Raw genomic sequence first — 286580 nt, 5'->3', positions numbered from 1 at the left:
AGAAAGTAAGTTACCTAAAGGCAGCTCCTGTCTAGAAGCTTTTGCCTGCCTCCTGCCAGTTTTAGCCACTCCTGTCTGTATGGGCCTGGAAGCCCACTCACCTCTAATCTAGCAGCAACTTTTTTTATGGGAATGAGAGAGCCCTGCTCAGTCCATAGCTGTTGGAGGGCATCATTCCTGGGTCAACACACACTCTACCGAATCTTCGTCTTGCACTTGGTTGGATTAGGTCAGTATTTATTTCTGTGTACAAAACTAACTTGTGTCTCTGTATTGGCCTCCACTAAACTCTTGTTCTTTTCCCGTTTTAATTTACATCGTTTCCCTGTAAAAACAATTTTTTTTCCACTTAAGTAGAATCCTTTGAGCTAAGGAGTGACAGTACATCAGGCTGGGGTAGCTGGATACAAAGCTGGTTATATAGAGGCTCATTATTTCTCTGTCTGGCAAAACTTTGCCTGCAACTCATTCCTGGAACAAATTTCCTATTAGCATTTCAGTTACTACTGGCTTCCTGCTGTGTGGGGGAGGAAGGATGGTTGGACAGGGGAGGCCCAGGTTCAAGTCCCTGCTCTGCCACAGACTTCCCGTGTGACCTTGGGCAAGTCACTTAGTCTCTTTGTGCCTCAGTTTCCCCTTAACTGTACAGTGGGTCACAGAGAGGAGATGGGCACAGCTGGAAGAAAGCCTGCCATTGAAACATCATGAAATGACACCCTAATGGCTGGGCCAGTCACATGATACATAGAGCCCTGTTGAGGAAGATACCAACAGTCAGTGACATGTTTAGAATCATTGGTGTTAGAGAGAGGAAGAGACCCATTCAGTGAGGCTCTTTCCTGTGCAAGGGGAGGTTATACATCCTTTATCATTTTAATGTGGCTAAATGTAAATATCTACATCTAGGATCAAAGAATGCAGGCCATACTTGCAGGATGGTAGACTCTATCCTGGGAAACTGACTCCTGAAAAAGATTTCGGGGGCATGGTCGATAATCAGTTGAACATGCGCTCCCTTGGGCTCATGCAATCCTTGGCTGCATCAACAGGGGAATCTTGAATATGAAAAAAGAGGTTATTTTACCTCTATTTGGCCCTGATGTGAATGGAAGCCTGTGTCCAGGTCTGGTGTCCACATTTCAAGGGGATGATGATAAATTGGTGAGGGGTCAGAGAAGAGCTACAAGAATGATTTAAAGGAAAACGTGCTTCACAATGATCGACTCAAGGACAATCTATTGTGCTTAACAAAGAAAGGGTTTAGAGGTGACTGGTTGACAGTCTAAGTGCCCACATAGAGAAAACATTTTTAGCAATGGGCTCCTCTGTCTAGCAGACAAAGGTATCACAAGCTCCAGTGGCTGGAAGCTGAAGCTAGACAAATTCAGACTGAAAATAACAATTCATGCTTTAACAGTGAGGGCAATTAACCACTGGAACAATTTACCAAGAGTCAGGGTGGATTCTCCATCCCTGGCAATTTGTAAATCAAGACTGGATGTTTTCCTACAGGATCTGCTCTAGGCGTTACTTTGGGGCAGTTCTCTGGCCTGTGTTGTCCAGGAGGTCAGGTTAGATGATCACAGTGGACCCTTCTGGCCTTGGAATATATGATCCCATTTCAGTTAACACAGTAGCCCATTATTCAGAAAAACTCTTCTGAATTAGATAACTTCACATAGGGGTGGCCAGACTGGGTCAGACACATGCTCCAGCAAGTCCAGGATCCTGTCTCTGACTGTGGTTAGCATCAGATGCTTCGGGAAAAGCTGCAGGAAACCCTGCAGTAGGTAGATGTAAGATAATCTGCCACGAGGCAGGTCTCATCCAATCCCTGTAGTTCTAGAATGATTTAAATCCTTGTTCCACACATGGAATGGAGATCATTCCTGGAATCCTTGCAGACCATGTGTTTAATTTAATGCCCTTAGATATTTAGTGGCCTCTGGCTCTGGTGTTGCATTTAATTGTAGAACTTTAAAGTTCGCCTTGTATTATTATTCAGGAGAAATAAATTTCTTCATTTTCTAATGTCTCCCTAACTTCACAAGGGAAGCATCAGCGAAAAGAGTAGTCTGGATTGCAAAGCATGTTAATTACATTAGATCTAGCCTACAAGTTTAGTTTCAGGCAGTTCCTTGGGTTAAAGATTTCCATTATGTTGTGTATGTTGGCTGGTAGTTATCCCTTTCCATGTTATCGAACCCCATATTTCATAAAAAAAAAATTGTTAAAAACCTAGTCCTGGATCCTCAAAGATACATGGGTTTGATGGGTTAGATCACAGAAACCCCCCCCCCCCCCGCCTTGAGAGCTGCCAACTGATGTGCCAAGACTACTACTACCCCTGACTTCCCTGGCAGCTCGGGGCCCCAGCACCTGTCTTGCTGAGCCAGACACTCCCGTCTGCTCCAACGAAGACCTAGGGTCTGAATTACTTGCCCCAAAGCTGCAGGTTTACCTGAAAGCAGCTAACAGGTCTTTAACACTGTCAAGGCTGGATCCCCACTTTGAACTTTAGGGTACAAATGTAGGGGCCTGCATGAAAACTTCTAAGCTTAACTACCAGCTTAGCTCTGGTTCTGCTGCCACCATTTCCCAATTTTTCCCTCCCTGGGAAGCCCTGAGAAACCTTTCACCAATTCCCTGGTGAGTACAGATCCAAACCCCTTGGATCTTAAAACAAGGAGAAATTAACTATCCCCCCTCCTTCCTCCCACCAACTCCTGGTGAACACAGATCTAATCCCCTTGGGATCTAAAACAAGGAGAAATTAACCATCCCCCCTCCTTCCTCCCACCAACTCCTGGTGAATCAAGATCCAAACCCCTTGGATCTTAAAAACAAGGAAAAATCAATCAGGTTCTTAAAAAGAAGGTTTTTAATTAAAGAAAAAAAGTAAAAATCATCTCTGTAAAATCAGTTTGGAAATTAACCTTACAGGGTAATCAAACTTAAAGAGCTCAGAGGACTCCCCTCTAGTCTTAGGTTCAAAGTACAGCAAACAAAGATAAACACTCTAGTAAAAGGTACATTTACAAGTTGAGAAAAACAAAGGAAAACTAACACGCCTTGCCTGGCTATTTACTTACAAGTTTGAAATAGGAGAGACTTGTTTAGAAAGATGTGGAGAACCTGGATTGATGTCTGGTCCCTCTCAGTCCCGAGAACGAACACACTCCCAAAGAACACAAACAAAAGCCTTCCCCCCCAAGATTTGAAAGTATCTTGTCCCCTTATTGGTCCTTTAGGTCAGATGCCAGCCAGGTTACCTGAGCTTCTTAACCCTTTACAAGGAAAAGGATTTTGGAGTCTCTGGCCAGGAGGGATTTTATAGTACTGTACACAGGACAGCTGTTACCCTTCCCTTTATAGTTATAACACGCCCCCCAAATCACAGATAGTGTTGGACGTTCGGTTCCACACTGGCTGTGATTTCTTCCTGGAGTTCTAGAAGAAAACAGAGTTAATAAGACACATGTACCTTTAGACATACTACTGATTATATAAAAATTAACAATATGTTTCATTCCAAGAACAATTGTTAACCAGTTAACTCTGGGAAACTTTCCCGGGACAGTGCATCAGCCACTTTGTTAGAAGCTCCCGAAATGTGTTGTATTTCAAAATCAAAATCTTGGAGAGCTAAACTCCACCGAAGAAGTTTTTTGTTATTTCCCTTGGCGGTATGAAGCCACTGTAGCGCAGCATGGTCTGTTTGTAGTTGGAAACGCCGTCCCCAAACATATGGGCATAGCTTTTCCAGCGCGTACACAATGGCATAGCATTCCTTTTCACTGATTGACCAATGGCTTTCCCTCTCAGACAGTTTCTTACTGAGAAACACGACAGGATGGAATACTTGATCCGGTCCTTCCTGCATTAAAACTGCTCCCACGCCTCGCTCGGACGCATCTGTGGTTACTAGGAACGGTTTGTCAAAGTGTGGGGCCCTTAGCACAGGGTCAGACATGAGTGTTGCCTTAAGCTGGTTAAAGGCCTTTTGACACTCATCAGTCCACTGAACTGCATTTGGCTGTTTCTTTCTGGTTAGGTCTGTCAGCGGGGAGGCGATTTGACTGTAGTGGGGTACAAATTGCCTATAATATCCAGCCAAGCCTAAGAAGGATTGGACCTGTTTCTTAGACTTTGGAACCGGCCACTTTTGGATAGCATCCACTTTGGCCTGTAGGGGATTTATAGTTCCTTGACCCACCTGGTGCCCCAGGTAAGTCACTCTGTTTTGGCCTATTTGACACTTTTTAGCCTTAACAGTTAGTCCTGCCTGCTGGATGCGCTCGAAAACTTTTTCCAGGTGCTCCAGGTGCTCTGCCCATGAATCAGAAAAAATGGCCACATCATCGAGGTAGGCAACTGCAGATTCTCCCAATCCTGCTAGGAGACCATCTACAAGTCTTTGGAAGGTGGCGGGTGCATTTCGCAACCCAAAAGGGAGTACATTGAATTCATACACCCCTGCCTGGGTGACGAAGGCTGACCTTTCCTTAGCGGGTTCATCCAGTGGTACTTGCCAGTACCCCTTGGTTAAGTCCAAAGTAGAGATGAATTGGGCATGTCCCAATTTCTCCAATAGCTCATCTGTGTGTGGCATTGGATAGTTGTCAGGACGAGTTACAGCATTTAGCTTACGGTAGTCCACGCAAAAGCGTATTTCCCCATCTGGTTTGGGAACTAGAACCACTGGAGATGCCCATGCACTCTTAGAGGGGCGGATTATACCCATCTGTAGCATGTCCTGGATCTCCCTTTGTATAGCAGTTTTGGCATGAGGTGACTCCCGGTAGGGTGGGGTTCTAATAGGGTGAGCATTACCTGTGTCAATGGAGTGGTATGCCCGTTCGGTCCATCCTGGAGTGGCTGAGAAAATTGGTGCAAAGCTTGTGCACAGCTCCTTGATCTGCTGTCGCTGCAGACGTCCAAGGGTCGTGGAGAGGTTCACCTCTTCCACGCCACCATCCTTTTTTCCTTCGTAGTAGACACCTTCAGGCCACTCCGCGTCATCTGTTTCCTGGGCTGTAAACTGGCAAACGTTTAATTCTCTGGAATAAAAGGGCTTAAGAGAATTAACATGGTATACCTTAGGCTTTATGGTGGAGGTGGGGGAGGCTATGAGATAGTTAACAGCTCCTAGGCGCTCCTGGACCGTGAATGGTCCTTCCCATGATGCTTCCATTTTATGGGCCTGGAGCGCCTTTAAGACCATGACTTGGTCTCCTACTTTGAAGGACCGTTCTCTGGAATGTTTATCATACCAGGCCTTTTGCTCTTCCTGAGCATTCTTTAGGTTTTCTTTAGCAAGGGCTAAAGAGTGTCGGAGGGTGCTTTGTAGGTTGCTTACAAAGTCTAGAATGTTAGTTCCTGGAGAAGGCGTAAACCCTCCCATTGCTGCTTCACCAACTGTAATGGCCCCTTAACCTCGCGGCCGTACACAAGTTCAAATGGTGAAAACCCTAAACTGGGATGTGGTACAGCCCTGTAGGCAAAAAGCAACTGCTGCAACACTAGGTCCCAATCACTGGAGTGTTCATTTACAAATTTACGTATCATGGCCCCCAAAGTTCCATTAAACCTCTCCACCAGGCCATTGGTTTCATGGTGGTAAGGGGTGGCAACCAAGTGATTCACCCCATGAGCTTCCCACAGGTTTTCCCTGGTCCCTGCCAGGAAATTAGTTCCCGAATCTGTAAGGATGTCGGAGGGCCAACCTACCCTGGCAAAAATGTCTGTTAATGCCTGGCACACACTTTTAGCCCTGGTGTTGCTTAAGGGTACTGCTTCCGGCCATCGGGTAGCAAAATCCATGAAAGTCAGTACGTACTGCTTTCCTCTGGGTGTCTTCTTTGGGAAAGGACCCAGAATATCCACAGCTACGCGCTGAAATGGGACCTCAATTATGGGTAGTGGCTGGAGAGGGGCTTTAACCTGGTCTTGGGGCTTTCCCACTCGTTGGCACACCTCACAAGACCGGACATATTTAGCAACGTCCTTGCCCATTCCCTCCCAGTGGAAGGACTTCCCCAACCGGTCTTTGGTTCTGTTCACCCCAGAATGGCCACTGGGATGATCATGGGCTAAGCTCAAGAGCTTTACCCGATACTTAGTGGGAATTACCAACTGTCTTTGAGGATGCCAATCTTCCTGGTGCCCACCAGAAAGAGTCTCCTTGTATAAAAGTCCTTGTTCTACAACAAACCGGGATCGGTTAGAAGAGCTGAGAGGCGGTGGGGTGCTCCGCGCCGCCGCCCAAGCTTTCTGAAGGCTGTCATCTGCTTCCTGCTCGGCCTGGAACTGTTCCCTTGATGCTGGAGACATCAGTTCCTCCTTGGACTGTGGACTGGGGCTTGGTCCCTCTGGAAGCGATGCAGGTGCTGGGGCTGTTTCCATTGACTGTGAACCGCTGTCCGCTGGTGCACTATGTGGTATCTCAGGCTCTGGCTGAGCGTCTTGGGTAGGGTTATCTGCTGCTTCTGCCAGGTCAGGCTCGCTGGTGCCCTCTGGCATTGGAGTTGTAGACGGGTTTGCAAGCGCTGGACTCAGTGCTGGCAATGGTCCTGGTGCTGGTTGCGTTGTCAGTTCCGGTTCTGGGACTGGCTTTGGCTGGGTCTCTGGGATTGGATCCACTACGGCTGTTGCAGTCGTTGGCAGGGGATCCAGTTCCACCACCTTTGTCTGGGTCTCTGGTAACACAGACGGGGCCCTGGTGGACGGCTCAGGAACAGGGATGGGGGTGAAAGCTTGCTTAGCCTGGCTGCGGGTGACTATTCCGACCCTCTTGGCTAGCTTCACATGGTTGGCCAAATCTTCCCCCAGCAGCATGGGAATGGGATAATTGTCATAGACTGCAAAAGTCCACATTCCTGACCAGCCCTTGTACTGGACATGCAACGTGGCTGTAGGCAAGGTTACAGACTGTGACACGAAGGGTTGAATTGTCACTGTAGCCTCCGGGTTGATGAGTTTGGGGTCCACTAGGGATTGGTGGATAGTTGACACTTGAGCCCCAGTGTCACTCCAGGCGGTAACCTTCTTTCCGCCCACTCTCAAGGTTTCCCTTCGCTCCGAGGGTATGAGAGAGGCATCTAGGTTTGGGGATCTTTGGGGTGATTGGGGTGTAATGAACTGTAATCGGTTGGGGTTCTTGGGGCAGTGAGCCTTTATGTGTCCCAGTTCATTACATTTAAAACATCGCTCTGCTAAGGTATCACCGGGGCGATGTTGGTTGGTGGAGACTGGTGTGGTGGGTTGAGAAGGCGTCTGGGGTTTCCCTTGGGATGTGGGTGGGGCCTTGGGTTGTCCCCGGTGGTAAGGTTTTGTTTCGGCTTGCCCCTTCTGATATTCGCTCCAACTGCTACTAGTTTTTTTCTTTTCTGCCACCTCCACCCATTTGGCTCCAATCTCCCCCGCCTCAGTTACAGTTTTGGGCTTCCTATCTAGGATGTACCTTTCTATTTCCTCAGGAACACCCTCTAAAAACTGCTCCATTTTTACTAGGGAAAGCAGATCTTCCAGAGATTTAACATTTGCTCCTGATACCCAGGCATCACAATTTTTGGCAATGTGGTAGGCATGCCGGGTAAATGACACATCGGGTTTCCACTTTAGGGCTCTGAACTGCCGACGGGCATGCTCAGGTGTTAGCCCCATTCTGAGTCTGGCCTTGTTTTTAAAAAGTTCATAACTGTTCATGTGTTTCTTAGGCATTTCAGCCGCCACCTCTGCTAAGGGTCCACTGAGCTGTGGCCTCAGCTCTACCATGTACTGGTCTGCAGCGATGCTGTATCCAAGGCAGGCCCTTTCAAATTTTTCTAAGAAGGCCTCAGTATCATCGCCTGCCTTGTAGGTGGGGAATTTTCTGGGATGGGAAGTGGTACCTGGAGGGGGGTTGTTATGATTGCCTGGTGCATCCTGCTTAGACTTTGCTACTTCCAGTTCATGCTTCCTTTCTTTTTCTCTCTCCTCCATCTCTTTTTCTTTCAGCTCCATCTCTCTCTTGTGGGCCTTCTCTTTGGCTTTTTCTTCTCTGTCTCTCAGCTCTATCTCTTTTTCTTTCAGCTCCATAGCTCTCTTGTGGGCCTCTTCTTTGGCTTTCTCTTCTCTGTCTCTCAGCTCTATCTCTTTTTCTTTCAGCTCCATAGCTCTCTTGTGGGCCTCCTCTTTGGCTTTTTCTTCTTTTGTAGTCATTTTCCTGTTTTCTTGTGCTGGGTCACCCCCTCTGCAGTTGACTGAAACTGGGAAGCTCTCAGCTCTGGCTGCTGCTGAGTTAACAGAGACTTTCTAACTAGCTACTCCCGAGGATGTAAAAAGAAAAAAAAAATTCAGCTTGTAAATTCCCTTTACCTTTGTTTGCCCATTTGAACACTTCTCTTAACAAAGGACCTGTTAAAAAAACTTAACACCTCTGCCTTCAGGCAAGGAGAGATAAGATATGCATCTATCTACCTCCAGCTCCGCTTTCCAAGCAGCTAGAAGGAAAAAAAAAATCTCACTGGCTTTTGGGTTTAAAATGATCCCACCGCTCTACCACCATGTCAAGGCTGGATCCCCACTTTGAACTTTAGGGTACAAATGTAGGGGCCTGCATGAAAACTTCTAAGCTTAACTACCAGCTTAGCTCTGGTTCCGCTGCCACCATTTCCCAATTTTTCCCTCCCTGGGAAGCCCTGAGAAACCTTTCACCAATTCCCTGGTGAGTACAGATCCAAACCCCTTGGATCTTAAAACAAGGAGAAATTAACCATCCCCCCTCCTTCCTCCCACCAACTCCTGGTGAACACAGATCTAATCCCCTTGGGATCTAAAACAAGGAGAAATTAACCATCCCCCCTCCTTCCTCCCACCAACTCCTGGTGAATCAAGATCCAAACCCCTTGGATCTTAAAAACAAGGAAAAATCAATCAGGTTCTTAAAAAGAAGGTTTTTAATTAAAGAAAAAAAGTAAAAATCATCTCTGTAAAATCAGTATGGAAATTAACCTTACAGGGTAATCAAACTTAAAGAGCTCAGAGGACTCCCCTCTAGTCTTAGGTTCAAAGTACAGCAAACAAAGATAAACACTCTAGTAAAAGGTACATTTACAAGTTGAGAAAAACAAAGGAAAACTAACACGCCTTGCCTGGCTATTTACTTACAAGTTTGAAATAGGAGAGACTTGTTTAGAAAGATGTGGAGAACCTGGATTGATGTCTGGTCCCTCTCAGTCCCGAGAACGAACACACTCCCAAACAAAGAACACAAACAAAAGCCTCCCCCCCCCAAGATTTGAAAGTATCTTGTCCCCTTATTGGTCCTTTAGGTCAGATGCCAGCCAGGTTACCTGACCTTCTTAGCCTTTTACAGGGAAAAGGATTTTGGAGTCTCTGGCCAGGAGGGATTTTATAGTACTGTACACAGGACAGCTGTTACCCTTCCCTTTATAGTTATGACAAACACTCAGATGCCCAACTCTCAGTGGGGTCTAAACCCAAATAAATTCGTTTTACCCTGTATAAAGCTTATGCAGGGTAAACTCATAAATTGTTCACCCTCTATAACACTGATAGAGAGATATGCACTGCAGTTTGCTCCCCCAGGTATTAACACATACTCTGGGTCAATTAATAAGTAAAAAGTGATTTTATTAAATACAGAAAGTAGAATTTAAGTGGTTCCAAGTACTAACAGACAGAACAAAGTAAGTCACCAAGCAAAATAAAATAGAACACGCAAATCTATGTTCAATCAAACTGAATAAAGATAATCTCACCCTCAGAGATGCTTCAGTAAGTTTTTTCCTCAGACTGGACACCTTCCAGGCCTGGGCACAATTCTTTCCCCTGGTACAGCTCTTGTTCCAGCTCAGGTGGTAGCTAGGGGATTCTTCATGATGGCTCCTCAGCTTTGTTCTGTTCCACCCCTTTATATATCTTTTGCATAAGGCAGGAATCCTTTGTCCATCTCTGGGTTCCCACCCCCTCCTCAATGGAAAGACTTCAAGTTAAAGATGGATTCCAGTTCAGGTGACATGATCACATGTCACTGCAAGACTTCATTGCCCACTTGCCAGCACACACGTATACAGGAAGACTTACAGGTAAAACACAGCCATCTGCAGACAATTGTCCTGGTTAATGGGAGTCATCAAGATTCCAAACCACCATTAATAGCCCACACTTTGCATAATTACAATAGGTCCTCAGAGTTATATTTCATATTTTTAGTTTCAGATACAAGAGTCGTACATTTATACAAACAGGATGATCACACTCAGTAGGTTTCCGAAGAAGTGGGTTGTAGCCCACGAAAGCTTATGCTCAAATACATTTGTTAGTTTCTAAGGTGCCACAAATACTCCTGTTCTTTTTGTGGATACAGACTAACATGGCTGCTACTCTGAAACGCAGTAGATTATAAGTTTTGTAATGATATCTTACAAGAGACCTTTTGCATGAAGCATATTCCAGTTATATCATATTCACTCATTAGCATATTTTTATGAAACCATATAGACTGCAACATCACAGTACATGGGCACTTAACTCCCACTGATTTCAAGGCTCTTTGAGGATCTGGTGAATACATCAAAAACACTCATTCAGGCAAGTATTTGCAGAAAATCTGTCTGCATAATTGAAAACCACAGTAGATTATCCAGTAATTTGCCATATACCATGCCAAAGATTATGGCAGGGTTGGCCATCAAAACACTAATCAAACCCCAAAGTTTAGATCACTGCCTCGTTCCACTCACTGAAAGATTGAAGAGTCACCTCATTAGTCACAGGTTGTGTAAAGGTTCCATCGTTTTTCTTCATGCTCTTCTTGCTGCCCCTTCCATCTATTGGAAGCTGAACAAGGAAACAGATTCAGCCTCCTTTACTTATAAAGTGGTCAGCCCTTCAGCTTCTTCATAGGCTTTAGAGAGACCTTCACCAGACTGGAGTCTTTCCCCATTTCTCTCTCTTCTTTAGGATAACATGTTTAAGGGGCACCTTCCTGCCTAGGTTCTCAAGGCCACTTTACAAACACACCTGAATTAAGCCCCATGTCATTCCTGGGAGGCTAGTATTTATCCCTGTTTTACATAGAGGACTTGTCTATACTAAAATTTTAATATGCGTTAAATGACTGCTGAATGATTGCCAATGACCTGTAGCATAGACATGCCCAGAGATCAAGTGATTTTGCCATGGTCGTGTAGCATATCAGTGGCAAAATAGGGATTGGAACCCAGCTCTTATTCTAAGTCCTGTGCTCTGGCCATTAGAACATCTCCATCTCCTTCCATGGGGTCATCCTATAAGGAGCTCAGTGCCTCCGGATACAGCTAGCGAGATGCTCAAATCTCATAAGCCGGCCAAGAAACAATCAAGAAGCTTTCTGGGTTTTCAGCTGTAAAAAACTCCATAATGCCTCACTGAGACTGGTGGCTCTGCATGAGCCCGTGAAACATTTTGACCACCCCTACCCCCAAGGATGGGAGTAGCAGGATGGAGCATGTGGCAGATCCCATGCTGGCTGTTGTGCCATCTACATAGTTAACTGCTGCTCCTGGCACCTTCTGTCAGCCTTTCTTACCCATGGTCAGGGCAGGGTCCTCCCAGGGTGCTCTGCCTTTCTGGGCACTGCCCCTGTTGTTCACCTGCAATGATATGTAGCCATGGGATCTCAGGCAGCAGGCCCTTTATTCCAGATGTGGCTTTGTGAAGTCTGGTGATCAACACTGAGCGCTAGCATCTGTCACAGCTTTGCTCTCGTTGCTTCGTGTCCAGAAGGGAGTGCTCCAGTGGATGGGAGATAGTAAAGGTGTGAAATTGTGCCTCTCAGCTGATAGTATTCTGGTGGGATTCCTCCCTCTTCAGAAAAGTCCCCATAGCAAAAATGACGCTCCGCACTGGCAGCTACATCTGCCCACACACCACCTCTGACATGAAACAATCAGCCAGCAACCATCCCACCTGACCCCAAGCAGAGCTCTAGCCCCAGCAGAGCCAGGGAGACATGAAGTCCACTTGAGCCTTCACTGCTATCTATTTTAGGGGGGAAGTGATCAGACACCACGGTGATGGGCAGCAGTATAAAACAATAGGATAGATGGGATTTTTGCTCTCTCACTAACCTCCCGCTGGCATTTGGGCCTCTCTCTATATTAAGCTGGCACTGAATTTTTGCACCTTGTTTTGTTTTTCCCAGACATGCAGGCCATTGTTTGTGTTGACTGGCTTAGTTGCGGAGGTTTTTTTCCTCCATCCAATCATGATCTGACTGGCATGTTCCAGGGGAATGAATTAAAGCTAGGGAGGTGCCAGTCGATCACCTATAAGAAACCTGCCACTCCATTGTCTCCTCCTCCTTCCCCTCCTCACACACCTGCTGCCTTTAGAGACCAAAATTTGTCAAGCTGGAGGAGTTCTGTCAGCCTGATGGCTCCATTGGGATACACAGAATCAGCACTCACAACTCCCCCTCCCCCTGTGGGTCTACCCAGGAGGGGTTGGCTTTGATTACATTTTCAGATGACAAAGATTGGAAAGGAGGGGGAAAATCCAAACTATTCAGCCAGTGCTGCTCCCGCACCCATGGCTGCAGGCATAAGCCAACGGCCCTGCAGTGTACCCAGCAGCCTCAGACCATTACATACAAATCAAAATTGCTTTAGAAACACATGAAGGCTGGAAGCAACCAACACGAGCCAAGGAATTGTTAAGTCACAGCTCCCTCCCCAGCGCCCACTGAGGCCCTAGCCAAGTGATCTGCTTTGCTCTGGGCAGGTTATGATCCCAGCCAGCGTGTTGGCTGGGGGTTGAGTTGTTTCAGCTAAGCCTGTTTTGTGTAAGTGCATGAGCTGTTCCCACCAAGTGCAATACAAACATTCCCACGAAATCGCGCCAACCAGTTGACATTAATGGAAGAGCAGCCGCAGGCAACTGCAGCCCTGCCAGTGCCTGGCTCATGCAGACATAGGCTTGAGAGAACGTCCAAAGGCAGGCTCTGTGGGTAACGGGTTTGTTTGAAACACGGGTACTGGACACATTTCTGCCATTAAGAGGACTCATTGCTGCATCTTGCCTTGTGCTGTGGGAGGAGGGGGATGGCACCTGCTTTGCATTAGCCCTTCATGCAGCACATTGCAGAAATACGGTGCCCAGGGCGAAACATAACAGGACTGGACAGTAGCCAACAAGGTGGTGTAGGCCAGCAGACAGGGCTCAGGAGAGCTAGGTGCTAGTCCCAGCTCTGCTGCCCTCACAAACAAGCCCCAGAACCCATATGTGGTGGTGATGCCCATTCTCTGCCAGGAGCAGCAGACAGCATCAAGGAGTTCTTCTGAGAACTAGCATCTGGGGCCCAAGTCCTCCAAGTGTTTAGGCCCTTAATGCCCAATGATTTCAATAGAGTGAGACACCCACATACCTTTGAGGAGTGGGGCCTAGGCGACTATAAAAGTTGAGGAAATCAAAATTAATGGACACTTGAAACCTGAGGGCTTGGTTGATTGATGTCTCTGTCCCATTCAGTCAGACAGGAATAATACCACCCGCTGGGGTATTTAGATAAGGCAGCTGTAAAGTGCTGTAAGAATAATTAGGGCAAAATCCAGCTAGTTAATGTTTAGCAGTGGCAGGCCAGAGCCCTATAAACGCTACATCATGTAGCAATCCTACAGGCTCCAACTATGTCTCTGCAGGAGGCTTAGCATTCAAACAGCTGTGATATGAATTTAAGGAGGGGCGATGCCATTAGAGCAAATGCCCGGTGGATTTTTCTATGCAATGACATCGCACAATAAAGTGCAAAGGGCGCCTTCACCAATACAGTCATTACAAAGGCATGGCCAGTAATGGAGCCCAGTGCCGGTCTGCTTTTAATGCTGGCAGGAGAAGATGCCAGTGTGGTGACTGCTCAGGGAGAGCCAGCATGGCCAGCCAGGAGGTACTTATCGGCATTATAACATATTGCTTCCTTCTGCCTCTACAAATCCTCCCATAACTGGCCCGCACAGCTGAAGGCTAAGGCGGCTTATCATGAGTTACAGGCTTTGGGGAATATTTAGAAAGGGGGCTAAAGGACTGAATGGCTTATTGTGGACAGGAAGTCACTTTAGAAGCGGAGATCTCATAAAAAGCCACCTCACTGTGTGCCGACCCCAGCAAGGGCATTGCAATGCAGGTGCAGCGTGTTTACAGACCTATCGTTATACAGAACTTGCCGCATGGTAAGCATGTGGGAATGGCTGCTATTTCAAATAGGGTGTACCTGTTTCCTACACTCATTTGGTTTGATTATATATTTGAGCTGGCTGGTCTTTTCTGTCAAAATATTTTTTTAGTGGAAAATGGGATTTCCAGACAATCAAATTGGTCCAAAGAAAAAAGTTGATAAGACCAAAATTTTTCCAGTAGCAAACTGAAATGATGGTTTTGGGGGCTGGAGGGGGAGAATAGGTCAACCCCAAATGTTTGTTTGAAAAATGGAATCAAACTGGATCCACTTGAGCTGCCACGGTGCCTCATGGGATTTGTAGTTTGACTGTGCTGGGCTGCCTGCATGGCATACATTTCCTATGATGCATTGTGGTCTGCCCTCTAGCTGAGCCACCCTGGGGAGGGATAGCTCAGTGGTTTGAGCATTGGCCTGCTAAACCCAGGTTTGTGAGTTCAATCCTTGAGGGGGCCACTTAAGGATCTGAGGCAAAATCAGTACTTGGTCATGCTAGTGAAGGCAGGGGGCTAGACTCAATGACCTTTCAAGGTCCCTTTCAGTTCTATGAGATAGATATATCTCTATCTATTATTATCATCATGGGAGTTCCATGTCTGCAGTGCATGAGTACCCCATTATGCTCTGCTTTGCGCATGGTGAGACAGTTCCTGACTCAAAGAATTTCTAATCTAAGGCAACAGGACAGAGCTAAGGGTGGGCAGAAGGAAGTGGTGTTATCCCCAGTGTACAGCTGGGGAACTGAGGCACACAGTGATTAAGGCCAGATTTTCAAAAAGAGGTCAGCACCCACTTTGGTCAGCAGAGCCCCTTTGAAAATTGCACCTCCCAGGATTTGCCCACAGTCACAGAGCACGTTGGGGGTAGCGCTGGAAAGCAAACACATCCCTCCTGAGTTCCAATCCAGTTCCACCTGACGCTCCCTTTCCACACGGCTACAAAATGAGGACTAGCTGGCTGGGCAGCAGCACTGCTGGAAAGGCTCTGGGGATTCCAAATTGAATATGAGGCAACAGTGTGATGTAGTTGCAAAACCAAAAGGTACCATCATTCTGGGGTGTACTAGCGGGACTGTTGTACGTAAAGCCAGGGAAGTAATTGTCCCGCTCTACTCAGCACTGGGGAGGCCTCAGCTGGCGTATTGTGTCCAGTTCTGGGTGCCACACTTTAAGAAAGATGTGGACAAATTGGAGGGAGTCCAGAGGAGAGCAACAAAAATGATGGCTAGAAGGTTTAGAAAACCTGACCTATGAGGAAAGGTTAAAGAAACTGGGCATGTTTAGTCTTGGGAACAGAAGACTGAGGGGGGACCTGGTAAGAGTCTTTGACTATGCTAAGTGTTGTTATAAAGAAGATGATGATCATTTGGTCTCTGTGGCCATGGACGAGAAGACAAGAAGTCATGGACTTAATTTGCAACCACATTTCTAATCTAGCACAACCCCAGCCCCATACAATCCTGACCCCTAGAATCCTGCATACATCCACAGCCTCTTATGAAGCCCCAGCCATAATCCCCCAACCCCTTAGACATCCTTAGTTCCCCCATGGAACCCCTGCCCCCGGGACTCCTATGAACTTCCCCCACATATGCTAGGATCCCTCATCTACCTCAGTTCCATCCCCTTCCCAGGACTCCTTGGCTGGCTAGGTTTTCCCCGAGCACTCCCCTGCTTAGGGCCCTTACCCCCACACACCCTGCTGTGCCCTAGCTCTTAAATAGACCCCCTCCCAGACCCTCCATGTATTTGTATGTTCCCCCAGGCTGCAGGATCCCCCTCCTGCATCACGCCCCCACCAGAGTCCCCAAGCGCCCATGTCCCCTGGACCTCGCCATACATCATACCTGGCCTACCCACATTATTCTCCACTCCCTCCACAAACCAGGAGATCCCCTAGCTCCCTGTGCAACTACCCCCCCCTCGCCACTTCCACAGGCCCCCTATTCAGCCCCCTATGTACCTCAGTGTCCCCCCAATCTTCTCACCTGCCCCCCCTTGGCTCTCCAGCCTCCCCTACACTCCCTGGCTCCACATTCCCCCCCCCTCCCTCCATCCGAGCTCCCCAAGGCAGGTCACCTTGCCACTTGGGGGTCACAGTTTTGCTCAGATTTGGCCTGCCCCCACCCCTCCAGCGTGAGGGAGGGACCACCAGGGCAAATAGAAGGGAGTGGCTTTGTATCCTGGTGCATGGGTTGCAATGTCATGAGAAATTTTGGCCAACTCAAAATGTGTGTGAAAACATGGCAGTGGTGTCAAGCCACCCTTTCCATGACAAGTTTCCAGCTGAAAAGCTTTGACCAGCCCTACCGTTGAGCCACAAGGAAGAAAGAAACACTATCGAGGATTTTAAATAAATACTGGCACAAGAGAACGGGAGGTGATGCAAATGCTCCTCTTGAAGTCTTTGCTTATCTAAAGCATGTGAGAAAGGCCCCAGCTCCCGCTTTCGCACCCTGGTCACTGCTTCACAGCCATGTAAACACAGCTACATTGATTTCTGTGGCAGCAAGGTAGGAAAGTGGTGTGGCTGCATGCTGGGTTAGCCAGTAGGATGAGGCCATCTGTGGCTATTTCTAGCGAGACGAGAAAGGCGAAGATGCCTTGATGAGCTCGAGACTTGACTTACCCATGGGGCAGGCGTCCCTTTAAGGGGAGAATATACGCAGTTCTAAAGGGCTCTTTAAATCTAGCTGCAAAAGGCATAACAAGCAGTAATGGCTGGAAGTTAAAGCCAGACACATTCTAATTAGAACTAACACAGTTTTAACAATGAGGGTGTTTAACCTTTGGCACAAGCTACCAAAGGAAGTGGTGACATCTCCATTTCTTGGTCTTCAATGCAAGACCGGACAAATTGGTGGAAGTTGCTTTAGCCAAATTATTGGGCTTGATACAGGCGTCATTGGGTGAGGTTCTCTGGCCTGTGTTATTCAAGAGGTCAGATGAGATGCACTAGGGCTCCCTTCTGGCCTTGACATCGATCACGCCAAACAACCAAAATGACAAGACCTACAGCATGGGGTGGGGCAGGGTGCCACCAGCACGTTAACATCTATGGGTGTGACCCTAAAGACTGCTCAGGCGCCAAGTGAAATGCATTTGACAGGAGTCACTGGGTCGCTGTCTGACTAGTGGTCCATGCCCCATTTTGGCACAATTCACAGGCGTGGCTCAGGGCTGGAATAACGGGTGAGGCAGGAGGTACCGTAGCAGAGCTGTGTAGGGGAATGCCTGGAAGAGCAGGGTTGCAGGTCAAGACTGATTTGCATCACCAAAGCACTGATCAAATACATCCCTAGCAACAGAGAATGTGCATGGAAGTGCCCAGGGACTGGGGGGTTGAGACGGGTCCTGTTGACATGCAGCAGTGGTAGGAGCTGAGCGTGATTACACAAAGCCTGTGTGACATGGACCATCTGGGCCACCGTCAGCCCTGGTGTACTGCACATGAATGCCAGCCCTTCCAGGCAAAGATGTGTAAGCCATACGAATAACATGCTGAGCCCAGGCTTAGATTGATTGCCTGTCAAATGCAGAGCCCGGCAGCTCCGGTCCTTCTAACCCTACCCCCTCTTTTCTCTTTGCCAAACAAAAATATTTGCAGCTAGGGAGCTCTGTGGGGCTGGAGCCCTGCTGTGGCATCGGCATGGCACAGGCACATCTGTGTACATTAATGGGGTCCTACATGCACCGCAGGCAAATTGTACATAGACCCAGGCAGGACGTAGACAAGTGAGGCTACTTGTGCATACAGCGGGGACTGCAGACAAGCTCAGGGCAGCATTGTCTGTAACCACATGTCGTCCTGCGCTGAGTCCTTGCTGCTCCATGCAGCTCCTGTATGTAAGCATGGCCGTCTGCACACTGTGACAGAGCGCCACCTCTGGCTTTGGGCCTGCCTTGTTGAGCCAGTTTAAACCTTTGGAACTGGTGACAAGGCAGGCAAATTTCCAACCAGAGCAGCCTTGGAAAGGGTTAAAGCTGAATTCGCTTCAGCAGAGTCCAACTGGCGTGCCCCCCAACCTGGCACTGTTACAGATCCTGCCCCTTTGAAAGGCCCCCGGCTGTTAAAGTTTGGAAGGGTTAAGGGAATCCCATCAGTTTCCCAGGCCCTGGTCCCACCACCCACGTTAGATCCCAAACAGAGAGCCAGTATGACGGCCCCTAAGCCAACTGCTGAGAGATGAGTAGACATGCCATGCCGCCCTTGAACAGTGGCTCATCTCCACCCACTGGCCCTCTCAGACCCCACCCTGTGCCAAGGAGCAAGCCAGCAACAGCCTCTTCTCTTGGGGTAACTTGTCTCTGAGGCACAGCGTCTCAGCTGTCTGGGGAACTTTATTTCTCAGAGCGGCTTGGGATGCATGCGTCCGGGTTTGTCACTGCAGGCACCTGAGGGCCCAGAAATACGCCCGAGGGAGAGGCAGGTGGGGTGTGTGTGCTGATGATGTTCTGTAGCTACAGATGGGCTGCTCTGGGCACAGAGCCGGACATTAGCTACGTTGGCTCAGATTTTTAACTGACTGCTCTGGGCCAAAGCAGTCTCTGGTTGCAGTAGTGAGCGTGCACATGTCCGTCCTTGTCTATGTGTCCTCTCCCCCCAGCTCTCGCTCATTCCCTGGGTTCATGAGGCAGATTTAATTGCATTTTTTAAAAAATATTAATTTTGCTAGCAGCTGTGCTAATGTAAGTACTGTCAATCTCACACAGCACCTTCCCCATGGCTTTAGCTGGCGCCTCTGCAAGGAGCTGGGATGTTCTCTGTGCAATAGGGCTGAGCCAGAGAGGAAATGAAGAGATTAAAGCACACAAACCCTTAACAGATTTAAAACCATGGTATTTCTTAGTAATAAGGTTTAACATGCACAAGGATGACAAAGGGAAGCATGAGTCCTTTACTCAACACAGAGTGCAACTAGCAGATGCAGATGAGAGGACGGGTTTGGCAATGAATTGGTGCATGGCCTTGGAGGAAGTCAGTTTCTTCATCTTTACAATGCTGCTGCTGCTACTCGCACACCCCTATTAAAAGGCTTTGAGTGCTAGGTAAATGCAGGGTATTTATTAATAAATCATGCTTTACTCAGCTTCCGCAGTCTCCACATGGGTTAAATAAAAGGATTAGAGGATTAGTAAACATGCCTTAGACTCAAAGAGCTCAATCTATTTAGTTTACCAAAGAGGAGGTTAAGGGGTGACTTGATCACAGTCTAAAAGTATCTACATAGGGAACAAATATTTAATTACGGGCTCTTCAATCTACCAGAGAAAGGTCTAACACAATCTGACCGGAAGTTGAAACTAGACAAATTCATATTGGAAATAAGGTGTAAATGTTTAACAGTGAGAGTAATTAGCCATTGGAACAATTTACCAAGGGTTGATTTTCCATCACTGACAATTTTTAAACCAAAATTGGGTGATTTTCTAAAAGATCTGCTCTAGAAATTATTTAGGGGCAGTTCTCTGGCCTGTGTTACACAGGGGGTCAGACTAGATGATCACAATGGTTCTTTCTGGCCTGGAAATCTGTGAATATCAATCTATAAATATGAATCTGACAGCTTGAGAAGTGCAGGATTAGATTCCCAAGATTACTCTGCTCAGCTACCATGTAGGCACCTAATGGAAATGGCCAATGGGAGTATTTTAAAAAAAAAGCAAGCAAACAAAAATGATGTTAGTGTTTTATCCTGCTGCCCAGTACCATAGTATCAGAGCACCTTCCATGTGAAATCCATAGCAATAACTATGGTCCTAGTGGATTTCATGGAGCCTCTGGCACTGCCACCTTCATACGGTTGGGAAAATTTGCCCCCGAAATCAGCGAGACCAAATACAAGTGTTTGCTAGAAGGTATAAACCCAGAAACATTAGTTTGGCCTAGACAGTACCATGGAGAAAATTTTATGAATTGGCGTCACCAGATGAACTGGATGAACATTAAAACATGTGACATTTGGGACAAAATGCCATGTCATGCTGCAACATTGTCAACCTCCCGCACTCAAAAGTCATGGGTCAGGTCCCCAGAAATCAGGAATTTGACTTAATTTTGGGCTTGACTCTTTAGTGTGAACATTGTCACATTTCCACGTAACCGTGAGAGCTAGAGACTTCCTTAAAATATATATATATATATATATATATATATATATATATATATATATATATATATATATATATATATATATATATATATATATACATAGGTCAGCCTGTTGCCCCTGGGGCTTTAAGGAAAAAAAAACAATCCCCCACCAAATATCACGAGTCTTGCAATAAAGTCATGAGAGTTGGCAATATGGCTGCTGGGAGATATTAATAAGATGGCGTGCAAGATGAGCAAAGTAATTATCCTGCTATAATTAGGTAGAGCAATCAGATCAGTTTTTGAGAGCACATTATGAAAAAAAATATGGTCCACACAGGAGAGAAAATGGCACTAAAACGAATGTGGTGTCAGAGGTTGGGTACGTTGAGGCTAAAGAACTAAAGGAGGGAGAGGATAACTTGCAGAGAACATCGGTGGAGGTTATGAAAAGGGCAGGGAGAGATTATTCACTTGTTAAGAAAAGAACAAGAAGAAATAAGCTTACGCTGCAGAAGGGAAAATTAAATATTAATAGGTCGGAGCGCAGGAAAATAAGAACAGTTAATCAATGGAACGAACTGCCAAGGGAGACTGTGGACTCAGCATTACTGGAGAGATTGCAGGCTGAGCCCCTGTGCCAGCAATAGGACTGAGTTTGTTGTCTTGACATCCCACCATGCAGAAAGGGGGATTTGAACACATTGCTGAAGCCTGCAGACCTTGTAAAGCCAAGCTGGTGCTGCAGGGCAATGCAGCTGGTGCTGCAGCTTCTCCAGAGGCATCAGGGTGTGGGCTTTAATGCAGCACCACTCATCCAGCTGACTGGCTGCGGGAACACCAGTGCTGCTCCTCAGTCACTGCCTCTGGCTCATGCCTTACACCAGATTAACACCAACTGATTCAACTACCCTCCTAATCATCCTCTCTCAGGGCTGGTCTACACTACACAGTTAGGTCGAGGTAAGGCAGGTTATGTCAACCTAACTATGTCAGTGTCTCCCCTACAGACTTGCTCCCGCTGATGTAAGTGCCTTATTACACCGACATAAAAACTCCACCTCCATGAGAGGCATAGGGCTTATATCAGTGTAGTTACGGTGACGCAGGAGCTGTGGAATTGACAAGAAAGCCCCTCCCCGCCCTGGCTCCCCTGGAGAAGCCCAAGAATCCCCCTGCCGGGAACCAGGCAATCTTGAGCTGTGAAATTGACAAGGCTGGCCGGCTCCCTGTGGGGAGCAGGCGGGGGTGGGGGGGGCGATAAGCCCCGGGTGGCTTCCCCCCACTCCCTGCAGGCAATGGGGAGCAGCGCGGGCAGCCCACTGTTAGCCCAGGAGCCTGTGGGGCAGCCAGGCTCCTGGCAGGGAGCTGCCGGCGGAGCTGAGAGACTGGGCTCCCAGCCGCCCCCTGCCCCACTGCCCCTCTTAGGTTGGTGGAAGTGTCCCTGGTGAGGATGCACACCACTGACCCAAGGAGTATCGACATGAACCACCACAATAATTACTGTGCAGACATACTTTCAGTCTCTGCTATGTTCTCTGAATTACAGCAGTCATGGACCACAATGCCACTGTGTTAGAGCTGTACAAACAAAGAACAAAAAGATGGCCCTGCCCCAAAGAGCTTCCAGTCTATATTTTGGCACCATTATTGTCAGGCATTTACCAAGTTACCCACCCCTCTGAGCGACGTAGTTACACTGACCTAACCCCCTGTGTAGACAGCGCTATGTCAGCGGGAGAGCTTCTCCCATCAACATAGGTGCTGCCTCTTGGGGAGGTGGATTAACTATGTCGACAAGAGAGCTCTCTCCTGTCGGCTTAGAGCGTCTTCATTAAAGCACTACAGCTGCATCAGCGCAGCTGTGCCAAGGCAGTGTTTTAAGTGTAGACTTGCTCTCAGGCAAAGAGTGACCTCTACAGTCACTGCAAATTCGGAAGGAGCTAGTCTTAATAAACCCCCATAGGAACATTGCTCCAATCCTGTAAAGAACAAGAATGGAAGGTTTTCGATATTTTGGCCATATGTGGGCTTGGAAGGAGCAGGTTTTTAGTCAGTGAGTGTTGGTTTCCCCACACACACACACACACAAACCAACAAAAAATATTTCCATCAATAATAATTGAAATGTACAGCTAGGCAAAGTAAGAGAATTGCTGCTTAAGAACTTAGAGTTTGCCCAGTTCTTAAATCAATGAGGCACAAGACCATGTAAGTGAGTTGCCCGCAGTCACACTGGAGGGCTGGCTAATCTGAGAGTTGAACCCAGATCCCTGGCCACTAAACTCTCCTACTTTACAAGGATGCCCATCCCATACTCAGTCAAGCTGTCTCAGCCACACTTACTTGCCTGGCTTCTCCTCATAAGTAGACTCTACATCTCTGTAGTCCGCTGGGGGGAGTGGCTCCTCCCCCTCTGGGTCTGTGGGCAGCCAAGCTGCCCCACTACATCTCTGGGGGGGGGTCACCTGACATGGGGAATCAGTGGGGCGATGGGAGACGTGAGCTCAGGCCTGTGATCAGGGCCAAACAACAAACACAGTTACGGAGTCCCAGCCCCTGGTCGGGGCAGGGCAGCAAAGAGTCTCTGGCTCAGGCCTGCACTCAGGCTGAGCGGCAAACAGTCGGGCCTCCTAATTCTGTCAGAGGGCCAACAAGCGCAGGCTTCTCGCCTAAGAGATGGGGAGACTGCCACCCACGGATTGGGGTGGCAGGGAGGATGCCAGCCCACCCACTTCACTGCATCCCGGCCCAGGGCCCTAGCAGTGCCAGAGCGGTCTGCCACTGGGTCAGCGGGGATCCCGACTACAATGCACTGACTCACTTGCTGTCAACATTGCAGCCAGACAGGGGTCGGCTCCCCCGGGGCCACTGCCTAACTCCCCCTCAGGGTGTACCTGGCTCTGTAGAGGGTCATCCGGGAAGAAGGCCTCTGTCAGCGCTTGCAGCTCCTCCGTGCTCGGATCTGTAAATGGCCCTGGCCAGTCCTTGGCTCCCTTGGGGTCTGCAGCAGCCTCCCAGCTCAGGAGCTCACAGGAGGCATCTGGCTTCTCCGGCGGCTACCTCCCAACTGAGTTCTCCGGCCCACCTTTTGTACTTCCGCTCCTGCTCACTAACTTCTGGCGGGAGGGTTTAGCATGGCGTGACTTCGCCCACCAGGGTTCAATGAAGGGCTCCTCCCCTTCCAGGTCTGTGGGCGGCCAATCCGCCCCACTACAATCTCCCAGACAATGCTGTGATGTCAATCATCTTTCACACACCTGCTGGGCTTACATTGCCCTTTATTTATTTATTTTAATTTATAACTCCAGTATCTATTTGGAGAGTCACTCTGTGTTTATTTATTTCCAGTATCAAACCGATTTGTTGTACACAACCACTTGGCTGTGTAACTGTACTGTGACCGAGCAAAGAGCTCTGTTTCTGCATCACTGCTTTCTTCTCTAACTATATGCTTTTATATGGGGGTACCTATATATTTGCAATTTGCATACAAAGCAACACACCTTTGCAATATGGTTGCATTTAATGGCCCTTTGGCGACTGCCGGTAGCAAAAATCCCCAACTGCTGGAGACAGGACACTAGATGGGGAGGGCTCTGAGTTACTACAGAGATTTCTTTCCCAGGTGTCTGGACGGTGAGTTTTGCCTATGTGTTCAGGATCTAACTGATCACCAGATTTGGAGTCCGGAAGGAATTTTCCCATAGGTCAGATTGGCAGAGACCCTGGGGGGGTTTCGCCTTCCTCTGCAGCATGGGGCACAGGTCACTTGCAGGTTTAAACTAGAGTAAATGGTGGATTCTCTGTAACTTGAAGTCTTTAAACTATGATTTGAGGACTTTGCTAACTCAACCACAGGTTAGGGGTCTATTTACTTCTGCGCCAAAAAAAAAAAAAATCTGCACACACTATTTTAAAATTCTGCAAATTATATCTGTCAAATAAATGTGGAGGCTCCAGCATGGCATTGGGAAGCACAGGCCACCGGCTGCACAGAGGTAGGAGATCACTGTGCAGCTCCCACCCCCCCAGGACATGGACTCAGCAGTGAGGCTGCACCCAACCCTGACACAGTGCAAGGATGGGCCTGCCCCAGAAACACCCTAGGGCCTCTCCATGCCAGGTGCGGGCAGGCAGGCTCAGCAAGGCAGGATCCAAGTGTGGAGGGGCTTAGTGTGGGGGGGATCCAGGTGTGAATTGAGAGGGTTTTGTGGGGGGCAATCTGGGTGTGGGCAGCTCAGTGGGGGATCTGGGTGCAGGGGGGATCTGGATGCACAGGGGCTTGTTGGGGGGTTCTGGGTGAAACAGTGATGGGACTCTGCAGGGGGGTCCAGGTGAAGGTGGTTGAGGCTCAGCGGGGGGAGTCTGGGGAGCTAGAGCTCAGCTGGGGGGGTTTGGTGTGGGGGAGCTCAGTGGGGGGGTCCAGATGCAGCTGGTTGGGGCTCAGTGGGGTGGGGATCTGGGTGCTGGTGGCTTGTCTGGGTGGTCCAGGTGCAGGAGGAGTGGGAGTCGTGGGCGGGGTTCTGAGTGTGTGGGGGGGTGAGGCTCGGCAGGAGGGTCTGGATGCATGGGGGTTGGGTGAATGGGGGAGCAGCTACCTGTACAGGGACCTCTCCCCCTGCAGCTGAGGAGCAATGGGTGCAGGAAGGGGGCAGGGAGAGTTTGCAGAGCTTCCTGCAGCTGGTGGGTCTGACCCAGCTCTGGATGTTGTGCAGGAGAAGAGGAAGTCCCGTCCTCTCCAGCCCAGCTGGGACTAGAAGCTGAGCCTGGCGCAGGATAGGAGCCACTAGCCGGGTCTTCCCCAGTCCCACCTCCTGCCCCACAGCGATTTACCGCTCTGCTGGCTACCCTGGGTCCCTGAAATATACTGCTGGGGAGGGTGGCATGACAACTCTTGTAGCTTCCCTTTGCTTCTCCGTCAAAGTCATTTTGTTGCAGGAAAGCAAAACATCTGTGGAGGACATAAATTCTGTGCATGTGCAGTGGCACAGAATCCCCCCAGGAGTATCTATTACAGGAGTGGAAGAGTTCTGTGCCCTGCAATGTACAGGAGGTCAGACTCAATGAAGTCTATGAGTCTATAATGCACGTACAATACTGCAGACCTATGGTTGGACACTTTTGTGTTGATTGCTTCCACATTTCCTGCAAACAAGTCTCTAGTCTCGGCTGTTTACTGGTGCGGTCTAGTAGACAAAGCACTGGATTGGAACTACATCACTCAAGGGTGTGGATTTTTCACCCCCTGGCTTCTATTCTCCGCTCTGCCGCTAGCCTGGCTGGCTGACTTTGGGCAAGTCACTTTCCCACTATGTGCCTCAGTTTCCCCATCTGTAAAACTGGGATAATGAAACCAACCTTCATAAAGTATGTTGAGATCTGCTGATGAAAAGCACCATACATGAGCGAGGAATCATTATTTCATCGCTATGCTTTGTTATGCGTTTTTACTTGGAGGTACTTCTTTCTGCATTCTAATACTCACTTGGGAAGTAGGGGAGCCCTACAACCATCCACTGGCCTTCAGGGTCCAGCCTATTTTTCCTAATACCCCTGCTGTGAGCTGGTTATTGGTCATGCCACAAACAACATGTTCCAGAGTTAGTCCACCTATTGGCTATTCCGTTTCACAGCCCTTTGCTTTATAATGCAGGTCTGTAACGTGATGCTCAATGGTCTCACCTGGCAGCAGTGCCTTTCAGTAAAGGCCGGGCACAGAGGAGTGCTGAGTGATGCAGCTCATGGAGATAAACCCGAGCTAGCTTGAATTGAGCTAACTTTGCTACCGGAGCGGTGAAGCTGCCAAGAAACCTGGGTGATTATTCATGCGGCTAGCCTGCATCGAAGCACAGGCTGCTGCAGCTTCATGGCTACCTGTACCCGAGCCAGCTAAATCCAAGCTAGCTTGGGTACGTCTACATGTGCTCCAGTCACACCCTCTGACTGCCGTCTCATGAGATGCAGTGGGATTACAAAAGGTTAATATCCCCAGTCACCCAGCAGGGGGCAGTATCACTAACTGTGGTCAGAACTCACTAATTCAATACTTGGTGGATTTTCTCCAGATCATGCATGGTCTCCTTGCTGGGGCAGCAACCCAAGTGCCTGGAGGAAGATTTTTATTCTGAGCAGTTAAAAAAACAAATGGTCTTGTTAAAAAACATGCTGAGCTTCGCACACCTGCCCCGGACTGGAGAAAGGCTGGTGCTGGTCAAGTTTGAGCAAGCCCATCCCTTCAGCAAAGGGTTCAGAAACATCCTAACCCATCCGAGTCCTCCAATGAACGCTCCAGCGGAACCAGAGGTGGGCAGATTTGACGCTCCTAGAACTGCTAAGGATAAAAAAGAAGCTACATTTCTCCCAGCCTCTGTCTCTTGGGGAAGGTCTTCACCACAGTCAAGGTGTGTGACTGCAGCACAGAGACCCATACCTGAACTAGCTTTGATCTCGCTAGCATGGATACCAATAGTAGTGAATTCTCTACTTCAGCATATGGGGAACAGCGTATGGGTATGTACTGAGATGGCTAGCTAGCTACCTCCCCTTACACAGGTTTTTTAAACACAGGCCTTACATGTGTAGAACCCGGAGGTTTAACCCAACTCAGACAGCAACTGCCTGCATGACCCAGCTCTCTGCCTGCCAGCCCATCCTCTCTTACAGACAGCAATCTAGTGTGAATTCCTCCCTCACATCCCTAAATACACTGATTCTCTGGGCTGGCAAGCGTGACAGGTTATCATTGGAAAAGAAAACCCTAGTGCTCTGTTCCCCTCTCGCTCGCGCCGATTTTACAGCAGCATCATCCCATTGCGTTCAGCAGAGCAACTCCTGATTTACATCCAGAGGCCCCAACCCCACGTAGAACCTTTGCTCGAGTCTGAACACCACCGCACTCTTTGCTGAGAGTCCGGCTGCGAGCGGGAGGGAAGGTGGGATCGGAGATGCTGTTCCTTTAAGAAGTTCTAAAGCCAGCTCTGGAAGGTTCCTGTTATTCCATGGCTCTGGCACAGCAACCCTCTCCCTCCCCCCACCCTGAGTCCCAGCTGTATAAATGAAGCTCCAGTGAGCTGGCGGGCGTCCCTCACTCAATAGCCAGCAGCTCAGGAAGCAGCTCTGCTCTCCCAGGCACTGACGGGTACCGTGTGCAGTGCTGATGGGGGCAGCATCCATAACAAAGATGCTCATGATTTGGCTATTGCTGTCAGTGGGCCTGGCCCGGGTGGCTCTGGGGAGCACAGTTCATCTCAGGAGAGCCAATGACAGGAATGGTAGATGCATCTACTCATTTGCCGTCCCCAGCCCGAATGAGGCCAGCTGTCCAGAACTGGGCCAGGCAACATCAGCCATCCGGGAGCTCCAGAGGGAGAGCAACATGCAGCGCTCAGAGCTAGAGTCAGCCAAGGCCAGGCTGAGCCTCCTGGAGAACTTGGTGACCCAGCTGCACATGGCGCTGGGGGCAGGGGGCTCCTCCGCTTCTGCTGCGGAGCTCCAGAGAGAGCTGGACAGGCTGAGGATGGAGAGAGCCCAGCAGGAGTCTCAAATCAGCAGGCTGGAGGCTGCCTACAGCACCCTTGGGCAGGAGAAGTCCTTCCTGGAAGAGGAGAAGAGGCGACTGGAGCAGGAAAAAGCTGAGCTGGGAAGGAGGCTGGAGAGCAACACCCAGGAGACAGCTCGGCTGAGGGCCAGCCAGCATCACCAGGTCAGCGAGGCGCCCGTCCAGGACTCCCAGCAAGGCTTCCAAGAAGGTAAGGTTCATGGGAACTTACCCAGTCTCACCCTGAGTTTCCCTTACTCCTGGTTCAGCCCTTTGAGCCCCACTAGGCCACATGGCCTCGCTGTCTCCTTTGCATCAGAGGATGCCCATGCAGAGTCTGCACCTGGACGTGTGTGGCTGTCCCTTGGAGCGTACAGTTGGGGTGTGGGAAATAAGTCTCCCTTGCCTAGATTCCTGTCCTTAGACCATTGTCTGGAAGGGAAAGGATGGTGGTTAATGCACTGGACTGGGAGCCAGGAGACCTGGCATCAATTACCAGCTCTGCCACAGATTTTCTGGCACATCACTTAATCTGTCTCCCATTCTTTTTCTCGTCCACTGGGATGGTAGACTTTCTGGGGCAGGGGCCGTCTCGCTGCGTGTAACTAACCCAATGGGGTTGTGATCCCCTTTGGAGCTTCCAGCTGCTTCAGTAGCAACAATCAACAGCAAGAGACTCCAGGGAGCCACCCCCCCAAGAGGGCTGAGGCTCTAGCAAGAGATAAGCCCAGACCCAGATGCCCCCACACTTCGAGACCCAGATCTGAACTTAGTGGCCAGAGCCCAGCTCCCGCTGCAGAGAAGGGGAAGAGTTACAATACGCACACACAGTCCCTCGGCTGCAGCCAAGCCCACCGACAAGCTGGCTCCAACCGATAGACGCCCAGAAGTGCCTTTCTTTGGCATTCCCTCTGCCGTGCCTTTGTGCAGGTGTCTGTCCCTGCCCCGGGGACTATATCCTAAGCTGTAGTGTTGCTTTCTCCCCCATCTCTTTCTCTCCAACGTGCCTAGTTCACCACTGCCCTTCCAATTCCTTTCCCCTTCTCCACCAGCCCACTGGCAGGAGAGGACCCATTTCTGTGCTATGCAGCCTGGGACACGTGGGATTAATGGAACTGGGAGCCAGCAGGTTACAGCTCTTACCCGAGATGGGAGCTATGGGACAGACACCCCACGTGCAAGCATTTTGGGCATTAAACAGAGCTTCCCGCCAGGCAAGAACCTAGAAACCCTGCTGCTAGGCAGAGGAGAACATTGCAACCTCAGTGAGACCCCGGTTCCTCCCTGTGAACGTGCTGAGCCTCCCCTGGCACAGCCACCGCCACCCTGCTGCCAGACACCTGGGACGTGGTGGCCCCGCTTCTTTCCCTCCTGGCTGGGAATGGGCTTCAGCTGGAAGTTTTTGCTTATTTATTATGCGCCATGCAGTTTCCCCAGGTGGCTGAGGAGGCGGTATCTGCTTCTTAGCTTCCCAGGTCCCTTGGACTCCCCAGGGAGATTACGGGTGAACCCGGATGGCAGACGCTAAGTAGCAGATACTACCTCCTCAGCCGCCTGGAAACCTGCATGGCGCATATAAAGCTCAGCGTTCTTCACCCGCCGCTGCCTGGGTGCTCCTCTCCAGCACTCCACCCCGCACTCTGGAGGTCCCCGCCACTGCTCGCCAGTTCTTCCTAGGGTGACCAGATGTCCTGATTTTATAGGGACAGTCCCAATATTTGGGGATTTTTCTTATATAGGCTATTACCCCTCACCCTTTGTCCCGATTTTTCACACTTGCTATCTGGTCACCCTAGTTCCTCCTCTCCTTGCCGACCGGCCCCCTCCCTGCTTGGCCCGGCCGCTGCTGCTTGCTGCGTCCTCCTCTCCCCTCCCCCCGCCCCGCTTGGCCAGAGAGGAGGGAGGGATGCATGTGGCGAGCAGTGGTGGGGAGTGCTGAGTGGGGAGGAGGGGGGAAGGAGGAGAGGAGAGAGGGATGCATGTGGTGAGCAGTGGGGGGGGGCGAGTGGGGAGGAGGCAGGAAGAAGGAGAAGGATGCATGTGGTGAGCAGCGGGGGGGGGTGAGTGGGGAGGAGGGGGGAAGGAGGAGAGGAGGGATGCACACGGTGAGCGGGGAGGGTGGAGTGTGGGTGGGGCTGCAAGTGGAAGAGGAGGGACGGGGAGCTAGCCTCCCCCAGGGGAAACTTCACCTGCCGCCCATGGAGTCTTGGGATGGGAGCAGTGACTTCCCAGTTCCCAGACACCCCCAACAGGGGAAGTGCTGGACCTGGAGTGCAGGTCGGAGCAGCCGTACGGGGGCCCTAACTAGCATCCCAGCTATAGCAACTCTCCTGCAGGTTGTGTCTCCTGATGGTAACTGTGGGAAAGCCCACAGGTGCTGACTTTTGTTTTTGCTGGTGTGTGTGCCTCTCTGCCTCCTCCTTGGCCATGAGAGCAGTGGGCAGGGCCTCAGTAGGGTTTCCAACTTTCTATTGGCACAAAACTGAACACCCTAGTCCTGCCCCGAGACCCCACCCCTTCCCATAGGCCCCACCCCCGCTCACATTTCCCCCTCCCTCGGTGGCTCACTCTCCCTCACTTTCACTGGGCTGGGGCGTGGGAGAAGGTGAGGGGTCTAAATGGGGGTGCAGGCTCTGGGGTGGGGCCAGAAATGAGGGGTTGAGGGTGCGGGAGGGGGCTCCGGGCTGGGTCAGGGAGTTTGGGTGTGGGAGGGCTCCAGCTGAGGGTGCTGGCTCTGGGGTGGGGCTGGGGATGAAGGGTTTGGGGTGTAGGATGGAGCTGTGGGTTGAGGCAGGGGTTGGGGTGCAGGAGGGAGTGAGGGCTCTAGGGTGGAGCTGGGGATGAGGGGTTCAAGATGTGGGAGGGGGCTCTGGTTTTTGGCCAATGGGAGTGCAGAGCCGGTGCTTGGGGCAGGGGCAATGTGCGGAGCCCTGTGGCTCCCCCACCTGGGAGCCGACCCTGCTTGCCGCTTCCAGGGTGCAGCGCGGTGCCCCAGCACAGGTAGGGACTAGCCTGCCTTAGCGCCGCAGCAATGCTGACCGGAGCCGCCACAGACCTTTTTCGACTGGGTGTTATGGTTGAAAACCGGACACCTGGTCACCCTAGGCCTTGCGGAGGAAGAAGCTAAGCAGGGACAGGGACTCGGGGTGGAGGGGCCTTGGGGCAAAGAGGCTAAGCAGGGGCGGGGCCTCAGGGCGGAGAGGCTAAGTGTGGGTGGAAAGAGGCTGAGCACGGACAAGGGCTGGGGCAGAGCACAGGCAGAGCAGGGCCACAGTCCAGGCATTGGGGCGCACAGAAAATTAATCCAGCCCTGCAGGTGCTGAGCACCCCCTATTTTTTTTAAGTGGGTTTTTTAAGTGGGTGCTTGAGCCTGGAGCACCCACAGAGTCAGCGCCTATGGGAAAGCCTCAGCTATGCCGTCCCCACCTCCCTCCGACATGCCTCCCACACCAGAGGACCCTGTAGGAGGGATGCACATAGCCAGCCACAGCAGCTGTGCCCTCCCCCATGCAGGGATATTCCTAAGGGGGGCCCTTAGGCTGCTTTGCAGCCTCTGCACAAAAGGGCTGAATCACCCCGAGAGCAAGTCCTGGCCCTCTGAGGACTCAGATCCCACTGCGCCTGTCCCACTTCAGGTATCTGAGGCACTCAGCACCGTTCGAGCTCCATCCAGTGAGCCCAGTCCTGCTCAGCCACACTTTCCACCCCGTGACATCATGCCCAGACACTAGGCACTCTAGCGGGTCAACCATAGATGAGGAGCTGCCGCGCGCTGCCCTTCCTGACAAGGGACGCACAGGGCTCCCACACAGACAAAGGCCAACACAAACTCAGTGACCGCTTCTGAAGATTTGGTTGGAACCTTAACACAAATCAGTAAGGCACTGGGAATATAGCTGTAGACCCTTGAGGGACAGCTGTCATTTTGTGTTTCTGTTCAGCTGCAGAGTGTTACTGAGCAGACTGCTGTGTGCTCTCCCTCTCCCCTGGAGATCTTGTTTGTTTTCTTAATCTGAATAAGAGTCCCCAAGGCTGAGAAATGGACACATTGTTTTGTGGCTAGGAAAATGCAGGGGGCTAGCCCCTCAGCTGGGATAGATCGAAGGAGCTTGGTTGATTTACACCGTGAGGTCCAGCTCCCTCTATTTCCCCACGTCCAGCGGTGTCTACAGAAGTGCCACCCAAGTCACCAATCCACCACTCTGCCGTCACAGGAACCATTGTAAAGTGTCTCATCTTCAGCTCATCTGGGCAAATACAGAATTGCTGCTTCATCTCAGGGCTCCTGAGATGTCAAACACCCACACACAAGCCATAGGCACTTTAAGTTGAAGTTACACCATCATGTGCATTTCTCCCTGCAGACATTTCTAGCTTAGAACTTGGCCAAGCCAGGAGGGGATAATCAAGAGCAGCCCTGATGGATCCCTGGATGCAAAGTAGAAACTACTCAGCAAGAAAGAGGATCATGGTGCCCTGTCCAGTGATTAAAGTATTCTGACACTCGACTGGCCCATTGTCCCGCTACAACTACCTCTGGGGCCCTGTTCTAAGGGTTTCCCTTACAACCAGGCCTGAACAGAACCCTTGAATCCCAACTCCCCCCCCAAAGCTTTGGGGAGAGGGACACTTAAAATCTGTCCCTGCCCCTGATCAGAACAGAGCAAAGTGCTGAGGGTTTCTTAGCATCTCTGTTCTGGCCAGTGGAGTTAATTCATTCTGGGAAGAGGCCACAGGGCTGGGAGGCTGTGGGACCTGTGGGTCCGTCAGGCTCCATTAACCTCTCCAGATGGCACAAGAAAGTGCAACCACGCTCCAGAGCGATCACATCCTGCGGGTTGGCTGAACCAGCCTGGTTACCCCCTAGCACTGTACTCAGTCATGTGACCTGACAGCAGCCCCTCACAGCCCTTCTGCCCCTTGGAGTCATTCCAGTCAGTGACTTGACTGTATTGGGAGTGAGGCAGGGGAAGGAGGCAGCAAATCCCTGGGAAACTCCTTTACTCCAAGCAGTCGGCAACCTGTTTCCTCTCGTGGCTTAGACACACCCCAGGACAGGACACCTCTCTGCCTCTCCCTCAGACCTGGCTGAAGTTCAGTGCCCATACCTTTCCAGCCAGCTATCACTGCTGTTTGCACATATACCATCCCAATAACTCAGCCCAACAGGCGTCTCTCAAGTGGATTTATAGAGCCCCTGAGCTAGCATGGTCCTCAAAGGCAGAGAACTTCCCACACACCAGGAGGCAAAGTATGATGAAGCCCTCCCCACTGCCACAGAAGAGGGCCCTACTCCTGCACCCGTACTGCAGACAGGTGTCTGCAATGCCCCTGCTTTCTTATCAGACTGCACACCCTGCACAACAGGAGGCTGCTTGCCTTGCCTTGCTTTTACATTGAGTGCCTGGTGCAATACCACTTGCCTGCCCACAGGAGGCACTCTCCTCCAGAGTGACAGCTCCTATGGGCTCAGAGGGGTGAAACCTGCACACCAGGGTGATGTTAGCCCAGAACATTAGTAGGTGTGCAGGAGTCTGGCTTACCTCTCTGGCATGGCCCCACTTCCATTGCCCTTGGAGGACAGTCTCCATCTCCCTTTCCACAGCACACCCGGGCAGCTCTTTGCACTCCCTGGGCTCTTTTCTTGAGAAGAGTCTCAGACCTTTGTCCTCCCCCAGGGTCTGCCCTGGCTTCCCACCTCAATACAGGAGAGCAAAGGGGGGAGCTTCCTTTCTCCCTCTCTGGAAGCCCCTAGATCATCTGCACACACTAGGCCTCAAACTCACCCCACTTCTCTAGCTCAGGCTCTTTCCTTCTCTTGCTTCCATCCCTCTCTTCACAGCCCCCATCCTCGACCAGGGTTTCTCAAACTTTATTGCACCATGACCCCCTTCTGACAACAAAAATTACTCCATGACCCCAGGAAGGGGGATTGAAGCCTGAGCCCTGCTACCCCAGGCAGTGGGGCCAAAGCCCAACCCCCACCACCCTGCATGGGAGGGGGCAAAGCTTGAGGGCTGCAGCCCTGGGCAGGGAGGCTAGAACCTGAGCCCCACGACCCAGGGCGGAAGCAGAAGCGTGAGCCCCACTGCCCAGGGCTGAATCAGTCTGGCTTCAGCTTCCACCCTGGGCGGTGGGGCTCAGACTTTGGCTTCAGGCCCAGGCCCCAGCAAGTCTAACACCAGCGCTGGTGACCCCATTAAAACAGGGTCACAACCCACTTTGGGGTCCCAACCCACAGTTTGAGAACCACTGCTCTAGGCCTTCTTTTTCCAGCCCTTTCCACTCATTTTCCAACCCACCCCCTTCCCAGACTGGCCACACAGCCCCTGCTGACCTCTGTCAGGGCACTTCTTGCCCAAAACACCCAGTACACCCAACAGCTAGCCCCACTCTCAGCTCTTTTATAGCCTCATCCCATTTCCCAGCAGGCCTTGCTGTTGCCTAGCATCCCATACTTCCGGTGAGAACTATGAGCCCCAGAATTCCCTTGGCCTGGGCTGACTCAGGCAGCCAGGCTGTAACTGATCTGAGTTTCCCTTAAAGGGCCACTAGGACCTGCTAACAGCAGCAAAATAAATAAACATTATTTCCACTTTATCCCCCTCTTAACTGTCCCTGTACCATCTGAAAACCAAACACACATTGGCCTTGCTGGGCTAGCAGTTAGGCACTTTGCGTCCTCTGCTGTTGTTCTGGGGCTGTGCCTGCATGCCTCCCCAACTCTCAGGGTGGGGGCAGGTAATTGAGAGTGGAGATTGAACCCAGGGGGCCTCAGAAGCTGCAAACTGCAACCCTTGACTACTTGAGCTAAAGCCCCAGCTCTATTAGCTCAAAGCTAGTAACGGATTCATAAACCCCTACATAGTCCAGCCACTAGAGGGGGACGGAGAGCCAGAAAGATAGGCTCCACCCCCAATGGAGAGCAATGGTGCTTGTCTCTGGTGATGATGGACACAGGATACTGAGAATCAGCATCCACTCAGTGCCCACAAAGCCCAGCTAAACTCTGCGGGGGGTAGAGGAGGCCTCCTGCACCTTCTGTGGGCGGGGCAGGATTATCACTCAGCACTGAGATAGAACCCTGCTGTTAAGTGGGCTTTGTTCGGCTTTTCACACTGGTGCTGGCGAGATATCCATTTACTCCTGTGCTATCATAGCTCAGGGCTGAATGGGTTGACCTGTGGCCCGAGGAGTAACCAGCAAAGATGGTCCCCAGGCCCATACCAGCATCACCACTTGTCAGACTAAACCTTTGGGTGAGTCCAATTAGCCTGCAGTTCTCTTCCAACACTGTAGGAGGCACTGTGGTCAAGAGGGAAATGCCAATATTTTGGTGGCCAAAAGGATTGGCAAACCTGAGCCAGCCCCTGAAAGCAGATCTCTGTTCCGTGGGTCTTTTTAGGACCTGCAGAATTGAGTTTGACTCACTTATAGGGAGGGGCCAGCTGTGAAACGGAGATCCATGTTCAGATAGCACACACACACTTTGGTGATATATAGCTCTTTCTCTAATATCCCAGTGTAAAATTATTCTCCATGGCCACAAGTTACTTAAATTCAGGCCTAATTTCACAAGTAGTCTCACTGATCTCAATGGATTACTCACATGCTTAAAGTTAGGCACGCTTATGTGCCCTGCCTACTTGGGGCTCACATGGCCAAAAGAATGAGAAACCCAGGCTCTTTGGCTGCGCTTTGTAGAGAGCCTATGGAATGATCGCTTTTAAAACTACAGGGCAAGTGTATTTCCCCTCCCCGCTGCAAGTCTGGGTTCATTTTCTGGAAAATCAGCTGCTGGTCAATTTGTCCCAGGGCCAATTTTGAAATACCTGCGGCTGGAGTCAGCTACTGCTAATGAGCCCCTAGGGAGGTTTTCCAGTCCTAAAACTATGTCAGGCATAAAGCAGGAGGGTGCACTATGCAGAAATGAGTTAGTTGTAAGTGTGCAGTTTTCCCTTCAAGGGAAGCTGAAAGTACAACTGTGACGCATGGCCAGAAAGGGTTAAACATCCTGCAAATTAAATAACCCTCAAAAGAAGTGTGGGGAGATAATGTTTGTGTTTTTACATATATATATATATATATGCACGCCTAGGGTCCACAACGTAATCAACAGTCCCTGTCTAGGCTGTATTCTGATAGTTCAGTGATCAAAAGAACATCTTAGCATTTAAATGAATTGTAAACACGGGATATCTCGATATTCATCTCTCTTTGAAATGTACTGTGAATAGTGGAGGAATAAGCAAATTGCCTTATGTTAATTCTATAGTTAAGTACTGGTGATGGACCTCCTTCAAATCAGCCTAATTACCTTTTGTTCCTGGAGGAACTCCCAGCTTGTCAAAGAGAACATGAAATTGTATAAAAGATCCTTGGGTCCTGATTCTGTCATCTCAGATCTGCTTAAGCTTCATCTGGGGAAGTTTGAGTCACAAGACTGAGGTCCCAGTTATGCTGGTATGACCTGAATATGAAATTTGGACATTGGACTATAACTTATGAACTGACTTCTAAAGGAACTCTTTGGAACTACAAAGCTCACCATCTCGGTTATCAACCATTCTCTCTCTCTCGTTTTTTTAATAAATTTTAGTTTAGTTAATAAGAATTGGCTGTAGAGTGCATTTGGGTAAGATCTGGAATATTCAATAATTTAGGGAGTAATGTGTCCGATCCTTTGGGATTGGTAGAACCTTTTCTTTTATATGATGACATAAGATTTACAGAAATTTTCATCATATTTGACATGGGTACCTGGATGGAGGCCTGAGGCTGGATCACTTTAAGGGAACTGTGTTATCTGGACTTCTGAGTAACCAGTAAAGTAATAAAGAAGCTGTTTTATGCTAGCTTGGTAAATCTAAGTACTGGAATATCCACCAGCTTTTGGGAGTCTGGCTGCCCCATCTTTTGCAGTTCACCCTCATTGAGTGACCATAGCTGGCCCTCACTAGGATGCCGGTCACAACAACACTTTGCCACGCATTAGAATTAAACAGGGAATTGTGAGAAGTCATGACCGTCAAACTCATAACTACGGTGTCTTGCATTTATACTGCGTAGCTCCTTTCGTCCCAAAGCGCTGGCCAGACATCTGATACTAAAAGCCCTCAGGGATGGCCTAAATCTGCTCCAGTGGGAGTTTTAAAATGCACCCCTGCAACTGGTCAGATCTCGGTTTGAAATCTCACTGTATGCTGAACAGGCCCTGGCACTAGGAGCTGAAGCGACTGGTTCAAAAGAGAGTTGAATGTTTGTTTTACACAGAAGCCTGTGGGGGGTTGCCATTGCCTTCTCTGCCCTTTGGATTTCCAGCATGGCTAAGTTAAAACAGTTTCGGATGGGTAATAAATAGCTGGACCTGACCTGTCAGTTGGAATTCTCCATGTAATGCTGGGGACGTTATCCAAGTTGTTAGGCTCCCAGTGTTACCTGTATTAAAGATAATTTATTTTCGATAACAACATTCATCCAGAAGGGAACAAGTGTCACTGCAACATGCTTACAATTAGAATCATGTTCCTCGGGGACCCTGTAAGAGAAACCCCAACACACTAGACTTTGCTACAGCTACAGCTGTACAGCCTTGCTCCTTTCCCTACTGTCACTCCTCGCTGAGTCTGCTTGAGTCCCCTGGCTCCATTCAGCCAGCGAGACACCAGTTAGCTCCAATGTGCTGCCTTGTCACACAAATGGAGCGGACAAGCTCAGTGGACAGAATGAAAGAGGAACTGAGGACACTGCTGGTGGTGTGCAGTGAGTTAGATTTATGCTACTAACAAGCCTTGAACTTGTCCTGACAGTGACTTTCTGAAGGAAGGAAAGACCCTTCCTGCCCACTGCTGTACCCCAGTGCCCGCTGACATTAAGCAGGAATCTGAAGAGAGTTGAATGTTTGTTTTACACAGAAGCAAAGTCTCCAGGGTTGGTCCCTTTTGAAGCCACTGCATGTTCATTCTCTACCAGCGAGCAGAAATAGGGGAGCTATCCGATACTTCTGCCAGTAGCTGGTATGGATTTTTGGATGACACTGCATCTAGACCTCGGCAGCAGTGTAAAACCGTAACAAGCATCCACAAAGCCAGAGACGCCTGTGGCACACATGCCGTCCTGGCTGCAAGCAGAACTTTCACTGCAAAGGCAAACGTTGTTTGAAGACCGAGCAGAGTAGCTTCCCTGACCTGCGCTGAAGGTGGGTAAAAAATAGTGCTTGCAAAGGGCTGGGCACAGTGTGACAGACCCACAGGGGAGCATTACAGAGTGCCAGGCATGGGCACACATACCATCAGCTGTAGGAGAATAGAGTTAGCGGCCTGATCCGGGACAGGTGCCCTACTGTAATACCCACTGTACAGCACCTAGCACAGTGGGATGCTGGTCAATGACTGACACTCCTAGATGCTACAGTACAGCTCCTATCACACATGCAGCCTTGGGGTGTGACTGGGGCTCCTAGGTGCTAGGATAATACAACTAAATAATAACTGCTCATTATTCCAGGACAGGGCAGGTCTTGGCATGATGGGGAGAGGCTATTTTGGCCAGCCAAATGTGGGTTGGGCTGAATGAGGAGACCTCTAAGGGGACAGATTGCCCCCCCCCCCCCATCCCCTGCCTACTATGGGGTTGTGACATCAGCACCGAGTGCTGACGTTGCTATGTGGGGGGCAGGGAGGAACAGTGTTTGGATTCAAAGAAAGGTTGCTCTCCAGCTCCCAGAACACAAGGGAGAAGCATGCTGACCCCTGTACAGTACCATGCTAATGGCAGGGCTAGTGGATTGCTGAGTGCGTGTGAAAGAGATTGCGCGTAATCAAGTGTGCAACTGTGCTTGTGTGTGTGCCCGGCTGAGAGGGCATGTCTGGCAATGCCCAGGAGCGTGTACACACACTTCTACGCTTCACTGAGCTGTGTCCTCACCCTGTTCCTGTCACCACCCTCACCGTGTCTATTCCCATCCCTCCCTGCAGTTTCCAAGTGGGATATGGAGAGTTTTGACTATCAGGAGCTGAAATCTGAGCTGACGGAGGTGCCCGCTTCCAGCGTCTTCGAGGAGCACCCCTCCTCCAGCCACCCTGCCACTGGGGACACGGCCACTGGTACAAAGATCACCTTGATGCCTTTCCCTCCTTGCAGGTTCATAGAGCTAGGCCTCGTCCTTCTAGCACCATCGCTGCAGTCGCTTTTCTTCTCCTCCCCCACCCTCTCTCTTATACTGTCGCCCTCACTCTCCGCACCAGGGAAGAGCCTAGCTGGGGAATATCAGCTTCTCTGCCTCTCAGCTCCTTTATCTGGTTCTATTTCATCATTGCTTCTTATTCTGTCTCCTTCTCTCGTCCCATTTCCCCACCTTACCCTGGCCACCCTGTCTGTCCTGTCCTTTGCTGAACCCCAAGCAATCCAGGCAAGGATATGGCCACCTTGTGCCAGACCCAAGAAGAGAGTTCAAACCCCTGCTCCAGCAGCCAGACTCACTGTGAACACCTCCAGACCATGAGCCCAGGCTGGAATCTGCCCAGCCGCAGGTCTGCCCCACGTAGCGTGACCAGATGTCCCGATTTTATAGGGACAGTCCCGATATTTGGGGCTTTTTCTTGTATAGGTGCCTATTACCCCCCACGTCCTCTCCTGATTTTTCACATTTGCTATCTGGTCACCCTAGCCCCACGGCAGAGAACGGAGCAGAGCTGAACTTGTCCGCTGGAAATGACTCAGTCTCTTTGGGCCAACTTTCTCAGGCACTCACTGACGCTGTCCTTAGGCAGTCCCCGAACAACTACATCAGAGAGGACTCTAAATACAAAATTAAGAGCAGGGTCTGCATGTCCACCACTCTGCAATTCAGGATCACTCGGAATCCAGGGGTCAGGCCCATCTCTAAATAATAAAGCATAACACTTAGTACACAACTTATGGGGATTTCCCCCTAGCTGTAAGAGCTAATAGAATCAGGAGGCTGCTCTTAAAATGAGGTCAGTGGTGCCATGCCATGTTTCCTTCTGTTATTATTGGTTAAGCAACAAACTGTGAACTTGAATCACTTTTCTTTGATTAGCCCATCCCTGCTGTGCTGCCAGCTTTTGTCACTTTGCACACACTTGGGCATTTTCCCAAAAGTCCCAGCTCCTGTAGGCATGAGCAGCTCAGCTTTACTTTAAATAAATATGATTCTAGCCTGCACGGCAGTGGAGGAAAGCTTGAAAAGGTGAAGCGAGAACCCACGAAAGGCCCAAAAACCCCAAGGCAAAGAGGAAGCAGCCACAAAAGTTGTTTAAAACCATAATCTCATGATTGTGGAGGGTCAGACTCAGGATTTTGGAATCTGCCGGGTTGGCGATACCAAAAATGGCCTTATGGCCCATGCAGAATGGAAACAAGCCCTGGATTCAGCTTTGGTGTGACACCACAATGGGCCTCCACCAAGACAGATCGGGCACTGTCCACAGCTATGTCAGCACCTGGAAGGGGTCACTGACCTGTTTTTTAATCCGAGAGGTAGAGCGATGGAAGGGATGGTGCTGGTTGAGTGGCATGTAGCTAAGTGCTCTGCATTGGAACACAGGAGGCCTGGGGTCCATTCCCAGTCCCAGTTCACGTACCTGTGTCTGGTGCTGTTAGACGGAGTATGACAGGGGAAAGGGAAGGCCTCCTACTGTTTGTAAACTATCTCTTTGGCCATCGAAAGGAACACCGCTGGTGAAGTCCACTAAGGAAGGGTGGTAGCAGATGGTGGGCAGGAGAATTGTTAAAGCACCCTCTGAGCTTGCCTCTCATTGACTTTGTTCATCATGGCCAAAGACTCCTACTCTTTCTGGGCTGGTTTCCTGAAACTGTTTTCCTCCATGCTGGTGCTTTATACATTGTCCATCTAAGCCCTGCAACCCAGCCTCTGCCTTTCAGAAATAAAATAGGTCCCCAGGACATTCCACCCTTGGCTTCTGACTTCCACTGGCTGGAAGTCAGGAGCCATTTTTAAAACTAGGATTTAACGGTTGAGACTCTTTGCAGCTGCCTCATCAGATCAGAGTTCATATTGCGGATGCTTGCCCGTCCTACCTGAAATGTTACTAGGAAACCCAAGTGGGTCTATTAAAACACAGTACCTGGGCTATTGCAGCTGAGGTCCCACTTGGAAAAAAAAAATGAACATCTTGGTCTTTCATCTTAACCACATCATGAAAACCTTTAAATATCACTAGAGCAAAAAAGTCCATGCTGCGAAATCCCCTTCCAAACTATTCACCTCCCCCCCCCGCCCATCTCTCTTCACAGACAATCATTCCTGCTTCTTTTCTCCTTGTCCTCTCCTCTTTTTTCTGTCTGCCTGCACTGCTTAGGAGCATAGCCTAGGGGGCAATGCCGGTGTGTTGATAAGTGCTGGAAGGCTGCTGTTGGTAAATTGAGGGGGTATCTCCTCCATCAGCTTCATGGAATGATTTACTTATTTAGAATCCAGTAAATGATCTTTCCTGCTAGTTATTGCTGGGTGAGTGTGGCTTTTGTGGATTTTAGCCTTTTGGTAGGAAATCTACCACTGGTGACAGACAGAATAACTGAATTATTTTTTTCTTCCTTTAGCAGGGTGTGGAGAGCTGGTCTGGGTGGGGGAACCTGTGACCTTCCGCAGGGCTGAAACTATTGCTGGCAAGTATGGCGTGTGGATGAAGGACCCAGATCCTGTTCCCCCCTACACCTGCGAGACCACCTGGAGAGTCGATGCCATTGGCACTGACATCCGCCAGGTCTTTGAATATGACGACGCTGATCAGTTCATGAAGGGCTATCCCTCCAAGGTTCACGTCCTGCCCCGGTCCATGGAGAGCACTGGAGCCATCATATACAGGGGCTCCCTGTACTTCCAGCGGCGCAAGTCCAGGACGGTGGCCAAGTACAACCTGAAGACAGAAACGATCACAGTCCAAAAGGACATCCCCAGTGCTGGCTACCATGGCCAATTCCCCTATTCCTGGGGTGGGTACACAGACATTGACCTAGCTGTTGATGAGATGGGGCTGTGGGTGACATACAGCACAGACAAGGCCAAAGGGGCCATCGTCCTCTCCAAACTGGATCCAGAGACACTGGAGGTTGAGCAGACCTGGGAAACCAACATCCGCAAGCAGGCCGTGGCCAATTCCTTTATGATCTGTGGCACCTTGTACACCATCAGTAGCTACTCAGCCCCAGATGCCACCGTCAACTTTGCCTACCACACGGCCACCAGCACCAGCGAGCCGCTGAGCATCCGCTTCGAGAACCGCTATGGGTACAGCAGCATGGTGGACTACAACCCCACGGAGAGAAAGCTCTTCGCTTGGGACAATTTCAACATGGTCACCTATGACATCAGACTCTCCACGATATGAGGAGCCTCAGGGCAGGAGGAGGACACGCCATGCTCATTGCTAACTAGCAGCTCGTGGGCTAGGGGCAAGTCTAGCCAGCTGTCAATCTCATACACTTGCTCTTCCTATTCTTCCTGAGCTTTCCTTAGACTCAGCCCTGAGCCCCTTACTCAGGCAGAGCGCTCATTGAACTGGGCAAAGACTCCAGGCCTTGCCCTAGATCGGAGGTTCATATTCTGAGAGCACCAGTGGGGCTCAAATAACAATAGAGTGGGAATAACTTTGCGCCACTTGGGAACGTACGTGCAATAGGCATTTACAGCCCTGGCGTCATTCCCCTTGCCTCTCTCTGAATTACACACGGGATGAATTTGGACCATGTAGAAAAAAAGTAACAAGTTGTTCAGGGTTATGCAACATTTGGAGCGTGTGGGCCAATTGCATAGATCTAGAATGACTAAACCTGCCTGCGCCCTTGGCTAAAAGACACTGATTCCAGCCAAGCAGACCAAACCGTTCATGGAAGGAGGCTAATAATATTTTAGGGGAGAGAGGTGGCTGGGTACTAACTTCATCAGCCAACCATATTCCTGCCCAGCATCAGCTGAGACAAGGGGAATGTGCTATGCAGTCAACACCAGGCACTAGCCAAGGCGGCGTTGACAGGAGCAGATTCTGCAAAGTTGTGTCACACCCAGATTCAGTAGGAGAACATCAAGGCCTAAAGACCTAGCTCCAACACCCAAATAAGCCAATGGAAAGACTCCAGCTGACTTCACTGAGCTTTGGATTGGGTCCTTAGTGGGTTGACTTGGCAGGGGCATCTCAGAAATGTGCTGCAGGAGTTAAAAATGACTAGACATCCCAGGCAGCGGGCACCCTACAAGAGAGCTTTCAGCTGCTGCGTATAAACCCTTCCATTGCCAGCCTCTCTCCTCCTAAGCACAGTGCATGCCTTGTCGGGACCAAGCTTCCGCTGGGAGCCCACCAGCCACCTCTACAGATTATCATGAGCCAGAGAACGTGGGAGGAGAAGACAGGAACTCACCCAGCTTGGTATCTCTGCAGCATAAGCAACTGCTCTGCAGCAGCAATTGACCAGTAATTAAAGCAGGAGTCAAAGATGGGCCCAAGCTGCAGAGAGGCCAGGTCCAATGATTCACACCTCACCTAAGCATAGGGCCATTCCGCTCTAGGGGCTTTGAGTCTGTTCAGCGTCTCACACAGTTACACAATAGCAATTGAGCGTGCGGGGCTCTGGCCGAACTAGCCGCCTACCTGCAAGAAACATGGCCGCCTCAGCTCCCATTCCAGTAAAGACAAAAATGAAGCATTACTTGTTTAACACAATTCTGTTAAGTCATTAGACATTTTAGCAAAATAAATTTAAGGAGGGTTGTTCATGAAAAATGGGATCCTAGAATTTAAGGCATGATCTCGAATCCACTGAAGTCAATGGAAAGTCTCCCATTGACTCTAGTGAGCAATAGAAGAGATCTCTATTTATCCCAGACTATGGTTATTAACTCAGAAAGAGAAGCAACGTCTAACTGTTCTTGCTGTTTCTAGCTCTCAATCCAGATAACTCCGCTGATTACACTAACTTAGACACTCTTTGGGATAGGCATGGCATTAGATCAGGTATGGCTAAGCATACGGGTGTTTTTAAGAACACACACATTTAAAGTATTTAGTGTATAAATCCTGTAGCTGGCTTGGTTTTTCTGTTTGCTTTAAAAGCCTAATCCATGCAGGTTGTACTGAAGCCTCCTGGATGAAAGCGAAGGTCCAATGTGCTGATGATTACGTGGAAGTAGTCTGTGATAATAATAGATAATAAACCCTCCTCCCCCACAACAATCCACAGTGGCAGCTTCTTGTTGGCAGATTTCTCTTTTCATTGCAACATGCTGCAGGGAATTTCAGGCTACAGGCCACCTTTACAGGAGAGTTCAGGGCTCGATTTTCAGGAGCTCAGCTCCCATTTAGGCACTGGTTTCTAATTTGACCTCTTCCACAGGCTTGCTGGGTGACTTTGCTGAGTCACGTCCCTGCTCCATGCCTCAGTTTCCCCATCTGGAAAATGGGGATGATGATATTGACCTCCTTTATAAAGGTCAGTAGATAAGAGCTAGGTATTACTAAAGCCAAGGGGAACTTTGCCATTGACTTCAATGGAGCCAGGATTTCATCTACTGAAGGAATATCACCATGACTACAACAACAAATGCCACTGTAGAATAAGAGGAGGCAGAGAAATGGAAAGACTTAAATCCTGCAGTAGAGAGAGAGCTGACTGATTACAGGAAAGCTGGGAACCTAACATTAACTGGTTTAAAAATATCAGTTGATTACCTTTTACAGTCAGTAGAATATATGTTAGCTGTAACCCCTAATGGATGGAGCCTCAGATCATCTGTATTTGATTATCCTGAGGGGACCTCCGGTATTGGGGATGGAAAGAAATAACTTGTCAGCCCTTTCAGTATAAAAAGCAAATAAAAAGGTCTAAGTCAGCATTAAATCTTGGAAAGTTTCATGTTAACTCACCTCTCTCTACATCACCCGGGAGCAAACGGCCCCTTTGAGCAGGGGAACTAACCCCAGTATTTCTGGACAGCCTCTGGCCAAAAGCACAACTGACAGAATTTTCTTTTGCATCTATAGGCATAGCCTCATTGATTGGCACCCAGGAGATGGGCATCTGGCATAGCCCAGCCCAGCCATGAGCAACCCCACTGCAAAGCCATACCTAATTACTTAGGGTGACCAGATCGCAAGAGTGTAATATTAGGACACATTGGTCGAGTGGGGGGGAGGAAGGAGGGGAGACAGACAGACACAGGTGCACAGTTCTGACTGGAGCCAGAGGCACACTGGTCCGCCTGGCCCTGGGCTACCAGTGTGCCCCTTCCTGTTGAGGGTGGGCCCATGCTGTGCCACACAGCTCCCCTGCCCAGCACCCCCTGGATCCACTATGCCCAGAGCCCCCCTACACCCCTTCCACCACAAATGCACAGTGCTGCACACACACTCTGCCCAGCGCTCCCTTGCCCACAGCCCCACCATAGCTGCCCAGCACCCCACACAGAACCCCCACAACTCGCTAGTTTCCCAATACAGATTTCCCCTCCCTCACTTCCTCCCTCCCAGTGCCCTTCTCCACAGCCCCACCACCACAACTACACAATGCCCCACAGACCCACACTGCCCAGTGCCCTGACGCACACAGATCTCCCCCACTGCCCAGCACCCCCCCCCCCAACAGGCCCCCACTGTCTAGCACCCTAAAATACACAAACCTCCCCCACTGCCCAGCGCCCTCCACACCCTCACAACCCAGCGCCCCCCACACACTCACTCCATTACACCCTACCCCCTTCCCTAGCCGCACTCACCAGCCCTCCTGGGAGGTCTCTGGCTCCTATGGTGAGAACGGCGAGGGGAGTCTCCAGACTCTCCATGTGCTGTGCCCACCACAAGTGCGAGCTCGGTGGCTCCCATTGGCTGTGAAAAGCGCCAATGGGAGCTGCTGGAGCCGCGGAGCGGGGCTTGCAGGCACCAGCAGCATGCAAAGCCCCCCCACCCTAAGAGCCTGAGGGACCTGCCAGGGGGTGAGATAGGGAGTCCCAGCGGTGCTTACCTGGGGCAGCTCCCGTCCTGGGAAGCATCCGGCAGGCTGGTCCCTCTGACTCCTAGGTTCACGGAGCAAGTCGGGGGTGGGGAGGCGGAGGGCTCTCTGCCCGCTCCCGGCACCTGCAAGCCCCGCCCCTGCAGCATGTGGCACTCCTGCGGGTGGGTGGGCACCAGGAGCTGCCCCAGGAAGCGGTGAGTGGGCGTCCTGACTGATGTAAGGTTGGGACGCGGGACAAGTCCCCTAAAATCGGGACTGTCCCGATAATATTGGGACGTCTGGTCACCCTACAGTTACTGCATCCTCACTGCAACTACATTCCTCTGGGTGTGGTGCTAGGGCGTCTGGGGCACATCCCATGAGTCTTTGTGCTGCATTAAGTGGGCTGCTATTTGTCCTGGGGAATTGTGGGAGAACTTGTCTGCCCTTCGTGTGGTTTTAAGCTTCCCTTGGTCTGAGTAGGCTCCAGCATGGCCTCTTCTTTGGCCTCTCTGTATGTCTGACACCCCTTCATGGAAGAGAGACCCTGTGGCCCAGTGCCCTAGGCCCCCAGGACCTATGCTGCCCCCCAAGACACCCCAGTAACGTAAGCACACCATTTGCCTGGGCTCCGTCTGACTCTGGTTTACTGTTTACCTCTTCAGGGACACGCTGTAGCTGAAGCAAATAGAGCCAGGCTTGGCCTAAGGACCTCTCAACCAAATGCACACTTTACTCAGAGAGGGCACAGACCATCGAGAAACCACCACACACCTGAATTCCCTGCCCCACATTGTAGCTCACCCACTTTCCTTGGGAGACTGGGGGGAGGAGGGGAAGGGGGGGGGGTCAAATTAGGCAGATTCCCTCTGCTGCAGCAGCTCCCCCCAGCTTGAGCAGGTGAGGTGGTGAAATGGCTGGAGAGAGAGAGCAAGAGTCACACCTGTCCTTTATAAAGTTCTTATTCCCTATCACCTATCGTGTGATCCCCACTCACCCTCAGGTAGTTGGAGTCTCCCAGCCCATGATTATTTGGTTACTAGCCCACCTGGCAGAATCTGTTCTCTCCATTTGGCCAGCTTTTTGCCCAAGGTGGTTTCCATTTGAATAGAAGACCATCAAAGTTTAGTGACCCTGCACAATGGCTGCAAGAATTTCGCCTGACACCTCCTGGGGGTTTTAGCTCACTCCAGAGGCTACAGAGGCAAGGTGAAGGCATAGCGTGATTTGGCAATTGGTTTGATATAGTTACGTACAAAGTTCATAATATCTAACAGAAGCCGTAAGTTGTACGTAGGTCCCCCTCCCCAACTCTCCTCAGGTACTTAGCCCCAGAAGAGCGTGTGAGGGTGCTTGCCAGCCTGGGGAAGCTGCCCCCTGTCAATACGGTCGGCTGTGTACCAGCTCTTGCCACTACACGGTACCAGAACGGAATGGCTTACTTTCAGCTCTGTCTGTATCAGATGACTGGCAGCTAGCTAATGTGAGGCCAATTTCTAAAAAAGGCTCCAGAGGTGATCCCAGTAATTACAGGCCAGTAAGCCTAACTTCAGTACCATGCAAATTGGTTGAAACTATAGTAAAGAACAGAACTGTCAGACACATAGATGAACATGATTTGTTGGGGAAGAGTCAACATGTTTTTTGTAAAGGGAAATCATGCCTCATGAATCTACTAGAATTCTTTGAGGGGGTCAACAAGCATGTGGACAAGGGTGATCCACTGGATATAGTGTTCTTAGATTTTCAGAAAGCCTTTGACAAGGTCACTCAAAGGCTCTTAAGAAAAGTAAGCTGTTATGGGATAAGAGAGAAGGTCCTCTGATGGATCAGTAACTTGTTAAAGATAGGAAACAAAGGGTAGAATAAATGTTCAGTTTTCAGAATGGAGAGCTGTAAAGAGGGGTGTCACCCAGGGGTCTTTACTGAGACCAGTATTGTTCCCATATTCATCAGTGATCTGGAAAAAGGGGTAAACAGTGAGGTGGCAAAATCTGCAGATGATACAAAACTACTCAAGCTAGTTAAGTCCAAAGCAAACTGAAGCGTTACAAAGGGACCTCACAAAACTGGGTGACTGGGCAACAAAATGGCAGATGAAATTCAGTGTTGATGAATGCAAAGTAATGCACATTGGAAAACATAATCCCAACTCTACATATGAAACAATGGGATCTAAATTAGCTGTTACCACTCAAGAAAGATCTTGGAGTCATTGGGGATAGCTCTCTGAAAAACACCCATTCAATTTGCAGTGGCCGTCAAAAAAAAGCTAACAATGTTGGGAATCATTAGGAAAGGGATCAATAAATCCATGGTATGCCCACATCTTGAATAAAGTATGCAGATGTGGTCTCCCCATCTCAAAAAAGATGCATTGAAATTGGAAAAGGTACTGAAAAGGGCAACAAAAATTATTAGGGTATGGAACAGCTTCCGTATGAGGAGAGATTAATAAGACTGGGACATTTCAGCTTGGAAAAGAGATGACTAAGGAGGGATATGATAGAAGCCTATAAAATCATGACTGGTGTGGAGAAAAAAATAAATAAGGAAGTGTTATTTACTCCTCCTAAACACAAGAACTAGAGGTCACCAAATGAAATTAAAAGGAAGCAGATTTAAAACAAATAAAAGGAAGTATTTCTTCATGCAATGCACATTCAGTCTGTGGAACTCTTTGCCAGAGGAAGTTATGAAGGCCAAGACTATAACAGGGTTCAAAAAAGAACTAGAAAAATTCCTGGAGAATAGGTCCAATCAGTGGCTATTAGCCAGGATGGGCAGGGATGGTGCCCCTAGCCTCTGTTTGCCAGAATTTAGGAATGGACGACAGGGGATGGATCACGTGATGATTACCTATTCTAGGTATTCGCTCTGGGGTACTGTCGGAAGACAGGATACTGGGCTAGATGGACCTTTGGTCTGACCCAGTCTGGACGTTATGCTCTTGAACAACCTGAGTAAGAACAATGGACAAATACGATTCTAGGTGCTAACTTGGAAGAGCTCAGGTTTATACCAGGCTCTACCACTGACCTGCTGAGAGCTGGGACGCATAACCTCACCTCCCTCTGGCTGTTTCCCTTGCCACCTGTCTGATTATGTTTAGACAGTAGGCTCTTTGGGACAGAGACTGTCTTATGTTCCCACAGCACCTTCCACAACAGGGCCCTTAGGCGCAGCTATAATGTAGGGTTACCATTCGTCTGGATTCCCCCGGACATGTCCAGCTTTTTAAGCTAAAAATAGCATCCGGGGGGAATTTGTAAATGTCCAGACTCCCCCCCCATGCAGAGCACGCGCGGCTAACAGTGCAGCCGGCCGGATGGTGCACTTACATGGGGCTCCGACAGCCAGAGAGAGCTCCTCCTCCTCCCTCCCCCTGCAGCAGAAATCACTCCCCCCCTGCATTCGCAGATCAGCTCCGGCAGTCTGGAGCTCCTCCCCCACTGCTGCCCAGCGTGCCGATGAGCGGCTCAGGCAGTTCCTGAGCAAGTTCACCGAGACATTAGGCGAAGAAAGGCCAACAACAAGGGGATCAGGGGGTCGGAGAAGGGACAGGGAGGTTTTGGAGGGGGCAGTCAAGAGACGGGGGGGTCAGGAGTTCGGGGGGGGCTTTCTGGGGGTGGGGGTGTGGATAAGGTTTTGGGCAGTCAGGGTACAGGTAGGATCCTGGGGGGCATCTTAGGAGGGGGCAGTTGGGGGACAAGGAACAGGGAGGCTTAGGTAGGGGGTGGGGTTCTGGAGGGCAGTTAGGAGCAGGGGTCCCAGGAGGGGGCAGTCAGGGGACAAGGAGTGGGGGGGATGTTTGGGAGTTCTGGGGGGGGCTGTCAGGTGGCAGGAGTGGGGAGAGGGATCAGAGCAGTCAGGGGACAGGGAGCAGAGGGGTTTAGATGGGTCGGGAGTTTTGGGGGGGGCTGTCAGGGGGTGGAGAGTGGTTGGATGGGGCATGGGAGTCCCAGGAGTCTGTCTGGGGGTGGGGGTGTGGATAAGGGTTGGGGCAGTCAGGGTACAGGTAGGGGATAGAGTCCTAGGGGGCCAGTTAGGATGGGGCCGTCAGGGGACAAGGAGCAGGGGGAGGGTTGGGGGTTCTGAGGGGGAGTGGGAGGGGCAGGGGCGGGGCTAGGGCAGGATGGGGCGGGGCTAGGGCAGGACGGGGCGGGGCTCCTCCCATCCTCTTTTTTGCTTGCTGGATTATGGTAACCCTATATAATGCCAGCAATCAGCAGTTCTGCTCGTCTGCTGCAGCAGCTCAGACTTGCTACAGTGCACTGTTGCTAGGCAGCTCTTTATTGGGGAAGGTCTGAGCTGGATGCACTCTACCACAGTACATTTGGTTTGCCTTCTCAGCAGGCTCTCCCGCCTACGACGTGAGTCAGTCTCCACATTTCTTGGGCAGCTGGCTAGGTTTCAGAGCAGCCATCAGCTGGAGATGGGGGAGGTGGTGGTGGGAGAGTGGTAAGAGGAGAGGGGACTCTGGAGAGAGTGCATTCCAAGTAGGTTATGCAGGAGCCAGCATTCATCAGGCTGGGCCTCTTCACGGCTCCTCCTCCTTTCCCATTGTAGTGCATGATCCTGGCAGCAGAGAGAGTGAACAGCAGGTCTCATGACAACAGCCAGGGGAACCACCACTGACACATCCTAGCTCTTATCTTTACCCCCACGTTACAGCTGGGGAAGCTAAGGCACAGAAGGGCAGTGACCCAGCAGAGCACTGCCTTTAATACCCCTTATGAACAATTAGTTCCTGCCTAAGTCCACCTTCCCCCCCAAACTCTTCTGAAAAGACTCCCCCAGAAGAGGAAGGTTTGCTTTACCCGTGAAGGTCTTTGGATGACTAACTAGACAGTCTCCCCAAGCCCTGATCTTTCCACTCCTGCAGTTGGAGTGGCTGGTGTCATCTCCAACTAGACTGCACCAGTGGGCTGGGGCCAGAACATGGGTTGCAAAGACAGCAGGGGAATGTTCACACCTCAAGTGAGTGGTGAAGAGTCTCATGGAGACACGTCACTGTATAGCGTGAAGCTGGGAATACCCCTGATGCCTCCACCCCTAGAACCTCAAGTTTGGGACCAAATGACTAGAGCCGGGCAGAGTCTGATTTTCAGCTATCATTCCATGATGTTGGGCTGACTACACCATTCAAATTCAATGGAGACCAGCTTCTGGTCCAGTTCATACTGCCAAGGAGCCACAGTGCTGCCCTCAGACATGACCCCAAGTGCCACTCCCATTGGAGTCCAGACACCAAGGCAGGCTGTGGCCTAGGTTTTGTCCTTCTGTAGTTCTGAAAACTGCCCTGCTGACTTCAGTGGAGTTGTATGGGATGCTGGTTATGGTAGAACGTGACCTGCAATCTTTAGTCCTCCAGCCCATTGGTAAACGTGGCTAACCTCAAATGGATGAGGGAGGTCTGATTCCCTAGTCAGAATAAGTTGTTTTGCCTTGGTAGCACAGAGATACTAAAGTTTCCTTATCAGAGTTGGGCCCCTAGCTTCTTGGGTAACTAACCAGTTAAAGGCCCAGGGATCACCAAATGGACAAAAGCTTTGCACTAGGTCAGCTCTTCCACCCTCTCTACAACAGCTGTACCATGCTAGTGCCCAGATACTTCAGCGACGGGAAATAGCTGCGGATCTCCCAATAGCTCCTCTTGCCCTTTGTTGGAAGGCAAGTGTCACCCAGGGAACAACCAAAACCACAAATCAAATCCTTTCGATCATTAGCACGTTCAGCTCCTTCCCCAGGTCCAAGCCTGGAGATGCAGGTATGCTTTCATACGTACCGTTGGCACATGGTGGATCTGCGGCCCAGCATAACCATAGTGAAGTCCTTGTAAGGGACAGTGCTGCGTGTGTTTCCTGTGATTTCCTGGACCAGCGCCTTGAGCTCCAAGGGGCTTTGGAAAACCCCAAACTCCTGCAGTATCCTGCTCATTGTTGGATAATCTGAAACAACACCAGGCTCAGATATGGTCTGTATCACATGATCACAGGGGTTAGAGATGGAAGAGACCTATTTGGTCATTTACCACATCCCCCTCCCCATTGCTGCTCCAGCACTGGTTCTGCATTACTCAGATGTGGGCCTGGAGAGTTTTAAGCAGCATCTACACGGAGAATAAACCCAGTAGAAACAGCTGGGGTGGTTTTAGGTAGGTGCTTTACAATGAAGGAGAGAGTACTACAGAGTAGCATTGGTGCTACTGGATTCCTTAGTCTAATGAGTCAAAGGAATCTGATATAGTCTTCTAATCTGGGTAGTCCTCTAAAGGCTTTAAGCATAGAGTACAACTTGAACTCCAAAATATCTACTCCCCCCTCCCCCTTTTCACTCAGAGGTTAATGCTAGACCTTTGAAGGTGGCATGATCTCCCTCTCTGGTGGGGACAGCTGGTCAAGGTGAATATCCTGCCATGGGTTCTAACATATCCTTCAAGTTCACTATTGTTTTTGTGGGAAAGAATGGGACTGTATATGTACTTCATGCATGTGAAGAGGCCCTGCTCTCAGTCATCCAGGATTAGTCTACTGAAATGCAAAAGCACCATGGGCAGTGCAGGGATGGGGAAACTTCAGATTCACCAACAGGAAGTTGTACAACTGTGCAACTGTAGCAGAAACTTTTGGACTTGCTACATCTCAGAGAGGCATACCAACCTCATGTGTGGAGGCAAAGGCAGCCCACTGCCACCCCCTCAAGAGTTCCCACCTACTTTCTAGAGGTAATGACTCATTACCCATAAGTCTTGCATCAGCTAGTCAAGGAAGCCACCCAGCAAGCACTTGAGCATGGCTTCAAAGTTCTCCCCATCTCAGGGCATCAGGCATTTTTCTCCCTTGTTAAGAAGCATTAAGGGACCCACTGGCAAAGGAGAGCTGTGGGACCCACCTCTGTTCCCCTAGGATGGTAGCTGCCAGCCTCACCACTCAGTCACCATCAGCATGAATGCTAAGCCCTCAGCACCAGAGACCTGATTCTCTGGCACCAAGGGAGATCTAGTTCCAGGGGAGGGGGAAGATTGCAGCAGGCAGTGGGGTAGTCTCAAGGTGCCAATGGGCACAAGTAACCAGCATTGACATGTTTTGCTTCTGCACAGGGGAGGGAGTATGGGGAGGAGGTGGGAGAGGGATCTTCTTGTGAAGGTGCAATGAGCTGCCTAGGGCCCCCACCCCTGTGAAATATGGGGATGTTAACTATGCTCGGCTTCCACCGAGACCTGGATACATCAAACCCCAATAGGTTGGTGCAGCAGATGGGCCTTCAGATCTGCTCTGGCGGAGGAGGAGGAGGGAAGCAGCAGTCAGAAGCAAAGAGTTAAGCGTCAATTTACCAATTTCTCCTGTGCATGTGGCATCATATCCCATAAACACGTCTAGGAGAGAGTGAGAGAGAGAGTCAGTCATCACCTGTCTACTAAGGCTGAGTGCAGCATCGACTCCTTGATTTACATCAGTAGCCATTCTGTGCGCACTTCCATGGTGACTGCCTCGCCACCTGCACTGCCAACGTCCCCCATGCTCTGCAGGGGCCTGGCCGAAGAACGGGAGCTGTTTTTCCATGCTAGAATCACTTAGTTCAAAGTTTCTCAGGGGATTTTTGTAAAAAAAAAAAAAAAAAAGTTTTGTCCCCATTCTCTCTCTTGCCACTGAAAGAAGAAGGAGAATGGAGAAGACTGGCTTCACACACACTATTTTCATTTTTAAAGGCTAGATTTGACCCAGCAGCATCTGTAGTTCACATGTCAATTCACACATTTCCCATCGGGCAAACTTAGCTGCTCTTCAGGAGCATTCCCTCAGATTAGCTGGCTTCGCTCTCAAGTATTTGATGGTTTCATCTGAGCCTCTGATATCAAGAGCCAGATCCTGAACTGGGGTAAGCCAGCAATCAGCAGATGAGGATCTGGCCCAAAGGCTGTGATGCCCCCACATCACCAGCACATGCCAACTCAACAGTTAAGTTATTTTAACCAGGGGATAAAGTCATGGGCTGCATTTGGCTTGTTCACCAGAGAGCAGGACATGGCACTGGTGGCCAATCTCAACACAGGGTCTGTATGTATTGATTAGTTCTTGGGGAGGGGAGGGGGAGGAGAAGGAGGGGGGAGTTAGAAGAGCATTTTGCACAGATCATTACACCTCCCGCTGCTTTAGCAACTTTCTCCCCCCCACCCCCCAAGCCCAAACACTCAGCTGCATTTTTAGGGCACTAAACCATTTCCTTCTCAGCTCCAGTCTCCCTGGAACAGACTCACCCTTCAGCTGATCAAGCTTTGCCTGTAGATTTGGAATGTCTCGGAATGGTTCATCAGCCAGGTACTCCTGTCCAGGCAAGAGAAGGGAGTTGGTCACCGGGCCTGGCAATAGCTCACGTTAAGCAATGAGCAAGTATCAGCACTCATGTAGGGGGACATGGTGAGAACCTATCCAGGTGTCCTCTGGATCAGTCTATTTCAGTCCTGGGTATGCGCTCTGCCAAGACTCCTTCAGCCTGAACTCCAGCACCCCCTGCTATGCCAGGCCAGCTGTGAAATGCCATGGGTTGAAAAAAAGTTTAGCCATGAAAAGATTCCACACAAATACCTGGAACTACTATGAGGAATAAATGACAAAATTAAGAAACTCTCTTCCTTGTGTTCTCCTGCTCCAGCTACTGGAAGCTAACCACTACATGCTTCCCAGTTCATTGGCTCGGAGTTCTCAAGCCTCCTAGCGGCTAGTCAAAGTTCAGCCCCTCCCTCCCCCCCCCCCCCCAGGGCACTCCAGAGGCAAACAGAAATTGACAGAATCTGGCATTTTCTTGGACACAATCTTGTATATTTACAAGGAACGTACGAAGTCCTTCTCTAAATGCAGGAGGGACCAAAATCAGGGGAGAGCTTCTTTGCCTACAGGCCAACTCTTTTGCCAGCCCCAGACTCAGAAGCTCTCTCTAGTGTCTTTCAGGGTCAGCACTGTGCTTGTCCCTCTGTCTCCCCCAGGGGCCAGGCCCAGCTGGTCCTGCAGAGTGTGTCACTGTCTGTCTCTCAGGCAGATGGGGGAACCGAACCTGGGTATCCCACATTCCAGGTGAGTGCTCTAATCCCTGAGCTAAAAGTTGGGTTCCTCCTCTAGCCAGATTCTGATCAGGACCTGATGGGTTAGGTGGCCTCTGAGCACATCAGATTGGGTACCACAGGTGAGAGAAGCAGAGGAACATCTACCTGTGACAGGTTCGGTCACAGAGACCCCCTTGGGACTGTCACCTGACATGCTGAGACTACCTCTGAGCCCGTTTTCCCTGCCATATTGCGACTCCAGAAACCTGCCTTGTTGAGCCAGCCACGCCAGTCTGCTCCAACACAGACCCAGGGTCCAAACCATGTGCCCCAAAGCTGAAGACTTGACTGAAAGCAGCTTAAGAAGTGCTCCTGTCTCTAGCACCCAGACACCCAACTCCCAATGGGATCCAAACCCCAAATAAATCCATTTTACTCTGTATAAAGCTTATGCAGGGAAAACTCCTAAATTGTCCGCCCTCTGATAGAGAGATACGTACAGCTGTTTGCTCTCCCAGCTACTACTTACTTACTCTGGGTTCAGTAATAAACAAGTGATTTTATGAAGTATAAAAAGTAGGATTTAAGTGGTTCCAAGTAATAAAAAAGACAGAACAAAGTAAGTTACCAAGCAAAATAAAACACGCAAGTCTAAGCCTAATACAGTAGGAAACTGAATACAGATAAATCTCACGCTCAGAGATGCCCAATAAGCTTCTTTCACAGACTAGACTCCTTCCCAGTCTGGGCCCAATCCTTTTCAGACCAGCGTTGTCGCTTATGGCCTGGGTCCAGCAATCACTCACACCCCTGTAGTTACAGACCTTTGTTCCAGTTTTTCAGGCATCTCTTGAGCCATCTGAATACAAAATGGAGAGGCTTCCAGGGCCTTTTATATTCTCTCTTGTGGGTGGAAACCCCTTTGGTCTTCTGTGCAAAGTCACAGCAACAAGGTGGAGTTTGTAGCCACCTGGGCAAGTCACATGTCCATGAATGATTCAGCTTTTTGCAGGCAGACGCCATTGTTTACATGTTAGTTTGAATGTTCCCAGGAAAGCTCAGATTTGGATTGGCGTTTCTCAAGTCCATTGTCAGTTAAGTGTTTCTTGATTGGGCACTTACTGAGAATAGTCTTTTCTCAAGAAGCTGACCAAATGCTTCACTGAAGCTACTTAGACTCAAACATATTGAGATACAAGTACATAGGCAATATTCATAACTTATGATACAAAAATCACACACACACACAGCATAACCAGCAAATTACAACCTTTCCATAGACACCTTACTCGACCTCCTTTGTACAAGATTTGGTGCAACTATAGGACCTTGGTTGCAACAATGATCTATACATTCACAGTTCATGTCAATAACATCACACTACCGTCTCTTGGTCTGTGCCTCACACTAGTGCTCTAGGCATCCAGGTACCCACAGAGAAACAGCAGCATGCATGCCCAAAGGCAGAAACATAGGCATCAAGGGAACTTCCACCCTGAAAATTTAGACATCAAGTGAGTTCAGGCACCTGCAGGGTTTGGCAGGAGCCAAATGGGGGTTTTGTGGATTGCAGAGGCACCCAAGTACCTTTGTGGATCTGGGTCTAAGTGACTTGCCCAACACTGCACAGGAAGTCAGTGGCAGAGAAAGGGATTGAACCCAGGTCTCGCCAGTCCCAGTCTTGAGCCCTTCCCACTCAACTACCTTTCCTCTTAGGCCCTAGCTCCTACATCCCCCTTTATATCTTGCATTCATGAGAGCTGAACACAAAGGGGGAATCCATGATTAGACAGCCCCATCTTCATAAACCTTAGTATTTTACACAAGGAAAGCAGGGAGGTGATTTGACCTCTGTGCACATGGCATTGGTGAGAGCAGACCTGGAATACTGTCTCCAGTTGTGTGTGGGGGGGTGTCACATTTTAAAGACAACATGGAAGTGTTGGAGAGAGTGCCAAAGAGAGCCACAAAAACAAGTCAAGGGCTGAAGAAAACACCTTTGCTTGAGCTCTTCGGTCTCTCACAGCATTTAGCTGATCAAAATGACGACTAAGAGGTGACCTGATTACAGTGCCTAAGTTCCTTCCTGGGGAGAAAACGCCAGGGACTACAGAGCATTTTAATCTAGCCAAGAAAGGCGGAACAAGACCCTGTGGCTGGCAGCTGGAGCCAGACTCTTGCCATTTGGAAATAGGGACACAGGTCTAACCACGAGGGTTAACAACCATTGGAACAAATTCCCAAGGGAAGGGGTGGAGTCTCCACCTCTGGGAGTCTGGCTGCCTTTCTGGAGGAGATGCTGCAGCCAGACAAGTTAAGGGCTCAATATAGGGGGAAACTGTGGGAAATCTAGTCCCTGCTGGCCTTGAGTGCTGTGAACTGGGAGAGAAGGCCTGTCGCTTTAAGAGGCTGTGGAATGGGAAGACAGCTCATGGCCATGGGCCTGAAGCCACGCCCCAGGCCTCTAGAAGACCGTCCACACTTTGGGAACATCTGGACGCCTGTCTGAATGACAGGACTTGGGCCCAACCCTTATTACCAGCATACACCTCCATTGGGGCTCGTTCCCCCATTATACAGAGAGACCAGCACAGCAGCAGACCACAACAGAGCCTCATTTCATGGGTGTGGAGGGTTCTTGTGGCTATTGGCTCTGCTCATTTACCAGGCTCTCCACCAAAGTCACTTGGGGAGCAGGGCTTCCATGAACAATGTTGTTACAGAGGTAAAACCACACCAAGCTCACAGCTGACCAACAGCTGTGTTTCTATTGCTGACCTCCTCACAGGTCAATAATGGAGCATGAAATGGTGTGAGCCAATTAGAGCACATATGCAAATATCTGCATCCTCATTGGCTTAAAGTCAATTTTCTACTAGTCACTAGCATTTCTAGGGCCTCCTCTACTGGAGTAGCTAATGTTTACTTTCTGGACCATGAACTTTGTCTCCTAATGCAGTGAAGAATGTATTCAGAACCCACGTAATACAGAGAGACTCGATTCCACACATTTACACCAGCCAGAGTTACTCCAGGGTAAGAGAAAGTAGAATCAAGTCTTTTTCTTGGCTTAACTTCATGATTTGCTTTCCCTCAAGGTGTCTATTGACATTAGCCAATACATATGTTTTTGTTTAATAAATCTTCAGGTACATTATTTTGGGAGTCAACACCTACCTCCTGGGCAAGTTGAGAAGAGACAATTAACAGACATTGTGTATAAATGGGGCATTGGTGAGAATTCTACTAGCATATGGGAGAGCATGAAAGGTTTTTTTTCAGTGCTAGGGGTTAGCTGAAATCTCTTGGCAAGCAGTTTATGTGCTTTCTGCATGATCAAAAATGCATCTTATCACAAGAAGATTGCAGAGAAATTCCCTTGAAGATAATCTTAATGAAATAGGAATTATTATATTATTATTTTGAGAACTATAAGTCAATCTTTATCTTACCTTACTGTCACAAAGTTGATGACAAAAAGAGAAGATATACACCACTTTATCGTAGGCTGAAGACTCAGGAATCCTTGATTTCCATCTATTCTTGGTTGTTTTTTTTTTTAAAAAGTTAAAATTGAACATACTGAGTAGGTTTTTTTTTAATCCTGTGTTCCTTAGATAAAGGAAGAACATGGTAGGAACTAGAAAATTTATTGCACCTACCTTGTTAACTAGACAAAATTCTTTCTTCTGCTTCTCCTGCATTTCACCATCCTTTGCTAAAATACACATGAGAGAAAATTAAAACAAAAAAACTAAAAATGTTAAAGCCCAACAGAAAATTTAGTTTTTTACCAGCCATTTTTTCCTTACAATAGAATGACCAGCTTTGTTAGCATAACTGAGGACCCTCCCTTTTATACACTTCAGCAGCTGGCTTGACTTTGGCCTGGGCTGACTGGAGGGATTTGCCTAGTTGAAAGGCAGCTGTCACATTAAGCATGTCAGAGTTAAATTGAGGCAACTGAGAATAACAGAAGCAGGGGGGACAAGGCCCTTAGCATGATGCATATCAGCTGATTGCTCTTCGTGGGCTGCAGTGCTGTAGCCATGTGGGTCCCAAGATATTAAAGAGACAAGGGGGTCACTTAACTCACATAATTGTGTGCTTGGTTATGGGAGAGCAACTAGCTCTGGTTAGTAGACGGGCATCTGAGCATCGTTAACAATCTACTTTACAAATATTGCAGGGGATTTTATCACTTAAAGCGTGCGAGTGAAATGTTGGGACGTAGCTGCAGTGTGTGTTTGGGCTGACAGGGGTAGGGTACGGAGGCCAGGAGAGGACAGCGTTCAGTGGGCTGTTAGCAGAAAACTCCTTGCATGTCAGGCAGCGGAGCAGCTATTGCTTTGTCTGTTAAGCTCTGGCTTGGTTTTGAGGCCTGGTTATATTCCAGAGGCCCCAGACAAAGATCAAGGCAGCAGCATTGTGCTAGTTGCTATACAAATACATAGTAAGAGACAATTGCTGCCCTGGGGAGCTGCTGTAGACAGACATCACCAGCAGGAGGCAGGGCTGCACAGAGGGGTTTTGGGGGCCCAGGGCAAAATCTGAACCTGAGAACCCCCACCCTTCCCAGAATATTACCACCAAGGTGGGAGCTGGAGCTCTGTCATTAACACCCACCCGCCTATCAGAATGATCATAAGGAACGTTGGTGGGATCGCACCAACGAAATCCAAGCTGTGCTGTGTTGGGAGCTGGCACAGGTGTGTGACAGAGGCCCAGCCAGAAGGCATTTTTGGGCAAGCAGTGTGCAAAGCCCCACAATGCAAGCTGGGGGCCTCTCAGTCACTGCAGGGTAAATCGGGAGTAGTGTGACTGACATCACCAGTGCTGCTCCAGATGTACACAGGTGTGGCTCAGAGCCAGGGTGGGATGTCATGGCTTTACCATGTGACAAGGGGCTCAGAACCTTCTGCCACACGCGTTGTGGAGGGAGCCCGCAGCTTGGACTGGAGCGAGCGGCAGAGAGAACAGCTTTCAATTTGGGAGGGGAGCTGGGTGGCATTCGGGTGTCCGCAGCCCCTTGTGCAGGGTGAGTTCATTTCTGTTCTGTTGCTACTGGGGAGAAATCAGCTAGGGCCAGTGTTGTGAGCGAGGGTGATAGAGTGGCCCCAGCATCAGTGCTCTTAGGGAGTAAAAATCCCCACACCCACTAAGTCACACTCACCGCCAGGAAATGTCCCTCTCTTTGGGGCCAGGATGCTCTTCACAAGGGTCAGCAGTTAGCTGCACCCGCGCTAAACACTACGGTAAGCCATGGCTAGGGGAGGCTGGGGAGGTGCAGGGTACAAAGGGTTAATGGTGCAGTTTAGAAACAAAGGAAGGATCAATGTGTTCCCTGCGGCAGGCAGAATGTCCGTCTGTGTCTCCAGCGAGTGACTGGAGCACTGACGAGGTCTATAAGGCTGCTAGTGCTACGTATCGAGGTGGGTTTGATCCCACCGATGAGCTGCATAGGGGGATAATGGCAGAGGTGGTGAGACCCTTTCCTGGGGAAAGTGGGGCAGTTCCAGGAGCAAGGTGTGACCAGAGGGGTGGGGACTGAGTTTCCCAGGAGATTAGAGTGTTCTATGAGATGAGGAAGTAGGAAGGCAGGTGTCTTTTCAATCCCACCCATTTAAAGGAGGAGGCAGGTATGGCAGAGCAGTCCATGCCATAGTCTGAATAGCCCCAGACTGACTGGTGAGTCATTATCCTATCCTGAGGTCCTACATATTCTACTATATCAGCAAATATTGCTTAGCAAAGCCAGAAAGGGTGTGGAGGCAGATAGGCCCAGTTCTGTACTTGCCTGCCCAGTGCATGGGGTCAGCTTGTAGATCTTTTAGCTGTGGTGTGGAGAATGCCTCCTGGGCTCACCTTGCAGAGCCACCTGTGCTGGGATGAGAAGGGGATCAGTGCCCCATAACACAACTCGCCTGAGCTGTGCTCTGGCCTGGGTGCAGGGTGCACGCACTGTGCTGGGTAGGGAGTGGAGCGTGTACATTTCTGTGCGGGAAGGTGCCCCGAGTGGCATGTGAAACTCCTGCAGGCCCCACTCTCTCTGCATGCTGGGGGCTTGGCCACTCAGGGCAGCGAGGTGGAAATAGACCCTTGGAAGCGCCGTGTGACCAATTTCTCTTTCCCCCCACAGGCCAGGGAGCAACGAGCTCAGACGCAGACGTGAGCTGATCACGGCGGTGAGGGAGGGACAGAGATGCACTGGGACACCTGCCATGGTTCCCCCTTGTCCTGGTCCAGCCAGCCACGCTGCCTCCTCCCAGGACCCAGGTTCGTCCCTGCGAGTGCTGGGGTATCAGCCTCCATTGCCCAGCAGATTCACACTTCACCCGCTGGGCCGCAGGACGTGCCCTCACCGGGAGCTGCTGGCTCAGGTTGACCGGAGTCCCACTTCCCCCGTCTCTGCGAGCTGCGCTCTCTACAACCATCCCCTGAATACAGTCCCTCTGGTGGGGCCGCGGGTTCAGGTCATGGCGAGGCCCACACCTCCCACCACAGGAAGTCGCTTTGTCTACCCCACGGCCAGGCCTGTGCCTGCATTGTCCCATGTGGATCACAGCTGTACGCCTCCTCTCTCCACCAGCTGGGGCTTCTACTCCAGGGATCAGAGCTTGTCCCTTCCCTGGGAGTCCATGGAGCGAGCTAAGCAGAGCCCCACTCTGCCTGTGCCCAGATGCTACGCGGTGTACTCCATGGACAGGAGCTCAGTGCCTTACCTGGCCCCGGGAGCCCCGGCTGGCCGGAGCCCTACTCCATCTCTACCCAGGACTTACGCCATTTACTCCCTCGAGCGGACCTTGTTCTCTCACCTGGACCCCTCGCTGCAGCCTGGGCTGGGATCTTCTTCTGTCCCAGTCAGCTGTGCTGTTTATTCCATGGACAGCTCATCTCCCAGCCCAGAACCGTTAGCTCAGCCTACTCCTGACTCCCCTCTATTCCCACCGTTTCTGCTGGCAGTGTACTCTGTGGGCCAGAGGTGCTGTCCCCCTCACCTGGAGCTGCTCTCGCAGATTGACCGCAGCTGCACTCCCCCAGTCTCAGCCAGCTGTGCTGTCTACTCTCGGGACGCTCCACTCAACCCTTCGCCCGGATGGCTCGCGCCAAGCACTTAGCCCCGGGGGCCGTGCTGGCTAATCGCCGGAGCAGCGACCCATCAGGTCCTGTTCCTCCAACTCACCAGGCTTCCTGCCCTTCTGTCCTGACCTAGCCTAGGCTTCCCCTGGCATTGTGGCACTGTGCACAGCCTGCAGGTCCCTGCCATCTCCTGGCACAACTCTTCTGCTTCAATCTCAGCACCTCAGAATAAAGGAAAAGCAGCTCGCCAGTGGGCTCCACCGCCTCTCGGGTGTTCTTGGTCTCCCACAGGATCTAAGCTCCTAGTGATCCACAGAACAGGGCAACCCAAGGAACAACTGGGCAAACAACCCATGACTTCTGCCCCCCCACTGCTCTTGTAATGGCCTCATCCCAACCTGGCGGGGCCACAAGAGGGTCACACTGTTGCCAGGTCCTGGTCAGTCCTTGGACATCTTGGCTGGGAAGCGCCAGGCGTGCCGTGGGGTTAGTGATGTGAGTGCCTGGCCCTCAGAAATAAATAGGACTCGGAGCCATCACCGTGTTTCCCCCAGGGCCCCGAATGCAGAGCAACTGGGGGCGACAGTGGGCTTGACTGCCTGGGGCTGGATTTCAAACAATGGCTAAGGGGGAAAGGCTCCCTAAGCTAGCGAGGCCCTGGGATTCTCACCATTAACAGAGGGCTGGGTTCCAACCCTCCAACACACCTGGTGTAATATCTGCCCTCATGTGGCATCCCATCAGGCCGACTGGCCCAGAATGCTTTGCAAGTCCCGTACGCCTCAGTCGGCTCCCTTGTCAGAGGTGTTACAGTAGCCCAGGAAGCCACATAACGGGGTCTCTTCCCACTGGCAGAGTTATAGCAGGAGGAAAATGGGGAAGGGAGGAGTGTGAGAATGAGAACTAGGGGCAGAGCCAGTGGTTGGGCTAAAATAACGGAGATTTGGTAAGTTTCTAGGTGAACTGTTGCCCTCTACTTAAATAAATAAATAAATAAATAAATAAATGGAGATATCCTATCTCCTAGAGCTGGAAGGGACCTTGAAAGATCATCGAGTCCAGCCCCCTGCCTTCACTAGCAGGACCAAGTACTGATTTTGCCCCAGATCCCTAAGTGGCCCCCTCAAGGATTGAACTCACAACCCTGGGTTTAGCAGGCCAATGCTCAAACCACTTGATTGAAACAGAACAGTCCAGTGGATATCATAGACCATGTACTGCTAGCCATGAACGAATGGCAATTCTCCCTTGAGTGGAGATGTGGGGACAGGGGCATGATTTTAGAGCAAATAGGCCTGAGGTCTAGGTCAGGGACCGAGGCAGAGGGACCACAGTGCTGCAGCTGTGAAGTTTCAAGCAGCCGCCGTGACCTCTCTGCAACTACTTGCTAGCAATAGATCCACTGCAGTAACTAAGACAAACTTTTGCCCCCCAAATGGCTCAAGCGCCGAAGCTGCGTGAGACATCACAAACGTTTGGGTGACTTTTTGGTACCTCTGCACAGCTTAAGGCCGATCCAGCCACAGGTTTTGTACTGGTTTTTGGATGGTATGGCCAGGTAACTGATGGGAACAAGCAGTCGTGACACTAGCACCCGTAAAGCAGCATGGCTGTGTCCCCAGTAAGGTTTCCAAGCTGATGTAGGTCAATCAGTACAAACACTGGCTCTGTCTCCACTGCATTGTAAACGCGGGTCTGGACAATTGCTGGACCCGGGTCTCACCACTATGCTAATGCGTCCACACTGCACTGTGCAGCCTTTCTGACTCGGGTCTGTGGTTTGAGCTGGGTCCCCACTGCAAAATGACAGGGCTTGGACCTGAATTTCGGCAGGACTCAGGCTGAAACCTAGGGTGACCAGATGTCCAGATTTTATAGGGACAGTCCTGATATTTGGGGCTTTTTCTTATATAGGCTCCTATTACCCCCCCACCCCGTCCCAATTTTTCACACTTGCTATCTGGTCACCCTACTGACACCCCACCTCACTAGCAGGATCCAAGTCAGGCTGATTTGTGTGTGGACAGAAGTCAGACTTGGGCTCAAACCTTAGTCAGAACCCACACTTGGACGTGCAGTGCAGACATACCCTCTGTGTCTAAAGCAGCCCTTCGTTTCTTTTGGCAATGGGACTTCTCAGGTCCCAAAGATTTCCAGCCCGTCCCCCAGCTTGGCTCAGCATCTCCTGGTGCCAGTCAACTGGCTGCTCAGAGCTGATTGGGTGCAAGCAGAACAGATGGCTTTGCTACCTGCTAAGGTACTTCCAGGGCCCCCACGACCCACAGTATCTATCTTCAACGTATTTCCTCTCAACACCCTGATGAGGTAGAACAGTGCTGTTATCCCCTTTTGAAAGCCAGGGACCGAGGCAGATGGACCCCAAGGTCCGGATCCTCAAAGGTATTTCAGCACTTAACGCTCAACAGGAGAGTTAGGGACTTAACTACCTCTGAGGGCCTGGGCCTTAGTGACTTACCCAGCAAGAGGCACTGTGGCCTACTGCTGGTGCTGCGACCCACAGGAAGCCTGTTGTCGAGCCAGGAATTGAATCTTTGTCTCCCTAACTCCACACAAGTGTCCTAACCATAATGTGATCCTTCCTTACTCTAGAAAACTTGAACTTGCTGAATGTCAGTGCTGCTCAGATTCAAAGGCCACACCCTGTCGCCAGGAGCCACCCAGTTACCATTGCTAAGCTCACACAGTTAGATTTACTGCCGTACTTGGGGGACTCTTCCCTAGATCTGGTTTCTGAATCTCTAGCCTGACAAACCCCAGCTCCTGCAATGTGAACACATCTCGAGGTCTATCACTGTGCAGGAGCAATAACTGCTTTGTTCAGCAAGGGTCCCTACGCAACAGCAACCAGCAGAGTAAATGTATAGCAAACAGGCAAACCTGCAAGGGTAGAGATTTGCAATGTCAACAGGCCTCCACTTCGCAGGGCTGCTTCTCACTCCTATTCACTACCCATCAGCGTCTCCCTGATTGGCCATCTTATTGCAACCGGGTGCTGTGGAAATGGACTGCTATTGCTGTAATCAGTGGGCAAGGCCACCACTTCTAGCAGAGGCAATTCTTCAGGCTGGCCTGGCTGCTGCTGCTGAGGGGCAGCTTTAGCCACAAGTGAGCTGTGTTCAAAGGTCAGAACATTTGGTTATGGGTCTGCTCAGGCCTGTGGCCCCTTTTAAAAGCCAAAACACTTTTAAAAAGGAGATACGGCTCATCTGGACCTTGCCACGGAGAACCACCTGTGACACTGAGCAATGACGGTGGGTGACATTTTCAAAAGCACCTAAGTGACTTTGGAGGCTAAGGCTACATGATAGACTACTGCCAGCACATCTGTCAGTCAGGGACACGAGCAGATGTGATCCCTGACCAACATCATTGTGCCAGCAGCAGAAGCTGCTAGCATAGACCCAGTTATATCAGCGTAGCTTTTACCGGGATAGCTTGTTTCACTCCTGGGGGATGGTGGCGGTGGTTTTACTATTAAGCTGCAAAACACAGCTTTACCAGTATGGCTGCATCCACACTAGCCATACTTTGTCAGTTTAAGACCCTGGTATAATAAAGCGCTCCTCATGTAGACGTAGCTGAAGTCAGAAGCAGGCTCACAAATCACGTGGGTGCTTTTGAAAATTTAAACCTCTAGCTTGATCTATACTCAAAAAGTTTTGCAGCCATAGCTGCGCCCATTACAACAGGGAAGAGAGAAATTCACACCCATCTGTTAAATCACACCACTGTTAAACCAATCACACTCCTACCTGTTAAAGCTATGCCCGCAAATGCCCTAGTGTAGACTCAGTTATATTGACAAAAAAGTCCCTTTGCCAGCATAGGTTTTTTTGTTTTGGAAAAATCTCTTTGCCCATATAAGCTGCGCTTCCACAAGGAGGGTTTGCGGGTATAACTGCACTGGGCGAACCCTTTTGTACGGAGACAATACCTTTGGTCTCCTATGGAATTTGCCATGACAGTATTTTTAATTTGATCGTTTGTGACCACGGTTGCATGCAAGCCCCATGGCTGAACAGGACATACCCACTTGCATATGTTTGAAAGGCATAACTAGCAGGAGGAAGAGATGTATAAACTAGTACACCACTCTTCTTTTTGTCTGCTGGTTATTGCATCTTTAGTGTCCTCAGTCCCTTTTGCTGTAGGTCTATTGAACTGCTGGCTCTTCTTGTCAGTTACATGCCCCACTGGAAGTGCTCTGCATATGCTAACCTTCTCCCGGCTTCTACTTAAACTCTTTCCAAGCCATGGCCTTCAGTCTGGTTCCTTTTGGGTACAGGGAAGACCAATCCTTCCATACACTTTCCTCCAGTACCTCAACATGGCGTAACAGAACAGGCCATCAACTTCTGCAAAAACAGCTGCTGGAATCTGGCTATTGGCTTATTTCTTAATTCTGAAGTTTGGTCACATTCTTTGGAGGCGATGGACCCTAAGATAAATCAATACATTTCCAGGTAATTATGAAGCAAGAGCACACTCTAGTGGCCAGTTAAAGAACATACACGTATGTTTAATTTACTATCATTTTAGGGATGCTTATGCTCAAATAAATTTGTTAGTCTCTAAGGTGCCACAAGTACTCCTGTTCTTTTTAATTACCTTGTGTTTCAGATGCCAGTTCCATCTGGCTGTCTGCATTGGAGGGAAGGATGTTGCAACTTGCAGGGTTAAAGGGGTTGAACATCTCGGTAGTCAGACACCATGCTGAAGATGACACTAGAAACACTAAGAATGATCAAAGCTTCTGGGTTTAAAAGTGAATATTTGCTTTATACTCCTAACAAGGGCTTCCAAAGATGTCAGCTAATGGCACATTTTCATGCATTTAAGGTAGATTGTGTAGTGGTGAACTGGCTGCCGGAATTTAGAAAACCTTCATATTACAGCAGTTTGGGGAAATGAAATAAGTAATGTAGTTGGAATTTTTGTACTTCTTTTACTACTCTAGAACACGTGTTTATATCGTGACCCTCTCCTGCTTGACCTGGCAAATCATGATCTTGTGTTTAATGGTCTGTCACTATGAATGACTGCGGTATCTGAACGACCAGAATTGTCGTTAAACAGGCTATGACCTGATCCCTATGGGAGTCAAAGGAATTCTCACCTCCTATTTTACTCCATGAAGTGCACAATTGCCCAGAAGCATTATGGGAGGTTTATTTCATGCTCTTAAGCATCAGATATTGGCCAGTGCTGGAGGCAAGATACATGAAATGATAAACTAAGTCTGATCAGGTATGGCTAAACTATGTCCCATTAGCTCTTCACTGGAGGATTAATAGGAGAGAAATGGACTGTGAGGGAGGCAAGCCTTGTTGTCCATATATAAGCTGTTTAAGAAATTCAACTGCTATAAATTTTCTTCCTAAACCATAACGTATGCCATTCATACAGCAAAAGTGATACCTCACACATTCTTTTTTGCCTGTAAGCATGTAGACTAATGGATTATAAAACTACCAGGATACTTTATTTAGAGAATACTTTATTAGTTTCTGTAATCAAACCCATGTAAATAAGACCTTACATATTTAATACAGTGTATTACCCCTGTACAAATGGAAAAAAAATTAAGTTGAACATTTCTAGACCAATATGGCTGTTAATTTCTGTACAATGCCAACTCACAGTACAAGTGGGATACTTTTTTCCAAAGTTGACATCACAGCTAAAGTTTCCAAAAATTCAAATTATATATATATTTATATAAAAAGATAACCAATAGCGATTCACTAGGCATCAATAGCAGCAACAGCCTTTCCAGCTTCTGCAGTCATCTGAACAAAATTATACACATTAGACTTTCAGCATACTTCCTTCCAAAAAGTAAAAAAACAAAAAATCCCAGAAAAAAACAGCAAATTCTGTTACTGATGTGGTACCTGGTGCCTTTTATTAGCTTCTCAATCATTGTCTGGAAGAAAACATTATTAAAAACAGCTCTGGTATAGCACAGTCACTACTACATATCATAAGCAGGTACAGGATATCTTACATTCACAGAAGTATCATACAGTACTGTCCTACAGCTATAATAATAGAGGATACAATTAAAAAGGCATTATTTGACTTGATTTCTACTTTCCAGCACACAGTGGGCAAGGAGGTGGTGCGATGCAGTTCTGACGTAAGAATGCACCTTTTTAGATAAGGTTCTCTTTACTCTGATAAAGTTTCTCTTTAATCTAGCAGCACAGTTCTAAGTGCTCATTGCTCTATACAGACAAAAGCTGGAAACTGGTTAAAGACTACTGGATTCATACAAGGATAGCCAAACAGAAGTGAACAGAACTCATTTGACTATTAATGCAACTAGGCTTTTAAATCCAAGGGGTGAATGTCTGAGGGGGTATGGGTGTAGAGAGTAGCGTGTGTGCCAAGCGACACTTGACTGTCGTGAGCTAAATACATCATCATATCAAACAAAAGCAACAGCAGTCAAACACTGCCTTTTTAGGGAAATTTGACACAATGTCAATGTCACTAATTGTGTTCTATTACTTTAGATACCATGTGGTGAAGGATAAGCTACTCTAGGTGACTTGCCAATTATATTAATTCCCATTTCTTTATTGCAAAACAGCAGCCTCAAGTCACTAAAGAAGTAAAAACAACACACCTTACTCTGTCCAGCACTGTCTTCAGACTGCATGATTGGAGAGAGACAGCTTATAAAAGATGAAATAGCAGCTGAAGAACAGCAGAGCATGAATAAAAGAGTATTCATCCTCCCAGCTCTTCAGCCTCCTTCTCCCCTGCTGTGCTATTTCCCATTATGTATCTGGATGGCATACAGATGTATATGTCAATATACGCACATACACTCTACCAAAGGCAGACCTCATGCTATGTTAGAGAAGCTGCAAGCCCAAAGAGACTGCGAGCTTTATTGGACCTGCAGCTGTTTATGTCTGTCAATGCCAGTAGCGTCTATCTCCCTTTATACGGTTTGGAGCCATGAAGGGATAGAAGACTATTGTTTTGCCCTTTGGGCTACGGGTTCACGCTGCTGTCATATCTCACCCCACCCTGCCCCCCAGCTTCATAGAAACACAGTCTAAGATTTTGTTTCTTCTGTCTTGATTGCCTGAGGTTTGATTGGTCCAGTTCTAACAGGTTTTGTGGTGGCAGCAGGCGCAGGGGTGGGCTTTTCCTCCACTTTGTCCTGGCAGACCCCTGAGGAATCCGTCATTGCCTCAGCAGGTTTGCTTCCACTTTCGTCCACTTTTTGAGCTTTGCCTCCTGTTGGTTTGCTCGGTTGTTGCTGCTCAGAAAAAAACCTGTGTGTGGACTGAAGAACCTCTGCTCTCTGTTTCGCCTTAAAAAAGGGAAAACAACACATTTACTGATAGACCGTTAAGATAAAGGTATTTATTTCTTGTGGCGGTTACATTTTAAAAAGTTTCATGACCAATTAGATCGATCAGGATTTCCCCAAAGGGCAACATCTTGCTATGCTTTTAGTTTCTTCCCCAAACACCTTTTCCATCTTGGAAACATTTTGCTGACCTGGATCCCACTAAGTCCAAGATCTATTTTTAGGGAATGTTTAGAAACTCTGAAAACTGCAAAAAATCTTCAATTATAAATAAGTGTTAGACATCTCAACAACATGCAAGCCCTTAATGTAAGTGCCCCTAATACATGCCCCCCCAGCCTTGCCTGACGCTGGGAACTTTGACATTGTCACCCAGTTGCTCTAGTACTATTGTGACTCTGTCAGTACTAACAAGGGTTGTACAAGTGCAGACCAGCTTTTTGTCATTGCATCTTCTAGACTTGTTCTGAGCAGGGTTACGTGACAGCGGCAAAATGTTGGCAACTGGCCAACACCAACCATTCCACTGTCACTAGAGCAACAGTGGGAGAATTTCAGAAAGTCTACAGTGCCAATACAGCCATAATGTCCTGATTCAAATTCTCCCCACACCTGAAGATCTCCCACCACTCCCCTCACAATACACAGAAGCTGTTGCCTAGGTTGGGTTAATTACGGTTTCTCTCAGGCTATAGATACACTCTACAGCTTAGTCAGTATAAGCTATGTTGCTCCAGGGTGTGAATAAGCCACCATCCTGAGCGACATTAAATTACACTGGCTTACTGTGGACAGCAGGAGAGCTTCTTCCAACCGACACAGCTACCACTGCTCGTGGGGGCTGGAGTAATTAAGTCAATGCGAGAGCTTTCTGCCATTGGCTTAGAGAGTCTGCACTAGCAGCGCTACAGCGATAGCCTCAGGTACTGCCATTTTCCCAGGCTTACAAGGTATGTAATTTAAGCCACTTGGTCACACGGTGCAAACTGCAACTTTACCCTCGCTCCTTTCTCTGCAAGGAATAGCACTATCCCGATTAACGCATGATTCTATAACCCTTATTCACACTGAGCAGCACTCATACAAATGCCCACTAAAGTCAAGGGACTGCTCATGTAAGTGCTACTCAACTCCAGTAGGAGTTGCACTCCTCAGGCCCTCTGCAAGCAAGTCCACTGTACAACACAAAAGTAATATGCTATCAAGAATGCTATGCATTTATAAGCAGGACCCCAAAGCACTCTGAACATGAATTAAGCATCAATACTCCTGTGGATAGGTATTCTATTGATTTTACAGATGGGGCAGAGACAGATTGCCTTCCCTCCGTGTAAGAATGGGAAAACAACCCAAGAATCCCAGCCCCCAGTCTACTCTACTGTAATGACTAACCAACTTTTCATGCAAGTAATGCAACCAACATTAATATTTATTACTGATGGACCAACGGACTGTGGAAATAGTTGCATTTTAAATGAAGCAGCATGGGGACTTAAAACTCCTCTGTGCAGATTTGTTTGTTAGCTAAATCAGGATGTCTGAATGCTTTAATCACAAGTGACAAGGAATGACAGCAATGAATGTGAAATAATCATTTAAAGAATGTATATGGGGAAGTAGAGAAAAACAAGACTATGTAAGATTTATGTTTGCTGTCTTTTGAGGGCAAACTCAGATGTGACTGGCCTAATTTAGGAGCAAATTTTATAGACGGATTAAGGACTAGTCAATTCTGGATAACATTAAGCCTAATTTGTTAGAATTTTGGACTAGCTGTAGCCCTATATAGGTAATTACTTACAAACTAAAAATATCTACAATTTAAGTGAAGGACAGTGAAAGTAACATCTCCCAAAAAGCCTATTTTTTTTTTAAAAAAGCTTGTTACATTACTTCTACACCCAGACACTGGAAATGGCAACACAACTGAAGAGTTCCTTTAGATGAAGTGCTATCCCCATGGGTAACTGATTCTGCAGAATACATGCAGATGTGTAAAGTGTATTATAATCTTATGGTGTCCCCACACAGACTCCCTGTGCCATTGCATCTGCTTCAGGAAATATCTTGCCTCAGCATGAAGGGTCCCAAAGTGCTTTACAAGTTTTTATATATGTTGATTCACATCATCTACTACTGAAATGCAGCCACCTCTTGGGTGGAATATGCCAACTGTTGAAACAGTTTATAACAGGAACTGAGAAATAGGGAAAATATAATTCGGCCACATTACCAAAATTGGAAGTTGGCCAGTACACTTGGGGCTCATCTGGCTACACTTCCCCCCCCCCACAAAACGAAACAAAACAAAGGTTATAAGAGACTTTGAGTGACCACTAATAGTCAGGACCTTGGGTTTTACATCTCATTCAAAAGATGCAGTCTCCTGAAGCCTAAACCTCAGATTTCCCTCAAGAATGATAATTGTTTCATGGAGCCATTGGTCACAAAACCACCTGAGAATGGAAGCCTGCTGCCAATCACTATAGTTGCAATTCTTTAATAAAAAAAAATTAAAAGGGGTGTGTGTGGGGGGGTAGTTTTAGTTTTTAGTCTCTACTAAGACATAAGGCCTGGATAAAGTGGTTAAGGGTCCAGAGGCATCGTAAGACATGGTTCATAGACACATTTTTGCCCTATGAGCTGTCAAGACTGAACTGGTGTTAACAGCACTGCTGTTCAAAATACTAACCTTTATGTCTTGTTCAGCCTTCATCGTAGCCTGGGCCTGATTGCCTCTGACTCCAGATAGTGATACACAAGGACCTCTGGCTACATGCTGTAAACGAGGGTGGCTCATAAGGCCTGTGGTCAGCTGAGGTGGCATCTGACTAGCCAGTGCCATTGGCGGCCTCTGAACAGGCGCTGGGAAGGTGTTAGTATGTGGGGCTCTTACCAATGGAGGGATCAGGTTAGGCTGAGAGAGAATCTAAGTGGGGGAAAAACAACAACAACAACAACAAAAAACATTTAGCCATTAGAAAATTGCCAACTAGATCATATGTTGGCTTCTCCTTAGAGGGGGAAAAACATGCCTGCTCTGCCATTAAACTAATGTCAAGAAAGTAGGGGGATTTTTTTCTCTGTTAAGACAGGCCATGCTTGGATTCTAGGAAAAAACAGAACCCCCAAAATGATGCTGTTGTGCTTAAAGTGCCCTAACAACTCAAAATTCTACATAAAAAAGTGGGGGAACCCCCCCCCAAATTAAGGCATGTTACCCTAGCAAGGCAGCACCTAATGCATCACTAGTGAGAAATTTCTCCCTGCACCTGGCAGCATTTAGTGAACCCTTCAATCAATCAAAAAAAAAAAAACAAAACAAAAAAACAGACACAGAGATCCTTAAGTCAAACATTCTGAAACCAAACAGACGAATCCCAAAGAGTCCTTATCCACAGCATATATCATTTTCTCTCCAGTGGCTCAATGACATCCAGTTATAATCTGGAACAGTTACCTTTTTTAGGTGTTCACTGGAATTTTTTTAAAAATAAATCATACTTTGGAATACTTCAGAACTGCATCTCAGACAAACGACTAGGAATCTGCTTAAGTTTTTAGAATCTTAAATATGCACTGGGACCCTTCGGAGATACTAAGTCCCCCCCCCCACTCCCCTATAGTAGTGTGTATAGAAATGAAGTTGTCTGGAGCTGTGTGGGGAAGCCTGCAAGGCACCTACCTGTACTAGAACTACTCAACCTAATGCTATTAAGTGCCTCACTTTCAGATGCGCCGATGTCCCTGAAAATTAAAATGCATGAAACACCAGAAACCCTGCATTAACTAGCAAGGTTAACAACAAGTTTGCATTTAACTTGAATTCAGTTGCTTGATACACAACATTTTTTATTAAATTTAGGGCTTATACTTTTAACCCACCAAAATAGAAACAGTGCCCACAGGTGAGTAGAGTTATAAAGTCACAGGATTAACTGAGGTATAGAAAAGCAAGTTTGCTTTCAGGAAGCCATCAGTTTCCCACCTGGGGTGCGAATTGTGCAGGAAATGGCTGTGTCATTCTCACAGCAGCAGCTGCTGACTGAAACTGCTTCTGGTAGACAATGCTGTTCATTTTATTGGACTGGTTGTTAGGACTTGTAGAAGCGGCCCTTGAAAAGAAACCAACACCAATTAGAATCAAGACATTGCTATCATCACAAGGATGCTTTTGTAATTAGCACCTCCCAGCTGAAGTCTGAGCTCAAAGGAAAACTAGTATCAGATATTCCCTAGCAACTATCATTAGGATCCTCAAGGCAAATGAAGCCAGAGCGGTAGCAAGTTAATATGGCAATCCAAAGGGGAAACAGTTGGGAGTCAGAATTACTGAACAGAATGAGCAACAGAACACAGAAGGAAAGTAAATGTTTTGATCACAGACTTTACCTGGTGCCCCCACTATAAACTATCTCAGACTCAGTAAGCAAGACTGTTTGCTGTGTGTGGCCAGGTCCTCCTCCTCCTCCCCCCCCCCTTTTTTTTTGCCCATTCCACTCCCTTTGTATTGTCTGATTCAGATCCTAGGCTTCTCAGCACTGGGGCCTGTGACATGCACCACATACACATGCAGGCAGTTGATGCTCCCTAATTGTTTCCATTCTGACCTTTTCTCTTGCTCATAGCTTTCTGAAACTTTTGTTTTCAGGCTGAAGTTCTCCAGGTGTGGGATGAATTTTTTTTAGTTTTTGTGAGAAGAAAAACCATGTCTCTCCATTACCATTTTTTCTGTAACATTTTGAACAGCCAAGCCGAAACAGATGAAGTTTGAAAGTTGATTTTTTGACAATGCAACAGCCTTCACCGAGGAATAGTGCATGGCCTCGGTCGTGAGGAAATGGGGTTTGATTTGCTTTAAATATCATATATTAAACATGTGCAATATATTTTTGTTAAGATTGCTACATGAGCACTGATGCAGAGCGTGTGCGTGTGCACAGCTAAACTAAGTCACCCGAATTGTTTTATTAGTTTAAGTCAGTTTATTCCTACAATTTTCAACCTGAACAAGTTTAAATTATTACAACTCCGTGGCTCTCTGGGGTCTTCCAGCCCATCTGCCCGCTGGCCCAATGAAGATGAGTGGGCCCGAGGCCTCCATCAATATACCTTGGATTCTACTAAGGTGTCCAAGAGAAGGGATCTCTGCAGTAGTCCATAAAGTGCATGGGACAGGGCATTTCAGTAATTTCTCAAATATTTCCTGATTTTACACATTAACTGCCTTTTCTTTGCAACCCATCAGAATATTGGTGTCATGAAGACAGATGCTCCAGATGCTTATTTTCTCCCTCCTCACCCCATCAAAATCTTCTTGCAATGAAAAACTGGAATTTCCATTCAAAATCTGTATTAAACACTGAAAAAGTACAATTCAAGGGATATTGTCAACTCGAGTAGTCCATTTTCTAACTACAGAAGGTACAAAATTTTCAGTCCAATTACCATAGTGGAAAGAAGCTACTCACAAATTTAGATGGCTTAGAAAACTGTGTAGCTAGTATTTTCTCCTTTGTATAAAGCAACTAGTTTCTATCTTGCTGAAAAGACCTTAAGCTAAGCAGGGAACTGAAAATCCCTTGAGAGTCTCTCCCCTCATCCCTATCAGGAAGGTTTCAGGAAATAATATTAAAAGGCCGCTCGATCAGAAACTGGAATTATTCAATAAAAATCAGAAATGTCAAAATTAAAGTTGCACTTCAATGCTGAAGGCTTAAATGTTTTTAATTTAATAGGCAAATGCTCAAACATAGTACTGTATACATTTTCCCCATGACTCTTAGGATACACATGAACTATTAAATCAATAATTGTATAAGAAAAAAGATTACTAACATGATGCTGAACATTATACTCTTAAACTTGTAAGAAAAAAATATGGTAGTACTGTATTTAATACAATATAATTGAAGACCATCAAACGCGCACACACACACAAGGGGGAAGAGCAAGTGTGTGCATATGCACTTAGCTCTGGCATTTCCCAATTGAGTACGTAATTATGAAATAATATACATACATTTATAGGTCCAATCCTATAGTCTTGATGCAGCCAAAACTCCCAAGCCTCTCAATGGGAGTTTTGTCTGCTTCAGAACTGTCACATGAGTAAGGATAGACAATTACAAAGATACAGGCAATGAATCAGTACTGTAATCACAATTTTTTTATTTCTGAATAAAAACAAATTACCTTGTGTTACACACAAAAAAACAAGAAAGCAGAAATGCTCTTCGCACAAAACCCTAAAACAGTCCCAGACAACGGATTCTGTACATAAGCATCTTAACACAATTATTGTAATCTAATAGAATATTAAGCTTCAGTGACTGAAACCAAGCAGGGATTTTGGAAGTGAAGAATAGAATATATATGGCAGGTTAATTACCTGCCCACTAAATTTCAGCTATCTTGATGTCAACAAGCTATGTACCAACATGTGTGGATGCATTCAGAACCTCTATAGCCACAATATTATACAACAAACAAAAAAACTTTGGGATGATTTGAGACTATTTAAAAAAAAATCCAAGTAGTTAGATATTAAGGGCACATTGAGACTAAGTGGGCTCCATTCAGAACCAGACTTTTGCCCTTACAGGCCATACATTCAGCAAAGACCTAGGTAGTAGCACATGCCTGCGTCAACACTAGTGACATTAGGTTTTACAAATGCTTGGGACTAAGATATACTTATTTCCAGGACACAATCAGAATATGTCAATACAAAAATGCTTTGAGGTTGTTCACCAATTGACATAACATTGGGGATCCACCTGAGCTCCTACATTGCATTAAGGGGGAAAACCACAGTCAAGTAAAATGGAACAACTAAAAGAAATATAACCTCCTGTTAAATAAAGCGCACAAAACACTGAGGGCTGATACAGGTGAGATGTCCACATTGTGCAAAAGTGAATCTGAATTACAATTCATTTGTAGTCTTCTTGTATGTTTACATTCCTCTGAAATCTTCAGAACTTGCTAGCTCTATTTCTGCATTGTTTTTTAAAACATTTTAGTGCCTGCAATTCATTGCCGCCTCAGTTTCTGAAAATATACCCTTCTCCTTACTCCAGATGCAGTCAGTCTGAGTTACAATACAATCTATTTCAGGCCTAGTAACTGGAAAAAAAAACCTTTCCAGAACCAAAACCTCTTCCTCTCCTGGAAGTGTAATGGAGAGGTACAGTCTGAAGTCATTACAATCTTCATCCCCTGTATGTTGAAGGAGTGGAAAATCCTACTGGTTCTTAGTAATTTCCAAATTTTCACATACCAGAAGATTAATATGAAATAAAGAGGGTCCTCTCCTTTTGCTACTTTTGAAATCTCTGGCCTGATGTAATACCAATTCATGTAAGATTTCTTAAATTCAGTTGTTCAGATGGACAATAAAAAACCCACAAAGTACTTCAGATTTTTCATTAACTCCTAGTAGCCATAGATAGTTACAGTATGTCCTGTTTTCTAGCTTTTTCTATTAAAGGCTTTCCCCTCAAATAACATTGTGAGCAGTCTCAAAAAGCGGTGTACCAGCAACATAAATCTCAACTTTATTAAATTTTCCTGCAAAATCTGCTACACTTTTCCCTACATCAGCCAAATAAACTTGCAAGCCAGTCTACATACTAATTTCAGAGTTTAAGAACAGTTTGTAAATCCTGCACTGAAGTGAAAGACTCCATCAGAGTTGCTGTCATTATGTTTACTTTCTAAGGCGTGGGGTTTTAAGAAGGGCTTTAGTTTATGCCCTAGGTAATGATGACAACCTTCAGTGCAGGTAAGAGAGTTCTACCCTTAAATTGAATAGATTCTAAAACCTATCCCAGTGCCATCCCAAAGTCTTTTCTGTCACTAATGTGTGTCTTTTCGCCACTATGCTCCCAGGAATCACTTCTAAAAACTGTTCAGTGTCATTTCAATTTCATTCACAAATTAAAAAAAATAATCTTCATGTTTCAGGGCAGTACCCTTCTGGCATAACCGTTAGCGGACCTGATGACATACTGTAATGCTGTACTAAGATTGTTGAGTGTTTAAGCATTATCACTTTGAAGTATTCATAGCCTTCACCCTCCCCCATTAACATTCATCTCTTTCAAAGAATTGATTGGTCGTGCATGAGCAAACAGCTAGTTACAATACTTAATATAGAATTGATTTTATATGAAATTCTGAGCTTAAAAAGGCTCATTTACCGGAAAGGACTGGAGGTTGGAGTGGTACTTCTACCAGTAACTGGTGGAGTTCCTGGTTTAACATCAATGCCGCTTCCAAAGGCCTTAAGATCCATTTCTGACATCTGGAGAAAAATTATTAACAGCAGTTTAGCCCAAATGCATCACTTGTGGTTTAACACAAGTGCATCACTTATAAGGACAATCACAAATAGCCCATTCTATCCAGGCTGCTATTACGATGGGGGGAAAAAAATAGTTGCTTGCAACCGAAGAACATCCAAGCACACGGCTGTCCTTCCCTGCATGCAATTACTCCTCATGACAGGGAAAGAGGTTACTCACCCTGTGCAATAATTGTAGTTTGAGATGTGTCTCTCTATCGAAGCTCCAACTTTAGGTAAGCATGTGCCCTACGTGTCTCCGATTAGAGATTTTTATTAGCAGTGTCCATTCAGCCTGTGCACGTGCTACCGATTTCCTCAAGCCCCATGCTGAGGCTATATCAGGCTGTACAGGTGACCCGCCCTCAGTTCCTTCTCCATTGCTGAGTCTCAGAAGGAAACTTTGAAGCAGAGGGAAAGGAGGATGGGTAATGGCGCACCCAGAAGGGGACACATCTCAAAAAAGAAGTTACTCACTCTGTGCAGTAACTGTTATAAGTAGTGTCCCTATGAGTGCTCCACTTCAGGTGGAGCAGTAGCCTCATCAAGAGGGGGAGGCTTCAGAGTTGAGTCAATTACAGAAGAAAGAAATGCATTGCTAACTACTGCATCAGATCTGGAGGCATCGATTAAAGCAGAGTGTCTGGAGAAGGTATGTACTTAAGACCATGTAGCAGCTCTGCAGACTTTAGCAACTGGGACATTCGACATCTTGTTGAGTGAGCTGACACACCAACAGGAGATTGAGATGCTCACAGCAGTGTAACAGGTTGTAATGTACCCAGAAATCCATTTTGAAAGCCTTTGGGTAGAAAGAGCAGAGCCTTTTGATCTGTTTGCAAACTAAACCAACAGTTAGTGGAGTTACTAAATGGTTTAGTCCTATGTACATAGAAGGATAACACTCATCTGACATCTAGAGTATGGAGCACCGTCTCCACACTGGACTTGTGAGGTTTCTGAAAGAACACTACCAGGTAAATGATCTGATTCAGATGAAACTCAGAGGACACTTTAGGAAGGAACTTGGAATGCAGACGTAAGGAAACCTTATCCTTGTAGAAAATTGTGAAAGGAGGATCTGCCATTAGGCCCCATCTCTCTGACTCTGTGGGCTGAGATATTAGCAACCAGGAAGGCTGTTTTCATAGAGAAATCCGATAAAGAGCAGGTTGCCATCAGTTAGAGGGAAGACTTATAAGACTTAAGAACCAAAATAAAGGTTCCAAACAGAAGTAGGGACTTTCACTGAGAGATTTCCCAGGCCTTCCATGAACCTTGCAGATGTTGGCTGAGCAAACAGGGAGAACCCCTCAATAGTGGTATGAAAGGCTGTTAAAGACTGCCAGATAAACCTTGAGAGAACTAAGGGTAGGTCTACACTTACCTGGTAGTTCGGCGGCAAGCAAATAGAACTTCTGGGTTCGACTCATCGCGTCTTGTCTGGACGAGGTAAGTCGAACCGGAAGTGCTCGCCGTCGACTGCGGTACTCCAGCTCGGCGAGAGGAGTATGCGAAGTCGACGGGGGAGCCTGCCTGCCGCATCGGGACCGAGGTAAGTTCGAACTAAGGTACTACGAACTTCAGCTACATTATTCACTTAGCTGAAGTTGCGTACCTTAGTTCGAATTGGGGGGTTAGTGTAGATCTGCCCTAAGTTACAGCCCTGTTTTCTTTAGATGTAGCAGGTACTCCAGAACAAGAGGAGTGGGGCAGAATGTGGGACTGTCTCCTGGAGTTCACACCAGCGACTAAATCGTCTCCAATTGTGAAGGCGAGTATTTCTGGTAGAATCTTTCCTACTATTTAATATGTGCTGTACCTCTGCAAAACAGAACAACTCTAGCCCCATGAACCATCAAGGAGCCACGCCTTAGGTGAAGAATGCTCAGAGTGGGATGCAACAGTCACCGGCATTCTGAGAAAGGAGTTGTGGCATGATTGGGAGACTTGTCGTCGTACAGCGAGCTAGATGAAATAGGTAAGTAAACCATGCTTGCCTTGACCACATCAGGGCTTAGAATGACTCTGGTCCTCTCCTATTTGATTTTGTTAACCATTCTGAGGATCAAACATCCCTCAGGGAATTGGGACCTAAACTCCCCCTTGAATAAAACAGGTGACATTTTCTTTTTGTAGCTGTTGCAAAAACATCCACTTCTGGAAATCCCCAAATCTGAAAAATGCCAACCAGGTTCTGGAGATTCAGCTCCCATTCGTAGTCTTGTGATAAATACCTGCTGAGAGCATCAGCCATGACGTTTTGTCTGCATAGAAGATACATTGCTGGGATTCCTATGTGATGTTTTATGTACTAGTTCCATAACCTTATCGCTTTGGGATCGAAGGAAGGGGATCTCGTTCTTCCCTGCCAATTGATTTAGAACATGCAGGCCATGTTGTCCATCATGATCCTTATGGATCTGTGCCTGATGAGAGGCAGAAAATGAAGGCACGTACTCTGACTGCGTTGAGCTCCAGCAAGTTGATATGGAGGATGGTTTCTTGGGTGACCATTTGCCCTGTACTATGAGAGCACCCAGCTATGCCCCAGTGTTCCCTCTAATTTTTCCCACCCATGTGCGGAATGAATTTTGTTATGTGCACCAATATGAAGGTGATGTGTGACATCACCTTCATATTGGTGCACATAACAAAATTCATGTGGTGGGGGTGTGGCTGAGGGGTTCAGAGTGTGGGAGGGGGCTCAGGGCTGCGGCAGAGGTTTGGGTGCAGGAGATGAGGGCTCTGGGCTGGGGCCAGGGATGAGGGGCTCCAGGCTGAGGCAGAGGGTTGGGTGCAGGAGATGAGGGCTCTGGGATGCAGGAGGGTGCTCCAGGACTACAGTGGGGAGAGAGGAACCCCTTCCCACCTCCGCAGCAGCACCTGGGCTGGGGGTGAGAGGCACCACTCCCCACCATGGGAGCTCTGGGGCTGAGACTGCAGGATAGGCAGTCCTCCCCCAGCTGATCCAGGCTGGGAGAGGGCCGGCTCAGGCCATATTGCCCTCTCCTCCATGCTGACTGGGGACAAGTTCTATTGCTCCTAAACAAAGAAGGGAGTTTATTTCCTGTCTGAACAGTGACTCATGAGAGGAGTCCATGAAGAGGGATGGAAAAGTGGAATGAGGAGGTTGGAGGTAAGTAAAATAGATGGTGTAGCATGATATTTCCATCACCCATTTGTCCAAGGTGATACACTCCCATGCTGGTTGGAAATGGGAGAATTGGTCTCCAAATGGAGGAAGGTGGGCAAAACATTATAGTTGGCAAGCGAACAGAAGTGGGGGTTTTGAACCTTTGAACATCCCGTCAAAACAGATGCTGTGATAATGAAGGCTGCTGCGTAGACACATCAGTTGGGTTAGAAGGTCTCTTTCTTTGGAAGCTGTCTCTTTCTAAGAGGTTCTGTTGGTCTCTGAAACCCAAAGAATCGCATCAGACCAGATCTTTGAGCCGTTCCTGATCTACTAAACTTCCTTTTGTTTGCAGGTGTGTCAACACCTAATGAGTGTAATGTGGCCCCACAATCCTTAAGGGTACGCAATGACTCATTGGTATTTTCTGCAAACAGATTGAGTCCATCAAATGGAAAGTCCTCTATCAGATTCTGGACTTCTCTGGGGAAGCCAGATAGCTGTAAACCAGGAAGCCTTGATAATCACCACTGCTGTAGTGATAGAGTGGGTTGCACTATCTGCAGCATCCAGAGTTGCTTGAAGAGATGTTCAGGCCAGTAATTGTCCCTCAGCCACTGTGACCTGAAACTGGTCCCTTTGGTTTGGCGGAAGTGTTCAACAAGCAATGCAAACTGTTTACAAGTACATAAAATATACTTTGCCATCAGCACTGGGTAATTTACAATATGCATCTGTACGGCTGCCAATGAAAAGGATTTTCTCCCAAGCAAGTCTACGTGCTTCTGGTCTTAGTCATACGGGTAGACTTATAATGATGTTGCTTGCCTGGTTCATTAACTGCATCAACCACAGAGTGTTAGGTGGAGGGTGGGAAGAACAAGAAAGAGTCCTTAGTGGACACGTAATTTTTTTTTTTTTTAAATTGGCCCTTATGCAGCACGGGGAGTCCATATCAGGACTCTTCCCTAGAAACTGAATCTTGGCAATTATTCTTTGTAAAGGTAAGCAGGAAATGTGCACAGCCTTCTGTACAATAGGTCCTGGAGTAAAACAGATCCAAGCTGGCAACCAAGTCATCTCTTGCCCCGGACATACAACTACGAGACAGGTTCTGTCAGCTATTTAGACACTGCCTTTTAATAATAGCATTTATCAGGGTGCCAGTTGCAAATCAAAACAATGGGTGAACTTAAAACTTAGACTTTTTTGCTTGGAGCATAGTAAAAGACATTTTAATGCCAACTTTATGGAGGGTGATCAGTTTGAGGCATCAAAATATATTTTTTTCAGTTATTTTAAAGTTGTTCTTAGAGATTCCTGGTAAACTTGACTCAAAACACCTCACCCCTATAATTCTACCTCGTCAGAATCCCAAAGGTCAGGGAAAGGGCTCCTAGACTGGGATTGAGCCAGGTGCTCTGATTCTGAGTGATCATCTGTGCCTAGACTCCATCTGATGTGCTCTACTATTGCTGTCTCCAGCAGGATTAAAAACTGTAGAATACTTTATACTAAGTACAATTCCTCTGCATCTGCTGCAGAAATCACTAACTTGTCAATGCCCTGGCACAGAACTGTTTTTCAGAGTCCAAGATTCCTTTTTAAAATGGCTATTTTTCTAGCTTTATAAAAAATATCTTCAAACACAAACCATAGTCCTGCCTTTCTGAGCACAAACAGCCTCAAATCGTGGCCCTGAAGGTGTGAATTGCCCCTTTCATCATCCATATGAGTTAACTCAAATCTAAAAATTAATTTAGAATGTCAACTATTTCACTGCTGATCATTTTAGCAAAATCATCCAACTAATGTCCTTATCCCAAAGTTATGAACTGTCCCACATTCCTCCCCAGATGCCAAAAGCCCAAACTGTCCCCTATTCAACTTCCAAAATGCCCCACCTTTCTTCCAGCACCTTCTAAAATGCAATTATGAATTGTAATACAAAAATGTGTGACATATCGCCTCAATAAACACAGATCTGGGATCAGGAGCACTGTTACTAGAGATACTGGTAGAGATATAATTGGGGCATCCTTATCTTCAGAATGTCTATGAGCTGCTGTTGTTTCTGGTGATACCAACTGCATGGGATGTGCAGTAGTAGTACCATCATCATTCACTACACATCCCAGTGTGGATTTGTCAACTTTTAAAAAAAAACCTGAATCTTATAACCCTCTCTCTAAAAGTGCAAAGTTTCAAAAAGTTCAATGAATAGATGATTGTTGGGGGTGGAATAGATCTGGACAAGGAGAAGAAGTCTGGAGATAAATGTGAGAAGTGAGGGACATATGCTTGTTTTGTTAAAAAATTGTGTTTGCTGTTGAAGAAAAAAATGTAGTATACTTCACGTTGTTGTTTTAATTAAAGGTCTGTCAATTCCTCATAATCCCAACAGTCAAAATGTGAATTAGTGTGCTGATCATCTACTCTTAATTACTGAAACCCTTCTCCTCTCCTTCAAAACTCCAGAGAATTCAACCTGACTACATATAAACTCATATGTTATCCCATAGCTCCTGACCCCTCTGATCTACCAATACTACACTCAATGCCCTCTTCGTCTGTTTCTGCCCACCTATGTGCCATTTTCTGCACTGTTCCCTATGTATGGAAATGCCCTTGTCTGTCAAGCCATCATCATTTTATTAAAATCCCTCTAAGATGAGTTTTTCAAAATGCCACAAGAAGGAAGTTAATAATAGAAAAACCTTGCCTGAGCCACCAAGATATACACAGGGCTTAAAGTGCCCTACCTCCACATGCCTTTCCAATTGTTTGCTATCCTAGCCCCTTTTTATCATACCATGTCAAACTAAATTTTAAGATCTGGACAGGGACCTCAGTTCTTAAAAAAAACTGCCAAATGCTCACAACACTGCTGGACGCTGTAAAAATAGTGTACTGGTAATAGTGTAATGGAACATTTTCATTATTGCACTATAGGCTTAAATATGTAATTACCTTTCCAGTAGCAGCAATCATGCTGTGCTGAGTTCCTGCAGGGATCAATCCTCTGAAAGGCTGGCTTACTTGTGCAGGCCTACTCAGATTCTGAGCCTGAGCCTGTGGTGGGGCGTGCTGCAGTGGAGGCTGTAGGGACTGGGGTAGAGCAATTAGTGGCTGTCCTGTGGATCCAAAGTTGGGCAAAGAAAGCTGTGAGCCTGGTAAAGGTACAGTCACCTGGAGACAATAAGGAAATATCAGTACCACAGTACAAGCTTAATTACTTAACTATATCAAGATGGCTTAGTCATTAAATTATATTCAGATTAAATTATATTTCACTTAATTAGTGAAACTATCACCCAGAGGGATGCAGGCAAATAAATTTCTTGATTTGTTATGTAGAGATTTTATAATTAGTTCTTTCTTAATCCATTTGGATAGTTGAACTTCAGAAACAGTTACAAATGCATCAAATTACAGGTTGGATCCTAACTGTACTATCATTTCAACAGCACTTCACAATAAAGTAAATTAAACTCAACTGATAATTACAAGATAGTTACAAAAATGGCCATTTTCCATCAAACAACTCAAATGATCAAGTTGTCTGCTGGGTATCAAAGTTAGACTTTACTTGCCAAAGAGCACACAAATGGAGTTTTAAGGTTAAAAACAGAAATGATAGACTACTATCCAACCACCTGACGACACCTTTTTGTATTAACAGGGGTCACCATAACCAAATGTGCACACTAATAGCTGGATGGAAGTGATAAGGACTTGAAAATATTAGTCAGTCAAGTAATTATGTTAGTTTTTACATCTAATCTGTATGGTGCATAATCATGAACCCCTCATCCACCACACACACAAAAAATGTTTTGAGGGCCTCTAAAAGAATGATACAATATTCTCTAAAGTACAGTGAGTCAAGTTTAAATCAAGATTTACTGTAAGCAGCATAATGTTGGTTACAAGTAGCTATTTCACTAGAACCTCTGAAAACATTAAACAAATACCCATAATTTTGACTTCCAAAGACTTTCATTTGGAGGGGATATTAACTTTTTAGGATACTTCTAATCTACCAGATGATGGATTTGAACTGTGTTTCAATATGATTTAAAGTTTGTGGAGGTTTCCCTCAGTCACACGGTTAATGTTTGACAGACTTGTCATAAACTAGCCAATTGTTACAAATAAGTGTTAGAAACAGTTTATAAAATCTAAACCTTAAGTTGTCAAAATGTGAGCCACTGAATGGTACTAGATTTGCAAACAACCCACAGTGCTTGCACAACACAAAATCAAAACTTTTTTCTTAATATAATCTTAAATTCCTTGAAAATACTCTGGTACCACTTAAACTTCAAAACTAGGAAGTGCTACAGAGACACAGGATAAGACTAGATATACACAGGTAAGCATGATAGACAACTGTGTGCAAACTCAATCAACTTTGCATATTTGGGGTACACACATTGGTTCCCCTGGAAATGTGACTGGTCTTATAGGTTTCAGCTAGTCAGTGATGAGCCATAAGCCATCATTAGCAAACAGGCTATTTTGTTTGTCTGCTCTCTAAATGCTGTAATTACTTGGCTCTCTATGAAAGCGCTATTACCTCTGACTTGTTCCCATGAAAGATAGCAGACACTCGTATTAATTAACTGTTATGTAGGGTATTGCTTCTACTATCACTAGACCACGGGTTCTCAAACTGGGGGTTGGGACCACTCAGGGGGTCGCGAGGTTATGACATGGGGGGCGGGGGGAAGAGGAGGCTCACAAGCTGTCAGCCTCCACCCCAAACGGGCTTTTCCTCCAGCATTTATAACGGTGTTAAATATACAAAAAAGTGTTTTTAATTTATACAGAGGGGTCGCACTCAGAGGCTTGCTACGTGAAAGGGGTCACCAGTACAGGTCTGAGAACCACTGCACTAGAGAGACAGTGCTGTAGGAACACTCTTTTGCCACTTATACAAGTGCATATTAATGACTTAAGTCTATCACTTGATTTTCTTGCAACTTGTGTGTCACTATGGTGGCTCTATTCTGCAAATTCTCAGCTCTAAGATCACGATCTTAAATTTTTTATTTTCCTACGTTTAAGTATACAATGTCAGAAAAAAACAGTCCATAAAATTGATAATAAAAAGAAATGCAATTTAGGAAATTTACCATGCCATAGTTTACCTGCTGAAGAGCACTGGGAGACTGAGCTGTATTATAGAAATTGCTCTGGCCAGGCTGTTGAACTTGTCCAGAATATAGACTTGAAGCCTGGGTGAGAGTAGCTCTGGCCTGGAAAGAAAGAGTGACAAATTGCAACAGGATACCATTAAATTACTATCAATAACCAGGATTACTAAATGTTAAGAGCATGGCAATTTATTCTGGATTTAAAGTCAGTTCAATTGCAAAATTGCTACAGCGTAAGAAGTTGGAAAATGAGAGATTTCAATTGGCGGTGAAGCCTCCATTTCTGTTTAAAACAATTCAAACACAGGACAGTGTCTTTATTGAAAAGTTAAGTCTTTATGTCTGTAAGTTGCAGAGGTATCCTCATACTACATAGTTTGTTACAAGTGAATTGGAATGTTGGGGCACAAAACAGATGGCCTGGTAAAGATGATGAAAAGAAAGATTAAGATTTCCTGTAACGTGGCATCAATGCTACCTAGATATTATAGAGATGGGCATATCCGAATACAGATGAAACATGGTATTAAAGGTCTTGGGGTTTCATAAATTTCAGTTTAATTACAAATTTCAATTAACAGAAATGGATATTTGGCATCTCACCTATCCAAGATGGTTAGAAGCAGGTCTGAATAATACAGAGTCCAATACCGTAATACTATAAAATGCAGTGTATTAGAAAATTCCTCCAGTATTCTTTATATCCTATCATTATTTGCTCCAATAAGTGATACAGACCTCAACTTGAAAACAAATTCTCACCTGGAGAAGATGAGTATCAATGAGCTGAGAGCCTCCTAGTCCTGAAGCTTGACCAAGCTGATGTTCATACAAGATGGGAATAGGCTGAGTGTTAGAAGTCTGTTGAAATGCAAGACTCGATTGTGCCTTAGCAAGTTCCTGGTGCTGCACTGTTGGGAAATTGTGTAAGGCTGTGCCAGACAGAACTACTGGCGATGGTTGAGACAGACCACTTTGCATAAAAGCTTGCTGTGATCTACAAAAGAATAAGTAGTGTTTTAGGCTTTAGTTTGCATTACAGATACAATATATGAGAAACTGCCTTTGAAATTTAAAATACAACATTCTTTTTATAACAGAACTAGACCTTTATTGGCATTAAAATCAGAGAGCCAGATATTCAAAATGGCTGTACACACAACAGATCCCATTGAAGATCGTGTGAGTTGCTGGGTACTGGTCCTGAACGTATGGGAAGTCAACTAAACTTCAGATCTGAAAAAATATTTTGTAAGTTATTTTAATTTCTTTAGTATTAAAGTATATTAAACTATTTCAAATTACATAGAAGAAATGTTTAAATTAATTGCACTGCCACATGTGAAATCTGTCTGCTTCCAGTTCTTAGTCTTTGTCCTGTAGCATCAGGCAGAGGGAGGTACTACAGAGTTTAGTAGCAGCACCTCAGCATGAAAAAAAAATGTTTTGTTCTCTTGACCACAGATGACCCTAAGTACATTAATTCTTTGACTCCATAATACTTACTCACTTAGTCACTGAGTATCAATGGGTATTTTTAACAACGAATGTTTGGTATTATCTGAGACATTGACTGCTGGGAACAAGATCCTTAATATTTAAATTGGTATTTGGTTTCCTTGTTCATTCTCCCGATACTACTCATTTTGGGTTTTTACACAGAAATACAGCAAAGCACTACCTAAAAGCCTCTCTCAGCCAGCAGTCACAGACTAGAGGCTGCTTTCTTAGCCCATCTGGAAAAATCTGCCTTAGTTTTAGGAACAGGAGGGAATCTGACTATTATGAACAGCATAGGATTTGCAGAATAGGAGTTCTACTCCTGTGCATACGGGGCTCAACTCAGCTTCATTAAAGTCAATACAAAAGACTCCCAATGAAACGCTTATGAGAGGCAGGAGACAGGACACTGAATTCAACAACATTCTGCTTGGCACAGTATTAGTGACATTTTGAATATGTGGATTTTTTGAGGGGAGTAAAAAGGGTGAGAAAATAAAATGTATAATGAACTCTGGCTGGTAAGTTAACTAGGGAGAGACCACAGTCTTTCTAACAAGTTTTATTTTTGTAGGTCATCAACTGGTCCCTAAGCTTTGTAGTTCATTTTAAGTCAAATCTCTATTACTGGATCTCATGCCTGAAGTCACAAACTAACAAGGATTTTAAGAGTTGCCATTAGGCTTCAATATTGGTCTGAAAAGGTGGGAGTGGTGAAAAAAAGAAATACTACAACAGACTGATCTCATTTGTTGCTTTTCCTTACTAAAGCAAAAACATTTACCTATATGGTTGTAAGGAGGAGTTGAACAATTCCTGAGCCTGGGAAACAGCAGGTGCTGCTCCTATACTCAGTTGGGCTTGGTGTTGTCCTTGTAGAGGTGCATAGATGGGGATGGGAATCTGCTGAACTGAAGTGGGCTGTAACAAAAATAAATAATTAAATATCCAAGTGTAGAAACAGTCATAAAAATCCTGGTAGCTGAAAATTGCCTAGTAAAAACCTTTAAGGGAAAAAATGTCTGTACCTAACATACAATGGGATTTATAAAGGAATTAAGAGACTAAAAAGTAGCTGCACGTTAAACACAAAGGTTATACAGTGAATGCATGACAACTTTCTAAACTGAAAGTTAACTTTACTGAAGAGTTGACAGATTTGCCATTTCCAAATAAGTTGTAGAAAGAATCACAGTTCACTTCTTACTGAGGCAATGAACACAGCTATTTAAAGTTAATTTCCGTCTAAAAAATTGTTATGACAAACTTTACAGGCATTTGATTCTGATGACCAACAATAAAACAGAAAAAAATCCCAACAATCACGCTCAAGAAATTCAGAACCATTACGAATGTGCAGTTGCTGTAATATAGCAGCAAATGAGAAGTCAGAGTGCATGATAATGATAGCTGAGCAAACTATCTGTAGTATCTTTATTAAATTAGGCCTCAGTAAACAGGGGTTAAAAGCAGCCCTGGAGAGGGCTGCAACTGCAAAATCTGGGCTGATTAAGGAAGCAGATGCAGCTGTGGCCAGCTCAATCAGGGCCCAGCTGGCCCTTATAACAGGGCAGTGGGCCAGGAGCTGGGAGGAGTCTCTCTCACTCGAGAGAGAAGGACCTGGCTGCCTGGGGACTGAGCAGGGTACCCGAGGCTGAGCAGTACTGGGGAAGGGCAGAAGGAGCTACAGAGCTCCAGCCTAGTGAAATCCCAGGCTGCAGCCCTTGGCAAAGGCCCAAGCAGGTACTAGGGTTGCAAAGGTGCAGCCCAGGGTTAGGAAAGGTAGCAGGTCCAAACCTCCCTTGCCGATGGTGAGTGGTTTATAGATTGCAGTCTGCCCCAGGGAACGGGGGCTAGATGATGACTGGCAGTAGCCACTGAGGCAAGGTGGGGATACGGGTTGGGGGCTTCCCTGGGAGGGGAGACCCAGAGACGGAGGGGTTACTGCTGCTGGGGCAGAATCCTCACTTAGAGGGGCACTGGGGTCTGGGAGGGACACGGGGCCAGCGGTAGGCGAGACAGGCCTGCAGAAGGCACTCTGTGCTGGAAGAGCTAATTCCCTAGACGACCAGCAGGAGGAGCTGCAGGGTGAATCCTTGCCCCATCACAAGGCCATTCAGTTGATACTTTTCACAAGTGTTGCTTTTTTAAAAATTGGCTAACATTTTAGTCTATGGACTACATGCTGCATTCTTAATACTTGATCTTTATTACTCATACTCTGAGCCACTTTAGTCAGATATTCCATGTGACTTGAGCACTAATTTTATAAACCATTGTAAGTCACTTGGACTTGATTCTCCCAGGCAGATGGACGGAGTACTTTAAAGTTAGCAGGAGATAAATCTAGGAGATCTAAAACACTTTTAAACCTTTTCCTTTACTCTCTTCTACAAGAGCTTTATATTTTTGGTCTATATGGGATCCCATGTTTAAAAACACCTAGATTCCTTCCGGATAGAAACCGACGATCACAAACAAGATTTATTGACTATTTACAGCAGAGTTCACATTCAATTTTCTTGTTACATACATGAGAATTACTGCAGGTTTGCTTTGGGGAGACAGCTGGTACACTTCCTTAACCAGTTCACTTATTAAACTTCCTCAGTACCAACTTTTGGCCATGGCTTTCAGGAACACTGTTCCATTACTGTGTAATAAGCAGTGTTCCATTATAAAAAATTAATAGTTCATAGAATAGGAACTCTAAGATAGCAGACAGACACAACAAGACCCAATGACTGGAAGTCTATTTAGAAGAATTCAAACGGGGAATAAGAACTTTTACAATGACAAGAGGGGAATCAACCACTGGAACAAGTTACAAAAGGAGCTGGCTAATTTATCAGAATCTGAATTCTTTAAAGAGAGGCTGGACCACTTTCTAGATTGGGGTAGGCAACCTATGGCACGCGTGACGAAGGCAGCACGGGAGCTGATTTTCAGTGGCACTCACACTGCCCAGGGCCTGGCCACCGGTCCGGGGGGCTCTGCATTTTAACTTCATTTTAAATGAAGTTTCTTAAACATTTTAAAAACCTTATTTACTTTACATACAACAATAGTTTAGTTCTATATTATAGACTTATAGAAAGAGGTCTTCTAAAAACGTTAAAATGTATTATTGGCACACGAAACCTTAAATTAGAGTGAATAAGTGAAGACTCGGCAAACCATTTCTGAAAGGTTGCCGACCCCTATAAAAATGATATGTTCCGATTCACCCACAAGTTACTGGACTCATTAGTAGTCTTCCCTACTATTACATAAGCAAACAGCGTCCTCAACTGCAGGAAGAAAAACCATAATGAGCACTTCTGGTGTGAACATATACTCTTGTATGAAGCAGTACATTTCTTAGAATACGAGCTTCTATTGGAATACTGCTATAATGAAATCTTTGTTCACATGAATGTAGACTGAAAGACCATAAAAGGCTGTGTACATGGTCAAACTGAACTATAATAGATTGGGAATGCAATGCAATGCAATTTAGCATTTATAGATCTCTTTCCCCCCTGCAACTATCGGCTCCACTCAAGTTATAACAGCTTTACAATGAAGGTCCAGTAAGATGAATCCCCAAATACCTGAGAAAGTCCTGGTTGAAAACCTTGCTGTTGAGCCAGGGAAGGTGGAGCCAGACGTGCATGTTGAGTGCTGAATAAGTGGCTTGTGTCCATGTAGAAAGCTGGGATCTGAGCTGCAGGACCTCAGGAAAATATGAAAATTAGTGTCTGAATGTAACATTTTCCTTCTGGGCAGATTTCCACGTAGTGTTGGAACTGCAGCCAGAGAGGAAGTTTTCTATTTCATATTTACAAGTTAGATTAACTATTTGCCTGACTGTTGGCATTGGGGGTGGAGATTTGGAGTGGGAAGAGATTTTCAGTAAGCTAGCCAACAGGAGAGTTTTGTGAGGGAGTTCTCCAGGTGAAGGAGGAGCAACTACGTGACTCTTGGGGTGAGCCTGTGGTGTATTTGCTCGCTTTAAGTTTATAGTGTGGTCTGTTTGGGGACTGTGCGCTGAGCCTAGCAGCCTGCTAAGCAAGACTGAGAGCTTCCTAAGTAGGCTCCAGCCTGCCATCCTTGGATCCCTAATCCCTTCTGAATCCCTTGACAAGGGGGCAAACTCATGGAAAACAGGAGTTTAAAAAGCCAGCTCGTAAGTGACCGGAGGAGCTAGTGAACAAGAGCAGCAAATGGGAGTTTTACAAGGGAGTCTAGAGAGGGAATATGAAATCAAGATACACCTTACAAACATCCTCTAAACTTGTGCCAATAAAATTTGCTCCCCCACAAACCGCCCCCGAACAAAACACAGAAAAAAAACCATGCAAGAGTACAAAGAATGCAGGCAGAAGTCCAGCAGCAGAGTGGGCTATCCAGTATATTGCCCTGAATGCAGCAGGTACGATTACCTGCGTTATGGGCAGGTGGCATTGGTATGTATTTGGTGTAAGCAGCTCCTGGCTCACAGAGATCAAGTACAGGCTCTTGAGACCAGAGTGGCTGAACTGGGGGATTGGATTATTAGAAATATTGATAGTTGGGCTTTTGATGGGAGAACTGCATGGTGAATTGCTTGCCGGATGTGAAGGTTGTGGATCTCTAGAGACATCTAGACAGATGTATGGGCAGTGCTGGGGAGGAGATGGTAGTCATGGTACATGTAGATACCAGTGACATAGGGAAAGGTAGGAGAGAGGTCCTGGAGGCCATATTTAGGCCATGGTTGCATTCTCTGAAATTCTAGTTCCATGCCCAGAGCCAGTTAGGCAGAACTGTAGTGTCTCAATGTGTGGATGAAACAATAGTGTTAGGTGGAGGGATTCAGGCTTATTAGGAACTAGGGAACTTTTGGGGAAAGGAGGAGCATATATAGGAAGGATGGGCTCCACCTAAACCCGAACAGAACCAGACTGCTGGCATGTGAAATTTAAGACTGTAGAGAATTTTCTAAACTAAGGGCTGTGTGAAAGCTGACAGGTACAAAGGAGCACACGATTCAGACAGACACATCCCTTAGAGGAGGATTTATTAAAGGGGATTTTCTATATCCTAGTAAAGAGAAGAGGGCAGAAGTTGATAAAGGACAGGTAGGAGCTGAAAATAACAGTCAAATGAAAAAGACCAATTCAATTACACACCTTGAAGGCAAACACCTAAATATTAACAAATTTTACAAGTGCGTGTACACAAATGCTAGAAGTCTAAATATTAAGATGGGTGAACTTGACTACCTGATATTAAGTGAGGATACTGACATAACACGCACCGCAGAAACTTGCAGAACGATGATAATCAATGGGGACAAAAATACCAGGGGACAAAATATATACAAATAACAGAGCAGGTTGTGTTGGTGGGAGTGTGGCACTATGTGTGAAAGAAAGCAGGGTCAACTAGAGTAAAAAAAATGTTGGTGAATCAAACTGCACCTCAGAATCTCTATGGATAGAAATTCCATGCTTGAATAATAATAATATAGCAGTAGGAATATACTGCCAACCCCCTGACCAGGATAATGACAGTGACTGTGAAATGCTGAGGTGAGGGAGATTAGAGAGGTTACAAAAACAGTAAACTGAGTAATAATGGCGGATTTCAACTATCCCCATATTGACTGGGAACACATCACTTCAGGATGGGATGCAGAGATAAAATTTCTAGACACCATTAATGACTATTTCTTGGAGCAGCTAGTCCTGGAACCCACAAAGAGAGGGGCAATTTTTAATTTGGTCCTAAGTAGTACACAGGATCTGGTTCAAGAGGTGAATATAGCTGAACTGCTCAGAAAGAACAACTGTAATGTAATTAAATCTAACATCCTTATAGGGGGAAAAATACTAAAGAAACCAACCACAGTAGCATTTAACTTCCAAAAGGGAAACTACACCAAAATGAAAAGGCTAGTTACGCAGACATTAAAAGGAACAGTCATAAGAGTGAAATGCCTGCAAGCTAAAAATTTTTAACACACAATAGAGGCTCAAACTAAATGTATACCTCAAATAAAAACAAGTAAGAGGAACAAAAAATGCCACCATGGTTAAAAAACAGAGTAAAAGAGGCAGTTAGAGACAAAAAGATACCCTTTAAAAATTGGAAATCAAATCCTACCGAGGAAAACAGAAAGAACAAACTCTGTGTAAACGTACAATAGGGCAGGCCAAAAAAGAATTTGAAGGGCAACTAGCAAAAGACTCAAAGACTATCAGCAAAAAAATTTAAGTCCATAAGCAGGAAGCCTGACATTCAGTTGGCCAGGCCACTGAACAACCAAGGTGCTAAAAGAGCACTCAAGGAAGACAAGCACGAGGGAGATTCCCACACCCAATTCTTTTTAGTTGATGAACCTGAGGAACTGTCCCTGATTGAGGTGTCCATAGAGGTGGTTTTGGAACAAACTGGTAAAACAAACAGTAATAAAGTCACCAGGACCAGATGGTATTCACCCAAGAGTTCTCAAAGAACTCAAATATGAAATTGCAGAACCACTAACTGCAGTATTCAACCTATTGCTTAAATCAGCCTTTGTACCAGATGCTGGAGGATGGCTAACGTGACACTGGTTTTTAAAAAAAAGGCGCTAGAGGCAATCCTGGCAATTGCAGGCTGGTACGGCTAACTTCAGTACCAGGCAAATTGGTTGTAGCTATAGTAAACAGAATTATCAGAGACACAGCTGAACAAAATCTGTTTGGGAAGAGTAACGGTTTTTGTAAAGAGATATCATGCCTCACCAATCTACCAGAATTCTTTGAAGGGGGAGGAGGGGGTTAAATAAACGTGGATGGGGTGATTCAGAGAGGGTACTTGAACTATCAGAAAGGCTTTGACAAAGTCCCTCAAAGGCTCTTAAGCAAAGTACCCAGTTATGGGATGAGAAGGAAGGTCATGCCATAGATCAGACATGGGTTAAAAGATAGGAAACAAAGGGTCAATTTTCACAGTGGAAACTGGTAAATAGCAGGAGTCCCCCAAGAATCTGAACTGGGACCTGTGCTGTTCAATATATTCATAAATGACCCGGAAAAAGTGTTAAACGGTGAGGTGGCAAAGTTTGCAGACGATACAAAATTACTCAAGATAGCTAAGTACAAAGCTGACTACGCTGAGTTACAAAGGGATCTCAAAACTGGGTGACTCGGCAAGAAAATGGGAGAGGAAATTCAATGTTGATAAATGCAAAGAAAAGCATTCCAGAAAACACAATCCCAACGATACATATAAAATGATGGGGTCTAAATTAGCTGTTACCACTCAAGAAATTTCTTTAAGTCATCGTAGATAATTCTCAGAAAATGTCTGCTCAATATGCAGTCAAAAAAGCTGACAATGTTAGGAACCATTAGGAAAGGGATATATAGCAAGACAGAAAATGTAATGCCACTATATAAATTCACTGTACTCCGCATCTTGAATACTGCATGCAGTTTTGGTCACCCATCTCAAAGAAGATATTAGAACCAGAAAATTACAGAGAAGGGCAACAAAGGATTAGGGGTATGGAACAGTTTCCATAGGCTATGTCTAACTACCGCGGTAAGTCGACTTACGCTACGCAACTCCAGCTACATGAATAACATAGCTGGAGTTGACGTACCTTAGGTCGACTTACCGCAGGGGGTCGATGGGAGAAAATCTCCCGTCGACTTACCTTACTCTTCTCATCGGGGGTAGAGTACAGGGGTTGACTGGAGAGTGAACTGCAGTCTATTTGGCAGGTTCTTTACCAGACCCGCTAAATCGACTGGTGGACTGATCTCAGAGCATCAATCCCTGCTGTAGTGTAGACCTGCCCATAGAAGGGGAGGGATTGTTCATCTTAAAAAAAAAAAAAAAAGAACTTAGGGGGGAGGGGGCAGGAGGTAGGATAGAGGTCTATAAAACCATGAACGGCATGGAGAAAGTGAATAAATAAGTGTTATTCACCCGTACCCACTGCACAAGAACCCAATGAAATAAACAAACAGAAGTACTTTTCCCCCACACCACACACAGTCAACCCGTGGAATTCATTTCAGGAGATGTTGTGAAGGCCAAAAGCGCAACTGGTTTAAAAAAATAATTAGGCAAGTTCTTGAAGGATAGGTCCATCAATGGCTATTAGTCAAGATGGTCAGGGATGCAACCCCATGCTCTGGGTCTGTCACATAACCCCTGCCTCCCAGAAGCTGGACAACAGGGGATCGCTTGATAAATTGCCCTGTTCATTCTTCTGAAGTATCTGGTACCGGCCACTGCTCAGAAGACAGGATACGGGGCTAGATGGCCCACTGGTCTGAACCACTATGGCATTCTTATGTACAAGTGAAAGGTGGGCCCCACCTGCCCTTTGAGCTTTTGCATATTTATAAATTGTGCATATGCATCCTGAATCCCATGAAATTTAGTGGTATGGTAAATAATGGGCAAACCTCTAAATGCCCTATTTTATAACTAAGCATTGTGTGAAGAACATGTTAATTTATGCAATTTAAAGGAAAAAACCCATGTACATCTCTACCCTAATAAAACGCGACCAGATATAACACGGGTTCACATATAGCTCAGTAACCCCGGGGCTCCAGCAGCGGGGCTCAGGCGACAATTTATAGGGCTCGGGGCTCCAGCGGGGAGCCCCGGGCCCTTTAAATCATCGCTGGAGCCATGCCGCTACCCTGGGACTTGGCCGGCGATTTAAAGGGCCTGGGGCTCCCTGCGGCCAGAGCCCCGGGCTCTTTAAATCACCGCTGAAGCCCTGCTGCCGCTACCCCGATATAACAGGGTTTCACCTGTAACGCGGTAGTGATTTTTGGCTCCTGAGGACCACGTTATATCGGGGTAGAGGTGTAGTTTCTTTATAGTCAGAGAAAGGTATCACTGAAGAGAGTTTATAAAATTAGACTAAAAACAGAGATGACTAAGTTTAAACAAATACAGATTTAAAATTAAAATATGCAAAGCAGGTTACAGCAAAAGGGATTAATAAATACAGAGAAGATACAAACTTGTTTTATTTAATGGAAGTTTCTTTTGAAGTATGTTGGTCAATGTAACACCATTCCATATCCATATTGTGCAGGGCTTGACCACAACATATGCACAAGGTAATACTAGTGTATAAGCAGGTATGTAACCTGCCCTCTAGTCATTCTGTTTTTGCTGCAGGTGGTAAAAATGGAACGTAGAGTATGTAATAACTTAGAAGTATATCACTAACTTCAGAGAATTTCATCTGAGTTGTACTATGATTTTTTTTTTTTTAAGTCCTACCAACTTGTTTAACTGAACTCCAAAGAAAACAAAGAACTAGCTAGCACCTTTCCTTTCCAACCTCACAAACACTATTACCTGCTGCAGACTGAGACACATAGACCTGTGGACTCTGCTGCTGCTGGGCAATGAGGGATGGCATGCAGCTTAGCTGGGAGAAGTGACTAGCAGAAGCAAGGCTGTTTGTTTGCAACTGCTGTGGTTTCACTTTACAGATATTAGGAGGATCTGAAGTGGTTGTAGACTTTGTACTCAGTGAAGAGGTAGTGTATGTTCCAGCTCCTGGATTGGGGAAAAAAAACAACATGTATCAAACGATTTAAAATGATCATTCAGAAACTTATCTTTGAGTAGGTCTGACAAAATGTTGGAAGCATCGACTACCACTGGCAAGGGTGAATAATAAAAAAGTACTTATAGAGATGGCTGTATGGCTGGGGTGCCAAAACCTTAATATTTCTTAAAACATGATTGCGCTTTCTGTTCCAGTTATCCAGAGAATATCAGTTTGCCATAGTAAGAAACCTTCTTCAGTCACCTTAGCTGGGATTGGAGCACACATTCCCTTTAAAGGCCACATATGAGAAAATTTAATTGGATACCAAATTTTAATTTTTTTGCCACTTTTGTAAGCTATAGTGGGAGTCAAACACTTTCCCACTAATGTTTGTGCATAACAGTAGTGAAACCTGTTATCTGAAAGTCTTGTGAGATACTCTCATATTATATATGTTTGTATAGTGTCTACCACAAAGAGGCCTCAGTCAGCACTACTGAAAAACAAAATCTGGAGATTTTCAGACAACTGTGGGAACTGGGTAGCTGCCACAGCTACTGGTTTCCCCAAGGCCAACTGCAAGAAGACTACAAGGAGAGGGAGAGCAGCTATATTATACACAAAAAATTCTGTGCAGCCAGCTGAAGAGGAAGGTGGGTAAGAGGAGCTTCCTAAACCGTATCTTCCAGATGCACCCAACTAGAAAAGGTAGGGTTACCATTCGTCCGGATTCCCCCGGACATGTCCGGCTTTTTTAAGTTAAAAATAGCGTCCGGGGGGAATTTGTCAATGTCCGGACTTCCCCCCATGCAGAGCGTGCGGGGCTTACAGGGCAGCCGGACGGATGGTGCCACTCGCTCGGGGCTCCGGTAGCCAGAGCCCTTCCTCCACTTCCCCCCTCCTCTCTCCTGAAACTTGAGACCAGTCCCCTGCTCTCTCTCCCTCCCCCTCCCTCCCTGCATTCGCAGATCGCCGGCCGTTCGCCGTCTGGAGCTCCGAGCCTGCTCCCCTCCCCCGCTGTCGAGCGCGCCGCTCGGCAGCACAGTAAGGGGGCCGGGGGTCAGAGAAGCGGCAGGGAGGTTCGGGGGGGGGGGGTAGTCAAGAGACAGGGAGCAGGGGGGAGGGTTGGATGGGTCAGGAGTTCAGGGGGGGGGCTGTCTGGGGGTTGGGGGTGTAAGGTTTTGGGCAGAGTACAGGTGGGGGGGGTCTCAGGAGGGGGCAGTTAGGGGACAAGGCACAGGGAGGCTTAGGTAGGGGGTGGGGTTCTGGAGGGCAGTTAGGAGCAGGGGTCCCAGGAGGGGGCAGTCAGGGGACAAGGCACAGGGAGGCTTAGGTAGGGGGTGGGGTTCTGGAGGGCAGTTAGGAGCAGGGGTCCCAGGAGGGGGCAGTCAGGGGACAAGGGGCTTTCTGGGGGGGGGGGTGGATAAGGTTTTGGGCAGTCAGGGTACAGGTAGGAGGTAGGGTCCTGGGGGGCAGTTAGGGAGAGGGGTCTTAGGAAGGGGCAGTTAGGGGATAAGGAACAGGGAGGCTTAGGTAGGGGGTGGGGTTCTGGAGGGCAGTTAGGAGCAGGGGTCCCAGGAGGGGGCAGTCAGGGGACAGGGAGCAGAGGGGTTTAGATGGGTCAGGAGTTCTGGGGGGGGGGGGGGGGGGGGGGGGCTGTCAGGTGGTGGGGGTGTGGATAAGGGTTGGGGCAGTCAGGGGACAGGTAGGGGGTAGGGTCCTAGGGGGCCAGTTAGGATGTGGGGAAAGTCTCAGGAGGGGGCAGTCAGGGGACAAGAGGCAGGGAGGCTTAGGGAGGGGGTGGAGTCCTGGGGGGCAGTCAGGGGACAAGGAGTGGGGGGGAGGGTTGGGGGTTCTGAGGGGGCAGGAAGTGGGAGGGAATGGAAGGGGCGGGGCTAGGACAGGACGGGGGCGGGGCTCCTCCCGTCCTCTTTTTTGATTGTTGAAATATGGTAACCCTAGAAAAGGGAAACAAGAAAACCCCCTCTCCCCAGTTGGATATGCAGTAAAATTATAGGGGAAATATCAGACCTCCCGATAAGTGGGTTTTGGTAAATTGTGGCTTGCACCGAACAGACTAGAACCCAATATCTAATCTCAAAGAAAGCGATGAGGTTGGCACGATCAAAGGGTAACACAAGTAAACTGGATAAAGGGGGTGATGCAACACATAATATGCAATGTAAAGAGTTATACCTGATAATGAAGTTGTAGGTGTAACTGATGCCACAGGAATAGGAGGCATTGATGCACTTGAGAAAGAGCTGTAAGTGCCACTACTTGGTCCACTGCTACTGCTACTGCTTCCACTGTTACCTCCAGTTATGGGAGATGCCGTTGAGGTTATTGGAGAACTCTTCTCCCCCACATTTGGAGAATTCTCCCATGCTTTACGTGCAGACTCCATCTATTTAGGAAAAAAAGGAAGTTTTTTTCTTTTTTAAAAAGAGAAACAGATTAGCTATTTAGAAGATTTTCTCTCTTCGGTTAGTCCTTCAGTTAACAATTCATTTTAGTTAAAAAGGAAGTACAGGCTACCTGCAAGCCTCCTTGCTTAACATTTGATCACTATGATTGCACAATGCTGTGTGTTCATGCAAAAAACCTATAGCCCTAAGTGGGAGCTTCCGAATAGCTCCAACTGACAAAAGTAATCAACCATTTTAAATTTTCAGTATCCAAGATTAAATTTGCTCACACTAACTTGTCTCCTCCCCGCCTCCCCCCCTCCCCCACCAAGGAGGGGAGTGGGAGTAAGGGAAATATATTGTTTCATACATGCTTAAAATACCATAAAAATAGGTTCTAAAATAAAAATATTCGCTTTAAAATTAAATGGTTTTGATAATCACTGGTGCAAAAAGGTAAGAAAGTGTTTCTGAGATTGGACATAGCTGATGCATGTTGCAATGAAAAACGTCACAACCACAGAAGCGCAAGTTTCTATCTTCAGTATGATCCGTAACCATTTAAGGGAGTACAAAAAGATCATTTTTATCAAAAAGGCATATTTGAATACAATGTCCATTTTATTTTGTAATTTTAACATAGGACTACATACCACCACATAACTAGTATGCTTGTTTGGCTGCATATTTTAAAACCTTAAAGAAAATAATTTGGGGCTGAAACTGTACCAAATATAAGTGTCTCATGCCCACTGCTCATGTTAGAGGAAAAAATAAATACACAAAAAAGTCAAATCCTACTTTCTGTAATCATGGATGTATGTAATCTTGCATAGCAACAAATATAGTCAGAGTCAAACATGTTTTTGAAGTGTTTAAAAAAATATGTATTTCTAAGCTGTTCCACAAACTGATCTAAAACAACCTAGTGGTTGACTGGAGCCAAAAAAAAATCCCAAGATTTTAGCACTATTATAATTTAACAGCAAACCTTTGAATCCCATGCAATAATTCTAGGGAGAATGTTGAGGGAGTATGTTAAACTGACAAAGGGAAGGAAATTTTAGTATAAATTTTCAAATTAGACTTGCCACAAACTTAAATTATTATGGTCCATGAAGTTCTACAATGACAAATGCCCACATATTTAATGTTGAGGTTTAGCCATTGGAGACTATGGGTTCCATGTTGCAATTCTTCATTTATCAGATTACAAACTGTTGAGGGCAGGAACTATTTTCATTTGGTGCCTTGTTCAGAACCAAACTCATTCAGTGCTGAAAATGCGCAAGTCTGATCAGAATGGCCTAGTCACTTGAACCGAGATGTAGCACTTCTTACTGGACAAGTAGTCTCTGATGGCCACACCTCCGATTATATTATAACAGAGCATGGCTGCAACTACTTTGGAAATTTACGGAAATTAGGTCCGCATGTCCCTAATTTAAGTTATGTTATTTGTCTATACATCATAGAAAATGATAGAAAAAACAATATAATTTGTATTTAAATTTCCACTGTTGAAGTGTAAAAAGGTATCAGACAGGAAGAACTATTTCAAGTTTCTTTTCCCTCCACACAAGTGCTTTTACACACTTCATAGAAAATGTGTGACTTGACTACTTCCCTTTTGGGGACAGATTCCTCCCATAAAACACATGCACTGAGGCTGAGCCTCTTTTAATAAATATATCAGATGTGAGCCAGATTTGTTCACACCCCCTTCCACCCTCAAACCAGATGAGTATTTCCCAAAACTGTAAGGAGACTATATTCTTAATAGTAAATTAAATTCCTTGAAGCATCCACATGTAGTGTTTTACATGGAGCAATTTCTGAGTGAGACTAAGACCTAGCACCTGCAGGTATGGATGAATGACGCTTTGCTCCTTGATACCTCAGAGTTCAGTGCCTGGATCTCGTGGAACCTTTCCTGTAGGTAAGCCATTGTCTCACCCACATGCTATTCTGATCCTGGGGTAGACCATCTTCATAGGGAGAGCAGGGAGAACAAGTTTGTCACAAATCTGGTAAGAATAGATATATCTAAGACCTTAGATTCCTCAGCCAGGCTATATCACTATCATTACCTTTGTAAACACCATAGGGGAAGATGACAGACAAGTAATTTTTTTTAAACTAATATTGGCAATTTCTGGAGTCAAACTGAACAAGTGTCTGTGACAAGGGTCAGACCAGAATATGTAAATAAGCTTTTGCCAGGTCCATTGATGTTGGAAGGTCTCATGGAGTGGTTCCAGTGATAGCAGAAGCTAGAATCGCCATCCTGAATTTTGTCTTTTATCAACCCTATTCACCCTCTGGGACCAGATTGGCCCAGACTCCACCCGACCCTTTCTCTAACTATGAAGAGCATGCAGCAGAGTCCTGAACAGCTTCCTTCTTTAAGCTTTGTTTTCCTAGCTGTAGGATTAGGGCTCCTGCAGAATGTTAAGTTTCTCATCGCCTCTCAAGATCAGAGAAAGGATGAAGGGATGTGAAATTCCAGGGAGTATCCATGCTACCTCTCTCCCTCATACCAAATGTTTCAAACATGTTTGGGAGAAAGAAGTTCTCTCAATTCTAAGACCTTAAAGAAGCAGCAAGAGCATCCAGAATGATTTTACCTTCTCTCTCTCGGTTTTTGGATCTTTGTGGTTTTTTTCATCCGGGGGACAGGGGGTGTGTTGGATAGTGGGGGCACGGAAAACACAACGGTCAACCTGAGGCCTCTCACCTGTTGATACTGTTTGGGCCTTAGCCAACTCAAGTGCTCCAGGGTCCCAGCATTCAGAAGTCAATAAATGATTGCAGAGGAAGAGAAAACTTCCCTAAGAAAAAACAGTTTCTGTGAGCAAGGACAGAAACAGAGGCAGATTCCTTGCCAAATGACTCGGTTACTCACTTAGAACATTTAGATGCAACTCTGGAATTTAGAAGTATGTTGGATAGGGAAGTTTAAGAGGATTGTGGACTTTCCCCACAAAGAGCCCTTGATCAGCAAAGGCCTGGCTAAGTCCTAACATGGCTGACCTGTCTTTGCAAAGGTGTCTCCCGAGAAGTCTTGGTTGATGTGATGGAAGCAGAGATCCCAACAAGCCTTCCACTTGGAGTATCTTTCCCTGGCAGAGTGAAGCCCAGAGAAAGGAGCAATTGTGGCAGAGTCCCCTGCCCCCTCCCCCTCCCATTTCTTCTGAGAGGATCTCCTTGCAGATGGAATGCTATGATAGGAGGCTGGAGGGTTATTCCATTCCAGAAGAAAAGCCTAGAAACTCTTGTTCCTCTGAGGGTACATCTACACTACAGCGGGGAGTCGATTTAAGATACGCAAATTCAGCTACGTGAATAGCGTAGCTGAATTCGACGTATTGCAGCCGACTTACCCCGTTGTGAGGACGGCGGCAAAATCGACTTCTGCCGCTTTTTGTCGGCGGCGCTTACTACCACCTCTGCTGGTGGAGTTAGAGCGCCGATTCGGGGATCGATTGTCGCGTCCCAACGGGACGCGATAAATCGATCCCCGAGAGGTCGATTTCTACCCGCCGATTCAGGCGGGTAGTATAGACCAGACCTAAGGGAGGAGAGTTGGAAGATAATGCTCACTGCTGCCCTCAAAGCAGCTTTTAAAAGCAAGGATTACATTCAATAGGATGGGAGAATAGTAGCAATGTTCTGTTTGGGTACCAGTGACTCTGGTATGAAGATGGTAGGGGCATGGTCAAGTCCTAGAATGCCCTGAAAAAGTGTGAACTGCCTTTGGTATTTGCAGGAAGAGATGCAAACCCTGAATGTCTGAGTAGATGTCATGATACCGGGGGGGGGGGGGGGGGCGGCTTCCCAAAATGTTGTAGACTCAAAGCACTGCAGCATAGATTTTAGACAAAATTCCTCATCAGACCTACTGTGGAGATAGCCATCATCTATCAAGTGTTTATTAGGACAATTAAATCACCCTGGTATAGAGGTGCCCCAACAAAGTTACAGGACAAGAAAATATACACAAAAGGAACTCACTCTGCTCAGGTGTGAAACTGTGCTCTCACTATGGGTAATAAATCCTATTTGTAACAAGTGTTTAGTGAATGAACTACGTATTTCCAGATGTTGTGCTATTAAGTTTAACATGTAAAGGTAACAATTTAAAAAAGTGCTTCCAGACACCAGAAAGTTAGATTATTGATAAATAATAAATTACATTTCAAATTTTAGCAGGCTAGTAGAGTTCCCCTTGCTAAATTACTCTTCCTTCTCTATCACCTCCCCAAATTAAAACCACTGTTCTGACCTCACACATCTTTTTTTCTTAAAATAGACTAACATTTTTCCTGGCTGAGACACTTTAAACATATACAAACAAAAAGAGGGGAGGATAATTAACAGTAACTAGGGTTGCACCACTGGGTTGTGCTGTATTGTAAGGATACGGACCATGAAAACTGGTAAGAAACTTTCATCCATCACAAAACCAGTTCAGTGAGAAATTCTCACTGGGAGTTGCATGAAAATTCCTTGAAAGCCAGTTAGCTATGCATCCAATCCTCTTTCGAGTGAGTTCTAGTTTGGACAACATTCTGCCTTCTGAAAATTAGAGGAAGTTGCAATGCTTTTACTAGTTCAGTGTATAAAAGCACTATCACATAACTCATCTATGGCACTGGAAAGGATAGACTCTCCTAAAAATGCTATAGCCAAAGGACAGAGACCAGCTTAATAATGTTAGTGAGTTATATAGCACACAATCCAAACCCTCCCAACATCAGACTACATACATGCCATAGACCAAATGCTCTCACATACTTGCTCCACACTGCTCAATAAAGGAGCGTGAAATGTCAACCACCACAAGTATAGCAAAGCACTTTTGTACTAGTTTATATGAGACAATAGCTGTTGACATAAAATAACTTACTGCCAACCTACTTGTCATTATTTACTACTCCAATCATTTAACTGTACAAGTCACACATCACTAATCAAAAGGAAAGAGCTAAGAAAGTCAAGTACTGCTTGCTGAAGCCAACGCACTACTCCGTTTTTAAAAACCTGTACAACCATCAATCTGTAACCAGCTTGTTTTAAACAGACCTATCCACCAAAACGTCAAAATATGACAGGTTTCTGTCATGAGCAGCATGCCACAATATTTACACTCTTACATGTGTCTCCCTAGAATTAACTCTTAGGGTAGTGGGAGTCAAGATTGAGGCCAAGTGTTAATGCAAAATGGGGTTAAAGAGATTTGTAATTTAATGCATTCCCTTTGATACACCCTTTTGTTTCAGCCATCTGTTTATATGCAAAAGCAGTTCAGAAGAGGAAACAAAGGAAGGCTCTAAAAAGGTTCACCAGCAAGTTCTCCATTATCTTTTTCCCTTGCATGCAAGAAAATGACCCTTAGAGGGATGTGGTACATACCTTGAGGGTGAGGTCCACGGTAGCGGGAGAAACTGGAGTTAGGCTGGAGCTCTGTTGTAGAGTCTCCCTCCTAGGGAGGGGAAGGGTGTGGGGCAGGGGCACCTGAAAGGCAGGCAACACACATCACATTCTAACTAAGTCTGCTACAAAAGCCCCTTAAGAGCACATGCTCAAGCGGTGCTAATAAATTAAATTTTCTTCGAGGCTTGAGCTTTTAGCAGGGATGTTTTGACAAACTAGGATGAAAATTTGGAGGGGAAAGGTTATTTAATATGTGTTCATGTAATACCGGTCATCTCTGAGAGTGACTGCAGGCTTATTTGTCCATGCACCAATGTTTTCTGTATAGTCAAATGTCATTTAGCTCTTTGGGAATTTAGCCCAAAATGTATTTTTAGTTCAATGGGGTACAAAATTATTCCCAAATCAAGCCTGGCCCTATTAGGATCCAAACTCTGAGATGCAACTTCTAAAAAAAAAGAGAAAGAAAGAAATAAAGAAACTATGTTCTTCAAAGTCACAGGACCACAAAATAAGCAAAACTATACCTGGCAACTAATGCTTGCATATGACTATTTCTAGTTTCCTAGCCCACTTTCAATAGGACTCTCATACAAAGGCCAAGTTTAGGAGAAAGAATGCAAATTTGACAAAATGCAATCAATTGTTGCACAAGAAAAAGCTAATGATGGATTTGCTCAAGGTCGTAAACACAAGATCTGAGAAAGTGTTGCTATAATCCTTGGTACAGTAATAGTCTCTTACTCCTGTCTATCACCAACTCTTAGTTTAGGCACAGAGCATACAGAGCTGCCACATAATGAGATTAATCTCAAAATACATGTACTGAAACTTTGAAACTAGACAAAAGCACAAATCTGTTGTTGCTGGGAGACCATATTTCCTATGTGTGTATCCAACTCTACCAGGCAACAAGGCAATACACCAAGATCAGCAGGACCAAGGAATTACAAGACAAAGTATCATATTTTGCCTATGATAGGAATCTACCACTAACAAATAGCACCAAAAAAAAAAAAAAAAAAATCACAGCATTATGAACGGAAGAGGTGCGCAGGAGTAGCTACAAACACCATTACCACAAAAATGCATTAAGGATGTTGCTATCACTAAATTCATTGAATAGGAATAAAGTTTATTTTAAAATTATAAGCTCTCTCGGGAGAGATGTAGGAATAGGACCTGTCACAATTCCCCCAAATCCAGTCAACTCTGAGCTAGTTATATTTGCTTTGTTCAAAATAACAGAATCACAAGATCCAGGTTCCTACTCTTGACAGAGACCCACTGAGTTCAAGATACATTTGAAGTCACTATGAGTCATATGCTAATTAGTACTCTCTCTCACCATAAGAGAAACTAATACAGACAACAAATCCCACAAAGCCAGGATTGCTGGCTTTGTGGGAAGTACTTCAAGCTTTATCATTGAACTCTGCTGTCTACTTTAAATACTCCACTAAGTTGGTTCCCTCACATTTGATAGCCACAATTAATTTCAGGATCCAGATCAAAATAATTCTATAGGGGACTTTCCTTAGCCTAGCTTACAGACTCCATCTCTAACTACTAGTACAGGCCTCTTCTTTCCCTTAGTCTCACAAATGCTGTTGAGGGTAACTTCTCTAATTCCTGCTATCTGGAACGGTCTTCCTGAATCTTGACCCCATCTCTTTTCAAGTATCCTCTAAAAATATCTTTCCCTTACATAGGCTTCCAAATTTTTCGTTATTTAAAGACAAGAAACACCATGTAACACACAAAGAACTCAGACAGGTACTAACCAAACTAAGTTGTTGTTGTTTCCCCCCCCCCCAGTGGAATTACACAATGAGCAGCTGGTTAACATAATGGAAACCTAATTAATAGCTAACTGAATGTAACATTCTGTGCTTTTAAAAAGGAAGACAAGAGTATAAATACATTTTCCCTGTCCTAAGTCAAGAGATTCACTACAATAGACTTACATTAGTCACCAAAGTCTCCTCCATTTTTGTACTGCTAGCAGCCACACTGTTAGGATGAGAAGAAGGTGTAGTGTAGTCTGTCACAGACTCCTGTGAAGAAAAATAAGTCCATTAAAATGAACCCCCTATCTAAACTAGGTTTTCTAGTCTCAGGCTTAGTCTTTTCAGACAGTGGTCTGACTATCTTTTACATAGAGGCAGTTCACCAAGCAGTATGACGACAGAATTTCATCACACGTATTAATTTATTTTCTCAGAAGGCATGTCCGGCAATTCTCACTGCTGAGTTACTTTGCACTAGAAGAATATGTGGAAAATTTCAGCTCTGTCAGAGGCAGCATATCCCAGAAAAGCCTCGCCTTTAATCATGTATGTGGTTCAGATGATAACTTTTAGAAGTTAAATACAACTTTTAATATAATGCACACGGCTATAAAACAGAAGAAAACAGTATAAAATAAGATCAGATGTTTCTTAAGTAAGCAGATGAAAGAGAAGGCTCTCCAGATTAAAAAAAAAGAATGGAAGGGATGAATATGCACTTTTCTCTAAAGGGCTGAGACTTTTCTTTTTCTGAAAAGATGAACAGGTGGAGAAATCAAAGTGCACATACAAGAAATTTCACTGGTGGCAAGTGGCCAGTGAAAGAAACTGATGTGGAAATGGCAAGATCTTAGCAAGTTTTAAAAAGGTAACTAAGAAGTCAACTCAAAGCAAAAAATTATGAATTTTTACTAGCTCATTACAGGATGAAACACTCCTCGCACTAGTTCCTGAAGTCATTAAAATTCTTGTATGAGCATTCAAACCCAACTCTTCGGAATACAAAGCCAGGTTTTAATACCCTCTTCCAAACAGCATTTCTGTCTCCAGGATTCCTTTTCTAAAGCTATACTACCATGCTGAGTGCGACAAGAGGTGTAGAATTAGTCCTTGCAAAAGGATGTTGGGTCTTGTCTGGAACCAAAAGGAGGACCAAATTGCCATTTCTAGGTCTGCTAATTACTATGTGAGACTAACTTTTTAAAAACACTTCCTGAGTTCAGAAAGATTGGGGAAAAGTAGAAAGATGATCCTTGGCCCAATACTAGTGGAGAGACAGTCAACTGCTACTGTTCCCGGAATCCCTTCTGGAAAGTACCTTTTATGATTTTTCCATGGATGATGGATGATTTCCCCCTTGGATTTTTCTGCCTGGAAAGTGATTTCATGGTATAGATGAGGATGAAAGTTCCAGTCTTCCTTATCCAGGATCATTCTGCTGCGCTCACCTGCCCTCCTATTTAGGTTTCCCTGCACTAAGATCCAAGGTTCACTTTTAACTGAACTAGCTGCCGCCAGTGATTGCCAGGATACTGTACATACATCCCCCTTTGTTCAATAAAGTCATTGTCCTCAATCCTCATTAGGTGATGACTTCCTGCAGGAACATTTCCAGGGAACAAGCTAGGTATGTTGCTTGATATTGATCTGAAATTCCTGCTCTGTGTTCTCTGTATTGATATTGGCTTCCAATGAGGTCTCGCCATTGAGTTGGTATCCACTGCCACCACTCCCTACTAGGGCTGGTGAAGAGAAATAACTTGAATAATATGGTTTAGTTCTTGTCGTCCTCTGGTTGTCAAAGTACATGGAATACATACTTCTGACCACACTCTTCCAAGTATGATCTCAGGATGCAGTATTCACTGGAGTGGTCACTTGTAGAACCTGATCCGAAGATACTAGCACAGGGGTTCTCAAACTGGGGGGTCGGGACCCCTCAAGGGGTCGCAAGGTTATTAAATGGGGGGGTCATGAGCTGTCAGCCTCCACCCAAAACCCCGCTTCGCATCCAGCATTTAGAATGGTGTTAAATATAAAAAAATGTGTTTTTAATTTATAAGGGGGTGGGTCGCACTCAGAAGCTTGCTATTTGAATGGGGTCACCAGTACAAAAGTTTGAGAACTGCTGTCCTAGCAGCCTGAACAGAGATGTTCTAGCAGGCATTGTAAAGTTAGGTGCTTTACATGTCAAAACCAAAGTAACTTCTAAAAGGTGCAAAGAGCCTGCACCAGGCTTCTCATTATCTTCACTCTTACAGGACTGAACATTGTTTGGGACAAGACTGAAATGAGTTCACTTTCACTAGCAACACTGCTGTATTTGCCACTTACTAAGTTATAGGTCTTTATGACAATAAGAGATCTGATTCTTCATATTATGCCAGTGTAATTATACTGAACTAGTAACAGTGGAGGATCAAGCCCACTGCCTACCTATGAAAACAGGTGTATACCCACTGCATTTCTCAAGGCTGTGATAGTCACTACCAAGATATTGATTAAACCCCCAAGAAGTCATCAGCACAACCAAAGGAAGGGTGTCTTGTTCTTGTTTCAGAAAGACTTGACCAACTTCATCAGGAAGGGTGCGAATCAGAATGCAAAGGTACATAGTCACTAAATCAATGAATATCAAACTGCCAGGGAGATGGCAGACAGAACTGACAGTAGATGCTTCACATTTAAACTTCTTCCTTGTGAAGCTGTTGAGGCATTTAAAATCTAGGATTTCTATCAACCTACCATTCTTTGAGACTATAAATAAAATTGCACATATGCTTGAATTTTACAATCAAATATATTTAAATAACCCAACAGAAGTTAAGTGCCTTCAGGACTTTGGCCTAGAATACCAATCAAGTGTCTTAACTACAGGAAACAATGCACCAACTGTCTGTTTAGGCAACACCCTTCTTGTTGGAGGAATTTTTTTACTGAACTAAAAATTAAAGGTTGCTAGAAACGCAAGGTGGGTGAGGTAAAATATTTTATTAGACCAATTTGTGTTGGTGAAAAAGACAAGCTTTCAAGCTACACAGAGCTCTTCAGGTCTGTGAAAGGTACTCAGTGTTATAGATAAATACAAAGTGGAACAGACGGTTTAGCATAAGTAGCTAACCTATTGTAAAAGACAATTTAAGGTGAAGTGGCCAGTTAACACCTCAGCAGTCAGGACAAAAAGTGGAGGTTATGGGGCTAGAATGCTGTAATGAAGCATAAATCCAGTGTCTTTATTAAAACCATGATTTTGAATGTCTAGCAAAGTTATGAATTTAAGCTTCCGGGGTTGTCTTTTGAAGGTATTATGCAGGCTCCCTTTGAGGAAGAGGACAGAGATGGAGTGACAGCTGGAGCCGGAATATGAAACAACAGCAGCTGTTATTGTCAATGAATGTCAATTTCACCACTGGTAGGCTCCCTGTCCTTGAGATGGGAGCCTAGTAGTGCCAAGAATCCTGGTTGCAGATGTGGCTCCCAGGGCTGCTGCTGCAGTGTGGAGACCCTGGCAGCTCCCAGAATCCTGGCTCCAGTTGGGCACTTGCAGACTACACTCCAGCTGTGAGCCCTGCTCTGGGCTGACAGTTTGGGTTGTCAGCCTCCGGTCAAGGGGGCTCCAGCTGTGAGCCGACATTAGTGTGGAATGTTGTTGCTGTGAGTGTGTGAGAGAGGCGAGGGGGGTCTGCTGCTGTCTGAACTTACAAGACAGCATGCTGACATGCTCTCTGCTCCCCAAAAACCCACTCCCCCCCACACTCCCTGTCACACTCCACTCCCCCCTCCCATTTGAAAAGCACGCTGCAGCCACTTGCATGCTGGGATAGCTACCAGAATGCACTGCTCTCTGTCGCATTGCAAGAGCTGCTAATGTGGGCACGCCAGTATGCTTGAATCTGACAGTGTGGACACACCGCAGCGCTTTTCCTACTGTGCTCTCCGAGGGCTGGTTTAACTCACATCTGCAAGCGTAGCCATGCCCATAATGTGGATGTGAAACACCGCTTTAATTACTGCAGATGGCTGTACCTGGACTTAAGTCAACTTAATTTTGTAGTGCAGCCAAGCCCTAACCCACTAACTCCATTTTTGTCCTGCAGAGGTGTTAACTGGCCACTTCACCTTAAATGGTCTCTTACAATGTGTTAACTATTTACACTAAATCTGTTCCACCTTTTATTTAGTTATGATTAAGGCTACGTTTATGTCACAGAAGAAGTCACAGAACCCTTCCAGAGACCTCCCCGACGTTCTCTGCTTCAATCCAGGGGTTGTGGGACTCTTGAGCTGACAGCCAGTGGGACCCTGGCAGGGTTCCAGTGTCATAGACTTTAAGATCAGAAGGGACCATTATGATCATCTAGTCTGACCTCCTGCACAACGCAGGACACAGAATCTCACCCACCCATTCCTGTAATAAACCCATAACCTATGTCTGAGCTACTGAGGTCCTCAAATCATGGTTTAAAGACTTCAAGGTGTAGAAAATCCTCCAGCAAGTGACCCATGCCCCACGCTGCAGAGGAAGGCGAAAAACCCCTCTGACAATCTGCCCCGGAGGAAAATTAATTCCCAACTCCAAATATCGCGATCAGCTAAACCCTGAGCATGTGGGCAAGACTCACCAGCCAGACACCCAGAAAATAATTCTCTGTAGTAACTCAGATCCCACCCCATCTAAGATCCCATCACAGGCCATTGGGCATATTTACCGCTAATAGCACTGCTCTACAGCCAAAATGCTTCTGAAATAAATGTAGTCAAACTTTACTAATTCTGGGTCACTGAGAACGAAAATGAGGCTTAAAATTGTTGATTGGCTCTAGTTTTCAAGATATGTTATTGGGTCAGTATATACAACCCTTGACTTGGGAATGGTGGAGGATAAGTGAGTTATAAAGGGAAGGGATCTCAATTTAAACCAGAAATTACTAAAATACACCTTTGACTGGATCTATGAATAAATCTATGACTGGGTTTGGACAGTACTTGCTTTTTAGGCAAAACAATGAATGATGCAATCTGAAGCTGGTATTGCATCATACATGATATGAATTGCATACATATGTTATTCCTAGAAGCCATGGATGATGCAATCATAACGAAGCTTACATCACTCTGCTGAAGAAATTGCCCTATATCAGCTCTAGAAATCATACAGTGTCGTGCTCTTATTTGTCAGTGTTTGATTTTGCAAAGGGACACATTTCTGTTTAGCCAAAGTGAGCAAAGATGCCTCGTACTTGTGTGAACAGTGCAGATAACTTCTGCTATGTTTGTGGTGAAGTGACTTTTGCATCACAAAAGCGCAGTATAACCACTATGGTTAAGAAAGCCTATCACCTTTATTTTGGCTGCAAAATTGGAGATCGGGACAAGAGGTGGGCCCCACACATATGCTGCAACACTTGTGCAACAAATCTTCGCCAGTGGTTGAACAGGAAAAGGAAATTATGCCTTTTGCAGTGCCAATGATTTGGAGAGAGCCAACAGTTCATACCAGCAATTGTTACTTCTGCATGGTGCCTCCAGTTGGGAAAGGTGTGTCAAAGAAGAAAAAGTGGACTGTGCATTATCCAAACATTCCATCAGCTATACGCCCAGTACCCCACGGAGAAGGACTGCCGGTTCCTGATGCACCAGAATAATTCTCACTTGAGTCAGACGAGGAAGAGGATGAAACTTCTGGTCCTGAACCATCAATGTCACAGGACCCACATTTTCTCCCATCCTCCTCCTCTGAACCACACCTCATAACACAAGGTGAACTGAATGACCTTGTCAGGGATTTGGAACTACTCAAGAGTAAGGCAGAGCTGTTGGGCTCCAGACTACAGCAGTGGAATCTCCTGGCAGGTGATGTTAAGGTTTCCATGTTCTGTGACCGTCAAAAGGAACTTGTCCCATTCTTCTTCATGGAAGGTGATCTTGTAGCCTGCAACAACATCAATGGTGTGATGGCACCCTCAACATCGTTCATGATCCAGATGAGTGGAGACTGTTCATTGATTCATCGAAGACGAGTCTTAAAGCTGTTTTACTGCATAATGGCAATGTTTTGCCATCAATTCCAGTTGGTCATGCAGTCCATACGAAGGAAACCTATGACAACATGAAACAACTTTTGAGGTGCATAAACTATGACCAACATCAGTGGCAGCATTGTGGCGATTTGAAGGTTGTTGCTCTCTTGCTTGCTCTGCAGACTGGATTCACAAAGTACTGCTGTTTTTCTGCGAATGGGATAGTCGTGCAAGAGATTCCCACTACATCAAGAAAGATTGGCCACTCCGACAGTCATTGGAGCCTGGGAGGAAAAGTGTTCAGCATCCACCACTTGTGTAAGGGTAGTAACAAAATCTTCCTTGATTCAACATCAAGCTGGGTCTGATGAAGAACTTTGTCAAGGCCATTGACAAAACACAAGCAGCTTTCAAGTACCTCCGTGGAAAATTTCAAAAGGTTAAGTGAAGCTGAGATAAAGGAAGGTGTCTTTGTCGGTCCTCAGATTCGTGAACTTCTTCGAGATAATGCATTTGACCACGCACTGCGTGGCAAGGAAAAGACGGCATGGAAAGCCTTCCAGTTAGTGGCAATAAATTTTCTCGGAAACAACAAGGCAGACAACTACAGGTTGTTGGTGGAAAACCTCCTCAAGGCATACAAAAGCCTTGGTTGCAACATGTCACTAAAGATACATTTTTTGCACTCTCATCTAGATTTTTTTCCACCCAACTGCGGAGCGATGAGCACGGCGAGCGATTTCACCAGGACATTGCAACAATGGAGAAACGCTATCAGGGCAAATGGAGCCTATCAGTGCTTGCAGTCTATTGCTGGACAGTGACAAGAGATGCTCCATTTAATGAATACAAGAGACAAGCCAAGAAGCGCCGAGTAGACACTGAATAGGACTAAACTGTGTACATAAGGCGATAGCAGCGACAAGCAGCTCCCTGCAAGGTTCCAGCGACAGGTGACAAGACTCCTGGGGGGGGGGGGTCCTCAGGGTTCCAGCAATGGGCAACAGCCTCGCAGGGGGAGGGGGGGGGGGGGAGAATGCCTTGGACGAGCGGCTGGGGGTGTCCCATTTTCTCTTTGGGATATATCGTCACCCTGCAGCTTCCAGCTGCCGAGAGCAGAGGGGGAACCCCACAGCTCCCAGCTACTACGGTGGTGGGGGAAACCATGGAGCCGCAGCAAGAGTAACAGACAGGTCATGGCTTCTATGAATTTTTGTTTATTGCCCATGACTTTTACTAAAAATAACCATGACAAAATCTTAGCCTTAGCTATGACGACACAGAGTACCATCTCCAGATCCGAAGAAGCTGTAGCTCAAAAGCTTGTGTCTTTCACCAACAGGAGTTGGTCCAATAAAATATATTACCTCACCCACTTTGTCTCTCTAATATTCTGGGACCAACACGGCTACAACACTAAAAGCAAAGTTTAAAGGTTGTCTTTTTTTTTTTAGACTAAAAAAGTACTTCCTCTTCGCTCTACATGATTGTCCTCGCCTTCTGTAGATCAAGGATGTTATTTATCCTTATTAATGTTATACTGAAGAAACCAATAAAATAATTTCCATTTATCTAAATAAAATTCCAAAGCAATATCACAAGAAAAAATGAGAAGTATATGTGTAAGCCTTCTTTTAACTTGTATGGGCAACCAGAGGGGCCAACTTTCCCAGCTATCCTAAATTGCCAAAAAGAAGGAGAATGCTGTACAAAGCCGAGACTAATCTAGAAGCCGAGAGACAGAGAGAGAGGAGCTGGCACGGAGAAGAGAACTTGCTGTGAAGGAAAAGGCTGGTTTAAAGCTAAATTATGTACCATCTGAAAAGAAGTTTGATTTGTTTCTGGCATGAGGTGAGTGTCCAAGCCAAGGAGGTTGTTAAATGCTCATCCATTTTAGGCTGTAAATTAAGCAATTTCCCAGTCCCATTGGGACATTTTAACTTCTTTTAAAGAGCCAACTTCCATTAACTACAAGTCAGTACCAGATGGATTCCATTACTTTTAAAACTGGTAAGACCGATCTTGTCAACTGTACTTATGAATTGCAAGATGTGGTATACCTATTATTTTAGTGATTTCTGGGAGAGGTGGAGAGGACAGTATTTAGAAGACAGCAAGGGGTGTAATTTCCCCCTATTTTTAATTTGGTTTTACTTTGTGCATTTGAGAGAACTGTATAGCCATCATCTTTTTTCCTTGTACAGTCAGTTTCACTTTGGCTGGGTCCTCCCCAAGGAATAAGAGGAGAAAAACATTTTAAAGACACAAAAATGTGGCTGGAAAACAAAAGCTGGCAGAGGAACTTAGGGACAGGCATGAGACCTAAAACTACTTTAAAAACTAGATTTGAAATTGATGGCGCCACTACCTCAAAGGTGGTCTGCAGAGATTTGTGTTTTGCTTTGGGTAATGTTTTAAAAAAGCTTGAAAGCTTTTCTTCTAAATATAGCTTTTCTGCTTGGTTTTATACGCGAAATTTAAGATTTGTCTACCTGTTTTTCATGGAGGACTCTATTATGATATCTCAATAATGAGTGAAATTTGAACAACTGAGAGGGCAAGGAATATTTAGGTAAACTGTTGAAAACATTGTTTTGTTAACACCTATTTAACTCAAACAGCTGGGAGAAAAGATCTGAGAGAACATTTCAGCTAAGGGCTGGGATAGCTCACATTTCAGCACTCTGGTTCTTTAAGCTTTCCTGCAGACACCAGACTTGATATTCCTGATAGCTTCACCTTGCGTTTAAAAAAAAAAAACTTAAAACAAACCCACCCTTTCAGGCCTTCTTTGTACTTAATAAAGGAGCCAAAATATCACAAAAGCCAATTTCTCCCTTTGTGGGTTGCCTGTAACTTCTTGGGATTAGGGAGAGGACAAAAGGATATCAATGTATGCTGCTAGTAGGGTGACCAGATCACCCAAGTCAAATATCGGGACATGGGGGGGGGGGGGGGGGGTCTAGGCTGCTGCCCAGCTGGTGCTATCCCGCGGGGGCCCCGGAGTGGGGGCAGCAGGCCCCAGCCCCCCCGTCCCGCTTGTGTCCCGCAGGGGAACGAACGGGCCTGGGCTGCCGATGCCTCCGCCCCAGGGCCGCCGCGGGATAGCACCAGCTAGGCAGCAGCAGCCCAGACGCGACTGGCCAGGGGCTGGGCGCAGCATGCGCGCTGCTAGGTCCCCGCAGCAGACCCCGGGCTCGGGGGGTTCGGGCCCAGGTGCCAGAGCCGCAGCGCTTGGCCATCGGCCGCTTCCGCCCCGCCGTGGCAGTAGGAGCTGCAGCAGCGGCTGCTCCCAAGTCCCGCTGCCCGGGGGGAAGAACAGCCGCCGCCTGGCCCCGCGGGCCACCCCCCTACTCTCCCTACCGCCTGACTGAGTCCTGCCTGCTCGGGGCCAGGTCGGACTCTCACTCACCCTGGCCCCGCGCTTCCCTTGCGTCTCCTGGGCCTCCCTCCAGCGCTTGTGGAGGGAGGTGGAATGGTGAGCCTGGAGAAGAGACGGGGATTCGGGGAGGGAGCCAATGGGGGGGAGGAGGGGGCATGAGCACTTCCAGGTTCCGGAGCATTTCCTTGTTTGTCCAGTGTCCCGGCCGCACATCGGTCAGGACGCGGGACAAACAAGGAAATATCGGGGACAGTCCTGATAAAATCAGGACGTCTGGTCACCTTAGCTGCTAGTGCTACTATCCAGGGCCTTGCTTTTGGGTAGTCAGCTGAGGCACCTTTCCCATTCTGATTGCTTCCAGGGAAGAGTCAGACAAAGATGATTATGTTCTCCTTACCCTGATAGGCCTCAATGGGATACTCTGGTCCTAGAAGAAGAGATTACAAAAAACCCATTGGGTTCTGACAATAAAGGAACTAGGCCCAAGCCAGGATATACAAGTAAGATGCAGTCATGGTCTCCCCTGCCAGTCACCAATACCACCACTTCAGGCCCTCAGAAGTTACACTTCTCATCTTACCAGTTTTTGGTGGGCTCAAGCCATTTAAGTCTGCTGGTCCAGGGAAGCCAATTCACAGATATAGACAAGATTAAAAACTGCAGCACTGACAATTTACTCAAACTCGCCAACACACCTTAAAACAAAAACTTTCCACTGCTGGCAACAGGAAAAATACCATTCAAAATTTATTAGGCTAGAACAGAGATTTCAGAGATGTCTGAACAGAACAGAACAGAGATGTCTTCTCCATGGAGAAGAGGTTATGTACCATCCCTCATGTCTCTCAAGGGTGAACCTTTCCAACGATGTGCAGCCTCCAATAACTGCTCTGCAGATTGCTTCCAGTTCACTGGGGAGCATGTGGCAACTCAGCTTGAAGGATCACAGATATGCTCTCAGCTTTTTTTAAGTTGTTTCGGCTAACTTAGAACTATTTAAACAACATTCTTGGAGTCACTAGTATCTCAGATTCCTCAACATATCAAGTACAATGTCAATGCTAGCAATACAGCAATACTTCCTGCTCAAGACTGACTATCTGCAGGCAATTGGGACAGAATATTACAAACTGGAAGTCCCGAGTCATTAAATTGTCTTGCCAGTGGTGGTGTCCACCTGCTATGAAACAACCACTAGTTCCTATTTAAAATATCCACTTCCCCACCTCCAGTTGATGGGTAAGGAGCTCAATTTTTGCAGTCATGTTCTCAATCTTTGTGCTCAGTCCTTGCACTGGCTGTGTGCTGGGCTAGTCCTTTGGTAAATTCAAGTAATTTGTAGACCGCTTTAAAGTTATACTGGATTCAACAGACCCCAGAGGAGCTATCACAGCAGCTGAGGATCACTGGGAAGCCTCGGTTATCTCTCTCCCCCCCCCCCCCCCCCCCCCCCCCCCCCATTTTGTGCTGTCAGTACAGCATAGCTAAGGATCAGGGCTGAAAGCAAGCAAAGTAGAGGTCTTCCTGTTAAGTGTTATTACAAAAGGTCTACATAAAATCAGAGAGCAATCTGGAGAGAATGCACAGTGACACTTAAGCATCTTCACCACATTCCACAGAGGGAATTAGGTAAAGTTTTCAAAAGCACTGAAGTCTCATTGAAACTCAATAGGATTTGGACATCTAAATTCTTTACGTGCTTTGAAAATGTTTCCATCCTAAAGCTTATCTTGAAGCTTGATGCATGCTGTTTCCTTTGCTGTGGTACTCAAACTTGCAAATTGAGTACCCCTCCAACATTTTGCTACAGCTCTCTGATGATGGTTGACCACATCGCTCTTGTGCAACTTGGATAAACTTCAAATCAGGCACTGAGTGTAAGGCTTCTGCCTACTCCAACCTTTTTAGTGCTATTCCCCACAGATCAGAACCTAGGGCTCAGGGCACAGACTTCTTTTCTATAGCTTAGTGAGCACTTGTAAATCACTGGTGAGGCGGTGTAACAGTTTAGAACACTTCAACCCCAGTCACATACAGGGCACATGATCCACAGCAGTGCTCCATTTTAAATATTCCTTCCTGAGAACAACTACAGGCAAACTGTCTAACTTTTCAACTCCAGTGCTTTGTAAGTTCTTCTATGTAATATCTGAATGATTTCATCAGCAGGCAACTAAATGTCATAGTTGAATTCAGACATTAAATGACTAATGTAATGGGTTACAGTTAATGAAATGTTATCTCTTTTACACACATTGTTCAGTAATGTTCAAGAAATGTGCCACTTTTTGTCTTACCTTTGTATTTGTTCCAAACTCTGGAGCAGACACAGAGATCATTGTTCCTATTTCAGTACTCAGTTCATTTGCGGCTTTGGTTTCTTTTGTCGAAACAGGGTCTGGACTCCTGACAGCGGTGGGACTGGGCTTCTCCTGTCCCTCGGGCTCTCCCTGCTGGGCATCCTTCACCTTTCTGTTCTTTAGCGAACGCTCTTTCCCAATAGGACCAGGTTTATATTCTTTGTTTTCTACTGGACTCAAATCTGGAAGCTAAATTAGTGTTTTAACTTGTCAGTGTTGGCTGTTTGATTTTTTAAGAACAAGGAAGTTGTAACGTAAAATCTTTATATGCTCAGGAGAGTAAGAGTCAAAACATTTTGTTGACATCTACCAAGACTCAAAAGTCTGACTGTTCCGTGAGGGTGTAAACAGTAGGTTTGGGGTTTTTTGTTTGTTTGTTTTTTTAAAGAAAGGGTAGTTTAGTTAGAGATGTTAATCTGGCAACAGATGAGTACCTGAAACATGTCAACTGAAAGCACCAATTACCAGCAGGAAGCCAAAGATCTAGACTGAAGGGCTACTATGAGTGCTATATCAAATGGCACAGGATTAAATTGTCAGTCTAAAGATTAAAAGTGACCTGCAAAGAAGAAAAAATTGCACTAGTGAACTTTAAAATATATTGTCTAAAGAGAGCCCTCCCCCTTTTTTTCCTAGTAATGTTTAACAGATTTTTTTAGCCTTACTAATATCAGGAATATCAAGTCTTCTGTTTTTGCTGGAGCCCTAGAAAAATGGAGGTGGAGGGTTCTCAGCCCTCAGCTGAAGAGACACTGCGGTATGGATATTTGCCAGAGCTTTCCTCCACAGTGTTTGCACTAAAAAGGTTTTAAACACAAACTCAAATTTGCAAGTGTTTCCCTGTCTTCTTCTGCAGGAGTGGTGGCTGTGATGGTATGTGGCTATATTATAAATGTTTTAAAATGTACATTTGATTACTATATAACTGTTATACAGGGACAGCGTTGGTCTGTGGCCACAAAGGAAGAGTAAGTTTAATACCATGCTATGACACTCAGAAGCCACTCCCTTCTTAATAGATGGTGACACCAGCAGAGGGTGGACTGCATGAAGCAGTTCAGTGGCTACTACTGTGGGGCAGCAGGAGCAGCAGAATGTCTCTTTAAAGCTAGTGGGCTAGGGTCGGCAGGGCAGCCCTCAAAATCCTACTGCATTAATGGAGGCTAAGGGTGGGCAGGGTAGAGACTGGCAATTTCTCTCACCACAAGTACTTCATGGCAAGGAATGAGGAGGTTAATTGCTCCAGAGACAGGTAAAGGAGACCCTTCTTTACATGTCTGCCTGCTGGGAGGCCCCTAAATGGAGACAAAGACAACTCCTACCCAGAGAGTTTGCACCTGTAGGGCTCAAAAAATTGTTGAGAAAGGAGGGGAAAACGTGTTGGCTACAGTGGCCACTTAAGTCCCTCACTGCTGCAGCAGACGGTTCTGCCTTACCCTTCCTCTCCTCTCCCATCCCATCCCCGAGCACAGTACATTGCAGTGTAGTTTTAAAGCAGTACAACCCTCTAGTGCAGAGAAGTCCTTAACGTTTGAGCCTTAACTAAAAACTTTGGGTTTAGTTTTACTGAAAATCTCTTCCCCCAGTCAATAGCTCAATTCATTCTCTTGTCTTATGAGGTTATAGTCCTACCAGCAAAAACAAAGAGAAGACCTGATATTTGTAACATCGAAACAAGCAGAAAAAACAGACTGTCTACCTATATAATCTGTATACTTTATAAGGTAACAAAATGGCATTTTTTACCTTTGCAGATCACCTTTACATAAATCCAGTACAAGTGATTTGACACACATACAATATACACACTCTCTTAATGCAAGACTAAGTTCAGTTATATTTTATAAGGTTGTTGATTACTAATGTATTTTCAACAAGTCAATTACATGAACCTTTAGTCTGAGTAGTCCTCTGCTGGTATTAACTTTAATTATGCAAATATCACTGGATTACAGGCTACCTGGTCAGTGTAACAGTTATCAAAACTATGCCGGCTCTTTAACGAGTAGATGCACTCTAATGACCTTCAATTTTCTCAGCTATGATGGGGTAAGTAACCAATTTATCTTCAGAAAAAAACCTAAGGGGTTCCCAGTAGACAAGTGCACTGGGACCACTGCTGGGACTCAGGCAACAGGAAGAGGGCCTGGGAACTCAGGGCTGGGGTCAGTACCTTAGCCACCAACTTATTCCAAAAAGCTGGAGAGGGCTGCTGCAGGGTGAGAAGCTGGTGTTCTTTCGCTATTCCCCAACTTTTCCTGTCCCCCTATTTCCTACAAGCCTGTGTATTTGACGGTGAGGAAGAGATGTCAAGACTGATTTGGTTAGCAGACAATCCAGTCTGTCCTATACCACAGGAGTTTTCTCCTCCATCCTCTCTAGACTGCTAAATATTCCTGCGAGGATGAGCACTTTGGCATACAACAAGCAAAGGAAGATCAGTTAGGGGCTCTGAACATGACAATATAAATAATATAATGTATATACACAATTTTTAAAGGAAAACCAAGATTGGCCATTTATTGATACATTCATTGTTATGAAAAAGTGACTTTAGAGACATCATCGCCACTTTAAAAAAGTAGGTTTGGACGTGATGAAGGAGGCTTACATTGCCCAGACAGCATATATTTGTACTTTAATCTTTTTACACGGCTGATTTGGTAACTGTGTAAGCTGATGCACAGCATCTTCTCTGACTAACATACAGTGGGAAAAGAGGTCTGTCTTATTTGGATCGTACTTGTAACAGTTCCTTTAATTTTTTTCAAGCCACAGTTTTGGTATTTTTCCCTTTGACTGGACTTCTCTGCCACCCAGGAGCCCACTAGACCGGATCTTCTCCCTTACCTTTTGTGCTTTGATGGGTCCTGCCCGAGGCTGCTTCTGTCTTTGCTCTTTTGGTTCAGGTATTTTGTCAGTGGGCTTCTCTGAAAGCACAGGGCCAACTTCACTGTCACTACCACTAGAAGCTGGGGCTCCAAATTGAATCGTTTCTATTCCAAGCTCGACTCCACTTTCCTGTCCAGACTTTGTTCCCTAGTTAAGGTAACAACATACATTAAAACTTCCAAAAAATTCTCAACCAGAATGTTGCCTTAAAATAGGCGTTTACCTTTATTTTAATGTAGTTATATACTTAAGCATACAAAAGTTAGGAAATGGAACATAAGCACATGAAAGGCTGGTTAAAAATTGATGCAACCCACATGGTCCTTATTTTTAAAAACAAACTGACAAGAAGAACAGGAGTACTTGTGGCACCTTAGAGACTAACAAATTTATTAGAGCATAAGCTTTCGTGGACTACAGCCCACTTTTTCGGATGCATACCTACGAGAAGTGGGCTGTAGTCCACGAAAGCTTATGCTCTAATAAATTTGTTAGTCTCTAAGGTGCCACAAGTACTCCTGTTCTTTTTACGGATACAGACTAACATGGCTGCTACTCTGAAACTGTGACAGTGTACCCCACAAGGCTTTATGGGGGGGGGGTGCTCATAAATGTATGTATGATATAACTGGAATAGGGTTTTGCTACATATGTCATGTAACATATCTATGTAACGGTTATGATCTACTGGTTATGTTCATCCTAGTTGTATGCAGGCACCATCCATGTGGTCAAAGTTATGAACATTGGCTGTATAATTGCTTGATTTCTAAGTAGCCTTAGTTAGAACATTTGGTCACTTCTTGGGAAAGGAATGTGCAAATTAGGTGCTCAATCAGGAAGCACTTAACAGACAAAAGAGCTTGGAAGACTCCAATCCACATAAGAAGTCTACCTGAGGACATTCAAGGTAGCATGTGGGTAATGGCTACTACCTGCAAGTCCTGAGTCATGCATGGGCATGTGACTTGCCCATGTGATTCCGAATCTCCATTTTGTGACTGGATTCTACACAGGGTGAGGAGGGGGTCTCCAGCCACAAGAGAAAGTCTATTTAAACCCCTGGGAGACCCCTCCATTTTGTCTTCAGCTGGCTAAAGAAGGAGCCTCTCCACTCCCGCTCCCCCAGGATACTTGAAGGAAACTGGAACAAAGGACAGTAACTACAGGGCGTGTGAATGTGAGAGTGATTGCTGGACCCAGGCTAGAAGGAGATTAGCCTGGAAAAGGGAGCATTCTGGAACTGGTGAGGATCTTATCTGTATTTAGTTTGATTAGACATAGATTTGCGCATTTTATTTTATTTTGCTTGGTGACTTACTTTGTTCTGTCTGTTACTACTAGGAACTACTTAAATCCTACTTTCTGTATTTAATAAAATCACTTTTTACTTATTAATTAACTCAAGAGTATGTATTAATACCTGGGGGCGCAAACAACCGTGCATCTCTCTCTCAGAATTATAGAGGGCGAACAATTTATGAATTTACCCCACATAAGCTTTATACAGGGTAAAATGGATTTATTTTGGTTTAGACCCCATTGGGAGTTGGGTATCTGAGTGCTAAAGACAAGCACACTCCTGTGAGCTGATTTCAGGTAAACCTGCAGCGTTGGGGCAAGTAATTCAGACCCTGGGTCTGTGTTGGAGCAGATGGGAGTGTCTTGTTCAGCAAGACATGGTGCTGGAGTCCTGAGCTGGCAGGGAAAATAGGAACTGGGGTAGTCTTGGCACATCAGTTGGCAGCTCCCGGGGGGTTTCTGTGATCCAAGCCGTCACACAAACATTTTTAGTTCTCATTACTTGAGAATGGAGTACCAGGGCCAAGTGTAAAAATAGCAGGTTGAAGCTGGTTTTGAGGCAATATCTAGGTTTCTTCTAAGAAATATTTGTTCAGCTAATTGAATTTAATACTAAACAAGCATACACCATTTTGTTAAAATTTTAATTCTTAGTATCCTGTTGCTGGCATTAGGGAAAGCTGTAATGACAAACATTTTAGAGAAATTACGTAATTTTTTTTTCAATTTTCAAATACTTGTGTAATTTAAAAAAGTAAAGTTAAAAATGCATTTTGCAACAAGTAAGTATACAGTAACTCCTCACTTAACGTTGTAGTTATCTTCCTGAAAACTGCGACTTTAAGCGAAATGATGTTAAGCGAATCCAATTTCTCCATAAGAATCAACGTAAATGAGGGGGTTAGGTTCCAGGGAAATTTTTTTCACCAGACAAAAGATTTTTTTTTTTTAAATAAATATGTGTGTGTGTGTGTGTGTACACAAAAAGAAGAACAGGAGGACTTGTGGCACCTTAGAGACTAACAAATTTATTAGAGCATAAGCTTTCGTGGACTACAGCCCACTTCTTCGGATGCATATAGAATGGAACATATATTGAGGAGATATATATACACACATACAGAGAGCATAAACAGGTGGGAGTTGTCTTACCACCTCTGAGAGGCCAATTAATTAAGAGAAAAAAAAACTTTTGAAGTGATAATCAAGCTAGCCGAGTACAGACAGACAGTTAGATAACAAGTGTGAGAATACTTACAAGGAGAAATAGATTCAATGTTTGTAATGTGTACACAGTATAAGTTTTAAACAAACAATTTAATACTGGTATATAGTGATGATGATTGTGAAGCTTGGTTGAGGTGGAGGAGTCAGGGGGTGGGATATTTCCCTTATTGCTAAATGATTAACTAGCAATTGGCTGAGCCCTCAAGTGTTAACTCTCTCTCTACACAAGGCAGCAGGAATGAGGGAGATATGTGCATTTCCCCTAAGTACACTGCCTTGTTAATTAGATCAGCTTGCTGTTAGGCAGCTGCTGCAAGTTCCCTCCCTCCCGAGTCCTGGTCTGTCCCCCCTGCTCTATGGAAGATGGGGTAAACGGGGTGCAGGAGCAGGGGGACACTGACATTAGCCCCCCTCTTCCTCTGCCCCACCCCCAAGCAAACAGGAGTCTCGGGGAGCAGCTCCAAGGCAGAGGGCAGGAGCAGCACATGGCAGTGGGGGGAGGGACTCAGCTGAACTGCAGGCAGCTGCTGCACAGGGAACTTAGGGAAATGGGGAGCTGATAGGGGGCTGTTGGTCCACACTGGTTCCAAGCCCCCACCATCTAGCTGCAAGGGGCTGGTCTTCCTGCAAGCAGTAGACAAAGCAGGTGGCTGCCAAACGACGTTAGAAGGGAGCATTACAGAATTTTAAACGAGCATGTTCCCTAATTGATCAGCAACATAACAAAACAATGTTAACTGGGACGACTTTAAGTGAGGCGTTACTGTACATTAGTTTCTGAGAGTTGAATCTTAAAGCATTTGCTAAACTAACAAGTTAACTGCTGCAAGTTTATTGGTTTAAGTTTTATAATTCTAAACAATGAAGTTTACAAGTTTTTCTAATTACTAACACACTCTCAATAAGAATTTTTGCTGTAACTGCTCTCAGTAAGAAATTAGATAATGCCCTGGTCTACACTGGCGGTGGGGGGATAGATCTAAGTTACGCAACTTCAGCTACATCGACGTACTTAGATCGACTTACTGTGGTGTCACTGCGGTGAGTCGACTGCTGCGCTCCCCCGTCGACTCTGCCTGCACCTCTCACAGCGCTGGAGTACAGGAGTCGACAGGAGAGCGCTCGGGGGTCGATTTATCACGTCTACACTAGACGCGATAAATCAATTCCCGCTGGATCGATCGCTGCCTGCCGATCCTGCGGGTAGTGTAGACACACCCAATCTATATTATTCAGTAATTATATCTAGCTAAAGAAAAATAATACACAGTTTGAAAACGCTGGATAATTGTAGAATCTCCTTGGCAAAGGGTCCCCTGGATCTTTGCAAACAACTCTTCTTAGACCTGACAACACTGCTTTCAAGGTATTTGTCCATAAAGGGTAACATATAAGGCCTCTGTTGAAAGCTTGCAACTTACTGATGTTCATAATCATGGCATGGTATGTGTACAGATAATATCGGAGGAATAATGTAACTATACTGAAATTTATGCCCTTATGGTCTTAAGGTTAAAAGGAGTCACCTTGGAGTAATGTTACTTGGTGACGGCCTATTCATGCAGGATTGGATTACCACTCCTCCAAACTTAGCCAGTGATGTGATGCAAGGCTCAATGATCTAATAGTGCCCCATCATAGAACAGACAATAGAAAACCATCACAGGCAACTTCAAACAATCAAAACCACTTGGAGATGAAAAAGCAACATTATAACAGACCGTGGATTGCCCTGCCTATGAATAAAGACAAAAGACTGTTTCAGTATAAAAGAGTGGGGAGAGGCACTCTGGATCCAGTCACTGAGGGGACATCTTGTAGAATGGGGATATTTTTCATGAAAGATTGGCTCTTGGAAGTCAGCCAGCTCTACAACAGATGGAACTTTGGGAGAGAGGGGGACCTATTTTATTAAATAGGAAAGTGTAGGTCCCAGTTCATGTTTTATGATTTTGTTTTTTGTATTATAACCATTTGTTTCCACCACTGTCTTATTTCTAGTGGAACCTCTATTCTTTCTTAAATAAACCTTTTATTTCATTATAAGTGTTCTGTACAGTGCTCTCTGCAGTGATTTAAGTAAAACTGGTAACTGGAGTACAGAGGATTTCTGTGGGTAACTGCTTTCAGGGTCTGGATATCACATGGGAGCACTTCAAGGGAACGTGGAGACTAGGGAGCACCTGCTGTTAATCTGCAAGGAAAGGACAGGGCTGGCATAGCCCAGAGAAGAGGAGAGGGCTGCTAGTGGTAAGGAGCTAAACACCCAGTTACTACAAATTTTTAATGGAGATATCCTATCTCCTAGAACTGGAAGGGACCTTGAAAGGTCATCGAGTCCAGCCCCCTGACTTCACTAGCAGGACCAAGTACTGATTTTGCCCCAAATCCCTAAGTGGCCCCCTCAAGGATTGAACTCACAACCCTGGGTTTAGCAGGCCAATGCTCAAACCACTGAGCTATCCCTCCCCCAAGACTCCCTCACTCTGAAGGCAGGGGGCAACAAGGTGACTCCCAGTCCTGGGTACTTTGAGAACTGCCACAATAATCTTATTTCATTTGTCCCACCATCTGCAAGATACAAATTGAGTTATCTTCAGATGTTCTTGATTGTTTTTAGTTTTATCCTTACCTCTGGAGATGTAGCTGATCCAAATGATGTCAAAGGCTTATTCCATGCACTGACTGAAGGGGGTTGTGGTGGACTAATGGGTCCCACTAAAAGTCCAGAGAATACAGTGGAGTCAAAACTACAATTAATCCATGGTTATTTAGATTCATAAGTACACAACTGAATGGACAATGAAACCACAGCTACTTCATTTCACAGCGTGTTTGATTCTAGAACTTCATTTCAGCTTTTAACAGTAAGTCCCTTATTAAGTCAACCTCGTTTGGCCTATTTAGCATATTTGGAAACATGCATAAATTTGACAAAGAAACCCATGTTTGAGACCAATGGCAGTTACTTGTACACTGGGAATACAGAATGTGGTGACTGCAGCAAAGAAGTTACTCAACATTTTATAGAAGAGCTCTCTCATCTCAGGGAACCTGGGAGACTATCGCTCAGCAGTCTTGCAGAACATTTCATAGCAGCATATTCTCTGTGCCATATGAGAACTATACCTGCAGGCCAGGATGTTTGAGACCTCCAGAAACATCTCTCACCAACCCAAACCCTCCAACCACAATGTTTCTCTTCTATCCCTCCCAGGCAAAAAGAAAAAGTCAAAAGATGCCACTTACATTTCTTGGAGATGTCATTAACAACAGTTGTTGATGCCACTTTATTTTCCCATAATTCAGCCCCTAGAGCAGGATGGGACTGTGCATTCTGCAGAGCTTTGCCTGTTGCTGTATATTCTGTGCCGCTTGTTCCTCCGGTTGTCTGGTTTTGAGGCTGAACTGAAGCCTGTGGCTGGCTTGGAGTCTGCGATGCACTCTGAGGCTGTACCTGTACTTGTGCCTGAGCTTGTACTTGCTGTGCTGCTGCTGCTGCCGCGTGCTGTTGCTGCTTTTTTGCAAACCTGGGAGGAAGCTTGGAATTCTGACCTCTTCCTTTTTCACCTGAACTCTTTTTGGTCCAAACCTAAGAATAAAATTGACATTACAGAAGGCTAAGCCATTTAGAAAGTCTGTATTTTTCTGTCAGTTGTAGAGTATGGGAAAAGGACAAAGCAGGAATCTTGAATATTTTTTTCTAATGTACTAACCATTTGAATAATGAAAAAGTTAAACATATCCCATGTTTTTGGCCAAGAAATTTTCATACAGAATTGTGACACAAAGGCAATAGCCAAGGGTGGCTCTATGTTTTTTGCCGCCCCAAGCCTGGCAGTCGGGCGGCCTCTGGCAGCACACGGATTCGGCGGTGTTTATGCGGCTGCGGGACTGGCAGATCTCCCGCAGGCATGCCGCCGAAGGCTGCCTTACTGCTGCCCTCACGGCAACCGGCACGCCGCCCACCGCGGCTTCCCGCCCCAAGCACGCGCTTGCGCCTGGAGCCGCCCCAGCAATAGCATAACAAAGCATTTTTACTGTAAGCCCAAAAGCAAGCTTTTAAGTTAGTTACAGTAGCTGACATATTAACTTTGAAATACCCAAATTACAGTGGCAATGGGTATTGAAAAAGTAAGAGGCACAAGAGGAGAAACATAAGGGGAGGCAAGATGACCTGCATAACTAAGGCTAAACAATTTCAATTAAAAATTAACTAGATACTGCAATTTGAATGGTGAAAAACAGCTGTGTGGAAACAGATTTTGCACTGTTGCATAGTCCTTTACAAAAAAAATTTGCAAGTGTGTAACTGCTTGTAACAGGTGCAAAGGATGACATTCTTGATCAACATACCTGCACTGTTTGTTCTTCCTTCTTTCTGCGCTCCTCATCTTGCAAACGTTTTTGTTGTTTCTTTGACACCACTTCAGTAAAGCCATCATCATTCAAGTTAGACGGAAAGTCTTCAATTACTGTCACTTCAGGATGGTCATCAATGATCACAACACCTGCAGATGAGCCAAAAATGTACATTTTTTCCTTCCATTTCAACAGTTTCAGACCCAATATTAAGAATTCTGGAATAAAAACAAATTCCACTTGCACTGCATAGCTTCATACAATTGCAGCCAAAGATGACCATCCTAGTAATGTTCAAGTTTCCTCACGCAGACCATCCTTTTGCTGGTGGACTTCAAGAAAAAGGATTTAATACAGAAGCCTTCAATTAATGGCTCTTGAAAGAGAGACGATACTTTGTACAAAAAAGTTCCATAAAACAAAGAGCTAAAGAAAAACAGTGAGTAGTTTAAATAGAAAAATGATGCATTCTGGACACTAACTGCAAACCTGTCGGTGTTATTTATTGAGTTTACAACAGTAACATCCTCTCCCGTTTTCCACGTGCAAAGAGATACAAAATACCTGATGCCAACATCAGGTGTTCAATGATAGCTTGAAAAAAGTTACAGGAATGAGACTGTACAAAAGAAGTGTCCCTCTTAAAATAGGTAATAACTATTTTACGTACATATACACAAATTTAAAATTTTATTACCCAATTTTAAAAGGGACACATCCCACAGGACTGATTCATTGCTGCACAGGGGGCAGTGTCTGAATATTGGGATATAAACAGCCTTTAAAAAATATGCACCAACTTTTCTTCTTTCCACAGTTCCCGAATATATCTAATTCCAGAAGGAGGAACGCTAATGCATTAATAGGTTTTTTTTGGTTACCACAAGTTTCCACCAACACATACTTGCATAGTTGTTGAGGTCAAATTGGGATAGAGCATCCACCTTCTCCTTGGGTTTCTTTGGACCTGGTTTGGGCTCATCCCTCTTTTTGCCACTGGCATCCTTGGAGGTCTTTTGCATTACAGCATTACCACCACCTTCTTCTTGATGCAAGGAATTACTGATGGTGGGATCGATAGCAGTCATGCTTCCTGCTTGGTCTTCAAATGGCCTACATCAGACAAAATTATAGACAGAACTAGCCACCATCCCCAGAGTACCCTCAGAAACAGCAAAACCACATCTGTATGCAGATCACATTACCGCGTTAAAAGCATCTACTGTGCATCATCATTAGCCGGCTAAGATGTGTGGCTACTGCTTTATTAGTTCCCCACTGAGGCTGCACCTATTAGTGATGCTTACAGATTTGGAACACAGACCAGTCAAAAAGTCAACACGCACAGTAGACGCTTTAGCCATATAGGTGTAAGCATCACTAATAGGTGCAGTCTCAATAGGAAACTAATAAAGCAGTAGCCATACAGCTTAGCCAGCTAATAATGATGCACAGCAGACCCTTTAACCATACTGAGAAGGTACAACATTTTCATTTCAACTGCCATTCTTTCACCACACTGAATAAGTGAATGACCCATATCCACCCCAAATGTGAAGCTAAAGCCTCCACTGAAAAGTTGCTGTGTAACATACCATAGAAATTTGTAGACTTTGCAATATATGCTCCATATTTAATTGGGTTTGGTATTTGCAGCATGGACTTATTGATATGTTAGTAACTACTGCAGCCAGTTGCAGGCCAGTGGAAAAACTACAGAATTCTGCCTTTTTGTTGTTGAACACTGGAAACTCTGCAAGTATTATATAAAAGCTTTTTCAAAGTTTTATAACGGAAGGACCAACAGCTTAGAATATTCAGAAAAAGTTTTCAAGACAGGACATTGCTAAAGTAGCCAAGTCTTCAATGGGAGTTCAGCAGCCCACTACATAGCATTCCCTAACCTGGTGCAGAAGATGCTGTCAAACCATCATGCAGTTGCTACAAGGCATGAGAAACCAATCCCAGAGACGAAGGGCAGGCTTCAATCAGATCAGCATGTAAAGGTAAGCATAACAATTTCATTTCTAATACTGAGCAACATGCCCAAGTGGAGCTGAAAAACCCTCCTTAACTGGAGAGTACATACTTCATTTAGTTAATTGATTTTCTACTAGAAATTGAGATGGGGGTCCTGATGGGATAAATACAGTGAAAGGATTAACGCAATAGACTGTAGAGTTGTGATTTAAATCAACTGGATTATGTTTAATGCTAAGTTTCATGGGGATGAATGTAGTTTACACCTGTGACAGAGTTGGCATTTTTCTGCCAGGGTATTTTAATATGGTACACTGATACTGGAAAGCTCTGTTCTTTTCCCCTCCACTCTCACAGGCTTGAAGTGATTAAGATGAAAGCTTCCTTTCTGTACAAAAGGCCCAAAACAAAAGCCCAGCATTGTGGAGCCATCTAACACTATCCTCCACTGACCATGGTCAGATTATGAATGGCTATGCAATCTGCAACAGGAAATTAGTGAATGTTAGAGCCTTTTGTGTTTGCACAGTAACTATATATTGTGGGTGCTACTGGAAACAAAAGACGCTTACCCTCGTTTCCCACTTCTTAATGGAGGACCACTCCGCCTTTCACTCCTAGGCCCTGAGAAATTCCTTCCAGCCTTTGGTGGCCCACTGTTGCCACGGCGATTCTGGCGATCTATTCCAGGCCGCTGACTAGAGAAACTTCGCTTAGATATTTCTCTCTTTGGAGCTACGGCATTTTCTCCTGCTTTGGCAACTATCTGTGTGGTCACATCTGCTATTTTTTTTTCATCCCTCTCTCGCCTCTCATTGAAGTCACTACTTTCTGAGGCAGTTTCCCATTCTTCATTTGCCTGGTCTGAAGAATTTTGATTGGACAAATCTGGTGTCTTACTCCCCGAAATATCCAAAGCAGTGCTGGATGCTTCATTAACTGCATTAACAACTGTAGCACTTGTCGATGAGCTAGTTGCTGCTTCATTTATTTTTGATGCAGCTTCCCTTTCTTTTAGACGTCTAAAGCGTGGTGGTTTATCTTGCCTTGGTGGTCGTGCAGGCCTTTGCCTTCGAGGCCTCTCTCTAGTTGGATCAAACTTCCTCTCAAATTTTGGAGGTCTCTTATCAATGGGCACAGGACCATAGTGTTCATGTCTTCTTGGTGGCTCCTCCTCTTCTGGTTTAATGATCTCTGTTTGCCTTGGATTCCACTGACTGTCTCTATAGCCTGGCCTCCTTAACATAGATGGTCTTGGTGGGCGCCCACCTGGATCCCTACCACCACGTCTATACATTCCCCCTCTGCCACGTCTTGAAGGTTCTCCTTTAGGAAGGAATCCTGGTTTTGGTTTATTCTCTTCGTCCCTGATATAAGTTTTCTCTAGGGATCTATTGTCAACTCTAACATTGTTTTCAGGTTTGAAAGACAGCAGAGGCTTTGGAGGTTTCTTGCCATCAGCTCTCTCCTCTCTCTTTGGGTGTTTACCTTTGCTTAAACTGTCTTTGTCTGAAAGAAGAGTATCACTAGCACTTTCGTGAACTTCGCTGTCAGAATCAGTTTCTGAACCTCGCTGTCTTCGCCGTTTCGGGACTATTTCAAAATCAGAACTCTCACTACGAGTTTCACTTTCTTCTCTCTGTCTAAGAGGCCCCAAAGGCACATGGTCTGCCCTAGGCTTAGTGTCTCTATAATGTGGACAGTCCCTATTATGGCCTCTACCTCCCCGGCCTCGTCCTCCATAAGAACCTCTGTAGCTGCGACCCCTAGAATAATACTCTCCACGGCCTCTGCCCCTATATCCCTGATCTGGAAACCAGTCTCTATCCCGAGCCTCTTTCCAGTACGTTCTGGGTGGTAAACCAGGTTCTCTCTTTACTGGCCTGGTTTCTAGGCGAGGTTTCTCTACAATATGTTCTTTGCCAACAGCTCTCTCTGGTTGTTTTTCTTCCTTAATTGTGTTAACAGGTTGCTGAACAGGTGGTGGCTGGACTGCAGGTGATGGCTGCTGAACTGTAGGTTGCTGAACAGGTGAAGGTGGCTGGACTGCAGATGAAGGTGGCTGGGCCGCAGGTGAAGGCGGCTGGGCTGCAGATTTAATGGCAGCCTCAAGGTGACTGCTATCTGTACTTTCTGAAATCTGAGCCATATCTTGTGGTATCTTTTTAGCTAAAGAAGCATTGTCTGGCGTGGACTTTTCTGGCTCTGACTGGGGAGGTGACAGCTGTGCCTGCTCCTTCTTTTCTGTCTTTTCAGACTTGCCAGCTTTTTCATTAGCCAGCTTTTCTCCTTCCTTTTCCTTCCTCTGCTCACGTTCTTCCCTCTGCTCACGCTCTTCTTTCATATCTCGAAGAATAGGTTTTTTAATAGGGCCAGATCTTCTTACTGGTCTATCACTACCTTCTTCTCGTCTGCCATAGCCTGGCCTGGGACCCCATCTGGTTTCAGATTTAGGCTTGAAAGGTTTTTCAGATTTTGGCCCCTCTGATGTTCTATTACTCATGAAACCTTCTTTTTTTGGCTTAATCTCTGGTCTTTCTGCTGTCTCAGCATATCTACTACTTACTTTAGGGACATTTGGTATTGTCTCATTCTTTTGCTCTTCTGATTTTAGAGAATGACTTGAACCATGGGAAATGCTTCTCTTCAAAACAGAATGACTCTCTCCTCCGGGTACCAGCTCTTCCTGAGAGCTGTGTGCAATGTTCTCATCAGCTACTTCAAAGCTAACTGCTGGATTAGGCATGTCAGTTTGGAGAGGCTGTACGTCTTCCAAAGTCCTGCTTGGGAATTTTTGTACATCCACCTCACTTGGTTCTCTAAAAAAGTCTGTCTTTTGTTGAGAATCCAACTGGTTGTGTTCTACAGGGTAAGCAGTGGTAACAGCAATTTGTTCTTCTTCCAAATGTGCTTCAGGCCTAAGTGAAGAAGCAATTAAATAAGTTTCTAATGGAACAGTTTAATTTAACCATATTTACAGCTGGATTCTCTAACATCCCTGTAACATGTTAAAGGACTTTTGCCTCATCTACGGAAGTTTTAAGAGGAGGAACAAGGTATCTGTCATGGTGTGAGGGAATCTATTATTGTTAACAGTTAAGTCAAAACTTTGAATGAGCCAGCATATTAGTAAATTATCATCACAAGTACTATTTCAGTTCAATGTAAGTAAAAGTAATTACTGGGGTCACATTTAAGAAAGTGTCAACAGAAGCTCAGAGGCTGACTGAATAAGGATCAAAATAACCATCTGACCATCTTATAAGCAGTTTTATTTCCATAGTTAACTGATTTATCAGTGTGAAGTGGACTACAGCTCTTCAAGGTGGAGACCACATGCAGGGTGTCCTGCCTGATTCCTGAAACATGGGAATATATCACAGTTCCCACTACTTGGTACCTGCAAACCCCCCTCCCCCCCCCCCCCCCCGCCGCCCCCACTAATAACTAAGCCAATCTCCATCTATTGAGGATTAGGATGAGACGTTCATGGGGCCAGATCACTTCATATCCACCTACTATGGGGTTCTTGGGATACTGTCAGGGACAGGATACTAGATTAGATGGTTCAAACCTGTTGTCCAGTATAGCAATTCCAATGCACACACAATTGTTCAGTCACAGAACCTTTGAGTTAGGTATGGACTCTTCCTTGCATCTTCCTTAAAACCATACCTGTCTGCCAGATGCCATAAAGCACAGCTGGTTAAATTTAATCACTCACATGTCCTTAAGTCATCGGTACCTATCTCCTTGGTAGCAACAACTGATCATGATCACTGACTAATTCACAGTTGCAAGTATGGCCTACATACCTAAACAAACATAGGAGTCTGGCTGACATGAGTGGCACATAGAAATACACAAATCAGGCGGGGCTCACCTCAAATCCTCAGGCTCTTCTAGCACTTTAGGAGGAGCATTAGCCTGTTGAGGTTCTGTATGGGGATAAGGATCTGAACCCCACATCATGCGGGGCTCAGACAGTGGTACAGTATGTTCTCTTGCCGATCGAGCAATATGTTCGAATGAATCTGAACCAGTTCCTGACCCTTCCATCTGGTCTCTTCTCATTAATGGTTTGGGAGGCATAATTCCTGTGATTAAGAGATTCAAGTTAAACAGTTGAAATTAATGGCTCAAAATACATTGATTATTGTGACACAGGGCCAGAAAAGGTTACACAACTAGCAGACTAATTGACCCAGAGTCAACCTTTAGAGATATATTAGTAGATAATGTTCATGTTTTGTGTGTTTACATATCTAGTTAGAGGTTGACAATTTAACCAAACAGTTCCTGTCTATTACTGTATTCTGTTATTCAGAGATCAAAAGGAGATATTAACATTGAAATCAAGTGTGAATGTAATATCACAGTCTTAGTTTCTCTGAAGTATGTAACAACTACCTGTAAATGGCAGGAGACAGGCAATTGCCTTATGTTAATCCATGTAGCTAATTACTGGTGATGCTTAGGAAATAGGAGGTTACTTCAAAGACACTATTCTTCACTCAAGGAACACCTGCTGTCAAGAGGCTGACAATAGCCTGCAAAGGGTCTATAAAAACTCTTGGCCCCTGATCCTTTTCATCTTAGATCTGCTTAAGCTTCATCGGGGGAAATTTGAGTTGCAAGACTGAGGTCTCCAGTCCCATCTGGAACACCCTTATATTGGATATTTGGGCATTGGTCTATAACCTGACGAACTGATTCTGGGAAGGACTCTTTCCAACTCTAAAGCTCACCATCTCTACTAGGAAACTGAGGTAAGAACTCTATTCAAGTCTGTATGTATAATAATCTTTTAACCAATACTCTTTCTTCTTTCTTAATAAATTTTAGTTTTAGCTAATAAGAATTGGCTGTAAGCGTGTATTTGGGTAAGATCTGAAATAGACATTAACTTGGCAGGTAATGTGTGCGATCCTTCGCGATTGGTAGAACTTTTTTCATATGATGAATAAGTTCTTCAGAGTAACCAGTAAGGTATTGCAGAAACTGTTTTGTTGCTAGCTTGGGGAATCTAAGTATTAGAATAACTACCAGTTTTGGGGATTGTCTGCCCTAAATGAGCTCTCTCAGCATGGCATCCCTGGAACCCCAGTCACAATTACATAAAAGATAGGATTTGAAGAATTTAAACTCTGGCTATGCTGAAAAAAAATCAGCAGGATGATGAGCAGAGAACTCGTATACTGATGTCCCCTTCTGACAGTTCCCCATCAAGTACAGGGGCCGCAGGAGTCGCTCCCACCATACAGAGCCTTCTGCTCATGTTCTTGCTGCCACTTTTGGGCCTCCTGCCCTAGACATCCTCAACAGCAGCATCTGACAGCCTCTACTATTCCACAACAGCACCAGCATATAGCATGTTATTTAGGTTTGGTTTACATTCAGTTCAGGTTTGGAAAGTATAAGGGCTAGAGTTTCACTTAAAGCTTTGGTTCTGCAGAAATTGATGGGACTTGCCCAGGATAGGCTCCTAATCACCTTGGGCAAGAGGATTTTTCAAACCTTGAATATCAAGAAATTAAGAGGGAAAGAATATTCTTGTTACATTACTTAGAACAGATATTTCTACCTTTGTATTGCTTCCCCAAATTCTCACCCACCCTGTGACTGTCACCCCACTTTCCCTTCTCTTTTCACATGCCAGCTAGCTGGAGAGTCCAGACATTTCTTATCTTTAAATGCTAGCTTCAACAGGAATCAGAGGGGTAGCCGTGTTAGTCTGGATCTGTAAAAAGCAACAGAGGGTCCTGTGGCACCTTTAAGACTAACAGATGTATTGGAGCATAAGCTTTCGTGGGTGAATGCCCACTTCGTCAGACGCATGACAGGGATGCAAATAGCAATAGTGGAGATTAAAAGCATATTCTGTGCTGAGATAACTGGCTGAAAACTTTGAAATTATGGCTGTAATGTTTTATAAGTGCTAGTATTTGATTGCTAGCATGTGAAAACTATGTATCCTAGCACTGTACACTTCTGAAAAGTCTTACCTGCATTGCTCACATTTTCCACAAACGTGGGTCAAAAATGAGATGGGTGGCCAATAGTGGTGAGGCTTATAGCAAAGTTTTTAACACAAACATAACCAGTCACTACCATATCACTGCAATATAGTAGCAAACTATGTTTTTATTTTATAATCATGTATGGGAATGCAGTAAGATACAAGTATAGTGCACCATTTTTCTAATGAGATTGCCTGATCTGATATTTATACAGAAAGAGAATTTAGTACTTATGTACTGGCTTGATGTTTCCAGTCAGTGGACAAACAGTGGGTTAGGGAAAGAATCTTCTACTGTTCAAAAATACTGCGAGAACGCTCACTGAGAATGCAGGCTGGGTTTTACCTGGATGCATAGGAGACATATCAATAGTAGGCCTTCCTGACATCATTCGTGGGTCCATGTAAGGCTGCATCATAAGCCACCGTGGATCAAAGCCCATAGAAGCTAAATGCTGAGGATGTGGCTGCATGGGCTGGTAAAGGGGTCTATGCTGGGGAGGAGGGACAGGACCACTGGAAGGTTGTGATGGAGCAGACTGTGGAAGCACCCCTTGCTGCTGCTGCTGCCACTGTTGCTGTTTCATCTGTTCCTACAATGTACAGATATGCAACATTAAAAGAAGGCTCATTCATAATATGAAGTGACTTGCATGCCATTCAAATAATCCTTGGAAACTAGCCATAAGAGCCAGTTATCTCCAGAAAAGGGTCTATCAGACTGCAGAATTAGATAACTTAAGGACAAGGCACAATAATCCAGAATGTGTCAAATGCATGAGGATAAACTGGAGTAAAAATATTAAGGGGGAAAACAGGAAATAGAACAAATAAAATTGAAACACCCTCACCCCCAAATTAGCTACAAAGTCTGCATGGTTTTCAGTGAGAAGCAGGGCAGGGCAATCTGTACTGTAATACAGAAATTTTGCAGGATATCTTTCAGGCAAGTTATTTTATAGATTTAATACTCAAAGGTATCAACATGTATGAATCCTTTAGGAAATATTGATTAACATCACATTCTACAATCCCAACATTCTGCAAATACAGATCAATGGTCTACACCCAGCATCTGGTGTAAAAAAAACCCACTACATTTTAACAACGCTTTTATTTTTGGCTCAATTGGACATCTTGCCTTCATAGAAAAAGGGAAATAAACTGCCTCTATAGAAGTATCCCTGCCAGTACTGCAGACAACAATACAAGACTGAAAACATTCTAGTATCTTTATGAAAGATATCACCCGGTAATGAATTTCATCTCCAGTGTGAGGATTAGGAGTCCCAAGATCAGACCTGTACTCCATTACTCAGTGGTAAATAAGCCCTTTATTTTTTGATGCTAATAGATTGGTTGCTTACCTGTTGCCTCTGAAATCTTGGTGGCAGCGACTTCTGAAACTGTTTAGAGTAGCCTGAGGAAACAGCAGGTCTAGGCTGAGACCCTGAATCTGGCTCACTTTCATGAGCCACCTGTGAACTCTCTTTTTCATTCCGACTACTGTCTTGTCTGGTAAAAATTGGCTGTCCCTCTGCTATAAAAATATTCAAAGTTAGTTTGCACCTACCACATGTATTATAGGTCATAAGCTCGTCTTCACTTTCACATTAATCTGCTGCCTATCAGACAGTCAGTCTATCCTAACTTTAAAAAGATATGGCTTTCTAAAGTGAAAACATCCTGAATATTTATCAATTTATTCTTTTAGTGTTCTGCTAGGCTAATTCTATTAATGAAAAACAAAAAGGTTACAGTGGAGAAATGAAAATTAGTCACTGGAGACCACAGATCAATAGCTACTAATTCATCTCACATATGGAGTATATTCTATTGTTTACCTAAGTAAACTGTGTAGCTAACCGCATTGCTGTTTATGTTGTAAAATTAATATATAAATAGGATTGCTATGCAGACAAGTTTATGCTGACTTACAACTCAAGTTTTGAATTGCCTGACTTATTTTGATTGTGTAACCTATAGGCTGATTTACAATAATTTTGCACTTAAAAAAAAAATTGCCTGTGCTTAAGTAAGAGCTGGTATGTAAATAGTCCCAATTAGGTGCTGAAGAAGACCAAAATAAATGGTGGAAACTAGTGGATGCTCTCAGCACCTGAGGGTATGGGAGGATAAAGACAAAGAAGAGAATTAGGTGCTTAAGCTCACAATTTACTACACGTAATGGATGAAGTTTAAATGTGTGCTTGTAGCAGCTTTTTTTGGAGGGGGGGGGGAGGGGGAACTGTTCTGCAAGGCTGGATTAACAGAATAGTAACATCACAAAAACATCTGTTTACTTATACTATGCTGCCTGTATCTTGGCAAGACTGATGTCTTTTCCTCTTCTTTAAGAAGAAAGCTTAGATTTTGCAGAATGCAGCAAAAATTGCAATGTGTGGGATTCACAATTTTTTCATGAATAACTCATTTTCCTGCTGAAGTACAGCATTCAGGTCTGGGTCCTGAATCAATTAGTGATTTGGGGTTGCAATGTGCCCATGGCAATATGTGTTGCATATGATCAAAGATAACTGTACAAATTAAAAATCCTGAATTATATTAATCCCAGTGGTTCCTTATTTTTTAAAAAGAACAGCCTATAACAATTCATACAAACCTTTCTCTTCCTTATTACTGCTGTTTTCACTTTCTTCTTGTTTTTCTATTACAGGTGCTAGCACTGGTTCTTGAGGCTCAGGCTTCTCAGGCTCTGGTTTCTCTTCTGTTTTCTCTTTCTCCTCCTTTTCTCTCTCTTCTCTCTCCTTCTCCTGTTCCTTTGCTTTCTCCTCCTTTTCTCTCTCTTCTCTCTCCTTCTCCTGTTCCTTTGCTTTCTCCTCCTTTTCTCTCTCTTCTCTCTCCTTCTCCTGTTCCCTCTCCTTTTCTTTTTCCCTTTCCCTCTCCCTCTCCCTCTCCCTCTCCTTCTCTCTCTCCCTCTCCTTCTCTCTCTCCCTCTCCCTCTCCTTCAGAGGGTCTTCCCGGGATGGTTTGGTCACGCAGCCAAATTTCTCATTTAACCGTTTTAGCTTCTCGGCACAAGCTGCTTTTCTTTGTTCTTCCATTCTTCGCTCCTCCTCCTCTCGCCGCTTACGGGCTCTCTCCACTGCTGCTGAAATTTCTGCTTGTTGTCTTCGTCTCTGCTTCCAAATTTCATCTTCATCTGGTACCAGTTTAGGGGGTAAGGGGCCCTGTCTTCCAGGTCCTGCCTGGCGATCTGGAGGTGGAGGCTGTAACATTAATATAAGTAATGTAGTACATATCAAGCAAACCTTTAGTATTCAAATCATCTGGCTATATGTAACAATATGCAGTAATCCGTATTTGACTGGCACCTTCAAAACAGAACCACCCAACCTGTGAGTTGCTAGCAGGTTTGTGGGGCGTAAGGCTGGTCCTAATTTCCTGCTGTAATTCACATCTATTGACTGGTGCTCTTGTTTTTTCTGCTTTTAGGGCAGTGGTTTTAAAACTTTTGTACTAGTGACCCATTCACATAGCAAGTCTCTGAATGCGACCCTCCTTATAAATTAAAAACACAATATATTTAACACCATTATAAATGCTGGAGGCAAAGCAGGATTTGGGGTGGAGGCTGATAGCTCGTGACCCTGAGAGCAGTGACTGCTACTTGTGAAATCAGGAAGAGCGGGAAGCAATGTTTCAGAATCCCTGAACCCCCACTCTCTCCTGCAGCAAGAATTGGAGACATGGAGCTGTCCCACCACTCCTAGCAGCTGGCAGAGGATGTGGATGAAAAAGACAGGAAAATAATTTTACCACTGTCAGAAGTTCCTTCAAGAACCTCAGGAGTTATTAGATTCTGGGACCCACGATTAGAGAAAAGTTGAGAATTATTGCCTTAAAAGTTTCGGCTGGTGCATTTAATTAATTTTGATACCCGCTTTCACAAATTTTTACTCAGGGCCATTTATTTTTTAACAAAAAATGTGGGGGTGTAAGCCACAATGGGGGTGTTGAAAGAACTGGATTTCAGGTAATCTAACAAGCACTGTACTGCAAAACTTGCTGGGGATCACCAGTGATTTTATTTTCAGCTGAAAATAAATAAAGGAGTACACATCTGAATGGAAAGAAAGGGAGATCAAGATTGGGCCTGGCTGGGGCACCCCTTCTCCCGCAGCAACAGCCAGATGTAAAACTGTGCAAAAGGCTGACCCTGAAATCCCGTTTGGGAGTATGTAAGATCCACAAAGCACCACTGGGGAAAAAATTCTAGGCAGGAGTCAGAGAAACTTAAGCCAGCAGGAGTAGACACTGAAGCATCCTCAGCAGGGAATCTTAGACACTGATGCTGCCAAACTGCATTCTACAGTTTACACACTGGACATTCTTTTCTGTGCTGACTGTTTGCACTAATCCCTTCATGCCTTTTTTCCTCTCAATATCTTCACCTCAGCTGCACTCCACTCCTACTTTCAGTCTCTTCTCCTTCCCCTTGGTATTCCATTGAGCTAGTCTCCACATAAAGCTTCACCCACTGAATTAATCCCTCCTCACCCATGTGTAAAAAACTAACGATCATGAAACATACATTTGCAAGCCACCATTCTGTTCCCTCTATTTTTGTGTTACATCCCTTCTCTGAGTTTTTGTCTTGTCTATTTAAACTAAGACCTTTGGGGCAGGGACTGTCTATTACTTTAGTTTGTAGAGTGTCTAGCAACAATTTTCAATTATTGGCAACTAGAAGCTACTCTAATAGAAATAATAAATTCTGCATCATTCTTGTTGATCATCACACAAAATGCCTAATACTATTATAATCTTTCTTCCTTACAGGTGGAGCATACAGTCTGTTAATTCTCCCCCTCAAATTCTCTCTGATACAGTTAAGCACTTGACACTGGGAATCAAGATTCTCCAATGTAAATCAGATATTCTGTCTTCTCCTACCGGTTGAGGAATAGATTTTGGATGAAGTGCAGAACCGCCCCTCTCATGTACAGAAGACTGTGCTGGTGTCAGACCCCGCTCCTATTGAACAAAGAAAACAGTGTTGGAGTAACTAGCTTAATGGAATGTATGGTCAGTCTTGCAGATCCTCTACATAGAGGCTGGTTTCCTGCTGCGTTTAACCATGTCAACGTGGACCATCTGAGTTCTGTGAAGAAGGTTAGATACAAATACAGAAGGGCAACAAAGTAGTTTTCACTTTTATGTTCAAGGGCAAAGTAACAGTCATATATCCAAGGAGCAGAATTTGGATTTAACACTGAAAAAAATCCCATATGCTTTCTATAATTCAGATAAGTGATAATTCCTGAAAGATTTTAAGTGCCTTCCCCCTTTCCCCCCCCATTAAAATTAAAGTAAAACTTGGATTAAGTAAGGTTTATTTGATGCACATTTCAGGCTTCCCTGTCTTCACTGTAACTGGTGAAAGGAGGGGGGAAGTTTACCTTTTCAGTGAAATTCTCAGACAAAGCTAGAACTTACTTCCCTGAAAAACAATACTAAAGAGTACATCTCCAGTTGGGACCTGGGCAGAACCTACATTATGCACTTGCAGATCTCTCTGTACTATGGGGTCAATTACAAAATAGAAGCCCTGAAGTGTTGCATTTCTACAGAGTCTGTGTCTGTGTCTCTCCAAGACAGGTTGCCTGAAAGGGCTCTATTTGGAAGCAAGCTGAGCAAAAGTTCTTTTCTCCTACTGGCCCAATCTAGCAGCATGCTGTAACAGGCTCAAGGAAAGTTAAAAAATCTTGACAAATAGAGTGCAGTGAGAAAAACTAAAATAAAGTTTTTGATATCCATCAAAGAAGCTTGAATTGGCTATTCAGGGAAAAACAAAACTTGCTCCTGAAGTATTGGAAAAAGGAAGCATGTTGCAGACTGCACTTGCTGTTTTAGTTACAGAGCTGCCAATTTTTGAAGGACACAAAGCAGACCTACTCAGGTAGAGAGATGTCATGATATCACAGTGGCTGCCACTGAGCAGTTACAATAAGGATAAAACAAACACAGCAAGTAAAAGTGACTTCATAGCACCCTGTGGTAACTTTGGTAAAAGCATATATTTTAATGGCAATCACTTAAGACTTTCGAAGTGAATAGGGAGGAAGAATGGGGAAGAAGCCACAGAAAGGATTCTCCAGGCACAGGTAAGAGAAAATAAAACAAAAACAAACCTGGTCAAATTGAGTGCTTTTGCCATAGGGACCTCTGGGTCCTGGTGACTGTGGAGGAGCCTGGGTAGAGGATTTACTGCTAGACCGTTCTTCTGCTTCTTTCTGTCCATCAGGGCTCTCAGAGTCTTTTGAAGGCATTTGTTCATCACTGCATATAAAAAAATAAATCAAACTGAGGGTCTGTTTTGAGTACACTTTCAGTAATACTTCTTTTCTCCCACTTTCTGCATTTTTAGCCTGCAAGCTCTATAGAGCAAGGACTGTCCTTTTACTACATGTACACATAGCATCTCACACAATGGGGCCTCAATACTGATTGTTTTATGTTACATTAATGCCAGGAGACCCCAATCAATTCATCATTTGAGAAACTAAGTTGTGAGCACTGATGGTCCACTGAACTTTCCCAAAGAAGTTTTTCACCTACATTAGAGCATGACCTACATGTGTGGCAGCTCAGAAGGCTTGGAACATCAAATTACCTGCTTTCCCTTTTATCTTTCTGATTACTTCCTTGCTCATCATCATCGCTGAAGTTCAACTGCTCGGTGTAATCTACTTCACTCTGAGCACCTATCATAGGAGTAAAAATTCAGATTAATATAATAAAAGTGTTCAGCATGCAAAGAGCAAGAGTCTTCATAGGTTCAATGTTCTCACCAGCCCAGCCTTCATCAGCTTCAGCATCCAGATTATCAAATTTATCCAGTTCCTTGAGTTCACTAGCACTAAGGATGGACGGACGCTCGACAGGTTCTGAGCACCAAGAGGGGCCTCTTCCCCGTGGGCCTCTAGAACAAAGGAAGAATGCAAACAAAACAAAAATCAGTTTATACAGCAATATCTGCTCTCCCCACGATAGCAACTAAGATCTTTAAAATCACTATATAAAAAGGTTAATTTGTAGTTGAAGCAATAGGCTATTTTAAGTATACATTACTGCTTTTCCCTTATTAGCAGAGGCACAAAGTTTATACTACTTAGCCATGTTTAGCACATTCTGTATTATTTTATGTATAATTACTGATTAAACGTTCAGTTTTTATTATTTGTGAACGTCAAAAGAAAAGGGAAGGAGGAATATTTCTGAATCAAGTAGTTTTATAATGGGGAAAACTGAGTGAAAGGACCCTGGTCTCCCTTCTTATTTGTCCATCTCACACAAAGCATCATTACAAGGTGAGTAAATACTGTTTTGATGTTTATAAATACTGAAAAAGGGTTCTCTAGATTGAAACGGTCATTCAGTGATTTTTTAATCTCTTGGAAGGGGAGAATGAAGTTTATATTGATCAGAAATGATGAATTCAGGGTGCTGGAGGGGGCTCCGGGCTGGGGGAAGGCTCAGGGATAATTTTAGGGTGTAGAAAGGTGCTCCGGGCTGGGATCAAGGGATTCAGAGGGCGGGAGGGGGATCATGGCTGGGGCAGGAGGTTGGGGCGTGGGGGGAGGCTCAGGGGTGCAGGCTCCGGGCAGCGTTTACCTCAAGCAGCTTGCGGAAGAAGCGGCATGTCTTCTCCGGCTCCTATGCGAAGGTGTGGCCAGGCAGCTCTGCACGCTGTCCCATCCACAGGCACTGCCCCTGCAGCTCCCATTGGCCGTGCAGGGCAGAGCCCCCTGGCTGCCCCATGCATAGGAGCTGGAGGGGGGCCATGCTGCTGCTTCTGGGAGCCACATGGAGCAGCCCCCAACTCTGCTCTTTGGCTGGCGCGGGGCAACCCCAGACCCCACGCCCCAGCGGGAGCTTGAGGACTGGATAAAAACAGCTGGCTGGTCGAATGTGGCTCGCAGGCCGTAGTTTGCCCATCCCCGTGCTAGACTGTATATGAAGCCCTGCTTTTATCACACAAAACAAAGCTGCCCTTCTGGGTCAGATTAATGGTCCATCTAGCCCAATATATGGTGTCCAACAATGGCCAGTACCAGAGATTCAGGGGGAGTATACAGAACAGTTCAGTTGGAAGGATTCATCCCATCTTCCCCCTCCCCGCTTCTGGCACTCAGAGCTTTAGGGTTGCATCCCTGACCATATTGGCTAACAGATATATTGTGGGAAAGGGTAAACGATACGTGTCTATTCACTTTTTCCACGCCATGCATGATTTTATAGATCTCTCTCATATCTCCCCACAGTTGTCTCTTCTCTTAGCTGAACAATCCTAATCTTTTTAATTTCTCCTTGTATACAAGCCATTCTAAACTCCTGATCATCTTCAATGCTCTTCTCTGAATCTTTTCCAGATCCACTATATCCTTTCTGAGATGGACTGACCAGAACTGGACACAGTATTCAAGGTGTGGGCGCACCATGGTTTTACATAGTGACATATATTTGGTCACTACTCATGCAATTCTAGTATTCATGAAAGTTATTACCTGCTAGCCTCAGATGAAGTAGGGAACCTGCTGGGACCCTGCATTGCAGGATATGCCATTCTAGGATATTGATTAAACATCTAGGAAAGGAAGCCAAAAATTACCAAACTGGCTTTTAGATATAGGAAAAACTGATTTAAAAATATAGCTTCATTAGAACTGTCAATGCCACTACTACAGAAGCCCTTATGAAAGAAAGATTCTGTCTTACAATCCAAGGAGACTGTTCACCTTAAATAGTGGGTTGAGCTCACAAATTACAATTCCCTCACTTAAAGGTAGGTAGTTGCCCTGCATGACATGTTGAAACTGAAGACAGATGGAGTCATGACAGGGCTCCATATACATTAATGCTTGTCAGTGGATATCAGCTGTGGTTGCACACCAGATTCTCTTTCCATAGGAAAGATGTGGTCTAATAGGAAGATCAGGCAGTATGAGACTAAATTACAAACCAAGTACCCTCCTGCCAGAAGGCTGGGGCTGGCTTTAATATGTCAATAGAACTTGCTCTTGGAAAAGGAGGTATGCAAGCTTTCCCCTAGGAATAGCACCTATAAACCACCTTAATGGGAAGAGAGGAGGAAGAAAAACCCAAACACAGTCCCAAAACCTCTGTACAAAGAAGAACAAAAAGAGTTAACATTTTTTTTCTTGATTTGTGCACCATTTAGAAACCAAGCCAATAAGTGCCCCAGAGAAGGAAGATGTTGTTTCAGGTTAACTATCTAATGCTAGTATCCTATTGAGTCAACCACTCACACCGATACTTATATAAGATACAGCAGTTACTTACATAGGGTGGCATCATTGCTTTGTACTGGGAAGAGACAGCAGGTTGTTGCTGACCATTCAGCTTGGGTTGAGGTGGCTGTGCTACCCGAATATCCCTTTTCTCTGCTGCCTTGGGGACATCATTCTGTTCTACTGGTCCTGTTACACTACCATCTTCTTGGCCAAGAGGCTTAACTTCTTGATCAGTTGGAGAATTTGGGGTGTTGAGATTCTTAACTCCACCTTCTCTCCAACTAGCAACATCTGCATGGAAGGAACCAGTAGGGGAGAAAGACAAGCACAACTTTAAATAAGCTTCTGATTTGTAACAAAGTAAATGACACTTCTTATCCAATTGTTTTCTGTGATGTAGCAACACCAGTGCAAATGAGGAACATGCCTTGTAGTCTGTTATGCAGGCAGGTGGCAGCCACTGCAGATAAAAGGATTGTTGGCTCCCATTCCTCCTCAGCCCATCTCCAGATTGCTCTTCTCTGAGAGCTTCCAGTGATGAAATTTAAACTAGCTAGCCTGCTCTACGCTCCATAGCTTATGGGATGACTTAGGAGGGGTATCTGTGCTGGTACTGATATAAAATTATTTCCCCCCCAAGATCTCAGTGTGTAGATTTAGATTGCTGTAGCAACTTGAGGTCTAAGAGGTCCCTGAAGAGAGACAGTGTCAAGTGGAAGCCATAGAGTAATCCACTTTTGAGTGGCACAGCTCAGAAGCCATGGAATGCAGAACGCTGTATGTAGAGTTTCTTCAGTTTTCTAGGCAGAATCCAAGTACACTTCTATCCCTACAGAACGCTGTCCTCGGGAGCCAAAAAAAATCGTACCGCGTTATATCGAACTTGTTTTGATCCACCAGAGTGCGCCGCGCCGCCCCCCGCCGGAGCACTGCTTTACCACATTATATCCGAATTCGTGTTATATCAGGTCGTGTTATATTGGGGTAGAGGTGTACCTAGAAGCTCCCAGACAGATTTCACCACCTGTTATACAAAGGGGTGGACAGGAAGCACTAGCTATAAGAGCTGTCCTCAAAGAAACATGGAGATCTAGCAAAAAATCCATGACGACTATGCAGAAGAAATTGAGACTGGAACATTAGACAGGCAAGGCAAATTTTCCTACTTTCTCCCACTCCTTGCTGATTTATTCTTCACCCGCAAACCAGCTTAGATTCTGATCAAATATACTGCTTCAGTCAGAGGTACCAGTGGCGGGTGTATAGAAGACAGGTAGGAAAAAAAATGGAGATGTGAATGCTAAGGGAAGGGGGGGAATGGTTTAAAGGAGCTATGGAAGCCAAAATCCCTTTTTCTGACTACTACCTGCCTCAGGCCTGGTTTACACTACATTTAGGTACACCTAATCTGCCTTATATTGACCTAATTATGTCAGTGTACACACTACAGCCTTGTTCCACCAATTTAAGTGCCCTACTACACCAACATAATGGCTCCACCTCCACGAGAGGCAGAGGACTTATGCTGGTGTAGTTAGAATGATGCATTGTCTGTGTAGACACTGCACTCCTTACACCAACTGTGAGGCTATGCTTTCATGGCTATGCTGAAGCTGTGAAATTGACAATAAAGTCTAACTCCCCAGCCAGGCTGCTGCCAGGTCTCTGCTCCAAGCTAGCCTGCTACCCAAGCTCCTGGCTTGGGCTGCTGTCCGGGCTTCCCATTAGGAGCCCTATTGCCCCCTGGGGTTCCCAGCTGCATCGAGGCTTCTGGCTCCCCGCTTCCAGTCCAGCTGCACTGAGGCTCCCTGCTGGGAGTACAGCTGTTGACTGGACTCCGGGCGCGGATCTCCCCGCCAGAGGTGAGAAGCCCAGGTGGGAGGGGGAGAGCTGGCCCTGGCTCTTCAGTCAGTGGAAGCTCTCTGGTGAGGATGCACACCACTGACAGGAGGAGGGTAGTGTGGACATCAGCCACTATAATAATTACTGTGGTGGTTGTAAGACCACCTAACACAGGTCAGCTTAAGACTGTAGTGTAGACAAGGCACTGTCATCTGCACAGGTGGCAGCTACAGTACAGAAAATACTTCCCATGATCATTTGATTGGGACAAGGATGATGAATTTTAGGTGGAGAAGAAAAAAAAAGTCACTGTTTTCCTGTAAGGAACAGTATTGCTGGAATCAAAAGTGTGGTTCCCGACTCCCAGGCCCCAGCGGCTACACAGCTCACTCACACAGTACTTCTGAGATGAAAGCAACCTCCTGTAGGTGCTGTGTGGCCTTGATTTGTTCTGGCCACATCTAGCTCTCTGCAGGTGAGAGAGGTTCAGCTTGTTAAAGTCTTAGTCAGAGTGTCTCAAACTTTCAAAGTACAGACCATATCTTATCAGAGAATATTCTGCAGACCACACTTCCTCCCATTTGTGCTTATGTAACCAGCCACCCTTTGGCAACTCCATGAACTGCTCACATGGTGAATAATATTAGCAAAGTATTTTTATTTGTCGTGACATTTAGCAACTAGAAATAAGAAGGTGCCAGCACCATTTGAATGTGACTAGCAAGTACTCTTTGGACCATGAGTGGACAGTTGACCACAGTTTGGGAACCTGTGAAGGGAACCATATCCTAGGACTAAGGGAAATATTAATGTATCTTATTTCTATATGTAGACATTATGCTGGAACAGAAGTGAAAGTGTGAAAATTTCCCCAGAGTAATCTCTCGGGCCTGGTCTACACTACGACTTTAATTCGGATTTATCAGCTTTAATTCGAATTTACCCTGTAACCGTCCTCACAACGACGCTATTTATTTCGATGTAAAGGGCCCTTTAAATCGATTTCTGTACTCCACCCCGACGAGCGGAGTAGCGCCAAAATCGATTTTAACATTTCGAATTAGGGATAGTGTGGCCGCAATTCGATGGTATTGGCCTCCGGGAGCTATCCCACAGTGCATCATTGTGACCGCTCTGGACAGCAATCTAAACTCGGATGCACTGGCCAGGTAGACAGGAAAAGCCCCGCGAACATTTGAATTTCATTTCCTGTTTGCCCAGCGTGGAGAGCACAGGTAACCACAGATAGCTCATCAGCACAGGTAACCATGCAGGCTGATAATCGAAAAAGAGCACCAGCATGGACCGTGAGGGAGGTACTGGATCTGATCGCTGTATGGGGAGAGGATTCAGTGCTTGCAGAACTTCGTTCTAAAAGACGAAATGCAAAAACTTTTGAAAAAATCTCCAAGGGCATGATGGAGAGAGGCCACAATAGGGACTCTGAGCAGTGCCGCGTGAAAGTCAAGGAGCTCAGACAAGCGTATCAAAAAACAAAGGAGGCAAACGGTCGCTCCGGGTCAGAGCCGCGGACATGCCGCTTCTACGCCGAGCTGCATGCAATTCTAGGGGGGGCTGCCACCACTACCCCACCTGTGATCGTGGATTCTGGGTCGGGGATAGTCTCATCAGCGACGCCTGAGGATTCTGCCGATGGGGGAGAGGAGGAGGAGGAGGATGAGCTTGCAGAGAGCACACAGCACTCCGTTCTCCCCAACAGCCAGGATCTTTTTCTCACCCTGACTGAAGTACCCTCCCAAGCCAGTACCCAAGACTCTGACCCCATGGAAGGGACCTCAGGTGAGTTTACCTTTTAAAATATAAAACTTGTTTTAAAAGCAAACGGTTTTTAATGATTACTTTGCCCTGAGGACTTGGGATGCATTCGCGGTCAGTTCAGCTACTGGAAAAGTCTGTTAACGTGTCTGGGGATGGAGCGGAAATCCTCCAGGGACATCTCCATGAAGCTCTCCTGGAGGTACTCCGAAAGCCTTGCCAGAAGGTTTCTGGGCAGTGCATCCTTATTCCCTCCTCCATGGTAGGACACTTGACCACGCCATGCTTGCAGCAAGTAATCTGGTATCATTGCCTGACAAAGCCTGGCAGCGTATGGTCCCGGTGTTTGCTGGCATTCAAGCAACATCCGTTCTTTATCTTGTTGTGTAATCCTCAGGAGAGTGATATCACTCCTGGTAACCTGGTTGAAATACGGGAACTTAATTAAGGGGACAGAGGTGGCCGTTCCTACTGGGCTGTTTGCCTGTGGCGGAAAATAAATCCTTCCCTGCAGTTAGCCAAGCGCAGATGGGAAATTGGCCCTGAGTTTTTCGCGTTTGGCTAGCAGGGAACTTCCCTGTTACCAGCCACGCGGTGGGGGGAGGGGTACCGTGATCATACCAGAGAATTCATGGCGGGAGGGGGACGGCGGGGTGGTTAGTTTGGTGCCTGCAGGGATCTTCCCTGATACCAGCCACGCGGTGGGGGGGAGGGGTACAGCGATCATCCCAGAGAATTCATGGCGAGAGGGGGGGTGGTTAGTTTGTTTTCTGCTGCTGCTGCTGCTGCTGAATGTTAACAGAAAAACCGCAGCACTCTACAGGCTATGCTTGGTATGTGGGAAAGGAGGGCGCAGAAGCTGTAAAACAATGGCTTACCATGGCCGCATGCAAGCCGAATTCTGTTGCCCAGACCTGTGATCTCTAGCAGCAAAGCCACAGGCACTCAGCATTAAGAGGCAAAATGCGACCTTGCACAGAAATCACATGTGCTATGTAATGTGAATAGTGTTGGTCACCGTGAAAGAGTATAAGCATTGTTCTGCAAAATGTAGCTTTTTAAACAATTCTCTTTTTTCTCCTCCCTACAGCAGCTGCAAATTCCTCAAGCATCCCTCCTCCATCCCGAAGGTTATCACAGATAAGGCGTCGTAAGAAGAGAACGCGAGACGAGATGTTTTCTGAAATTATGGAATCCAGCCGCAGTGACAGAGCTAATCTGAATGAGTGGAAGGAAACAGTTTCAAAGTATAGGAAAGAAGCCAGTGAACGTGAGGACAGGAGGGACCAACGTGAGGACAGGAGGGACCAACGTGAGGACAGGAGGGACGCTCGAGATGAGAGGTGGTGGCAGGAAGACCAGAGGAGCAAGGATGCAACGCTGGGGCTGCTGCGTGAGCAAACAGACATGCTCCGGCGTCTGGTGGAGCTTCAGGAACGGCTGCTGGAAAACAGACTGCCGCTTCAGCCCCTGTTCCACCCTCCCCATGTTCCGTATCCTCCTCACCCAGACGTGTAAGAACACGGGGGGGGGGGGGGGGGGGAAGGCTCCGTACACCTTCCCATTCCACCCCAGTAGACAGCCCAAGCAAAAGGCTGTCATTTTTTTAACCTTTTCTTTGTGGCTTTTTCCTTCCCAGCAATCCTCCTCCCAAATACCACCCGGGTTCCCTCCCTCTTTTTCTAATCTATTAATAAAGAATAAATGATTTTTAAATGATAGTGACTTTATTTGGTTTGAAAGAAAGCTGGGGGAAGGGGGAGGGTGGGTTCCTTACAGAAAATGAGTCAATAAAGGGGGCGGGTTTTCATGAAGGAGAAACAAACAGATATTTCACACTGTAGCCTGGCCAGTCATGAAACTGGTTTTTAAAGCTTCTCTGATGCACAGCGCTTCCTGGTGTGCTCTTCTAATCGCCCTGGTGTCTGGCTGCGTGTAATCAGCAGCCAGGCGATTTGCCTCAGCCTCCCACCCCGCCATAAAGGTCTCCCCCTTACTTTCACAGAGATTGTGGAGCACACAGCAAGCAGAAATAACAATGGGGAGATTTCTTTGGCTGAGGTCAGAGCGAGTCAATAATGATCGCCAGCGACCTTTTAAACGGCCAAATGCACATTCTACCACCATTCTGCACTTGCTTAGCCTGTAGTTAAACAGCTCCTGACTCCTGTCCAGGCTGCCTGTGTACGGCTTCATGAGCCATGGCATTAAGGGGTAGGCGGGGTCCCCAAGAAGAAGTATTGGCATTTCAACATCCCCAACAGTTATTTTCTGGTCCGGAAAGTAAGTCCCTTGCTGCAGCCCTTTAAACAGAGTAGCGTTCCTGAAGACGCAAGCGTCATGAACCCTTCCCGCCCAGCCTGCGTTGATGTTAGTGAAACGTCCCTTGTGATCCACAAGTGCTTGCAGAACCATTGAAAAGTACCCCTTGCGGTTTATGTACTCGGTGGCTTGGTGCTCCGGTGCCAAGATAGGGATATGGGTTCCGTCTATCGCCCCACCACAGTTAGGGAATCCCATTGCAGCAAAACCATCCACTATAGCCTGCACATTTCCCAGAGTCACTAACTTTCGTAGCAGCACCTGAGTGATTGCTTTGGCTACTTGCATCACAGCAGCCCCCACAGTAGATTTGCCCACTCCAAATTGATTCCCGACTGACCAGTAGCTGTCTGGCGTTGCAAGCTTCCACAGGGCTATCGCCACGCGCTTCTCAACTGTGAGGGCTGCTCTCATCTTGGTATTCTGGCGTTTCAGGGCAGGGGACAGCAAGTCACAAAGTTCCATGAAAGTGCCCTTACGCATGCGAAAGTTCCGCAGCCACTGGGAATCGTCCCACACCTGCAACACTATGCGGTCCCACCAGTCTGTGCTTGTTTCCCTTGCCCAGAATCGGCGTTCCATGGATAGAATCTGCCCCATTAACAACACGATCTCCAAAGCACCGGGGCCCGTGGTTTCACAGAATTCTGTATCCGTGTCCGTGTCCATGTCCTCATCATGCTTGTCGCTGCGCTGCCGCCGCCGCTGCCTCCTCGCCTCGTTTTTCTGGTCCTGGCTGAGCATAAACTCCACGAGAACGCACGAGGTGTTTACAATGTTCATGACTGCTGTCTTGAGCTCAGCGGGCTCCATGCTTGCCGTGGTATGGAGTCTGCAGTGTTCACCCACCCAGGAAAAAAGGCGCGAAAATGGTTGTCTGCCGTCCGTTGCTTTCATGCAGGGAGGGAGGAGGGAGGGAGGAGGTGAGGCTGTACCCAGAACCACCTGCGACGATGTTTTTTGTCCCATCAGGCACTGGGACCTTAACCCACAATCCCAATGGGCGCGGGAGACTGCGGGAACTATGGGATAGCTATGGGATAGCTACCCACAGTGCAACGGTGCAGAAATCGACGCTAGCCCCGGTACTTGGACGCACACCACCGAATTAATGTGCTTAGTGTGGCCGCATACATTTCGACTTTATACAACCTGTTTTTCAAATCCGAATTATATAAATTCGGATTAATCCCGTAGTGTAGACATACCCTCAGTAAAAGGTAAACACTGATATTTAAATAGGACAAACACAAGGTTGTAGATTCAAAGAAAAGTAAAATGAGTAAACAAAAAAGCTGACAATATACTGAGGCAGACAGGTATGAAAATATAATCTGGAAGAACATGCTTACACAAATCTGCAAGTGTATGTAATGTAGAATTTAGGCCAATTCACGTTTGTCAATTTTCTGTTGAGTGTCTGAACTTCTAAATGACAACATTTCATCTATTTCATAGTGCACACCAGAAATCCCTAGTAAAACCCTATACCAAATTGTGGTGGGGCAGCTGCCCCACACCAAGGAGAAGGGTTAAGGCAGCCTTGGAGAGGTTGCGCAGAACCCCGCCTATCAGGAAAGGGCTCACTGGAAGAGCCAATCAAGCGAAGGCTTGCTGGAGCAGCCCATATATAAAAGGCTGCTCAGTAGAGCAAAGGCAGTCTCTTCCTGGAGGGCAAAGGGGAAGGACTGTTTGCTGAGGAGCATCGGAGATACTGCAGTGCTGGGCAGGGTACCGGAAGAATAGAGGAGCTCTTGGCTGACCATGGCCAGACTAAGGCCCTGAAGCAAGGGCAGGGAAGATGCTAGGACTACAGGGGAAGTGGCCCAGGGAAAGTAGGCAGTGGGAATAGGAGGAGGGGCAGTAAGTGGTTGCCAGCTATCGGGTCCCTGGGCCAGAACCCAGAGTAGCGGCCAGGCCTGGGTCCTTGCTCCCCTTTACCCTACTTGCCAATGAGGAGAGTGGCCTAAATCCAGACTGCAGTTTGCCCCTGAAGCCCGGGGCTAGACTAGAGACTGCAGTTTGGCTATTGAGGCAAGTGGAAGGACTGAGGACCGCCTGCCCCCAGAAAGGAGGGAGACAGCGGGCTGGGGCACAGCCGAAGGGCCGTGTCCCAAAGAGGACACTGCAGTCCGGGAGCGACCTGGGTCCAGATGGTGGAGACGGTAGAGGAAGTGGAAGTAACAGCAAGTGACACCCCGCTAGTAAAAGGCACCCTTCCCAGCACAACCAGCAGGAGGCACCGTAGTGAGTCAGTCTCACACCACTACACAAATGAAAATTTGGCATGCATCTTCACAAGACTTTTAAGGTATACCTACTTTGTGGCCGTAAACTGGGTCCAGGTCCATAGGGCTCTTCAGGTGCATCTTTCTCTTTCCCTGACTTTTCCTGATCCCCAGCTGCCTGCAGACTGGGAAACTCTTGCTGGAAATAACTGTTTACTGGGACACTTGGACCTAGACAATTACAACAAAACAGTGTTACAAGTTTCAATAATGAATATAGTTTAGAAAATAGGACCCTCTAGCTTGCCAACCATAAAGTTTTACTTTAAAAAGCTATACTATTTTTCAAATAAAACAAGACTGTATTTCATCCAAGTTTAAAATAATCCTTTGTGAAATTCCATATTCACTACTGAATACCAGGAGTAGTTAAATCCACTGAGCCAATTTACTTTCTTGTTGTACATAATGTTAGATGGATCAAGATAAGAGGACACAAAAAGTGCTAGAATAGCAATAATGGATCATTTGAACTACCTAAAATATTAACTGGTATTATGTCATATGGGGACAGCTTGGATAAGCAATTTCTCAACATCATGAATGCCAGCTTCTTGAATTAGCTACTTCTGGAATACACAAACACTACTCTTGGCTTAGTTTAAGGTAGCATGTTTAAGAAACAACCTGTGGTTGAGTTAACAACAGTGATCACAATAAACTTTAAGCTTAAGATACTCTTGGAAGAGCTCTACCAAAAATTAGTATGGTAACACTAAACCTTCAGAAGGGAAATTTTTAGGATGTTAGGTACTTTCTAACTAGTTTCCTCAAGAAAATAGTTCAGTAAAATTGAGCATGGAGGCTAGCTTAAAATTAACTGCAAGCGGGAGGGGAGGGTGAGGGAAGTGTTTGTGCCATTTTGCTTTATGATATGTAAAGAAGCCATAAATAGATTTTACTTAAAACAAAAATTTAAAATTAGAAATTAAGATAATCTTTCTTGGTTATGTGTAAGATGATATGAACTGCAGATCTAGTAGGACTATAACATTCCAAATGCCAAGGAAATGAAGTTTGATTGAGAATGGAAGTGACTTTTAGTCAAACTGTTTAAACCTTTTTCTTTGTCAAAACTAGTTAGAAGGACAGATCTTTGAATGTTTCCAAATCCCCAACCCTTCAGCTGAAGGTAAAGAAAGCTTGCCATCATGCTCTGCTCCTCCAAGGAGCCCCTTTTTGTTCTGAAGGGAAGATAACTCACAACATCAAGAATATAGTCTTAAGAATGAAGCACAAACAAATCTCAAAAGAATCTTTCATGCCTTCTTTATACAAACAAGAAAAGAGGGCAAACACCCAACATTTCCCCCCACGATTAACCGTTTGGGGATCTTGAAAGCTCTGGTATAACCAATCCTCACTTTGCCAAGATGAATATATATATATTTTTTAAGCTTTATCATGGGGGTCAGCAGATTGGGGTCTCTGGAAGCCCTGCTATTACTGAGAAGACATTTCCTACTGCTAATAGCGAGTGGCAGGCAGTAGAAGTCACTTCATACAGCTGCTCCTATGAGGCAAAAGCAACTTTTCCAGGATGTCTTACAGTAAGCAGGATTTGGGAGGTGGTGGCAGGAAATGTTTATGCATCTTCAAAATACTGCCTGTGTGACCATATAGTCTGAATCAAGCGATTCTGTCTGCAAAGTAACAGTTTCCTTAGTGATAAACTTGACAATCTAAGCAAGTGGAGTCAACCTGAAATAACCACTGTCAGCTAGTGAAATTTCAGCTGTTAGAGACTTCAAAGATGGTGTTGAGACAACTACATTTTTCTTTATCTCCTACACAACAAGATCTAAAGATATGCTGCACCTGGTCAGGCACTGCACAAAGCTTCTGAGCTTTAGAAGTCTTTCCTTCTTAGTTAATTTTTCACATTATACACATAAAACATAGTGAGAGATAAGAATGGAGCTGTGGAGAGGGAATTTAAGGAACACTTAACAGACAAGAAAAAAATCCTATTATATCATGAAGGATCAGTCAGCTGAATTTTATTCTCCCCAAGAGACAGCTAGAAATGCACAAGTTCCATCAACCAAGAACAGGCCGGAAATATAAGTTCATAACTCGTATGACAGGTTCATCTGCAATCTCAAACTGAAGGATATTGGAATCAGTTCAAGACAAAAAGTATAATTTCCCTATTCCCCAAAATATCAACTTCCTGTCCAAACACCATATCGTGGCTAGTTGCATGAGATGAGACAACCATCTGGTTTAGTTCTCATGACAGCTATAAAATCATTAACTAAATTCAAACAGACATCACCTGTCTGCATCTCGAAGTCACTAAGCATAGTCTAATTCCTGTGCCACCTCAAAGAAGGTGGTTTTACTGCAGAAGGGTGATGTGTAACCCAGCGTGAGTCAGATCTTATCCCACTTACAGGACACTCACGCAAGACAAACTACAGTAACTCCTTGCTTAACGTTGTAGTTATGTTCCTGAAAAATGCGACTTTAAGCGAAACCATGTGAAGTGAATCCACTTTCCCCATAAGAATTAATGTAAATAGGGGGAAGGGGCTATGTTCCAGGGAAATTTTTTTCATCAGACAAAAGACTATCTATATCTATGTGTGTGTTTTAAACAAACGATTTAATACTATACACAGCAATGATGATTATGAAGCTTGGCTGAGGTGGTGAAGTCAGAGGGTGGAAGAGGGTGGGATATTTCCCAGGGAATGCCTTACTGGCTAAATGATGAGCTAGCACTCGGCTGAGCCCTCAAGGGTTAACACATTGTTGTTAATGTAGCCTCACACTCTACAAGACAGCACAAAAGGAGGGAAGGGAGACATGTGCATTGCCCCTTTAAGTACACTGACCCCACTCTAAGTACATTGCCTTTTTAAGTAGATCAACAAGTTGAGACAGCCGCTGCTGCCAGAAAGCTTCCTCCTTCCTGAGCCCTGTCGGCCCCGCCTCTATGGAGATGGGGTAAGGGGGGGGCAGGAGCAGGGGGACACCCTGACATTAGCACCCCTTTCCTTCCCCCTCCCTCGCACAGCAAGCAGGAGGCTCCCGGGAGCAGTTCCAAGGCAGAGGACAGGAGCAGCACATGGCAGTGGGGTGACAGCTGAACTGCCGGCAACTGATAGCCTGCTGGGCGGCTGTCGCACAGGGAACTTAGGGGAGCAGGGAGTTGATGGGGGGCTGCCGGTCCACCCTGGTTCCAAGCCCCCACCAGCTAGCTCCAGTGGGCTGCTCTTTCTGCAAGCAGTGGACAAAGTAGGCGACTGCCAAACAATGTTATAAGGGAGCATTACACGGGTCAATTGCTAGAAGATTCTCTGCACCCTGAAGTCTTTAAACCATGATTTGAGGACTTCAATGGCTCAGACACAGGTTTGATACAGGAGTGGGTGGGTGAGATTCTGTGGCCTGCATTGTGCAGGAGGTCAGACTAGATGATCATAATGGTCCCTTCTGACCTTAAAGTCTATGATTCTATGAACTTTAAATTAGCATGTTCTCTAATTGATCAGCTATGTAACAAAAAACAACAACGTTAACCAGGACGACTTTAAGTGAGGAGTTACTGTATCAGATCTAGTTTTGGAGTGAGAGATTTCCTATATTCAAGGATGGATGCCATATTAAACTTTAGGAAGGGCAGTGGGATGCCAACAATCTAGAATTGCCAACTTGATCCTAATATTTGCCCCACAATACAGCATCCAAAGACCTTATGCACAAGAATACATTAAAACATGCAAAAACTAGGTCTATGCCTACAATAACAGAGGCTCAGAAGTTATTTCCATTGATCTTTCAGAGTAAGTTCACACTATGAGGATGGTTTGGACAAAGACAGATCACCACAATGTTGCAAACGAATCTGTTATTCAGTCAGAAGAGGCTTACAAGCAGATCTCTCAAAATTAAGCCAATAAAAGGGACCATGACTTACTTTCTGTGTTGTAAACAAAATTGCTTCCTGATTCATTATGTGCACTTCGTCTAATAAAAGTGTGTTATTTCTCTGGTCAATTACTGATAGTAAAAGGTCAAACTTTTATCCTAGAATAGTAATGAAAATGCTGAAGAACTTAAGATTCCTATTCATGGACATAATCTACCATTTCTTTCATATTGTAAGAAAAAACACCACTATTAATTCTTTCCCAGGAAAACTACTTGAGTCAATACTCTTTGGCTTTAAAAATACTGCAAGAGCTATACAGCAACAAATGGAAAAAAACATCTTGTACCAGATATGCTGTTTGAACTGCAGTTACTAAACTTCATGGTTCCAGATTTTTGGTTTATGCTAAACATATACACCAGGGGTCGGCAATGTTTGGCACGCGGCTCGCCAGGGTAAGCGAGCGGGCCGGGCCAGTTTATTTACCTGCTGACGCGGCAGGTTCGGCCGATCGCGGCCCCCACTGGCTGCGGTTCGCCGTTCCGGGCCAATGGAGGCGGCGGGAAGCCGCGGCCAGCACATCCCTCGCCTGCGCCGCTTCCCACCGCCCCCATTGGCCCGGGACAGCGAACCATGGCGAGTGGGGAGCCGCGATCGGCCGAACCTGCCGCGTCAGCAGGTAAATAAACTGGCCCAGCCCGCTAGGGTGCTTACCCTGGCGAGCCGCGTGGCAAACGTTGCCGACCCCTGATATACATGATTAGCTTGACCACTGGGTGTTTACTGTTCCCCCTCCCATGCCAGAGAAGAGCTACACACAACCCTGCCACAGGCTGAGGATTTCTTTATTTTCCTTCCCCTCTTAACCCTGCCATATTCAAGGACTTGCATCCCAGCCATCATCTTCCCCAGGAACGCCAGCAAAGGAGGGATGTACAATTCCCTGTGTAGCCAATCAATAACACTACTGCTAAGTTGGCTTCAGGGATTCACTTGAGTGACAAGGCACTCCCTCATCTTAGAGGCAAGGAAGTTGTCTTCACAACACTCTCAGCGCCTGCTGTCCCAGGGAACAAGAGACAGGATCAAAAGAATATTGAGCTCAGATCTCCCACATAGCAGTGCCAACCACAAATACTAGACCACTGGGCCAGCCTGGGTGTCCTCCACTTTAAACTTCACTTACCATCGCCTTGCCCACCTTGCTTGGTACTGGCCCATGATTTGGCAACAGGAGCTACTTCTGGAGGAGCAGGAACTACAGGTTTTGGCTGTGTTTGCGGCACTTCTGGTTGTCTGAAATGAAAAGAAACGCACTCATTCTTCACGGATGGAGGAGAGATTTGTTCTCAGGACAGAATGAGCAATTTTGTCAGAAGTATTAACTTATTCTGCTCACTTGTGCCTGTGATAATTATGGCACTGGAAGAACTAGGAACTGAAGTCCTAATCTGCAACACAATTGTACACCCAGTATGAACACAGATTTACTTATTGTCATGCTATGTCCTAAAATCATGATATGGACGCAACATTCTGGAAATGAACAGTAATTTACTCTACAAGTCTTCTCTTCTGAGCAAATTGTAAGACATAAAACTGAATTATATTTACCCAATATCTGCTACGGTTTAGCCATGCATCAAAATACTTAAGATGACACCACTCAAAGGTAAATGTAAGTACTTTATTAGTCACTGCCTCCCATCCCTTTATACTCTCCCCCCCCCCCCTTTAAGCGATGAGAGAAGTAATACCAGAATAATGAAGATCTATGGTCAGTAAATTATGTGAGATTTGATGTTATGTAAGAAACAGCTGCCAAGATGAGACTTCAATATTATATTTGCAGTATTTTGGTGCACAGGAAGATAGCAATTAAACTAGATAGGATACAAAATTACATCTAAAATAAAGCAGAATTTTGCTTAATTTTTGTTTTTTTTAAAAGATGACTGAAAAGGTGTTGGTTTTAACCTATGAATCCCTAAATGATTTGAGACCTGGTTAACACTTAAAGGAAATACTACTAGAGGAGAGGCAGATAACAGTTGTAATATAGATAAAAACACAGCCATAATAGTTAAATTTGTGAACAGCACTGAAAAAGTTATAGCTCTTCATTTGGAATATATGTAGGCATACTGTCTCCAGTGTAAGAATAATGAAATTAATTTCAACCAGCCTCATGTGGTGAAAGCCTCCCTGCCAACAATTAATATGGCATTATTTCCTCTATGATAATATCCCGACATTTTAGGCTTATTGTCACACAGCCACCAACTTCCTATTTTTCCTCTGGCCTTCATTAAGGTGTTTGCAGTATGACAGGACTTTCACAAGTTATACTGAATGAAATCAGTAAGTTGTTCTGTTGTAGCTTACTTTTCTTCCTCATGCTGTTCTTGTTTAGAAGCCCATCCTGTGCCATCTTTAGGTACAATGATTACATTAGGATCATTGCCTTTGTTCTCTGCTTTGAGACTCGGGAGGTTAGCAGGGGGAGGCATCCTCCGTGAAATGGCAACTTTTCCAAGACTTTGTAATCCATGGCGTGCGGCAACTGTATGCCAAAAAGAAGAAAACATTAATTTTCACTTTTTTCCTTAAAATTCACAATGTTCATGTAAAGCTATAGATTTAGTAGAAGAAAAAATTGTTTCACCACGATATTAAAAAAAAAAAAAAGGGCACTCAAGATTAAAAAGCAAGTCCCTTGAAATCTACATCTCACTGTCAAGCAGGAGTTATAAATTCCTTGCTTAGAAGAGTTCTGAAATAGTTTTCGTAGTTTTGAAGCTAATTTATTCTGATGTCCTCAGGATAAACTGAAAATGGATTATATGAGCCCCAAATTTACATAAATGTTTCAAAACTAAAAAAAAATCCTTTAGAAATGACAAAGATCCTTTTGCAGGACTTCAGAAAGAACATGTGGATGGGTTTCCCACCACAGCGTGGAATGAAAGTGATATCACTAAGAGAAATTGCAACTGACCAAAACAATGAAAGTGACCGTATACTATTCAAAGGCACAAATAAACTGAAAAAAATTCTCTAACATCTTCCAAATTATAGTAATCTCAGAGGTTACTCGGAACAGAGTAACTGCAATATTATTAGATAAAATTTTCAAAGTTAACTATGTCCATTTAAACATATTTAAAAGAGAGTCTTCAAAGATAGAATGGTAACTTAAAAATATAACTAACAGTCAACATTCCTTCTAACATTTGCCTGGTTCAATTCAGACCTAAAATTCAAGGCTCTCAGGGAATTTGAGTGTCATATTAGGGAAACACTATGATGAACTTTACTGTTAATGAAAGAGTAACTACATTGGTTTAATCTGGCATATTGCAGACAGACACTCCACAAGCATTCTGTAGCTCTGTCAGAGCACCTGAAAAGGAAGGTACCCATTTCTTGTCTCACTAGTTAAAAAAGCGAAACAGAACTTTTTCCACCAATGGGGATTAAGAACCAATTAATCAAAATCCAGCAAAAAACAGGAGATCAAAGATCTCTGCTTTAGGAACTAGATCAACTAAGTCCAATTCAACAAAAAAAGTTTGTGTTGTATGGGGAGATTAGCAATACCCTGAAGCAGAAGGCTCACAATACAGCCACAAAGGTGAATATGCTATTATCATACCATTGTTTTCCTCTTAGCTGTCTCCATTTTATTACACTGCTACAAAGACTGCAAGTAGACAACAGTAAAATGCAACCATATTTTTATAAAGTATTATTTATACCCTAAGACTACAACTCCACTTACTATAGGAATGGAAGGAGTGCTCTGACCCCCGAAATTGAAGACTTATGTTACAAGTAACCATAAGTAATATTGAAACTAAGGCCTTTGCCACCATGCTTTCCATCTAGCAGCTTTCTATAACATACAATTTGACATCTTGTTGCATTTAGATCACATACTCCACATGACCAATCTCAAATATAACTGTACTTACTAGCAGAGTTACAGAACATAAAAATAAGTCAACTCAATTTACTCACCTGTGGTTTTCTGTGTTTCCAATGACTTTCCCTTGTAAGTATTAAATAGACTGAGTGTTGCATACTTTGTTTTTCCATCCTTTGCTTTTGTGCTCTGGCTTGACTTTTCCGACATTTCGATGGAAACTCATCGAGTCTGGTACCTCCTGCTCACCCCTCAAAACCAATCTTAGTATAAAAGAAAGGAAGAGTCAATTTCAAATCAAATCCTATATTAAATTTTTAAATAAAAAGTTCATAAATACTCAAGTTAATTGAGAACATATTCTTAGTGCATTGGAAGTTAGTGATATTTCACCTAGAACACTCTGGGTACTGTCATTTTAGAAGGCATTAAATTCATAAACTCAGCAATTTTTGTAATACTAAAGCAACTATTTTAAAGGATTTCAGATTTAGCAATTTGAACTTTTTAATTACCTAAGTTATAAAGGGGCAACTTCTGGTCAATACAAAATCCTATGGAAAATGTAAGTCAAAAGTGATCAAGTGATGCACTGGTTATTCCTGCTGAGTTGGATTCTCTGCTCTCAGTGTTTTTGCACAATACCAGATAATGGAAGGAGAGCTGCTCCTGGTACTTCTGGCCAAACACAGAGGATGGAAAGGAGTGTGCTTTTTTGGAACATGAAACCTATTCCAACCGGCATGTTTGTTGAACAAACACATCTTCCCCACACGCTGCCTCCACAGAGAACAGGGTGTTTTTTTTTGTTTGTTTGTTTTAATTTGGGCATGCACACCTATGGAAAGAATTATTTTCCACTGGAAGAGGAGTTTCTCAGGAATTCTGAATGGACTGCACTGCTTATAAAAAGGGCAAATGCCCCCAAAACATTTCTACAGAGTTTCACTCCTCATCAGCCATGTTCAGTGACTTCACCTACTCCAGCAGTTAGTAGTGTTGCTACCCCCAACTTTGCTGTGCAATACATTGGAAATATTTGGAGGTTCAGGAAAACAGCTCCAGCTCCTGATACCCAGCTTCCTCCCAGTTAGGATCCATCATGGAGACAACAACAAACCAGTTTCTGAACCAACCAGTCTGTTCCCTATCAAAACCTGGGTCATAACTGAACTTGCTTGCAGGCTTTGTGTTAAGGGAAGGAAAACTCCTTCAGTGGAGCGCCACATAGGGAAACATAACTATTTCATTTTGTCCCAAAGGCTTCAGGAAAAGCATTAGTACGCTAATACCAATTTTTCCCTCCTCCTGTACCTCCTCCCTCGCAGAGGTCAGTAATTCTTGTCAAAGTATGTTTGTTCTATGCTGGATGCACAGCTCACTGGCTACAATCCAGTCAGCAGAGGGAGGGAGAAGCTTGCTGTGGATGCGTTTGTGTATGGACCAAGACTCTATGGTTCTCAAAGCCATGGTAACCTCCAAAAATTTACACATCCTTCAGATCAAAGCAACTTAAGTGGGCAAGGCTAATCAGCAAGCTTTATCTTCACTCTTAATAGTCCTAAACAAGGTTGTTTTCAGGGGGGCAGGAACTTAGATAGTATGTGGAACCACAGAAGTAGTTACGGTAGCCGGCTGTGTCTCCTATGCTCAGGAGAAGTTCTTCACATCAGGGTCCTTTCTCACTTAAAATTTTTTTCAACCTCTGCCCCCCCCCAAGTCACTAACACCCACCTTCCTCCCAGAAAGGAAAAGAAAAGGAGATAAGAAGAGAGATGGCAGTATCCCCAGCTCAGTCTTGAAATGCTGAATTGCAGTGATTTACGCCCATAACACAACAAGCAGCTACTATTTCACTGGTCCCCTTCTACGAGCTTCTATGGTGGCCTACCAGCTTAGTCTGTCTTCTTTTTGCCACATGATGGGTTTGAGCTACAAGTGCTGTGGTCTAGGAGTTCATACCAGTTATGCTATTCCTTCTTCAGGTCTATCTGACAGTAAAGATCAGGACTGATAACTAAAAGTGTTATCCCAAATACGACATACCATGAAGATCTTGCAACAGGGCCACTGGTGTTTAGTGAGTTTTAATGTAGAATGCGTCCCTAAGCGGCAGTGATCCTGCTAGATGTGGTTGCCCGTGTTCCACACCAGCGAGCGTACAATTAAGTGAAACATTTTTATACAGATAATTTCATCTTAGTGAAACTGGAAATATGGCATGTGCATGACCAAGCTGTGATGTAAGAGATGCTGTTATCCAACCTATCCATTTTTCAACACTCAGGGAAAGTTTAATTTATATTCGCATGCTAATTAACATGCCCTTGCTCAATGTTCAGTAACCTACGTCCTCCCCCTACAACAGAGGTGGGCAAACTACAGCCCGCGGGGCCACTCTCCCTGTCCCCTGAGCTCCTGGCTGGGGAGGCTAGCCCGCAGCCTTTCCCCTGCTGTTCCCCCTCCCCCGCAGCCTCAGCTTACTGCGCCACCGGCACAATACTCTGAGCAATGGAGCGGTAAGCTCCTGGGGCAGCGCAGCTACAGAGCCTGGCCTGCACCAGTGCTTTGTGCTGCGCGGTGCATGTCATGGTGCAGCTGCGCTGCCAGCCACCGGTGCTCCAGGCAGCGTGGTAAGGGAGCAGGGTTGGATAGAGGGCAGAGGAGTTCAGGGGGTGGTCAGGGGCCAGGGCGGTCAGAGGGCAGGGAGGTTGAATAGGGGCAAGGGTTCCGGGGTCGTCAGGGAGAAGGGGTGTTTGGATGGGGCAGGGGTCCCAGGGGGCAGTCAGGAATGAGAGGAGGGGTTGGATGGGCGACTGGGAGCAGTCAGGGGTGGGGATTCTGGGGGGCAGTCAGGGGACAGGGAGAAGGGGTGGTTGGATGGGCCAGGGGTCCTGGTAGGGCAGTCAGGAAGGTGAGGGGGTGTTGGATGGGGAAGTGGGGGCAGTTAGGGGCAGGGGCGGTCAGGGGAAGGGGTGGTTGGATGGGGCAGGGGTCTCGGGGGGGAGGCAGTCAGGAAGGAGAGGGGGGTTGGATGGGGCAGCAGGGGGGCAGTTAGGGGCAGAGGGTCCGGGGGTGGTCAGGGGACGGGGAAGGGGGAATGGAGCAGGAGTCCGGGGACGGGGGGTTGGATGGGGCAGGAGTCCCGGGGAGCAGTCAGGGGCAAGAAGCGGGAAGGTTGGATAGGGGGAGGGGCCGGGCCATGCCTGCCACATCTAACCGGCCCTCCATACAATTTCTGAAACCCGAAGCGGCCCTCAGGCCAAAAAGTTTGCCCACCCCTGCCCTACACCCAGCTGCCATAACTTGTATAAATAACAAATTTAACTCTTGAAATAGCCTTTTACCAGAAATTAAAAAGCAGGTAAAAGCCTATTGCACAGATCATAGGCCCTCAGAGGTTACCTGGCCCTTACTTTCGTATCCTCTTCCAACATGCCACAGGCAATGTTAGCAGTATCACTTTTTTCTATCCACTTCTCTCTAACCTTTTCCAGAGTATGTTCTCTCTTTTCCTCCTATGTATTTTATCTGTTTTATACAGCATTTTCTGCTCACCTTGCCCTGATGGCTCCTTCTGGGTTCTTCCCATGCTCACCAGAAGGCTACAGGTTGCTCAGAGTGGTTGCAGACACTACTTCACAGCTGAGCCAACCAAGTGATGCCTGGCACAATCTGATGGATGATCCTACAGCCACGTAAATGGAAGCTATTCTTGCAGAAAAGGAAGCAACATTTCAAAGGCTTAAAAGTCATCTCTACTCTCAAGGCCAATAGAACACTAGCACTACTGGAAGGCATCTCCTGCAAGCTTTTACAGACTTGTGGTTAGGAAGCTGCCACACCAAGTTCCCAAATCAATCTCCCAGAAGGAGCCATCAGGGCAAGGTGAGCAGAAAATGCTGTATAGTTATGCACTTAACCCTAGCAATAATGTACTGTGCTCAATGTACTCAAGTACTCATCTATCCTAATAGTCTAATTAAAAACTAATTTCCTCTTTACCAAGATTCACACTGCTCTTCATTGAGAGCTATTTCCAAGCCAAAGTTCAACTTTCAAACCACCATTTTAACTGCAGCACTGCTCAAAAATGAGGATTTTTTAAAATTATACTTTGTATAATCAAACAAGCAGACAAAAAGGGGGAGTGGGAGGATGAGGTAATGAAATTAACAGAGTTTAGCAGAAAAATAAGTCTCATCACCAATTGCCTAACCAATACCAGAAGTAACTTGTAGGCACCATAGCAGAGAACGGATTTAAAATAATGCAAAGTTTTTGCTCAAACTCTCCAAAAACTTTTCCCTTTGGGCAGAAACCACAGATGGAAAACTTTAATCTATAAAGTGAAAGTTACAGAAAGTTATGGTTTAGTGAAAACAGGGAATTACAACAGCAACAGTTAGGCAACTTTAACAGCAATTCTTGCTAGAATGACTATTAAAGCTTTATGGGAATGCATAAAAACTCTATGTAAGTTGTCTTTATACTGATTTTGTTAACTTGCCATAGTTGATTGTTCTATGCTGCCTTATGTTTATTTTTACACTATGTATTTTGCCATGGTTGGTTATATTTATAGTTCAACTAAAAACTGCATGAAGATGATGATTAAACTGATTCTTCAGTAAACGGATTCCTCAGTAAACTGGTCCATGAGAAACTTTTTGAATTAGGTCGGTCAATACATTTTCATATTTAACTTAGTATAGGCATGCAACTGAGTGCCAAAGAATATGGACTTCTAAGATAAAAACTTTGACCAGGCCCTAAACCCACACAACCTCTGTTCTTATTTATGCATGCAATCATGCTCCATTGTGCCATACACTGGATGTATTAAGTACATATAAACATATGCTCAGCTGAGGTTTTTAGATTCATTCGGCACACCAACTTCTTCAAAGTTAGTCCTTGCTAACATTTGTACTTTTAATCAATTAAATAACTACCCTGCTTAATATTCGATCTCCATTAGTTAACTTTTAATATTTACTATCAAATGTGCATCCATTAAGAGAAAACTATGCCAATCTGTTATTAGACATCTGAATCACAATATCAAACAAATCAGTTAATTAAAGGATATGCGATGGCTGCATGACCTCAGGAAAGCAGAAGCATGCAATTTTAATTCTCTAATCACTCACTAAAATTAAATAATTAACCTGTTAGGAAGGAAAGGGGTGTGCTACAGTAAATGAAGTAATAGCAACTGGCAGGGTTCACTGCATCCAAAAAAGTTGTTCAATATGGTCAATGAACCATTTCGGGTCACTATAGTTACCATTTGCACAATTACATAAGGCATTATGCTCCTTAACTTTTGGAGCAAAGATAGTACTTTCAGCCACTTAAACTTAATACTGTCAACAAATACGTTATGACATAAAAGTTAACTGTCATAATAAGACTCATACAAATAAATTTTCATCAGTTAAGCCTACAGAAGTGACTGTACTTTATACTATACTATTTTTCAGATTACAATAAGAAGTTTTCTGTCACTTATTTAGGTCCAGAGTTAAAGCACAGGGTATTATGATATGTATATCTCCTGTACTCTAAGATCCTTCTAGTATGTAAAAGCACATCATAACAAGGCCCCATTATATTCCATTATTTTGTGGCCATAGATTATTGCAGAATGGTGGTCCAGAAAATAAGCTCATTTAAATGAAATTTCTCTCTCCCCCAAATGGGAAGGAAACCTTCCAAACATGAATACACTAGAGAACAATTTAATATTTTAAATTTTACATTTTGCAAGATTAAGACTAACTGCAGACTAATCAAGGAAGAACTTGCAGCACATGCAAAGGGTTGTCTTCTCTTTATAGAAAACCACAAAAGGTGAATCCCATATAAAGAAGCTCCTTCAACTATTAGGAGGATGTGAATGCCTCTAGCAAGTCCCTTTTCTTGAAAGTGGCCTATGTAGAGGAGTTTATCTGAATGTAATATTCCAGGACCGTCTAGTGAAGGCCATCAACCCGCGTCTGGGAGAGATCACCGTCAACCGCGCCGTCCCCGGCACCGACAGCCCGCTGCGCCCGGACATCGTCGTCACGGACGAGGTGGGGAAAAAGATCATCCTGGTCGACGTAGCGATTCCGTTCGAGAACAGGACCCCGGCCTTCCGCGAAGCCCGAGCCCGCAAGCTCGAAAAATACGCCCCCCTGGCTGACACCCTGCGGACTAAGGGCTACGAGGTGCACGTCGACGCTCTGCTCATTGGGGCCCTAGGTGCCTGGGACCCGTGTAACGAACGCGTGCTGAGGACCTGTGGGGTGGGCCGTCATTACGCGCGGCTCATGAGACGCCTAATGGTCTCGGACGCTATCCGTTGGTCCCGGGACATTTACATCGAGCACATCACCGGCCACCGCCAATACCAAGAGTGAGCCGGGGAGACCTCGTGCACCCACACACACCCCCTGCTGGACCCCATCCCCTGAGCCCTAAACCCACCAAACCTAGCTGAATCCCGCCACGTGAGGGTCACCCCATCCCCATTACCCAGCCCGCTTACTTATACCCATGACTGTCTCTACCTCCCGTATGGGTGATAGACCCTCACCGTTTATCGACTGTGTCCTGATCCCGCCCACCGGTTACCCACCCCTCATTGGGGACATTGCAGTATGTATATACTATTTGTGCTGCCCAGCCCCAAAACACCAACATACCCCCATACTCTGTATGCTACCCCCCAATGACCAATAACTTACGCTTTAAATTTTCTGTATCGTTTATTTCTTTTAAATATTCTCTAATAAAATTTAAATCTCTTAAGGATAGTCTATCCCCTACATTTTGTAGTTTAGTTACTTCCTCTATATTTTCTCTCACATTCCTCCCACAGAATGGCGGTTTTATTTTATTTTTTATATACACACACACACATATACATATATACACACTTCTCATCACCTCATATTAAAGTGTCCAGTAAGATTTCTACATTCTAGTAGTCAGGAGATAGAGCATACACATGCTAAAGACAGAAATGAAAGGGGGAGATGAGAAATGTTTGCAGTAATGCGAAGGTAAGAGGTCAACTCCCCCACCAACAGCTTATGATAAAGAGGAGGATGCTGGAGTGACTCCTATCATGGTGCTGTCCCTGAGGTATGCTCAGGGGCTCCATATCTTATGATCCTTCAACTAGTAGCTTTCTGATCAATCTGAAGCACAATCTGCTGCAAATCCCTGACTACTAAAAAAAGCCTCAGTTTCCTACCACTGGAGTCCTCCTGGCTGGTGCAAGCCTCAACTGGGGCATCTGTTACTCTACCCCTACATATTTTATATATTGTTAATTTTTTTTAACCTCCAAAAATAGAAGTTATACTTCAAAGAACTGCATAACACATCAGGCACCTTCTCTGCAACATCAGTCAGGACTATCTAATTCGACAACATTTTGGCAAAGGGGTTTTATCTGATGTACAAATATACAATACTCTACAATAGTTAACTAATCATATGCTGTACTTACATCATGATTTCTTCTCAGGATCTCTCAAAGTTTTACAAATATTAGCTAGATTATCACCAGAATAATTGATAGAAGATAGGCAAATATCCTCATATTATAGAGTGGAAAAGAAGTGCCAAAGGTCACATAGTAAACCAAGGCCACGGCTTGGCAAAGAAGGATGGTCCGTAGTGGACAGACTCAGAACTGGACTCAATTCCCAGCTCTGCCATAGACTTCCTGTGCAATTGTAGGCAACTCACAATTCCTCATCTTAAAGAGGGCCTCATGATATTTACCACATTATGAAAATAAATTCATTAATGTCTGTGAGGCACACGTATACCACAGTAATGGAAGCCATATAAGTATCTAGGTAAATTGCATGGAAGTCAGTATTCCTGGGTTCCTTTCTATATTCTTTTCTAACCACTTCCTCTAGAAAGTGTAATCTTTCCCCTCTTAGAAGTAGGGTATTAATATCAGTTTGACAGTCATGTCAAGCTACAGTGCCAACATTGCCAAAACACACCCTCATTAATGGATACCCTGAAAAATAAGTCTCAGATAAATCTTCAAACTACTGAGGAACAGCGAAGACTTAACTGGTGTCTTTTTGCTACCCGGGTGATTAAATGTAATGGTCTGTGTTCCTCCAAACCCATTACTACTGGCTTTAGGAGAATGGTCCTGCTGCTTTATTGAATTGTCTCATGTGCAGAACAGGCCAGATGAAGAATAAGGTGTTAAAAGCTGCAACAAGAATGGAAAATTTTCACTGTAACTGTAAATCTGGCATATTTCCAGATTCTACATCTTTAACCAAGCAGAGAAGTTGCTTCACAACTGCAAAACATCACTATGATCTATGGTTAGAATGAACCTCACTATATCCTGAAAAGTACATGAAATTTGGTAAAAAATTGAATTTGTGGGTCAACAGATCAAGACTTATAAGTGGATTCTGGGGACTTGTAACCAGAAGCGACTTCCCTATTTTATTTATGACAGTCCAACTTTTACTTTAAGCATTCCTGATTTATGGCCCATTTATAACACACTATCTTTAATAAATACTCTCAGATTCCCAATATGTTATTAGGATTTTAATGTTTTATCAAAAGCGACAGAGTCCTGTGGCACCTTATAGACTAACAGACGTATTGGAGCATAAGCTTTCGTGGGTGAATACCCACTTCATCATATTCATCTGACAAAGTGGGTATTCACCCACGAAAGCTTATGCTCCAATACATCTGGTAGTCTATAAGGTGCCACAAGACTCTGTCGTTTTTTACAGATCCAGACTAACACGGCTACCCTTCTGATACTTGACACAATATTTTATCAGTAAATGCTAAACAGCTTTTAGATATTAACCCCATATCTCAAACTTAAATATTTTAATGTGATAGACTAAAAGTTTCAACAGTAAGCAAAAACTGAATGCAGTGTGGGGTTTTCCCTGTTCTGGCCACAGACCTCGCAGCTGTTACACTCCACATCTGCATAAAGTTGGAGAAAAACCACTGAGAAAACACTAAAAGTAATAAAATAAAAAACAACACTACGTTAATGCTAACATTAAGGTTGCATTTTATTCAAGTCACAAAAAGCAAAACGGTTAAATGTACAACCTTAACCCCGTAGACTTGTGCACATCTACTATACAATAGTCCAACTGTGTGAGATCTTATTTCCAGCCGCCAGGCTACAGTAACTTAAGCTGTCAACTTTCACTTTGGGGACTGAAATTTTCCAAGCTTGATCTCTGCCCAAAGATGAATTTTGATCAAAAATGGTTCAGCCATTCGGAGTACGAGGTGAGCATGTGTGGGAGGGAGAACACAAAATTTTCCCTATTAGTAAGAGAAACCTTTTTCTAACAGGCACCAAAATGACTTGGAGTTGAAAGCTGATGTTTGGCATGAAAATAGCCCTCATTAAGTAATACCTTTCAGCAGTTAAAGGTGGCTTTTATTGACCATACGAGCCTCTTCAGCCAGAAATTTTTCAGCACTTGTTTAACAGTGTTGGGATAAGGTAGGCTGCACCTGTACATCCAATCAGGCTAACTTACCTGAAAACCATAAAAACAGACCCAGTGAATGACTAACCACTTCCAGAAACCCTTGGCTCACTTATTCCACATTTTATTAAGCAGAAGCTCCAAGGACTTGGAGGCTAGCAGCTCTATCCTTTGGACATTGTAAGATGCATGAGGATAGAGTGTTCTAGTGTTATCTAGACAAAAATCCCAGGATGTTGAACTTTTCCTATCATTTAATTAAACATGAAAAATATGGAGGAAAAAACTGTTAAGATTGTCAGAGCAAAAAAAAGCCAATTTTAGGTCGCTGATATACTTTTAAATACAGGTGTATGTTTAAACTGATTTAATTAAACTAATGCAAGTTTGTGCATAGCCATTCTTATTTTGTTTTATAAAAGTTTTAGTGCCGTTTAGCGTAATCAGTTTTTTTTTTAAAGATTAAACAAAATAAGTGTGTACACGCAAACTTGCACCAGCTTAATTTAAAAAACATCTTAATTAGTGCCTTACACAAGTTTTTTAAAGACAGATTGTGCAGTGTTTTGCTACATCTTTAAGATGCAGATAGATGGTCTGTTAAGTTTTCTTCCCTAAAATGTCAAGAATCTCAGGTCTGGCCTGAGAGCAAGTCCTCCAGAAAAACTATGGACATCTCAGATCATGCTCATTAAGAGCTCTTGAGCTTAAAGTGCGGTAGTTATGGTGTCTTTAACAAAGACATCCACAGGGACTAAAACTCCTTGCCCCGCTCAACGATTGCTTTCATTCCTGTAATGTCATTATTTCACTAATTCAACAGTCATTTTTCAGAGAAGACAAGATCTAAATTTCTAATGTAAGAACAAGCTGCTTAGATTTCATTAAACTGCAAAAACACACACAATTGCAAAAGAGCCCTTAACCAAATCAAAATCCAACTTCCCCTTACCACCAAAAAACCCACTCAACCTCGCCTCACACCCACAACTCTTCCCCCCCCCCCCCCCCACTAGGGTTGAGAAGAGGGAACAAGGAGCTGAAGAATTTACTCCTGGGGGAATTCTGTGCCAAAAAAAATTAAAAATGTGCAAAAAAATTAAAAATTCTGCACACTATTTTCAAATTCTGCAAAATTCTGCATATTTTGTCAAAATAACACAATATAATCACACCAGTTTCAATTATTTTTGGTCATTTATTTCAAAATATCTGTCAGCAAGTATGCCTAACAACAACACAGACAACAAAACAGATTCCTTACTAGGCATATTAATACAGAACTCTGAGGAATAATTCATTTAAACTACAATTCAGAACTGTATTTTCTGCACCCCTCCGAAGCAGTGCAAAGGCTTGGGGGAGTCAGTGATAATGGAGGAGCTGAAGGAGAGGGAAGTAATTGCTGGGAAGGAACCAGAGTGTGGAGGGTTGTTGAGTATAGGTGGGAAAAGTATGGAGTAGGGTTTTTTTAGGGTTGGGGAGGGATTGTTAGGGAGCTTCTCCCATGCAGACCCTGGCTGACTCCTAGCCTCTCCCATTCAGTCAGGGACATCTGCCCTTGTCCCCATGTATCCCTGCACCCCCATGTGTCCCTCCACCCCCACTCACACACACACTCCCCATGTGGGCCTACACCCCCTCCCAACTCCCATATGTGTCTGTGCCCCTACTCAGCCAACCCCTGTGCCTATGTGGCCCTTCACCCCTTCCTCCATCCTGATGTGTCCCCCCTCTCCCCTGTGGCCCTGGGCCTCCATTCCCATTCAGCCCCTGTCCCAGTCTGTCCTCCCCCACTAGCGTTTATGAGTCCCTGCCTGAGCCTGCAGCAGCCCAATGCTGTTTGTCTCCCCATATCCCCTGTCTCCTGATCTGGCCTGACAGGCACTGTGAAGAAGGCAGGCTCTCTCTCTTCCCTAGCTGGCCAGGAGCTGCTGCTCTGTTCTATCGCCACAGTACCCTCTGGTGGGCAAAAGACAACATAAAAAAACCAATCTCATACTTATGAATTACAAGATTCCATCAGCTGAAGAGTCTTGACTGAGGGGACTGGTAGTAGCATAGAGTGTTTTGTAGAGGTTATTATACCACTCATCATTGTAGTATCTGATTGTCTTTAGTTCAGGGGTCAGCAACCTATGGCACGCGAGCCGATTCTGAGTGGCACGCAGCTCCCTGACGAGGTCCCGGTCCCCAGCCCCACTCAGCACCCCCCCCGGCCTACCGCTCTCCCCTGTGGGGGCAGGAGACAGAAGCTTAGTTCTGCAGCAGCCAAGCTTCTCCCCTCCCCCACTTCTTCCCCCAGTGTGGTGCTTTCCAGCCCCTGCTCCTCTCCGTCCCTGCGCCAATCGGCTGATGGCCCTAGCGAGGGGGAGGGGGAAGAGCGGCAGCGTGCACACAGCGCCGTAGAGGACGCAGAGAGAGGTAGGGACGGAGCCTGGGGGAAGGGGGTGGAACAGGGCATATCCCTTCCAGCCCCCTGCCTTGAGCCACTCAGGGCAGGGGGCTGGGGGCACCCCCATGAGCCGAGCACCCCCCACCCCTCTGCCCTGCACCCCCACACCCCCAGTCCTCTGCCCTGAACACCCCCACCCGAACACATAACCAGCCTTCTGCCCTGCACCCCCAGCCCTCTGCCATGATCTCTCCCCCCCACATCCCCCAGCCTTCTGCCCTGAAACACCCCCCCCCCCAGGTCTGGGGTCCCGGTCGCAGGCCCTGATCAGCCCGCTGCCGGCCTAGGTGAACAGAACCCCAGGCTGGCAGCAAGCTGAGCAGGCTGGTGGCATAAGATCAGCATTTTAATTTAATTTTAAATGATGCTTCTTAAACATTTTGAAAACCTTGTTTACTTTACATACAATAGTTTAGTTATATAATATAGACTTATAGAAAGAGACCGTCTAAAAACGTTAAAATGTATTACGGCACGCAAAACCTTAAATTAGAGTGAATAAATGAAGACTCGGCACATCACTTCTGAAAGGTTGCTGACCCCTGCTTTAGTTCATTATATGATATCCAGTATAGCCAATCCCAATTGTTCACATGTGTTTAGACCCAAAAATTATAAGATTGGCTTAAAAAGTAATGAGATCTTGAAAAATAATCAGCTGGGGTTCTTTTCATTTGCCTTCTGGGAGCTGGGGAGGAGAGGGCGGGGCGTTGCCTGCAGGCGAGAGCCACTAGGAGCCAGACCTGCTGCTGGCTGCTTCTGGCGTGCAGTGCAGTCTGCAGTGCCAGGACAGGCTGGAAGCCTGCTCTAGCATCCCCACTGCGCCGCTCCCGAGGTAAACCCATGCCCCAACCCCCTGCTGCCAGCCCCGAGTCCTCCCCAACGCAGAGCCCCTTTCTGCACCCCAAACTCCTCATCCTGGACCCACCCAAGAGCCTGCTCCCGCAGCCCAGAGCCCTGACTCCCTCCTGCGCTTCAACCCCGCACCCCAATCCCGTGTCCCAGCCCTGAGCCCCCCAAACCCAGAGACTCTTCCTGCACCCCAAACTCCTCATCCCCGGCCGCACAGCCTGCCTCTCCAGCCCTGACCCCCTCCCACACCTCAACCCCAGCCCAGAGCCCCCTCCCACACTCCAAACCCCTCATTCCCTGCAGCCCTCACCCCAGGACCTTAACCCTGAGCCCCTCCCAAACCCTCATCCCCAGCTCTGTTGGGCCCTGGGCATCAGTTTTCTTCAACTGGGTTGCCAGAAAAAAAAGTTTGAAAACCACTGCTTTAGGGTACACTTGGGTCATATTTTCCAACTCTTCCCTGCAACCATGAGGGTTAGAAACTTTTTTAAATGAAAGCAGATAATTCCAGGAAGGGGGTGGGGGGAGGGTTTAAGAAAAAAGGATAAAATATTGTGAGTCTCATGATCAAATTGCAAGAGTTGGTAATCCTGTGTATTTTACCTTCACTTCACTAGATCAAATCCAGTTCAAGGCTGTAATGACCAAAAGTTACCATTCAGAAGGTGTTCATTGGCTTACAGAAAAGAGCTGGTGTGGTCTTAGTCCAATCACATACATCACAATAATGCTGAGTTGACTATTTGGCTTTGTCTTCCACTGTAAATACCACTACATTGCTTTCTCTGTAAAACACAACACATTTATAATTTTGGATGATTAATCTAAAGTTCTATATAATGTTTATTATATTTACTTGATATGGCTTTCCATAGAGCTACCTGAAGTAAATAGGGATGCACATCAAAAAAAAAATTGGTACTAGATGAGATCCTTGTTGGCAAACTCAAAAGCTAATTACTAGTGGTCTGTACACTGAAATACCACTCCCTTCTTGGGGTGATCCACCTTTATGGTAAGGCCAAGGCACAATGGCAGAAGTATGGCGAAGTTTGTCCTTTCATTGGTTTATTCTATTTCTGTTGAGTTTTCATTTTCCAGGGCTGTCAGTACAGCACATTTCAGCAGTACCCAAGTTCATTAAATGACACCAGAGCTCAAGCACTGAATGCAACATCACTGGATGAGAAAGACAAAGCTGATCCAGCATATGGAAAGACTGCTGGTGACAGAGGTTATCATGAAGGAGCAAAAGCCTGTTCAAGACACTGATCCAGGACCATACTACATATACTCAGGGAATTCTGAGCCAAAAAGTTAAAAATTCTGCAAAATTCTGCATATTTTATTTGTCAAAACAACAATCTAATCACACCAGTTTCAATTATTTTAGTAATTTATTTCAAAATACCTGTCAGCAAGTATGTCTGTAACAATAAAGACAACAAAAAAAAAGATTCCCCCAGGAGTAGAAATTTAAAGAAACCCCTACAACAACCCAGCTCCTGTTTCTATTATGCTTTATTGGGCACCTCAGTCTGTCTCTCTCACATTGGCCAGCTGAGCACATCTTGGAGGAAAACTCTGCCCCTCGAGTCTCAAACACCCACAGCTCCTCCCCCCTCCCAGAGCCCAGCCATAGGGTGCCCCACAGCCCAAACACCTGCAGAACCTCCCCCCCCAGAGCCCAGGGATCCAGAAAGAGAGCCAACCTGATGCTGGCTCCCGGGCTTGTATGGAGTTTCTTGCATGCCGCCTCCTTCCTTCAGAGCATGCTGGGAACCACAGCTGCCTGGAACCCTCCAGCTCCCCCCACCCCCCGCAGCATCCTGTATTTGCAAGCTGGAGAGCCAGACTCTCCTGGGTCCAGCAGCCCCTAGTGGCGGCCAGCAGCTCTGCAGCACCAATTCTGCAGGGAAAAATGAAATTCTGCACAGAACATTAATTCTGCACAAATTTTGCATTGCCCCATATTCCCCCCAAGAGTATACATGAGAGGAAAACAATTACAGAGCTGCAATTGCACTGAAGGGTTACAGTGACTACATAAAACACTTAAGTGATCTGTGATCACCAAAGCCCTTTGATAGTATTATAAGCCTATAATTCAGTTATCAGTTTGTTCTATATAAATCAGACTAACAGAAAGACATGATTATAATAAGTAATCAGAAGTAAAAGGTATCTGGTTTCACAATCATTTGTTAAACTACTGGTGAAGACTGCACTTCATTAAGAAAGAACTGTGAACACACCCCAACCCTGAGTGCTGGCACATCTTCAAATTAATCAACAATCACTACTTAAAAGTTATTTAAGTAATTCCTTTGTCATTGACAATTTTTATGTAAGTCTGTGCATAGGTAATATGCTGACACAATATGGCTGTTTACAGACTCCATTAAGACTTAAGAATTGTAATTAGAGTAAACTCTAAAACGTGACTTGCTAATGCATCTTGAAGAAAAAATGAAAATATATATTTTCTACTAAAAATAATAGCAATATGAGACGCCTCTGGCAGCTCACGTTTAAGGTGAGTTATTTTATGCTTATTTAACTTGACAGTTCTTTTAATTGTTTGCATTTCTTTGTTAGACTACAATACCTTGCTAAAAAACTGCACTGCAAGGTTTTTACTTTTTCAACTACTTTACGAAAGCGCTTAAGTAATTTTCTGGCAATTAAGAGACTGCCACATATTAACCTATGTTGAAATTTAGTCTTACAGAAAAAAATACTGAAGTGAAGCCATGAAGAAAAGTATATCAAAACAGACAGTCACTATCTAATACAGCATAACAAATGTAAGTTTATCGACAATATTAAAATCACATGGCATGTGTTCACTCCTTTAAAATGAATGGGAGGGAGGGATCATGACAGCACAGGTATTTTTTCACCCTGGCTAGAATGTTTATTTCTTGGGGTAGCAGGTGTCAGGCAGTGACACATCACCTCCATATTACATAAGAACGGCCCTACTGGGTCAGACCAAAGGTCCATCTAGCCCAATATTCTGCCTTCCGACGGTGGCCAGTGCCATGTGCCCCAGAAGGAATGAACAGATCCACCCCGTCACTCATTCCCAGCTTCTGGCAAACAGAGGCTAGGGACACCATTCCTGTCCAATAGCCATTGATGGAACTATCCTCCATGAATTTATCTAGTTCTTTTTTGAACCCTGTTATGGTACATAGCACATAACAAAATTCATGTGGCGGAGTGCAGACAAGGGGCACAGGGCTGAGGTGCGGGTTCCAGCTGAGATGCAGGCTCTGGGCTGGGGCTGGGGATGCAGTGGGGCTCCCCGGTGGGTAGAGAGGACTCTCCCCATCCCCTTCCCGGCGCTCTCCCCCCGCAGCAGCACCTGGGCTGGGAGGGAGAGACGTCTCTTCCCCGGCCGGTCTGGGCTAGGGGCACCTGTCCCCCGGCCACAGCAGATTCAGGGCTGGGCCGGGGAAAGGGGCACCTGTCCCCATGACCGTGGCAGGTTCGGGGCGGGCTGGCTCGTGGGAGGGGCACCGCAGCAGGTCTGGGGCTTGGGAAGAGGCATCTCTCCCTGCCACAGCCTGAGCGCCTGCATGGCGCTTAATATGCAGCTGCGCAGCCGCACAGCTTAGAGGGAACTAAGGTGTCAGGTAATTTATTTCCCCAACCTTGGTAAAATACACAGATTTCCTAGAAGGACTGCAAGAATTCTTCATAGAATGAGGAAAAAAAGTTGTAAATACATTTCAAAACTAAGTGCCAAAGCACTGAATATTTCATTCTTTAGTATAAATACCAAAGAAATATAATTTTTAAGTGATTACTACCAAAGCAAGTCATATGCATGCTATCAACGAGCAATATTAGCCTAGTAGGTAGGTAAACTATCCTTTTCATAAAGGATATTTCTCCTGTAATACCAAGCACTGTGAATCACTTTATTCTATTAAACAAAGAAGAGAATTTATCTGTTTAAACAAGTTTTTCAATTACTGATTAAGGTAAATTCACCTGGGGTATAACTGATCTCTGGGAGTCTTCCTTTAAAAATGACCAACCATCTTAAAAATTGGACATGCACCTACATTATGTAAAAAAGAGCCTAAAGAGGGTCTTTTTAAAGGGTCTTTCTGTTTGGTTTTTTACCTAAGAAATATCAGGATGCTACTGGTTTTGCTGGAGGACTTCAAGGGAAGAGTTTTGTCTCTCAAGTGTGGATTGTGAGCTCTTACACCTCAAATCAGTAATTTTTCTTCCAAATGTTTATTAGGCACTGAAGTTAAGCAGACATTACAAAAGTTTAAAACCGTGACTACAAAGCCTTCCCCCTCAGTTATTTAGCTTTTAGTCTCATGTGATTTTATTTTTATTACTTCTCAAGACACCACAGGCCAACCCGACACAATGGAATTTCAGAAAAACATTTTATCTTCTGAACTGCTGAACCAATGGTAACACTATGAGGGTTTTCATCCTAAATTCCCTACTGTACACCTCCACCCCCAATTTCAAATAAAAAAGTGACCATAAGAAGTTTTAGACTAAAACCTTTCAGAACTTCATACATCACTAAGCAGCAAAAAAGGGACAAGTCCAAGTTTTTGCTTTTGCAGACTACCTTTAAGCAAAGCTGGGGGGGGGGGGGGGGGTTGCCAGATGAAAATCTTATGAAAAGAAGGACTTAAAATGCTTCAAAAGCAGTGAAAAAATGCCTCAATGGGGCAACAGGTTAGTCTAACCATGAGTGCATACTGATGAGTCCTCTGGAAAAAAGGAAACCATCCTGAAAAAAACATCTTTAATTTAAAAAAGCCTAATAGATTCTGCAATGCCTATGTTTTCTCACTTGCTACAAGAGGTTTGGACCTAGATGGGGAGAAAACTGGTGTAGAACGAACAGAAATGGCGATACTGGTGAAAGAAATGGACTGCTTGTACCTTCCAGTAAGTGGGCATCATGCCATCCTTTTCTGATAAGGTAACAATGTTAGGGTACTACTGGATTTGCTTCTACATACACAGAAAGCAATAGTGAAAGGCCATGCAGTTCCAGCTGCAGATGATCAGCAGACTGACTTCTCTCAGATGTAGGCCTCGTAACAGTCACCTGTGCCTTTGAAGCCTCCTGGACATTTTACTGTGGTGCACTCTTCCCAGGACTGTACTTGATAAACCTCCAGAAACATAAGCTGGTGCAAAACAGATGTCCACCTTTTGAGCAGGCCATGTTGCTAGGTGCATAACACTTGTGTTAGTTATCTTTAATTCAGATTCTTAATGTGCAGAATTCCAAGGACCAATATAACATGAGGGACTGGAGCCGAGATGATCCACTGTTGCTTCTCTGCTCCTCACCAATGTCATCTGTCTCTGTTTTTCCATTCTCCCTCTTGTCTCTCCTATACTATCCCTCAAGCATTCCCAGGACCCGCACAAGCTCTGAAATAAGGCCACTTGAGTTGGTGGGCAGCTTCTTGCTCCCCGCACAGCTGATTTTTCACAAAGAGCCACTTCCTGGTCAGTGCCCCTAGGCTCCCACAGCCAGGCTAAGCATCCTGCAGGCTCCCAACACGAAATAGAAGGTGGAATTGGCAGTAGAAAGATTAAAAGGCAGACCAGAAGAGCTTCCCCACTTGGAACAGCTAAGCCCAGGAATGCTGTCCTGGCCTCCCATTCCATGTGCCAGTATCATCTAATCCCCAACTCCATCCTACAGTAATGACCACTTTTGAAAGCGAAAGTTTTCCCACAGAATCCTCTCTGCCCCAGCCTTCTTTCTCAAACAACCACAACTCTCATTCTGGTGCTGGCTTCTCCAGAACCATCTCTCTCCTTCAGGCCTCAAACACAGCATTTAAAGGATATCAGCCCCCAGCCACAGAAAAATTAAAACTTGTCTTACTAATGGGTCATTTTTAGGTAGACACTGGATTTTCAATCCCTCTGCTGAGAGATCAATTCCAAAAAGCATAAGTAGCAGCAGCAAGAAGTTTTTCACAGCAGCCTCTAAACCAGGGGTGGGCAAACTTTTGGCCCGATAGCCACATCTGGGTGGGGAAATTGTACACAGGGCCATAAATGTAGGGCTGGGGGTGTGGGAGGGGATGAAGTGTGCAGGAAGGGGCTCAAGGCAAGGGGTTGGGATGCAGGAGGGAGGCTCGGGGCAGGGTGAAGGAGGGGTTGCGGCAGGGGGTTGGGCTGCAGGAGGGGTTCGGACTCCAGCCCTGCTTACCTTGAGCGGCTCCAGGGTGACTGCAGGGCTAAGGCAGGCTCCCTGCCTGCCTGGCCCCATGCCGCTCCCAGAAGTGGCCAGCATGTCCGGCAGTGGCTCCTGGGGGTGGGGTGGGGCAGGTGGCTCCGCTGCACATTGCCCTCGCCTGCGGGTACCACCCCTGAAGCTCCCATTGGCCACAGTTCCCCGTTCCTGGCCAATGGGAGCTGCGGGGGGCGGTGCCTGCAGGCAAGGGCAGCTCATGGAACCCTTTGCCCCTCGCCCAGGGGCCTAAGAGATGTAGTGCCAGCCACTTCCGGGAGTGGCATGGGGCCAGGGCAGGCAGGGAGCCTGCCTTAGCCTCGCTGCGCCAGGGGTCTGGCAATCCCAAGGGCCGGACTGAAAGCCCTGATGGGTCAGATCTGGCCCGTGGGCTGTAGTTTGCCCTCCTCTGCTCTAGACTCGGCTCCCTTCAGGAAATTTTTTCAGGGCAGCTCCCATGCCCAACTGCAAATTAAACTTTATTCCAGAATTCTTTATATCAATGCACAAAAGATGTTCTCGTGGTTTTTCAGTGTTTAAGCCCTTCTTTCCACTCTAGAAATGAATTTGCCAGAATAAACATGATTTGTGCCTTCTATGTCCCTATCTACTTTTTACTTTCTCAATACATCTATGTTGTAGGAGAAGGTGCTATTCAAAAGGAGAGGTGCACAATAAGGGCTTGTGTACATGGGGAAATTGACTGGACTAACTATTCTCGGGAAAAAACGTAAGGACACTAATTTTTCTGGAATAAGATGACATTCTTGAATGCTGTGTTCACACAGGGAGCTATTATGGAAATTCAGAACAGTTTATGCCATAATATATCTATTTGTAATGTCTCAAACACTTTATTCTATATACAATATTTTGTTTTTGTTTCTGTTTTGTAGAAAATAACCTGACTGCAATATACTCTCTGACTTGTGAGAATGGAAAGAATTTCATGTGGACTAATCCATTGCTTTCAAAAAATTTGCCAGCTGTAGTATGGGGGAAAAGCTTAATTTACATTTTATTATGCAAAATCAAGCTTCATGTACTTTTCTTGGACTTCAACCACAAGTGTAAACAGTATCACAGGGCAAGACCCATAAATGAAATAACTTATTCACTTATCAAAAATAAATTATCAGAGAGCAAAATACTATAGGGGACTACACATCCTTAATTGGAACTCAGCAACTTACATTTTGAATTTTATTCTTGAAGCAGCGAGAAGTCAAACAACTGGGGGGGGAAAAAGAACCTTTTTCAAGAGGTTCTTCGCCACTAACAGTCTTCTGACAGGGTGGATAAAAAATGATTTTTTGATAAAATGCTTTTTGAGGAAAACCCTATCTAAAGATGTATCTTAATTAAAACTACTATAGTTCAAAGATATCTCATCATGGAATAGGGATTATAAATTCTAATTCTATGGTATGAGACAATATATTCATGTAATTTTTAAGAAAAGTTTTGTAAATGAGTTCCAATAGTTTTAGGGACCCAATCTTATGGGATTCCAGGGGCTTCTGTATAGATTTAGGTTAATCTTCTTATCTACCCAATGGGACTCAGTGCTCAGTCTAGAAGATACTATGAGATATGCTTAGTTTTGCAGTTCTCAAACATTGGATTTGTCTCTCCAGAGATAAAATGCTTGTTAACAGCAAAAAAAATTCTTTTAAATAAATAAATAAATAAATAGGTGACAAATAACAGACCTCAACCCTATTGTCCCTCTGCAAATTTGTGTACACAGAGTCAATCCCTTACCTCTCTAAAAGTGCAAAGTTTCAAAAAATTCAATTAATAGAAGAAGATTGTTGGCGACGGAATAGATCTGGACAAGGAGAAGAAATCTGGAGATAAATGTGAGAAGGGAGGGAAAGACAGTAGAAACAAAAGTGAAACTGTTTGAGCAGTATATTCCAGAAGTCTTGTGGCCTGAGTGTAGCCTTCATTGATTTGAGATCTAGCATACCATTCTCTCACTAGAAGGGAAAATCTATAATGGCAGCAGGCTGTAAAAGAGAGACAGTTTGGGAATAAGAACCATTTCTGAAATATATGTTTGCTGAAGATGTTTTAAAGAAAGTCACACCAATGAACTGGTTGAAGTCACTTAAGCACTTGGATTCAAGAGACTGTTGAAGTGATAATCTCACTTTTAACAGCAATAACTTCTTCTGCTGGTGTAGAAAGTTCCTTTGGACTAATTCATTCCAAATTGAGAAATCGTTTGGGACCTGAAAAAGCAGGAAAGCTTGTTTTTCTTTTCCAGATTATGAACAAACAGGAAAATGAAGGTGAAGACGACTGAGTTAGCTGCAGAAGCCAATATTTTAAGTTTCTCATGTTGACCTGGCTGACATATTTGATTTAATTTCTGTTTGTTTTTTAATATTTCATTTAAACTATTTTAGTTAACAATTTTAACAAAAACAAACCTGATTTTAAAAAACTTGAACATTTAATTAACTTCAAAAATTCATGTTTGTTTTGTTAAAATATTATGTTTGTTGTTGAAGTAAAAAAAAAAATCCAGAATACATAACGTTGTTGTTTTAGTTAAATAAAGCAATTTAAATGTCTGTCTGGTGATGTTCTCCTAACACAGCATGGCAAGAAAATCCTCCAAATAGTAATGATTAAACTGTTGAATTGGAGATAGTTTACCTCCCAATGACTTCATAAATATCTGCTTTAATTACTTTTGGTAAATGAAATAACCAATCATTCATTTTCTGATACAGCTGTAAAACTAATCTGAAAAATTTTCAAAATAAATCACCTTCAAAATGCATAGTGTGCCTTCTAAAAATGAAACCTACATCCATCTCTGAGTTGTAAAGAATATGTATTAAGGTTATAACAACTAACAAGAATACACTTTTATGTAGAAATCCATGATTAAATCGAGTCTTCCTGACTAGTGATTTAAATAATGATTTAAATCAAATCCACCCTGTCTTCTGAAAAACTGAAGTTTAATTCACCAAATGGAACTGATTTAATCTCAGCAGACATTTATATTTTGCATTTTAAATACTGATACAAATATTTAACTTAAATTAAGGTAGTACGAGAAAAATACTCTAGATATATTCACTTATAAAAGTTTCTTAAACTATTAGTTTTGCAAATATACTGTAAACTGGTTATCTCTAGACCTTTGTGCTTTTAGTAAAAAAAAAAATATACAGACAAAAGGAAAAGTATTAAAGGTCACGTGATTATCTATTTTTTTTCTTTTCTCTTTTTTTAAAGCTGGGCTTGTGCCTTTTTTTGCTACTTTATGATGCATGAGGAAGGCCTGAAAGGGTTTGCTTGCCTTTTTTTTTTTTTTAAGTTAATTTTTCTAAGCAAGCAAAAAAGTCAGGAATATCACAGGGGCTTGTTGTGATGCAATGATAATGGGACTCTGCAGAGGGTTCCAGGTGAAGATAGTTGGGTCTCAGACAGAGGGGTGAGGGGGAGGGGGGGGGCTAGAGCTCAGCATGGGGGCTGGGGGAGTAGGACTCAGAGGGATGGGGATCCAGATGCAACTGGTTGGAGCTCAGTGGGGTGGGGATCTAGGTGCACGTGGCTCATTGGGGTGGTCCAGGTGCAGGGGGAGTTGGGGTCATTGAGGGGTGAGGCTTGGCAAGAGGGTCTAGGCATGAGGGGGACTGGATGCATGGGGGTTGGGTGGATGCGGGAGCAACTCCCTACACAGGGATCCCTCCCCCTGCAGCAGAGGAGAAATGGCTGCAGGAAGCAGGGGGAGTTTTCAGAGCTTCCTGCAGCCAGGGGTGGGTCTGACCCGGCCCTGGATGCCATGCAAGGGAAGAGGAAGTCCCGTCCTCCCCAGCCCAGCCTAGCAGCTGAGGCGGGCACAGGGTAGGAGCCACCAATCAGGTCTTCCTCTCCCCTCCTGCCCCACAGTGATTTACCTCTCTGCCAGCTGCCCTGAGCACCCAAAACATACTGTTGGGAAGGGTCACATGACCGCTTTTGTGGCTTCCCCATCAGACAGTAATTTTTCTGCAAGGAAGCAAAGAAATCTGCGGGGGATAAATTCTGCGCATGCGCAGTGGGACATAATTCCCCCCGGGAGTATAATGTAAAAACACAAGCAGGAAAACAAAACAAAAAAATCAGACCTTCTTCAGTCATAAAATATCAAAAACTGACAGTCTGTTTTTTCCCTTGCATGGGTATCTTTTAAGACTTGTTTTACACATACCTTGGACACAAAGGTACAGTGTTTGCTTCTGACCTGTGTTTTTGCACTTGTAGTCTCATTTTGCCATGAGCTAAGAAAGGACTAGATTAAATTTAAAGAGTACAAATTATAAAAAACTCAATATGCGTTAGCGCAATCTGTAACTAACAGTTTATAAAGAAACGCTAATTAAAGTTATGTAGTACCTGAGGTATTAATAAAAACAGTAGTTTATTTGTTAGTTTGTACACTATAGATATTGAAACTGTTTTCATCTCTGCATATTACAGTATCTTTGTACTTTATTACAATTTCTATCTCCATCTTCTGCTCCTTGTGTATTTTTGAACTCTTATGCTGTCACAACTATTTTTTTTTCTAGTTTTACAAACCTATCCAATGTTCATCTTTTTTCACACCTTTCAACTGTGTTCTTTTCTGACCTGTTTTTGTCCATGTTATAGCGAATACATTATAAATTCTGTGTCCGGATCTATAAAACTAAAACTAAGGGTTGAAAAAATTACAGGGAAAACAGAATGGACTACTAAAGCCTTAGGTCAATACAAACAATGAGCAAAGTTTCTACCAGTAAGCAACATGGTAATTCCATGATGTCAAGTCCAGCATCCATCCCTAGCTAATGGAAATGGGGAAGGTGTTATCAGGTTACTTTTCTCTTATACCCTGCTTGAAGACTCCATCATTTACAGCAACCACTGGATTCAAGGTGTCTGATAAATTTGAAATTCCTCTCCTTCTTACCCAGGTTTGTTGCTAGAAGAGAGAAAGAATTCTCTCAACCCATAACTCTAAAGTCTCATGGCTAGTGTGAGGGCTTCTTCCCCCTCAATATCTCCATCATCTGGTCTTTTCATCTTCATATCACATAACTCTGTAGCCTAGACTAGGTAAGTCTACATAAGGTAGCTTATGTCAACCCAACTACGTCAGTGTCTCCACTACAGACTTGCTCTCTCGCCTATATAAGTGCCCAATTACACCATCATAACAACTCCATCTCCTTGAGAGGCATAGGGCTTTGTCTGTGTAGTTAGGGCAACACAGTGTCTGTGTAGACACTGCATTCCTTACATGGGCTGTTGGCTGTCATTCTTGTCAATTTCACGGTTCCTGGAGCCATAAAATTGACAAGAAAGTCGGCTATGGAGCCAGACTGCTGTCTGGTCTCCACTCCAAACTGGGCTGCCACCCAAGCTCCCAGCTTGGGCTGCTGCCCGGGCTCCCCACTCCGAGCGCTGCTGCCCCCAGGTCCTGGATCCCCACTGGAAGCACAGCAGCTGACCGGACTCTGGGTGGATCTACCTGCCAGAGGCGAGAAGCCCCAGGTGGCTGTCCCCCTAGTCCTGGCTGGGAGCAGGGAGGCAAGAAGCCCCAAGGGAAAGCTGGGCTCCAGTGCGGAGCTGCACAGAACTGAGAGCTCTGGCTCTCAGCCCACCCCAGTGCCCCTCTTCAGTCGGTGAAAGCGCTCCTAGTGCGCCACGGACAGAAGGAGGGTAGTGTGAAAGTGGCCGCTGTAAATCAACCTAAGACAAGTCGATTTAAGACTGTAGTGTAGACTTGCCCCAAATCTTTTGTCCAGGCCCTCATAACAATTACATAGAGCTTTTTTATCAGATCTCAGAATGCATTCGAAAGGTACAGTCCTCAAAGCATCACATTTTATCTATCATACTAAGGACTTTACAAAAGTGGTAATCTACATTTTACAAATTAAGAAAATTAGGCAGTGCACTGACTGGGTACACTCAAGGCCACAGCATGTCAGAACACAGGTGATGAGTCCCAGTCTCCATCTAGATATTAGACTATGCTGCCTCCCATTTTAGCTCCATTGAAATCCATTATAAATATACCTCCTTAAAAGGTAAGTGGCATCTTTTAATGTTTATCATTAACTGATCACATCAGAGAACGTGCTGCACTCCATGACACAAACCATTCTTTTGTCAAAGGCATACTAAGTCCTAAGAACTGAAAATGTTCATTTCTTAATTCAAAGAACAACACTGAGTAACAAACATACTATAATGCCCCTATATTAAGCTTGATAAAAAAAAATGACATTTTACTCTGCACATCATAGTATGGAAAGAAAAACTGAGAACTGACAAGCTTCTAGCAGCACAGATATTAAAGGTGACCTGCCAGGGGAATAAAATTAATTTTGTGCCCATTTTGCTTCTCTATTATGTAGGAAAGAGACTGGAAGGTTTCTTTCAAAAAAATTTTACATTAGAAATTCACATCTTGCCTACCCAGAAATTCTATAGAAGACTGAAGGACAAGTGGAATTATATCACACTAGATAAGAGACTGAAAACTAAACTATCAAGAGGGAAATGGAATTTTTAGTCTAACTGTTCAAAACTTTGTAGCTTATTTTTGCCAACACCTATTTGACTCAAATGCTTGAGAAACACTTGGGAAGGAAAAATGGACTTTGAATTAAGGGGTAAAAAACCTCCTATTACACATCTGAGACCAGAACAAACAGGGAAGATCTGTCTGGCATTCCTGTTATTTAACACAAAAACAACAATAAAAAAAAGAAAATCCACAGAATGTCACTGCCTTCACCCCACAAAAGTCCCCCTTCAGACCTTTTTCATACCTTCCACTCTTTTCTTCATGAATTCCTATTTCCCTTTGTAAGTCTCCTTTAAAAACTCAAGTCTGGAATCCTCTGGGACAGGCTGGACAGGGGCAATGGGATAATGAGAAACACACTGGAACAGCATGTATATTGGACAACACTTTTGACTACAGACAGGGATGCTTCCTCTTGATTAATCAGCAAAGAAACATTGTATTTTCTTGGAAAACTGTTGAGCTGTGGCTACAATTAATTTTTGCCCCCAAAATTTCCAGCCATTGCTTCCCTCAGTGGTGACTCCCAGAATGCTTAATGTAGACCAGCAGCAGGTCTAGACAACACCATGTTAAAATGCCAGCAGCCTCCTGGAACAATGTCTACACTTGCACTCCTACTGCTGCTAACAATGGAATAAACAAGACTTTAACTTCAGAATAAAACGTAGCTCACTAAACAAAATAATCCTGCAATGTCTGCTCACCCTATTCACCTCAAGAATTATGAGTACAAAAATGTCAGTGTCTCATCATAACCTAGACATTATAAGGCATAGGACCTTGGAAATAATAGGCTAGTATCCCATAATAAAGACATAAAATTGGAATAAAAACTGCAACTACAAACTAACATCAACTGCATTAAGTACATAGCCCATGCCTTCCTGTATCTTGACCATTGAAATATTTTTAGGGTTAGAAGAAGAAAGAGATAAGATAACTAAACTGCATTGACCAGAAAGACCCTCTGATGCCCCATGCCTCCAATCTTGCAACAACCCACTTGTGTGATCAGTTGCCTCAATAGGGAGGAAAAAAGCTCAGTTTCACCATACAATATTCCTGTACCAAATGCCTTCCCCTTCGTGGCTATTCATACAGCTACGGGTGAGCAGGGAAGAGATTCTACTTCTGCAGCGCCCCATAGAGCTCACAGTGCCTGCAAGGAGCAGGACCAATCGATCACTCTGGTCATGGAGCCAAGAGGAAAATACAGGCTCAACCCAACCCAACCCTGCCTCAAGAAGGGGAAGAAAAAAGGACCCATTACTCACTGCAAAGAAATAGGGACCCTTTGCTCAGCACCAGGGAGCAGCACTACGGGGCTGGGGCCCCTTCCTTCCGCCCTCCTCTCCCCCCTTACAAGCACTATAGAGCTGGGGTCGCTTCCCGCCCGCCCCGTTTCACCCTCCCCCGGAACAGCGCTATGGGGCTCGGGCCTCCTCCCCCCGCGCCTTACCTCACCTCCCCACAGAGCAGCACTATAGGCTAGGCCCCTTACCCGGCTCCCCCCCCCCCCCACTATAGGGCCGGGCCCCCTCCCCCACAGGAGAAAGCAAAAGAAGGCTAACGGGGAGCCTCCCCCCATCATCTCCTCCCGGGGAAGGTTTCGGGGAGCCCTCTCCCTTCTCCATACGAGCGGGCCAAACCCTCTCCCCTCAACGCAGCCCCTGTACCTCCACGCTCCCGCCACGCCGAGCGGAAGCGGGGCCCAGACGGAGCCCCCCGGGCCATGCGGCGCAGGCCGCTCTCATCTGACTGCCGCTCCCACCGGCTCCAGGGGCCGGGCCCGGCCCCGCCCGGCCGCGGGGGAAGCGGCGGCGAGCCCTCTCCCCTAAGGGAGGACCCTGCCGGCCAGCTCCCCTCTCCCGGCCCCCCTGCGGTCTCTTACCTGGCACGCAGCGTCCGGGGCCGGCGTTCTGGCCTGTACCCGGCTGCGGGACTCGGTGAGGCCGCTACCGCCGCGCGAACCGCCTCCACACAGAGGCCAAGATGGCGGGCGGCCAAGCCGGCGCCAACGGCGTCTGACCTCACCGCGCAGCGCCCACGCAACGCCGGTCACGTGATGCCCGGCTGCCGCAGTAGCCTGGGCGGGTTCCTACTCTCCGCGGAGCCGATAGCGCCACTTGCAGGAGCCTTCTGAAACTGCCCCTCCGACCGTGAGGTCACTCTAACCCCCGGGGGCACGTGGCTTTTGTTTCTCCAGGGTTCAGATATGTGTCTCTTTTGGGGTCAGCCCAAGGGAGATTGGAGAAGCTCCATATTCCTCTCTGGCCTTCCTGACTCTTGCAGGACACAGCAAAGTTTGCAAATCTCAGCAAATCTGAGGCCCGTGCTGGGCTTGTAATAAAGTTGTGCTGGTTGGATGCTGGGTTAGGAACTATCACACAGTCCGCTAGCACACCTTGGCAAAGAGCGGGTACACCCCCCCCCCCCCAGGTTATGCAAACCTGACTTACCCAAATCCGCACTTACGGAAAAAGTTCCGTAAGCTAGAAATAGGGGTTTTTTTGTTTATTTGCAGGTATATGTTTCCAACTTATGCAAAATTCGAGTTACGCAAGGCGTTCTGGAATGGAACACTTGCATAAGTCGGGGAGCGTCTGTATTGCCAGCTTGCCAACATCCAGGAATCAGGCTAAAAAAATCATGAGATTGGCTTCAAAATCACCAGATTTTAAAAATAAATGGGAAGTTCTTTCTCATTCCCCCCCTTTTATTTTCTGAGTTTGTGTATTGCACACAGGTTACATTTCCAATCTTTTCTCTGCAAGGACGAGAGCTAGAAAATAAGACCTGCTATACACACAGGGTATGTCTACACTGCAGTTAAAAACCTGCGGCTGCCCATATCAGTTGACTCAGGTTGGTGGTGCTCAGGCTAAGGGGTTGTTTAATTGCAGTGTAGACATTTGGGTTCAGGCTGAAACCTGGGTTCTAGGATCCTAGAGATGGGAGAATCCCAGAGGTGGGGTTGTAGCAATTAAATAGCCCTCGAGCCCAAGTCAGCTGACATGATGCAGCCATGGATGTCTAATTGCAGTGTAGACTTACCCACAGTTTTTCTACAGTATAGCTAATTTGGATTTTTTTTTTAAAGTATATATTTATACCAGTACAGCTAGTAGTGTGGAAGCTGTTATATTGGTGTAAAGGCACCATATAGCAGTATAGTGGATTCTCTTTCTTGTACAGGAATAATGTGTACTGATATAACTGAGCCCAAACAAGGAGGTTCTATCATGTAGTGGCCTACTGGATATAGCACTGGACTGGGACTCAAAATAAAGAGGCTATGTAGCGGGGTGATCACCCTGCTCATGCCCTGAAGGGCTTGACACAGCCCTGGGAGAGGGCTGGGGCGGGGAAAAGCTAGGCTGATTGGGGGAAAGCAGCCACAGGTGGGGCCACACCCCAATCAGGCCACAGCTGACCCTATACGAGGGCTGAGGGCCAGAAACTATGACACACTCTCTCACTAGCTTCCTGAGAAAGAAGGACCTGGCTGCCTGGTAGCTGAGAAGGGTACCTGAGGTGGAGCAGTGCTGGGGAAGGGCAGAGGGAGCTGGCCAGCTCCAGGCTAGTAAAGCCCCAGGCTGCAGGCCTTGCTAAGAAGGCCAAAATGGTACTGGGGCTGCAGGGAGGCAGCCCAGAGACAAGGAAAGGCAGCAGGTCCTAAACCCCTTGCCGATGATGAGTGGCCATTACAGACTGCAGTCTGCCCCAGTGAGCGGGGGCTAGATGGTGACTGGCAGTAGCCACTGAGGCAAGGTGGGGATAGAAGGTTGGGGGTTCCCCTGAGTGGGGAGACCCAGATTGTGGGTTATTGCTGGGGGCAGAACCCTGATGTAAAGGGTACCGGGGTCTGGGAGGGACATGGGGCCAGTGGCAGGCAAGACACCAGCCTGCAGAAGGCGCTCTGGGCTGGAAAGAGCTAATTCCCGAGATGGCCAGCAGGAGGCGCTGCCCCAGTGAGTCGATGCCCTGCCACAGGCTATATAAGAGAGAAACCGGTATAGCTAAAACAGTACTAGTATTGTGTGTAGGCAAGGCTCACTTTATTTTTAAAATGAAATATGAGATTATCATATAATTTTATCATGAGCTGTGGCTTTAAGTAAACTACCAAATAGAGTGAGATGCTGGCACTGCTGAAGAGAGCCTGTAAAAACTCTCATGAGGTTTGATGTTTTACTTTAAATCCCCAGGTCTTAGAGTCAAGTGATTACATATACAGACTTGCCAACCAAGAGCATTAAAAAATCATCAGTTGGACCATAAAATAAATCAGAAAACTGGTTTAAAAATAAGATTTAAATTTGGGGTCTTTCTATCTGCCTTCTGATGTTTGAGCTTTTAAGGGTCATATTGTCCAGATTTTCTCCGCAACCATGAGGGCCAGAAGTGTATTTTTTATTTATTTATTTATTTATTTATTATGAAAGCAGAGATTCTCACATAGACACAAGACTCCAAGAGCTGAGGCTATCGGAAAATACTGCAAGACTGATGCAAAAATTGCAAGAGTTGGCAAAACTGACAAGGTAAGTTTCAGACCTTTGGCGCTTGCTAAAGACTCAAAGGCCAGCAGGAAGATAAAAGGAATCCAAAATGTATTATTTAAAAAAATCTTATGATTTTTGTGGGGCCCGAATGATGAATTCTGAACATTTGGGGGTTGGCAATCCTTTAATGGGGCACCTGTACCACAGTAGTAATTTTCTGTAATATTTTTATGAACGATATACATGACAGTGACTTACTTGACTAGGGATTGGTTTCCGAGTGGTAGCAGTGTTAGTCTGTATCAGCAAAAAGAACGAGGAGTACTTGTGGCACCTTAGAGACTAACAAATTTATTTGAGCATAAGCTTTCGTGGGCTAAAGCCCACTTCATCAGATGCATGCAGTGGAAAATACAGTAGGAAGATAGATATATGCAGAGAATATGAAAAAATGGGAGTTGTCATACCAACTCTAACAAGAGTAATCGATTAAGGTGGGCTATTACCAGCAGGAAAAAAAAAACTATTGTAGTGATAATCAGGATGGCCCATTTCAAACAGTTGACAAGAAGGTGTGAGTAACAGTAGGGGGAAAATTAGCATGGGGAAATAGTTTTTAGTTTAATGACTCATCCACTCCCAGTCTATTCAAGCCTAATTTAATAGTGTCCAGTTTGCAAAAGTTTTTTTGTTGAAGAATTGCGACTTTTAGGTCTGTAATTGAGTGTCCAGGGAGATTGAAGTATTCTCCAACTGGTTTTTGAATATTATAATTCTTGATGTCTGATTTGTGTCCATTTATTCTTTTGCATAGAGACTGTCCAGTTTGGCCAATGTACATGGCAGAGGGGCATTGCTGGCACATGATGGCATATATCACATTGGTAGATGTGCAGGTGAACGAGCCTCTGATAGTGTAGCTGATGTGATTAGGTCCTGTGATGTGTCCCTTGAATAGATATGTGGACAGAGTTGGCAACGGGCTTTGTTGCAAGGATAGGTTCCTGGGTTATTGTTTTTGGTGTGTGGTTGCTGGTGAGTATCCTTGCAACAAAGCCCGTTGCTTGTCTAGGCTAACCCAAGGACTTTCCGATGCTGTGTTCCTGTTGACTGATAAATCCTACTCTGTTTTGAGAAGGCTGCCAGGTGTCACCACAAACACTTGAGGTGCATTGGTCATTGAAGAGTGAAAAAGTTTCTGACTAGGAGTCTTTCGCAGTTGGACTTGCTGGGCAGAGTTCATGGTGTGAAATGGGATGGCCTGAGTCTAGCAGCTCAGTCTTGGAGGTGTCAAATATCAGGGGGTAGCTGTGTTAGTCTGTATCTACAAAAACAACAAGGAGTCTGGTGGCACCTTAAAGACTAACAGATTTATTTGGGCATAAGCTTTCGTGGGTAAAAACCTCACTTCTTCAGATGCATAGAGTGCAAGTTACAGATGCAGGCATTGTATACTGACACATGAAGAGCAGGGAGTTACTTCGCAAGTGGAGAACCAGTGTTGACAGGGTCAATTCAATCAGGGTGGATGTAGTCCACTCCCAATAATAGATGAGGAGGTGTCAATTCCAGGAGAGTCTTGGAGGCGTTGAGGCCATGTGGCCTACCCTGAAGAAGAGTGGAACCCTAATGGGCATAGCATACTGAAGGCATTCCTCCAGCCTGTTTAAAGGCTGGAGAGTAGAACCAATCCTGTGGATCCATGGCAGTACCAAAACAGATTTAGGCCCTGCTTCTGCAAAGCTTATTTCAAGGCACATTACTCGTTTCACTCCCAAAATTACCACCATCCCACACAAATGTGGTGTCCTTACTTTGATTGTTGAAAATTCTTGACATCAAAAATAAAGACTCATTATTCTGAGATAACAAAAGGAGTCATTTACACAAAAGGAAACATAGAATATCAGGACTGGAAGGGACCTCAAGAGGCCATCTAGTCCAACCCCCTGCTCAAAGCAGGACCAATCCCCAGGCAGATTTTTGCCCCAGATCCCTAAATGGCCTCCTCAAGGATTGAGCTCACAACCCTGGTTTTAGCAGGCCAATGCTCAAACCACTGAGCTATCCCTCCCCACATTATTGTTTGGGTCTGCAGAGCTACATCTGGCTGCCCCAGGGCTATTCACCATGATCACTTCCTGGTCTTTCAAAGGCCATGTTTACAATACACGGTTTTGTTGACATAAGGCAGCTTACATTAACCCTGCAGCATTTTTCTTACTAATAATTATTTGAATTATGGTAGTGCTTGGAGGTCTCAGCTAGAGATTCAGGCCCCATTGTTCTAGCACTGCCCTAAACAGCTTGCGATCTACACAGACAAGACAGACAAAGGGTGGGAAGGGAAACAGAAGCACAAAGAGGTGAAGTGACTTGCCTAAGGTCATACAGCGATCCGTGACAAAGCCAAGCATAGAACCCAGAGTGAAATCCAGGCTCCATTGAATGGCAAAATCCCCATTGATTTCAATACAGGCAAAATTTCATCCTAGATCTCCTGACTACCAGGCTACTGTTCTATCCACTAGACCACATGGAGATCTGTGGCCCCACAAAGTCGTGAGCCCTCCTCATCAACCTCCTCCTGATGCTAACCAAGATGGCCATCTACCAGACCAGGGGAAAGAAGCATACCTTGGATTTCACCACCCAGTTACTTGTTGCAGAGTGTTCCCACCACCTTCCCAGTCCCAAATTTCCCCAAAATTGCCTCCCTGCACTGTCCACCTCTCTCACTGACCACTTACAGAAGTCATGAAGTTTGTTGTTCCTTTAAAGAGACAATACACTGCAGCTCATTAATTTAACTGGGGTTTGACAAACACTCTGATTCAATCACAGCACTGAGCTGGTTTATAGTAAAATTAAAACAAGGTCATTAAACAAAAAGCCATAGGTTTATATTCCAAGTACAAGGAATAAAGACAGAAAGGGTTACGAGGAAACAGAAGTAAGATATGCATCCAAGACTAAAACCTGCTTTAACAAAATAGGGTGTCTTGTTCAAAGAAGTGTTTCTCACCAAGTCTCTTTTCCACTATGGCTGACGAGACCCTCTGTCCAGGACCCAACACATGGAGCTCAAAGCGCTGGGCTTCTTTGACTCCTCAGGATAACTTAGGGGCTTGCTCCCCCTCTTTTCATAGGCCAGTAAACATTGGAAATGTATTCTTCTGAAACATATCTCCAGATAAAGTTCCTTTCCCTGCTGGGTGTGGATGCCATGCTGTCTGGTGAAGACTTCATGCTGTCTCTTCTCCCTGATGGTGATTTTTACAATGCCAATGATCTCTTCCCACAACCTCCAATACAAATGAATAGCCCACTGAATTTGGCCACACCTGGTTTGAGGTGTTGGCCTCTTTCCTTTGTCTGGAGAGAACCTGTTTATCAATTCCCCTGACCTACCTGATTTAAACATATTTTAGTCACATATTTCCAGTATATGTCTATAAAGTCTTTTGGGGGTTTACCATACATACATCATGCAAACATATTAATGATTGCTGAGTTGTTAGTTTTCCAATGATATATTACATGCCACCTTTTGGGTAAATATCATGACAACAGTTTGCCAACTGTCATTGGGGAACTTTTAGGGTCACATGGGTGCAGGAGTCTCTCCGCATGGTTCTCTTTGAAGGATCAGGGTCTTTGATTGTAAGCTCTTTAGGGCAGGGACCATGACTTATCATGTCTTCTGAGAAGCACCTAAATCACATTTTGGTGCCATAAAATAATGAATACAAATAAGAGCAATATTTTCATTATTTAGACTGAGGCAGCACCAATGTGTGTGAGGTCCTTTCTAAAGAGAGGAAGAGACAGGCCCTGCTCAAAGAACTTACAATCTAAAAGCAAGAAAATAATATGTTGAGGAATTCTAAATAATCTGCCAGTAAAAATGCATCAAAAAACCTGGGGTCCCATACATGCTCACATGTGTATTTCCCACCAGACAAAAAATACACTTTAAAAAACACATACCTTGCTTTTATTTGTTTTGCTTATTTTTACTCACGTAGATGGGAGAGGGAGCCGGGTGATTTGGAATTCTCATACTGTATCTGCTACTGAGGATGGTGGCTCCACCCACACTATAAATACCCACATGTCCAGAAATGGTCTCAACAGTTCTAGGAAACCATTTCAGAATTCAAAGTCAGTCTGCATGGCAGGGAGGAGGGCAAAACCTTTTAAGTGTCCATTGAAAGCTGTTCTTGAGCCTAACTAGCTCTCCTCAAGGGCTTTGTTGGAGGTGGCATTATGATGTCAAGATCCAATGGCCAGAAGTCAAGATCTAATGGCTGGAAGTTAAAACTAGACAAATTCAGATTGGAAATAAGGCACACATTTTTAACAATGAGGGTGATTAACCCTCATTGTATCAATTGATTGTATCAATTTACCAAGGGCTGAGGTGGATTCTCTCCATCACCGGTGATTTTAAAATCGAGATTAGATGTTTAGAAGATATGCTCTAGTTCAAACAAGAATTAGTCCAGTGACGTTTTATGGCAGTGTTATGCAAGAGGTCAAACTAGATGATCACAGAAGACCCTTCTGGCCTTACAAACTATGAATCTCTGCTGTTTCTTTTATGTAATTGAAGGAAACTGCCACAGGAAAGCAGGTCTCTTTAAAGAGATCAGGGACTAAAGTATTACCTTGTTTGTTTGTTTTGGAACAGCTGTATCCATTCTGCTAGGGCCCAATCATGCAGATTTGAGGGCCACCATCTTGACTGACACTAGGGATCTCCAGAGCTGAAAGCATAAGTGTCTACAGCTTGGGCCTTGAGCTAAAGAGCCAGGTTCTTTAACTGAGAGCTGTAACAGATATATAGCCTCTGTGGATCGGGATCCATTCCACACACTGACCAGGGGGTTACACAGATATTTACTGCCAGGAACGATGTTTACTACTTCTCATAGACATTGTCTTCAGTGGAGATTTAACAGGGTGTGAACTGCAAGTTTCCTCCGTAACATGCTTCACATTCACACCCTTCAGACCTGCCATACCACAAAGCAGTCACCAAACCTGAGGGAGAGGGCAGGCCTGGAGTTAGTTTATGTTATGTTTTGCTAACACCAGGTGACTGCAATGAAAATGCACAGCCACACCCAATAACAACAGTCATTGGTTAATGGTCCACCGATCCTTCCCAAAAGCCCCTGGGAACCAATCCCATCTCCTAATGTATAAAATGGGGAATAAGGACAACCCAGGGAATTATAGATCAGTCATCTTAACTTCTTACCCACAGAAATAATGAAGCAAATAAACAATCAATTTGTAAGTACCTAGAAGAAAATAAGATGATAAATAACAGTCAACATGGATTTGTTAAAAACAGATCACGTCAAACTGACCTAATATCCTTCTTTGACAAGGTAACATGCCTTGTGGATGAAGGGAAGCAGTAGATGTCATATCTTGCTTCTAGAAAGCTTTTGATACTGTCTCCCACGACCTTCTCATAAGCAAACTAGAGAAATATAGCCTAGACAAACCTACTATAAGGTTGGTATAGAACTGGCCGGAAAACCATACTCAGAGAGTATCAAGGATTCACAATCAAGCTGGAAGGGCATATTGTGTTGGGTCCTGCTGATTTCTGTCCTGGGTCTGGTTCTAGTCAATATCTTTATAAATGATTTAGATAATGGCACAGAGGAGTACACTGATTAAGTTTGTGGACAATGCCAAACTGGGAGGGGTTGCAAGTGCTTTGGAGGATAGAATTAGAATTCAAAATGATTCTGATGAAATGGTCTGAATTAAATAGGATGAAATGCAGTAAGGACAAATGCAAAGTACTCCACTTGAAAGGAATAATCCTTTGCACAAATACACAATAGGAAATGTCTGCCTAGAAAGGAATACTGCAGAAAAGGATCTGGCCGTTATAGTGGATCACAAACTAAACATGAGTCAACAATGTAATACTGTTGCAAAAAAAAGCAAACATCATTCTGGGCTTTATTAGCAGGAGTGTTATAAGCAAGACATGAGAAGAAATTCTTCCACTCTACTCAGCACAGATAAGGCCTCAACTATAGTATTGTGTCCTGTTCTGGACACCACACTTCAGGAAACGTGGATTGTAGTGAAGCAGAGTGGCCTCCTTCTGAGCCTAACGGAGAGGAACCACTCTCCACCCCCTGTTGGGCAGAGCTAGGCAAGTCCTGCCTCTGTGCCAGAAGCAGAGGGGAGGAACAGGAAGTAAAGGAGGTGAGGTCTCTAGCTCAAGTGGGCCAGAGCCAGGGAAGGAGTCAGATGCCTCTGCCTTGTGACCAGCCCCTGGACCAAGGACTGAGCTATGCCAATCTCTGACCCAGAGGAGAACCCCGAAGGAAGGGAGCTGCCGAGACTGCCACCAAGTGTGTACCCTGAGGAGCTGCCAGGACTTCTGCCAGACAATTACCCCATGGAAATTGGGGATCCATGAGCAACGGAGTCCTACAGGCAGGGGTAGGAAGTAGCCCAGGGAAGCCAGACATTAGTCTGGTTGTGTGGCCAGAAAATGAGTCAGTGTTTTTCAGTAACTGCCCTGCTGACATAGTGTTGGGACCACCCACCATTGTTAGAGGCTTGGGCTGGGACCTAGTGGAGTAGGGTGGGCCCAGGTCCCCTAGGGGGGATGGTGGCTTAGTCACCTGAGGTCAGCAGGCCTACTCACATAGGCTAAAGACTGCCTATTGCTCTGCCCACCCAGAGCCCCAGACGGTGTTTGCTGCCTGCTCCAGCATGAAGATTGTAGCTAAAGGATCAGAGTTCTTAGACTGTCAATTGCTGTCTGCCCAAGCCAGGAGGCCTTGGGCTAAAGACTGCTTGTTGCTTTGCCCGCCCAGAGGTTCAGAGCCCTAGCCTGCTAATTGACACCCTTACTGACATAGTGAGACAGAGTAGCCTCCCTTGGAGCCTGATGGGGAGGGACAGCCATAGAATCACTACATGGACAAACTGGAGAAAGTCCAGAGGAGAGGAACAAAAATGATTAAAGGTTTAGGAAACATGACCTATGAGGAAAGATTGAAATAAATGAGTTTGTTTAGTCTGGAGAAGAGAAGACTGAGGAGGGACATATTAGTCTTCAAGTATGTAAAAGGTTGTCATAAAGAGGAGGTTGATAAATTGTTTTCCTTAACCACTGAAGTCAGGACAAGAAGTAATGGGATTAAAATGCAGCAAGGAAGGTTTAGGTTGGACATTAGGAAAAACTTCTTAACTGTCAGGGTGGTTAAGCACTGAAATAAATTACCTAAGGAGGTAATGGAATTTCCACCACTGGAGGTTTTTAAGAACAGATTAGACAAACATTTGTCAGGGATGGTCTAGATAATTCTTAGTCCTGCCTCTGTCCAAATGAGTGTAAAATGCTACTAAAATCAGAATGCTAAAGATTTGCATCCTGTTTGTATTGTTTGAAATTTATTTTATTTATTTATTTTGTGTATGGAATCTGATCAAACCAAGCCACAGTGTTCTTATTGACGATATTCAAGGCACAAAGACCCCCAGGAAGTTGAGTCATTTGGCAGTCCTCAACAATATGTATCATGGTTTGTGGCTGCCCATATTGACTTAATGGACTGTCTATAAATGCCACCAAATTTCTGCTGCAGCACAAATTCCATGTCCAGTACAAAACCAATTCAGAAGGCTCCATTGCCTTTGCGGTAAATCAAACCCAGGTTGACGTTGAGTGGGGTATTAGACAAGATAATTATTTGTTGGAAATAACTACATAAGGTGCAGAGCACCAGGGAGTGTAGCTCATTGGCTAAGGTAAGCACTACACCTGGTAGCAAACACACAATGGGAAAGAATCAGAAAATGAAGGTGATTAGAAACTTATCTATACAACTTCTCTCTGTATAAAAGAGAAGCTGACTAGTCTATTTTCATAATCCAAGACAAACAGTATGTAATCAGTAAACAAGCAGGGTCAATGGTGAAAGACAAATGAAACATCTGACATCTCAATTGTAATAATCTGAGGCATTGATTGAGTTGGTAATCCCTATAGTCTCTGTTGCTCTCTCTGGCTCTGCATTGTCAGGGCTTCCTCAGCCAGCAGTTGACCTCAGGACCAACTTCATATTAGCTGGAGAGTGAGTGTGTGTATTCTCAAAGTGCCAAGGCCAGGGGTGGTTTCCGGTGTCAATCTGATTGGGATGAGCTGGGCTGGAAGAGTCTGAATTTTTTTGGAACTTATGAATGGTTCAGACATTGAAGTTATTGTCTTCTAGCAGCACAGCTTAGAACCTTCACCAGCTACTCAGAGCCCTCCTTTCACAAAGCCCATTTTACATATGGGAATAGCACCTAATCTTACCCTGGGGAACCACAGCTGAGGGGAATATTTACAAATAAGTAAACCAGCACAAAGGAGTGCAGGAAGGCCAAGAATTGTAAGCCAGTGGAAAACCAAAGAGTGATTGGAAGAATCATTGATGACTCGAGTTCTCAGGGGCTTCAGAGCCCGGTGCCACTGGGTCAGGATGGTGTTTCTGGCTCCTACCCATTTTCCTGGTCCAGCCAGGCGATACTGGCAAGGGGTGCATGGGCCAAAGAAAACTTCCAGGGCCAGCTTGGGATCCTTCAGGAACAGCAGCAGCACTTTGGGTTTTACACCAACACATGATGCAATTTCATCCATGTAGCCAATGTAACTCATCTTGATTTTGCTCTCCTTGTTGGAAAGACCCCTTCATTAGGAAATAAAACAAAAAGGTTATTGTATTTCTGTGTAAACCCAAAATGCATGACTGAAACTCCTTCCCATTTCCCTGATTCATACTAAGCTCTGTGCAGAGCAAATGGTCAGAAATACAAACCATTAAAGACATGGCTATAAATAACACTGAAAACATAATGCCATCATATACATCAATGTTATGCCCTTCATTTTTGTCATAAACATTCAGCTAAGGGTAGCATAAAATCCCTCCTTTACTTATAAGGGGTTAAGAAGCTCAAATAACCTGGTCAGCATCTGAACAAAAGGACCAATAAGGGAAGAAGATCCTTTCAAATCTGTGGGGGGAGGTTTTTGTTTGTGCTCTCTTTGTTGTTCTCTCCTGGCCAGAGAGGGACCAGGGCAGGAGAAAAACCTCTCCTAAACCCCTACCTGAAATGAGCATCTAAGATTACAAAAATTGTAAGTAAGCAAGGAATGGCGTTCAAGTATCTTTTGTTTTAGCTTGTGAATTTTCCTTATGCTAAGAGGGAGGTTTATTCCTGTTTTTTGTAACTTTAAAGTTTTGCCTAGAGGGGAATCCTCTGTGTTTTAAATCTTATTACCCTGTAAAATTACCTTCCACCCTGATTTTACAGAGGTGCTTCTTTTACTTTTTTCTTTATAATAAAGTTCTGCTTTTAAGAACCCGATTGGTTTTTAGTGTCCTAAAAACCCAAGGGTCTGGTCTGTGCTCACCTTGTTTACCTATTTGGTTGGTATATTATTCTCAAGCCTCCCCAGGAAAGGGGGGTAAAGGGGCTTGGGGAGATATTTTGGGGAAACAGGAACTCCAAGTGGTCCTTTTCCTGAATCTTTGTCTAACTCACTTGGTGGTGGCAGCAATACCATCCAAGGACAAGGAAGAATTTGTGCCTTGGGAAAGCTTTTAACCTAAGCTGGTAGAAATAAGCTTAGGGGGACTTTCATGTGGGTCCCCACATCTGTACCCCAGAGTTCAGAGTGGGAGGGAACCCTGACAATCTTGGTTCAGTTTTGGCCACCCTGTCTGAAAAAGGGAGCAGCAGAAATAAAAAAGATCCAGAGAAGGGCTATGAAAGTTAAGAGGGTTCCCCTCTGAGGAGAGTTAAAAAGATAAGGGACCATATCCTCCCACGTCTGTCTGCCTGCTTTAATCTGCTCAGGTCATTTGTCACCAGTTCATTAAGAACTAGACTGAGATCATCTACTCATCTCACAAGAGTTCACCATCAGCCATTAGTTAGGTGATTTTTTTTGTCTCGATTTTATCTTGATCTTAATTTGAACCAGCGCCCATGTAATGAGATCATGAGTAGGTGTGATAGTCACTGGGATTTGGAACACATCCTCATTCTTTCTGCATTAGGCCTTATTGTCATGATATAAAAAAAAGAGGTGTGTTAGCTCACTGGAGTTAGTGAAGTGCTTGTCTTCATTGCAAAGTTCACTTGAGTTATTACTCGAGTGTTGCTCCTCACTTGAGTCCCATTCGTGCAGAAAGTGCGGTGATGCTTTTAACTTGAGTTGGTTAGTCCCTATAGTCTAAAACTCACCTTGGTACAACTTGCCATCTGCTAACACAACTACTCTGTGGTGTGGATGCAGGCTAGCTTCCCTCGAATGCCGATAGTCCAGTGCCTTCCCACAATTCCCCCGTGTGTTCAGACAGGACAGACAAGTTCTTCCACAATTCACAGAGCAGCTCAGCTTACTGCAGCACAAAGAATCATGGGATATGTTCCCAGAACTCATTGTGCCATGTATGGGTGTAGCTTCTGCCAGTCTAGGGCTGCAGCAGCACAGGGAGCAGCACAGTGTGGAGACTGAGGCTGCCTTCCTACTGGCTTGTGTTGGAGGGACCAGTCATGGACATGCCGGACTGGCCCCTGTGTGACTTCGGAAATGGAGCACCTGTGCGGGGCAGGGGAGGGGAGGTGGGGGAGAGGGGAAGGGATGTATTCTCTTTGGCTGCATGCAGGAGAAGCCATTTTCTGACTCTCCTGGTCAGAAGCCTGAAGCTGACTCAGAGGCCCCGCACTGTTCCAGGAAGCCTGAACACCCAGAAGCTGTGGCAACTCTAAGAGCTGGAAGACCACAGAGCCCACAGGCCCATCCTGCACTGGAGGCCGGAAATCAGCCATGGCTTGATTCGCTTGGGACACCAACCAGCCAACTGTGAAATTGCTCAGAGTGATGCCAGCCTGCCCCTTGATCTCCAACCACGCTGTGTGAACCACAGAGACTTTGGGAATGGCTATTGTTGTAACACAGGTCAGGGATCCATTTTAGGGCCATTCCGAAGTGTGTCTCCTGTTCTCCTCTCCTTCCTTAGTTCCCCCTTTTCCTGTTCCAGTTGTCATTCTTATCTGGGCATAGTTACTACACTAGTTAGCTTATTCCTAGAGGTCCTAGCAGTGTGGCCACCTGTACCCTCAGCCAATAGGTGGAGACACCATTCATCAGGAACCAGATCCCATTGGTCCCAAAGGGGTGTGTGTCAAAGAATTCCCAAAGAGGGAGGAACTGAGCTCTCCACTGCCTTTGGAGATCAGGGGTGCCCCAGAAGGGGGGTTACAATGCCTGAGCACAGAGCCAATGTGGAGACAGCAGCTGGTGGGTTCAGTGTGGCCGCTCTCACTCAAGCCAGGCTAACTTGGAAAGAGTAACTCCAATGCAGATAACTCGGCCGTGAAGACACACTCTAACTTAAGGGGAAATGCTAGTGAGGACAAGGCAGGTTTTAGTTTTTACCTGTGGCAGCAGGTCGAATTAAAGTCTAGGTTTTAAGTATAGCTCGACCTGCTAACTCACGTGAAAACTACAAACTTCCTCATAAGAACATAAAGGCTTTACTGGGTCAGACCAATGGTCCATCTAGAGCAGTATACTGTCTTCTGACAATGGCCATTGCCAGGTGCTTCAGAGGGAATGAACAGAACAGGCAATCGTCGAGTGATCCATCCCCTGTCGTCCACTCTCAGCTTCTGGCAGTCAGAGGTTAGGGACACCCAGAGCATGTCTAATAGCCACCGATGGACCTACCATTCAGGAACTTATCTAATTATTTTTTGAATCCTGTTATAGTTTTGGCCTTCACAACATCCTCTGGCAACAAGTTCCACAGGTTGACTGTGCATTGTGTGAAGAAATACTTCCTTTTGTTTATTTTAAACCTATTAATTTCATTGGATGACCATGGTTCTTGTGTTATGAGAAGGAATAATAACACTGGTCTACAATTTTTGAGAAGTCGTCTGCTTCAGAGATAAAATGTACTATTTATTATGTATTTTGATGTGCTGAATTCAAATATGACAATTAAAACAACTGATCGGCTACTGTTTCTACGATATTTAAGTTTTTACATTTTATGTCTATGTATATTGTGTAGATAGAGTTTTAATCATAAATTGTAAACCTAGGTCTTTTCATGTGTTTATGGTTGCTTTACATGATAATATTTCACCTGTCCTGTTTATGTAATACTTTAAAAATCAGCAAAAGGGTTATATAAATAAAATTTATTATGAAACAAAAGGCAAAAAATGATTACATACATAGTTTAGTCCTATTCAGTGTCTACTCGGCGCTTCTTGGCTTGTCTCTTGTATTCATTAAATGGAGCATCTCTTGTCACTGTCCAGCAATAGTCTGCAAGCATTGATGGGCTCCATTTGCCCTGATAGCGTTTCTCCATTGTTGCAATGTCCTGGTGAAATCGCTCGCCGTGCTCGTTGCTCACTGCTCTGCAGTTCGGTGGAAAAATATCTAGATGAGAGTGCAAAAAATGTTATCTTTAGTGACATGTTGCAACCAAGGCTTTTGTATGCCTTGAGGAGGTTTTCCACCAACAACCTGTAGTTGTCTGCCTTGTTGTTTCCGAGAAAATTTATTGCCACTAACTGGAAGGCTTTCCATGCCGTCTTTTCCTTGCCACGCAGCGCATGGTCAAATGCATCATCTCGAAGAAGTTCACGAATCTGAGGACCAACAAAGACAGCTTCCTTTATCTTAGCTTCACTTAACCTTGGAAATTTTCCACGGAGGTACTTGAAAGCTGCTTGTGTTTTGTCAATGGCCTTGACAAAGTTCTTCATCGGACCCAGCTTGATGTGTAATGGTGGTAACAAAATCTTCCTTGATTCAACAAGTGGTGGATGCTGAATACTTTTCCTCCCAGGCTCCAATGACTGTCGGAGTGGCCAATCTTTCTTGATGTAGTGGGAATCTCTTGCACGACTATCCCATTCACAGAGAAAACAGCAGTACTTTGTGTATCCAGTCTGCAGACCAAGCAAGAGAGCAACAACCTTCTAATCGCCACAAAGCTGCCACTGATGTTGGTCATAGTTTATGCACCTCAAAAGTTGTTTCATGTTGTCATAGGTTTCCTTCATATGGACTGCATGACCAACTGGAATTGATGGCAAAACATTGACATTATGCAGTAAAACAGCTTTAAGACTCGTCTTCGATGAATCAATGAACAGTCTCCACTCATCTGGATTGCGAACGATGCTGAGGGCTGCCATCACACCATCGATGTTGTTGCAGGCTACAAGATCACCTTCCATGAAGAAGAATGGGACAAGATCCTTTTGACAGTCATGGAACATGGAAACCCTAACATCACCTGCCAGGAGATTCCACTGCTGTAGTCTGGAGCCCAACAGCTCTGCCTTACTCTTGGGTAGTTCCAAATCCCTGACAAGGTCATTCAGTTCACCTTGTGTTATGAGGTGTGGTTCAGAGGAGGAGGATGGGAGAAAATGTGGGTCCTGTGACATTGATGGTTCAGGACCAGAAGTTTCATCCTCTTTCTCTTCCTCGTCTGACTCAAGTGAGAATGATTCTGGTGCATCAGGAACCGGCAGTCCTTCTCCGTGGGGTACTGGGCGTATAGCTGATGAAATGTTTGGATAATGCACAGTCCACTTTTTCTTCTTTGACACACCTTTCCCAACTGGAGGCACCATGCAGAAGTAACAATTGCCGGTATGATCTGTTGGCTCTCTCTCCAAATCATTGGCACTGCAAAAGGCATAGATTTCCTTTTCCTGTTCAACCACTGGCGAAGATTTGTTGCACAAGTGTTGCAGCATATGTGTGGGGCCCACCTCTTGTCTGATCTCCAATTTTGCAGCCAAAATAAAGGTGATAGGCTTTCTTAACCATAGTGGTTATACTGCGCTTTTGTGATGCAAAAGTCACTTCACCACAAACATAGCAGAAGTTATCTGCACTGTTCACACAAGTATGAGGCATCTCTGCTCACTTTGGCTAAACAGAAATGTGTCCCTTTGCAAAATCAAACACTGACAAATAAGAGCACGACACTGTATGATTTCTAGAGCTGATACAGGGCAATTTGTTCAGCAGAGTGATGTAAACTTCGTTATGATTGCATCATCCATGACTTCTAGGAATAACATGATGCAATTCATATCATGTATGACGCAACACCAGCTTCAGATTGCATCATTCATTGTTTTGCCTAAAAAGCAAGTACTGTCCAAACCGAGTCATAGATTTATTCATAGATCCAGTCAAAGATGTATTTTAGTCATTTCTGGTTTAAATTGAGATCCCTTCCCTTTATAACTCACTTATCCTCCGCCATTCCCAAGTCAAGGGTCGTATATACTGACCCAATAGCATATCTTGAAAACTAGAGGCAATCAACAATTTTAAGCCTCATTTTCGTTCTCAGTGACCCAGAATTAGTAAAGTTTGACTACATTTATTTCAGAAGCATTTTGGCTGTAGAGCAATGTAACACTTCCTTATCACTTTCTCCACATCAGTCATGATTTTATAGACCTCTATCATATTCCCCCTTAGTCATCTCTTTTCCAAGTTGAAAAGTCCCAGTCTTATTAATCTCTCCTCAGATGGAAACTGATCATTTTTGTTGCCCTTCTCTGTACCTTTTCCAATTCTAATATTGTTTTTATCTTCACTAGGGTTTTGCCTTGAGTTAGCTCTTGCTTGAGTTAAGAACACACCCTTTTTTTTGTAGTGAAGACAAAGCCTCAGTCCTTGTGAAGGGGAGACAATTGTTGAGATGATGGGTTTTGAAGGTCATAGATAAAAGTCTACAATGCCCAAGCAAATGGACCTTTAAAGATCATTCTCAGGGTCCTGGATAGTTCCATATTTTATGGTTCTCTCTAAGCCATGGGTGGCGCATGACTCCCAGATTTGGGGAGGCTGGGCCTGAGTGCCAGAAGCTCCCTAGAACTGGGTGGGCTACCGGTGCCCAGACCGTGGCTCCACCTCCTGCTCCGCCCTGAGGCTCGGCCCCACTCAGCATCCTCCTGCCGAGGTCCCACCCGCACTCCACCCCCACTCTGCCCTAGGCCCCGCTCCTGCTCGGCCCCCCTTCTCCAAGCCCCTCCCTCCGCCACTCGTGTCTTTCTACCCCCTCCTTCAAGCCCCCCCTTCCCCCACTGCTTGTGCCTCTATCCTCCCACTCTCCTGAGGGTCTCCTTTCCCCGTGCCTCTCTGCCTCTCAGGGGCAAAGAGGCATGAACGGTGGGTGGAGGGGCTATGGGGGTAAGGGAGAAGAGGCACAAGAGGCAGGGGGGAGGGAAGAGGTGGAGGAGGGATGGGAAGAGGAGCAATGTGGACAGGGCCATGGGGTAAGAGTGGGATGTGGGAGTAGGACCTCAGGTGGAGTGTGGGTGGGGCCGTGGCCCGGGCGCCCTTTCGGTCGCAGCGCTCCAAAGGCAGAAGGCTAGCGTCATGCCTCCAGAGGGAGGCGCACCACATCCTGTTTAGGGAGGCTTAGCTTCCCCTGGCCTATTATACCTGCTGCCCATGCTTTAAGCCCATGAGAAGATTTTTGTTGTCATGTCTTCCCTGCCACGTTCTCCCTGAGCTGGATTCAGGGGGAGAGGGAAGCAGTGAGAATTGCAACATAGCCAGAAAAGCACGAGGACCAGAATGGGCATCCTGGAGCTCCAGCATGGTCATGAAAGGAAATTCCCTTGGAACTTAAATAGGGTCAGCTGATGGGATCCCCCCCAGAACTAAGGTGTGCAGTGTTATAATTGCCAGAGGATCCCCCTGCAATCCTGGCAGGCATCGTTTTAACAGGCACTAGTGTAGAATGCTGCACACACTGTTCTACCAGCAGCCTCATCAGACAGGCCTGCAATCAGAACTCTTTCAGTTTTATAATCAGTGGTTGACTCTCACTCCTGTTTCTCCTGAACTAGGAAGAAGGGGAATCCAGGCACAGGAAACAGCTGCCATTTCTTTTTAGCCACAAGATGGTGCCACTGCTCTAGAGGAAAACCATTAACTTCAGGGTTAGAGCCGGATCAAATAAATCCCCAAATGTGCAAAGCTCACCTGGTTTTGTTCTGTTGCAACTCGAGACTTGGTCCAAATTTGTCAAAAGGTTTGTGATCCCTTTGAGCTCACTCGGATCTGGTTCCCAGTAGAAATGGATCTATTTTGAGTGCTGTTGTGTCAAACTGGTGCCATTTCTGGGTGGTTTTGAATCTGTGTGAAACTCAGTTTCATTCAGTTTCAAAAAACTTGGAAGAGGCCATGAATGAAACAAAAGAAATGTTTCAAAAAAACTCTTGCGAGTCCAACCCCCCTCTATTCAGGAGCGTTGGTTAATGGCATTCTAGGGTCTTGTTAGCCATAGAAATGCATATGTCTCTGGCAGTCGGAGGCGTCAGAGCAGGATGTGTGGAGCTGGTATCAGTAGCAGTCAAGCTGCGACAGCATGGGCTTCAGCGCAGTCTGTACAAGCCAACCTGGCACCCTGGATACCTACTTGGGAGGCTAACCTGTGCTGCTGCAGCAGATTACAGCTAACACGGTATGTCTACATGTCCTGTAATCACACCTCGGACTGCAGTGGGGACATAGCCTCTGTTAGAAGAGTTTCCCCTGACTCTCTTCGTCACCTGTTTGGTTCCACAGAAGGAGAATTAAAAACCCAAACCCAAACAGATAGGGGAAAAAATGCAGTAAAAAAGTCTTTCTATTAATCTAGCTAGTGAGTCAGTGGAAGGATGGTCCAGTGGTTAGAGTGTTAGTCTAGAACTTGAGAGACCTGAGTCCCTGCTCCTCTACAGACTTTCCATGTGACTTTGGGCAAGTCACTTGGTTTCTAGGGCCCAGATCCTTAAAGGTATTTAGGCTCCTCACTTCCTGAAAGGTCTAGCTGAGGTGCCTCAGTTTCCCCATCAGTAAAATGGGGATAACAGCATTGCCTTGCCTCATAGCATTGTGGTGAGGATAAATACAGCAACATACTGTGTGGCACTCAGAGTCTCTGGTAACACGGATAGATAGAGGGGCTACCTTCCCCTGTTCAGCAGCGATATTATTGACTGGAGCACCATGCCCTGAATATGGAATAGAATAAGTAGCATTTCGTACTGTTTAATTAGATGCTGCTGCTTCTTGGCAACTTCAGCCATCAGCCTGCTGGCAGGAGGGAGCTGATTCAACCCTGGGAACATAAGAGAAATGAGAGAACATACTAGTGCTTTGCACAGATGATTCCGAAGTCCTCAAACCAGTCAGTCCACTATGAGCTCCTTCACTGATTATATCAGAGGCTGGACATATTTAGCAAGAGCTGATCTAAGTATTAAAGGCCAAATCCTCAGTTTGTGCAAATCAATACCACTCCACTGAAACAAGCAGAGCTAGGTGAGTTTACACAGCTGAGGCTCCAAGTCATATGTCGCAGAGAAGCTAGTGTGTTAATTCTTTGGGGAATTACGCTCTGTCTAGGGTCACGTTGGCTGTGTGACTCACATTCTACTAATGGTAACACGGGTGGTGGGAGGGGCTAGCTGAGATTGTATACAGGTGGCCAGATCACGCGGCCGTGGTTACACTGCTATTTTTAGCACACCAGCTAGATCAAAGCTAGCGTGTGTATGTCTGCCTACCTTTAAAGACCCTTGTGGCCCAACGAGCCTGGAGTTCTGTTCCTGCCATGATGGAGCCTGTTAGCTCTATAAGGCCTAGGACAGCCAGCGTCGGCTTCTCCAGAGGGGGTGGGAAGATGTATTTGTAAAGGGCGTAGTTGCTTCTGCAGATGTTGCGAACAGACTCTTCAAGGAAGGGAAAAGAGAAACTGTATCCGGTAGCAAAGACCACCATGTCGATGTTCTCCTCTACAGTCCCATCTTCAAAGACAGCTGAGCTTTCCATAAACTCCTCCACATTTGGTTTTACCACAACAGCACCGCAGAGGATGCAGCTTGGCAGCTCATCATTCACAATTAAGCTTAGGTTTGGACTGGCACATAGAAGGAAGGGAGAGAGAGAGATTGAGTGCAGTGTTTGCTTTGACATGGGGTGTGATAAAGAACCAAAGCAGAGCTGGAATTCTGGCTATACTACAATGAATTGTGAGGTGTGGAAGAGCTAATGGGGGAAGACCAGACATGGAGCACGTGAGGTGCTCAGGGTGAGGTGTGTAGATGGGGAAATGTGGAGTGAGCTTTCCCTGTTCTGTTGATAAGCAGAAGCAGTCAGAATCCAGAGCTGTCTGTCCAGTACCAGCTGGGACTACCATTTGTCGGCTAGATTCTCTCTTGCCCCAAGGCGTACTTCATGTAGAAGAAGACGGAGAACAGTTGGGGCTGGTATAGCTTCCTGATCCTCAAGGCGCTGTGGCATAAGTTAGAGCAGCCTAATTTTGGTCTAATTTATGACAGCTGGGTCTGATCCCTAGGCACCACACTGCAACTGGGCCAGGAGGAACAGAGCTGTGCTCCACCCAATGCCAGGGGTGAAAGTAACTTAAAGGACTTACCGGTACTCCAGAGTCCTTAGGAGGGGGCGTGGCCTCTACCAGAAGAGGTGGGGCCTTTAAATCCCCAGGCACTTTAAATCAGGATTTAAAGGGCCCGGGGCTGGGGCAGCAGCAGCTGGGAGCCCCGGGTCCTTTAAATCACCCTCAGAGCTACCAGCTGCAGAGGCGGCTGGGAGCCCCAGGGGTGATTTAAAGGGCCCAGGGCTCCAGCTGCTGCTACCACAGCGGAGCCTCGGGCACTTTAAATAACCATCGGAGGGGGCCCTGGCTTCTGGCGGAGGTTTAAAGGGCCCAGGGCTCCGCTGCAGTAGCGGCAGCCGGAGCCCTGAGCCCTTTAAATCGCCACCCGAGCAACGCTGACGGAGCCCCAGGGTAGCAGCGGCAGCCGGTGGCTTGGGCGGCGATTTAAAGGGCCCTGAGCTCCGGCTGCCGCTACCAGCCTGGGCCCTTTAAATCATCCCCAGAGCCCTGCTGCCGGAGCCCTGGGATGGTGGCGGCGGTGCTCCGGCGTCAAGTTAAAGGGCCCAGGGCGGTAGCGGTGGCTGAGCCCCTGGCTCTTTAAATCACTGCCTGAGCCCCACCGCCGCTGCTACCCCATGGCTCCAGCAGGCTGCGGGGATGATTTAAAGGGCCTGGGATGGTAGAGGCTACTGGCGCCCCAGACCCTTTAAATTGTCCCCGGAGCCCTGCTGCCGGAACCCTGGGGAGGCGGTGGCAGGTCTCTGGCGGCTATTTTAAGGGCTGGGGCAGTAGCGGCTGCTGCAACCCCGGATCCTTTAAATAGCCGCCAGAGCTCCGCCGCTGCTACCCCAGGGCTCTGGGGACGATTTAAAGGGCCCGGGGTGGTAGCTGCGGCAGGCGCCCTGGGCCCTTGAAATTGCCACCCGAGCCACCGGCTGCCGCTGCTACCCTGGGGCTGCTACCCTGCTTCCCCAGGGCTCCAGCAGCAGGGCTCTGGTGGCAATTTAAAGTGCCTGAGGCTCCAGCCGCTGCTGGGAGCCCCAGGCTCTTTAAATTGCCGCCAGGGGAAGCCGATCCGGCCCGGTACAGCACACCGGCTCTTGCCGGTACACCGCACCGGGGCATACAGGCTTACTTTCACCTATGCCCAACCCCCAGCCCACCCTGAGTTGTGGGTCAGTGGAGAAGCCGGCTGTGCTGGCTTCATACCCACTGAGAGTCAGCTGGCCAGGTGCAGTCAGGTTCCAACTTCTTCATGCTGCTCAGGCAGTGCAAAGGAGAATCTAGTCTTACAATGGTGTTTTTCTTGTCAATAGTAATGTTTCTTTGAGTGGAAAGCTGAGCTCATGTCATGTAGGAACTCATGTCATGTAGACAACCAAACAGCGATCAGAACGTAGTGATCCGAAGTTCCTGTCACTGACCTAGGCTGAATTTGAACCAGTCACCTAGATGCTAAAGGGTCTTTGTCAGCCTCCTGAGTAGGGCTGGGCAAATCACTCATTTTTCAGTTTGGAGGTTGAACAGAAAAATTCGGGGAAAAAATTGTTTCAGGTTGAGCTGAAACAAATTTTTTTCCCCCTCAACAAAACAAACCTCATCCCAAAACAGCCCCAAAACATAGTTTTGGATTGAACAAAACGTTTTGTTCAACCTGAAACAATTGTTTTCATTTTGTTTTTAGTTTGGGAGGGTTTAAATGTTTTTTAATGTTCTTTTAAAATTAAATCTACATAAATTCCAAAAGAATACCACTTTCCAAAAAGTGGAAACATTTCAATTTGAACATGCCAAAACAAAACCATTTTGATTTTTTTTAAAAAATATTTTTTTTCATTTTTTGTCCTAAACTTTTGTCAAATTTGACCCAAATTAATGAATAGTTTCAGTTGACCCAAATGTGCATTTTTGCAGGGGAAAAAACTGTTTGCATAAAAAAATTCATCTAGCTCTACTCCTGAGCTATCTAGTCTCCTGCCTTCTGTAGGGTAATGTTCTAGGTCCTTAAATTATAGATCCAGTCTGTTACACTGTTCTCCAGAAGGGGCAGCTGTCAATCTTACTGGTAAGGATCGATTCACAGAAAAGTATGACATGGAAACAAACATGAAAAATTGCCACCATTGGCAGATAGATGTTAATCCCTAACCTAGAACTGCCTATGAGCAAGGCAACATAGGGCTTTGCTAATCTGTAACTATTCCCCAAATTAAACAGGAAATTTACACAGAAAACAAAGAAAGCACCTTTTCTGAGGAATCAAGCCATAATTTGCATGGTCAAACCATGTATTGAACTTCTTCAGTCTTAGCCATCTCATGAGGGCTGATGGGAGGAAGTTTTCGAGACAGTTGTGAAAGCGAGTGGTGAGCATCATGTCAAGAGGGAAGCCATGGTCTGAAATACGACTAATCACCCACGTGCCACTTCTGGTGCTGAGAAACACCTGGAAAATAATTGAGGCCTGAGAAATTTATTGCCTGGGAATCTGGGTTCCTTTTTTTGTTCTCACTGTCAAATCATGTCTTGCATGTTTGCTAGGAGGCCTTCAGTGTGGAAGGGTAGAGAGCTAACCAGAATATCCCAAGATAAGGAGGTTGGGGCAAGGAACCAGGATCCAGATGAACAAGTCAGTTCACAGTGTCTCTCTCTGACTCCTAGTGGCTGCAAAACCACCAATTTATCTGCTGAACTGACTTGCAAAACAGTCTAGGAAATTGAAATGTATCTTTTTATAGCTCTTGATCTGAACCTCTGTGCACTTGGCAATGCCTAATCTCGGTATGTCCTCGGCTACTAGTTTGTTCATGCCATTCTAATATCGTCTGGCATCCTTCCTGAGGCACTTTCCATGGGCAGTAATTAGGGTTTTTGAAGACCTCAGGATACTAGCTATGTTTCCTGACTTGGGGGATGGGTGGGAGAATAGTCCCAGGTCCTGCTCATGAGTGCAGGACTATCAGTGAAACCTTTTCAACATCCCGCTTTCCATTTCTTTCAAAGAAGACTCCTTGGCAGCCTATACAAAGGATTCTGGGGCACATCTAGGACCTGAAGGTGCCAGGCTGCATGTTGCTGATCTGGAAACAGCAAAGCTACTTTGGAGATGGAACTGGGTAGGTGGAGACCAGTGTGAGATGGGACAAAAACGGATGATGGAATTAAAGGAAGAAAACTAGCAGGGAGGGGATGGTTGGTGGTCACCAGGTGCTTTCTGTCCAGGAACCTCTGATCTACTTAGAATTCTTTGCCAATTGCATACGTTCTGCTTTCAAAAGGGTGGCATGTGTACTTGGGGCAATTCACTATATAAGTAGTAACAGTAGATATTGTAGTTATAGTGTTGAGAGAGAAACCACGATCAGCATGGCTGGTGCTCCCCAGGATTTGATCTGCCTTTGCTTGTGGTCCGTTGGACTATTATTATAGCCACCCCAAGGTGACGCTGTGTGTGCATGAGAAACTCAGACTCCAAATCTCTATACCATCCCAGAGCTGTACCTGAGCAGCCACCCGACTGATCTCCACGGCAATATCTCCTCCAGAATTCCCAACACCGAGCACAAGGACTCTCTTCCCTTGGAACCTGGCAGAGTCTTTGTATTCCCAGCTGTGGAGGTACTGGCCTCTAAAGCGATTTTCTATACCTGTGAAAAAAAGCAGGGAGCATCTCCTGCCATTAGATAAATGTGCTTGTTCCATTGAGACAGTTCTGTCTGGACAGCATTCTTTTTGACCCTTAATCCCTGTTGAATTACTTTAGTCTTCCTACTTCGTGTCCAACCATTTTTCCTTAAGTATCAGATTCAAGTGCACTTCAGATCAATAGGAGTCTTGACTCACTGGGTGATGTGTGGAGCCCTGAGTACTCTGAGAGGATCCAATATCCTATCCTCTGGGCCCATTGGTTTTTATGCCTATGCCAAGACAACGCCACCTTTTTAAATCTGGAGTTGCTAATACGTTGACATCAATGTTTCATTTTCCTCATGCTCCTCTAGTGTGGAGTAGGTTCAACTCAGGCCTGGGGGTTTGCAGAGATCATGGAATATATACAAATAATAACAATGAATTGTCTTAGCTTACATATTAGTAGCAGAGGGGTAGCCGTGTTAGTCTATATCCACAAAAACGAGGAGTCCGGTGGCACCTTAAAGACTAACAGATTTATTTGGGCATAGGCTTTCGTGGGTAAAAAACCCCACTTCTTCAGATGGAAGTGGGTTTTTTTACCCACGAAAGCCTATGCCCAAATAAATTTGTTAGTCTTTAAGGTGCCACCGGACTCCTCATTGTTTTTCTTATATATTAGTGCGGCTTTCTGTAATACGTTCAGCCGTAAATGCAGGACTTACCAGGGAAAGAATCCAGTGGTAAATGGGGCTCTGCATAATGGCCACTGCAAACCATAACAGCGTCAAAAACGGCCGACTCAACCGTCCCATCAGTCTCAGTGAAAACATCCCACTGGCCAGTGGTGGAGAAATCTGGGCGTTTCCTTACACTGTGAACTGTGGTCTTACAGGAAACCACATGAAAATCAAAACATCATTATGGATTGTTCTTTTCAGTAAATCGGTTCCGTGTGTGAACGGTTAGACCCAGATCCCCGAAGATACTTCGGTTCCTAAATCCCACTGGGAGTTATGAACTCCACTGGGAGTTAGGCATCTACAGAGCTTTGAGGATCTGGGCCTCAGTGCTTGGGTAAGCCTGGAGATACAGACATTTCTTTCTTCTGTAAGGGCTGGTCCACACTGGGGTGGGGGATCGATCTAGGAAACGCAACTTCAGCTACGAGAATAGCGTAGCTGAAGTCGACGTTTCCTAGATTGAACTAAGTTTACTTACTGCGGGTCCACACGGTGCAGGCAAGCTACCCCATCAACAGCGCTTCCTCCTCTCTGCGAGCAGGAGTTCCGCAGTCGACGGGGAATGCTTCTGGGATCGATTTATCGCGTCCAGATGAGACGCAATAAATCGATCCCAGAAGATCGATCTCTACCCACCGAATCGGGCGGGTAGTGTGGACCTACCCTAAGTATGCAAGACCCCTGCTCCAGCCTCTTTGCACCAAGACAGTAATGCTAAGTAGCTGAAAAGGGTAGCTGAGTGGTGTGACCTGTCACCAGCCACCATATATTAGGGCAGCCTTGAGTCTCCTTTCAGTAGCAGTGGGGGTCAGACTGCCAGCCTGGCTAACTCCAGGATTGGGAGAGCACAAAGGTGACATTAAATGTTAAGCCGTCTTTGTCCCCACACCAATTGGGGTCCTGTACCAAACGTACCTTGGCCAGACCTGAAGGCCTGGCGTGTCAACTGCAGCGCTGCACACACACAAACCTTTGACTCCCTTCTTACCTTGAAGCGTATGTATCTGAGAAGGCTGAAGCGCTCGGCGTACATTCTGAAATACTCCAGGAGTCTGGAGTGGTTCATGTAGTTGGGGAAATCCTCTGGGAAGGGGAAGTCGCTGAAACACATCATCTCCTTGGAGGTGTTGGTTATCACCGATCTGTAGACACTGATCCTCCCAGCTTCCTGTGTCAAATGCAAAATATGGAACCATGTTTTCAAAAAATGACTGACCAAGAGGGATTTACTTGACTTGGTTCATCAGAGCAGAGTTAAACAGCCCACTGGTACACAGAACAGACACATGGGTTCCACGCCACCATCTCAGGACTTGTCTACACTGGGAAGTTATTCCAGAATAAGGTAAATTTAAAGGGCTATAGCTGTTCTGGAATAACTCTCTATGTGGACACTCTTAGGGTACGTCTACACTACGAAATTAGTTCGAATTTATAGAAGCCGGTTTTATTGAAATCGGTTGTATACAGCCGATTGTGTGTGTCCACACAATAAAATGCTCTAGGTGCTCTAGTCGGCGGACCGCGTCCACAGTACAAGGCTAGCGTCGACTTCCAGAGCATTGCACTATGGGTAGCTATCCCACAGCTATCCCACAGTTCCCGCAGTCTCCGCCGCCCCTTTGAATTCTGGGTTGAGATCCCAATGCCCGGATGATGCAAAACAGTGTCGCGGGCGGTTCTGGGTACATGTCGTCAGGCCCCTCCCTCCCCCGTCACAGCAACGGCAGACAATAGATTCGCGCCTCTTTACCTGGGTTACCTGAGTTACCTGTGCAGACAACATGGAGCCCGCTCAGCTGAGCTCACCGTCACCATATGTCCTCTGGGTGTCGGCAGACGTGGGACTGCATTGCTGCACAGCAGCAGCTGCTAACTGCCTTTTGGCGGTAGACGGTGCAGTAGACTGGTAGCCTTCATCGGCGATCTGGGTGCTGGCAGCCGTGGGGCTTGCCTTTTGGCAGTAAATGGTGTATTACGACTATTAGCCGTCCTATTACAAGTCGGGTCATCGCACATTAGCAGAGTCTTCCCCGAGCAGCCGATTGTGCAATAGGCCTGAAGACCATCGTCATACACCGCCCCGTATTTGCTGCCAAGCACCCAGAAAGATGCCGAGGGCTATCAGTCACGCTGCACCGTCGTCTTAAGATGTAAAAAATAGATTTGCTCTGTATTCATTTGCTTCCCCCTCCCTCCGTCAAATCAACGGCCTGCTAAGCCCAGGGTTTTCAGTTTAATCTTTGGGGGGAACATTCTGTGTGACAGTTGTTTGTGTTTCTCCCTGATGCACAGCCACCGTTCTTGATTTTAATTCCCTGTGCCTGTACGCCATGTCGTCACTCGGCCCCCCTCCCTCCTTCCCCTAGTCCGTCAGATACTACGTTTGCGCCACAGCTCAGAGAGCCGAGAAGCGGTTCGCGCCTTTTCTTTGAATTCTGGGTTGAGATTCCAATGCCCGGATGATGCAAAACAGTGTCGCGGGCGGTTCTGGGTACATGTCGTCAGGCCCCTCCCCCCTCGTCACAGCAACGCAGACAATAGATTCGCGCCTTTTTACCTGGGTTACCTGTGCAGACAACATATCACGGCAAGCATGGAGCCCGCTCAGCTCAGCTGAGCTCACCGTCACCATATGTCCTCTGGGTGCTGGCAGACGTGGGACTGCATTGCTACACAGCAGCAGCTGCTAACTGCCTTTTGGCGGTAGACGGTGTAGCATGAGTGATAGCCATGGGGCTGGCAGCCGTAGGGCTGCATTGCACCAGCCCCTTGCCAGGCGATGGTATATTATGACTGGTATCCGTCGTCATCGTATTGGTGTGGCTGTCAATCATGGCCACCTGGGCAGACATGCTACTGTTTCGATGATGATGGCTACCAGTCGTAATATACTATTTTCTGCCAATTGCCCAGTATTGTCTGCTAAGCACCCAGAAGAGGCCGAGGGCGATGCTGGGTGCTGGCGGACGTGGGGCTGGCAGACGTGGGGCTGCATTGCTACACAGCAGCAGCCCCTTGCCTTTTGGCAGATGATGGTATTTTATGATTGGTAACCGTCATCGTCGTACTGGTATGGCTGTCACTCATGCTGCACCGTCGGCTGCCACCTTAAGATGTAAAAAATAGATTTGTTCTGTATTCATATGCTTCCCCTTCCTCCGTGAAATCAATGGCCTGCTAAGCCCAGGGTTTTCATTTTAATCTTTGGGGGGACCATTCTGTGTGACAGTTGTTTGTGTTTCTCCCTGTTCCTGTACCTGTACGCCATGTCGTCACTCGGCCCTCCCTCCCTCCCGCCCTCCCTCCTTCTCCTGGTCCATCAGATACTACTTTCGCGCCTTTTTTCTGACCAGGCGCCATAGCTAGCACTGGGATCATGGAGCCCGCTCAGATCACCGCGGCAATTATGAGCACTATGAACACCACGCGCATTGTCCTGGAGTATATGCAGAGCCAGGACATGCCAAGGCGAAACCCGGACCAGGCGAGGAGGCGATTGCAGCGCGGCGACGAGAGTGATGAGGAAATTGACATGGACATAGACCTCTCACAAGGCACAGGCACCAGCAATGTGGAAATCATGGTGTCACTGGGGCAGGTTGATGCCGTGGAACGCCGATTCTGGGCCCGGGAAACAAGCACAGACTGGTGGGACCGCATCGTGCTGCAGGTATGGGACGATTCCCAGTGGCTGCGAAACTTTCGCATGCGTAAGGGCACTTTCATGGAACTTTGTGACTTGCTGTCCCCTGCCCTGAAACGCCAGGATACCAAGATGAGAGCAGCCCTCACAGTTGAGAAGCGAGTGGCGATAGCCCTGTGGAAGCTTGCAACGCCAGACAGCTACCGGTCAGTCGGGAATCAATTTGGAGTGGGCAAATCTACAGTGGGGGCTGCTGTGATCCAATTTGCCAGGGCAATGAAAGACCTGGTGATAGCAAGGGTAGTGACTCTGGGCAACGTGCAGTCAATAGTGGATGGTTTTGCTGAAATGGGATTCCCAAACTGTGGCGGGGCCATAGACGGAACCCATATCCCTATCTTGTCACCGGAGCACCAAGCCACCGACTACATAAACCGCAAGGGGTACTTTTCAATGCTGCTGCAAGCCCTGGTGGATCACAAGGGACGTTTCACCAACATCAACGTGGGATGGCCGGGAAAGGTACATGATGCTCGCGTCTTCAGGAACTCTGCTCTGTTTCGAAAGCTGGAGGAAGGGACTTTCTTCCCGGACCAGAAAGTGACCATTGGGGATGTTGAAATGCCTATCGTGATCCTTGGGGACCCAGCCTACCCCTTAATGCCATGGCTCATGAAGCCGTACACAGGCAGCCTGGACAGGAGTCAGGACCTGTTCAACTACAGGCTGAGCAAGTGCCGAATGGTGGTGGAATGTGCATTTGGACGTTTAAAAGCGCGCTGGCGCAGCTTACTGACTCGCTCAGACCTCAGCGAAAAGAATATCCCCATTGTTATTGCTACTTGCTGTGCGCTCCACAATATCTGTGAGAGTAAGGGGGAGACCTTTATGGCGGGGTGGGAGGTTGAGGCAACTCGCCTGGCCGCTGATTACGCGCAGCCAGACACCAGGGCGGTTAGAGGAGCACAGCAGGGCGCGGTGCGCATTAGAGAAGCTTTGAAAACGAGTTTTGTGACTGGCCAGGCTACTGTGTGAAACTTCTGTTTGTTTCTCCTTGATGAACCCTCCAAACCCCCCCCACCGACCCGGTTCACTCTACTTCCCTGTAAACCAACCACCCCACCCCACCCTCCCCTCCCGCTTGCAGAGGCAATAAAGTCATTGTTTTTTAACATTCATGCATTCTTTATTAGTTCCTTACAGAGGTAGGGGGATAATTGCCAAGGTAGCCTGGGATGGGTGGGGGAGGAGGGATGGAAAAGGACACACTGCATTTTAAAACTTTAACTCTTATTGAAGGCCAGCCTTCTGATGCTTGGGCGATCATCTGGGGTGGAGTGACTGGGTGGACGGAGGCCCCCCCACCGTGTTCTTGGGCGTCTGGGTGAGGAGGCTATGGAACTTGGGGAGGAGGGCTGTTGGTTACACAGGGGCTGTAGCGGCGGTCTCTGCTCCTGCTGCCTTTCCTGCAACTCAACCATACGCTCGAGCATATCAGTTTGATGCTCCAGCAGACGGAGCATTGCCTCTTGCCGTCTGTCTGCAAGCTGACGCCACCTATCGTCTTCAGCCCGCCACTTGCTCTGTTCTTCCCGCGATTCAGCCCGCCACCTCTCCTCTCGTTCATATTGGGCTTTTCTCATCTCCGTCATTGACTGCCTCCACGCATTCTGCTGTGCTCTATCAGCCTGGGCGGACATCTGCAGCTCCGTGAACATCTCGTCCCTCGTCCTACGTTTTCTCTTTCTAATGTTCACGAGCCTCTGCGAAGGAGAAACATTTGCAGCTGGTGGAGGAGAAGGGAGAGGTGGTTAAAAAAGACACATTTTAGAGAACAATGGGTACACTCTTTCATTACAAGGTCGCATATTTCGGCTTGCAGGCAGCCATCGTAGGCCACAGTGTTTTGGCTTTTTTAACCTTCTTAACATGCGGGAAAGGTTGCAAACAGCAGCGCATTTCCCATATCAAGGATGAATTGGGTTGTCCATTTAAAATGGGGTTTCAATGTAAAAGGAGTGGCTGCGGTTTCCCGGTTAACATGCGGCACAAACACAAGTAAACCCCCCCCCCCCACACACACACACGATTCTCTGGGATGATCACTTCACCCCTCCCCCCACCGCGTGGTTAACAGCGGGGAACATTTCTGGTCAGAAGAGCAGGAACGGGCGCCTCTGAATGTCCCCTTAATAAAATCACCCCATTTCAACCAGGAGAGCTTTCTGGAGATGTCCCTGGAGGATTTCCGCTCCATCCCCATACACGTTAACAGACTTTTCCAGTAGATGTACTGGCCGCGATTGCCAGGGCAAAGTAATCATTAAACACGCTTGCTTTTTTTTTTGTAATGTTTACAAATAGTTACAAAGTTACACTCACCAGAGGTCTCCTGTGTGCCCTGAGGGTCTTGGGTGAGTTCGGGGGTTACTGGTTCCAGGTCCAGGGTCACAAACATATCCTGGCTGTTGGGGAAACCGGTTTCTCCGCTTCCTTGCTGCTGTGAGCTACCTACAGTACCTCCATCGTCATCTTCCTCGTTCCCCGAACCGTCTTCCCTGTGTGTTTCTCCAGTGAGAGAGTCATAGCACACGGTTGGGGTAGTGGTGGCTGCACCCCCTAGGATCGCATGCAGCTCCGCGTAGTAGCGGCAAGTTTGCGGCTCTGCCCCGGACCTTCCGTTTGCTTCTCTGGCTTTGTGGTAAGCTTGCCGTAGCTCCTTAATTTTCACGCGGCACTGCTGTGTGTCCCTGTTATGGCCTCGGTCCTTCATGGCCTTGGAGATCTTTTCTAATACTTTTCCATTTCTTTTACTGCTACGGAGTTCAGCTATCACTGCTTCATCTCCCCATATGGCGAGCAGATCTCGTACCTCCCGTTCGGTCCATGCTGGAGCTCTTTTGCGATCCTGGGAGGACTCCATCACGGTTACCTGTGCTGATGAGCTCTGCGGGGTCACCTGTGCTCTCCACGCTGGGCAAACAGGAAATGAAATTCAAACCTTCGCGGGTCTTTTCCTGTCTACCTGGTCAGTGCATCTGAGTTGAGAGTGCTGTCCAGAGCGGTCACAATGAAGCACTGTGGGATAGCTCCCGGAGGCCAATAACGTCGAATTCCGTCCACACTACCCCAATTCCGACCCGCAAAGACCGGTTTTATCGCTAATCCCCTCGTCAGAGGTGGTGTAAAGAAACCGGTTTAAAGGACCCTTTAAGTCGAAAGAAAGGGCTTCGTTGTGTGGACGTGTCCAGGCTTAATTCGGTTTAACGCCGCTAAAGTCGACCTAAACCCGTAGTGTAGACCAGGCCTTATTTTGGAAGAAGAGTGCCTTTCCTGGTTTAGCTTAATCCACTTCCAAAGGGGATTCAGATAACACAGGAAAAAAAACAACACAACAACAAAAACAAACCAGACATGCTTATTCCAGAGTAAGTGTGTCCACATGGGAAGCGATTCCAGAATGTATTTTTTCTGCAGTAGCTACTCTTGTCAATTTCCCCATGTAGACAAGCCCTCAATCTCCTCATATTCCTGTCTCTATAATGGTGTTATTGAGGGACTGGATACACCTGATTTCCAGACTCTGGCACACTGCTTCAATGTAAGTACTGACTTTACTGGGGAAGAATAGATACGTGTATGCCAGAGACTATGGCTCGTGTCGTTCCATCTCCTTATCCCTGTGCAGTCAGAAAGGAAAGCCCAAGTCTAGTCTGAAAATGTGCCTAGGGCCATGGGTACAGTCTCTTCCTTGGCTGCGAATGTAAACTATGGTAATATTCATAGCAACACATAGCCTGGTCCAAAATAAACACCTTGTTAAAAGTCACTGGATAAGGAAATCCTACTCACTGTGAACCTCCAGAGGCCTCCGACGTCATGACTTTGCTCAAAGCAGGTGGGCTCCAGCCCCTCATCCAGACAGCACTTGATGGAGGCCAGTCCACTGGCCCCAGCTCCAATGATTGCCACCCTCTGGACCATGCTTTCCAGTATCAGGAGAGAGTCAAGTTGGTGTCACAGTTGCTCTCTGGAACTCCTTCAATGCCTCGCACTGTAAGAGCTTAAGCTGGAGTATGGCAGGGAAATAAATGATGAAGTAGTTGGAATTTCTGCAGCCCAGTAAAGGACAAAGATTAATACGTATGTTAAAATTTGTATTGCTGGGCTGCTGCAATAACAGGGATTTTTCAGGGCAGGAAGTAGGGCCGGCCTTAGGGAAAATGGCACCCTGGGTGAACTTGTATTTTGGTGTTCCTGGCCCCCATGGGCATGGGGCTTCGCCCCATTGCCCCATGCCCTTGTGGGCTCCTCACCCCCCGGACCCTCACAGGCTCCCCACGCCCCAAGCCCCCACTGCCTCCCTTAGTGCTTTATTTGTATTGAAAGAGGTGCCGGGACTCAGCCCCAGCAAGCCCCTGCATAAATTAAGAACTGGCTGGGCGGCTGAAGAGTGGTGGCTGCTGGCTGGGCGCCTAGCTCTGAAGGCAGTGACACTGTCAGCAGCAGCGGAGAAATAAGGGTGGCATGGTATATGGTGTACTGCCACCCTTACTTTGTGCTGCACTGTTCCTTCTGTACCCCTAACCCCTTCGCTCCCCCCCCCCACCGTGCCCCTAACCCCTGCACCCATGTGGGGAAACCGACCTGGATGCACAGAGCGGCTGGCATTGCTGCTCGCTCCCCCCTCAAATGCTGCTCCTCTGTGTCCCCTTAAGGGGCTGTGAGCGAGGAGCAGTGTCAGGGCTCTCTGAATACAGGCTACTTTCCCCATCGGGGCTGCCTAAGGGGAGGGCAGCAGCTCCCGATGCTCGCTTCACAGCACATTCCAGGTGGGGAAGTGACCTGGATGCATGGAGTGCTTGATGTTGCTCTTCACTCTCCCCATCTTCACAGACCCCTAGGGAGGGGCATGGAGCAATCTGTGGAGTGGAGAGAGCAGTATCTGTGTCACCACTTGTCCCCCCTCCCCATTCCGCGGGGCGGAAGCAGGGAGAAATCTGGGCACCCCCCACATGCGTCGCCTTCGCGAGTTTGTGGCACTCCCCTGCCAGCCAGCAGTGTGTGCCTCTGTACTGCTGCATGGCATCCCCCTGACCACGGCGCCGTGGGCCCAGGTGGCCCACCCCTAAGGCCGGCCCTGGCAGGGAGAATGTCTTTAGGATTAAGGGCAATGCCCATCTGTGACCAACAACTGTGGTTATCTTAACATCCCTGCTTTTCAGCAGCACCAGGCACTGGTGTCTTTTAAACCCTCGCCAAAATGTTCAAGTCTGGCTTGCCTGAAGTCAGCCTCTTGAATCAGTTAAGTGGGCTCAACAGCAAACTAAGATTTATGGATGAAATCCTGGTCCCACTGCAGTCAAAAGCAAAACTCCCATTGATTTCAATGGGGCCAGAATTTCGCCCCATATGGCCAATTGCTAAAATTATGTTTGAGGACTTGTGCGAAAGGCAAAGGGGTGGAAGCTCTTTTGTGGAGGAAACCCTTCCCAGGCTCTTTCAGACCCAGCCACCATCTCGGGGGATGAAGTAACCATTGGGGTGAGACATGGCCATTAAGATCCAGTGACAGTTTGTAACTGTTCTGCAATAGTTTATGAATGTTGTAGGTTGACCTGGTTATTTGGAGGGTCACTGTAGGACAATAGTGGGCTAGTCTAATAGGGGCCTGTTAGAAAAGACAAGCAGAAAGAGCAAGAATGGCTCAGGATAAGCCACCCCTCAGCAAACAATTCAGAATCAATGCCCAAACTATTAGCTTTGAAGATTCTGCCTCCTGGCAACCTATAGTACTGGTTGGGACCATGAAAGGAAAGGGGTCACGAGTACAGAAGACCAAAGGAACTTTCTCTCCAGAGGTGGAGCAGTAGTTGTTTGGGAGAATCCGGCTGAGAGCCAGTTACCCACTGAGGGGTGCCTGAGGAAGTGAAGCCTGCCTAGTGTAACCGTGGGAATGGTCCCGCTATTGTGGGGAACTTTCCTGGTTTCTGCACTACCCCGGTGAAATGGGCTAGCGAAAGGATCTGAGTCCTCGCTCCCACTCCCTCCGGCGGCCGGCCAAGAGGCTCTGGCCCCAGCGTCTCCGGCCCGGCTCGGCTCGGGCCCTGGGGGCCGGCCCCGGCCCTGGCCGAGCACCCCCGGCCCCGGCCCTGGCCGAGCACCCCCGGCCCCGGCCCTAGTGACTCCAGCTTGGCTCGGGCCCCAGGGCACCGGCCCCAGCCCCGGCTGGGTGGCTCCGGCCTGGCCCCGGCCCTGGGCGGCGACCAAGCACCCCCAGCCCCAGTCCCAGCGGCTCCGGCCCGGCTCGGCTCGGGCCCCCGTTCCGGCTGAGCGGAGCCGGCCGGCGGCGGCATCTGAGCTCGCAGCCGCCTCCTCCTGGGCTCTGGCTGCTGCTGCGCTGGGGAGAGCGGTGGGAGCCGGGAAAGTTGGAGCCCACGGAGGAGGCGGTCCCCTTACCATGCCTCCCTATTTTCCTGGACATGTCCCGCTTTTTGGAAATTCCTCCCAGACGGGAATTTGAGGACCAAAAAGCCGGACATGTCCGGGAAAAGCCGGACATATGGTAACCCTAGTTACCATCCACCACGTGGGTAGGATCGACTGCCAAGATGGATGTGTGTAGGCTGTTTTCAATCCTTTTTCTCTCGGGGCTTTATTCCTGCTCCAAAACAGACAATGCTTTGGGTGAAGCCGACACTCTGACTGTACGCACCATGGTCACAGATTCCCAAAGGGAAGGACCCCAGGTGCTGAACCTAGTCGGTCCTGTTGGGTAAACGTGGTTGTCACAAAGGGTGCTGTAGCCCAGCGCCCAGTCTCAAGAGTGGGTGAAACGGCTGATTCCACCCCAGGAGTGGTGAATGCAGGAAGCCTGGTGCCTGAGGGGACGCACTCGGAGAGACCAGAAAGGTGAAAGAGCGGCAGCCAGCCCTGTAACTGGGATATCATCTAGCTCTCAAACTATCACCGTGGAGTAGGCTGTAATCTCCTGGAATGCCATTTGCCTGCCTTGACAATAGAAGGTCGTTAGCTAACCAGGACACCTATATTAGGCAATAGGATAATGGATTCCGACTGGAATAGCAGGGCATCTTTTCCACTTAAAACAAGACACACTCATACAGCAGGAAGCCAGCAAGGACAGACTGTCAGTGGTTACCAACGTGGGGCACAAAAGGATCTTTGGTTACAAGAGAATGAAAGGGTTCCTGTAACTGCCCCTGGCAGTAGGCCATCCTGGGGGGCCTTGGGGCCAGGCAACCCTGAGCAGTGTTGAGTGTTTAAATTTGTTTGTTTGTTCTCTGTTTGTTCCCATGCTTGTAACTCTTTACATAAAACTTGTTTTTAAGAACTGGCTTGTCTTGGACAATTTACAGTTTTCTGTCTGAGGAGAGAGGACTCCTCAGGGACCCTCATGCAAAGGCCTGCAAGTTAACAACATAAGCATCTGCCCTCGTTTCAGTCCAGAAGAACGGGGAACATAGTAGGAGTGAGATGCAAAAGACAAAAGTAGCAGAGAGGAAGAACAGCTCAGTGGTTAGGTTGCTAGCCTAGGACTTAGGAGACCTGGGTTCAAGTTTCTGTTCTAATATAGGCTTCCTGTGTGACCTTGGGTACCTCCCTTAGTCACTCTGTGTGTCAGTTCCCCCTCTGTACGGTGGGGAGAACAGAACACAATACCTCACAGGGTATTATGAGGATGAATACATCAAAGATTGCAAGGTGCTCAGATTCTACACTGATGGGGCACTGTATAAATACCGCTTTCCATCAGGCACCTGGAAGATCAAGGTGAAACAGGCTGAAAAGGTCACATGTGACTACATAGAAGTGTCCTGATTGCCAATGGGATCTGTGGACCTCAGCGTTCCTGAAAATGTGGGGTTCTGATTATTTCTTTTTCATCCTGTGGATTCACATTTGATCCTTCTCATTTGCCTTTGTTGAGACAGTTTCATTAATAATTTGTACTCACAGAGTCAGGGACAGGGCCAACTCCAGGCACCAGCTTGTCAAGCAGGTGCTTGGGGTGGCTGCTCCGGAGAGGGGCGGCACGTCCAGGTATTCAGCAGCAATTCAGCGGACGGTCCCTCACTCTGCCTGGGAGTGAAGGACCTCCTGCCGAATTGCCGCCGCAGATCGCGATCGCGATCTCGGCTTTTTTTTTTTTTGGCTGCTTGGGGCGGCCAAAACCTGGAGCCGGCCCTGGTCAGGGAAAGGGAATTCCTTCGCCCTTTCAAGTTTTTCACTTGATAACCAGAGAGAAACTGGAATTTACTGTGAAGGTGCCAAGAGAGAATTGTCTCAGATGGCATTCTGGGGTTTACTAATGACCGAGTTTAACAAGTTTAATCAGCCGTGTGTGTAAACAACTAAATCATGAAGACATCAAGAGAAGACAACTGTGGCTTGGGAAAGGGTTAATTGGAAAAGGCAGGGTTCAGAAGATGATAGAAATTGTGCTGCTGTGTTGAGATGGGAATAAACTGCACTCCTGCATTTGAATCTGCCTGGAGTTTGGATCTGAATCAGACCTTGGTGGGTAACTCCTCTTTATAACAGGCCAAACCAAACCCCTGACATTTGGGCAGACTGAATCCAAACATAGGGACTCGTCTTATCTCTGCCCTCATGGTATGGTCAGCAAATGGAGAGCTTCTGATAACATAATGCTTCTTACTGGAGCTTCATTGACTGCGTCTGCAGCGATTTGTGCAGGATGGAGTTATTTGAGTAGCTGAGCACTTTTCCTCCAGCAGGTGCAGTTCACTGCAGCTCTCATTAAACCCAGTTATTAATTTTTTGCTAGGACTACACCCCATAGCACAGTGTTTCTCACCTGGTGGGCCACCAGCAAGCCTTTGTGGGGTTCCCTGATGCTGTACCTGCAGCATAATGCCTTGCCTTAGGCTAAGAGAGTTGAATGCTGGTGTACACAGGTACAAGGAAGTGGAGGAAAGTGCAAAGCACAGGAAGTGGAGGGCCCCTGGTTGCAACAGCCTGGCTTATTTATTAGCCTTGTAGTCCCAAAGCCTCTTCCCAGCATGTGGCTGGATTTTTTAATTTGTTCATTTAAAAAAAAATCCCATATCCAATAAACCATTATTTAAATAAAGTGTCCCAAAGCCTACTCATAGCCCCAAGGAGCTGTACTGATTGGCAGGGGATAGCCCCTCCTGTTTACCATAGCCACACTCTCTGCTCCATGGTACCAGGGACAGCACTGGAGCTGCTACCACCTGCACTACTGGAGGTTCCCCAATGCTGGAGGAATCAGCCCCTGACCCTTTAAGCCAGGTTTAAGGCTGCTTTGTGCTGCTGCGTGAGTATGGCTAAGGATGTGTCTTTAAAGTAAGGACTCACATAGTGCCATACTGACCCAGTGCTGGACTGCTCCATCCTAGAGACCTTTAAGTGAAGGTCAGGCAATAAAACTGTTAAGCCGCGGCAAAGGATGAGAGAATGTATCAGTGATTTAAAGGTTAATTAACATGGCAAGAATATTGCCATTATTACAAAAAAGCCCCAAACATTAGAAACCCAGGAAATTCAGAGTGAAGATGAAATAAAACTGTACATTTCCATGTTCTCAGTTGTTTGGGTTTCTGTTAAGGCACCCAATAAAGCAATAAGCAAAAGACCCTGTGGGGGCAAAAACATTTAAAATGGGTAATTTTTGCTTACGTAGCAAATAAATATCTGTAATCCAGCACTTTCCAAATGCTCAGTAAAAGACAAAGTCTCATACCCTATTGTAAGCTTCCCAGATGTCAAACCAATTGGTTAGTTCAATCAACAGTTGGAGGGAGATAAGAAGTAGAATGATTTATTTGATGCTTGCTAAGCAAATTCCCCAATCGGAGACATCATGAGAAAATTCAGGAGGAAATTTATTACTTTTCTATCCAGAAAGTTAGAAGGCAATTTAAAAAAAAAAGGAGCACATAAAGGAAAACTACCTACAACTTTAATTACTTCTTGTTTCATGGCCACTTTGAACAATTTTATTGAGTCCCATTTTCAAAATGAATGTAGGTACCTAGGAGCCTAAATCTGATTGAAAGTCAATGGAACTTGGGCTCCTAAGTGTCTGAGTCACTTTTGAAAATGGGACTTATTTTACTCCATATTTTGTATACAACTTTAGCTACACACATATGTATTATAAACTAGATCAGTAAATGTCATTTTAAGAACATAAGTGCCCTGCAGAAGTGCTCCATGAAGCTCGAAAGCTTGTCCCTGCCACGTACAAAACTTGCTGCAATAAAAGATACTGCCTCACCCGTCTTGTCTCTCTTTTATGAACAGAAGCTGTAACAAAGAAGAAAAAGAAAAAAAGCTACTTACATTTATCCAAAGTCATAGCAAAAAGTACGCTTCTGGATGTGTGCTTTCAGCACATGATGGAATTAATACAGAAATGCTGCTCTGTATGTGTGCAACAAGTAGTTTTCAAACAAAGGCATAACATTTCCCTATCATACCTTTCTTTCACACTTGCCAATCACAGTCCTCCCTGGGGTTCTGGACACACGCCAACTTTGCAGATTGATTGTTGAAAGCATGAAAAATGCAGTCGGGAATAAGGACACTAAGTAAAGAAACTCACCTTTCTGGTTCAATGTGCTGTCTTTTTTGTTTTGGATTCGACTGGGTTTTGGGCGAAGTTTGTCTGGTTACAGATTACATGAGAGAGTAAAGTCCAGACGGTTACAGCTCACTCTCATTCCTCAGCTTCATTGACCTTTACACCCTCCCTCCCCCAGGGCCGGTGAAAGGAAGTTTCGCACTTCCACCTTGCGCCCCCCCCCCAGCCCTGCGGCAGCTCCCCGCCCCCCCTCCACCCTGAGGTGCCCCCCCCTGCGACAGCCCCCCCCCCCGCCCTGAGGCACCCCCCTGCAGCAGCTCCCCACCCCCTGGCCCAGGGATCCGTGCGGCAGCTCTGACCCAGAGGAACCCCTGGGCTGCCGGCGGCGCGCTGACCCAGGGGAACCCCTTGGCTGCCTGCCAGCGGCTCAGACTCCCTCTCCCTCCCAGCGCAGCGGCCGCTGTTAAAAGAAAAAAAAAAAGCACTTTTTGGCGCCCCCAAATCTTGGTGCCCTAGGCAACCGCCTAGTTGGCCTAAATGGTAGCACTGGCCCTGCCCTCCCCACATCTGTGTAGCATTGAAATTCAAATGCGTTCCTTTGCTCTCAATAAAAAAAGAAAAATGCACTAATTCTGACTGGCTAACCATAGTAACCAAGACGACTGAGCCATGCAGGCAGATCAGGCGGTTGCTTGGGTCTGCAAAATATTTAAGGCCAGATTGTGGCTGGGGGAAGGGAAAAGTGAAGTCACAATGTGCATGCCCTCATTCCCTTGCAGCTGGGGTGAGAGCAGGCCCATGGCCCCACCTCCATCTATTCTGGCCAGCAAACCTGCATCAGGGTGGGGGTGAGAGGAAGGAAAATGTATAGACTGCACCCCTATGAAAAAAGACTGTGGTTTAGAGGAATTCTGGCTGGGTCACTCCCACTTGGTGTGGCTCCTCTCCACAAATACACTCCACTTGACAGCTGAAGCGTAGCCATCCAGGGACGTACACCCTTGAATTTTTGGTCACAACACCACAAACATTTATGTATTGTCCACACTAGAACTTACAACTATGGGAGCTAACACATGTTAAAGCACCACTAAGACAAGGTAGGTGTGAGCTAATATCTTTTATTGCACCAGTTTCTGGTGGTGATAGAGACATACTTTCGAGTTACACAGAGAAGAGCTCCGTGTTGCTTGAAAGCTTGTCTCTTTCACCAATAGAAGCAGGTGCAATAAAAGATACTACCTCCCCCACTTTGTCTCTCTCATATCCTGGGATCAATATAGCTATGACAATGCAAAAAGCATGACGACACCTTTCCGGGTATACATACCCTAAATGACAATCTTGTCTAAATTATGAGGGGTTGTCTACGGCAGCCAAAACAAAACAAAGAACCCACAAGTTCCAAGGGCTAATGCTACAGCCCTGTAGTAATCTATCTAAGGTACTTAAATGACATCCATTGCTGTAGCATCTGAGCACTTCACAGTCTTCCCTGTATTTTCCTCCCCAAGCTCCAATGAGGCCAGGAAGTGTTATTATCTCCATTGTACAGATGGGGAACTGAGGCAGAGAGAGGCTTCCCAAGGTCACACAGGAAGTCTGAGGAAGGACTTGAACCCAAGCAGAGGAGGGAATTGAGTCTGGGTTTCCCAAATCCCAGCCTAGCCCCTGGACCATCCGTTCTCACACAAAGCAAACACACATAAGAACTGGCAAGGTAACCAACTCAATAAATTCAAAGCAAACTCTCTGGAAGAGCTGACGTGTTTATTACTTTAAAGAGATTGTTAATAAAGGAACAGAACTGAGCCAACTGCACACGATCTTCAGCACCCAAGACTTCCAGAAAGAGCAGCACAGCCACAGACAGGAGCAATCATCATTGCCATATGGATGAGTCTGCCGGTTAACTAGCCCGGCCTCAAAAGCAAATAGCCAAGGATTTTTCCCTGTGAGGTGTGTAATGTTGCATTCTATATGATTGTATGAATGTATGCTGATGAGTATGAATATAATGTAACTGGAATATGCTTCATGCAAAAGTCTCTTGTAAGGTATCATTACAAAGCTTATAATCTGAGTGTGGTCATCCTAGTTGTATAAATGTATCACTCTTGTATCTGAAACTCGAAATATAAAATATAACTCTGAGGGTCTATTGTAATTATGCAAAGTGTGGGCCATTAATGGTGGTTTGGAATCTTGATGGCTCCTATTAACCAGGACAATTGTCTGTAGATGGCTCTGTTTTACTTGTGAGTCTTCCTGTATACCTGTGTGCTGGCAAGTGGGTGATGAAGTCTTACAGTGACATGTGATCATGTCACCTGAACTGAAATCCATCTTTAACCTTGTGCTTTTCCATTGAGAAGGGGAGAGGGTGGGAACCCAGAGGGACAAAGGATTCCCGCCTTATGCAAAAAATATATAAGTGGGTGGAACAGAGAAAAGGGGGGAGTCATCATGAGAAATCCCCTAGCTACCACCTGAGCTGGAACAAGGGCTGTACCAGGGGAAAGGATTGTGCCCTGACTAGGAAGACGTCCAGTCTGTGAAAGAAACTTATTGAAACATCTCTGATGGTGAGATTTTATCTGTATTCAGTTTTATTAGTGTATTAGACTTAGATTTGCGTGTTTTATTTTATTTTACTTGGTAATTCATTTTGTTCTGTCTGTTGCTACTTGGAACCACTTAAATCCTACTTTTTGTATTTAATAAAACCACTGTTTACTTATTAATTAACCCAGAGTTTGTATTAATACCTGGGGGGGGCAAACAGCTGTGCATATCTCTCTATCAGTGTTATAGAGGGCGAACAATTTATGAGTTTACCCAGGATAAGCTTCATACAGGGTAAAACGAATTTATTTGGGGTTTAGACCCCATTGGGAGTTGGGTATCTGAATGGTAAAGACAGGAACACTTCTGTAACTTGCTTTCAGTTAAGTCTGCAGCTTTGGGGCATGTGGTTCAGACCCTGGGTCTGTGTGGGAGCAGACTGGTGTGTCTGGCTCAACAAGACAAGGTGCTGGAGTCCCAGACTGGCAGGGAAAGCAGGGCAGAAGTAGTCTTGGCACATCAGTTGGCAGTTCCCAAGGGGGTTTCTGTGATTCAATCCGTCACAGGTGCTGAACACCCTTGATGCCAACTAACTCCAGAGAGATTTGAGGTATCTCAGCGTCTTGCAGGTGTGGAGCCTTGCGATTTTAACAACTGATTATTAAAGCCCAGGGACTTTACATTTCCCATTCCTTTATCTGACAAAAGTCAATATTAGGGGAGAAGAGACAATTATGGTCTCCTAGCCAGACCTCCTGCATAGCACAGGCCAAAGAATCCCATCTACTGATTCCTGAATCACGCCCACAGCTTCCGGCTGAGCTAAAGCATCTCTTTCCTAGACGTCTATTCCTATCTGATTTAAGCTAGCCCTAAATAAATCACTTTTAAAAGAAATGAGTGTCCACACAGGGGCCTGCACCAGTTTACCATCACACATTTAGTTAAATCTGTGCAATGGTCTCAGGTAGACGAATCTTGGTGTGTAGTTTAGTTAGAGGAGAAATGTTTTAGTGACATTGGTTAAAGTTTGATTTAGTAACCCTTCTGTTCTTACAGGACCTTTGTATGTATTGCTTTCCTGCCTCCCCATATAGAGATATTGTCTAGCCAGAAAAGATTTATACACGCAGGCTGTACATCACACCAGAACTACTTGAAACCAAGAAAAATTGCAGCGAAGAGAGCAAAAAGGCCAATTAGTTTAAGCAAATTGAAACAGAAGTTTGGAGGCTCCTCTACAACTCGTGTTCTTGTGGGCTTCACTGTTCGCTCCCACTGGGTCAGAATGGCATTTCTGGCTCCATCCCACTTCCCCGGCCCAGTCAGGCGGTACTGGTATGCTGTGCATGGACCAAAGAAAATTTTCATGGCCAGGATTGGATCTTTGAAGAGCAGAGTCAGCACACTGGGTTTTGTGCCGATCAAGGAGGCAAGTTCGTCAATATACACGAGGCAATCAGTTTTCAGGATCTCATCATAAGACAAACCGAACCTTAATGAATCAGAAAAGAAGGGGGAGGGATGTCATTCTGATCAATAGGTAAAACAGAGGAGATGCCATTGAAATTCAGTCCCATTTGCAGTTATTCTGCTTGATCATCAGTGGGTTTCTTTGAATAGATATTCCAAACTTCCTGTATAATTATATAGCCGCTAGCTAAAAGATGGACTTCAAACACACTAGATATAGTAGACTAATTGAATCCACATCTGGATTTTAGACACCCCTATAAAGAGATAGGGAACAGCTGCCAAATTTGGAACTGCATTCTGATACCTCCCAAAGTTCAGGGGTTTTTAAATCTGTCTCAAAGTCTTTTGCATTAGGTGACATGGCTTACCAGCGAATTTTGTTTTTCTTCGTCTCGTTGATCTCTTCCACCATGGTGCTCACTGGAGGCAGCTGACACAAGCCTAGAAACCAGAAAAGGGAGTGTTGTCATAAAGTGGTGGACCTGTTCAACTTCAGGTGGGATTTTAAACCAATTTAGTTACACTGGTGAAAAGGCTGGTGTGGACACTCTTATTTCAGCTTAAACCAGGCTTATTTCAATTTAGCTTACTTCAGTTAGGAGCAGATTTAAACAAAGCTGAAATAAGCCACGGAAATTAGAGCATCCACACAGGTGTTTGTGCCCATTTAGCTAAACTGGTGCCAATTTGTGTGTAGACAAGGCCTGAGTCATTTGGAGCTTGTTCTTGGATTGGAAACCCTGGCTCCTGGTCCCCGAAGGAGAGAGAACTCATGGCTTGTTAGTTGGACAAGTGGCCTAATTGTTCTAATGAATCATCTCAAATCACACCCACTCTTACACCTTGTCTAGACTAAGATTTAAAGAGGTGCTCTCTAACCTTCTGGGAGAAAGCTGAAGCCAGACAAATTCCAATTAGATATAAGGCAATATTTTAGCACTGAGGGTGAGTAACCATTGGAACAAACAAAAGGGAAATGGTGGATTCTTTATTTCTTGATGTCTTCAGATCAAGACTGGATGCCCTTCTGGAAGAGATGCTTTAGCCAAACACAAGTTATTGAACTCAATATGCGGGTGGGGTTGAAATTTAAGGCCTGTGCTATACAGGAGGTTGGACTGGCTCATCTAACATCTCTTCTGGCCTTAAACTCTTCGAATCTATGAACATGCTTGAGAAGTCTACTGTTCAAATCTACACTGATTGGTCTACAAGAGCTAAACTGGCTGAAGCTTAGTTTCCCCCTAGACCAGTGGCTCTCAACTTTTCCAGACTATTGTACCCTTTTCAGGAAGTTCATACCCCCCAAATTTCACCTCACTTAAAAACTACTTGCTGACAAAATCAAACATAAAAACACAAAAGTGTCACAGCATCCTATTACTGAAAAATTGCTCACTTTCTCGTTTTGATCATATAATTATAAAATAAATATTGTACTTACACTTCAGTGTGTTTTTTCACTTGTGAGCCTTGTCTGGCATCCTAGCCCCAAGCGGCAGGGCTGATGCCCAAGCCCCAGATGGTGAGACTGATGCATGTAACTGAGCTTCATGGAGCCCCTTGTGGCATGGGGCCCTGCGCAACTGCCTTGCTTGCCACCTCCTAATGCTGGCCCTGCACTTGCAACCCCCACAAACCTGTCCTATAACCCCCCTAAAGGTTGCACCCCCCGGGTTGAGAAACACTGATTTAGATGAGTTGAGTACCCCCTGGAAGATCTGTGTACCCCTGCTTGAGAACCATTGCCATAGACTACTGGTATCACCAGGGCTTTGTCTGCACCAGACTTCTCAAACATGTTAGTTGGAACGTGTTAGCTAGTGCCTTCTAACAACCTCCTCTAGTCTAGTCTAGCCACTGCTTTGGAGACTCTTTCCCTGATGACTGGGATTTGAATCCTCATCTGTAGGAACCAGGGACCAGAACATGATTTCAGTCACGCAGTGTGATTTTGGAGTAACCCTGTTAAAGTCCATGGCATTTACTCTGAAATTACACTGGTATAATTGAGATCAGGAGCTTCCCCAAAGGAGCAACACTGGCATGGAACGAGTGGATGTGAGATCAAAATCAGGCCCCAGGTGCTCCTGAGTGTAACACTGTTCTCTCTGGTGCTGAGAAACTGCCTCCCTCCAAGAGGCAAGGACGAACCAGCTGCTGGATTCTGCCTGGTTTTAGTGCAGCAGTGGGGAATCCTGTTTATTACCAGCTCTGCCTGGTAACACAAAAGCTATTCCATTTTTCCTGCCCCTAAAGGGAGATAGCTGCCTATCAGTGGGTCAGGAATTGCCTTTAAGGCCCAGAACTGTGGTGGGGGCTATGATGAGCTGCACAAACCCAGGGGGAGCTCTCGGGAGCATTGTGCCTCAAGGCAACAATGCCTCCTGAAACTCTATAGTGAGTGTGACCTCTGCACCATCCACAAGGAACTGATGTGAGTGCTCGTGTCATGGCTTCCCAATTGTTATAAACACAGGGCCCCTCTTTTCTCGCCACTGAATACAAATAAACTCCCCTCTTCTTCAAGGGGAGTTACCTGTATCCTAGAGGAAAAAACAAGGCTCCGAAATTCTGTTCAGACAGATCCAGTTCAATATTTCCAAGATGGTTCTTGGAATATTTCGCTTGTTCATGTAGTAAGGATGTCACTGGGTTGTAAGACGGTAAAGTGTGGAGCAACCCAATTTAGATACCTGTCTATGAGCACCACCTTTCCTAGTCCTGGATGAATCCCTTTTTGGTCTGTGTCGCGGTGGGGCGACATACCCACTCGCTCACCACCTGTGTCTGAAACATTGCCTTTTTCTTTGAGGAAGTGCTCACATCATACTAACCTTCCTGCTCCACCTACCGTTAAAGACTCGTGTGACCCAGCGAGCTTGAATTTCTACAACTGGCATGACTGCACCAAATGGCTTGATGAGGCCAATGACGGCCAGGGTTGGCTTCTCCAGATGAGGGGGGAAGATATATTTGTACAGGGATGCCTGCTTCTTTTCGACTTTGACAACAGATTCCTCAAGGAAAGGGAAGGAGAACTTGTATCCTGTGGCAAAGACGATGATGTCAACAGGTTCCTCCGTGGGGCTATTTTGAAACACGACTGAGTTTTCCTTGATCTCCTTCAGACTTGGTTTTATGGTGATTTTCCCAGTGATGATACAGCCTGGAAGGTCATCATTCAGCACAGGCTCCCGTATCACATCTCTGCATTGAAACAAACAGAAACACAATCAGAATGCTGGGGCAGCCAAGGCAACCCCATGTGCTTCAGCAAAGAGCTGGAGAATGACCTCTGACCTGGAAGACTCAGAAATGGGAAAGCAGGGTCCCGTTTCCCACCCAACTCCAAACGAGGCTCCAGGGTCTTGAAGTCTTTAATTAAAGTTACCCCTCCTGCAACCTGCTTTATTCACACAAACATCACTGCCACCTCCCCTAGGTTCTGGTCAATTCACGCACAGTACTTTTACGGCGTCACTTTTCAGAGCAGAAACGCACTTCAAAAACTGTCTGAGGGCTGGTCCACACTAACCCCCCCCTTCGAACTAAGATAAGCAACTTCAGCTATGTGAATAACGTAGCTGAAGTCGAAGTACCTTAGTTCGAACTTACCGCGGGTCCAGATGCAGCAGGCAGGCTCCCCTGTTGACTCCGCATACTCCTCTCGCGGAGCAGGAGTACTGCCGTCAACGGCGAGCACTTCCGGGATCGATCCTAGAAGATCGATTGCTTGCCACTGGACCCGGAGGTAAGTATAAACGTACCCTGACTCTTTATGAGTCTCTACATAATGAAAGCTTAGTGGGCAGGACTAGCTCCTGGCCACAGGAGTGGCAGAAGGTCCCTAAAAGTGGGTGCCATTGGTGCCTGAACCATGGCCTGGCCCCCTGTGCCGCCCCTTCCTCCTCCCCTGAGACCCCGCTCCTGTGTGCCGCCCCTTCCCCCCCCAAAGCCCCCTCCCACATGCCACCCCTACCCCCCTGAGGCCATGCTCCTGTGTGCCTCCCCTTCCCCCCTGAGGCACTGCTCCCATGCCACCTCTTCCACCAAGATCTCGCCCTCCATCTCACTTCTCTCCACCCCTCCCCCACATCACTCTCCCTATAAGTGGGAGGGCCATGGCTCCCTGGCCCCCCCCCATTCCAGCACCCCTGACTGGGACTGTACAATGCTAGTGTTCCCCTCCTCTATACAGAGCAGGCCAGGAGACCCGCTTCTTCAGCTGTCCTATGAAAACCTAGCTGATCAACATCCCTAGCCCTGCTTTCTGGTGTAGATTTATACATTCCTATGTTACACCTAGGGTTGCCAGGTGTCTGGTTTTCAGCCAGAACCCCGGTTGAAAAGGGACCCTGATGGCTCCGGTCAGCACTGCTAACCGGGCCATTAAAAGTCTGGTTGGTGGGGCTGGCAGGCTCCCTACATGGCTCCGCACGGCTCCTGGAAGTGGCGACATGTCCCTCAGCTCCTGGGCGGAAGCGCAGCCACGGGGGCTCCATATGCTGTCCCTGCCCTTCCCCAAGTACAGGCTCTGCAGCTCTCATTGGCTGGGAAACATGGCCAATGAGAGCTGTGGGGGTGGCATTTGTGCGTGGATGCAGTGTGCACTGCACAGAGCTGCCTGGCCCCTCTACGTAGGAGCTGAGGGACATGTCGCTGCTTCCGGGGAGCCTCCTGAGGTCAGCACCACCCAGAGTCCACTCCCCACACCCACTCCTGCACCCCCACTCCCTGCCCCAGCCCAGAGTCCCCTCCTCAAATCTGCCCCATCCCCTCTCCCGCATCACAACCCCGCGTCCCAGCTTGGAGCCCCTCCGGCACCCAAACTCCCTCCTGGAACCTGCACCCCCCTGCATCCCCTACCCCAGCCAGGAGCCCCCTCCCGCACCCTGAACCTCTCATTTCTGGCCCCACCCCAGAGCCCTCATCCCCCTTCCGCACCCCAACCCCCTTCCCCAGCCTGGTGAAAATAAGCAAGTGAATGAGGGTGGGGGAGAGTGAGCGATGGGTGGGGGGAATGGAGTGAGCGGAGGCAGGGCCTTGGAGAAGGGGTGGGGCAGAGGCAGGGCCTCAGGGAAGGGGCAGGGCAGGGGTGTTTGGTTTTGTGTGATTAGAAAGTTGGTAACCCTAGTTAAACCCTCGACATGTGGGTTTGCATTGCTCCTCTAACACATTGTACGTCATTAGCTAGGTGCACTTTCCTCTTCCTTCTCTAACTCAGTAACCAATATACCACCACATGGAACAGAAACGCAGGATATACCTGTCCTTAGGTATCAGGCCGTAGTTTGCATGGTCAAACCACTGACTCGTCCTGTGCGCAACCAGCCACGTTGTAATGGGCCCAGGGAGGGAATTCCGGATCACATTCATGAAACGAGTTAGGAAGACCATGTCCCATGGGTAACCATTGTCAAACACCCGACTGATCACCCACGCACCTCGGCCAGTGCTGATCATCACCTAGAAGACAACAGAGCAGCAAAGCTTTGGAGGGTGAATTGCTTTCCTTGCGTTTATTAAACTAATCCCAGACAAGGATCGTCCCCTGACTTTACCCAGCTAGCCAATGAGCAAAGACTTCGAGGTCTCTCAGAATTGTGAGAGGGAGGTGTAGGGGTAGGACAAAGCCACCTTTGACTCCTCAGTCCAACTGCTGCAACCTCGGAGACCACAATGCCATAAAGACACTGTTGGGTTATGTTAAAGGACTAGACTGTTGGGTCTGGTAGCACTTTTCTTTGCCTTATGGGTCTCTGAAAAAGCAATATTCCCATTCTGTGGAAATAACCTCTAGAACAGTGGTCCCCAAATGTTGAGGATTACCCCCATCCGCACCCCCCCTGGGTCCGGGAGCAAGCCTGCAGCTCAGGGGTGGGGGCGTGGACAGGGGTAAGAGGGTTGAGGGTAGGGCTGCAGCTGGGGATGGGTCTGGGGCCGGGAGCAGGGCCAGAGCAGAGGCCAGGGACTGAAGCTGGGGGCTGAGCTGCAGTTGGGCTGCGGTGGGGGTGGGGCTAGAAGCCCAGGATGCAGCTGCGGGTGGGACCGGAGCAGAGCTGGGGGCAGGGACGGGCTGGGTAGCACTTCCTCCCCACCCACTATGGGGGCTGGCCCAGGCCCTGCCATGCCCCCACCAAGGTTCCTCCGCTGAGAATCAGGTTCTCAGCTCCTTTCTCCTGACAGTTCGTCTGTGTGGCTTCTAAATAGCTTCATTGCTGCCCATCGCTGCATATAACAAAAATTAACATCACCCTTCCTGCAGGTTTGAAAGGAGCTGGAAGAACTGTACCTTTTTAGCTACACGACTGGCCTCAATGGCGATATCCACTCCAGAATTCCCCATGCCAATCACAAGGACTCTCTTCCCCTCAAACACATCTGGATGCTTGTAATAGCGGCTGTGAAAGTACTTGCCTTGAAATGTCTCTATCCCTGTGAGGAAGAGGGGAAGGGTATCTGGCAAATATCACTTAAATAATAGTCAATTATAATTCCAGGCTATATCCTGGAGTCCATTGGTGTTAATGGGAGGTGTGTTTTGGTAGTGAGGACAGAAAAAAATGACCTCACAATTTGGCTTGTTGCTATTATATTTTTCAGGGGATAAATGGTCCTAGTAACCTTAATCTTTGCCCTTTCTTGGAGACTTTCTCCTGAAGAGGGGAGGGGACCTAATTCCTAAGGCCCAGTCAGAGAAATGGAGTGACTTCTTTAGGGATACAGTAGATTCTCCCATACTTGGAATCTTCCTATGCAGACTGGACACTTTTCTAAAAGGGAGGCTCTAGTTCCAATTCAAGTGATGGGCTGGTGCAGACAATGTCTGGGAGAGGTTCCATGGCCTGTATGATGCAGGAGGTCAGACTAGATGACCCTTTTGGCCTTGGACTCAATGAAAAGTGATAGACAGGCTCTCCCCTCCTTGCCCTGCAGACACGGTCGTTAGCAGAGCCAAGGAGGAAAAAGCAGATAGAACTGTCCCCACCCCGCTCCTCCTCCTCCCACAGAAACCAGAACTAGAAGAATCACCAAGAGTCACGGTGGAGTCTCCATCACTGGCAGTTTTTAAATCAAGAGTGGATGTTTCCCTAGGAATCATGTTGGGGAAGTTCTCTGGCTGGTGCTATACAGGAGGTCAGGCTAAATGATCACAATGGACCCTTCTGATCAGGGAATCTATGACTGGAACAGGGGAGAGAAGGAACTACCACCTCCTGATCCCTCAGCCCCCAGCAATGAATAAAGCAAACAGGATTGGGCCCCGAATATTTTAAAGTGATTTGTATGGCTCTGAGTGTGTGTGTGTGTGTGTGTGTGTGTGTGTGTGTGTAAGTGTAACTAACAGTGCTGGGGTTACTATATCTTTAAAAAAGTGCTACAATAGAGACCTGACAGCACTACAGTCTTCTGGACAATCACACTAGACCTACTGTAGAACTACGCTTGTAAGGGCAACTGATTCAGAAATAAACAAGACATTCTAACCCATGGCCAGCAATGATTTGGTGACGGGACCCTAGTCCCACTGCAACCCCTTTAGGAATATACCACTGGAAACTTTGTTGTCCATTCCTCTCCCTCCAAAGTGAGCTCTGTGGTTAGAAAATCTGAGATAATGTAACTGCAGCCAATATTTAAAAACTCTGATGGTAGCACAGAGCAATAGCCAGTTCCTCCTGGTGGTCCAGAGAGATGGCTGTGTTTAAACACCAATTGGGAGAACCCAGGTTATTTAAACAAAAACAAACAAACAAAAACAGCAAAACCTGCTGTGAACCTTTCCTCCTCATTCTTGAGAAGCACTTAACAAAATTAAATGGTGGCGAAAGATTAGGGAAAGGCCTACAACTTCTGTCTGGGGATTATGGGCCAAATTCAAATGCTGCTGTAATCAGGTGCAACTCCAAAGAAGCTTTGTCTACTTTCACCACAGATAAATTTGGCCCAGTGCTTTTTTTGTTGCCCTAACCCACACCAATAACACACTTTCTAACTTGTTAGTGCAGCCAACTTCTCTGAATAGCCTTCTCAAGAGAAATAATCTTGTCCCTTGGAAGCATGCCTATCATTAGCCAGACCTGAAAAAGGGACAGCTGGAAAACGAAAGCTTTTCCCTAATTACGCATGTCAATATGACGGCAGTCGCCAGATCCAGGAAATTAGAACATGGAAACAAAAATGTTTCCATCTGTGGATTTGTTAGTCTTCTTGCCAAACACAGAAATGCTTAATAGTAAACACAAGACATCCTGTACCAGGAAAAGACTCCAGCGGCAGGGATGGATCAGAGAGATAGCCAATGCAAACCATAACAGCATCAAAGACAGATGACTCCTGCTTCCCATTAGACTCCGTGACAATAGCCCACTGGCCAGTGGCAGAGAAATCTGGGCATTTCCTTACACTGATGACTGTGGTCTGAAACATTGAACCAAACAAATATCGTCCATCAGCATGAGATCTGAGTGTAACAAATATAAGTAGAGAAAACAGTCTATGACAATGTGTGCTTGGGAAAATTTGCTGGACCATTTTCCAGACAGGGAGGGGGACAGCCCTGACTTTGGCCTGGGGGAAGATTTATTTAAACCGTGAGTAGAGCTGGTCAAAATTTGCCACTTTCACAAAACCAGAATTGTCCATGAGAAAGTTTCCATTTTGCAGAAAAAAACTGAATTTCTGTTGGGAAAATTTTTATGACAGCCCACAGGCTGCCTGCCTGGAATGCTCTTATCAATTTAACCTTTTGACAGTAAAAGAGACAAGCTTTCCTGGAGGGCTGCAGAGGCAGAGTCCAGGCGCTTTGCCTCCCTGCTTCTCCCCCACCCCGCAGCTCTGGGAGCCAGAGATGGAGGCTGAGTGGCTGGGTTCTTTTACATCCCCAGGGGAGGTGTCTTGTTAATGTCAAGTGAAATTGACAAGAGTCTTCCAGATGGTCAGCTGGGAAGCTGCAAAGTTTTCAGTTCTGAAATGGATTTTTTTCTTGAAAACTCTTCCTGCAACATAACAACAATAAAAAATTGCATTTCTGACATTTTGTCCCAGTTTGGGACTTCCCCCCTCCCTAAAGTCATCCCATTTTTTGTGAGGCGGGGCTTTCATTTTTCAGCCAACTCTGATTGTAAGTTCCTCTGGGCAGGGACTGTCTTTTTGTTTATGTTTGTACAGCGCCTATCACAGCAGGGCCCTGGTCCACATTTTCAAGGGTATTTAGGCACCTGAGGATGCAGATTGGCACCTAGTGGGGTTTTCAGAAGTGCCTAACTCCTGTTGATTTCTGTGGGAGTTAGGTACCATGATGCTTTAGAAAAATCCCATTAGATGCCTCTGCATCTTTAGGCACCTAAATACCTTTAGAAATCTGGCCTCTGGTCTGGGTGGGGCTCATAGGCACCACAATACAAATTATACATATTAAATAGCCTGCCTCGGAGAGGTGTATGATTCCTATGATCCTTGTCTGACACCACCCAAGCTCAGCACTTTCAGTGCCAAAAGCATGAGCCTAGACTGCTTACGTGAAGAAGTTACTCCATCAGCTGGCAGTTCTGGTAGACTGTTATCCTCTCATGTGGACCAGCCTCTACATTTTATAGCTCACCTTGAACTGGATGTGCTTCAGAAGGCCAAAATGCTTGGCATACATCCTGAGATACTCCAGGACTTGGGAACTGGACAGAAAGACTGGAAAATCCTCAGGATACGGGAAGTCTGTGAAGGCCGACATCTCCTTGCAGGTGTTACTGACCACGGATTTGTAAAGGCTGGGCCTCCCATCTTCAACATGTTCCTATCAGCACAGTGTCACAGGGAAGAGTGAATGCATTCTGCACATGCAGCCAGGGAGAGAATATGCCTATCAACCCCTTTTTGTTCATAGCGTTTGGTTTCCACTCATGGCGGGACACAGACGAGATTAGGAATTAGAATTTGGCCCAGGCTGTTGCACTTACAACAGAATTAATCTGATCTCTTTATCTGGGGCCAAATCACAGCTGATCTCTGCACAAATGTCATGGAGGCGCAACAGCAGGGCCCCTTTCCTCTGCCTTGTGCAGCTGCACAGAGGGCAGGGGGGACGTCAACACCAGCATTCCCTAAGGGCCCAGTGCAGAGGGAAGCACTAGACACCCGAGAGGGAGCACTGCCTCTGGAGCACTGCTAGATGAGTCATCTGAGGCCAGGGCCCTCTTCCCTTCCACACCAGTTAACACTCTGGTAGGAGACCATTCTACAGCCTTTTATTATAGCTGCGTCCATGGTGGCACTCTGCCCGCATCACCACTCCATGGGCAGAATGCCTCCTCCAGAATGCATGTTTCCACCATCCTACTGCCACTGTGGCTGCAGCACCTACCACCTGAGCCTTGATGTTGGGAAGGAACGTCCCATCGTGGCACATTGACAGCAACCTTAAGGGCTGTTTCCCCTATCTCTGGGACACAGAGGGTAAGAACGTAAGAATGGCCCTACTGAGTCAGACCAAAGGTCCATCTAGCCCAGTATCCTGTCTTCCGACAGTGGCCAGTGCCAGATGCCCCAGGGGGAATGAACAGAACAGATAATCATCTAGTGATCCATTCCCTGTCGCTCATTCCCAGCTTCTGGCAAACAGAGGCTACAGACACCATTCCTGCCCATCCTAGTTAATAGCCACTGATAGACCAATCCTCCATGAATTTATCTAGTTCTTTTTTGAATCCTGTTATGGTCTTGGCCTTCACAACATCCTCCGGCAACATCACAGGTTGACTGTGTGCTGTGTGAAGAAATACTTCTTTTTATTTGTTTTCAGCCTGCTGCCTATTAATTTCATTTGGTGATCCCTAGTTGTGTTATGAGAAGCAGTAAACAGCACTTCCTTATCTACTTTCTCTACACCAGTCATGATTTTATAGATCTCAATCATCTCTCCCCTTAGTCGTCTCTTTTCCAAGTTGAAAAGTCCCAGTCTTATTAATCTCTCCTCATACGGAAGCCGTTCCATACCCCCTAATCATTTTTGTTGCCCTTTTCTGAACCTTTTCCAATTTCAATATATCTTTTTTGAGATGGGGAGACCACATCTGTATGCAGGGCTGGCTCTAGGATTTTTGCCGCCCCAAGCAAAAACAATTTTGGCCGCCCCCCCTCCCCGTTTTTTTTCTTACCCCACCCCCGGCCCCGCCTCAACTCCGCCCCTTCCCCAAATCCCCAGCCCTGCCTCCTCCCCCCAGGCTCTCAAGCCTAGGAGGGAGGGAGGGAAAGGGAGAAGCAGCGCGTGCGCTGCGGCCACTCGGGGTCTCCCCCTCCCTCCCAGGCTCTCAAACCTGGGAGAGAGGGGGAGCAGCGGCCCGCGAATCAGCTGTTTCGCGAGCCGTGGACACTCGGGGTCTTCCCCTCCCTCCCAGGCTCTCAAACCCAGGAGGGAGGGGGAGATCCCGAGCGGCCGCGGCACGCAAATCAGCTGTTTCATGCACCGCGGCCGCTCGGGATCTCCCCCTCCCTCCCGGGTTTGAGAGCCTGGGAGGAAGGGTGAACAGCGGCGCGAGTGGCAGCAGCGGAGGTGAGTTAGAGCGGCCGGGGCACATTTTTAGGGGCGGCATGGCCCGCGCCAGAATGCCGCCCCTAAAAATGTGCCGCCCCAAACACCAGCTTGTTTTGCTGGTGCCTAGAGCTGGCCCTGTCTGTATGCAGTATTCAAGATGTGGGCGTACCATGAATTTATATGGAGGCAACATGATATTTTCTGTCCTATTATCTACCCCAGGTTCAGCCGATCGTGGCTCCTACTGGCCATGGTTCGCCGCTCCAGGCCAATGGGGCTGGCGGGAAGTGGCGCGGGCCGAGGGATGTGCTGGCCGCCGCTTCCCGCCGCCCCCCGCCGCCCCCATTGGCCTGGAGCGGCGAACCGCAGCCAGTGGGAGCCGCGATCAGCCGAACCTGCGGACGTGGCAGGTAAACAAACCAGCCCGGCCCGCCAGGGTGCTTACCCTGGCGAGCTGCGTGCCAAAGACGGCTGATCCCTGATCTATCCCTTTCTTAATGATTCCCAGCATTCTGTTCGCTTTTTTGACTGCTGCTGCATATTGAGTGGATGTTTTCAGAGAACTATCCCCAATGACTCCAAGCTCTCTTTCTTGAGTGGTAACCGCTAATTTAGACCCCATCATTTTATATGTATAGTTGCGATTATGCTTTGCAATGTGCATCACTTTGCATTTATCAACACTAAATTTCATCTGCCATTTTGTTGCCCAGTCACCCAGTTTTGAGAAATCTTTTTGTAGCTCTTCACAGTCTGCCTGGGTCTTAACTATCTTTAGTAATTTTGTAACATCTGCAAGTTTTGCCACCTCACTCTTTACCCCTTTTTCTAGATCATTTATGAATATGTTGAATAGGACTGGTCCCAGAACAGACCCCTGGGGGACACCACTAGTTATCCCTCTCTATTCTGAAAACTGACCATTTATACCTATGCTTTGTTTCCTATCTTTTAACCAGTTACCAACCCATGAGAGCACCTTCCCCCTTATCCCATGGCAGCTTACTTTGCATGAGAGCCTTTGGTTAGGGACTTTGTCAAAGACTTTCTGAAAATCTAAGTACACTATATCCACTGAATCCCCTTGGTACACAAGTTTCTTGACCCCTTCAAAGAATTCTAGTCCAGGGTATTTCTACACTGCAATTAAAAACCCCATGGCTCGCCCGTGCCAGCTGATTCAGGCTTGTGGGGCTCTGGCTAAGGGGCTGTGTAGAACTTTGAGCTCAAGATCGGGCTCAGGGGCCCCATGAGAGGGGAGGGTCCCAGAGCGTGGGCTTCAGCACGAGCCTGAATGTCTACACTGCAATCAAACAGCCCCTTAGCCTGAGCCCCATGAGCCCGAGTCAGCTGACAGTGGCCAGCCACCAGTGTGTAACTGCAGTGTAGACACATCCTGAGGGAACATTTGAGCATGTTCCACATAATCAAGTCCCTGAGACTATGGGGGGAGGGGGAGGACATGGACGACGACATCTGTGACTCCCGTCCTTCCCACCTTCCCTTTCTTGTCCCCATGGGCCTTTAAGGGGGTGGCTTCACCAGACAGAGGGGTGTCTGAAGTGTTTTCTGCACTCCCTGCAAATTAAAGCACTGATTTTCCCCTTCTCACACAGGGACAGTGTGAAAGACAATGGACTCAAACACTGGGAAATTTGTTGCCGATGTTTTCACTTAGGCTTGCACAGCTGAATTCTGTTGCATTGCATGGCACTTTGTCACACTGGCTGCTCGGGCCAATTACTAGGCAGTTCTTAAGACATTTTGCCAACTCCAGTCATTTTTTAGGAAGAACTTCCAGGAGGGGGAGTGGATTAGAAGAACAAACATGGGACAGGGGAGTCAGGGCTCTTAAAATTGTATTCCTCAGTTGCCAAAAATTTACTGGTGTGATCTTGGGCACATTTTAACTACTCTGTGCCTCAGTTTCTCCACCCATCAAGTGGGGTTAATAGTACAGCGGATGCCGGTTATTAGCAAGCTTGATAAAGACAACTTGTGGTTATTAGCAACATTTTCCCTCAGAACCAATCCCATCCCCTTCACTTTAATGTTAACGACTTTCAGATATTAGCAACTGGCTTGTTGCTTATTGACAATTCTTTTGGAAGAGACGTTCCCCTTGTAATGAATTTGCTGGCTTTGAGTCTGCAACCCAGACAGCTGGTTGGGAGATACTGTGCAGCCCCATGGGCCCCCAAGGACCTCCACCGTCCATGGAAAACCCTGGCTGCAGGCAGATTTGTGGATTGCAGCCAGGGAAGGAAGCACTGGGACCTGCTGAGTCCAAGTCCCCGATGCCAGGGCAGGGTGCAGGGCAAAGAGAGCAGGAGGAAGTACTGTGCAGTCCCACCAGTCCCCAGCACCCCCACCCTTGCCGAAAGCCCCAGCCTCTGCTGTCACAGCTTGCATGGGACTTTTGCCATTATTCAAAAGTTGCCAGTAAACTGCTTTTTGCTGTGAAATGAGTAGTTGCTAATGACCAACATCCACTGTGGCTGTCTAACTCACAGGGGCTTCTGAGGATTAATCAGTTACCAGTATGGCCGGTTGAAGATGCTAAGTATCATTGTACAATAAGGATAGACTGGGATCAGGGACTTAGGACCTACTTAATGTAACCCCCTTCCCCTGCCCCCGTTACAGTGCTGGGAATGTGTCCCTGTATGTTTCTGAATTCCATTTGATTCTATGAACTCCATTTTCTACTCTAACCCTCAGTGTGGAATAAAACTTTTGTTTTGTGGCACAATACAGACCATGTCTGAAATTGGGACAATGGCCCACTGTCAGCAGCCCCCCAGGAGAGAAAGAGGGAATGGAAAAGCCCCAGCATGAGACGAGAAGCAGGAAGAGGTGTCAGGCCCTGCTTTTAAAAGAGACAAGCTCCCTAACAAGAAGGCAAGAGCTCATTGCTAGATGCAGAAAACTGAGCAGGAGGAGGGGCAGGCTGGAGGGCTCTATCCCCTGAAGGTTGCTGATCAAACCCCAAAGAGAGCGCTGGGGTCACCAAGGGAGGGTATTACATTCAGGTATTCCTTGTTTTCCCATAGATCTGTATCTCATATGTGTTCAAAGGGTATGTCTACACTGGGGCAGGGAGCGTAATCCTCATACCCATGAGCTAGCACATGAATTATAACAATCTAGCCATGTTGGCAGAAGTGGGGACAGAGGCTAGCCACCCCAAGTATGATCCCATCCACAACCCTAGGTATGTACTGGGGTGACTAGCCCAGCTCACGCACCACCTCTCCATTGCTATTTTTAGTACGCCAGCTCTCCCAGAGCAAGGGCAGGTATGTCTGCCCAAGCTGGAAATAACAGTTCCAGCTCCAGTGTAGAGATACCCTGAGAGTAAAGTGTGTGTGCTTAAGGTGTTCCTTCACAAGGGCTAAATTCCTCACTTTATCTGTCACATGTCCCCAAAGGGTTAAACTCGAGTGCCCATGCGGGCGGAACTCTGCGGAGAGTGTGCATAAGCTACGTGAGGGGGGCCAGCACTGGGCTTGGGGCCTAAGGCAGCATGGAGGGTGCCAGCCAGAGAGTTTGCATCCTTGCACTGTGTCTGAATGCTGCTCAAACCTAGGGGGCTGGGGAGCATGCGGGATCCAAAGGTTGCATCCAATCCAGAGGCCGGGTGACTGCCACGCCCCAGTGTCTGAACAGGACACTGCCATTCTTTGAACAAACTAGTTCTGTTTAAGGCTGCTGTTGAGCTGGATTCATTTTTTGGTTAATGAATAGTCTCTTCTGGTTACAGGTGTAGCTCACTCCACAGGCAACGAATCCCCTCACTTACTGTGAATCTCCAGAGACCCCCGATGTCATCACTCCTCTCAAAGCAGGTGGGCTCCAGCCCCTCATCCAGGCAGCACTTGATGGAGGTCAGTCCACTCACGCCAGCTCCGATAATTGCAACTCTCTTCACCATGGTCTCCTTTATTGGGGGGAGATCATGCAGTCTTGCTGGTGGGTAGAATTCAGGGAACAGAGTTGGTATCACTTCAGTGAAAAGGATCAGCAATGTATATTATAAACAAAGAGGACAGCGTTATGGAGAAAGTAATTACTAGTTCGCCTCTCAGATTTAACAGGCACATCTGCCATTCCTGTTCATTATACAAAAGGGGTTGGATGATCTTAAGTAGCAGATGCTCATGTGTGGTTAAAGAGCAACAGAATTCAGTTAGTATTTGTGATACTGGGGACTGTGCCTTTATGTGCTGAGTTTCCCAGACAGAGAGCTTGGGTGGGGGCACTGTGAATCTCTTGTTATTATGCACAGCCATTTGGGACCAGAGTAAAGGTTGCCAGCCCTCCAGGATTGTCCGGGAGTCTCCAGGAACTAAACATTAATCTTTAAAGATTAGGTCATGTTATGAAACCTCCAGGAATATGTCCAACCAAAATTGGCAGGAGACACAGACTAAAGTCCCTCTTGCAAGTACTAAGTGATCACTGAACATTGCAGTGATAGAGTTCTCCTCCAAAGATAGAGACATGGACCTATTAAATTGAATATTGCAACAAGAATGTGGGGTAATTAACAAACATTTAAGGCCAGAAGTGACCACTATCATGATCTAGTCTGACCACCTGCATAAACACAGAATTTTACAATTTTATCCAATAATTCCTCTGCATTGTGCCCAATACCTTGTGGCTGCACCAGGACCTTTTTTAGAAGGACATGGAGGATTCATTGAAAGAATTCAAATGATAAAGTGATAAAGCCTCCAGCACACAGTTTGGTAAGTTATTCCAATAGTTAATTACCCTCATTGTTAAAAATATGTAACTTATTGCCAGTTTGAATGTTTCTAGCATCAACTTCCAGCCACTGGAATGCCTTATGTCTCTCTGACAATGAGTTTTCTATTAATAAGTTCAAGTTTTAGGAGAAAACAGATTTTTTCCCTTTCACATCTTTTTCTGGTGAAAATCCAATATTTTTCATGGAAAAATTTCAACATCCATGAGGTTTGGGTTTTTTTGCTTGTTTTCTTTGACTTTTTTTTAGGAAAAAAAGATAATTTCCCAACCAGTCCATTGCTTCGGTTCCTACCTCCTAGCACGGAAATCTGAATGTATACTTCAGAAATACATCCTGTTTACCTGCTCTTGTTTACTGAATTAGCACTTTTTCTGCCCAGTAATTGCACCTTTTTGCATCCATCTGTATTTATTAAGGACTCTCTAAAGCCATCTGTTATGAAACAAATACACACTTCAAAACTGAACAAAGTTTGCATAAGGCACATCCTAGCTTCTATTGTCTCAAATGCTTTGAGGCTTGCTTGTCATAGAAGTTCAGCGGCAAATGGAAAAAAAAAATCTGCTTCCAGCTGGTCTATTAGTCAATGCAAAGTTGCAGAGGTGATTCTAAAGCAAACCAAATGCATTGCAGGAAAACCGTCCCTAACCATCTGTACTAGTTAAACAGCTGTGCCTATTAACTGTGTCCCTATTATGTGGTGTCCACTTTACCCTCTACATGCATAGGTTGATTTAGTTCCCTTACCTCACGTCTGTGTCTTGTTTGTTGAAGCCACGTCCCTTCACGAGTGGGTCTGGGCAGCTAGGGAAAGCGTCACTCACTGTAATTCAACTTGCACAGCACTGGAGGAATATTAGACACACAACAACAGGTTCAAGGGAGTGGGGAGTTCTCTTAATGTGGAACCGCCCTCTTTCCCTTGGTAGTTACGCAACTGATCCTTGCTGGCATTGGCAGGTGCAAAATTCTCAGATGTGGAAGCTGTCTGATCGCTTTCCAAAACCATCAAAGCAAGGGACCTGTGCAATCTGATCTGTGAGACTAGATGGAGATCCAGAGATAGCAAGGGCTGAGGGCTGCTTATTGCTTCAGGGTGGAAATAGCTAAATAGTTCCCCAATCTCAGCAAGACACAAGTTTGGCAAGAAGGGATGCTGACTTGCAAACTGGTTCCACAGCCTGCATTGCACTGAGGAGCTAAAGGGCTTTGGGCAAACTCCTTGCTACTGGTGACACTGAGCCCTGCAAAGGAGAAGCTGGGCTTTTGTTTCCAAAAAGAAGAGAGGTTCTGATTTTCTGTTTCAGCTGAGCCTGCTCAGGGTAGGAAATGTGGGGCAGCAGTAGAAGGCCAAGGAGACTTTGTCACCTTGAACCTCCCTGATTGCAGACCAGGCCCCTGGTTTACATTACAGCACCTTTAGGGCTGCTCTAACTTACATAGGGCTGCCTATGGCCCCAAGAGGCCATCTGGGCAGTTGACAAGAGCCAGGCTACAGCAGGACTCTGGTCATGTCCCTGTGTGTTTGCTACACCATGGGTTGTAACGTGGAGTCCAGAGCCCTTATGTTGACTGTGTGCCACTACTGGAGTGGATGAAGTGGTTGGATTTTCCATCACAATACAGCCCCTAAGTCTCTAGCCCTTTTGCCTGTCTAAAGCAGCCCCGGAAATGAAACCCTATTGTCATGGTATCACAGTTCAGGGCAACTGCCCCTGTGTTTCCCCTCCCTGATCCCTTGAGGTCTCTTACTCTAGCCCCCTGGCTCCTCAGCCATCACCTCTCTTGTACAGAGACGCGCATCTCTCCCCATTCTGACCGGGGGCTTTCCCACGCTGCACAGTTCCCTGGCTACAGTGCGATATCCCCAGCAAGCCAGACTGCCTGACCACGTCAGCATCTGCACTTTGCTTTCTCTCTGTGGGCTCTGAATAGCTGTAATTGCCAGCAGTCACAAGTTCCCACCCAGCTCTTTCTAAGCAAGCACGTTTATCCTTAAGGTGAAAGCATGACATAGAAAACATACAAAAACATTAAGAGTTCCTATACACATGCTATACACACATATATGCAAAGGTTACTAGAAGCCACCCCTCAGTCTTACGGAGCCTCAACAGATGAAAGTCCTTCCAAACCTTCCCAAGAAGGATTGGTTGCCCCCTTGGACAGAAGGTCCTGTCCATTTGCTGGATCAGCACTGGCGTCAGTTTAAACTTAGACTATTATTGCAAACGTCCTGTCTTTGCCTGTTAGTCTCTGGAGAATCCAGTTGAACCAGTATAGGTGAGACTCTCCGCATGGTGACACCTCCTTGGAGGTGTTACAACCTGTGTGAATTTGCCTAATCACCTCCACCATTCTTAGTTCCTCTCCCCTATGGAATTATATACAATCCCTGTCCCACGGTACATACAGCTAATGCAGTAAGATCTCACAAAGACACTGCAGGAAATTGCCATCTCTGTCGCACATGGTTCCCGAGGTAACTGCACTGGCCTTCCTTCCTGGCCTCTTTGAGGGCACCCCATTAAGGTCTCTGGCTGCTAGTCATCACCTTTCTCAGGTCTCTCCAGACCTGTTGACTTATGCTGCAATTTACTGTGATCAAGTCAGAGTGTAGTTCAGCACCTGCCATCCTGTTCTGTCACAAGGGCAAGGACAGGGTTAACCAGTTCTCATGATGTAAGGTATTATTTATTCAGGACAAAAGCACAATGGAGAGAACATATATCGGAAACAATAAACAGCTTCCATGCAAACCTGTCTGACCAGGTGTCACTCATCAGCCACATGGACATCTTGGCAAGTTCCAAAGTCCTTGAAACCCTTGCTGCATAATATGTCCCTGTAATGGAGTTCACTCACCACTGTGGCACCTCCTGCTGGCTGTCTTGGGAATTAGCTCTGTTTTTTTGTGCACCCTCTTTGGGTGGTTTCTTGCTGCCGTCACTCCTGCTCTAGGACTCGCATCTCTCCAAGGACCACGGTGTCCTCTTCAGCGACACAACCCTCCGGCCATGCCACACACTGTGCTCCCCCCTTCCGGGGGACCTGCAGTCCACTGTTCAGCCACGTCCCTTATTGGCTACTGCAGCAAATTGTCTGGCCACTTCCTCATGGCCCCTGCATCCTCTTTGCCTTTGCCTGAGGGTCTCAACCTGCAAACACCAGCAGCCAGCCAGGAGTTGTCTCTCGCTCTCCTGGTCCCTGCTAGCAGCACTGATCTGTCCAGGGTGCTGGCAGTTTTCTCAGCCCTCCAGAGACACAGTTCTTCCTCCCTGGGCTCCTAGCAGAGAACTGCCTTCCTCTGCCCTGCAGCTCCCTTTTTAAATGGTCTTGCTTGGCCCTGATTGACTACTTCCTTCAGCCCTTCTCTGATTGGCTGCATCCTGTGCAACCTTCCTAGGGCTCTATTAACCCCTTAGAGCCCAGTGTGTCTCTCTTGTCACTGTAGCATATCAGGCCTTGGAATGGGGTAAAGTGACCCCCTCCTCTGCCAGGTTGGTCACTTTATCCCATCCTCGGTTCTTTGTTTGATGTCCTTCTTCAGCCAGTTCCAATCATGATGTGTAGTTCTGTGTGTGTGTGTTTGTGTGTGTGCGCGTGCGCTCTACCTGGGTTTGTGGGATTCTTAAAAAGAGGTGCCAAAATTATGGGATATGGATGGCATTATGAAATGGAAAAAGTTGCATGGTAGGAACCTGCCCCCTGCATTCAGAGATCCCTGGGTTAGTCCCTTCTAGCCCCTAGCCCACTGAGAACATTTCCCAAAAGGCATTGCACCGATGGCAACTCATGGCATACTGGGACACCTATTCGTGGTGCACCACACTTCACATCAATAGAGGCACTTCTGGGGACTACCTGCAGTGCTGACGCAAGGAGCAAAGTATGCACGTACTTGAGCGATGTACAAGCTTTGGTGACTATGCGCTGTGATAACTTGTGTTGACCACAGTTTGTAGTGTAGACATGGCCCTAGGGAGGAAATCAATTCTTGCCCCTCACTGGGTAGTGATTCCGTGGTGATAAGTCCAGACTAGTCAGGCAGATAGTTCATTAAAATATTACAGACAATTCCCACGTTTGTCACAGATGTATAGATGTCTAATATGCCTTGAATATTTTGGTAGTGAATTACTAGGGCCCAGTTCTTCATGTGTATTTAGGCACCTAACCCCCATTGAAATCAATGAGAACTAGGCACCTAACTCCCATTGAAGATATGGGCTTATGTCTCTCTCTCTATCTGCCCCTTCAATCAGGAAGCAATCCCTCTATTCTCCTGTCCACACGGAGGATTTCAGTAATAACCTCTTTGCTCATTCCACGTTATCTCCTGCTACAGAAACTTAAGACAATGAGAGATCAACACCCACTTCCCAAACTACGAGACATATTGTCGAAGAAACCTCCAGATCCTCAGATAAGAAACAACATAAAAACAGGATGTGTCTCTTATTTTATTGCAAGCCCTAAAGGATGTGAAATGTTTTATACATTCTTTGGTTATATAAATGTATGAACGAGGTCCACTATAATGGATTCTTGCTGATTTTCTTTCTAAATGATTGCTGCACTCAAAAAATTATTGGACTTCTTGAATAGAAGGGGGAAAAAGACTATTGAAAGACATAAGCCACTTTTGAAATATTAAATGAAATTGCTTGACAAGCAGGAAGGGGAGAAATTCCAGTTAATAGCAGGAGTTAATAGAGAAATAGAATTCTTGAAATGCAAAGATATGAAAAGTATCAAAGAAATTTGTTACACATCAACGCTATCAACAAAAGCCGCAGAGAAACCAGGAGAGTGGAAATCTGAGAGCACATTCGGCAAGTGGGCAATAGAAACAAGAGGATTGCCCTACTCCACCAAACCCAAAACAGGGTATATAAACTGAGGTCAGTGTGGTGAGGGTCAGAGTGTGCTGAACCCACATGGACAGTCTCTTGCCACCTGTAGGGCCACAGGCTCAGAAGAATTTGCTGAACCCACAAATGCTGCAGAACCCAGGAATGCCACCAGACATGTGGACAGACTCCCCCAGAGCTTCTAGGCCTGAGAGATGGCGAGACTCATTTCAGGTATTGTATTTCTCTCTCTCTGTTAATTAAAATCAGTAGAGGAAAGTCCCCTTGTAGAGTCAGTTGTCTTTCTAGTGAGAGGCCAAGGAACCATATTATGGATTTTAACGAACTACTGCTATCTGCATCTTCTCCTTCGTAAGTCCAAGTACATTGGCCTAAGAGAACCGGGAACAATAACTTTAAGCAATTGCTTTTGATGTTTTAAACTTGTTTCTTCCATACCGAACATCAGAACAAGCAGGGATCACATTCCTAAGAGCGCCTTAAGATAAGTGCAGCCTCATGCCTTGGAGAAGTACTGGATGTGTGATGATATAGATACTAAAGGATTGATAATTGATGATTATAAGTGTAACCCTTCTGCCCATCTAAGTTGGCAGCAACAAGGGCCGGGTTCTGTATCTAGGGGTTCCGTTTCAATAATGCAATGCAAAACCAGTTCGAGCCCCCACCCAGTGACCTGGGACAATTACATACCACCCCCTGGGTGCCTCTAAGAGGCAATACTTCCCCTCTCGCAAGCACGGTGTCTGAGTGCAACAGAAAATGTTTAATAACATGAGGTAAACGACATCAGCATAAAATTGGAAAAACACCACAAACAGGATTCCTAACACAAACCATGAGCAAAAAACCCACCCCAGCAAATTGGGCTGTGTTCTTTCCCTTTGGTTCTTGAATCCAGCAACCCAAAAATCACCCAGAGTCCCCAAAGTCTCTTTGGGTCCAGCAACCACCCAAAGTCCCAAAAGTCCAACAGACCCCAAAGTCTCTGTCCCTGGTCAGTGCAGCCCCAGAGTAAAAAGGGGGGGGCACGCAGGGTGTTAAGGGGCACCTTACGTGATCCGAGGCTGGCTGGCCGTCTCTCCGTGGGGTTCTGCCACAGCCTTCACCACGAGCCAGTCCACTTTCTGCCGTCCCACAAACTGCTCCGCTCTACAAGCTGCTCCGCTCTGCTCACCAACCTGTGAGCCGCTCCAGCCGTCCCCGCAAACAGCTCCGCTCGCCGTTCCTTGGGCCGCTCCAACCGGCCCCGCAAGGCTCCGCAGCGCTCCTCCAGTCATCCCCACAAATTGATCCGCCAGCTGCTTAGCAATATAGCTTCAGGCTCCCCCACTAGTTAACACAGCACTCAGTGATCTCAGCTCTTAATAACTTTAGCTCTTTTAGCTCACTGATATATACCTGCCTCTGGAGATTTCCATTACTTGCATCTGAAGAAGTGAGGTTCTTACCCACGAAAGCTTATGCTCCCAGTACTTCTGTTAGTCTCAAAGGTGCCACAGGACCCTCTGTTGCTTTTTACAGATTCAGACTAACACAGCTACCCCTCTGATATTTAGCTCTTTTGTGATTTCAGCTCTTAGCAATTTCAGCTCATAGTAGGGGAGCCCCAGTGCTAGTGCACCATTAGCCCAAAGTGAATTCAGCTCAGCAGCCTGTAACTAGACTCCTAATGGAATCAAAGTTAGCTCTGACATTCAACAGTGAAGAGAAGAAGTAGTGCAATTGGTGTTTCAAACCCTCAGAGACAGCCCATACCATCAGGTACAAATACCTGTCCCCATCCTCTCTCCATTCACTGGGTTTTGTAACCATGCCCCTTGTCAAGCAAGTGCTACTTAGGTAATGGTGAAGGACTCACTCAGTCCTTCTGTCATACAACAGTTCCACTGGCCTTGATTCACAGAATTAGGGTAACAAAACTTTATTGTTCCTGCCCCAATAACAGAGAAAACTGGGGATCCCACACCAGCCAAAGTAACCACTTTCAGTTGCTGTTGTTTCATGCCAGGCGAGTGGGTGTGCCTATGCAAACAAGATCAGCCCCTGGAGTTCTTTTCCACACTCGCCATAATTCACCACCAGATGTCAGGGTAGAGCTCATCCTGACTCTGCTTACATCAGGAAATATAATAAGAAAACTTGGTGATTTGTATTGCTGTGGCGGGCCTTGGTGCTATTTATGTCAATTGGTTGCATGCCAGCATGTTATATTCAGTGTATAATTCTCAAAAGCACCAAAATAACTTAAATGCCTAAGTCCCATTTTCACTGTAAGGCACAGTGTACAGCGTACACAAAAGGGAGTGCTAGGCTCTCAAATTCATAACTGACGTTTTCACAGCGGTTGAACTTTTTGGACTCCCCTCCCCACGCTGTGTTCCCTCATATTGTCAGTTTGAGACCCTGGCTGGCTGGGGTTGTCGTAGTATAGGGGCAAGCAGTTAAGTTGAGCCCTGGTCCATCCAGACCCCTGAGTCTTTCTGCTCTGTGTGCTAGAAGTTTATGCTTTAAAGAGGTTGTGATAGGGTGCTCTACACACCGCTGGACAGCACTGCCTCCTGGCAGTTCTGGGGATTAGCTCTGCCAGGCCAACACCACTTCCTGCTGTCACTCTCCATCACTTTCTCCCTCTGCAGGCCCTCTCTCGTGCCAGGAACTGCAGCCTCCTCTTTGTGACTCGGCCCTCCATCCACGTCACTCTGTGGTTTCCCCTTCCGGGGTAGGACAGTCTTTTGGGGCAAAACTGTCCCAGGCTCCACTCTCCACTGCCTGGTCTGTGCCACTTCCCCAGTGGTGGGGGGGAATCTGGGTCCACCCTCTACTCTGGGTTCCAGCCCAGGGGCTTGCTGATCAGCCTAGATCAGCACTATCTTATACCTTGTTGCTTTTCCCTGAGCCTTTCCTACCTTTCCGACTCTCCCTCACTCTGGGTTTGCCAGCCCTACAACTCCCTCCCCCAGAGAGCAACTGTAGGGTACTTGTCTCTATAACCTGAACACACCTCCCTTCTCCCAGGAAGTGACTGCAGACTCCTTTCCTGCAACCCCTCTCTGCTATCAGCTCCCTGGCTTTATACAGGCCTCTCTTGTTCCTGTCCACCTGAGCTTCATTTAACCAGTCCCCACTCCCTGTCTCCTCTTCCAGGGGCAGCCTAGGGAGTAATTCCCCCCCCCCCACAGTAACCCTTTCCAGTCTTGTGTGGGTGGACACCCCAGCACAGAGATTTAAAACTTCTATTGCTTAAATATAAAATGGTTCAAGGTATTAGGAATATGGTGGTTACCAAAAATAAGTTGCAGTTATTTTACTCTGTGTTAGGCCTGGCCTTGACCACTATGTACTGTACAGGAGCAGAAGAGTTTAAACCATGTGGCCCACTGTGGTGCTACTGAATCAAGCTGTTGAGCCATGTTAAACTGTGTTTGAGAGATTTTAGTTTGACCTTTCTTTCATCCAGGTCCCCTGAGCCTCTCTCTGCTCTGCACTACAGGTGTTTGTACTCTCAGAAGTAATACAGAATCCTGTGCCTTGAAAGAACAGGCTCTGAGTCTGAAGAGTGTTACAATAGCTCCCTTCCCTGAGCCCTTGGAGATGGGCTCCTGAAGGATGCTAGTGTTTTAGCCATCGCATGTCATCTAGACCTACTCTCAACAGGGTTAGACAAAGTGATAACATTGCTGGCAGCTGGACTTCTCTAGCATTCCCACCATTGCTAGCCATGGTAGTGACAATGGGAGAAACTTGCCTGTTTTAGCAGAATCTGGAAGCAACTTTCCAATGCATGATCTCTGCTGGATCTGCAGCGTTCAATCAGAACTGAAGGGGCATCAGGACCATGGCTGCTGGCCTGAATAATTGAATGGTTCTGCACAGTAGCCACTAAAAAGCAACTGGCCAAGTGATTTTTCTTTCATGAACTCAGGGGAAAAAACTGACTTGAGAATTACATCTCTGTGACAGGAAGAATTCTGTAAAATGTCATCTTGGTCTCTTGTTTCTTGAGAACGGCAGCCATCATGCTGCGCTTTGGAAGGGAACATACATAACCCTGAAAAATAAAATTAACTCCTCCCTAAGCTGTGATGCAATGCAGTGTAAACTCACTGTAACTCATTCTGAAGAGAAATTTTGTCTGCACGGGCAACCAGAATTCTGGCATTGCCTAACTCTTGAATGCTTGATCGTGAAGCCTCTATGTTCTTTTAATGTGGTTTGTTGTATGCAATATCCGAGCATACAAACAGAAATGCCATCACACGGAACCATATTGACTGCTACCTATTTCTACAGTGGGGTTAGAACCTTTAGATCCAGTGCACACATCTCTACCATGAGCTAACAGAGTTAACTAGTAACAATAATAAATGGCATCATGTGGGTTGCACAGCTATGTACTGCCTGCCCAGGAATCCTGGGTTCTAGTTCAGGCTCTGATCAAAGCATGTTACAGACCTTTCTGCTCCCACCCACCCCAAGACTGACCCTTTCTGCCCCAGCCCCTCCAGCCTGGTCCCTATCTCCTTGACCAGTCCCAGTCTCCCTCTCCCATCACTTCAGCACAGTTCAACCCTTTTGTCTCCTATTTCCTGTCCCCACCACTCCCCTTTCCTTGACCCATTCTCCCTCCTTCCCCATTGCCCCTCAGATCCTTGTCCATCTCCCCTAGCCTCCCCATGGGTTGGCTTTTATGGGTTTAACCACCATGCTGCACTCCCTGAGGGGGAACCAGAGATGATCATCTTTTCTCTGCCTCTTTGAGTATTTGCGCATCTGATGCTTTTTCAGAGGTGGGAGTGAAAATGGGCGCAAGGATTACCCCCCACAATACTTCAGGTTACTGGGGCTCTCCCTGCTCTCAGACAGGTAGGGTTTATTGTCTCCTGTCCCCACAGAAGATCCCCATCTGGGTCTATCAAGGAGCGAACTGGGGTTGAAAAAGGGGCTTCCTGGAATCTTGATGTTTCTACCCCTTCTCTACCTCACAGGCACCCGATGGGTCTGTATTTCCCCTAGAGGCCCAGCCTGGACAATGAGTAGGGATCTCCAGGGAAACCTATTACAGAGGCAGCGGGGCCCCATGGTTCCTCACCACACACTCTGGTGTGGGCATTGCCATGACCAATTTTTCTTGCCACTCAAGCAAGCAGAGACAGCTCTGGACCCAACTGGGGACTGGTTGGTTGAACAAGATGGTACCATTTTTACATAATCACTTTTCTGACCATGGTCAGAAATTGAACCATGATCAAATTTGAGACTCTTACGCTTAAGGACCCTGGCAGCCCAGCAAGCCTGCAGCTCTGCCATTGGCAGGATAGACTCGAGTGGCTGTGTGGGGCCAACACAATTCGAGTGAAGATGTATTTATACAGTGAGACCTGGTGTCATCGACTCCTCCAGCAAGGGCAAAGAGGAGTGGTGTCCTATGGTGAAGATGACAATATTCACCTTCTCATCCACAGTCACATTTTCTAAGATGGCGGAGGTTCCGGTGAACTCCTTCACATTGGGCTCCATCACCACGCCACCACAGAGGATACGGCTGGGACAGTCATCGCTGACCACTGCCTCTTGGTTCTGCAGTACAGAGGCAAAGTGAGACAAGAGGACATCCTGCTATCCAATGGGAGTTGGACGGAACAGGTCAAGAAACAGGCTGATTCCTGGCAACTGCTTTTCTCTGAAGAGAGAGCTGGGTAAATGGCATCCAGCTATTGCCAGGGTCATGAATTCCAAACACAGCAGGCATTTGCAGGCATTCTTTAGTGCACTAGGCTGCTTGATGGTTGGGTGAAGAGGGCATCCTGAAGGAAGCAGTTTGCAGAAAGACTACCCGGGGTTGCTAGAAAAATCCTGCTGGGTACACAGGCTGTAGTGAAGGAGCTTTACTAAAGTGAAGCCTAAAGGATGATGATGTCAATCAGCATCCCTACTCTTACATTGCACTTGTCAGCCAGTAGATCTCAAAAGAGGCCAGGATCATCACCCCCCATTTTACAGATGAGGAAACTGAGGCACAGACTTGCTGAAGGTCACCCAGCAGGTCAATGGCAGAGTGGGGAATAGAACCTAACTCTTCTGAGGCTTAGGCCAGTGCTCTAGCCATCAGGCAACAGTGCTTTGCAGAATGTACCCCCATTATGTGGGAAGCAACAGGCCCCCTTCTGGATATTTAGTTATGATTTTTTCCCACTCTCTGCCTTGTAATTTCCAATTCAGAAGGCCAAGTTACAGAGAGAGCACTGTATTTGGAGAGAGAGGTCTTCCACCTTCAGATTCACCTCTGCATGGCTCCACCAAAATATCCTTTGGCCAAAGATTAGGTTACGGGAAACTGAACAGGAACATATTGCAGAAATGGTCCGATACGCTGCACAGTCCATTATCTAGCCCTTCCCCAGCTGCACAGTGGGCCTGCTGGCCAGGCTAGTGGAAAATAGCTGTCTTGGAGCACCAAGCCATAGCTTCCATGGTTAAACCATTGATTCATCTTCTCATTCATCCAGCTGAACAGGGGGAAAGGGAGAGTATTCCTGATGACATCAGTCAGGTGGGTATTGTACATTGTCTCTATGGGGCATCCATGCTCAGAAATGTGGCTCATCACCCCTGAGCCCCTTGTGGTGCTGAGAAACACCTGAAAGCCAAGCCAGAATTCAGCTTCCAACAGTGAGTGTAATTCTCTCACCCAGATTCAGTGTGAAATTAAACCAAAGGAAGCAAACCTCTGTCATCTCCAAACAGAGATGCCGCTCTTCGGATCTTTGATGATGCTGTTTGGAGACTTATGGATGAGACTGGCAAAGGAAGACACCACTTACTAGTCTGGCAACATCTGGTCCGAGCTCATGCTCTGCTTCCACCTGTTGCTGTCTCTGTTCAAAAGCTGCCCTCTGGTTTATACTTTGATTGTATTCTTGGGGTTCAATTTTTAGAGTGAATTTGGAGTCCCCGGAGGGTTCTGGGATTGACAGCCCTGAAGACAGGCACAGCACAGGAAGAGGCTGTCCAAGTTTAACCCTCCCTGCTCTGCCACGGTATCTCAATCCTGAATGGAAGGGGAAGGGAAGACAGGAGACAACTGGGTAACTGATTTTCTATGCCCATTTGGCTACGCTTCCACAGATTGCTACTACAGGGGGACATCTCTGGTGGTGATTTATAGGATTCAGACAGCTGAGCATTAAAATATGGACTGAGACCACCTGCTATGTCATATAGGTCTGCTGGCTGTTTGACGATGGGAACTCCTGATCCTGAATCTGGGCTGCAGTCAGAAAAACTATGGGAAAGACCCTGTTGGGTCATTAGTCCAAGCCTCAATAAAAGCTCTCCCAGTATAATGACGTTTTGGTGCTTGGTTTGGCAAAAGATGAATGCATCAGAATATAAACGTTGCCTCTCTCCAGTAATTCATAAGCAATTTCAGGAATCGTACCTGCTCAGCTCTCTGACTTAGCTGTACAGCGATATCTGCTCCAGAGTTCCCCTGTCCAACCACAAGGACTTTCTTCCCCAGAAATCCTTCTGGGTTCTTGTATCCCTGGCTGTGAAGGTAGGTGCCTTTCAACTCGTTCATACCTGCAAGGAAAGTGGCAATCTCAGTTGGCTCGCTTAATGAATTAGTGGCCATGCCTGGGCAGCACAAGAGAGCAAGTCACTGTCGCTGCATGAGAAACGGGCACTCTGGAAGGGAACAAAGTAAGCTCAGGAGGAATGGCAACAAGTAGACATGCTGGGCTAACAGATGGAATACTGAGACATTGTCATTCAGAGATCAATGGCCGAGTGACAATTTGGCCAGACTTTGGTGTCAAGCCCTGGTGAATCTAGGCATTCTGTAGCTACACAACCCGAGCTGTACAATATTAGCAGGTGCAAAGTATGCGCATGATACACGTTGTTAGTCAGTGGACTGGCAGTGAACTACTGCAGTGATGACAAGAGCTGGTGCTGGTTTGCAAGAAGTTTTGGCATTTCAAAAGGCTGCGCAGCATGCTGGGAAGCCAGCGGGGCTGGGAATAGGGAAGCATTGGAGTCTGGCACCAGGGGGGTCCAAATGGTGGGACTACGCCAGAGCTGCTCACCCCAAGTGCAGCTCCATGGCAGTGAATCTGGAAGCCCTGACACTGACCCTTGGATTTCCAGGCTGAGAGCCCTGGTTAGAGTCAGGGCTTCTAGGCCCCTTGCTGTGAAGTTGGGAGCCCAGAAGTCCTGAGAGCCCAGGCTTGAGTCAGGTTTCCCAGGGCTTCCAAGACTGCCAGGCTCCACAGCTGGGGGTCACCTGCCCCGGGGCAGTCCTCAGGGCAGGGCCCCCAGCAGCCTGCTAGGTGAGCTGGCAGGGACATGGACTAGGATTGCTCTCCTACACAAAAAGAACAGGAGTACTTGTGGCACCTTAGAGACTAACAAATTTATCTGAGCATAAGCTTTCGTGAGCTACAGCCCACTTCATCAGATGCATAGGATGGAACATATAGTAAGAAGATATATATACATACAGAGAACATGAAAAGGTGGAAGTTGCCATACCAACTGTAAGAAGCTAATTAATTAAGATGAGCTATTATCAGCAGGAGAAAAAAAACTTTTGTAGTGATAATCAAGATGGCCCATTCCAGACAGTTGACAAGAAGGTGTGAGGATTTCCCCATGGTAAGTATCCTCACACCTTCTTGTCAACTGTCTGGAATGGGCCATCTTGATTATCACTACATGATGTCCAGTGCAAACCACAACAGCATCAAAAGTGGCCAGCGCCTGCTTCCCATCAGTCTCAGTGACAACTTCCCATGGGCCAGTGGCAGAGAAATCCTGGCATTTTCTTACACTGGGGACCACAAAAAAAAAAAAAAAAAAAAACACCCAAAAGAAAATTATGGATTAATCATATCTTTAAAACCAGATCTCTCATCTCTTAACCTTGAAGTGCTGTACATTTTTTAGGAGGTTCAAGTTAAAATAATCAGAATGCAAACTGCTTTGCTCTTCCAAAGCCTCTTTTATCCAAGGAGGCCAGAGTACTTTACAAAAATTAGTTAAGCCTGAAAAAGTTAAGCCTGTAAAATAGTATGACCATAATTTCACAGATGGGGAAACTGAGGTACAGAGCAATTGCAGCCCAGCCATTTAGAAACCCATGAATATTCTTCTGCACATGAATTGCAATTGCAAAATATCTGATGCATGTGCAAGATGGGAATCTGCATTTATGTAAAATTTTGCATGTCATCCTGACTTGCATGCATGAACCAGGTGTTTTGTATACACAAACTTTAAATAAAAATCTTGGCCCAAGTAACTTGATCAATATTAGCCATTGGCAGACCGAGGGGTTCTGACGCTGCAGTGGCCTTGATTTTGTAGTCTGACTTGTTGACATAATATTTTAACATGCTGCATTTTCACTGCTACATCCTGTGGTGCTGTAGCTAGAAACAGGTGAAATGTTTGGGATAAAATGCCAGCCAGCCCAAACATAATCCAGAACTCAACCCAAACTGCACCTTAATTCAAGGCTTCATTGTCACAGGACGCCACATTTCTTAGTTGCAACCAGGTCTGAAGTGCCTCAATATTATGAGAAAAAGATTGTGCCTGCAGGATTTGTAACCCAGACTGGACCACAAACTTATCCTGTGTAGGGGGGCAGAATGAAAACAACTGGGGCAAAACCTGAAGCCACAGTTTCTCAGTTAGCAGTGGCTGAACTGTAGGCATAGTGCAGAGGATGCCTTCAGAAGGTTTCTTTTTATTTTATCTTTGGATAAGGCATTACTAGTATGAGATGGTATTTATAGACTCATACACTTTAAGGTCAGAAGCGACCATTATGATCAACTAGTCTGACCTCCTGCACAACACAGGCCACAGAATCTCACCCACCCACTCCTGTAACAAACCCCTAACCTATGTCTGAGTTACTGAAGTCCTCAAATCGTGGTTTAAAGACCTCAAGGTGCAGAGAATCCTCCGGTAAGTGACCTGTGCCCCACGCTGCAGAGGAAGGTGGAAAACCTCCAGGGCCTCTGCCAATCTGCCCTGGAGGAAAATTCCTTCCCGACCCCAAATATGGCAATCAGTTAAACCCTGAGCATGTGGGCAAGACTCACCAGCCAGACATCCAGGAAAGAATTCTCTTAGTAACTCAGATTCCACCCCATCTAACATCCCATCACAGAGCACTGGGCATATTTACCTGCTAATAATCAAGGATCAATTAATTGCCAAAATTAGGCTATCCCATCATACCATCCCCTCCATAAACTTATCAAGTTTAGTCTTGAAGCCACATATGTCTTTTGCCCCCACTACTCCCCTTGGAAGGCTGTTCCAGAACTTCACTCCTCTAATGGTTAGAAATCTTCATCTAATTTCAAGTCTAAACTTCCTAATGTCCAGTTTATATCCATTTGTTCTTGTGTCCACATTGGTACTAAGCTTAAATAATTCCTCTCCCTCACTGATATTTATCCCTCTGATATATTTATAGAGAGCAATCATATCTCCCCTCAGCCTTCTTTTGGTTAGGCTAAACAAGCCAAGCTCTTTGAGTCTCCTTTCATAAGACAGGTTTTCCATTCCTCGGATCATCCTTGTAGCCCTTCTCTGTATTTCCTGGGCTGTAGCCTATAGGATTAACCTGCTTGCTTGCATATATATATATCTTTTCTTATAGTTTAAGTATTTGATTTATTGTAATAGGTTTATATTAAAGTAAGTTCAGCTGTAATGCAAGGGACCTACAGGCCATATCCTGTATATTGAGCTAAGGCAAAGTTGGCTTACATATGTCTGAGACTTTTCACCCAGAGAGCAAGTCAACACCCACACATATGTCTGAGACCGTTCACCTAGATAGATAGATAATGGCAGAATGGCCTAGGGAGTTTTCAACTCTGTACCCACAGACTTCACAGGTACACCACAAGGAAAGCACCAAAATAACTGAAGAACAAAAATAACATGTGTGTATGATCTAATGTCATTAATATGTATGTACCTGTCATTAATACGTACAAACATACTAGCCTATGGAGTAAGTGTACCTTAACATTTTTGTGGGTGAGGAATGAAGTTTGGGCATAGGAGGAAGGATTTCAGGCACTTGTGCCGTATAAAAGAGGTGACTCACCTTGCTAGAAAAGCTATCTATCTATGATGAGTTTCAGAGTAGCAGCCGTGTTAGTCTGGAAGTGGGCTGTAGTCCACGAAAGCTTATGCTCTAATAAATTTGTTAGTCTCTAAGGTGCCACAAGTCCTCCTGTTCTTCTTTATCTATGATGACTACTTCTATTAGTAGGCAGTACTTGATTTTATCAAACTTTCTAAGTTCCAAGGGGACTAGCTAAGCTTGGTTTCCCTAAGCTTTTGTTCTTAGTTTTGTTTATTAGGTTTTAATTTTAAGTTTAAGTTAGTTAAGTAAACTCTAAGTTAGCTCTGCTAGCTCTTAGCACTAGCTTCGTCTAAGCATTGCACCTCTCACTCAAAAATTGAGGAACCTGAACCGCGAGAGGCGAGGCTGGTCCTGTGTCTCTTACCACCAGGTTATCAAGTAAGGGTGTGAATATATTAACCAAAGCTTTGTAGCATATAATAACAAAATACCACATGTATCTGTTGAGTCTGAACTTTTGATGAAAAAAGAAGAACAGGAGTACTTGTGGCACCTTAGAGACTAACAAATTTATTAGAGCATAAGCTTTCGTGGACTACAGCCCACTTCTTCGGATGCATATAGAATGGAACATATATTGAGGAGATATATATACACACATACAGAGATACTCTTGTTTGTACACTTACTCCATAGGCTAGTATGTAGCATACTGTACACTTACTCCATAGTGTACATAGTGACACTGTACACTTACTCCATAGTGTACATAGTGACACTGTACACTTACTCCATAGGCTAGTATGTAGCATATAGAATGGAACATATATTGAGGAGATATATATACACACATACAGAGATACTCTGTATGTGTGTATATATATTTCCTCAATATATGTTCCATTCTATATGCATCCGAAGAAGTGGGCTGTAGTCCACGAAAGCTTATGCTCTAATAAATTTGTTAGTCTCTAAGGTGCCACAAGTACTCCTGTTCTTCTTTTTGCGGATACAGACTAACACGGCTGCTACTCTGAAACCTGAACTTTTGATGAGCTTAAACTTAACCCAGACTTGATGTCTCTGTCTGAACTTTTAATCAAAGCTCTGACCTGCGAACTACTCATGGCACCCCCCTCCCCTTAAGTAGCCATCTCCCCTTTTCTCTACTTAATTTTACATTTTAACCTGTTTTATCCTGTAGAATCTTGATTGATTATGCATGACCATTATGATCTGTTAATCACTTTGTTTACTTCTGTGTATAAATATTGATGCTCACCCCTAATAAACTTGCCACACTTACTCTGAAGCCTTTCAAGCTAAGGATAGTGTGAGCCCGTTGATCAACGAATTGGTGTCTGGTCTCTGACAGATTGTGAGCTCCATACCAACTCCGCACGAACTCGGGTGCTGGAGAGGTGAGTAAGGACTTGCTTTTTACCTAACGATTTGGGGGCTCGTCCGGGATTTCCTTCTGGTGCGGTGCCTCTGTCCAGTGGTCAGACCACTCATACGAATTGGCAGGCGCCACGGGAGATTTCTCCCAGCCAATTCAATATTGAGGGGTCGTGTACTGGACAGCAGGATAAACGCCAGTTGGAGGGCTCCTGTCAGACACCATGGGTCAAGGGACTAGTGTGCCTCTTGAGAGTCCGTTGGGGATTGTAAATAAGTTATGGAACGAAGGGAAACTCCCAGTACAGACAGGAATGTCTAGGAGGAAGTTGTACACACTGTGTGTAAGGAATTGGACTGGGTATACCGCGGTATTGGCCGACCCGGAGATGAGGTGGCCTTCGTATGGCTCTTTCGAACAGGCTGCCTTAAAAGGAATAAGGAGCCAGATCGAAAAAGACCATCCGGGACAGTTATGTTACTGGTTTTGTTGGGACACAGCAGCAGAGCTGTGGAAATCTTTAAAAATTATGGCAGTCAGGTATTCTCCCGAGAGTGAACCCCCTCCATGTTATTTCGATGAAGGGTGTAAACCACGGCGTGTTTTGACTCGTCAGTTGGTCCCCACTGCACCTGCCCCTATTCCTCCGCAGGGGGACTCTCTCCAGGGTGCAGAGGGGAATCTGCAGGACTCCAGATCGGAATCTCTGCAGAGGGATAAGGGGGAAATGGAAGGGCACACCTCGGGAGGAGTAATTACTAGGCAAAAGATCAAGCAGATGCAGCAGGTTGCATACCCCTCCCCTGAGGATAGCCCAGAGGCTGCCTCCGCCAAACCTTTTGTGAGTGATAAAGGTGTAAGTAGAGAAATGCCTTTACAGGTGCACGACCAATCTTTTGTGGGCAATAATGGCCAGTTACAACATACTAATATTGTGGAATATAAAGGATGGCTAGAATGGGACTTGAAAGAGTGGGGACGGTTGTCAGGGTCCTTTGGGGAAAATCCCCGAAAGATCACAGAACTTTTAGAAAGATTGTTTTCAAGTCATAATCCTACTTATACGGATGTAGATCAGTTGTTAAGTAGAGTTTTGACCGGAGAGGAATGTAGTAGATTGTGGATGGCAGAAAGGACGTGGGGGGATAGCGATGCGGTTAATACTACTTGGATGGATAGGCAGGATCAAGCCGCTGGCTGGAATCCCCTAGACTGGAGTCAGCCAAGGCTGACTCAGCTGCGAACAGATCGAGAGCGATTGTTAGAGAGACTCAAAGAAATGGCTCGCCGCTCGCCTAATCAGGCTAAGTTCATGCAGATTCGGCAGGGATCTGATGAGCCACCCAGAAAGTTCTGGTCGAGGCTATTGGAGGGGGCCCGAATGTTCACTCAGATGGATCCTGAGAGAGAAGCAGACCACCCTACTCTTATTTCGTTTTTTTGTGAATCAGTCAGTGCCCCCTGTAAGGGATTATTTCTTAAAGTTTCGCCCTGGTTGGGGAGGTGAGTCAGTCACTTCAGTGTTGGACGTAGCTGATTTTGCATGGGAGAAAGAAAGGGAAAGTAGTAAAAAGAAAGAGAAAAAGGAAGAATATAAGTTGATGGCTTTAGCTTTTCGCGGCGGTGTTCGAGGCAGAGGCCGTGGCCGTGGCAGGGGATTTCAGGGTGCTCGGGGAAGAGGGTCCTGGCAACCCCAGCCACCAGGAAATTGTTTTCAGTGCGGACAGCCCGGTCACTTTAAACGTGAATGCCCCTGGGGACGCCCAGAGGGTCCGGTCACATCCGCAGATACTTACACCAGGGACGAATACACCCCTGCACCACCAGCTCAGCCCATTCCCCAGGCCTGGATCAACTACGGGCAACAGCAGCAGCTGCAGCAAACTCAGCCTCCTCAATGACGGTACCCCGGGGGTGAAGGCAAACAATGTGATGGTCTTATTTCCTTAATGTCTTTAGCCGGCTCCTTCCTCACTTTCTCCCCTCCCAGCAAAGAGCCTCGTCTAACCCTTTCAGTCCAGGGACTGCCTGTCTCCTTCCTCATTGATACTGGAGCTACTTTCTCTCTTTTAAATCATGCCCCCTCTCCCTGGCTATCCTCTGAGGTTAAAACTGCAACTGGGGTGGAGGGCAACCCACAGTCTCTGGGACTCACTTTGCCTTTAAATGTTATTTATGCTGATAAATGTTTTTCTCACCGTTTTCTTTTTTCCCCAGCTTGTCCGATCTCTTTGATGGGCCGGGATTTACTCTGTAAGCTTGAGGCTACTTTAACCTGCACTCCTGAAGGGGTAGGATTATTGATGACAGTGTTAGGAGATTCGGCCCCAACTCAGGGTAATTGGGAACCCCCCGCCCCTCTCTCTCCCCTGACCTCACTGACTTGCCTTTAAAAAGAAGAACAGGAGTACTTGTGGCACCTTAGAGACTAACAAATTTATTAGAGCATAAGCTTTCGTGGACTACAGCCCACTTCTTCGGATGCATATAGAATGGAACATATATTGAGGAGATATATATACACACATACAGAGAGCATAAACAGGTGGGAGTTGTCTTACCACCTCTGAGAGGCCAATTAATTAAGAGAAAAAAAACTTTTGAAGTGATAATCAAGCTAGCCCAGTACAGACAGTTAGATAACAAGTGTGAGAATACTTACAAGGGGAGATAGATTCAATGTTTGTAATGGCTCAGCCATTCCCAGTCCTCCAACGAGAAACTGCTGAGCTAGAATTGATATGCAAACTAGACACAATCAACTCCGGTTTGAATAAGGACTGGGAATGGCTGAGCCATTACAAACATTGAATCTATCTCCCCTTGTAAGTATTCTCACACTTGTTATCTAACTGTCTGTACTGGGCTAGCTTGATTATCACTTCAAAAGTTTTTTTTCTCTTAATTAATTGGCCTCTCAGAGGTGGTAAGACAACTCCCACCTGTTTATGCTCTCTGTATGTGTGTATATATATCTCCTCAATATATGTTCCATTCTATATGCATCCGAAGAAGTGGGCTGTAGTCCACGAAAGCTTATGCTTTAATAAATTTGTTAGTCTCTAAGGTGCCACAAGTCCTCCTGTTCTTCTTTTTGCGGATACAGACTAACACGGCTGCTACTCTGAAACCTGACTTGCCTTTAACCCTCTGGGGAATTTCTGACACTGATGTTGGCCTGCTCCTTTCGGCAGAGCCAGTAAGGATTCAAGTGAAGCCCTCCTTAACCCCCCCGTCAGTCCCTCAATACCCCCTGTCGCTGGAAGCCCGGGAGGGCATCCGCCCCATTATCGAGGGATTCATTGCACAAAAGCTAGTCCGCCCTCAGCGCACTCCCTGTAACACCCCTATGCTGCCTGTCAAAAAGCCTCCTAAAAAGGACGGAGACCCTATTCGTTGGCGCTTTGTACAGGATCTACGGGTTGTTAATCAGTATGTGGTCCCTCTTCATGCAGTAGTTCCTGATCCAGCTACTATCATCAGCCAAATCCCCTGGGATGCTGAGTGGTTCACTGTTATTGACTTAAAATCAGCCTTTTTCAGCATTCCTGTGCACCCAGACTCTCAGTATCTCTTTGGTTTCACCTGGGAGGGACAAAGTTATGTCTGGCAATGACTTCCTCAAGGCTACAGAGACAGCCCCACGATTTTCAGCCAATGCCTCCGCCACGACTTGGAAGGCTTCACCAGTCCACAGGGATCCACGTTAGTCCTATACGTAGATGACATCCTATTAGGTAACCGCGAAGAAGCTGCCCTCTGCATCGATGGTAAGGCACTTTTATTATACCTACACACCAGAGGCCACAAGGTAGACCCTAACAAGATTCAGTGGGTCTCACAGAAGGTCCGATATCTGGGCTTCCTGTTAACCCCAGAGGGGAGACAAATGGACCCAGTCCGCATAAAGACTATCCAAAACTGCCCTCTGCCAAACACCAAGAAACAACTTTGAGGTTTCTTAGGATTAATTGGCTTCTGTCGCCCCTCGGGGTTGCCGTCCTGCGGGGAGTTAAGCAAACCGCTCCACCGACTCACTGCTAACCTTGCTCCTGACCCTTTGCAGTGGTCCCCGGACACAATCCAAGCCTTTCAGTTACTCAAGGACAGTGTGGCCTCCTCCATGTCTCTCCGCCCCCCCAATTACAGCAAACCCTTTCACCTTTTTGTCCACGAGAGGGGCGGAATTGCTAGTGGCGTCCTTACCCAGCTGAGCGGGCCCCACCATTTCCCGCTTGCTTTTTACTCTCAGCAGATCGACCCTGTCGCTCAGGGAACCCCATCCTGCACCCGGACTCTGGCAGCAGCTGCCTGCTGATCACAAAGGCAAAGAGCCTGACCCTGGGTCATTTTACCACGGTTTGGACCTCTCATGCCTTGTCAGCCCTTCTGCGTAGGGGCACAACCCAAGTCTTTTCGGCCCATCGTCAGCAACAGCTAGAGGCCGAACTCTTAGAAGACACTAACCTAATTTTTGAAAGGTGTGGGCCCCTTAATCCAGCTACCTTGCTTCCTGACCTGCCAGTCCTCCAGGATCAGCACGACTGTGTGGAAGTAGTTTATAGCATCTTACAGATAAGGGACAACCTGTTTGACGTGCCACTGGACAACCCTGATTGCATCCTCTTCTCGGACAGAAGCTCCTTCTATGTTGATGGCAAGCGTTTCACCGGTTATGCAGTCACCTCTGAATGGGACATTCAAGAGGCCGCCTCACTGCCAGGCAACTGGAGAGCCCAAGCCGCCGAACTCTATGCCCTGGCCCGAGCTTGCCAGTTGGCCGCTGGTAAGACCGTTACCATTTTTACTGATAGCAAGTATGCTTTTGGAGTTGTGCATTGTCACATCCACCTCTGGAAGTTTCGAGGTTTCCAGACAGCTGCCGGTAAACCCATTCAGCACCTCCCCCTCATCCACAAGCTTTTGGACGCCCTCCAAGAACCCTCGGTCCTTGCTGTAGTTCACTGCCGGGCCCATACTAAAGATGATAGCCCCGTCACCCGTGGGAATGCCCTGGCTGACGCCTCCGCCAAGACGGCTGCCATCTTACCCTTAGCCATACCCACGTTGGCTATTGCAGCCTCCTCCTTTACTCCACCGCACCCCGTACCAGTACCCGCTGCTGAACTACAGTCGTGGGAGAGCCTCAGAGCCACTCTGGTCAAAGGGACCTGGCTTATGCCGGATGGCCGAGCCTGCCTCCCTCGCTCCACATACCCCGTGGCAGTTCGCTGGCACCATGATAAGGGGGGGTCACTACGGCACGCATGCCCTTGTGGACACCATTGCTCGCTTTTGGTATGCTCCAGGCATTCAACCCTACTGCCTGTCAATAGTGAAAGCATGCAGCACATGTCAGCGTAATGGACCTGCTCCGCCTTTTAACAAAATTAAGGGTGGAAGACCTCCGCCTGCTGCTCCATTTCAACATCTTCAAATTGACTTTGCAGATATGCCAAAGGCTTTTGGGAAAAAGCACCTCCTTGTTTTGGTTTGCCCTCTGACTTCCTGGGTCGAAGCTTTTCCTACTGCTAATTGTACTGCTGCCACAGTGGCGAAGATTCTCCTTAGAGACATTGTACCCCGTTTTGGCATCCCTCTCGTGCTTGACTCAGATCGCGGACCTCACTTTACTGGTCATGTCCTTGGCCGTTTAGAACAAGGACTGGGCATTTCACACTCCTTTCATACACCCTACCACCCCCAGTCTAGCGGGAAAGTTGAGCGTATGAATAGGGAGCTTAAGTTTACATTGGCTAAATACTGTCAAGAAACAGGGTTAAAGTGGCCTCAGGTACTTCCCTTGGTCCTGTTTCACCTTCGTACTCGCCCAACCCGTGTATTGGGATTATCCCCCTTTGAACTGCTCTATGGACACCCCCCTTTCAAAGGCGGGGCGCTACCATGTGCTGATGTTTCACTATTGGGAGGGGATCATATGACCGTGTGCCAGTTTCTCTCCCTACAGGCTCGCCTCCGTACCCTTTGGAAAGCCTCGCAGTTTTCCCAGACCGTGCCGCTGGAAGAACAGATCCACCCGTTCCAACCAGGGGACTTCGTCTGGGCCAAAAAGTTCGTTCGTGGCGACACCCTCCAGCCGAGGTTTACTGGACCCCACCAGATTCTTTTAACAACCCAGACTGCAGTGTTCCTGGAAGGACGCAAATCCTGGATCCACCACTCCCACGTCAAGCCAGCCGTAGTGGACCACAGTGACGGACCAGCAGCTCTTGCCACCACTGAGGACACTGCCTCCGACCAGTGGACCAGCTTACCTCTTTCAGACATCAGACTTAAATTGACTCGGCAAAAATGAGAGGACCTTTTATTCTGACAACTGTATGTTTTTTATTATGCCTTTTTAGTTTATTTTCTGCTTATGAAGATAATGCTTTTATTAGATATTCCCACGAGGTTAAAACTCGTATTTTAGGAAATAGAAGTAATTGCTGGGTATGTACTCAATTTCCAGTAAATGCAGAACAGGGACTCCCCTTCACACCCATTCCCCTGACCACTGCTAATATGACTTGGATGTCACCGGCTAGAGTAAAAGATCCAGTCCAACACAATCTTACAAGGAACAAAACAGGAGTGCCAATTAACAGATATCTCAGGGTAACCAATCAGACAGGATCACTGTGTTTTGTTAAAGAAAAGGGGTCAACTTTTGTGGGAACAAGTAAATGCAACATGTATTTTAATGGCACCGCCTTTAGTAAAAATCTTGGCTTCAAGCCTTGCGCATCCCATTTATCCCATATGTGGATCCCTCACCCCGATCCAACTTTTTCATGGGTGGGCAAGCCTTCAGAGTCAGCTTTTAAGAAGCCCTGCTCAGATCACGAGGGTGTCCAACTAATTGCTAAGGGACATACGATTGCCTTCTACAACTGCTCAAGCAGTACTACACTGCCCTTTGAAAACACCACTACCAAATTGTGCCTCTGCAGTTCGCACAACGACCTCTCTGCGTTACCATGGGAACAGTGGTCCAACGGGTGGTGGGTTACCTCCTACTTTGAGAAATGGAATACCCGAAATGCATTGTATGGAACATACTGGGTGTGCGGGCCCAAAGCTTATTACTTTCTCTCCCCTGATTGGGCAGGGTCATGTTATTTAGCGTGGCTAACACCGCCTTCTCGCATCTCCCTCACTCCCCCTCATTTTCCCCACGTTCGTAACATCCGTGAAACCTTCAGAGATATTAATATCCGTGATGGTTTGTCGTGGCAGCGGTGGGCTGGTCTCATTAGCTTGAGGGGTGGTGTCATCTGTCTACAGGGACTACTAGAATCTTTAACCAATGAAACTGCGACCCGATGTGAGAATCAGGCCGGGGAAATGTCCCAGCTGCGCCAGTTAGCTTTGCAAAACCGAATGGCTTTAGACATAATGTTAGCAGCCCAGGGAGGAACTTGCGCCCTCATAAATGAAGAATGCTGTGTTTTTGTAAATGACACCTACTCTGACACTTTTCAACGTACCAAACATCTAAGGCAAATGGCTAAGAACTACTCCTCTGGCCAGCCACCTTATGATTGGTGGGGAGCCTTATGGAATTGGCTGCCTGGATTTGGGTGGGTTAAAAAACTCTTGGTGGGTATTGTTGGGGCCATAGTAATCCTTATAATACTGTGTTGCTGTATTCAGTGTGTCCCCTCCCTCATAGACTCACGTGGGTCAATTTATTCTTTTCCTACTTCAGCCAAGGGCCTTACTCTCTTCGAGTTGGCCCAGGCTGAAATTGCCAAGCGGCCCTTGGCTCCTTAAAATGGGGTGTAGCTTTTGGTAAATAGTTATCCCAAAGCTACAAATGGAGGAATGTTGAGTCTGAACTTTTGATGAGCTTAAACTTAACCCAGACTTGATGTCTCTGTCTGAACTTTTAATCAAAGCTCTGACCTGCGAACTACTCATGGCACCCCCCTCCCCTTAAGTAGCCATCTCCCCTTTTCTCTACTTAATTTTACATTTTAACCTGTTTTATCCTGTAGAATCTTGATTGATTATGCATGACCATTATGATCTGTTAATCACTTTGTTTACTTCTGTGTATAAATATTGATGCTCACCCCTAATAAACTTGCCACACTTACTCTGAAGCCTTTCAAGCTAAGGATAGTGTGAGCCCGTTGATCAACGAATTGGTGTCTGGTCTCTGACAGATTGTGAGCCCCATACCAACTCCGCACGAACTCGGGTGCTGGAGAGGTGAGTAAGGACTTGCTTTTTACCTAACATATCTGTTGAATAGCAGTAATACAATTGTAACTTTGTAACTTAGATTATTTTAGCATTTAATTACTACTTCATTTATCTTAATAAAAAGTCTTTAAGGCTATATCTGTCTCAATGTGAGCTTCCGGTCATACCCCTGAGGGTCCTTTGTAAATTCTGTGGAGCCTGATTCGGGACAAGAACCTTATTATCTTCTAATCAGACAAATTGGCGAGCCTAAAACCCATATTATCCAAATTAATATTATTAACCTTATAAATCAGGCAACAGGGCTGATGGGGAATAGTATGAGTGGAACGGACCCCTTAGGATAACAATGAGATTTGCACTTGTTCCCTGCTAACAGCATAAGCCAAGGGCTCGATACACAAAGACACTTAGCTACCTAATTTAGGGTTGCCAACTTTTTGATTGCAGAAAACTGAATACCATTGCCCTGCCCCCTGTCCTGCCCCTTCTCGAAGGCCCTGCCCCCTCTCATTCCATCTCCCCTCCCTCCATCACTTGCTCTCCCCCACCCTCATGTGTGAGGGGGCGAGGGCTCCAGCTTGGGGTGCGGACTCGGGGGTATGGCCAGGGATGAGGTCTTTGGGATGCAGGCGGGGACTATGGGCTGGGGCCAAGGGGTTCAGATGGGGGGGCTCTGGGCTGGGGCAGGGAGCTAGGGTGCTGGAGGGGTGAAGACTCCGCCTGGGGGTGCGGGCTCTGGGGTGGGGCCAGAGATGAGGGGTTTGGAGTGTGCGAGGGGACTCAGGGCTGAGGCAGGGGGTTGGGATGTGGGAGGAGGTGCAGGCTCTGGGAGGGAGTTTGGGTGTGGGAGGGGGCTCCAACCTGGGGCAGGGGGTTGTGGTGTGGGAGGGGGTGAGGGCTCCAGGAGGTGCTTACCTCAGGCGGCTCCCAGAAGCGGCAGCATGTTCCCGCTCCAGCTCCTAGGCGGAGGCGCAGCCAGGCAGCTCTGCGTGCTGCCCTGTTCACAGGTATTGCCCCTGCAGTTCCCATTGTTTGCAGTTCCATTCCCAGCCAATGAGAGCTGGGAGCCGGTGCTCGGGGCAGAGGCAGTGTGCAGAGGTCCCTGGCTGCCACTGAGCCTAGGAGGCGGAGTGGGGACATGCTGCTGATTCCAGGAGCCGCACGGAGCCTGCCTTAGCTCTGCTGCGCCACCTGACAGACTTTTAGCAGCTCAGTCAGCGGTTCTGACCGGAGCTGCCAGGGTCTCTTTTTGCCCAGGTGTTCTGGTTGAAAACCAGACAGATTTTCCATTCCTCGGATCATCCTTGTAGCCCTTCTCTGTATTTCCTGGGCTGTAGCCTATAGGATTAACCTGCTTGCTTGCATATATATATATATCTTTTCTTATAGTTTAAGTATTTAAACCTCTGTGCAACCTTCAGGTGCCACTGACATTCTCAAAACCCTGCTCAGATGCGGCCTACAATGCAACTGGGCATGTGCAAAGCCACCTAAATTCTCTTCCCCCTCCCCAGTTAATGAGGTGCTCAGAGCCTTTGCTTCTGCCTAAACCCCAGTGGGATTCTCATACTGGGCTTTTCCCCCACTTATCTCTCCAACAGGAGCAGCCTGGTAGGTGTTATCAGAGTATGACTAACCTCGGTGCATGTAAGCCCACCCCGCCATCCCCCAATAGCCCATGGTTAAGGCAGTCATCTGGGACATGGGAGACTTAAATATTTATTAGAGCAGGGACATGAACTTGACCCTTCCACAACCCAGGTGGGTGCCCTGGCCTCCAGGCTAGAGGGTCAATCTCTTGCTGATAGCTCAGTGGTTTGAGCATTGGCCTGCTAAACCCAGAGTTGTGAGTTCAATCCTTAAGGGGGCCACTTAGGGATCTGTGGCAAAACTCAGTACTTGGTCCTGCTAGTGAAGGTAGGGGGCTGGACCCAATGACCTTTCAAGGTCCCTTCCAGTTCTAGGAGATAGGATAATTTATTTCTATAAAGTGGATCAGCTCCAACAACTGAGAGTGTGAGAGCACTCCCAGCCCCGAATACCCTATAGATCGATGGCCAGGGCATTCACATGGAGCGCTGGGTTCAATCCCTGCTCTGAAATCGGGCAGAGTGAGTGCCCTGACCACTGGGTTAGGAGCTATAATAGGGGCTAACTCCAGGAGGGAGTTCTCACCTGAGAACCCCAGCTGCAAATAGGCACCTCTCTCTGGCCCATCAGTCAGGGGCTGAAGGCGCAGATCAGTGGTAGCTATACCTTTGTGAATCTGGGCCCTAAACCCAACCCCTTTCCTCTGCATTTCACTCCTGGCTAGCTAAGGTGTCTGCCCGGCTTCGGCGGATCCCTTTCTTAGCTGTCTAACTCTCCATGTGCATTGCAGGGGAAGCCTGGGTGCCTGACTCAGGTCTATGAATTCCACTGGCTGGCAAGGAGCCCAAGGGCTTGTCTGCACCAGCTGGGGTGGAAATTCTAGTGTGCACCAGTGTGCTGAGCACTAACTGCCCTGCAAACCCTGCTGGTGTGCACTGAAAGCAGGGGCGGCTCTATTTTGCTGCCCCAAACACGGCAGTCAGGCGGCTTTCAGCAGCATGCCTGCGGCAGGTCCGCCGGTCCTGCGGCTTCGGTGTACCCACCACTGAATTGCCGCCGAAGCCGCGGGACCAGAGGACCTCCCGCAGGCATGCCGCTGAATCCGCGTTACCAGCAGACCTCCCACAGGCATGCTGCCGAAAGCCGCCTGACTGCTGCCCTCACTGCGACCGGCAAGCCACCCCCTGTGGCTTGCCGCCGCAGGCAGGCACTTGGTGCGCTGGTGCCTGGAGCTGCCCCTAGTTCGCATTGATGCCATCCCATGTCAAAGAGTCCTATGTTAACATGCAGCAGGGAACTTTTAGTGAGCACTAGCAGGGTCTATATGGGTCAGTTAGTGTGCAACACATTGGTGCGTCCTAGAATTTACACCCCAGCTGGTGCAGGCTAATGCACCATGCAGACCCGCCCTGAGTCCCCTCTGTGAATGTAGCCCCCAAGTTCTGTAGCTGGAAGCAGTATCAGACTCATTAAACCAACCACTAGATGGGGACAGAGACCCATCCATACCTAGTGTGCATTAGCTAGTACGATTAACACTTCACTGGTAACAAGTAGAGCTGGTTGAAAATTTTCAGACAAAATGTTTTCCCATCAAAAATGGCCTATTTTCAAAATAGAAAATTTTCACCAAAAATTTGTCTGTTTTCTAAATGTTTCATAAAACACTTTATATAAACTTTTTTATACTATATATTCTATAAATAAGTGAGAAACTAATAATTTACTTAAACAACGATGTACATGTTTTGTTTCTCATTAATTTTTCCTTCTTTTCTCTTTCTTTTCTTTCCTTTTTTCCTAGTCATCGGGGGGAAGGGAGGGGAGAGGGAAGCAAAAGGGGAAAAAAGGAGGGAAATAACTAAGGAAAAAGGAAGGAAAAGAGAAAAGAAGGAAATTTTGAAAAAGAAATATGTTTAAAAAGCAGGTTTGTTTAGAAAGCAATGTCAATATCCCCCCGCCTCCATTTTTCTACAAGTTTTATTAAAAAAGGAAGATTTTTCAAGGGCACCCATTACTCCAGAAGTAAAAAGTAGCAGGGTAAGACTTTAAAATGGGTGCTTAAGATTAGGTTCTTGAATCTATAGTTAGCCACTTAAACAGATGGGCTGATTTTCAACAGTGTTACGCAAATGATAGCTCCCATTGAGGGAAATGGGACAAAGTTGTGGCCACAGAATGGTGTTGCAACAGAGAGATTTCAGACACTGCAGATAAATATTTATATCCAAACATAAAATTGTTTTCATAGACATTTTAACAAAAATACATAGAATTGACTTACATAGAATCCGATACATTAGGAATGACCTGTTTTTTGCAAAAAACAAAACAAAAAGAAACTACATTTGTGACCTAAAATGACCTGCAAATGTCCCTTTAAAGACACGATTAACAGAAAAGCTCCATATTATTTCATTAAGATTAAGTTATAATTCAAGCCTATGATGATCTCCGTGTCTGACTATCAGCATAGCATCTATATTATCTAACATTTTGCCTGAGCCAAATTCTGCTCATCATTGAAATCAATGAAGTTATTCCGGATTTGCATAGGTTAACTGAGAGCAGAAACATGCATGCTAATCTCTGCTCTTTGTCCTGATTATTTTCTCCTTGTTTATTCTGTTGTCTTAGTATTTACTAGGGCTGTCAATTAATCGCAGTTAACTCACGTGATTAACGCAAAAAAATTAATCACGATTTTAAAAATTGCAATTAATCGCACTGTAAACAACAGAATACAAATTGAAATTTATTAAAAGTTTTTGGATGTTTTCTACGTTTTCAAATATATTGATTTCAATTACAACACAGAATACAAAGTGTACAGTGCTCACTTTACATTTATTTTTTATTACAAATATTTGCACTGTAAAAACAAAAGAAATAGTATTTTTCAATTCACCTAATACAAGTAGAGTAACTCCGCACTTAAAGTCGTCCCGGTTAACGTTGTTTCATTGTTACGTTGCTGATCAATTAGAGAACATGCTCGTTTAAAGTTTAAACAATGCTCCCTTCTAACATCGCTTGGCAGCCTCCTGCTTTGTCCACTGCTTGCAGGAAGAGCAGCCCATTGCAGCTAGCTGGTGGGGGCTTGGAACCAGGGTGGACCGGCAACCTCCCATCAGCTCCCCGCTCCCCTAAGTTCCCTGTGCAGCAGCTGCCCAGCAGGCTATCAATTGCCGGCAGTTCAGCTGTCCCTCCCCCCACTGCCATGTGCTGCTCCTGCCCTCTGCCTTGGAGCTGCTCCCTGAGACTCCTGCTTGCTGTGCAGGGGGAGGGGGAGCAGAGGAAGAGGGGGGCTGTCAGGGTGTCCCCCTCCCCTCTGCTCCTGAATCCCACTTACCTCATCTTCCATAGAGCAGGGGAGACACATGAGAGGGCTCAGGAGGGAGGGAGCTTGCTGGCAGCAGCTGCAGTCTCAGCAAGCCGATCTAATTAACAAGGCAGTGTACTTAAGAGTAGGGTCAGCATACTTAAAAGGAAAATGGGCATCTCTCTCTCACATACACAAGGTGTGTGTCTCTGTCTCTATCTGCGATGCTGTCTCCCCTCCCTCCATTCCTGCTGCCTTGTAAAGTGTGAGAGTTAACCCTTGAGGGCAAGGCCTGACTGTAATTGTTTACCTGTAGAGAGACCTGTATACTTCTCTCCCTCCACGCAATTGCTAGAGATAATAAAGTATCTGACTTTGCTGCACCCAACCAAAGAGTGAGAACTGTGTTTTTCTCCGACAAGGCTCAGCCAATTGCTAGTTCATCATTTAGCAGTAAGGCATTCCCTGGAAAATATCCCACCCTCTGACTCCTCCACCTCAACCAAGCTTCACAACCATCATCATGTGTACCAATATTAAATTGTTTGTTTAAAACTTATACTGTGTGTGCGTGTGTATATATATTGTGACAAAGTTCCTCCTCTACCTAGGTGGGTCCTGCGCTTATTGGCGGATTTGCTCGCCTCACAGATTCACCATGTGGGTCGGGAAACAGCCCAGAGACCTTCCCCTCTGGTAGAAGCCACAGTCCAGGTCAAATCCTCCTGTGTTTGATCAGGAGTTCGGAGGTTTGGAGGGAACCTGGGCCCGCCCTCTACTCCAGGTTCAAGCCCAGGGCCCTGTGGACTGCAGCTGTCTAGAGTGCCACCTGGTACAGCTGCGCGACAGCTACAACTCCCTGGGCTACTTCCCCATGGCCTCCTCCCAACACCTTCTTTATCCTCACCACAGGACCTTTCTCCTGGTGTTTGATAATGCTTGTATTTCTCAGTCTTCCAGCAATATGTTTTCTCACTCTCAGCTCCTCATGCCTCTTGCTCCCAGCAAGGGAGGTCCTTTTTAAACTCAGGTGCCCTAATTAGCTAGCCTGTCCTAATTGATTCTAGCAGTTTCTTAATTGGCTCCAGGTGTCTTAATTATCCTGCCTGTCTTAATTGGTTCTAGCAGGTTCCTGATTACTCTAGTGCAGCCCCTGCTCTGGTCACTCAGGGAACAGAAAACTACTCATTCAGTGACCAGTATATTTGCCCTCTACCAGACTCCTGTACCTCACTAGTCTGGATCTGTCACAATATATATATATAATATAGTCTTTTGTCTGGTGAAAAAAATTTCCCTGGAACCTAACCCCCTCATTTACATTAATTCTTATGGGGAAATTGGATTTGCTCAACATCATTTCGCTTAAAGTCGCATTTTTCAGGAACATAACTACAACGTTAAGTGAGGAGTTACTGTACTACAGTGCAATCTCTTTATCATGAAAGTTGAACGTACAAATGTAGAATTATGTACAAAAAAATAACTGCATTCAAAAATAAAACAATATAAAACTTTAAAACCTACAAGTCCACTCAACCCTACTTCAGCCAATCGCTCAGACAAACAAGTTTGGCTAAAATTTGCAGGAGATAATGCTGCCCGCTTTTTGTTTACATCACCTGAAAGTGAGAACAGGCGTTCGCATGGCACTTGTGTAGCTGGCGTTGCAATGTATTTACGTGTCAGATATGCTAAACATTCATATGCCCCTTCATGCTTTGGCCACCATTCCAGAGGACATGCTTCCATGCTGGTGACACTCGTTAAAAAAATAATGTGTTAATTAAATTTGTGACTGAACTCCTTGGGGGAGAATTGTATGTCCCCTGCTCTGTTGTACCCGCATTCTGTCATATATTTCATGTTATACTAGTCTTCAATGATGACCCAGCACACTTTGTTCATTTTAAGAACACTTTCACGGCAGATTTCACAACATGCAAAGATGGTACCAATGTGAAATTTCTAAAGATAGCTACAGCACTCGACCCAAGGTTTAAGAATCTGAAGTTCCTTCCAAAATTTGAGAGGGATGAGGTGTGGAGCATGCTTTCAGATGTCTTAAAAGAGCAACACTACGATGCAGAAACTACAGAACCTGAACCACCAAAAAAGAAAATCAACCTTCTGCTGGTAGCATCTGACTCGGATGATGAAAATGAACATGTGTCGGTCTGCACTGCTTTGGAACTTTATCGAGCAGAACCCGTCATCAGCATGAACGTATGTCCTCTGGAATGGTGGTCGAAGCATGAAGGGACATACGAATCTTTAGCGCATCTGGCATGTAAATATCTTGCGACGCTGGCTGCAACAGTGCTATGCAAACGCTTGCTCTGACTTTCAGGTGACATTGTGAACAAGAAGTAGGCAGCATTATCTCCTGCAAATGTAAACAAATTTGTTTATCTGAGCGATTGGCTGAAGTAGGACTGAGTGGACTTGTAGGCTCTAAAGTTTTACATTGTTTTATTTTTGAATGCAGTTTGTTTTTGTACATAATTTGTAAGTTTAACTTTCATGATAAAGAGTTTGCACTACAGTACTTGTATTAGGTGAATTGAAAAATACGATTTCTTTTGTTTTTTACAGTGCAAATATTTGTAATAAAAATAAATATATAGTGAACACTGTACACTTTGTATTGTGTTACAATTGAAATCAGTATATTTGAAAATGTAGAAACCATTCAAAAATATTTAAATAAATGGTATTCTATTATTGTTTAACAGCGCCATTAATTGAGATTAATTTTTTTAATTGCGTGATTAATCATGATTAATTTTTTTAATCGCTTGACAGTCCCAAGATAAACTAACTATTTCCCTGTCATACTGTTTAAATCTGTAAACAGACTTAATCTGTATAGTAAATGAACCAATGAATTCACACTGCTGTGGCCCTTTTGGGTAATGTTGATCACTAATTTGGCTCTGTATCTCTGAGGTCTGAGCATCACTGGTTTAGCTAGTTTCCACCTCTCTTATTCACTATAAACATATTCACAACAGTTAGTTGTTTCAGCAATTACTGCTGACCAAGTCCAAAGAAGTTACTTGTTCAGGCATGTCTTGACTTGGGCCTGTTCATGTCAGCTGGGCCCACCCGACAGTACTCGGGAAACCTGGCTTCTACCCCGGCTCTGCCACTGAGCCTCTTGTGTGATCTTGGGCAAGTTCCTGCACTGGTCTGTGCCTCGGTTTCCCCATGTATAAAATGGAGACGGTTCTCACCCGCCTTTGCAGCCCACTTTGAGATGCAGGATTGAAAAGTCCTATGTAAGAGCTTGGTATTATGGACTGTTGAATGTTCATCTGAAATGATGTCTGAAGTGTGCTATTCAGTGAGACTCTATTGCAGGGTCTCGGGAGCCTGCACAGGGACCATAGGAGCCCTGTGTGCCAAGGAGCACTGCCCTGTAGGAACTTGCTGCATAGCCCCAAGATCTGGAATGGAGGCACAAAAGGATTAGGGGTGAGACTCATGCGGCTCCCTATGGAAGAGCAGCAGGGGATATTACAGCATCAGGGCTGCAGTAGCAACCTGTAGGTAGTTCCACTGTTGCTATTCCTCCTGGGAAGGAGTTATCTACTTCTCCCCAAACCAGTTACTCTACTTAATCCTATTGCCACCTCTTGCAGCCCAGGAGAGCATGTATAAACAATAGTGTTTAACATGCTGCACCATATCACAGTCAGAGCAATCTGCGCAACATGCACAGGTGTCTGAAGGGTTAAAGGAAACCTGTTCTACTCATTCTGTGTCAAAACAACTGTCGGACAGACTAACCATGAATGGCTCTTCCCCTTAGGCCACAAACTCCCCATTCCACGTGAAGGCAGCCAGTGTGAAATACAAACCCAAAGAGAAATGTGTGGCAAAATGAAAAAGTTAGGAGAACGCAGCAATAATGGCCCAAGCAAAGGGAAGCAGGTCACTTGATTCTCATGTTTATAGATGCTGCTGGGTTAAACCAGCTGCAGTGATTAAAATCAGACCCCCACCCCACCCCACCCCAGAGGCTTATCTTTGCAGCTGGGGTGCTTTCCAAGCACTAGAGGGCATGATTTGCCAGTAGGGTGACCAAAGGGCAAGTGTGAAAAATCAGGACGGGGTGGGGGGTAATAGGAGCCTATATAAGAAAAAAAAAATCGGGACTGTCCCTATAAAATCAGGACATCTGGTCACCCTATTTGTCAGTCATTTGCAATAGTTATACAGCTGATACCAGACACCTCTGTGTTCCTGGGGAACCAGGGTGCAGTATCCAGCCGGACTCATGAACCCCCCCAGCCTCTGCTTAAACCAAAACCCACCAGAAGAAGAAAACTTGCAGAGAGCAGTGAAGGGCGTTGGGAGACACACCTAGACCCCTCCTGACAAGGGTGACAAGATTAAGACATCTCCATTAGCGTACAGAATGGAGAGCAGAGACAACTCCCCTAGCCTCAGCTGCATGAAAGATGGGACAGGAAGACATCTCAATTTACATACAGAATGGAAAACAGAGAACCACACTAAATTCTGGGACCAGAAAAAGCAGGGAAGCACTGCATCCTGGGAATCTCTGCTCCAGATGCTAATGAACCTACGCCTGCACACACACCCAGCTCAGCAGTTATCAGACCAATTCTAGTAATGAATCCTTAATTGATATCCAAATACTGAAGCAGCCTAGTTGCATTGTGAGCTCCCTGGAAGAAAACACCACCCATAGCCAAGAGTGATCAGATCCTATTGTCTAGTCCAGTGGTTCCCAAACTTTAACAGCCCGTGAACCCCTTTCACTAAATTGTGAAATCTCGTGAACCCCCTCCTAAAAATGAATATTTTCAGGGATTTAAGTTTAAATTTCCTCAGTGTGATGGATGCCCCAACTGCCGGGCCCCGGAATCTATGAACCTCTGAAAAATATTTTTAATTGAAACTTTTTTTAACGAACATAGAAAAACCAGAAACCAAAAATGTTTCTGTAAAATGTTTTTTTGGCTTTTGTTTAAAAAAAAAAAGGTTTTTAATAAAAATAAATTCATTTTTGGTTTTTAAAAATCAGAAAATGTTTCATGAAAACAGTTTTTGAAAATGGACCATTTTTCCGTTTCAGTTTTTTGTAAAATTTTCTTGGGGAATTTTGAAAAATGTGAAAAAAATTCAAAACTTTCTGTGAAAAATGCTTGGTATTTTTCACCCACCTCTAGTTTCAGGTGAGGTTGTGGCTGGTGGTAACAAGGAGAGCCGTGGTTCTGGCTTTAGATGAGATTTGGCAAATTCCTGGGGTTCGGGCTGCTGGCTCCCCCGCTGACGGGGACAGGACTCAGGCTGCCGGCCCCTACTGCCCAGCCCCGCTCTCCCTGGGGCTTGGGCTGCCAGCCCCACGTGGAGCGCTGGGGTTCGGGCTGCCGGCTCCCCTGCTGACGGGGGCAGGGCTCAGGCTGCCGGCCCCAACTGCCCGGCCCCACTCTCCCTGGGGCTCGGGCTGCCGGCTCCTCTGCTGACGGGGGCAGGACTTGGGCTGCCGGCCCCAACTGCCCAGCCCCGCTCTCCCTGGGGCTTGGGATGTCTGCCCTGCAGCCGGGTCCCACTGCTGTCTCCAATTCCCGGGGTCCTCTGTCCGCCATTAGTGAAATTTTTCTGGCGAACCCCCTGTAACGTTCTGTGAACCTCCAGGGGTTCGTGAACCCCAGTTTGGGAACCACTGGTTTAGTCTAAAGAAAACCCTTAAGTCATCAGTTTACCTATAAACAAATCTAGTGTTCTCCCTTGAACCATTGTATTTTCTCTACAAAAGTCCCTACACACCCTCTAGTCAGGGTTCTGATGCTTAGATCCAAACTATGCATCAGTTCCACTGGAACTCCATCTTCTGACTGATCGTGCTGGGGGCTCTGCCTGTCTCCAGCATTCAGGACCCTCAGCTACCACCATCACCTGGGAACCCTGACCAGTTCAAGCCTCATGGAGTGGGTGAGATCCCCCCTTCTTTCTCTCTCTCTGTTTTTCTTTCTACTTTAGGTATTAACCTTTAATCATGTATGTTAGGTTGGTTTAGTCCTCCTTGTGTAGTTATCACTATTATTCAATAAATAACTTCTATGGTTAAGTTGGTTGCTTCTCTCTCTCTTGCTGAACTTTACTCGTTTGTGTTTTTAGCTTCCCCCATTCACTCTACAGCAACGCTTCTTTTACCTAAGCTAAAGATCCCTGCAGTGCCCAAAATACTGTGGGGTTTGCTCATCAAGTAGGTTACTGCCAGTACAATTGTGTTGGGAGAGTGGGGATAGGGACGTGCTGAATTTGGGACACGTAAGGGTAACAGCTTGAAAGTGCTGCTTGACCCAGTCCATGGAGCCCAGGGGCATATAAGGAGAGACAGCTTAAAAGTGCTGCTTCCTCCAGCCCAGTGAGTCCAGAGACATACAAGGGGTCAGCTTGACAGTGCTGATTGACCCGTTCTGCTCCGACTTGCTCTGTTAATGTACGTGTGGGGGTGTGGGTGTTCATCCGGTTCTGGGGCGGGTGTAACCCAGCCCTAGGGACCCTAGGTTCTGCAGAATAGCTCCATTGGGAGAGGACTTGCAGAAAGGAGAAGTAAAGTTCCATATGAAAACACAAGTGACACAAGCAGTACATTGACAGAATTACAGAACCCCCTTCCCCAGAGGAGTAACCCAAATAAATGAGCATACCCCAAAGTAATGGGCACATCTGGTAACACAGCAGAGTAACCCCACTGGGCCGGAATCCTCAGTTGGTATAAATCAGCATAACTCGATTTAAATGGCACTAAACTAAGTAATACCTGCCTGCGATCTGGGTTAACGACTCTAGTAGAGATACTATGGATTTACCCTAGTGCGGAGAAGAGAATCAGACCTATGATCTACAAAACCATTCCACAAAAAGAAGAACAGGAGTACTTGTGGCACCTTAGAGACTAACAAATTTATTAGAGCATAAGCTTTCGTGGACTACAGCAGCCGAAGAAG

General features: G+C 46.2%; 8 protein-coding genes across 49 annotated transcripts; 2 read left to right on the top strand and 6 right to left on the bottom strand.

The window, feature by feature from the left end:
- Nucleotides 1–2901: 2901 nt before the first annotated feature.
- LOC135973104 (uncharacterized) lies at nucleotides 2902–10326 on the bottom strand. Its single transcript, XM_065554682.1, has 2 exons — nucleotides 5731–10326; nucleotides 2902–5058 (listed from the first exon to the last, which is right to left on the bottom strand). Exons 1-2 carry the CDS (start codon nucleotides 8200–8202, stop codon nucleotides 5053–5055), a joined length of 2478 nt encoding a protein of 825 aa, XP_065410754.1. The 5' UTR covers nucleotides 8203–10326; the 3' UTR covers nucleotides 2902–5052.
- A 17051-nt stretch (nucleotides 10327–27377) lies between these two features.
- MYOC (myocilin) lies at nucleotides 27378–44718 on the top strand. Its single transcript, XM_005302822.4, has 3 exons — nucleotides 27378–28062; nucleotides 38828–38956; nucleotides 41436–44718. The coding sequence occupies exons 1-3, from the start codon at nucleotides 27471–27473 to the stop codon at nucleotides 42221–42223; spliced, it is 1509 nt and encodes a 502-aa protein (XP_005302879.3). The 5' UTR covers nucleotides 27378–27470; the 3' UTR covers nucleotides 42224–44718.
- Nucleotides 44719–50087: 5369 nt separating this feature from the next.
- Nucleotides 50088–58766, bottom strand: LOC112058883 (allograft inflammatory factor 1-like). 3 transcript variants are annotated; one of them, XM_042858058.2, is made up of 6 exons: nucleotides 58671–58766; nucleotides 58521–58576; nucleotides 54076–54142; nucleotides 53152–53193; nucleotides 51604–51766; nucleotides 50088–50393 (listed from the first exon to the last, which is right to left on the bottom strand). In XM_042858058.2, exons 2-6 carry the CDS (start codon nucleotides 58560–58562, stop codon nucleotides 50222–50224), a joined length of 486 nt encoding a protein of 161 aa, XP_042713992.1. In that variant the 5' UTR covers nucleotides 58563–58576; nucleotides 58671–58766; the 3' UTR covers nucleotides 50088–50221. The 3 variants fall into 3 exon arrangements, with proteins under 3 accessions (XP_042713992.1, XP_023956748.2, XP_023956747.2); XM_024100980.3 differs by having other exon boundaries at nucleotides 58653–58753; XM_024100979.3 differs by lacking the exon at nucleotides 58671–58766 and having other exon boundaries at nucleotides 58521–58660.
- An 8670-nt stretch (nucleotides 58767–67436) lies between these two features.
- Nucleotides 67437–189169, bottom strand: PRRC2C (proline rich coiled-coil 2C). 30 transcript variants are annotated; one of them, XM_065554668.1, is made up of 37 exons: nucleotides 189008–189131; nucleotides 174887–175068; nucleotides 170902–171027; nucleotides 161560–161727; nucleotides 159925–160102; nucleotides 158726–158835; nucleotides 153693–153830; nucleotides 145481–145722; nucleotides 144685–144764; nucleotides 142969–143099; nucleotides 142791–142881; nucleotides 142309–142456; nucleotides 141071–141151; nucleotides 138777–139383; nucleotides 137521–137693; nucleotides 136500–136746; nucleotides 134018–134231; nucleotides 130707–133052; nucleotides 129059–129267; nucleotides 128149–128303; nucleotides 127042–127384; nucleotides 126425–126510; nucleotides 121222–121410; nucleotides 118309–118560; nucleotides 106787–106876; nucleotides 104799–104900; nucleotides 99172–99382; nucleotides 96777–96980; nucleotides 91025–91146; nucleotides 88216–88352; nucleotides 86694–86928; nucleotides 85911–86033; nucleotides 83743–83961; nucleotides 77494–77597; nucleotides 73278–73404; nucleotides 71982–72218; nucleotides 67437–69289 (listed from the first exon to the last, which is right to left on the bottom strand). In XM_065554668.1, exons 4-37 carry the CDS (start codon nucleotides 161672–161674, stop codon nucleotides 69029–69031), a joined length of 8307 nt encoding a protein of 2768 aa, XP_065410740.1. In that variant the 5' UTR covers nucleotides 161675–161727; nucleotides 170902–171027; nucleotides 174887–175068; nucleotides 189008–189131; the 3' UTR covers nucleotides 67437–69028. The 30 variants fall into 30 exon arrangements, with proteins under 30 accessions (XP_065410740.1, XP_065410739.1, XP_065410742.1 ...); XM_065554667.1 differs by lacking the exon at nucleotides 170902–171027 and having other exon boundaries at nucleotides 189008–189169; XM_065554670.1 differs by lacking the exon at nucleotides 174887–175068 and having other exon boundaries at nucleotides 189008–189148.
- LOC135973103 (SRRM2 protein homolog rsr-2-like) lies at nucleotides 148406–150573 on the top strand. Its single transcript, XM_065554681.1, has 2 exons — nucleotides 148406–149073; nucleotides 150140–150573. The coding sequence occupies exons 1-2, from the start codon at nucleotides 148542–148544 to the stop codon at nucleotides 150565–150567; spliced, it is 960 nt and encodes a 319-aa protein (XP_065410753.1). The 5' UTR covers nucleotides 148406–148541; the 3' UTR covers nucleotides 150568–150573.
- A 9875-nt stretch (nucleotides 189170–199044) lies between the features above and the next one.
- Nucleotides 199045–228885, bottom strand: LOC101947136 (dimethylaniline monooxygenase [N-oxide-forming] 4). 7 transcript variants are annotated; one of them, XM_042857969.2, is made up of 10 exons: nucleotides 228744–228862; nucleotides 228417–228445; nucleotides 221981–222197; nucleotides 215471–215650; nucleotides 214465–214627; nucleotides 213611–213756; nucleotides 212356–212573; nucleotides 209277–209629; nucleotides 208756–208828; nucleotides 199045–200341 (listed from the first exon to the last, which is right to left on the bottom strand). In XM_042857969.2, the coding sequence occupies exons 3-10, from the start codon at nucleotides 222110–222112 to the stop codon at nucleotides 199912–199914; spliced, it is 1695 nt and encodes a 564-aa protein (XP_042713903.2). In that variant the 5' UTR covers nucleotides 222113–222197; nucleotides 228417–228445; nucleotides 228744–228862; the 3' UTR covers nucleotides 199045–199911. The 7 variants fall into 7 exon arrangements, with proteins under 7 accessions (XP_042713903.2, XP_005302868.2, XP_005302870.2 ...); XM_005302811.5 differs by lacking the exon at nucleotides 228417–228445 and having other exon boundaries at nucleotides 228744–228885; XM_005302813.5 differs by lacking the exon at nucleotides 228417–228445 and having other exon boundaries at nucleotides 212356–212555; nucleotides 228744–228885.
- On the bottom strand, nucleotides 219293–221084 carry LOC135973102 (uncharacterized). The gene is made up of 2 exons (XM_065554662.1): nucleotides 220511–221084; nucleotides 219293–219914 (listed from the first exon to the last, which is right to left on the bottom strand). Exons 1-2 carry the CDS (start codon nucleotides 221049–221051, stop codon nucleotides 219412–219414), a joined length of 1044 nt encoding a protein of 347 aa, XP_065410734.1. The 5' UTR covers nucleotides 221052–221084; the 3' UTR covers nucleotides 219293–219411.
- A 1593-nt stretch (nucleotides 228886–230478) lies between the features above and the next one.
- On the bottom strand, nucleotides 230479–252372 carry LOC101952401 (flavin-containing monooxygenase 1-like). 5 transcript variants are annotated; one of them, XM_008177796.4, is made up of 10 exons: nucleotides 251939–252372; nucleotides 249821–249918; nucleotides 248099–248265; nucleotides 242371–242559; nucleotides 241025–241187; nucleotides 239059–239201; nucleotides 238033–238232; nucleotides 235618–235973; nucleotides 233132–233204; nucleotides 230479–232782 (listed from the first exon to the last, which is right to left on the bottom strand). In XM_008177796.4, exons 3-10 carry the CDS (start codon nucleotides 248228–248230, stop codon nucleotides 232440–232442), a joined length of 1599 nt encoding a protein of 532 aa, XP_008176018.1. In that variant the 5' UTR covers nucleotides 248231–248265; nucleotides 249821–249918; nucleotides 251939–252372; the 3' UTR covers nucleotides 230479–232439. The 5 variants fall into 5 exon arrangements, with proteins under 5 accessions (XP_008176018.1, XP_042703074.1, XP_065410729.1 ...); XM_042847140.2 differs by having other exon boundaries at nucleotides 248099–248301; nucleotides 251939–252047; XM_065554657.1 differs by lacking the exon at nucleotides 251939–252372 and having other exon boundaries at nucleotides 249821–249958.
- Between the last annotated feature and the right edge of the window lie 34208 nt (nucleotides 252373–286580).

This window comes from Chrysemys picta, chromosome 8 (assembly GCF_011386835.1).
Source record: "Chrysemys picta bellii isolate R12L10 chromosome 8, ASM1138683v2, whole genome shotgun sequence".
Taxonomy (NCBI): Eukaryota; Metazoa; Chordata; order Testudines; family Emydidae; genus Chrysemys; species Chrysemys picta.
This window is presented reverse-complemented; position numbering and strand designations above follow the sequence as displayed.

Excerpts from the sequence above, each read along its gene's own strand:
- LOC135973104 (XM_065554682.1), bottom strand. The coding sequence starts at position 8,202 with ATGACTACAAAAGAAGAAAAAGCCAAAGAGGAGGCCCACAAGAGAGCT.
- MYOC (XM_005302822.4), top strand. The coding sequence starts at position 27,471 with ATGGGGGCAGCATCCATAACAAAGATGCTCATGATTTGGCTATTGCTG. Across the intron at positions 28,063-38,827 it reads CCAGCAAGGCTTCCAAGAAG|TTTCCAAGTGGGATATGGAG; the intron begins GTAAGGTTCATG and ends CCCTCCCTGCAG. Across the intron at positions 38,957-41,435 it reads CACTGGGGACACGGCCACTG|CAGGGTGTGGAGAGCTGGTC; the intron begins GTACAAAGATCA and ends TTCTTCCTTTAG.
- LOC112058883 (XM_024100979.3), bottom strand. The coding sequence starts at position 58,589 with ATGTGTATTTTAGCAAAGGATGGTGAAATGCAGGAGAAGCAGAAGAAA. Across the intron at positions 54,143-58,520 it reads AATTTTGTCTAGTTAACAAG|GAGTACCTGGCTGATGAACC; the intron begins GTAGGTGCAATA and ends TTGCCTGGACAG. Across the intron at positions 50,394-51,603 it reads AGATCCACCATGTGCCAACG|GATCATGCACTACAATGGGA; the intron begins GTACGTATGAAA and ends CTCTGCTGCCAG.
- LOC135973103 (XM_065554681.1), top strand. The coding sequence starts at position 148,542 with ATGCAGGCTGATAATCGAAAAAGAGCACCAGCATGGACCGTGAGGGAG. Across the intron at positions 149,074-150,139 it reads CCCCATGGAAGGGACCTCAG|CAGCTGCAAATTCCTCAAGC; the intron begins GTGAGTTTACCT and ends TCCTCCCTACAG.
- PRRC2C (XM_008162850.4), bottom strand. The coding sequence starts at position 161,674 with ATGTCGGAAAAGTCAAGCCAGAGCACAAAAGCAAAGGATGGAAAAACA. Across the intron at positions 160,103-161,559 it reads GGAAACACAGAAAACCACAG|TTGCCGCACGCCATGGATTA; the intron begins GTGAGTAAATTG and ends TTTGGCATACAG. Across the intron at positions 142,457-142,790 it reads AAAGATAAAAGGGAAAGCAG|TGATGAACAAATGCCTTCAA; the intron begins GTAATTTGATGT and ends TTTTATATGCAG.
- LOC135973102 (XM_065554662.1), bottom strand. The coding sequence starts at position 221,051 with ATGGAGTCCTCCCAGGATCGCAAAAGAGCTCCAGCATGGACCGAACGG. Across the intron at positions 219,915-220,510 it reads GGGCACACAGGAGACCTCTG|CTGCAAATGTTTCTCCTTCG; the intron begins GTGAGTGTAACT and ends CTCCTCCACCAG.
- LOC101947136 (XM_005302811.5), bottom strand. The coding sequence starts at position 222,112 with ATGGTCCAGAGGGTGGCAATCATTGGAGCTGGGGCCAGTGGACTGGCC. Across the intron at positions 215,651-221,980 it reads GAGGCCTCTGGAGGTTCACA|GAAGCTGGGAGGATCAGTGT; the intron begins GTGAGTAGGATT and ends CATTTGACACAG. Across the intron at positions 208,829-209,276 it reads GGCCACAAGGGTCTTTAAAG|GGTTGAATCAGCTCCCTCCT; the intron begins GTAGGCAGACAT and ends TTATGTTCCCAG.
- LOC101952401 (XM_008177796.4), bottom strand. The coding sequence starts at position 248,230 with ATGGTGAAGAGAGTTGCAATTATCGGAGCTGGCGTGAGTGGACTGACC. Across the intron at positions 235,974-238,032 it reads GGCCTGATACCTAAGGACAG|AGATGTGATACGGGAGCCTG; the intron begins GTATATCCTGCG and ends GTTTCAATGCAG. Across the intron at positions 233,205-235,617 it reads GGTCACACGAGTCTTTAACG|GCTTGTGTCAGCTGCCTCCA; the intron begins GTAGGTGGAGCA and ends TCTGGTTTCTAG.